This window comes from Pinus tabuliformis, chromosome 3_2 (genome assembly GCF_031772625.1).
Source record: "Pinus tabuliformis cultivar Carrire ecotype Pingquan chromosome 3_2, CPIR1, whole genome shotgun sequence".
NCBI classification, from domain to species: domain Eukaryota; kingdom Viridiplantae; phylum Streptophyta; class Pinopsida; order Pinales; family Pinaceae; genus Pinus; species Pinus tabuliformis.
Genome location: NC_142302.1, coordinates 451,624,186 through 451,912,543, shown reverse-complemented (window position 1 = coordinate 451,912,543; position 288,358 = coordinate 451,624,186). Strand labels below are relative to the sequence as shown.

The following is a 288,358-nucleotide window of genomic DNA, read 5'->3' as shown; positions in this document are numbered from 1 at the left end:
ACATGCTTATTATTGTCATATAACATAATAAATTGCACCCGGATGCGGGTGATTTAATGAGCCGTTAATGCCCATACGAGCGACGCCAGCATCGGGCATCATCGTGGAGCAAGTAGGTGATTTATGCAGCGCATTAAATCCCATTAATGAGGAATTGGATGTACAGCATGCGGAGTAAGTTCTTTAAGATGATGAGCATACGATTCATTTTAATTGCCCAGAGCTCGACATTCTCTCTGGCTCATTCTAGCAAAGACATTCCCGGTCAAATTGGTTCACAGGAGTTAGGTGCTCAACTGAGCATTTGGAAGCCATCATGGCTCCATAGAAGCCCGCATCTGGCCAGCCTCAAGCATTTAATTACGGTTCTTCTGGCTCGCATCTGGTATGGTCAATGTTTTTTCTATTGGTATATAACTGTAATAGGTAGTGTTACAGTGTCTGTCAAAGCTGCTTGGGTAGGGTGGGGGACTCATTCAGACAATTCTGGAATTTATTTAGGGGTTCTGATTTCTATCTGTGCGGTGCTTTCCCTGGGCGCTCTCTACTCTGAGTATTGTTATCCTCTGTTTATTTCAAATTGGGGTGGGTCGTTCTTCTTCTACCTGCAACCCTTTTGTTCTCTTAGTTTATCAATCATTGATGCTATGGCCCGACGTCGAGGAATTTCCCGGAGGGGCAGTAGTTCAGGCACTCGTGGGGGTGTTAGAGGAAGGGGAGGTCCTGCTCCACGACGCATTTCCCCGCTAGCTTCTGTCTTGCCGGCCTCACCATCATCCGACCACTCTGGTCCGTCCCGTTACAGTTCTTTCCACTCCTCCTGTTTCACATTTAAAAGCAAGCTAAACAAGCCTACTATCTCTGCTATTGTCACAGTCATCTTCTCAGAGGAAGAAGATGACCTCTCTGGCTCTGATGAACAATCCATGGATAGGACTCTCTCTCAGAAATCTAAGGATTCTCAAGGAAGCATGGCAGAGGAAATCCTCAATCTTCCAGAGGTGCAGCACGCCGAAGGTCATGAAGAGGACGCGCGTCTTCAGCAGACTCCTTCACACGAGGAGCTCATTCCTTGTGCACCGGCGCAGTTCTCAGGCACTTTTCTGTATCCGGTGTTGCCTCCTGGTCGCAGTATTATGGATGTCGAAGACAATGTGATGATTGAATGGGTCAGCTCTCCTAGCAAAGCCAACGATGCAGATGCAGAAGTACCACCTCAGGTTGAAACAATCAACGGCGGAGAATGATGGAGCAGATCGGACGGCGGTGGAGGATTTCGGACGGCCCCTTTTTGCTGAACTTTATGTCCCGAAAAGTCAGAAATGATGACGTATGGAGAGAGCCACGCGTCAACAGGAGATTATATCGGGCCCGTTCATACGGAAACTGCCTGCTGGTCGACGGCGGCCCGATATACTGGCGGTTTTGGCTAAGCGGTTTTGTGCTACCGTTGTTGTCCACGTCCGCTTTTTTTCTGTATAATTCTCCATCGTCTTCTAGTTTTTGGTTTTTGGCGGTGGTGTCTAGTTCTACAGAGTCTTGGGCTCTCGTTTTTATTTATGTAAACAGACAGTTAAGAGCTGATGGCAGAAGCTTTTTTTTTTTTTTGACAGAGGGCTGGCTTTAGCCCCCTCAGAGGTTCCAACCTCTTTGTAAATATTTTCCTCTTTTTTTTATACATAATAGAATAGTCTTTACTCAAAAAAAAAAAAAAAAAACATAATAAATTGCGGACATAATGACAAAACCACTTGGTAATGACAAGATTGTCAAGTTTAGAGATAAAATTGGAATTATATATGATTTGTTCTTTCAGGTAGGGTATTAGATTTCCTAATTGAGATGCATAATAATGACACCAATGAATTCGTATATCCAAGTTATTTAGGATGTAGTTCTTATTATCTATTTGAAATATTGTTCATATGGAATAGTTTATTATAAATATATGATACTTTGTTAGAGGTTTCATGTGGCTATATATTGGAGCCAATGCACTGTAATCGATGAGTCATTTGAGTGTTTCTTGTAATATCGATGCTTATGCCCTAGATGATTATATCGGTGGTCATGTCATTGCTTTTAATTAATGATCTTGATGATTATTATGTCATGGATAATCATCATGAGTTATTTCCCTTGCTGATGATTATGAGTATTCCACTGGTGAATTATGGAAGTTTGTTTCCTTGAATTATTTGCAACTTAATTACTTACATCGAGCATTAAAATATATGTGTTTACTTAATAAGTTTAATTATTATTTCTTTGATGGCCTATGATGAATAACACATTGATTATTGACTTTATGATGTGTACACTACTTCTTCTTATGATACATTATGATTTATGATGTTATGATAACCCATGTTGAATGTGTGTGTGTGTGTGTGCGTGTGTGTTGGTATTATTGGAGAAGCCTAACCTTATGCAAGTTGGGACTTAAATGAAGAGGCCAAGGAGTCACATCCAAGGAAAAAGGGCTCATGTTCAATTAGGGTAATCACCCAATCCTAGTGCCTAAGAAGCCTAGGGAAGGGGAAATGCCTTGAAAATGACATTAAATTTAACTAGGGTGAAAAGGATGAAGGGGAATTTGCTACAATTCTTTTCCCCAACTTTTAATACTTGTAAATTTAGCCCTGGCCCAAACTTCACCCAAGAATCTAGTAGGGAGTCCAAGAGGCATTCTTGGGGGGAAGTAATTACACACTTGAGAGATTAGAAAGGAGACCAGGTGTCTTGTATGAGGGGGAATACCTAACAACGGATGTGGGGGAGATTCATGCTTATGGTAACTTTTCATGCTCAAAATAAATTTGGTTATGAATTGTGACATTGGGATATAAATTTTACTTGCCTCGAGTTCTAATAGTGATGACAATTCAAGCAACAAAGACAAGGTTATCCTTAAGAAAGGTGATGAGGCATTTTTTTTATCTACCAAGGGTCTGTTGTATTACTATACCTAAAGTTTTGTTGCTTCATGTAGTTTGATCAATTTGGATATATTTTTTGATAATATACATTATTATTTCATCATAAGGAGACTAGTTTATTGTTGATATGATATGACTAGAGAGTATTGGTACATTCTACTTGCTTTCTTTGGCCACACAACCATACTAATATGAACCCCTAATGCATTTCCAATGTTCTCACTCAAATATTTTTCCCCATATGAATTTGGGGATATTATAAAGAGTGCAACCCATGCCAAAACTATTTGATCCAATCTCATGAATTTAGGCCTAGTCTCATAAAATTTCATATATCAAATATCACATAAAAAGAGTAAATAAGTATTTTTAAGTTGGGTTAATTGCTTAGCTTTTGTCAAGTTTTCAAATTGCTATTTAGTATAAAATCATGGGAAACCAAATAGTGGAAAAACCAAAGTTTCTTCAACATACAAACATTAAATCATGACAATCTAACAAAAAAAACATAGAGATTGTTTCGTAGGTCTTTACAACCTAATCTACCCTTTAACATGTAAATTAAAAACCAACAAAAGGAACTAAAGAAACGATAGGAACCATGATTGTCACTTCGACATAGATGAGTTAGGTGCTTCCACTGCGACTAGCTCCTTGCCATTGCCTAGTGAATAGCCTAAATTTAGAGGAAGCCCCAGATGGTGATTAATTTTATTTAAGAGTTTGTTTAGCTTCTTCACAAAATGCTATGACTCATCCAATATGAGGAGGATTTCCTCCTTGGACTCACTGCATTCTATTAATACACAACATAGCAGAAGCTTTTAATTCTAGTGGATATCGACAATATACATGTATTGGCTATATATTCCTCTAGTGTGCCTTGTGTTGAGAGCCCAGTATACTACTACTCCAACCACTTTAGTATTTTTCAAACATCGATACTATGTTGAAATGTCCTAATTTTTTCCTAAATATTTGGTGGAGTGTCAGTGGGATATAGATGTATTAAAGTTTTAGCTCTTTATTGGGCTTGAGAGCCTCTCTATTCTCTAAATTAGACCACTCCTCGCCAACTTTGAGCATGTTAACGAGACATTATAAGCTCAAAAAAAGTCTAACATACATGTAGACTTCCCAAAAGATGAAAATATAATTAAGAGAAGGAAGTGAAGGGCAAGGGAAGCCAAGGATGGGAGCAGCTCGGGAGACAAGGGCTTTTATCAAGGATGAATTGGTTTAGAGAATAAATCAAAGGATAAGGACTGTGACCATAAACATATATTCAAAATGGAAGGGCACCCCAACCAATCTCGACTACAATGGTCCAAGGGAGGGGCCAACAGTTGACATAACAACAAAGAAAACAGGAAACAATGGAACTAACACCTAAGGGATCCACTAGGGGAAAACACTAGAAACAAAGGAAACAACATGGAGAGAAATTTATCCACTAGACAGACTTAAAGTATTGTCCCTAGAGGAAACCTCCTACTACATTATCACAATTTAAGAATAATAACACATGAATGTTAATAATTCAACACGCTGTAAGGCCTTATACCCTGAATTAGCATATGTCTCATGAAAATTAAAACCACTGATTGGAATGAATGCTTGCACTTCCAAATGATGAGTGTTTTTTGGGGGTGTGTAGGCTAAGAATGAACTTAATGATGACTCTAAAATTCCATGCCCCTTTATCATAACTACTATTGATTTCCACTCAATGGTGAGCATTAAACCAATACTAGTTCTAGAGGAACCCAACACAAAATTAAAGTGATCTTGCACAATCTTCCATGAAAATCTATGATTGCCTATTAATGACATTAAGGAGCGTGAATGGCCACATCTTCATTTATGAGTGCTTGATGGGATGAGGTCCATGCACCCTTCGACCTTGCACATCTTTGTCACCCCATTTAAGATATTAAGGCCTTTCTTGGCTAACTCTGAGCATTCTTGTTTTAGAGCTAAGTCGGAAATTTAGTCCTAAGTAAATCTAAGCAACCTCATATTATCTTTGCATCCTTCATTAGCTAGATAATCTACTATTTTGTTCCTGTCTGATTGAATATCCAAGGTGATAATGACAGGGATTGAAGGAAGGATGTTTACAACATATTCCAAACCACTTTCCAAATGCCAACAATAGGACAATTTACCAAGTGCAACTCCATGGGGGATTTTAGTGATCATGTATATGACAATCTGTGAATCTATTTCTGTAACTAATTCAAATGAATCTTAACATTGAGCTATTTGAGGATCGCTCTCTAAATTTTTGAACTCTACTGCATTATTGCTATTGATTCCCATGGGACTAGAAAAGAGATAAAGGATCCTTCCTAGTTGATCCCAAAAACTCCATAAAAAGTTGTTTTCATTGGGTTTACCTCAGAGGTCCCATCAATGTTCAATTTGATGAAGAGCTAAAGAGAGGGCTTCCAAACTATTGTGATAGAAGAGGGACCTGGGGAGGGAAAGTTTTAAGGTTTCAAACAAATCAAAACAAAATCCTAATTTTTAAGAATACTAACTTATGAATCCTTGGCTTGCAAGTCCTATTTGAACAATGTTGAGAAGTTATTGATTCTTTGAATTGTCATTGATTTTGGTCTAAATAGATTCTTGATTGAGAGAACAATTTTGGAAGACTCTACAATTTATTTCTTTCCATATTTCCCATAGAATGAATCCAAGTATAAGCACTCAAATTCCAAAGAGAATAAGATTTAAGAAAGTAACCTTCCTCCATATATCAATGGTATTAAGAATGATGTTCATTTTGTGATCCTTTTGGTGCATTGTGGTTTCCATTGCATTCCATATTTCCTCGACAAAAGGATGCCAATTGAAAATATGCTCTAAATTTTCTAATGTAGATCTGCATAGATGTCATAAGGAGAGCCCAAGGAATCCCCTTTTGAGGAGTTTGTTCCAAGTGGGATTTCTTCCTTGTATAAGGAGCTAAAGAAAAATAAATAATTTTTTTTCCCAAAGTCCCCCCCCCCCAAAAATGTTTTTCCAAATTTCTTCTTTAGGGTGATCCTGCAACCTTACTTTTAATTGGTAAGCTTCCTTGATTGTTGGGCAGCGGATCCCCCCATAGTAGGTTTTTGGGGCTTGAAGCCCGAATTTTGGTCAAGTATAATGTAAAGACCCCGCGAAATGTGGACGCGGAGCGCAAGAGTCTAGGGTTGTCCGCCCTAAGATAATGTAATTTAATGTAAAGTGTGTCAGCCCACCCATGGTCCGCGGACCATGTGATTGTATAGATTGTATAAATAGAGTGAGGCTCTAAGTGTAAAGGAAGTCTTAGTTTTTGGGAGAAGTAACAAATAGATACAAAGGCATGGTTAGAAGTTAGAGGTAGATCAGAAGGTATTGAGTCGTAATGATAGGTAGAGGCTCTGCAGCTGAGTGCGCAGAGGCCTAGTAGAGTCCGCAGCTGAGTGCACGGCCCCCTGTAATTGAGTGCGCAGGGCGAAGTTGGGATTGTACTTGGACATAGAATTAATAAAAGATAAGTTGATTTTGAAATATTGTGTGTCTATGCTTTTGTTATATTTATGCATCTCTTTACAGTTTTATGATTGCGCGCACTTGTTATGAATATTGAATGATTAATGAGAATATTGGGCCCACACAATTAAGTTAAGATCTATAATAATAACACAGTAAGGATAAAGGATCTAGACAACACCTCTTAGCGCTCTTTACAGAGCTGCGCGGAAGCAGTTGCACAAGTTGTGAAGGACAGACGGCTGCGCGGAGCAGCGCAAGCACGCAGGTTCGGTTCGCGAACTTCCTAGATTTCATCAAGACATCCCTAGGGTGTGGAAACCTGGTTCCAGCACCCTCCCATACTACCTCGGGTGAGACCTCAGTCCGCGCACCGCGGACTGTTGTTGAAAGGGCCGGTAGTTTCGGGATTTGTTTGGCTAAATCACTTCTGAACCTGGGTCAGGCCCCAACAAGCCAACAACATATCTACCTTAAAGTATGCAAAGCTCCGCAGACTGTTGTATACCGTAGATGATAGGTGCGACTGTTTGTTGATCCCCATCCATATGCTTGCCTCCATAAGTATCCAGAAGATCTTGGTCTCATGGATCCGTGTAGCATCCCTTGTTGCCCATAGCGACACGTATTTCGCTGCCTCTGGAAAGTCCTGATCGAGAGGAGTAAACTAACTGTCCTCCGAAAATTCCCCTGCGACCAACAAGATGGATAAGAGCAACCACACGTAGTGGAAGGCCTTACCCTGCTCCTAGGCCTCCTTGCAGTTTGTCAGGAACTCCTCGCAGAGGAACTACGCCCAGTTGAACTGTACCCCCTCGGCGCATTGCTCGGCCAGCACGATGACCGTTGCTGGTACCTCGTTGCCCCGGCATTTTCTCATTACTTTTCCTGCCAACAGCTGGGTGCCTACGCACACCCCTTTATCTTGAATGCTAGTAATGACATAGCCCCTCTGCTTCTTCTCCAAATTGTCTTTCTTCTTCATGGCCTCTACAAGTGCCAAGTCACTGCTTTGGCCAGCTATTTCTGCGGGGTCCCTTCCCGTACAGGGAAGTCGAGAAATCCTATGAATAAGCTCCACCGTGATGGGAATCGACTCCTCCAGCCACAAGTACCCATCATGCACTAGGAAAAGTAGTTGCCTGATGACAAATATCGTGATTGGTGCCTGGTGAAAGTGTGGAATCCATAGTAGGTGGAGTAGCCTGGCCTCCTCCACCTCACGCAGCCATTTCTGTGGTTGTAGCACTGTAACTGACCCTTCCTTGCTCTATTTCATAAGTTGGCTAGTTTCCAAATGTGGGAACTTTTCGCTGTCCGCGAGGTCCCAATCTTCAAATTTCATCGTGGGCACCCAGCCCAGGACTGATCCCTCAAATAGAATTCCATCTGGGAGGAGTGGCGTTTCAAGTGCACTCTTAACAGCATCCACATCCTTTGGTACTTTTGCTTTCCCTCTCCGTGGGGGGGCATATTTGGGCAGTTTTTCTACAGCGCGCACTGGCTGAATGTCTTCTGCCATTTCTTCATCTGGTTCAATCTCTTCTACGATGCCCTGGAGATCCTCCTCCTCATCATCTGTCTCAAGATTAACGGTCTTGCCCTTGTCTTCCATTAACCCTTAGATTTTGCAAAGACATACAGACCATTCCTGCTGCCTATGGATCCTTTTTGGGCCTTGGTGTCCGGCAACGAAACCATTTTTTGGCTTGTTGGGCCCTGACCTAAGTTCAGAAGTGATTTAGCCAAACAAATCCTGAAACTACCGGCTCTTTCGGCAACAGTCTGTGGTGCATGGACTGAACTCTCACCCGGATAGTATGCGAGGGTGTTGGAACCAAGTTTCCGCATCCTAGGGATGTCTTGATGAAATCTAGGAAGTTCACGAACAAAAGCTACGGGCTTGCGTTGCTCCACACAGCTGTCTGTCCTTCGCAACTTGTGAAACTGCTTCCGCAAAACTCTGTAAAGAGCGCGAAGAGGCGTTGTCTAGATCCTTTATCCTTACTGTGCTATTATTATAAATCTTAACTTAATTGTGTGGGCCCAATATTCTCATTAATCATTCAACATTCATAACAAGTGCGCGCAATCATAAAACTGTAAAGAGATGCATAAATACAACAGAAGCATAGACACACAATATTTCAAAATCAAACTTATCTTTATTTATACTCAAGTTCAGTTACATACCCGACTCTGCCCTGCGCACTCAGCGACAGAGGTCTGCGCACACACCTGCGAACTCTACTAGGCCTCCGCGCACTCAACTGCAGAGCCTCTACCTATCACTACAACCCAATACCTTCAAATCCACTTCCAACTTCTAATCATGCCTTCGTATCTATTTGTTTCTTCTCAAAAATAAGACTTCCCTTACACTTAGAGACTCGCTCTATTTATACAATCCCATGGTCCACGGACCATGGGTAGGGCAACACACTTTACATTAAATTACATTATCTTAGGGCGGACAACCCTAGACTCTTGCGCTCTGTGCCCGCATTTCGTGGGGTCTTTACATTACACTTGACCAAAATTTGGGCTTCAAGCCCCAAAAACATGCTATGGGGGGATCCGCTGCCCAACAGGCCCCCAACACAATCATCGTGACTCATCCCGAGTCACTCTGCTGGTGCAGTGATCTTTGTTCAAAGTCCATCTAATTGTGCCTATGTGGCGCAAAGGTCCGCAGCGCACTGCTCTATTGTCCTTTGGATCTACTCTACTCGCTTGGCTAAATGCTCACTGTCAGGGTCAAATCCCTGTCTTAGGTCATGCATCACTTTCATGTGTGTGAGTTTTGCTTCGATGTTGACCGTGATGAGGAAGGCCTCATCGATCCAAGGTTGGATGCGTGCTTTAAGTACTACCTTTTTTTGGGGCACTGCATCCACTTGTTCCTTCAATGCCTCCGCCTGTTGTAGCCTTGTGAGCCGCTGGATTAAGACGATTGTCTATGTCGTCCCATGCACACTATCATATTGCATTTGAAGCTCTTGCGCCTCTGTTTCCAACCATTGTATGGTGGGATCCTCCTGTAAGGTTGTGAGGACCCCGAAGGATTCTTCCAACAAGGTGGTACAACTCTGCACTGCCTGTTCAATATCTCCCAACCCTTTCCAGATATCGTTGGTGCACTGTTATTGAACTTCTGGGGGCGTGGAGGGCTACGCCTTTAATCTTAGTTCAGCAATTTGCAGGTTGAGGTCCAACTGGATCCTCGTAGCTTCCTCCTTTGCCTCGCGGAATCCACTAGTAAATTTGTGGATCTGCATTCCTATTGGTAGATATATCGTAATTTCCAGTTTTGGGATGCAAAGACATGCTTCTTCTATGATCTGCTCTAATTGTTGGTTCTGCACCACCGCTTCATCGCGTTGTAGGCTAAGCCGTTCAATGTTGATTCGTTGTTCACTTAGAATTTTCACTGCGCGACCCTCCCTAGCGTGGAGTTCTGTTGTCGCTTTGTCTTGTAGCCGGTATAAAATATCCCATGGAAGGGAAGCCAAGTTTAGGCCGAGTCCCTTGATACATCCTACTGCATCTCTATCCTCCATGTTGTCCACTGCCAGTGCTCCTTCGAGCAACGCAATGATGTTAGCCATTTTGGCCCGCAGTAGCTGCTTTGTTGCCGATGTTCCCTCGACCCCGTAGGTGACTACCGTCCCCTCTTGTGGGGGGCACACCCGAAGTCCCTGAAGTTGTGCCCTGAGGGCCCCCAACACATTCTGTTGCTCTGTCATTGCTTCCTGAAGCACTTCCCTGGTGACCTCATGAACTGTGTCGTCGATATTGTATAGATCACCCTATGTCAGTGTAATAATCTCCCCATCCAGTTTGGACGCCTTGGTATTCTTTCATGGCCCTATTATTTTCGTTCTGTGTGGTCGTTTCAGTTATGTTGATGTCATGCTCGGGTTTGTGCCTTCCATCATGACGTCTGTCCCCTGTCCTATGGTCAGATCCGGTCCTCTTTCCTCTTGTGTTGTAGTTGCCCCAATTGTCGATGACGTTGCTACTTTGTCTACGGCCTTGGTATGCTCCGAAGCGGCCTTTGCTGCCTCACAAGAAGCCCTTACCCCCTTGGCAAATTGCTCGTTCCGCTTCTGTTGTGCTAGCAACTTGGTGACATCCTTCTCTCTCTATATTGTTGCCTCATCGTGCACTGCTAGATCCAAGGCGCGCCACACGGGTGGCCATGAGTCAAGCACCACGAACATGGCATCATCAATCGCAATGAAGAGGATTTTTGTCCATTTCTACTCTGGTTCCTTCCGTGCCATGATATACACATTAAGCATATCTGCCTTAAAATATGCAAACCTCCACAGACTGTTGTATACTGTAGGTGATAGGCGTGGTCGTTTGTTGATCCCCATCTGTATGCTTGCCTCCATAAGTATCCAAAAGATCTTGGTCTCACGGAACCACGTAGCGTGCCTTGTTGCCCATAGCGACGCGTATTTAGTTGCCTCTGGCAAGTCCTGATCGAGAGGAGGAAACTGGTTGTCCTCTGGAAATTCCCCTATGACCAACAAGATGGATAAGAGCAACCACGCATAGTGGAAGGCCTTACCCTGCTCTTGGGCCTCCTTTCTATTCATCAGGAACTCCTCGCAGAGGAACTGCACCCAATTGAACTATACCCCCTCGACGCATTGCTCGGCCAGCGCGATGACTGTTGTTGGTACCTCGTTGCCCCGACATTTTCTCATTACTTTTCCTACTAGCAGCTAGGTGGCTACGCACACCCCTTTGTCTTGAATGCTAGTAATGACATAGCCCCTCTGCTTCTTCTCCAAATTGTATTTCTTCTTCATGGCCTCTGCGAGCGCCAAGTCACCGCTTTGGCCAGCTATTTCTGCGAGGTCCCTCCCGTACAGGGAAGCCAAGAAATCCTATGAATAAGCTCCACCGTGATGGGAATCGGCTCCTCCAGCCACAAGTACCCATCATGCACTAGGCAAAGTCGTTGCCTGATGACAAATATCGTGATTAGTGCCCCGTGAAAGTGTGGAATCCATAATAGGTGGAGTAGCTCGGCCTCCTCCACCCCTCGCAGCCATTTCTATGGTTGTAGCACTGTAACTAACCCTTCCTTTCTTTGTTTCATAAGCTGGATAATCTCCAAATGTGGGAACTTTTCGCTGTCCGCGAGGTCCCAATCTTCAAATTTCATCGTGGGCAAGCGGCCCAGGACTGATCCCTCAAATAGAATTCCATCTAGGAGGACTGGGGTTTCAAGTGCGCTCTTAACGACATCCACATCCTTGGGTACTTTTGCTTTCCCTCTCCGTGGGGGGACATATTTGAGGAGTTTGTTCTAAGTGAGATTTCTTCCTTGGATAAGGATCTAAAGGAAAATAAATAATTTTTTGTCCCAAAGTGCCCCCCCCCCCGCCCCCAAAATGTTTTGCCAAATTTCTTCTTTGGGGTGATCCTGCAACCTTACTTTTAATTGGTAAGCTTCCTTGATGGAGAAGGAGCCACTTAATTTGTGACCCCATCAAATCTTGTCTATTTGTTTTGAAAGAGGAAAGAGTTGTAGATAAATATCTTGCTAGAAAGATTATCATTCTCCTCCCTTTGGATGTAGTTTCTAATCATCTTCTTGAAGCCATTGTCTCCATTGATTATGTGAATTTCTTTTTTTCCCAAAAATATGCTACTATATGCTTGTATCTTTCTTTCGTATATATCCTTATCCCCTCTAAATCATTCAATCCATCAAGTTTTCAAGGTTGTTTCCAAGAATATTCCCATAAGAGGGTAATGCAAACATCCTTTGTTTCCCAAAAACATTCATGTTCGATAAAATTCATGCCTTTGTAAGTTAAACTTCAGATGGAGGATACAAACTAGGTAAATTTCTTCTAAATGAGTTTATTAGCAGGGAAATTGTAGCAATATTTGTATTTCCAAATTTGTATCTCTAAGGCTTATCCCCCTTGAAGCCATATCTACCATTGTCATCGTGATTTTGCTTAGAGATTTAGGGTCATCTAATCCAAGCCACCTTTGAGTTTAGGGAGACAAAGGTTATCACAAGTCACCAATGCCCATTTCCTTTCCTTTTTAGCACCTCCATAGAGAAATGATCTTTGGATACTCTGAGTGGAATTAATAATGGAGTTGGGAGCCATCACTGCTAAAATGAGGCCAAATGGAAGACCTTGGATGACTGAGAAAGTGTGGTATTGTTATTGCTTTCACTATAATCTAATTTTTCAAGTGATATGACAATGATGATTGTTATCATACATTGAGATTAACTTTGGTTTATCAAACCTTAAGAAAAATGGTCTAGAATTACTTATTTTACTTTAAAAAAATTATTTCTATCTTCCAAAATATTAGTCTTGAATCTTCATAATTTTGATGAGTTAAGACGTTAGAAAGGTTGATAATGTTACAAATATTTTAAAGTTAAGCTATAGTATGGGAATTCATAGAATATTAAAAGGGAAATTTCTTTTCATCCTCCACATTATTAGTATCACAAATATGATAGATTGTTTCATCCAAAGTGTTTTAGGAATAGTCCAATGCCCTATTTCGTTATGGAGCTCATAAGGTTCATTGTTATTTTAGCAGTGTTGATTTTCTTCTTTAAGCTTGCCAGAGTAGGTGAGGTAACTACCAAAACCTTGAATTCATTTCCATCAACCAAGTAGTCATATATATGCAATGATGTTGTGACCTTTGGTTTCAACTTCTAAGGTGCGATGTATATTCCTACTCTAATGTTTCATGTTTTCATATTTACATATTTATAAAATATTTACAATTTCACCCAATCCCTGAAGATTAGGTGTCTAACATCCCCCTCTCGATTCAAAAGGGGTGTTATTGAGCCCAAGAATCATTCTAATTTTTTCAATTTTATCTCTTCCACATGCTTTGGTGAATATGTTTGTAATTTTCTCATTTATGGAACAATGTCTTAGATGAATAGTCTTGGCCTCTATGTTATATAAAATCAAATGATACTTTGAGTTGATGTGTCTGGTTCAATCACAAAATCTAGGATTCTTGGAAAACTTGATAGCAAAACTATTGTCAATCAAAAAGGAGTATAATTCCCTTGTTAATCCTACAAGTCTTTAAGAATTTTCCTGAGCCACACAATTCCCTTTGTTGCTTCTACAACCACCACAAGTTCTGCATGCATTGTGGACTTTACCATAATTAATTGTTTGCATGACCTCTAGGAGAAAACTCTTGGTCCAAGGCTCATAAGACAACCTAAATTAAATACTCCATTTTCTCTGTCTTCGTTAAAGTTTGAATCATAATATCCAATCAATTTTAAGTTATCCACCTGTGAGTATTTGAGTCCAAAGCGTTGAGTTTCTTTCAAGTACTTTAGAATTCTTTTTGCGGCAAACCAATTTCCTTCACATACATTTCTCATAAATCTAGAAATAATTCCAACAACGGATGAAATATCTGGTCTGGTAGTGGTGACATAGATAATTCTTCCCACAAGTTGTCTAGACTTGGTTGCATCCTCAAATTCGTTCCCTTTTTTTAATGTGAGCTTCGGATTTTATTTCATTTGAGTAGATAAAGGACTACATTCAACCATGCCACACATGTTCAACAATTTTCCAATGCTTTTGAGAAAGTAATATAAAAATTGATTTTAGGTCACTTCAATTCCCAATTAATGATGAAGGTGTCCCAAATATGTCATCTCACAGTTCTTTATGGATGAAATATAGTTTTCATTGTTCCCTGTTAGTAGATCATCTACATAAACCAAAAGACATACAACATTTTTGCCAAATTTCTTGACAAACATATTTTCACCATCAATATTGAAGCATTTGAAATTCAATTTCAAAATATGCTCATATCGCTTTTCATAATAGAATCACAGTGCTTGCTTTAGGCCATATAAGGATTTGATCAGTTTAAAAACTTTTTTTCCTTTTCCCTTTAGAAAAAACCCTTTTGGTTGAGCCATGAAGACATTTCTCTCAATTCTCCATTCAAGAAATCAATCCTCACGTCCATCTAATGAAATTTACATCCATTCTAAGTTTCCAAGGCAAAGAGAGTCTGTATCATGGCCCATTTTTCTATGGGGTCAAAAAACTTGTTGTAATCAACACCTTATTTTTGTGCAAATCATTTTTCCATGAACCTTGCTTTGTGTTTGCCAAGTGACCCATTAGATTTGTACTTGTTCTTGTAGATCCACTTGCAAATAATAGGTTTGGTTTTGAATGGAGGGTCCACTAATTTACAGGTTCCATTCTGTATGGGAGCATCATATTCCCTCTACATTTCTTCTTTTCATTCGTCATGAAAAGAAACTTCTTTAAACAAAGTTTTCTCAATGTCAATAGAGAAATTCAATTCACAAACGTATGAAACATCCATGTCATCTACATCAACTAAATCAAAATTATCTACATCACCTCCATGTTTTCAGGTATAACCTTTCGTTCCTGTCTTTCTGACTTCATCATGATGAACACTTTCAAGTGCTTTTGTTATCCATTTTGTGGGACCTTTATGAGATGGTATAGGTTGCTCCATTGATTGAGATGGGGTTGCATCATGATTCAACCTTCCAATCCTCTCAATCACATCACCCAAAGGGTCCTCCTGATCTAAAGAAGTAGCCATAACTTTATGAGGGTGAGATAGTGCTTCAAAATAAGATTCCATTGATTGATCCATGATAGGGACCCCCCCTTCAATATGTGGAATCTCATTATCAAATTCATGGTAAGTTTTTGCATAGTCAAATCGAACCAAATGATTAAGCTGTCACTGAACAATGTTGTCAGTCTTGGAAGATTCAACAAAAATCACATCTATAGATAGAACAAAATTCTTATTTACCTCATCGTAAAAATGGTATGTTTTGGTGGTATATTAATACCCCGGGAAGATACATTTCCAACTCCTTGCATCAAGGTTGTTTCTTTATTCCTTAAGAATCACGGCATAATAGGTGGAACCAAAGACTCTTAGATGCTATACCAAAGGAGTGTGGCTATACCACATTTCATAAGGAGTCTTATCTTTTAGAGCATGAGACAAACATATTTTTTCACATACATTGCACATAGAATTGCATTGGCCAAAAACATCAACTTTACATTTTTTAAAACCATCATTGAGTGAGCCATATTTAAGATAGTCTTGTTCATTCTTTTAGTTACACCATTTCGTTGAGGATTATATGGAACAATAGTTTGATGTTGAATCCCATGTTGGTGAAGATAGTTTTCAAACTCATTAGAAGTATATTGTTTTCCATTTCTAGTACAAAGGGAGCAAATATATGATTGTGAATCATTTTCAGTCTATACATGAAAATATCTAAAAGTTTTAAAAGCTTATGATTTGATTTTCAATAATTATTCCCAAAAGGAATAGACATAGGGCCACACAAATAAGAATGAACCGGTGCAAGTTTTCTATGTGATTTGGAAGTATAACCATGAAATGGTTGTTTGCTATGTTTCCTATTATACAAACATCATATTGCTTTAGTTTCCTAATAATAGCTGGTTAACCAATAACACCATTTTTTTTAAGTAAACAAATACTATCCATAATTAAGATGGCAAGGTATTTTCAATGTATTGAGAAAGGTATGTAGAGTTTTGTGCATGAGTAGACGATCCTTACAACTATGGTAGTTTTTCTTCCTCTACTCCTGTCATGACAATTGTCTTGTCAAATTCTTTCCTTATCTCTAGTTTTTCATCAAGCATATGAATAGAGTTGCCATGTTGGTGGATGTGAACAAAGTAAAACAAATTTCTTCACAACTCTGGAAGGTAGAGTACATCATGCTAAAGAAATAAGGAAGTATAGGCAGTTTAAGCCTCATGGTACCAACTGTTGAGGGCTTGAGACTTGATTTGTTTGAAAGATACACTGCTCCATCTATATTATTATTGAGGCCTTCAAAGAAGCCTTTTTGAAAGATAATATTCAGGTTGCACTTGTATCAAGCAACCATGCATCTCTCCAAGAAGCAAATGAAATGTGAAACAAATCTTTAATTATTCCATTATTACAATGGGAAACAATATAATGGTCATAAACATGTTCTTTACCTTTAAGTGGATCTAATTTTTTACCTTTGTCGTCTTTCTAGTTTCGATAGTATTTGATTCTCTCTTAGGGATTTTGCATGTTGTTTCACCATGTCCATCATTGTTGCATCAAAAGAAGTGAAGATCAAATCTTTCTCCTTGATAGTGTTCACCTCCTACCTCTAAAATTATTTCTTCCATGTGCTCTTTTGTTGCCACTTCTTTTAGGAGAATCATGTGATTGATTCTTCCCTTTCCAAGAAATTCACATTGCTTCTCCAGGGAACAAAGTTATTGCCTTCCTCTTCCCAAAATTTTTCTTTCATTCTACAAACTTTTCCACCAGGGTGTTAGAAGTAATGGATTTAAGTTACTCACTAACTTATAGGGATTCAACATAATGAGAAAATGTAGGATAGAGGGCCTTGACAAATGTTATGAGATAAATGTTCATCTTAACTCCAGTGGAATCTACATCATGCATGATGGCTATAATTTCAAAGGCTAGGGCCAAGGGGTCGTCATCTTTCAACTCAAGGTTGAAGAGTTTGACCATCAACTGAACAACCTCCAATTTTGAGTGCGAGTCATATGGATCTTTCAACTTCTTCAATGCACCATAAGAACTTGTAATTGAAACCATATCATGATTCACTTCTACACTTACAAAAGCAACAATCGGGTCATAGGCTTCGATTTCCTTGTTCTCCCAAATGGCTAGCTCCTTATCTGGTGTAGGATTGTTGGGTGCATTTTCATCCTCTCCTTCTTATATGCCTTTCCATAAACCATTAACAGTGATGATATGCCCAATCTTTCTTGACAATTCTTTGTGGTTCCCTTTTCCAATCAATGCTGCTCCAACAATGGCAATGAGAGAATGCATCTTTAACATAGCTTTAGGTTAAGGTTGAAAAATGGATAAGAAAAAACACTACAATAATAATATTTGTTTCTTAAAATGTTTACAAGGAAAGCTCTATATGGTTCATTATAGTATAAAGAACGAAATCTTAAAGCTTATGCTAAATTATCCATCTCACTTGAAAGAGAGAGAATGTTATGATCCTTGCACCTTAAAAATGATAAGAAACCACCAATTACAATCCACTTCGAGGGGAAACCTCCTTATACAATAAATACAATCAACAAGACAATATTTGATTATCCTAAGTCTAGGTCTCCTTAGTATACATATGTGAGACAAAGGATACAATTATAATAAAATGGGATCGTGAGGGGTTCTAACCTACATAACAATATAACAATAGAAATGTAATTACTAAATATCTAGGGCTTAATAAGGGGTTTTGGGGTTAACATGGGGCTTAAATAAGGCTTAACATGCCCCTCCCTTTCAAAGAAGTTTTGTCCTCAACACTTGACTATTTGTGGGTGTTTTTGCATGAAACACTCATCTTTCTGTGTCGCTTCTTCCACTATTAGGTTCTTCCAATTGTTGAGGTAATAAAGAATTGCTCGATTTCTCAACTGCTTAGTCCTTATTTATAAATTTTATTTTGGTTCTAGTATTATTTTCCCTTCTTCACTAATCTTTGGTACAAGAGTTTGGATTGGGATCTTATCATTGATGACCTTGTTTAAGAAAGAAACATGGAATATTAGATGTACATGTGAAGATGGGGGGGACTCCAATTTATAGGCCATACTTCCAAACCTCTACTACACCTTATAGGGCCTATAATGTGTTGGATCTAATTTGTTGTCTTTCTTTTGCTACTTGAGCGACATCTGTTTATATGGTTGTAGTCTCACAAATGCACAATCCCCCACCTCAAATTCCCTTTGACTGCAATGTTGATATACTTGTTGTTTCATCATATTTTGTTACATAACAAAGTTGTCCTTTAATAGCTTGAGAACCTCTTGTTGGCGTTGGATGTGGTTCTCAACTGTTTGAGCCTTTATAGTCCCTTTTGAGGATGAAGTGATGGATGGAGGATGATATCCATAAATTTCCATAAATGGTGACATTTTTGATGAAGTATGGAAGGATTTGTTGTACCACCATTATGCCAAGGGAAACCATTCGACCCATTTTGTCTGTTTTTCAGATGGAAAACAACGTAGATATCCTTCTAAACATTTATTCACAAGCTTAATTTGCCCATAAGATTGAGGATGGTAAGATAAGCTATGAGACAATTGAGTACCCAAACAAGAAAATAATTCAATCCAAAAATTTACAGTGAGAATTGGATCTCTATCACTTACAATAATCTTTGGTGTTCCATGTAGATTTTGGATTGTTTGCATGAATTCTTTTTCCATAGTACTTTCTTTAAGAGGATCAGAACATGAGAAAAAGTGGGAATACTTTGCCCTTAAATATACCACTCCCATAATAACACGCTTTCCTTCAAATTTGGGTAGAATTGAAACTTCTTCCCAATGTTGGCGTGGTATGGCTAATGGTTGAAGGAGCCCTAGGGTCTTGATAGTCCCTCCATTATTATTTTGGCACACTCCACGCTCTGCCACAAATTTTTGCACATCTTCTTTAATACCTTCCCAAAAAAATTATTTCTTGATCCTATGGTATGTCTTAAAGAACCTTGAATGTCCTCCTATAGGAGAAGTGTGTAATTCCAATAGGAACTTCTATTTGAGTTGAGAATTATTACATAAGTATAAGTGATCTTTATACCATAACAATCATTTTTCCATGTAATTTTTTCTACTACATCAAGTTCCTTTTGTAGCTATGGAATGATCTTGCATATATTCTAATATTCTTTCCATTCTATCCTTGCTTCTTCCACCTAATCAGATCGTGGAATGGAAATAGCACGTAGTAAACCATTTGTGTTCCCTCTTTCCTTGGGAGTGTATCTGCCACAAATATTTTGCTTTCCCTATTTGTAAATAATTTCAAAGTCATAACCCAACATCTTTGTGACCCATTTTAGTTGCTCTTCTGAATATAGTCTTTGCTCCAAGAAGTACTTTAGACTATCATGATTTTTTTACTTTAAAGTGTCTTTCGATTAGGTATGGATGACATTTCTTGATTCCATGTGGTATGACCACCATTTCTTTTTCAGAGATGGGTCTAAGTAATTTCTTTCCTTTAAGTTCACTACTTTCAAAGGCAAGGGGTCTTCCTTCTTGCATGAAAATTGCGCCCATGCCATGGCCTAAGGCATCACACCCTCCATAATAAATATTTTTGTGAAGTCAGACATCACCAAGAAGAGATTTGTACACATAGCCTATTTAAGTTCTTCAAACACTTTTGTTGCTTCTTTAGTATAAGAAAACACTTCATTCTTCAATAATTTTGTTAGATGTGTCGCCATTTGACCATAATTATTTACAAATTTGTGGTAATATCTTGTCAATCCTAAGAATTCTCTTAGTTTCTTCAAGGTATTTGGGATTGGTCATTCCCTCACAACTTTGATTTTGTTAGGATCCACCTTGACACCATCATGTGATACAATATGATCCAAATATTCCACTTCTTGAACCCTAAAGACACACTTGGAAGGATTTTCATATAGTTGTTGCTCTTCCAATAATGTCAATACCCTGTCAACATGTTGTACATGCTCTTCCCAAGATTTGTTATAAATTAGTATGTCATCAAAATACACTAGCAAAAAAATTCTAAGGAAGGGTTTGAAAGTAGAATTCAACAAGATTTGAAATGTTGAAGGTGCATTCATAAGTCCAAATAGCATAAAGCCTCGAGGATAGATCAATTGGTCGAGTCCTTATCGTTAAAGTACCTTTATTTTTTAGAGGTCATGGGTTCAATTCTCTCGACACCCTTGGGGTCAAGCTTCGTTGTTGAACTGACAGGAAGTGACCCATTCGGGTGGATGTGTCTGGTACAAATATTTCGTGGACATAATGATCACGGATCTCCGGGGTCTATGAACAACATAGGAAAAAAAGTCCAAATAACATAACCAAAAACTCATAATAACCTTCATGTGTTCTAAAGGTTGTGATGGGAATGTCTTCTTACTTCTTACCCATCTGATGATATCCAAAACGAAGATCCAACTTAGTAAAGAATATTGATCCACGCAATTCATCTAACAATTCATCAGTGCCAGGAATAGGAAACTTATCTTTGATTATCATTTTGTTGAGTTGTTTGTAGTTTGGACACATACACCACGAACCATTCTTTTTTTATAGCCATCAAAAAAGCAATATAGCTGGGTTGAATGATGCTCGCCTCTAACATTTCTTGATACATACACTCAATATCACTCTTTTGTGCATGCGTATATCTGTAAGATTGTACACTTCATGGTTGCAAATGAATAACATGGTCATGTTCTCCGACAAGTGGATAACACTTAGGCATTTCTCCAAATACCTTAGCATGATTGTTGATAACTTTTTGAAGATCCACTCTTGTAGAGGATAGAGATATTTGAATATCTAATGAACAAATTTGTGTAACTACAAATTGGTTTCCCTTTTTTAGAAATTTTGTCATGTTATTAGAGCTTATCACTTTACTAGGTTTCCCTTGGATACCTCTAAGCTCGATGTCCTTTCCTTCTGAGAAAAATATTATCAAAAGATCTTGGAAATTAAGGGCCATTGTTCCTCATGATTGTAACCATTGGACCCTTAATACAATATCAACCCCACCCATTTGGATTGAAATTATGGCATTGACTAATAAATACCCCCCATATCTAGCTTAATCTTGTCATACTTCCTTGAACAATTTATGATAGCTCCATCTACAATCATCACTTTCAATTATGGCGTTGGATATACAAAGCAATTAAGAAGTTTGGCCATTTTTTAATTGATGAAGTTATGGGTACTACCTAAATCAATCAATATTGTTGCCCTTTTCCTTTTGATATATCCGTATATCTTAAGGGTTTGTAGAGTACTAATGTTGGCTAATGCATGACACGAGATTATTGGAGTAGTTTCTTCTAGCTCTAGATTTTGTGAAGTTTCCACTTCTTGGTATTCTTCATCTTCACAATGTATGTGTAATGTCCCCATTTTTATTCTTCTTCAAAGTACAAGCACGGTGGATTTCCAGGGTGGGGGATGGTCAGGTCAGTGGAGCAAGTTTATTTCATTAAGGGTTCCGATGGAGTTTTGAGGAGATTTTATGGGATCTAATGGCATTCACTTGGCATAGTTCATCATTCGCACAGTTTTCCTTTTGTTCCATCGCATTCCGACAACTTTCAAAAATTAGCATTAGTATGGAGCCTAAATTAATTAATTATGCCCTAGGTGGCATTCCGGGGAGATTAATTGATGGAAAACCTCAGTGTAATAGATCGTTGGAATCAGAACGAGAAGATCTACAGGATGGGATGCTGAGAAGTGACTTCCACTGGCCAAAGAGAGTATGGTGGGCGATTTTCCATTTTTCTTAATTAAAAATGACTTTAATTAGACATTTAATTAAGGAAAAATACTTAATTAGAGGAAATGGACCAAAAGTGACTTGAGTAAAATAAAATAAAAAGGTCACTAAAGATAAATTCAATGGAGGGGCTTCTAGAATAATAATAAAATAATAAAATTATATGCTTCTAGAGGCTTGGAGATCTATCCATTAGATCTATAAAAGAGGAGGAGAAGGTCATTTGGAGACATATGGGATTTGATATTTTTTTCTGGTACGAGAGATTGAGAACTTGGTTCTCTACTCCATTGGTAGCCATAGGACATAAACCCTCCGGTGATTTAGTGAGATTGGGTGAGTACCCATCTCCCCTTGGTGAATTCATTCAGAATTCACATGAGCTCTTATTGTTTGCAATTTCATTTTTGAGAGGCCAAATCCAATGCTATAGCAAACACATTTTGAGGCCAGATCTAGTTTGTAGTAGTTGTTTGAGTTTCTTATCCATTTTCCAGCTATTTCATATTGCTATGTACTCTTATTTTTGGTTAATATAATAAGGCTGAGATTTCCTTCTGCTCATCATCGTTATTTGCATGTTCTATGTTGTTAAATTTTACATGGCAATATTTTGTTTATGAGTGGAAATTTTATGTGAAGGGTTTGTTCCAAATTTATTTCGTTTGGGACATTATAGTGGTATCAGAGCCTTTATCTTGGCTCCGCCGTAGGTTATCTTGAAAGGCTAAGTCAAGGGTTTATTTTGAATATGCCAAATTCTTTTGTTGGAGCTGAGTCGTGTTAATTGATTGCTAAAGAGGTTGTGTGATGGCATATTATTTTTAAGTCAAGGCCGCAAAAATTATTCCAAGGTGTAGTGAGCTCATTGAATTATTTCTCAAAGTTTGAGTCTATAAAGCCATTGTGTTTTGGAAGGAGCCAACTACAAATTTTCTTTTATCAAGCCACGTGTTTGGACAATCATTTCAAAATCTCTGAGCCCTGTGGCAATACTAGGCATGAAAGTTTTCACAGAGAGTGAGGAAGCGTTGTTGGAGGTTAAATTGTTCAATTCGGTGGTAACTTGCGTGCATGGACAAAATAATCAAAATAATGCATGGGCCAAGAATCCAATCGCCAAAGGGAGCACTGCGAATCTGCAATCGAGCCGTGGTCAATTTCTTATAGCCGCTAGAAGGATGATGTCATGGAAGTAGCCTGAAGTTGTCAAATGCTAAATTTTGAAGGATTGACCAATAGAACGCCTAGAGCGCTATCGAGTATGGAATATTGATCTGGCAATGAGACAATTTATTGAGGCTAAATAATTTGGAGTCCATGGCGTTGGCGGATGAATTTTATCATGCCGCAAGAAAAAATTCGAGACCACGAGCTCTCTGCCAAGAACATACATGTTGGCAGGCATGAATACAAAGGGAGATCCATCCTCGAACACAACCGTGTGTGGTTTGGAGATTTGGTCTGAAAAAGAGCCAAGTTTTTTTAAAAGAAAATACAATACATAGTATATATTATATTACTTTTTCCAACATCATATTGTTGCACAAAGCGAAATATGCAACGTATATTGTATTTATTCTTCCAGACCAAAGCTTATAGCTAATTTAGAGCTTGTTCACTCCACCTTCGGGCCGGAATTCATATTGTGAGGATTCCAATGTGTCGTCAAAGAATTTCATGGGGTGGAAATAATTTTGAAGTGTTGGTTCATGGTTTTACTAGGAGATTGAGGAGCCAAGAGTTGGAAAAGGGATGAGTTTAATCCATGATTGATGGTGGTAACTGCCAACATTTTCTTGGTGGATCATTTTAAAGTTGTTCCGAGCCACATATTGAAGATTTGGAAGTAGCCACCAAAGTTTTGGTTATGTGGCGGAGAAATGTGAGTGTAAAGGCAGGGTGTGTATGTATGCGACTTGAGGAGACATGGATCTATTTTGAGCATAATTAAATTTTGAAGGCACTCATGTGGGTGTCAACGTGTAATTGGCAATGTGTGATTGAGGTGGTATAACATGTAACCCTAAATAATCGCAGGAACCACAGTCAGTTGTAAGGTGCGCAAACAAATTTTGAGAAGGGTTGTGAGTGGACTAGAAGAAGTTGGGTGTGTTTGTGGCATTAGGTGGGAAACAAAAAAACCGGATCTTTGACAGTTTTGGGTGCTATAAAACAAGGAAGTTCCATTCAGTGGGACGAGAAAGCAGAAAAATAAACAAAGGCTTCACAGTTTTCCTTAGAGGATGTACATGTTGCTGAGTAATATCAAAGGCTGGAGTAGTGAACGAAAAGGAGGGACAGCTTGCTAATTTACACTCTAGGTGCACTTATCCCGTTATATGTTGTAGTTCTCACTTAATAAAATTGTGGTTGATTGTTAATGTATTATGATTACTTGAAGTAAATATGAGGCATTTTTGGGTCTATATTCTCCACTGTGAGTCACTGTAGTGCTGCTCATATTTCTGGGCATGGGATTTGTAATATAAAGAGTATTTGTAATGTCTACTTGATGTACACATTCAAACTACTACAACAAATCCCTCCATTCCACTAAACTCAAATTTAAAGGGTAAGTGAGGGGTTATATATTGTCGTTGTTTTCAAGACCTTAAAGGTCTGCGTCATTATAAACTGTTGAGTGCATTGTGACGCTTGCTACAAGTGGCTTGATACATTGTGTTGGTGAAGCTTTAGTTACCATTGCAAAGTGGTGTTGGTGAAGCTTTAGTAACCATTGCAAAGTGGTTACTAGTTTATACGCTGTAGAATCACAAGTGTGGTGTTATAGTTGTCATATGAGTGATGTATGAACTGTTGCCCTATGTTAATCAGAGTTGATGTGGAGAATTGTTATATTCCATAGCCTTATATATGTTGTGAAATGATGGATTTTTTGAAACAACTCATGGACCAACAAAGCAATGCCTCCATGGGTTGCAATATAGACCAAAAAACAAATCTGACTAACAGACCTTTCTCAAAAGAGATCCATGGCATTCTTACCCATGAGCAACCAAGAGATTTGCAGAAGGAGCCAGAGATTGGACACAAGATCCTTACACTTGGGACAGATTTGAACCACATGAGGGTCGCATGGAAAATTCTCTTCAAACTTGATGAAATAGATGCCCTCCTTTCCAAAGTGAGCCAGTTAGAAGGGAAGAAATTAATTTGGGCTCTAAAACCAGCGATGCTTGTTGTCATACAACACAAATTCTTAGAGGAACCTTGTGAAGGGGTTACACTTCCAATTGCATCTTGTCTCAGTAACATCATGAGACTAATCACCCCTATAGCGCCTTACACCGATGGTGTTATGAGCAGAGTTCTCATACTGATAGTAGAGACTTTCTAGGACTTGGACAACAGTGCAGGCTATACCTTTGGGAAGAAGTTGGAGATTTTAGAAGTTATGGCCATGACTAGGACTTATGAAATCATGTTTAATCTTGAGTGTGATGGTTTGATCATGCAGTTGTTCCAATGCTTTTTCAATATTAGGAAACATCATTCTGACACAATCATAGCACACATGCATTCCATCTTGTCATCATGTATGAGAGGTCGTGATGCCATTTGTCAGGAGTTGCAGTCTCGATTGTTGTTTTTTTGGAGGAGAGAGCAGTTGATCTCATTTGTTGCTTATAATCTAGCCGAAAGGTTGGTTGAGCAGAACATTGGGTTGTTCAGGAGACAGTTGACCAAGGAGGAGCTACTCAAGTTTCGTGGATCATGTAGCAAGAATGAGCTAAGGAGGAAGGGACTTTGCTTCATTTGCAAAGGAACTTGGAGATGACAGTGGTAGAGCAGGGAGATATTATTTATGTCTGCCAGGATGAGGACTCTTCGTTGGATGAGTCCATGGGTTCATAGGATGATACCTCTGAGGAGCACGAACAGTCGTGTGGAGATGATGACAGTAGCCCAGATATGCACCCATGTGTGGTAGAGGAGTATGAGGAGCAGTTGATTGTTCCCATTAGGGAAGGAGATCAGGGAGAAAATGGGCAATTGATGATTCAACATAGAGAGAAAATAGAGGAGCATGAGTCAGATGATACACACAGTGTGCAAGATGGGCCATTTTTAGAGAGTCCGCTAGTGGCCCATGTTGAGCCCATGATGGAGGATGATCAAACACCCTTGGGGCCAACCATTGATGAGGAGCAGGTAGATATACAGACAACTAGAAAGGTGGTAGTATTTGCAGACACATGTCTTCAGGAGATGCTGGAGTATGAAAGGACGGTTGTGCAGGAGATTGGTGGACTGGAGGAGCGTGGAGTTTCCTATCAGTCGAGGGAGGTGGAAATGCACCCATCATTGGGTCAACCCATTGATGAGGTGCAAACAAATGTAGTGGCAGCCAGTTGAGCTATAGTATTTTCAGGCAACAACCCTCTCTAAGAGTACATATACGGGGCTTTCAACACAGTTCGCACACCTTTTTTTCCAGTAGAGGGAGATAGGCAGGATTTCTTGGACATATTTTGATCGACTGGGTAGAGCATTAGGAGTTGAGTGTGGACTAGTATCAGCGTAACAGACGTATGCCTTGCACAGATGTCCATACATTAGATTGGCGAGCGATCATGAGTTGGTATCCTTTTAATGCAGTATCAACCTTAGTTCATGGAACAATACAATAGGTGTTGGTTTATGGGGGCTGACCAAGGGTCTGAGTTATTTATCCAAACAAATCTCTACACTACTATCCCTTTCAGCATCAGCTCACGGAGCGCGGATTGAAGTCTCACCCAAAGCGGTATGGGGGGATGCTGGAAACAAATTTTTGCACCCTTGAGATGTCTGAGATGTCGTTTTAGTCCAACTAGATCTATCTTCACGCGGGTTGTTTCGAGCACTATTCCAACCTTCAATACCTTCGCAATCTGTTATAATCATCTTTCGCGCAACCCTAACCAGGGGCTGAGATGCTTTTGCGCTGCTAGGGCAGCGAACTGCACTATTTCCCCAAACTACAATGCATATCTTACTTATCTTCTTAACAGATCTTAGTTAACTTCACGTAAACAGATATTTTATCTTGCATTCACTTAATCAATACAATTATACACATTCGCGCATCATATAAGTATTAAAAGTGAATTTCATACCCAAGATAACACGTGCATAAAACAGGAAATAAATACACATAAATGATAGGAAACTTCTCTTTATTAATACTTCCAACTATTATAGACTCGACTTGCCCTGCGCACTCAGCTGCAGGGGTCCGCGCACTCAACTTCGGACTAATAGGCCTCTGCACACTCAATTGCAGAGCCTTCTCCTACTCTACAACCCAAAACTAGACTTTGCTCCACATATCTATCTCGCATATTGTTATAGACATATTTGGGAACTACAACCCCAATCTTATATATCCATAAACCAAGGGCTTCTAAGTCCCTAAAAGTGTTGTTTCATACCCTAAGGAACAAGGTCAGCTGATTACATCATCTCCCAGAAGTTCTCCATGAAAAACTGCTCAAAACTGGACCATCTCACCTACTCCATGGTCAAAGTGCGATGCATCCCACCTAATGCACACGGGGGGTGCGATGCATACTGAAAAGCCCTTCTATCGGGTGCGATGGGCGAGAGTAGACAAATGGCAAAGACAATTTGCAAGATGGATGATCATGGAATCTTCCAGAAACTTCTACTATGACACTTGCCTCTCTGAATTTGCCCAGGGATGAGTAAGAGATCATGAAATCTCCAAGTGGAATTGAGAACTATCAGAGAAATGACACTAATAAAAAACCCATAATCTAACTCACCCACCTGTAAACATCTATATATGGATCCCTCATCCTAGAGATCCAGAGGCTGGAATTTTGCATCTTGTAAGGAAGTGTTGTTGGTTTCCTTGTGGAACATCATAGTGTTGGGTGATCTAGTTTTTAATGAGGTGAAGAAGGGCTTTCATGTTGGGAGGATGGCGATGGGTCAGATCAATGGGTTGTAATCCTCTCTTCTACTACTTCTATCAATAAATCTATTTGATTTTTCCTCCATATTCTTGTATGTTTGAGTTGATATATGCATTTGTATGGTCAATATATATATGATCCTATATTGTTTATGATTGTAGATCTCTATGCTTTGATGGTATTATGTTGCTTTGACTCTACAGGTGTTCTTTGAAGCGGGACAAGCGAGGAAGGAGCAGCAAAGATCTGTCAAAGGGGAGAGGAAACAAGCAAGGAGCCAAGCGAAAGACTGAGGTTGGTACTCTCTGCTTCTCTCTCATCTACTTCTCATAAAGGAAAATGCAAGTAACTTTAGTTTGTTTGTTTCTAAGATAGTTACTCGTCTTAGTGGGACTAGTAGCTCTGAATGGACACTAGTTTTCCTGATAACAAAATGGCGACTTCGTTGGGGAGCGAATAGCTTGTTTTCTTGTTCCTAGTTTGTTTACTTTATAAACTACAGACGAAGCCTGAAGTTATTCCAGCTAGCCTTCGAACTACTTTTGCTATGCAACTGCAAAGTAGATAAACGCTGCTTCAGTCAATCTCTGGGTTAGTTTATGAATTAAACATCTGACTTGTAAACATCCTAAGTGCCCTGGTGGTGGCTCAAGTAACCTCATTAGATCAACCCCTATGTTTTGTATTTATTGGCTATCAGGCTAAATCCCTTAACTAAGTTGCAAAATGTGACCAAAAACCAAGTTAAAGTCTCGTCCCTGGACCATCGCATTGTCTCCTTTTGACAGTCTGGATGCATCGCACCTCCCGTGTGTTGTAGGTGAGATGCATCCCTGTTTCCCTGTGTTACAGGTGCGATGATCAGATAAGATTGTTTTTGCCTCCAGATTTTGGTTTTTCTTCATTCTCTTCAGCTTTATTAAGGAGTTTTTTTGTCTGTGATCAGTATACCACTATTGAAACTCCCTTCCTTTGCATTATTCAGCCTCCATTGTACAAAGAATTGTGAATGTTTTTATGTATTTTTCACCTTTTAGAGTTCTCCTTTACAAACAGTAGCTTAATCGAACTGTCATCTTTTGATTTGAAAATGTTGCAAGTGTCGTTTTCAGTCAAAGAAAAGAATCCTCCTCTTTTTGATAGTTGATTACACTGTTACTCTTGTATTTGATTTGAATTAATAGTATTTCAAGTGTCGAAAGCAGTTTTCAATTCAAAATCGCAAAGTGTCATCCTTGTCTTCCCTTCGTCTTTTGAAAAGAAAATTTTTAGTACTGTCGCTTTGAAAGAAAAGATAGTTCAGATTTGTACTTAGCATTCTTTTTGTCATTCACACATTAAGAAAGCGGAAAACAAATACATGCATGTGCATTTGCATTTAGACTGATTGTGGAGATTAATTTAGGACAGTGCATTTTAGTGTGTGCTCTCTGCTCTATGTTGAAAGAATTTCGCTTCTCTTTCCTTAGTAGCTAGGATTTTCATTGCAAAAAGAGAAATAAACGACTGTTTATCATCTTATTTTGCATATTTAGGAGTTGTATATCTACATCACGCGGTGAACCTTAAAGGCAAACTTCTTAAGAAAGATCAACTGTAAAATAAATTTCAATGAACATAAAAACACTTTGGAACCTAATGCACAACATTTAGAAGTCTAGACTAGAGACGTATTTAGGCGTCGTAAAGCCTGGTAACTATCGCTTTCATCGTAGGCTGTGTGATTCCTCCTCTTTGAGACGACAAGTGCCAGTATGGACTTGTGCTCCCATGTACCGTCGAGTATATATTGGGAGACCACAATAGGCTATATCCTTTATCCTTAGGAAGCTGTGTCAGCCGCCCTATTGATCGCAATGCACTGAACACAGCATTCGGGAAGATTGACTGTTGTACCATAAAAAGTATTCTGCAATTTTGCGATTGGTTTGGTAATCCCTCTGTCTAGATTTCCATATTATTCACTTTCGTTCCTTTTCAAACTCCTTAAAAGAAAAGGTCCATCTGAGCACTTGTCACTTCAGGCTCATTAAAAATTGAAGGCGACTAGAGTCATCTTTAGCTTTTTCTCGACTCTTAAAAATTGAAAAAGCAAGTTGTGTCAAAGCGTCATAAAATTTATTTTAATCGGAATAAGATCACTGTTCCCTCATTGATCTTAGGTTGAGAAAATGGAGTCCACCAACCAAGGATTTCCCCTTGGGGGAAATCCTAGTCCTTTCTCCTCTTGGGGAGATGTTGGTGCACCTCATATGGCCACATTGTCCCTTCCAAGACTGACAATTGGCCTGCCAGTATGGCTCTTCTCGACCTCTGTCATTCAAAGCACCGTGATTCTTGAGCAATCAAATCAGCAACCGGATGATACTAGAGTTACCCCCTAACCTTCTACTTCGTTTGTTTCTCCCTCTCCTTCTTCCTCTTAGCTTGGTGAAGCTAAAAACCAAGTAACTGAGAAGAAGAAGAAAGGGAAGGAGAAGAAGAAGAAGAAGCCAATGACAAAAGGTGGCAACCAAGCATCATCTAGCGAAAATCCACACTGCACCGTCCAAACCTAAATCCCCACGTGTCATTTGCAAAGGGGACCACTATCATCGAGATTGTCCTTGCATCCCACGGATCTTAAGGGACTGGTCTCCTCGCTTGCACAATCTGGTGTCCTTAACCTCTAACGATCATGTCGAAAGTACACTGTCAACTAGTGAAAACGAAGTCACTGGAAAGAAAGGAAGATCTAAAATTCCTTGTAGATTGTGTGAAGGCGATCATGCCATCCACCATTGTCCCTTCCTAGACGAAGCTAAAAGAGTCTTAGATAACCATCCTGCTTCACCGCTACGGCTTCCTCCTAGATACAAGAAACTCTTGTCGAGTCCACACTAGTTGAAAATCTGACCGACACACCTTTGTGGTAAGTCGAAGCATCTATCATTGAAGATAAACCCTCTGAGTCGACACCGGACCAAAGTCAACGGGTCAAGACGGTAGTCGACCCAGTCTTGTCTTCAGAAGGTCTACCTTCAAATGATACAGTCACCAAAGAGAATGAGAACGACATCGTTCAAATTTTTTTTGTAAACATAGACTCCGATGAACATGGGGGCAATCTACCTGTTCCTTTACCGCATGAAGGAAGTTCGTCGAAGATGTATCCGGTCGTTTATTTGGTCCCACCTCCAAGCAACCTAGTCATTTCCTTTGATTGGAATCTACTAGGCAGACCCCGTCTACTATCTAATGTACCATTCTGAATCATAGTACAAGCTCACAGAATGGTCATGGTCGGTACTATCATATATGAAGGGGCTTCTATGAGTATCCTTTCCTCAACTGCTTGGAAAGTGCTTGGTTCGCCATCACTTCTGCCTGAGATGCGAAATCTGATAGGCTTCGACAAAGGAACCAGTTGACCGTTAGGGATCCTTCCAAATTTGCTTATAACTTTGAGAAGGAAAACTGTTTATCTTAACGTAATGGTAGTCCAAGGACCTTTAGATTACAATCTACTCCTTGGGCATGACTACATTTATAGCATGGGAGCTATTGTTTCCTCACTCTTTTGAGTGATGTGTTTTCTGCATGAAGGCGAAGTGGTCCAGCTCGTAGACCAGCTTTCATTCCCCGGTTCACACATAGCTAATAGTCAAGTGCCATCCCTAACTGGTCTGTTTGCACAAGAAATGTCTCATCAATCTCCAGTCCGTCCACCTAATGAGCGTGAGTGTTTCGGTGATTGTGACTAAAACCCAGGGGGCATGCACCCTGGTCTGCTTCGGCAGGAAAACTTTAGGTATAGGGTAGGTTTCTACGGAGGATATATGACTAGTCTGACACACCCATCCATTTAGGAAAATGGGATTAGACTAGAATAAGATTCCCTCATCAAGGTTAGGTGATTGGAGCTAGAATCACCTTCGTCCATTTCGATGGACAAAGCCCAGGAAGCGTTTCTACCTGCTGCGCAGGTAGAACCATCTTGTGGATGCAAGAACTTCTGTATGGTAACCTAGAAACTCTACTTCGCTATACCTGGGGGCATGCAAACCTTTTTGCATGTAAGTGAAAGTGACCATTTATTTTCTTAATTTGTAGGTTCCTAACCCTTTAAACTCGTAGGATTGGTCGTTCCTAGCTTGCATAATGAAAGGATTCGAAGCAAAGTTGTGAATGGGGTAAGCTCCTTAAAAAATGAACCTACTAATGAGACATCCTTACTATAAGACTGGCACGAGTAGTTTTACGTGAAGTTCAAGCTCGTTAAAAAATAAACCTAGCAATGAGCATATGTTCCACCAGAGTTTAAGCTCATTAAAAAATGAACCCACCTTCAGTAAATAACCATTGCGATCACATTATCATCAGCCTTTGAGCCTTGGTCGTGTTCTTACCATCACCTCCACTCTTTTTTAGCCGATCATACGCCTCCATTTGATTGTTTACCCCTTTTGAGGAACAACTGCGATGAGTGATCCTCTTAGCCACCTTCCTTACACTGCCGTGATTGAAAAGTTCCAAACCTTACCTAGAACCAGCTGTTATCCAAAATCATCACTCGTTCCTCAAAAAACGAGTCTCCTTTAGGCTCTTTTCATCTGACTCGTAAAATCTGAAAAGATTGCCAATCAATTGGCCTCTCCAGCTCGTTAAAGTGATTGGAATTGCCATCCCTCCTCTAGATTTTAATCTTTTGGACCTGAGGGATCATTGCACAAAAATAATGAGCGCTTGTCTTGTTCGGCTCGTTAAAACTATCGAAAAGTCATCCCATTCCTATAATTTTATACTTTTTCGGACTTAAGGGATTATATTACGAAAAAGGATTACTAGAGTTTCCTTTCCATCTCTTTTCAGACTCTCTAAAATTGAAAAGGACCGAGTTATCCTTGTCGTTAAACTCGTTAAAACAATAGCGACAAACTTGTCTATGTAGACAAGAGCGAGTTTCACTGTCGCTAGGCTCGTTAAAACATAGCGACCGGTTTGCTCGAAGGGAAAATTACAGAACAAGCATATGTTATCCTCCTCAAGCTTGACAAAAATAAAGAGGTACTGGTCAGCAATGACTGGGGAAAAATTGGGAAGAAAACTTGAAGATACTTTATTAGTAGCAAGTCGCTCTTGAACATGACACTTTTACTTCATCACCGTGATTGAGTCAAGTCGGGTTATTCCGTTCATCGGTCATATCACCATTGGTCCACCGTACCATCCATATTTGGGGTTAATGCTACCAATCCATTTCAGTGTTGCCGATATGTTCAAGAGAAGTCGCTTAGAGAATTCACTAGCCCAGCTTGTGTCTCATCCACTGCAATACCTTCACCCTTCATTCTTTCATGACCGCCACCCTGAACATTGTATCATCAGATCGTTTTCACCTCCACAAAATCATTTGCTCTGTTTCATGTCGTAGATGTGGGATTCATTAAGGCCCTCCTACGATGGGTTACTTCTTGTCGACATCCGCTCATTATCTAAGAAGTCGACTTAGGAACAACCCTTTCAGTACTTTGAAGCTTGCATGCCTCAATGGCAAGTTTCTCACTTCCGGTGATAGGTCTACATCAATGGCCTTTGACCGAAAGACTTTGCATGGTGTTCGATGTCAAGTCCCATTTTCACACCACGTGAATTGTACTGCAGTACCTTGAGGGTCATTATCATTATCGGTGATTCCTCTCGCGCCTGTTAAGAGCTTACATCATTGGCTAGTAATCAGGCTATGTCTTTCCATGTTTGACTTCAGAACATCTTTTCACATGGATTGACTTGTACTTCGGGTGAAGATTGAACGAGTTTGAAGACCCCGGATCTATTTTCATCCATCCGGGCTGCGATATATTCAGGAAAATAAAGACATCAAATGTACATCATAGCTGCACAGATAATCATCCAAGCCAAAGGATGATGGCTCTACTAGAATCATCAGTCTGCCATATAGACGGTTGTCTGTCCAATGTACATGAAAATGAATTTATAAAGTTGAGGACGGGAATGCCCGCCTCAACTAGATCATGAAAATACTATGAAGATAATGTATTGTATTGTATCTTATTACAGGTCACCTTCCAGTGCAAAAAACTTCGGATCCTCATGATAAAGAATTTCACCCAACATCAAAAGATTTACGACCTCATGCTTTAGGGGGCAACTGTTATAAACATATTTGGGCACTGCAACCCCAATCTTATATGTCCATAAACCAAGGGCTTCTAAGTCCCTAAAAGTGTTGTTTCATACCCTAAAGGAACAAGGTCAGCTGATTACATCATCTCCCAGAAGTTCTCCATGAAAAACTGCTCAAAACTGGTCAAAAATGGATCATCTCACCTGCTCCATGGTCAAAGTGCGATGCATCCCACCTAATGCACACGGGGGGTGCGATGCATACTGAAAAGCCCTTCTATGGGGTGCGATGGGTGAGAGTAGACAAATGGCAGAGACAGTTTGCAAGGTGGATGATCATGGAATCTTCCAGAAACTTCTCTTGTGACACTTGCCTCTCTGAATTCGCCCAGGGATGAGTAAGAGATCATGAAATCTCCAAGTGGAATTGAGAACTATCAGAGAAATGACACTAATCAAAAACCCAGAAGCTGACTCACCCACCTGCAAACATTTATATATGGATCCCTCATCCTAGAGATCCAGAGGCTGGAATTTTGCATCTTGTAAGGAAGTGTTGTTGGTTTCTTTGTGGAACATCATAGTGTTGGGTGATCTAGCTTTTCATGAGGTGAAGAAGGGCTTTCATGTTGGGAGGATGGCGTTGGGTTAGATCAATGGGTTGTAATCCTCTCTTCTACTACTTCTATCAATAAAGCTATTTGAGTTTTCCTCCATATTCTTGTATGTCTGAGTTGATATATGCATTTGTATGGTCAATATATATCTGATCCTATATTGTTTATGATTGTAGATCTCTATGCTTTGATGGTATTATGTTGCTTTGACTCTACAAGTGTTCTTTGAAGCGGGACAAGCGAGGAAGGAGCAGCAAAGATCTGTCAAAGGGGAGAGGAAACAAGCAAGGAGCCAAGCGAAAGACTGAGGTTGGTACTCTCTGCTTCTCTCTCATCTACTTCTCATAAAGGAAAATGCAAGTAACTCTAGTTTGTTTGTTTCTAAGATAGCTAACCGTCTTAGTGGGACTAACAGCTCTGAATGGACACTAGTTTTCTCGATAACACATACATCATATGTTCATCTTTTCTTATTCATTTTTTTCCTTAACTACTTAGAGCCTCGCACTATTTATACAATCCCATGGTTTGTGGACCATGGGTAGACCTGTATAGCCGACATTACAATAACAAAACTAAGAGTGGACAACCCTAGGACTCTTTTAGAAACTACGCACTCTGTGCCCACAAAATGCGGAGTCTTTACATCGGAATTACAATCTTTGATCAAAATCTAGGCTCGAAGCCCAAAACTTCCCTTGGGGGATCCCGCACCCAACAGGTTCCCAACACAAACATCATGACTCGCCCTCGAGTCACTCTGTTGGTACGAAGATCTTTGCGCAAAGACCTCCCATCTCAGACTGGATTGCTTCAAGTTCAGCAGCACACTGAGCGGCTGCTTGTTGTACTTCCTCGACGCGTTGTTCAGTGACCGTTGTGGCTGAACTCCTGCCCTTGATCCTTTCCTGCGTTGCTTGCAGCTACATGAGCTTTGCTTCAATGGAGGCTGTAATGGTGTATGCCTCATCAATCCACGACTGTAAGTGCGCCATCAAAACTGCTTCCTTATGCCGAGTAGCAACCACCTGCTCCTTAAGTGCTTTAGCCTGCTGCATCCTCACGAGCCTCTATGTAAGGGCAACCGTCTACACAGTCCCTTTTACTTCTTCGTATCTCTGTTGTAGCTCGCGCACCTCTGTCTCTAATCATTGTATGTTCAGGTCCTCCTACTGAGTGATGAGAACCTCAAACGACTGCTCGAACAACTTTTTACAGTCTGTCACTGCACTGTTAACCTCCGCTATTGCTGTTGTAATCGTGATGGCAAGTTTTTCCTTGACCTCCGGTGGAGTTGAAGGTTGCGCCTTCAATTGTAGTTATGGTATCTAAAGGTTCAACTCCAGCTAAACCATGGCCATTTCTTCCTTTGCCTCACGCACCCTTGCTGCTAATTTTCAGACACGTACCTCCACTGGTTCTTTTGCTTAGATGGCCAATTCTAGGACCATCTGGCAGACTTCCTCCACCACCTGCACCATTGTTTATTCTGCACCACTACCTCATCGCACTACAGGCTCAACTGTTTAATGTTGACGCGCTGCTCGCTCATTACCTGGAGCGGATGACCCTCCCTAGCTAGTAGTTCTGCAGTAACTCCATCCTGCAAAATATAGAGTGTCTCCTGAGAGAGCGCAGCTACATTTAATCTAATTCCCTTTAACCTGCTGACCATAGGCTTTTCGGCCTCATTTTCTGTAATGAGTGCTCCATCTAGCAGCACTATGGTGTTGGTCATCTGGGCGCGCAACATTTCTTTAGTCGCAGACGTGCCTACTGCATGGCTAGTTGACACAGTGCCAGCCTGCGGAGTGCGCACCTGCAACTCCTGTATCTATTCCCAGAGAGCCCCCAACACCATTTGGTGTTCCTCCTCGAACTGTTGGAGGCTCTCCATGGTGACATCCCTCACCGTCTTGCCAATGTCGTGTAGATCCCCCTCAGTGAGGGTGATCGGGTCGAACAAAGTCTTTGAAGCCTTCAACTTCTTTTGCGGCGCTACTTGTTCTCTTAGGCGCGGACATTTTAGCAGTGTGGACGCTGTCTATGGGTCTGCGCCACCTTGCTCTGTGTCGGTCTCCGACTTAGGCGAAGGCAACTTTTGTCCTTCGCGCTCTTCTTCTGCTACTCGTCTGCCAACTTCATAGAGTCGTGTGTCACCTAGGCCTTAGCTACTGTTGCTTCTTTTGTGTGCTTTTCTGCCAGCTACACCATCCGCAGTTTCGCCTCTTCCTTTTTCTGGTGTGCGATAGACTTCTCTGCTTCCACCGCGAAGCTGGCTCGAGCATGCCACTCCGGCAACCATGACTCAAGGACCACAAAGATGACATCGTTTGTCGCCAGATAGGGTAACTCACGCCACATCTTCATGGGGTCCTTCCGTGCCCTGATGTAGACATGGTGAAAATCTACCTTGAACGCTGCGAAGCTCTGCAGACTGTTGTAGACTGTGGGTGATAACCGCAGCTTGCGATTCATCCCCATTTTGATGTTCATCTCCATGAGCACCCAGAATATTTTACTGTCCCTTATCCTTTGTGCATCCCTGGTTGCCCATAGCGAAGCGTACTTCGTTGCCTCCGCAAGGTCCTGCGTGATCATCGGGAACTGGCTATCCTTGGGCAATTCCCATGCCACTACTACTATGGATAATAGAAACCACGCATAGTGAAAAGTTTTTCCCTACTCGTGTGCCTCGCGACAGTTCTCAAGGAACTCTCCGCATAATTAGTTTCCCAGTTGAACTGGACCCCTTCTGCGCATTGCGCTACCAGTGCAACCACCGACGTGGCTACCTCATCCGTGCGGCACTTCCACATAACCTTCCCTACCAATATATATGTCGCGAATTTAACCGAAGGGTTGTTGATGTTGGAAATGGCGTACCCTCTCTTCTTCTTCTCCAGCTTAAAATTCTTCATCATGGCCTCCGCGATGGCCAAATCATCGCTCTTTCCCTGCGAGATGTTTTTTGGGTCCTCCCCTTTGCAAGGGAGCGGGGTAATTCTGTGAATCAAATAGCTTTTGATGGGGATGGGCTCCTCCAGGTACAAGCACCCATCATGTACCAGGCAGAGCAGTTGCCTGATGACAAAAATGGTTACTGGGGCGCAATGGCAATGCGGCATCGAGAGCAAGTTTAGCAACCCCACTTTCTCAACTCCTCTCGATATGTGGCTCAAATTCTATGATTTCGACCGACGTGTCTTTCTTCTGGTGCATGATCTACGTGATCGTGAGATGCAGGAACTTCTCGTGGTTCGCGAGATCCCAATCCTCAAACTTCAGCATGGGCACTTGTCCCAAGTGCGCTCCTTAAAAAATAATGTCATCAGGGAGTAGAGGAGTCTGCAGAGAGCTCTTGCTCTCGTCTATATCTTTGGGCACCTTTGCTTTACCCTTCCGTGGAGGAACAAATGCAGGCATCCTAGTAAGAGGGTCATCACCCTGGGTTTGAACCTCCATTTCTACATCCTCCTCCTCTACCAGGATTTCTTCAAATTCTTCCTCCTCCTCTACCAGGATTTCTTCAAACTCTTCCTCCTCACCGGTCTCCAAATTGATAGCCTTCCCCTTTTCTTCCATCATAAGCTTAGTTCTTAATGGATTCCTAGGTGATACGCGCACCGGTACCATGGCCTGCTTGTCTTTCTTGGGTCTCGATGTGCCCGGCGATTTAGGGATTTCTGCGATTATCCCGGCACTTTCTGGGGCTTCCACTTCCGTAATGGCCTGCGCAACTTCCTCGGCGGTCATTACTCTGGTATCCATAGCTTCTTCAAGAGATGCCATAGTGAGATTCCACAAGTCTCGCAACATCTCGGGTAATTGCTCAAATAACAAATTCGCCTTCACAAGGTCCAACAAGTTTGGGTTCATGAATGTCTAGGAGCGCAACAACTTAGTTCTCAAATTACCAAGTGTTGTTTGTTGGACAACCCTTTGTAATGTATAGTGCCTTTTGAATTTTAATTCGATTGTTCCCCCAAAATTTGGTCCATTAATGCTCAATTGGCGGTAGATTTTCAAGAATCTAGCCCATAAAGTTTGCCTTAAATGCATGTTGCCTGCTCCATTTGGTCTCAAACCAAGCATCCCCTCGTGAATAGTGATTGTAATGGTCACTTTCCAACCGACCCGCGTGGTAGTGCAACTACCCTTGCGCTGTCGTGGACCCTGCGACACTTCGCTACTGCACGTAGTCTTGACATCGCGTAGTCCTCGGGCATAGTAGTTTATAGTCCCGCGCCTCCTTTCAGCTACCTGGAGCACTAAGACTATGCTTCTGTCAACTAGTCAGATGGTCGAGCCCATTGTGTATGTCTTCAAACGACTGCCATTGACTTTTCCTGGGAAGAGTTCTCCATTTAACTTTACCAACTACACCGTGCCACCATCTGTGATCTCCCTAATAACATACAGTCCCAGCCAATGCATTATGATCTTCCCTGGGAATTTATCGAACTTAATATCATACAACAACACCAAATCATTCACCTTGAAGGTGCACAACTTAATATGTCGATCATGCCAAGCCTTTTTGCGTTGCTTTTGGACCTGCTAGTGAAATCCAGCCAAAAATTGTTCTTCCTCGAGCTCCTCCAACTGCGTGAGCCTCTCCTCGAGGGCTCCGCGATCTGTCATACCTGTGAGCGATTTTATGCACAGACTAGGCACAATGTATTCCATAGGCATTACGACTTCCACTCCATAGACAAGCCTAAAAGTTGTCTATCCCGTTAGTTTCTTGCATGTTGTCCTATAAACCCATAATACTGCAGGTACGCACAGGACCCAATCACTTCACTGCACGTTGCATACCTCGGTGAATGCTTTTGTGCATAGAATCTTTTGCGCGATTTCTCTTCCTACATAATGTCTTCCCAACATTAAGAGCCATCTGTGAGCTACCCCCCCCACTAACACATGCTTATTGACCATGTATTTCAGCGCGAAATACATGTGCATCCATGTAGGTTGGGGCTCTTTTCCATAGGCCTGCGTCCTCCTGGCCAGATGCGCGCGCGAATCATCCCATTCTTTGTACTTGTCTGTTAGGCACACCCTAGGCTTCCCAAATCATGTGTGTGTCATTCTCCTACATTCACGCTAGTCGTCAAAGCTTCCTTTGTGCGTACACCACCATCTCGTGGGTGTAGCGCACAGTACCCAGTCCAAAGCCTGGGAGCATTGCTTTTCTAGCACCTCTATTTCAAATTTATTCAAGAAGGTATCTACCTCCCTTATACCATCATAAGTAGGAAGATCTTTTACTTTTGTCAATACGCAACGCAACGAACTTGTTATCATATTACAATTCAGCGTAGTTACTTCATGTAACCGATTTTTCCATCGCTTTATTTCCTCATTAGAATTCGAAGTACAAGAGCTCTCACACTCCCCATGAAATCCGCCCATTCCCAGTGGGATTTACCCAGTCTTGCTCTCGCGCTGTTATCTTGTAGATGCAGTCCAAATCATCATCACTTTCATAGTCGTGCACCGGCTCTGTATAATGCAATCCTTCAGCAGGGTCCAGGGGTATAATTACGCGTAGTGATTTCTTCTCAAAAATCATCTTGCACTTCTTTAGATTAATTACCCCATTCATGTCAGTGGCCCAGTCAATTCCCATGAGCGTAGGATAGGGATTGCTATCATCAACAATCTCTATTACTTCAAATTTGGCCAGCACGCTCGCTCTCTCAATATCCATAGTTATTCCTTGCAATCGCCCCATGGGTATTATTTTCCGTTGGTTCGCCATTCTTAGCTGAATTGGAGACCACTCCAGTGCAGGTCTCCCCATTCGCTCCCATGTCTATTTTGGCAGAACATTCGCATCCGATCCTAAATCTAGGATGACTTGATCCATCTCATATTCTTTGATTTGCGCAGTAAGTCTCATTTCTCTTCCCATCCTTTTTTTTTGTTTTCTGATCTTTCTGACTACGTGTAGTCCCAACACATCTGCTAATGAGTTCCTGTAATCCTTTTACATCCTTTCTGTCGCGCAATAACTTCATACATGTTTCCAGGAATGTTGTGAGCATAGATGGGTCCATCTCTGGCTCCGGTTTACCTTTGCTTCCTGAAGTGGAGGCATCAGCGAAGCTCTTCTTAGCTTCCATGAAGGTTTCTCAAGTGCACTCCATATCAAACTCCGCTTCTTTTGCTGGAGCTTTACGAACCCAAGTACTATCTTCTGGTTGTTTGCCTTTGTCATCTCCCATCACGATTCCACTTCGAAGAACAATGTTCACATTCAGATCTTCCTTGCGCGGCTCAGACCTCATCATCTACAGGTTCTGAGTCAAGGGAGGCGATAACGCTCCTTTGTCGCGTATCCTAGCTATCAGTGTAGGACAATCTTTTGTCTCATGATCAAACAAGGTGCAATACAAACACGACGGGCGCATTGGATTCATGCAATCACAGGCATAATGTACTCGCCCTCCGCATTTGTAGCATATCAACTGTCTACGACCTCTTCCAGGTCCTCCTCCGCCTCAGCCTCGTCAACGCCCTTGAAATCTTGTTCGCACTATTCCTGCAGTCTGGTCAAGGGGTCGCGTTTTGGCCTGAACTCTGTAGGTGGGAGTTCTATCCATCATTAACTCATAGATTCTACAAGTGTGCTCATGTGTCCCACTGACCTACCAAAGTTTCATAACAACTGTTGCGAATTTTGTGTATACTTCTATAACAAGTGACAATTGTCTGTGGCATGTTTTCCAGCTATTTGACAAATCGTGCACCACAAAGCAGGCACTGCACTAAGTCCTGCTTGCGCCTCCGGCCTTAGAGGCATCAATCCTCCTCCTATGAGGTAATTTGTGAAAACTGGGTAGTGGTCCTTGTCATGACCATGACCCTTGCATTTTACTCACCACACCTCTTCGCGCACTTTTGGTCGAGTTGTCCTGTCATGTTTCAGGCTTTGCATCTCAAGGCATAAATTCTTCAGTTCCGCATGGATTTTCTGAACTCCTAAGTTAGGATCCTGCATCGGGGTCTCATGTAGCCTCATAGCAATCTCTAAGGCCTCTTCCTAAGTCGTTATCTTATGCTACAATAACGCACTCCTTAAATGTGGCATTAGCAAAGCTACAAACCACTCGTGATGCTGTCCATCCATCAGATTCATATTAGCTTCGCCAATCATACATTTTAGACTTTGATCCAGCTCCTAAGGAGTCTCACCTGGTAGCATCGTGATCTCTTTGAATCCAATGATCGACTATGCTTCAGACTTCGGCCTACTAAATTCTCTATTTAGTGCTGCTTGGATATCTGTGATTCCCGCATTTGGATTATCATTGGAGTGCTTAATATACCAGGTCAACATGCGGTCCTGCAAGGCGCTAACCAGTGTCGCTTTCTTTATATTATCATCTCTAACTCCATTTGCTTCCCATACAGCCCTTACCACGAACCAGAATTGGTCTGGATCCTCATTTCCCAATTCTTTGAACATAGAAAACTTCATTGTGCTTGTCATATTTACTTGCAGTGGTGGTGAAGGTGGTACGGGTGAAGATGGAGGTGATGGTGGTGAAGCTGGTGGCGGCATGGGTGGAGGTGGTATTCTCATAATTCTTTTCCTTATCAGTTGGATCGCATTTCGCGGAGAGACCTTCGCGACCTCTTCCTCATCCCCGTGCAGAGGTGAAATCAAGGGGCTATTTTCTGGTCCCTTATTTCCTTTGTCCCTGTAAGCTTTTCCACTTTGCGTAGCCCCGAACATCAAGGTGACTGCATAACCTTCTTTTCGCACAATAACATTTTAATCCAAGTATTTAAAGACTTTATGTACTTACCTCGCAGTTCTTTGAGAGAGCGCCGCTCTGCCTCGCTATAGCTGACTGAGGTGTTGACCGCGAACTCAGTAATGAATCCTCTTATAATCCGATCGAGCCAGTGATCAACGGCGTGTGCGATCTTATCCTCCGATGCTTCTAATATTTGCACTAACTCTAGGGTCCACACAATAGGACCATCAAGTTTCCACCTTCCTTGGCTATCTGCTAGCTTCACGGTCCACTCGTATAGCTCAGTAGGGAAGGACGCAAAGAAGATTTTATGGATCTCCGTGTACATGTAGCAATTTAATCACTCTTCTTTTGACAGTTACGAGTTCCCGTTCTCCTGCGCTGCGAACTCGTGAATTCTTCTGTCCAAACAACCTTCAATTTCCTTCTTAGTTGGATTCCAATGATACGACATCAAACATCTCTATGCAGATTCTGGTCCCAGCAATGGAACCATTTGTTGGCTTATGGGGGCCTGACCAAGGTTCAGAGTTATTTAACCAAACAAATCCCTACACTACTGGTTGTTTTGGCATCAGCCCGCAGAGCGTGGACTGAAGTCTCACTCGAAGAAATATGGGGGGATGCTGGAACCAAGTTTCCACACCCTTGAGATGTCTGAGATGTCGTTTTAGTCCAACTAGATCTTTCTTCGTGCAGGTTGTTTCACGCATTGTTCCAACCTTCAATACCTTTGCGATCTATTATAATCGTCTTCTACGCAACCCTAACCAGGGGCTGAGATGCTTTTGCATTGCTAGGGTAGCGAACTGCACTCTTTCCTCAAACTAAACCGCGTATCTTACTTATCTTCTTAACATATCTTAGTTAACTTCGCGTAAACAAATATTCTATCTTGCATTCACTTAATCAATACAATTATACACATTCGCGCATCATATAAGTATTAAAAGTGAATTTCATACCCAATATAACAGATGCATAAAACATGAAATAAATACACATAAATGATAGGAAACTTCTCTTTATTAATACTTCCAACTGTTACAAACTCGACTCACCCTACGCACTCAGCTGCAGGGGTTTGTGCACTCAGCTGCGGACTACTAGGCCTCTGCGCACTTAGTTGCAGAGCCTTCTCCTACTCTACGACCCAAAACTAGACTTTACTCCATAGATCTATCTCACATACATCATATGTTCATCTTTTCTTATTCTTTCTTTTTTTTCCTTAAATACCTACAGCCTCGCTCTATTTATACAATCCCATGGTCCACAGACCATGGGTAGATCTCTACAACCAACATTACAATAACAAAACTAAGGGTGGACAACCCTATGACTCTTTTACAAACTACGCGCTCCGCGCCCACAAAATGCAGAGTCTTTACATCATAATTATAATCTTTGATCAAAATTTGGGCTCGAAGCCCTAAAACTTCCCTTAGGGGATCTCGCGCCCAATAATAGGGACACTTAGATGAGGGGGTTACTATATGTTTTAGTGAGCAATGAGATGTGGATCGACAATTCACTAGTGTTTCAGTAGCACTAGCCCAACATAAGCAGAGTGGGGATGACCTTGGCCTATGCCAGAGGTTGGATTGGAGAGAGGTAATGAGCTGGTATTCGCTTGATGGAGCAACATTCATGGTTGGAGTTATAGCACAACAAGATCCTTAGAACCTTGATACTTGTTCTTGGTGGCATTGGGATCCAAGAGGATTTTTTGATGCCACGTTTAGTTAGATATTGGTCTGGGATTCAGGCATTGAGGGGTTCATTCATGGTGGATTGGCATAGGAGTAGAGCATCACCCAATGGTTCATATGGGATCTAGGCATTGGGTCTCAGTTGCGTTGGGCCACCAGACTGGCCCACAAATTTGGATTGCTTGAGGGAAAGCAATCTTGGGGCAGGGAGACTGTAATGTCCCCATTTTTATTCTTCTTCATAGTACAACAAGGTGGATTTCTAGTGTAGGGGATGGCCAGGTCAGTGGAGCAGGTTTATGTCATCCGGGGTTTCAATGGAGTTTTGAGGAGTTTTTATGGGATCTGATGGCATTTGCTTGACATATTTCATCATTCGCACAGTTTTCCTTTCGTTCTGTCGCATTCCGACAACTTTCAAAAATTGGTATTAGTATGGGGCCTAACTTAATTAATTATGCTTGGGGTGGCATTCAAGGGAGATTAATTGATGGAACACATCAATGTAATAGCTCGTTGGAACTGGAATGAGAAGGTCTATAGGATTGGATGCTGAGAAGTGATTTCTAGTGGCCGAAGAGAGTATGGTGGGCGATTTTCCATTTTTCTTAATTAAAAAATGACTTTAATTAGTAGTTTCATTAAGGAAAATTAATTAATTAGAGGAAATGGACCAAAAGTGACTTGAGTAAAATAAAATAAAATAAAAAGGTCACTAAAGAAAATGTCAATGGAGAAGCTTCTAGAATAATAATAAAATAATAAAACAAGATGCTTCTAGAGGCTTGGAGATCTATCCATCGGATCTATAAAAGAGGAGGAGAAGGCCATTTGGAGACATATAGGATTTGATATTGTTTATGGTATCAGAGGTTGAGAACTTGGTTCTCTACTCCATTGGTAGCCCCGATATGGGAACCCTCGAGTGATTCAGTGAGACTAGGCGAGTACCCATCTCCCTTGGTGAATTCATTCATAATTCACATGAGCTCTTATTGTTTGCAATTTCATTTTTTAGAGGCCAAATCCAATGCTATATCAAGCACATTTTGAGGCCGGATCTATTTTGTAGTAGCTGTTTGAGTTTCTCATCCATTTTCCAGCTATTTCATATTGCTATGTACTCCTATTTTTGGTTAATATAATAAAGTTGAGATTTCCTTCTGCTCATCGTCGTTATTTGCATGTTCTATGTCGTTAAATTTTACATGGCAGTCTTTTGTTCATGAGTGGAAATTTTATGTGAAGGGTTTGTTCCAAATTTATTTCATTTACAGAATGTAAAATAATTTCTTCTCACTGCATTTATGCCCTTTACTATACTTGTTGTCACAATTGAAACATAGTCTCGTTGCTCTTCTTTCATCCATTTGTTGAGGATTCAACCTTGTAGGTTTAGGAAAGGGAGCATGATTTTCTCTGACCAATTTTCTTGTGGGGATATTTTTACTTTCAATATTCCTTGTGAGACTGAAATCATGTTATAGAGATTTGGGTTTGAAGAGATGTAACTCATGTTGGATGTTTTCCTTTAAAGTAGCCATAAATAGGTTTGACAAGTTATCCTTTGAAATATTGTTTACTTTTAGACTCAACTTTTAGAACAGTTAAATGTGCTCTGTAACAAGACCTTTTTGTTGAAAATTTACTAAATGACTACAAAATGTGTTGTTCTTAATCTCCCCATAATGTGTTATCAATTCCTCTGTAAAAATGGACCAAGATATCACATAATTCTCTTTTCTTTCACAAAACCATTGATACCATGCATGTTGGTCTTGTTCTAAAAACATGCATGCAATATGTACCTTTTGTATGGATGTCACTTCGTTTCATTCAAAATATTGCTCCGTCTGAAATATCCATGTTACAAGATCATTACCATCAAATTTACTCATATCAATCTTCATAATGTAGTAGTTCCTTGGTGTTGACTCAAAGCCTCGATGATGTGGGTCTTGGGTTGAAAATTCATGATTATGGTTTTGCGATCCAAAATTTGGGTTGTCCAATTGTGTTAGAATACTCCCAATATGAGGTTAATTCTCAACAACATGCTTCTCTCTATGTTCACGATTTCCTTAGAACTCCACATCCCTTTCAGGAAGCCTCTCCAAGAGAATACGTTCCATGAAAATCATAGATTTTTGTATTTCTTATTTATTTTCATTCATCTTCATTTATATACCTTTCTTATTTCCATTCATCTTCATTTATATTCCTTCTATCTTCTTTTCTATTCCTTCCTTATTTTCATTCATCTTCTTTTCTATTTCTCTTTTAAGATTTTCTTGAGAACCTCAAAAATTCACATTTCTCAAGATACTACCATCCACTTCATTTACTTTCTTGTCTAATTAAGATAACCTAAATTCTAGGTCTTCACTTTCTTCATGATTCAACGATGTGCCTTCAGTAGATTTAATTGGTGTAGTAACTTTCTTTGGAGGCATGTCAGAAAATAATAATAACCCTCATCTTTATTACAAAAAAGGGTGTCTTCTAATTAATAGTTAGGTCAATAGTAAGTTACATACCTTAATTTGGAGAATCTTAGCATGACTGAAGCTTTGTTAGTATATCCCCAAGATTTGAGGCTTCTAGATCTGAAAATTTGTTCTACAATACTCTAATAAGTAACTTTTACAATTCCAAAAGTGTGAACCGAATTTGATGTGCCAACTGGAAGTTCTAGTAACTATTGGGTAATTTAATTGTGTGTTAAATGAAGTGCGCTACACTATATGTGCTAGGAAATCAACTTTCAATTTCAATACTAAAGGAAGAATTATAGTCTATTAATAACAAGAAATAAATGATTAACCTATGCAAATAAATAAAATAAAATGCAATGTTAATCTATGAAATGACAATGGAATCTTAATCTAGAAAACAATTAAACCTTAAAGCCTATGAATGCAATAAATTTCTATCTATGAGATAAAATCTAAACAGAGCTCACATACTTAACTATGATGAAAGCAAGAAAATAACTATTATAGTGAGGCAATGAAAGTAAAGGCAGTTATTCTAAAAGCCAATTACTCTATGAAAGTAAAGACAACTATTTTAAATTCCAATCTAGTGAAAGCAAAAATAGTTTATTCTAGGAAAGCAATGAACTCTTAATCTAGTGAAAGCAAAGCAACTTATGCTAATTAAAGCAGTAAATCTAATATAATGAATTTGGGAAAAACAATCTATGCTAGTGTAGTGAACTTATTCTAAGAAAGCATTCAAGCTCTAATCTAGGAAAGGTAAAGACAATTTACACTATGAAAGCAAGAACAATTATTCTAAAAAACAAATGACACTATCTAAAGAAGAAATACAACTATCTATGAAAGCAACTTTAACTTATCTAAGAAAGCAATAAAACTATCTATGAAAGTAAGGGAAATCTATTTTATGTGACTAAAACTTATGAAGCAATCTTGAAAAGTAGCTCTAAGAAACTTGATTGAAAGACATGCGCTCAAATTTAGAGTTCATTCATGAATCGAAATTGTAATATGCCTATGGAGGCGGTGCAAGAGACTATGATATTTCTATGAATGTGAGAGTAAGAAAATGAATGTGAGAGTAAAGTGAATGACATATAAATACTTTTTGGTGTTTTATATTCAATTCAAGTGCTTGATCTATCCTGCAAAAGAAGAAATATAGTGAGCAAAAACAAAATCTAACTATGAAATAAAGCAAAGTATTAAATTATGAGAAAAAAATAGAGTAAAGAGAGAATAAAGCAAAGGGATTATACTATAGTCATGCACACTATAGGGGGCCCTCCTGCTAGTGCACAAGATGAAAGAAAACTCAAGAAACCTTAAGATCATCGATATAACATACACATTGAAATGTCATGATAACTAGGAATAATTGTGATATTTAAATTAAAAGCAGTGTGCACACAATAATACTTTTATGCATTAATATGATGATACAAGAAGGATGGTTCTCACCTCTCGACAAGTCCTATTTATAATGTCTTTTACAATAATTGAATGAGAGGGAATCATAAATCTAAATAAACAATAATGACTTAGTGTCATGTTTTCTTTTGAAAATCTAATTCTTATGATTCACTAATGAATCAACGAACCATATGAAGGTTCCTTGGACACGTTATCATTTGCTTTCCTAATATTTACCTTTGTAGATGATTATTGGTGCTCATCTGAAGTCGATTTACTGCCTAATAATAGTCTTGATCTAATCTTCCTTTGTTCCATATGCCATGTGATGGTTGACTAAGTGTTTAACCATGCTATTATGGTTAATCGATGAAATTTTCCTCGCGTCCAACAGATGGAACACCATACTGGAGCTATTTGACACCTGCCTATGTACTTGATTTGACCTATTCACTTCATAATCTATTTGAACCTTGGATGTAGCTACAAAATGTCACGAGGTCTGCAGAATATGTTAGTTTCCATAACCTTTGCAAATTAACCCAATTTTATAAAATAAAACATATATAACTAGAAAGATATTGGACTTTTACCTCTTTTTGTCTTGTGTAGCTCAGATGACTTATTATTCATGGAAATGATGCAAAAACGAGTAGGTTATGAGGGTTTCTATGAAAGATAAGCAAAAAAATAAAGTAACAAGCTGCCAAAAAAAACGTTATTTCTTCAACCCAACAGTAACTTTCCCAAAACTTGTTGATTTTTTTTTGCCTCTTCCCATTAGCAAAATTGTATAGTGTTCCATGTGTCCAATTCTTGAAATATAATTCTAGCACTTGTACTTGTGGTAATTCTATATGTCTCATGGAATTCCTGAAGGTTTCACAGTCTTAAAATTTCCACATATGAAGATATAGAAAAAATACTAAGCTGACTTGTTTAAAATTTATTTAAAGATTGTTCATAAAACCTAATTTCCATAGGACATAACTCCCAAAGTATAGCAAACCAAATTATGAAAATACAACCATATATTCCTAGAGATTTCTCCTTAATATGGTCCAAGTTTCACTTTATGAAAGCTTACACAACAAAAGTTATAGTAAACATGCTAAACTAACCTATTCAAGACTAAATTATGGGGCATACCGAAACCCTAACTTCCTTGGAGTGTATCCCTAAAAATATAGTGAACCAAGATCAGAAACTTGGATTAGATGTTCACCATGATTTCTCCTCGATATGGTTGAAGTTTCATGGTCTGAAGCTTCACATAAAAAAAATTATAGCGAAAATGATGAACTGACATGTTTGAGACATAATTTAGGAGCATTCAAAAACCCTGACTTCCTTGGACCGTATCTCCAAAAATACAACGAACCAAGATCTAAAACTTTATAGAAAAAATTCCACGATGACCTGTTTGAAGCAACAAAATCCTACGATCAAGAGCTCTAATACCAAATGCTATGATCCTTACACCTTAACAATGATAAGAAACCAATAATTACAATACACTTCAAGGGGGAAACCTCCTTATACAATAAATACAATCAATAAGACAATATTTGATGATCCTAAGACTAGGAATCCTTGGTGTATATATATATATATATATATATATGAGACAAAGGATATAATTATAATAAAATGGGACAATGAGGGGTTCTAGCCTACATAACAATATGTTGACACCTAATCATGGGGATTGAGTGAACACTTGTAAATAATGTAATTAGTAAATAATGGGAAATGAAGAGTCATAGGGAGGTGAAACCCAAGGGTCACTCCCTTGTGTATATAACAATGAAGAATCCTAATGAATAAACACAGTTGATTTGACAAGTTACCTCCTGGACTAACATGGTATCAGAGCAAGCTCCCAAATTAGTTTATGTGTTGTAACACCTGTCAGTTCTCTGCATATTATTTTCCTATATTCCCTGCCATATTTTTTGCAAGGTTTTGTTTTGAATGTTGTCATATTTGCTGACCACAATCACTAGTTTTCGGTTATTTTTTTTTTTTTTTACTATGCGCTCCCAAATCGCTGCACCATCCACTATGGTATACCCATCCATTGTTAAACGTTGTCATAATGCTTCTATCGACTCCCGTTTTTAAAATGATGCCACACCTCGACCCCATACCATACGCTCCTCATTGTTCCCAACACAATGTTCAATTTTGGCAGCGTTCACCAGGGTTCTTAGCAGAGTTTCAAGAATGCATCATCCAACGCAACCATCAAATATACTCATGATTTTGATGTAGAGAAAGCCTCATCCAAATTTACCCTCACCCATAAACCCACTCCCCCAAATAATACCTCTGTTTTAATATATCATAGTGCATTTTTTTACACATATTACCAGTAGAGGCACAATTTCTTACAGTCTATTGGCAGCAGAAGTATTTTTTTTTACAGTACACAAATTTTAAAATGCATTCATTGATATCTATTGTCGGAGTGATTCTCACCAGGAAGGAGAACTATCCTAAGTGGTCGAGGAAGATCAAACACACTCTCATTTTTAATGGGCTATGGAAAGGACTTTGTGTTGGAGAAGGAGATAATGAACTAGCAAAGCCTACCTTAGACAAGGAATTCACCATTTGGGAAAACAAGAAAAGCAAGGCCAATAACTTGATTGCAGCATCTGTAAATGAAGAGGTGAGTCGCCATATTTCACCATTTTCGAATGCTTTTGAAGCCTTACAAAAATTGAAGGAACTCTATGTCTCACACTCTGCGCTTGCAGTTGTCCAACTGATGATTAAATTATTTAACCTTGAATTACAAAATGATGACCCTCTTGCTCTTGCATCAGAAGTAAAATCTATTATGCATGATATCAAAGGCACTAATGTTGAACTAGACATTCCTCTTATAGCTTTTGTCAAGGCACTTTGTCCCACTTATTCAAATTATCTTAAGTCATTGCAAGCAAATGGAAACCTCAAAGAAATTACCTTTGACTCCCTTGTGAATAAATTTGCTGAGAGAGAGAAAGCTTTTGGGAAAAAGACAACTCCTCAGTCTTCTGAAGAAGTTGTATGTCTTGAACATAGAGAGAAGAATCATGCTCAAGATTCTTCTGAAGGAAGAGGTGGTCGAAGAGGAAAAGGAAGAAGAAATTTCAGAGGTGGGGGGGCAGACACTCTCAAGGAGAAAAGTCTGATCTTCATTGCATACGTTGCAGTAGAGATGGATCACATGATGCATCCACATGAAAGTTGCCTTGGGACAGAATTGAGCAGGAAAGAAATCAAGCCAAAGGTAAAACATATGACAAAGAGAAAGGTAAAGCACTTGAATCCACTCACTATGTTGTGGCACATTGTAATATTGGAGTAAATGAAGACTTGTTTAATGCTTCACTTGCTTCTTGGAAAAATGATTGGTTGCTTGATTCAGGAGCAAATTTCCACATGACTTTTAGAAGAGATTTTTTTGAAGAATTTACTGACAATGTTGATGGAGTAGTATACTTTGTAGACAAATCAAAACTCAAGCCATTAGGGCTTGGCACAATCAGGCTCAATTTGCCTAGTCTTCCAGACTTTCTTCTACGTGATGTTTTATATCTCCCACAACTAAGGAGAAACTTGTTGTCCTTGGTCCAATACCTATTCCTTCTTCAAATGGAAATAAATATATGATGTCATTTATTGATGACTACAACAGAATGTGTTGGGTTTATTTATTAAAGAACAATTATAATGCTTTCCAAACATTCAATAACTTTCATACATGGATTGAAAATGATGCACAATCTCATATTGGCTCTATTCGCACTGATAATGGTAAAGAAGACACTTCAAATGAATTTGAAAGCTATCTTTGCTAGCATGGGATCAAACATCAAACAAGTGTGCCTTATAATCCCCAACATAATGGAGTAGTTGAAAGAATGAATAGGACAATCTTAAATATGATACGTTCCCTGATGTTTTTCAAGAATGTAAAATTGATGTTTTGGGTTGATGCAGTTCTATGTGTTGTATATGTAAATAATAGATGTCCATCTAATGCTATTAGAAACCGACTCCTTATGAAATATGGTATGGCCACATTCCTTTAGTAAAGCATCTCAGGGTCTTTGGTTCAACCTGTTATGCCTTGATACCAAAAGTACATAGAAGTAATCATGGTGCAAGGAGTTGTAAGTGTATCTTTTTGGGGTATTCAAATACCTCCAAAGCACACCATCTCTATGATAAGTTATAAAAAGTTTGTTGTATCTGGAGATGTAATATTTCTTGAATCTTCCAAAGCTGAAAATGTTGTTGAGCGACAACTTGATCGCTTGGATAGATTCAAAAATGAAAAATCATTTCAAGAATCTGATAATCAGATTCCACATCTTGAAGGGGGGATACCTATACTGGATCAATCTATGGAATCTTCTTCTGAAGAACTCTCTCCCCCACATGAAACTCCAACCACTAATGATACTTTGAGTGATTTGATTGATAGAATTGGGAGAATCAATCTTGATTCAGTCCCAATTCAATCAACTGAGCAGCCTGGACCATCTCAGAAAGGTCCCCCAAAGTGGATGACAAAGACACTTGAAAGTGTTCATCCTGATGAGGTTAGAAAGACAGGAACAAGAAATTCAACCAAGAAAAATGGAGGTCATGTAGATGATTCTGATTCAACTGTTGATATGGATGTTACTTGTGATTATGAACTGAATTTGTCTACAAATTTTGAACCAGATTCCTTCAAAAAAGTTGTTTCTCATGATGAATGGAAAGAAGCGATGCAAAAGGAGTATGATGCCTTGATAAAGAATGGCACTTGGAAGTTGGTTGATCCTCCACTAGGAACCAAACCAATTGGCTACAAGTGGGTCGACAAGAGCAAGTATAAAGCTAATGGCTCACTTGACAAGCACAAATCCAGGCTTGTGGCAAAAGGTTTTGCATAGAAGGAAGGGGTTGATTATGAGGAGACTTTTTCCCCCACAACAAAATGGGCTACCATCCAGACACTCTTTGCCCTAGCAGCTCAAAACGGTTGGAAAGTTCATCAAATGGATGTAAAAACTGCTTTCTTGAATGGAGATTTGAAAGACAATTTTTGTATGTCCTAGCCTCAAGGATTTGCTGTGAAGGGACATGAACATAAAGTATGCAAACTTGTGAAATCCTTGTATGGCCTCAAACAAGCACTGCGAGCCTAGTATGAAAAGTTAACTGAGCATCTTATGAAACTCAACTTCAAACATTATGATCTTGATGATGCAACTTTGTTTGTTAAGAAAGTTGGCAAAACAATTGTATATCTTGTGGTATATGTAGATGATCTTTTGATGATAGGGAACAATGGGAGCTACATTGCATCCATAAAGAAGGAATTGAGGAAAGGTTTTGAAATGATTGACTTGGGCTATGTTCACTACTATCTTGGTATTGAAGTAACTCAACATTCGAAGTCTATATTCCTCTTTCAAAAAAGTACATTGGAGATTTGTTGAACAAATTTGGCATGGCTGAGTCCAATCCTCTGACTACTCCAATGGAACAAAACTTAAAGTTCACATCCATTGAAGGAAAAAGAATTTGAGGATGCAACAAAGTATAGACAACTTGTAGGAAGTCTCAACTACCTGATTACTAATAGACCAAACATTTCGTTTGTTGTTGAAATCCTCTCCAGGTTTATGCAAAAGCCTTGTGAGGGACATTGGTCTGCTGCAAAAAGAGTTCTAAAGTACTTGAAGGGAACTCAAGACTTTGGACTCAAGTATACACAGGTGGGCGACTCCAGCTTGATTGGATACTCTAATTCAGACTTCAATGGAGACAAAGAAACTGGGGTATCTACTTATGGTTATGCTATGAGTCTTGGATCAAGAGCTATCACTTGGAGATCACACAAACAATCAGTTCTAGCAGATTCCACAACAGAGGCAAAATATGTGGCAGCAGCTAAGGCAACAAAGGAAATTGTGTGGCTCAAGAAAGTTTTGGAAGATTTGTAGGTAAAACAAGTACATTCAACTCCACTCATGATTGACAACACCTTTGCAATAAAGTTCGCCAAGAACCCGAAGTTCCATGATCGAACGAAGCACATCAATACAAAATACCATTTGATCCGGCATCATGTTGAGGCCAAGACAATCCATCTATGCCATTGTTCCACTAATGAGAAAATTGTAAACATCTTTACCAAAGCGCTTGGAAGAGAAAATCTTGAAAGATTCATAATGATGCTTGGACTCACCAACATTCCTTCAGATTAAGGGGTGAAATGTTAACACCTAATCATGGGGATTGGGTGAACACTTGTAAATAATGTAAATAGTAAATAATGGAAAATGAAGATTCATCGAGAGGTGAAACCTAAGAGTCACTCCCTTGTGTATATAACAATGAATAATCTTAATGAATAAACAAAGTTGATTTGAGGAGTTGCCTCCTGGCCTGACACAATATAATAATACAAATGTAATCACTCAATATATAAGGCTTAATAAGTGGTTTTTGGGTTAAATTGAGACTTATATAGGGCTTAACATAGAACCATTTTCAAGTTATCGTTGCTAAGTACTGCGCCAGTTGGGAGGTCACGGGGTCAAATCTGCTTGACACCCTTAGGGTTAGGCCCTGCTTGTTTGGCCAGCGGGTAGATCCCTTCGGGTTGATATGCTTGGATTTTTCCCGTGGATGTAGCGGCCACCCCGTGAACCATCCTTAAAAAAAATAGAGAACCATTTTATAAAGATTAATGGACAAAAATATTTAATATAAACTATGAGCAAAGGATAACCTTTACAACCATAATGCTGTACAAGAACAAAAACATCAAGTTCTCTAACAAGAATTAGTAGATTTTATGGTTAGATGATCAATTTATCATGACAACAACACAAGACATATTTTATAGGGGTTTTGATACAAGAACTTTGAGCTCCAACAACAAGGAATGGAAACATTGTATGATCCACCAATAAAGCCTTACATAAACATACCAACCTTATTATGCCACTAGAAGGAAAAATATGAGATTGATTTCCATGCTACAGACATAAACCCTAAAGCATGAAACAAATGGAAAGACACATAACATATATATCATGGAAGTGAAAATGATAATTACATGGCCACAAAGTTCAAAGCAAGATTGGCCAACTTTTTTTAATTATGGGAAAGCATGTAAGAAATTCTCCTATTCTCCACTAAGATATCGAAAGACATTAAAGTTTTTTTTATCGAAAGTGAAAATTGGAGGAGGTACGATGTGACCTCATGCTGCATTGTGACTTCACGGGGTTGTGGTATGTTGTGACTTTATGGAGCTACAATATGTTGCAACTTCGAAGAGCTATCTCATTTGTTTTTTTAATGCATTCTCCATGTTGCTAGTTCGAACACAATCCTCATAACATCACGAACAATGAGATTGATAACAATAATAGATGGTTTAAGTAGTCGTGGAGTAGGGTGTTGAGGACTCAAGGGTTTCTTTGTGGTTACAATACCAAAAAGCACAGACAAGGAGGTGCACAACAAGGAGATTGTCAACCTTAGGACTTATTGTTGGACTATGCGCTATGCACCAAGAATAAACATATTTTTGTAGAGGGACAAGTTGTTAATAGGCATAGGAGTTACACTAAGTGGCGGAGGTGTCTAAACTTGGCTCTGATACCATGTTAGGCTAAGTGAGGTAACTCCCAAAACCTTGAATACATTTTCATTAACCAAGCACTCACATATATGCAACGATATCATGACCTTTACTTTCAACTTCCAAGGTGTGATGTCTCTTCCTATTCTAACGTTTCGTAATTTCATATTTACATATTTATAAAATATTTATAATTTTGCAAAATTCTAAAGGCTGAGGTGTCTAACAAAGTTAACTATAACAAAGAGATACTATTAAATGAGCTCTTTATAGTACTTTAATTTCCTTTTTATTCTATATTTCTGTACCACACCACAATTTCCCCTTAAATTTAGATGTTCAATCATATTTTTAATTGTATCAATATTCTACACAATAACCTCCTCCTCTATTCTCGAATGGCTTGTCCATGGCTTAGAATGTTAATGCCAATCCCTTTTAAGTTGGAGGTGACTTTGACTAGAGCTTGAATCGATCTTAGAAAGCCTCTCATATTTCATATTAGTTGTCTTGTGCTTTTACATTCGAGGGACCATTGTTCAAACAAAAGTTGTCATAGCCATTAAATTAGGTTGGAAAGTCAATCACCATAATTATGACACGATGTCCCCTCTCTCCATAGAGGGTGAATGCTCAACAATCAAAGTATTAAGAAGCATCTCAAAAGGTCTTCATACATAAAAAAAATCATTATTGAAATTGTTACAAAGTATTGAAATAGAAGCTCAAATAGTTCCAACCATTCACAACAATGTTTTTTTTTCATAGACTTAGAAAGGGATATAGGCTTGATGTCGTTTGGCAAAAAAAGTAGGTGCCTTGTTTGTATTTATAGGGATGTCCTATTTGAGGTTGGGTCATGAGTTTTTGATACGTGTTATAGGTTGTTACATATATCTCAAGGGGTATAGTGGTAACTAGTCAATTTGATCTTAGACCTAGTCCAAATCAACTCTATCTCGTGATTGATCCTCTTGGTGATATCTATATATATAATCCAATTCTAAGGTCACGACCAAGCTAGACACCAAATTGGTGTATGAGACCCTCTTATTTGTGGGACAAGGGACCCAACTCTACGCAATGATTTGACTGCTAAGTCTACAACGTCATACATACTCTACCCCCTCTGGTTTTGAACCTGTGACTTCTTAGGAGGAAACACATGCTCTTAACCATTAGGCCCATAAGATGCCAACTTTCTTATATATATCAGATGACAAATATTTTTTTTTAAAGAAAACTTTAACTAAAAATAAATATAAGACATTTTTACAAAAATAAAATAAAATATGCAAATAACAAACATTTTGCAAAAAAAAAGTTTGTAAGATAATTGTTGTAAATAATAACATATAAAACAATAAAGAAAATTACCTTTAAACAAATACATAGTAACATAACCAAATGAATATAAAAATGGAGTTGTCTTTAGTGCGACTTTTGGAAGTTTTTCCGGTGGGTTTTTCCGATATAATTTCTCTAAAATCTCGGTAGGATTTATTGAAATCACAAGTTTGATGGGTAACCCATGCACAATCTAAGTGCCCTAGAGGTTTTTGAGGGCGTTGAATTCATATATATAGTAAAAAAACCAGTTTAAATAACACAAATCAAGATTTCGCTTCAAAATTTTCCACCAGATTCTAACACTGGAAAGTCCAAAAAACCTAACTAAAAATAACTCCTATAAAAATTACTTTTAAAAAACATATACAAGTGTTCACACATCTCCATAAATTGCTTTTAAGAAACATAAGTAAGTGTTCACACATCTCATAAAAAAATGTTTAGGTTGTGATGGTTAAGTTTGCATTTAGGAGTATATTATAATAGTTTTTGAGGTGGAATTATCACATATTGACAACTTTAAAATATGAGGTTGCATGGATCAAGCTTTCATTCCTTCGACCAACGATGATTAGGTTGCTCCTCATTCTTTGAGATGATGTGAGTGAGCGAGAACATTCAAAGATTTTGGAAGATGAATATTAAATAATTGTGGTAATGTTCCCACATCTCTTAAGCAATATGATCAATATGGCGTCTTAGCCCTTCGATATCTAGAATTTATGAATTTGACCAATATAAAAAGAGTTGATAAGAGACTTCGATCTTGATATTTTAGTTCTTTCTAAGTTAAAGTTTTGGTCATGTGATTCATTTTGATTGAATTTTTTAGGATTTATTTTGAGTTTTTTTTAATAGATATTTTAAGTTAGTTAGTGTATTTTATTATCAAATAAAGATTTTTCATGATTAATATAGATGTAACATATCTTATATTTCTTTAATTTTATTATGATTTTGAAAATAATTTATTATTATTAAAATATAACCATTAATAAACAAATTTTATTTAAACAAAATCTTTAATTTTAATTAGCAAATATTTAACAATATCATTTGATAAGGATTCCCAAGTGATTGGATGATTAATTTAGCAATACCTTTGTTTAAAAGTGGAGATATTAATATCCTTCCAACTATAGAATGATTATGATAAATTCGCTGTTTGCAAAACTTTTTGACAATATGGTAGAAAATAGAATTAGCAAGTGGACAAAAGTAAAAGAAAAGAGGGCAAAGGGACAAGCGGGTTTTAGGCCAAAGCACTCTACGGTGGATCATGGTATCACACTAAGACACATTATTGAAAAGGTTTGGGGGGACAAAGGAGAAGTATTTCACTACTTTGTTGACTTCAAAAAGGCATTTGGCATAGTCCCTAGAGATAAGTTGTGGCGTAGAATGGAAGAACTTGAAATTCCTTTGCATTATAGAGCCGTTGTCCATAGTCTCTATGAAGAGGTGAAAGTCAAAATTAGAACCTCAACAGACATTTTAGAAAGCTATAGAAGTAACATTGGAGTCAAACAAGGCTACCCTTTATCCCCTAATTTTTTTTTTTGTTTATATATTGATAAAACTGGAAGAGTGGCTAAATTTGCAAGGTGGAGATGGTGTTCGGTTGGGGGAGTTTGTATAAAACTTCTTTTACATGCTGATGACCTTGTATTGATTGCTAAATTGACCCATGGATTACAGATGCACCTATATGCCTTTGAGCATTCTTGTAGAGAAGCGGGGATGCAAGTCAATACTAGCAAGACCAAAATAATGATTTTCTCTAATAAAAGGAAGCAAAGCCAACGCATGTTCTTTTTTGAAGGCAACATTCTTGAAGAAGTAAATGAGTACAAATACCTTGTAATTGATTTTAACAAGAAGCTTAATTTGGAGGACTGTAAAAAGAGAAAATTTTAGGAGGGTGGAAAGCATTATATGCTCTCCAAAACATATGTAGAGAGGCAAAGTTATGGGATTGGAAAACACTTAAAGTGCTTTTTGGACTCCTAGTTTGTCCAATGATGCTATATGGGTGTGAATTGTGGGCTAGCAACACCCCGTCTCAAAATGGAAACAAATTGAGAGAATCCAAAAACACTTGATCATGAGCAAGTTCAAAATAAAAAGTTTGGTTCCTCATGAGACACTGTTGAGTGAAACATGAGCAACTCCCATAGAAGCAATTGCTATGGTACGTCTCATAAGATATCTAAAAAGAATTGAGCAAATAACAGTAGGTAGATGGCCTAATGTTATCTTCAATGAAGGCATGAGTGAAAGAAAGAAAACATGGATGAGACAAAACTGCACGTGGATGCAAAAATGAAATATCTACCTCAATGCCTATCCCACAAAGAACAAGAGCTAAAGAAGTTTGTTATGGAGAAGTTTTGTAAATGTATATGGGAAAACGAGTTGGGTAGAAGAAGAAGTACTACGTTGAGGAATTCAACCCTATGTGTGATCTCCAACGAAAAGAGTACATTGGTGCTAGCATTCCGTGGATGACAAAGGTTCTTATTGCTCAATTAAGAACTAACTCGCATCAACTTCGGTGTGAAACAAGACGATGGAAAAGACCTACAAAAGCTTGGGAAGAACGGGTGTGTACATTTTGCATGTCTAGGGCAGTGGAATCAGGAAAACATTTTATTTTGGAATGTGATGCATTCAAAAACATCACGACAAGTTATGGGAATATGTTAGCATCGATTCCTTGACATTGTTTTTTCATTGAGAGAACTCTTAGAAAGTTGGACCAATACATCGTCAATTTGAATAAAAAATGATTGAATTGCAAAAATTGAAAAAAAAACTTATTGTTCCATAAACTATTTTTAATATGGTTAACATTAAAATATAATTTCATTTCATTTACCAAAATTTATTAACTTGAAAACTCTGGTCACCGAAAACACTACCTTATGTTAATGGGAATGGGGATGAGGACGAATCGAACTCACAATTTTGAGATTCAATTGCACATTGAATTAACATAATTAGAAAACTAAGACACATTTAAAAAAAACACAATATCCAAGGGCGAGTCCTTCGAGAATGAACAATTACGGGAAAGAAATACCATGGGCTGAACCGTAGACTTCAAGAAACATTGCAACCAAAATTTGTCGAGCGAGGGAAACCAACATAATAGATTTAAACAGAGCGAGGCAGAAGAGCGAGAAGGGACAGGAAGAGTTTTGCTTGCACGCCAGAAGGAACGCCTCAAACCGTCTTCAAATGGCTCGAAATAAGGTGAGATCCCTCTTTCTCTATCTACTGGTTCGATACTCACGGCTGGAGAAAATGATTTTGCTATCCGAATAATCCTTCGAAGGTGGTGAAGTTACTGAGGAATTTGAGGGAAAAATTGGGTATTAATTTCTGTAACTGCAATTCGACTTCACAATTCACTCCTTGACTAAACCACTTGCTCTGACCTTCACTATTCTTTAAACTTAAACTAATGATACCCGATATCTGGTTTTGATGAGACTGGCCAGCTTACAAAATACACGTGTTTGAAACACAATTCAAATGACCCACTACATGGAATTTTCATTTTATCACACCTAAGGGCAGATGGCGTTTCACAAGATCCTGTCTTTAAGCTTACCAAATATTTACTAAGAGAAATGCCCTCCAAGGATTCTGTGAAACTGACTATTCGCAAGATTACAGTTACAAAAAATGATTCTTTGAATGCTACAGTACAAGCTGATGTCGACAAGACCATACATTCAAAATTGAAACTACTCCAGTTAGAGACATCGTTATAATACCGGGAACATCACAGATGACTACAAGCAGAAACGAGGTAACGTCGAGGCGATGCCTGATTAAGGCCTATTACTATTATGCGTGGACACCATTATAAGCCACCTCGCTACCCAGATATGCGGAGATAACCTTTTTCAAATCCCCGTTTGTCTCGTTGATTGTGGAGTCCATTTCACATAATCTCGAAACTTTTTTGAATATTGCTAGGTTGGCAACCCAATTTGCGACCTAGTTTCCTGTCCTACACTCATGAATGATTTTAACTACTTCGAAGGCTTGGGCTGTTGGGCTGTGTTACTACACATTGATAATACCCTCGGTCTCCCATCAGGAGCCTATAGCTTACTAATTCAACATAGTAATCACTGGTTTGGAAATCACCCTAAAAAATAACGTGAGTGGCTTTCAATATTGAGGCTTCCGAAATCCCATTGGGTAAAGCGAAACTTTCTGCTTTGCTTTTGAACCGTGTAGGAGGAAAATGTAAAAGACATCTAATCAAGTGGCCTTCATGATTCCTGATCAGTCTTTCTGAGCCTGCTAGATTGGTGTTCCCTTTCGAGGCTGTGTTGAAATTTATCTTTATCCGTACTTCATCAGTGGGTTTTCATTTTGAAGTGCGATTGAGGTGTTGATGGCTGTTCTTTACGAGAAAGAAAATGAAGGAGACTGAACTCTTTGAGAAGATCTTATTCTATCCGGGGGAGGGGGACCAGATCTTTCATCTGCTTTCTTTACCTTGATTCTGAGATTGCTTTTTTGATGTTGGACCAAATTTGGTCAGTATGCTGGATTTGCCTTCAAAGATCCACCAGTTCCATGTTTCCCATAGGAATCAAAGGACAAGGTCCGGAGAAGAATCCCACCACATCTTTGATTTTTTTTTACATGTAGATTTTCCCCATTCAAGGAACAACTCCTTCACAGTTTATACTCCAGGACTCCTTTAAGCGCGTATAAATTCCCAACAGTCCCAGACCTGCAATGCCAGATCGCATTTTAGGAGAATGTGGAAGTTATCTTTGAAAGCCTTGCAATGTCCTGAACATCTAGGGGGGCCTACCATTCCTGTGAATCTAAGATTTTTTCTGGACAGTATCCTCCTCTTTGAAGCTAGGCATGAAAAAGCTACTACTTTCCCCTAGACCCTGGGGTACCAGAATTGAATCCAATATTTTCAAGTCTGAAGAAGCTCTACTTCCTTTAGAGCTGCAATGTACACTTCCTTTACATTGTACCTTTCCTTATCATCCTTGTTCAAACCTATAAGATCTTCCCTTGCTCTTGTCAAAATCAACCCTAACATCGGAAGCTCTCAAATCTTTGTCTTTTTACCTTCCCTCATTGAGATGGGCCGTTTGTCTGGGCCTGGCCAAACTCTAAATGGATTGGAAAACGATGCATAATCTTTTCCAAATCTGCTTTCTTTAATCCAGCTTCTCTTTCATTTTCATCATGATTTTCCCTTCATGTCGTCTGAGCTGCTTAGAGGTTCATAACCATTCCAACCTCTTGCCAGAAGAATGCGGAGTTTCCATTCCCAGGATCCCAATGGAAGTGATCCAAAATTATATATTTGCGCTCAAGGATGTTATTCCAGATGGGAGAGTCTTTTGAAAATTCTATCAGCTTGATGATATCCTCTGGATTCATATTTGGCAGGTGTTTTAATTAGAGGATTTTGGTTTCTATTCCACAAATAATTTTGTTTTTCTAACCATATCCAGGACAATTTCACTGAAAGAGCTTTGTTCATGACATCCAACATTTTTAGAGTTATTCCTCCTGTCCACTTGTGTTTACTGTTTCATGCCAAGTAAGTAGGAGCCATTTTTTCTTTCTTTTTAGATCTACACCATAGGAAATGCCTTATTAATGCTTCAATTTCTGAGATAGTTTTTGATGGAGCCATCAGGATTGAGCTCAAGAACACAGGGTTCACTGAAAGGGTAGCCTGGATGCATACCAACCTGCCAGCATGTGAAATGCTTCTATTAAACCAATGTCAAAAAGTTGTAACTTCTTCCCTGAACAAAGTTTGTGTGAAATGTTGGTTGCCTGTTAATATGACTTTTAGTTATTATGTTTTAGGACGTAGCAGATTAATAATGTCATGCTAGGACATTTAATTTAACAGTGTCTTTGCTCCCAGGTGGCCTATGTCTCTCCTAAGGAATCATGTTAACTCTGTAAACTTTTTTTGCAAGCATTTGGTCAAGGAGATGCACATTGGTGTTCAATAAAAATATATCTTCTAATATGACATGGCTTACCTTGATATGAATTGTCTTTCTGTGAATATCAGTTAAATCAAGGTTACAAAAGTAGGAGTAGGAGATTCTTTCTTACAAAAGTAGGAGTAAGAGATTCTTTTTTTGTTGCTCATTCCTCCGTCATAAGATGCTGATAATTCTAGAATTTCTTGATGGTTTTAGGAATCGCTGGTATTATTGCTTGATATCAGTCCATCAATGCACAATCACCTCCATTATGTGGAAAGAGCCATGTCAACGCTTGTACGCAGGAAGGTATGTTTTTGTTTTTGTTTCTTTTGTGTTATATACCTAACACATCCTTTTTTGTTTATGTGATAACACATCTATTTTTACGTAATGTTTACTTTCTTGGATAGTGCTGTTGAAGCATATGGAATATGGCATTCCCTTTTTCTGAATATCTTTTGATTTCATGAAAAATATTCAGTTTGATACCAATAATCACCTCCCCTCTTTTTTGAAACTTTCAATTCCTTGCTTATATTTTAAACATATGCATTGTGAGTGGAAGGGCTTTGACATTTTATGCAGATTAGAAAGTTCCATGCTGATATGCCTATGATCACTTTGGGAATGTTTAATGTGAACAGGTTTATTTTAGTAAGAGTGATGAAGTAGGGCTTGTCCTATTTGGAGCTGAAGGTATTATTCTCATCCAGATTATTGTGGTTTTTATTTACCTGTATGAAAAGGTGTCATAATAGTCAATAATGTTATTTAATTGCATGCTCTATGACAACCATTTTTTTGTGCCTTTCCCTCTGGGACGACCAAAAAATTAGGATTTGTGCTTAATACTGTTAATGTTCAAACTTATAATGAATAAATGATAACAATATAATAGTTAGTACTTTACTGTAGCACAAACAGTAAAGACAAAAACAATGTCTCTTTGACTTTGCAAAAGCATTGTTAAAATGCCTTTTTGGTTACAAATGTGATGTACTTTCCAGCGAATCAAGTGGTATGTTATCGTAATTGTTTATGTTATATTATCTGTATATTTGTATTGTTCTCATAGATATTTACTTATAGACATGACCCTTAGTTGATACCCATTCATTCATTAACAAATGTTTTTAACCCAACTATCCTTGTGTACCATATAAATTGCACGTCACTTCCTCTTCTTTCCTCACATGGTTTGTTCATGAAGCACAAATACAATTGATGGCTAAGGAATTTTGAACTAACAAGTCTTTTGGTTGTTTAGCATGTCATAGAGGTAATGTTGGTGATGGGATGCCAAATAGTGAATGCGATTTGCCAAAACCATGCATCTTTGGTTGGATGTTGTTGATATTTGTGAAGAAATCTATGATAGAATAGACACTAACAGAAGAAGATGTCAGATGTTCTAAGTGACCAAAAGGACTCCAAACACGCAATTGAGATGCCTGTTTTTAATTTTCGGACCATGGTAACCATATTTTGCACTCAGAAAATTAACCTGAACTTTGGGTAGCTAAATTCTTTTTTCAAAGGTCATGGCCAAGCCAAACACCAAATTGGTGTATGAGACCCCATTGTTTGTGGGACAAGGGACTTGCCTCCGTGCAGTGATTTGACTGCTAAAGTCTATGGAGATCTACATACTCTATTCCCCTCTGGATTTGAACGTGTGAGCTCTTACGAGGAAGCACATGTTCTTAACCATTAGGCTCACTCAAGCTGTACTAACCATTAGCCACTAAGAACATGAAAGCTTTCATCAAAACTACAACTTCTGAATATTTTAATATACATGCACATTCTACTGGAAAATATGAACAGCAAATACAGTACAGAACTTTCAATACCAGATCTATCTTCTATTTATTGAAAGAAGAAAATTACACTGCTATAGCCCAAACTTTAATTACAGTAACCTTCTCTAGTAGCTGTTCGAGATCGAGATCCAGACCCATAACCTGAAAGCCAGAAAGCCAGCCAGCTACGTAGCATAAGGGATAGGTAGCATAAGTACCAATAACATAGGCAAAGGCATCACAGCCAACAGCATAGGAAGCAAAAGGATAGACACAGGTGGGAGCAGCAGGGTCAGAGGGCAAGAGCATAGTCATAAGTAGCAAGCGTAAAGGTGGGAGAGAAAGCAGATAAATAGCCATATTATTCAGATACTTTCGTGCAAAAGCCGGAGCCCACCCCAGTTCCATTTGTTGGCCCGGAACCTTATGGAGTAGATTCAGTTCCCAACATAAGATGAAGATTCAGTTCGAGTTCGTTCTCCGGGTTTAGATGGAGACCCCGCGCCAGAACCGGCGAATGACCCTACGAAGCACCCTTAGTAGTTTTTTACCCAGGTGACCCAGCATCCTCACCACCACCATTTCGCTGAATTACGTATATAGATAAGCTCACTAAGGTTGATCCAGATCTTATAGATCGGATATATTGATTGGGAAAGAAGAGCCAGCACGATCGGTGGTAAGTAAGGGCAGGCACAATCGGTAAGTAAGGAAAGAACAATTCATCGTACTAAGTCCTTTCATAGCTAGATGAATTAGCCTGAAAGGATGAGTAATCGTACTATGAATCGTACTTCCTTTCCTTTCCTAAAGAGAGTAATTAGACTGAAATAACAATGACTCGTACTTGAAGGACTGTACATCACCATACTTCCTTTCCCACGAATCTTGTTCTCTTTCGCTCCACGCCCACCCAGATTCTATTCCAGCACTAGGCTCCTTTTGAGGCCTTCGCTCTTAACGAATAACGGAAATATATTGAACGGCTTTGCGTTCTGCTTCCTGCGGGAGTCAGTCGTCTCTACCTGAGTGTGAGGTTCCATCACTGATTACTTCTGGGTAAACCAACCGACGAATGGTAAGAGGGGGGTCACCGGTTTCGCGACTACGTCTAGCAGGTATGCACTTCGACCCCGAGCTAGGCGAGGGAGCCCTAGTGAAACGGGGAGCTTTGTACTGACTCATTTGGTGTACGGCCGGAAGATACGGGGTGCTTAAGAGTCTCGATCAAATGCTACTGAATCCACCCCTGCTACAGGAGAAACTCAATCAACTGGATCCACTCAATCTGGATTTGGACCTTAGCGATATGGTTACTCTCGCACAAACAATATATATATATATATATATATATATATATATATATATATATATATATATATATATATATATATATATATATATATATATATATATATATATATCTAAAGCATAGGGTAAGATCTTGACGCGTTAGCTATTCAATTCAATTGGTTGACCCACCAGCACCTACAAAGACCATCCTTCTACTACGTAGCGAGGTAGCTCTGGATCTGGAACTTGAATTTCGTATGATATAGGGGGGGCTGCTTATAGCTTAGATGCTGCGAGTGAGACTGAGTTTGAAACGGGCGCTTCAGCTGGATACCTTATGGTTCAACAACCTAGGCTACAAGCTTTCGAGCTGGCTTTGCTCCTGGAGGTAATGCTAGAACATCGCTTACGAATACTGGAACATAATGGGATGTCTAAACTTAGCTGCTTGGAATGCATGCAGATGCCATCATAAATTATTGTAACACCAGGGTATGTAGGAACATCACTAGTTGGATAAAGAGCTTATGTCGGAGCACTTCTAGTAACTATTGCAAATACCGAAACATAACTTATTGAATTGAAACACTAGCTAATGCACCTGACTTCTAGGAACATAATAGGATGTCGGAACATGCACTTGTGGGAACAATATTCAATGCTGGAACAACAAGGTAACAATATCTGGGAACACTAGGAAATCCCGGAACTACACTGATAGGAACTATTACGTATATGGAAACATAAGCACTTGTCGGAACATCATATCTTGTGACATAGAGAAATATTGGAACATCGCTTATAGTCGCATGTGCAGATCCGCGAACACTACTGAGAGGGCAGCCCTTTCCTGAACGGATATAAGGGAAGGAGCTGCCTTTTCCCGATTCTTCCGATCCCCCTACCCTCCCTCCGGAGCTGCATTTTATATTATATATAATAGGAAGCATTATATCTTCTTTGAGCCATTGGGGTTGTCGCCTTACGCGGGAATAAGAGAACGAGAACAATCTCTCTATCTAATAACCAACCACAAATATTCTCGATTCTAGGGAAGAGCAAAGTAACTCCTACGGAGCATGCTAGTAAACCAGTCTCTTCAAGGCATTACACGAAATCTCATCGTTCTTGGCTTGGCATGATCGAGAGGGAACGATATCGGGGCAAAGTATTGGGTCGGTGTGTTTCCCGAGGGTTACGATAGGGTTATCATCAAAAGAACGTGGTCAGTCAAAGTCATGTTATGGTAGAATGCTTCTCTTTGGTTAGCTCATCAGAGGTCAAGGGCAGGTCAAAGTCTTCGGTGTGTTTCAGGTGTGTTTCCCTCATAAGAGATAGAGGGAAGGTACTTTACATATAGACATCCAGTGATGTGCCCTAGGTGATAATGTTAAAAACCTAACCCTGATCTCCTAGATGAGAGCGCTCTGATGCATGGAAAATGCTGATAGGAATAGTGTGCCCAATTGGAGAAGACTCAGTCACAGACTCACAGGCTACAACATGCATGCACTGAGCCTCTGAACTGAAGACAAACTGATGCATGGCCTCCTTGGGATCTGTGCCCTTCCTAGAATAGATTAACCTCATCATGGAATGTGCCCTCTGCTCCTGGAGAACTGTGCCTTCTCTAAATCTAAAACAGAAATTTAACTAATGGTGGTGCATGCATGCACCCTCTATCGATCTGTCTACTTATCAACCACGCTTCTCCCAAAACAAACTAGTGCTGTGCCTTAGCTTTATCTCCCACCAATACTGTGCATATCTGGAGGTATGGACCTGCTGCGTCTAGGCATGGATCTACCAATGAAGAAAGAGAACCATATATCTACCAAACAAGGTAAAAAAGTTCTAACACCTGTTAGGGCACACAGAAATTAGAGACCTATAGTCTAGAAGCAATTGTAGAAAATCCATGAAATTCTGGTCCTAGTTCTTCCTAAAATTTAGGAGGCTAACTCCACTTGTTCTTTCAGTTCCCAAACTAACTCACACTAGAGAACAGATAACTCGGTCCTCCACAATCTCGCACTAGTCAAATTGCTTTTTGAACTCGTCCACATCACTGGAACTCGTACATGACTAAGAAGATCACAAAATTCGATTCCTTGCATTAAGGCACAAATCAAGGAATCCATTCCTTCACTACTTTCCAACACTCCCTCTTAGCGAGGAAGGGATTCTTGTGACAACCCCACCTGAAGTTCTCATGCAAATGGCATCGGAAATGCATTGTAAATATTGTACGATGAATTGAAATAGAAAATGGGGATTGAGTCAGGGGACACGAATTCTAGAGCTAGGAAGGGAGTTGTTTGTTTGGGACATCATGGTTTCTTGTGCAAGGGAGAAACCTGAAATGCAGGACAGCCATTAAGACAGGCTGGTGCAAGAATTGAAGAAAAGAGGTCTTGAGATTAAATGAGCGGAAAAAAGAGTTATGCAGGCTCATGCTGCTTGGGAAGCAATCACAAGATGTAGAAATTTTGAATAATTTAACACATATTCAATGGAGATTATCCTGATCATGTACTATTGCGGAAAACATACACAATACATAAGCTCCTCTACGTTGATCATCAATATAGCAGCATCAATAACAATAAAACATCAAGAGCATTCACACATTAACACAATATGTATCCCGGGGAAAGCATCTCGCTAAAAACCCCAAGTATCTGTATATTAATGATTGAGTCATGTAACATTACACAACATAATACTTCTCACAAGTATCTCCACCTCTGTTACACACAATACAGCTTAGATCTGATCTCCAAATCTCTTCCATTGCTTGCCTGCCTCCACTGCTCAATACCTGCTCAAGGACTGATGAGAATGGCTCACCAAACTCGTTTTTCACCTGCAAAATAGTCACTCACTCTTTGTTGGACGTGAGCACAAGCTATAATGTGGGCAAATACGTGAGCAAACTCATTGGCATACTCAATCCCTTGATTGTGCAAGATCTGGTGCACAACTATAGTCACAACTGATAGCAATCTGATTCTCTACCACCTGTCCCTGTTGAACTGAACATGCACTGACATGCAACTGAGTTAACTGATGTATTCATTAGTTGTATTATGAGTTAATAACTTGTGAATTAATTAATAACTAATTCACCCAACTCATCTCTAGGCGATTTGCCAGTTAGACTAAATACAACCAGTTTAACAAAGCTAAACTGAACACAACTCCATCAACTCCACAATCAACTCCACCAAACTCAACTGATTGAGTTCTAACTGAAGTCATGCATGCAACAACTCAACTGACTCATAAGAAAAGCGTATTTCCTTCTGACAGCTGCATGTGCCACCTCTGTAGCTCAAACTGAAGTGCTCCAAGAGAATAAGATTAAGTTTATAGTCCAAATATTATTGTGAGATAATAATATTTGACTTTTCTATTTTTGGCAGCCAGTCTAAAAATAGACTTTGATCACTCACACTGTGATCACTCACACTTTCATCAAAAATAGAAGTCCATCTATTTTTTTCCCAACTTGATCAATCATCCATAAATAGCAACCTGCAATCCATAGACATGATCCATATGTCTAAAAATAGACAGTCTAAAAATAGACTTGTGCCAAAAATAGCCTGCGGGCCCACTTAGTGAAGGCGACTCTTTTCACTAAGCTCCATCATCTTGTTGCAATCTCAACACTCCCTCTCGACAAGATATGGATTATCAGCAACCCCTATCCTGCCTCGGTGGTACTCGAATTTGCTCCTGGTGAGAGCCTTCGTCAGAATATCAGCATCCTGATCCTCCGTTGGAATGTACGAAAGTAACATGATCCTCCACTGCACACAATCTCTGATATGATGGTACCTGATGTCAATATGTTTAGATCTATCATGAAATACAGGATTAGCCGAGAGTTTAATGCAACTCTGGTTATCACAGTAAATCACAGTAGGATCCAAATGAGAACCGAACAAACCAACTAGGATCTTCCTCATCCATATAGCCTCGCATGCAGCCAAACTTGCTGCCATATACTCGGCCTCCGCTGAACTGAGTGCCACGGATCTCTGTTTCCTGCTGTACCAAGAAACTGCTGTTGATCCAATACTGAAGACCCCTCCTGATGTGCTCTTTCTGTCTGTTGGGCTCCCTGCCCAATCTGCATCCGTGAAGCCACATAGCTTCACCTCATCCTCCTGTTTGTACCACAAACCATATCCCGATGTGCCTCTCAAGTAGCGCAATACATGCTTGCCCGCCTTCCAGAAGAGCTTGGTAGGCTTAACCATATATCAGGTCGTGTATTGATCAAATACATCAGCGACCCCACCAACTGTCGATAAACAGTGGCATCCACTTCTTCTCCCGAAGTGGCATCCTCCTTCCTCCAACCTCCAGGAAGAGGGGTATCAACAGGCTTGCAGCCATGCATGTTGAACTTCTCCAGTATCTCCCAAGCATACTTGCCCTGAGAAACAAACAGTCCACCACTGCGCTGCCATATTTCCAATCCCAGGAAATAGTGAAGGAGGCCCAAATCCTTCATCTCAAACTCTGTAGCAAGATCCTTCTTGCATGACAGTATCAACAGCTCATCACCCGTTAGAATCAAATCATCAACATACAGTACAATGATAAGCAACTTACCCTCCACCACAATCTGGTATAGGTTCGAATCCGCCTCGCTCTTGGAGAATCCAAGTCCTGTGAAATAGTTGTCTATCCGTGTGTACCAAGCACGTGGTGCTTGCTTCAACCCATACAGCGCTCTCTTGAGCCTGCACACATGCGACTCGCTGCTGAAGACTTCAAAGCCTTCGGGTTGCTCAATGTACACCTCCTCCTCAATGACTCCATTGAGGAACGCAGTCTTCACATCCATCTGATGAATGTGCCATCCCATCTGCGCTGAGAGAGCAAGAATCGTCCGTATGGAAGAATACCTTGCGACAGGTGCAAAGGTCTCCTCATAATCGATCCCCTCAATCTGTGAAAAGCCTCGGGCAACAAATCTTGCCTTGTACTTCTCCACACTCTCGTCAGCTGCCTGCTTAACTTTGTAGATCCATCTCGAACCCACCACCAATTTCCCTTCCGGTCTAGGAACAATCTCCCATGCACTGTTTCTGACAATAGAATCATACTCTTCCACCATGGCGTCTACCCATGCGGGATCCTCCACAGCTTCCTCGAAAGAGGATGGCTCAGTCACAACACACTTGCTCATAAGAGCCATGTATCCAGTGTACCGATCAGGTGACTGTCTCTGCCTGCGTTGGGCTGTAGGTGATCCTACAACTTTCTCTGCATCTTGAGCCAGTCGCTCAGCTTCTGTCAAGCGCTTTCGCCCTCTGATGGTTGGCGCTACATGAGTGGTCTCTTCCACTCCATGAACCTCGTCCTGTGGCTGATCCACGTCCTGAAGCTCATCCTTAGGAACTAATAGCTCCTCATCTGCATGCAAGTGTAGCTCCCTCTCAAGCGAACACTTCATGGCTTTCTCCTCCTGAAATTTTATATCCCGTCGCACAACAGTTTTACCACTGTCTGGCAAATACACACGATAGTTGTGGGGCGTATCAGTGTACCCCACAAATATCCCAACCTCTACGGTCGGCTCCAACTTCTTCCTGACATCCTTCGTCACATGCATGTAAACGTTAGCACCAAAAATCCTCAAATGAGAAAGATCAGGCTTCTTACCAGAATAAGTCTCCTCAGGTGTACTCATGCCAAGTATCCTATGAGGACAACGGTTCCGCACATAAACTGCTGTATTGCTCGCTTCCGCCCACAAGTGAAGGGGTAGGCCCTGATCAAGCAACATTGCCCGTGCAACACCCACAATCGTTCTGTTCTTTCGCTCAGCTACCCCGTTCTGCTGTGGGTTATGGGGAGCTATGAGCTCTCTACGAGTCCCTTCTGTCTTGCAGAAATCCTTGAACTTGTCCGAGATGTATTCACCACCATTATCGCTCCTAAGAGCCTTCACCTTCTTCCCCGACTCCTTCTCGACCAGTGCTTTGAATTCACAGAACTTTGAATATGTCTCGCTCTTCTTCTGCATGAAGAAGATCCAACACTTACGAGAGAAATCATCAACAAAAATCACATAATACCTGTGTTTTGCTGTCGAAGCAACTGAGAAAGGTCCACACACGTCTGTGTGAATTCTCTCAAGGATCGTCGTGGCGCGACTATCCTTCTCGTGAAAGGTGGCTTTCACAAACTTCCCCAAAGTACACCCCTTGCACTGATCTGACTGCGCAAGTGTGCCTTTAGGAAGCCCTGTAGTGATCTGCTGCAGTATCTTCAAGGCTCCATGGTGAATGTGACCCAATTTCCTGTGCCACAACTCGCCATCATCCCGGCTCACCAATCCTTCTGCCTTGCCTGCCATTGCTGTGCATCCATCTACATGCAACTGATAAAGGTTCCTCACTCGAACCCCTATCTTCCGGGTCTCACCAGTTGTCTTGCTGCGCAGGAAAGCCTTTCCCTCACTGAAAACAACATCATACCCCTTGTCTTCTAACATCGCCACTAAGATAAGATTCTTCTTCAATCCTGGAACATGCATGACTTCCTTCAATACGAAGGGTTTACCAGACTCCCTCTCAAAGGAAATGGTATCGATACCGGTCGCACTGTATCTACCATCATCGCCCATCTCGATGTGCACTCCAAGATCTTTGTCCTCCAGATCAGAGAACAAATCTCTATCTCCCGTCATGTGAAAAGACGCACCACTGTCCAAGAACCACACTGATCCCATCACACTTGAAACCAAGCATGCGATCAATGAAAAATCAAGCTCAAACTGAGAAGCTAAGGCCTCTCCCCCTGCAGATCCAGCAGCTTGCTTGTTCTTCTTCTTCTGCGGACAATTTGTGGCATAGTGTCCGTGCTGGTGACAGTGAAAACACTTCACCTTGGACATATCCTGCTTCTTGCCTTTCGCACCAGACTGAGAAGCTTTCTTGCTCTTCCCTTTCTTTGCTTTGGCAGCCAAAGCACAATTCTCTTCATCAGCTCCCTTTGACGAAGATTCGTCCCTGGTACTCCGCCTGTCTTTCCCATCCTGGCAACTTCTCCCGACCATTGATAGAGTCCTGATAGGAATGCCAACTCTTCGGAAGACCAAGGAGAGCCAAGCTCACCAAGTCCTCATCATCGACAGTAACCCCCACACTTCCCAGCTCATCTCGACACCGAGTGAACTTCGTGAGATACTTGGGAATACTGTCACCCTTCTCGCATTTGATGTTTCTGAGTTTATCTTTGAGCGCCAACTTCCTCTGATTGCTCTTGCTTTGGTATAATTCTGTTAATGATTTCCACATCAAATATGGAGTAGCCTTTCCATGGAGGCTGGACATAATGTGATCCTTCACGCCCTCCAACAGAATCCTTCGACATTTTGCGGTCTTCTTTTGCCAAACTTCCGCCTCAGTAGCATTAGTAGGTTTTGGGATATCCGTATCTATGAACTCCTTCAGCCCGTTATCATCCAATATTGCCTCCATCCTGTCCTTCCATGCAATATAGTTTGAGCTGCCCTCAAGAGCATACTCCAATCGCAATCCGTTGAAAGACATTGCTGCGTTGTCACCAAGAAAACACTGCTGCAAATTCGAATTCCACCAGCAACCAACTCAACTGCTTCCGATCTAGAATTCGTGAGAACACAATATTTCTCGTACAGAGATTGACTGAATGGGCTTTTACCGGATATTTCACCTTCCAAAGGAAGGATGAATCTAGAGGCTACCTGGCCCGATTACAAAATCTGCCTGAAGAAATAGAATGTAAACACTTCCTGAATAGTAGATCTGATGATCAACAACTCTAATACCATGTAGAAACTTTTTCTACAATTATCTAGCTCGCTCTGATACCATGTAGAAATTTTGAATAATTTAACACATATTCAATGGAGATTATCCTGATCATGTACTATTGCGGAAAACATACACAATACATAAGCTCCTCTACGTTGATCATCAATATAGCAGCATCAATAACAATAAAACATCAAGAGCATTCACACATTAACACAGTATGTATCCCGGGGAAAGCATCTCGCTAAAAACCCCAACTATCTGTATATTAATGATTGAGTCATGTAACATTACACAGCATAATACTTGTCACAAGTATCTCCACCTCTGTTACACACAATACAGCTCAGATTTGATCTCCAAATCTCTTCCATTGCTTGCCTGCCTCCACTGCTCAATACCTGCTCAAGAACTGATGAGAATGGCTCACCAAACTCGTTTTTCACCTGCAAAATAGTCACTCACTCTTTGTTAGACGTGAGCACAAGCTATAATGTGGGCAAATACGTGAGCAAACTCATTGGCATACTCAATCCCTTGATTGTGCAAGATCTGGTGCACAACTATAGTCACAACTGATAGCAATCTGATTCTCTACCACCTGTCCCTGTTGAACTGAACATGCATTGACATGCAACTGAGTTAACTGATGTATTCATTAGTTGTATTATGAGTTAATAACTTGTGAATTAATTAATAACTAATTCACCCAACTCATCTCTAGTCTATTTGCCAGTTAGACTAAATACAACCAGTTTAACAAAGCGAAACTGAACACAACTCCATCAACTCCACAATCAACTCCACCAAACTCAACTGATTGAGTTCTAACTGAAGTCATGCATGCAACAACTCAACTGACTCATAAGAAAAGCGTATTTCCTTCTGAGCGCTGCATGTGCCACCTCTGTAGCTCAAACTGAAGTGCTCCAAGAGAATAAGATTAAGTTTATAGTCCAAATATTATTGTGAGATAATAATATTTGACTTTTCTATTTTTGGCAGCCAGTCTAAAAATAGAATTTGATCACTCACACTGTGATCACTCACACTTTCATCAAAAATAGAAGTCCATCTATTTTTTTCCCAACTTGATCAATCATCCATAAACAACAACCTGCAATCCATAGACATGATCCATGTGTCTAAAAATAGACATAGTCTAAAAATAGACTTGCGCCAAAAATAGCCTGCGGGCCCACTTAGTGAAGGCGACTCTTTTCACTAAGCTCCATCATCTTGTTGCAATCTCAACACAAGAAAGAAAGGACAAGAATTTATGAAGGGACAACGCGCTACAAGCTAGGAAGGACACAATAGTAAAGGGTTGCTGAGGAAGAAACCAAGAAAAAGGTTGAGCGCAAGAGAGAAAGAAAGGGTGTTGAAGAATGTAACTAGGTTTGGTCTTCATAATTGTATAATGAAATATATTTGTCAAAATAAATTTGATTATTAATAAAATGACTTATTAAAGTATGGGTTTCATGCTTGGGTCATCATTTTCTAGGTCAAAGCCTCCGTTGTAGGCTTCTAGGTTTTATTTTGAGTCATTGTCATTTTTATTAGACTCTTCTTGGGCTTTTGTATCATGTAAAAAGATTTATATTTGAGTCAAATAGGTCATTTGACACCTCCACACCAAGTCGGCCCTGTCCCTATAAAGTCGGCCTACATTAAGGTAATTCGACCCCTAGAAAAGGCTATATATAGAGAGGTAGTTTGATCCATTTGGCACATTCATTCAACAAGTTCGATATACAAGCAAGAGAAGTAGAAAAAGTGCGAAATAGCTAGAGAAGGATGAAGTTTGCTAGGAAGGATCTAAATCTAAGTTTTGGGCTATCTATCTCTCACACGAGCAAAGTTGCTAGGGCCGGAATTATGAAATCTACTGCAGGTCAAAGTTCTGCTGAGGGGCCGAAATTCTGTTGCTGGAAGGCTGAAGTTCTAGGTCAAAGTTGCTGCTGGGAAGTTGTCACTTGGAGAAGAAGAAAAGGTTGACTTGATGATTGGAGGAAGTCTGTGTCTAGGTGAAAAGTGTCTTGGATTGTCTCATCTTGTTCTTGAAACTACTGAAGGAAGAGTTTTCACTGGGTTTTCCCCTTATAGGGGTTTTGCCTTGGCTGTGCACCTATATCTTGTGTCTCTTGTTCTTGTGATATTCATACACATATAATTTGGTAATTGCTTGATGAAACATAATCTAATAAAGAAGTAAAACAAGCCAACATAATTCACAAGTAATTATCAAGAAGTGGAATCAAAACCCTAATTCCTACAACTATTGATTTCTCAACATGATATCAGAGCTAACGATGAAGAAGGTTGGAGATCACTTTGTTGGCCTGGAAGAAAAGGTTACTCCCTCTATGACAAGTTACTTGAAGATGGGATTCGATATCATAAGAATTGCAGGAAGCTGGATTGAAAGGATCATCTACGACTTATCTAAGAAAGTCAAAAGCGAAGGGTTCTTAGCTGCACTTACAGGTACTCTTGATGATGACAATGCATGGATCATTGATAGTGGAGCATCAAGACATATGACAGGAGAAAGTAGACAACTTCATACTCTATCAAAGGAATAGTCATCTCATGTGGTGGAGCTAGGAGACAACAATAGTTATGTAGCCAAGGGCCTTGGATTTACATCATTGACGCTGGAAAATGGAGCAAGGCTACACCTCAACAATATACTCTATGTTCCAGGTTTGAAAAAATAATTTACTTTCAATTTCTTGTTCATAAGATAAAGGAGATAGGGTTGTCTTTGTAAATGGTAAAATTTTGGTTTGGGGAAAAGATTCAAGCATTGAAAAGGCGAAGGTTATTGGAGTTCGTGAAGGAAGACTATATAACGATGCGCTCATCTCAAGATTTCCGATGGTCTTATTCTCAAGCTTTATTATAACGACGTGCTCGGACCATCCACTTTTTTGCTTTGCGGATTTTTTGGACGGTCGTTGTTGTTTTTGTTTTAAGTATTTTATATAGATCTGCGGCTTTTCGTGGTTCCGATCAACTGCGCGTGATTGAGAAGAAAATCAGGACAAGCCTGCTGGCTGTTATATGAATAGTAGATTTTGGGGCTGCTGTAGATTTGCGGTGAATAGTAGTTCTTGGGGCTGCCGTAGATCTGCGGTGATATAGATCTGTGGCTCTTCACTTCTCTTCTCATCGATTGGGCCTTAGATCTGCCACTATTCTCTTTATTGCAGTTTATAGATTTGTGGCTCTTCACTTCTCTTCGACAATCTTTTATACTCTGTAGGAGAGCATTCTTCAAATGGCTCCCAGCTTCGTGAAAATAGCTACTGGCTCAGTTTTGTCCGCCTCTGGGGGGCCAGCTCCTGCCCATATCATTAGTGAAGCCCCAACTCCCACTGTCCAGGTGGTCTAGGCCTCACTCGATGAGGCTTTGAAGTTCTTTGAAAGTGCCCTAATCTGCCGATTCAATGGTTTTTGGCCACGACTGACAACTCTCCACAGTTGGATCTCGGAGGCATGGAAGCCTCTAATTCCTGATGCAATTAATATCTACCCCTGTGCTAGGGGTTTCTTTATAATAGATTTTGAAAATCCTGAAAGCAGACAATGTATTCTAGATTCCGGCCCTTGGTTTTGGGAAAAATCAGGCCTATTCATGAGGCCATGGAACCCATCATTCAATCCCTCAACAACAGTCATAACCTCAGCACTAGTTTGGGTGAGATTGCCAAACCTACCCTTGCATCTCTGAAATTTCTCTTCGCTAAAAGCCATTGGAAATGCAATTGGGAAATTTTACTACAGGTGCCCAGAAACAGAGGAATATGCCAGAACCACCTATGCACGCATCTGTGTGGAAATGGACTTCAACGCCGGATTCCCAGCTGAAATACAACTAACCAGTAAAGACTATGTGTGGAACCAGAAACTCGATTATGAAAGTGTCCTCTTCAGATGCCGATCCTGCTTTGAGACAGGGCACCTAGCCAAAAATTGCCCAAAAGCCTCCCAGAAAAATTCTGCTAGAAAAAATCACCACAGATCTATATGGTGGGAAGGAGCACAAAAAGAACACTACACTGTCATCAAAGAAGAATACTCTCGAGAAAACTCTGAATCACAAGAAATCGGGCAAGAAATAAAAACTCTCAAGACAAGCAGGGGAAAGCCCCACCCAACAACAAAGAACTCGACAACCCCTCAAGCATCAACATTTATGAGGGCTCGAATATCGCAGAAAATAAATCTTCATTTAACAGCAAAGCAGATCTCCTAGACCAAACTTCTTCTCCGACTATCTTCAAAAGGACGAACACAATAGATCGCGAAGCTAAGACACCAATGTCCCGGGAACCAGAAGAGATGAAGGAGATGCAAGATAAAGAAAGTTAGAAGACCATAGAGAAAAAAAAGAAAGCCACAACACCAATCTCGCCAAGAAAGACGAGGAGGCAGACAATTAGAAACTAAGAAAGAAAATTATAGGTCCGATAGACCAATTTGGTCTCAATGGACGTCAACCATCATCATCATATAGAGTTATAACACCATCTCCTCAAGCCCTAGTTCACATGGAAATCAATCCTATCGAAGTATGGCATAGAAGATATGGGCATATACATTACAAGATAATTTCCTCTTTTAATCAAATGGCAAATGGCATCACTAACATCAAGGAAGACTGTGAAGGAGTATATAAGGGATGTGCTTTGGGAAAAAATATAAGGAAGCCTTTTACAAGTAGTGATACAAGGTCTAAGAAAATATTAGACCTCATTCATTCTGGTGTGTGTGGGCCTATGTCTAACAAGTCTCTTGGAGGCCATCTTTATTATGTGACCTTCATTGATGATCACTCTAGAAAGACATGGCTCTACCTTAAAGGACGAAGTATTTGAAAAGTTCAAGGAGTTTAGGTATGAAGTTGAGACCTTAACCGAAAGAAAGATAAAGACTTTAAGATCCGACAATGGTGGGGAATACACTTCAAAAGAAGTAACTGCATATTGTAAAGCAGCAGGTACTAAGAGGGAGCTCATTGTACCCTACAATCCCGAACAGAATAGAGTTGCAGAAAGGAAAAATAGGACAATTGAAGAATGTATACGAACTATGATATTTGATTAAGATCTACCAAAGTTTCTATGGGGAGAAGCAACTATGACAATAGTATATATACAAAATACAAATCCTAATAGAATCCTTGAGAATATGATACCCGAAGAAGCATTCATATGGAAGAAGCCATGTGTTGACCATCTCCGAATCTTTGGGTGTCCCGCATACATCCATGTTCCAAAGGACAAGCGAAAGAAATTACATTTTACAAGCATTATAGGGATCTTCGTTGGCTACAGTCTTTCTTCAAAAGCATATAGAATCTACATCAAAGAAGGAAGACAAATTGAAGTAAGTTGGGATGTTATATTTGGATGAGAATCATGCATACAAAAGATCTAAGGATATTCCAATTGATTCCGATGACGAAGATACACCACTATTTGAAGAAGAAGAGCATCATGATAAGACAACTGCAAACCAAGAAGAAGAAGAAGAAGGACCAAGTGAGCCGATTCAACTTGTTATCATACCCGAAACAAGGAAGAGGCCAAATTGGTTAAAAGCTACTCTTGAAGATGTCGAAGGACATGGAGCTACTAAAGGAACTTTTAGAAAAAGCAAAAGACCAAAGACATATTCAGTATGTGCAACATAATGACAAAATTGATAGAAGCTGAACTGACTACATTTGAAGAAGCTGCTCATCAAGAAGAATGGAAGAAGGCGATGCAAGAAGAAAATCAATCCATCATGAAGAATGGAGTATGGGAAACCGTTCCTAGGCCAAGTGACAAATCAAGTTTCACCTCAAAATGGATTTACAAAATCAAACATGCTGTGGATGGAAGTATAGACAAAGACAAAGCTAGATTCATTGCAAGGGGCTTCTCTCAAAAGGAAGGTATAGACTATGAAGAAACCTTTGCACCTACTGCTAGATATACTACTATAAAATCTTTGGTTTCACTAGCTACTACAATGGGATGGAATATTCATCAAATGGACCTAAAACAACATTTTTGAATGGAACCATCGATGAAGAAGTATACATTGAACAATTAGAAGGCTTTGAAATAAATAGCAAGGACACACATGTTTGCAAACTTAAGAAAGCCCTATATGGCTTGAAGCAAGCTCCTAGGGCATGGTATGCAAGGATGGATGCATATCTCTTAAGAATTGGGTTCATCAAAAGTTCTGCAGATGCAAATCTCTACATCAAGGTGGTGAACAATGAACCAGTCATTATACTACTATATGTAGATGATTCGTTTATTATAGGTGTGGAGCACATAATACAAGAATGCAAGAAGATGCTGGCAGTTGAATTCAAAATGAAAGATCTGGGACTTATGCACTATTACTTGGGTTTGGAAGTTTGGTAGAAACCTGGAGAGATATATCTGGGTCAAGGTAAATACATAATTGAGATATTGCAGAAATTTGGTATGATGGATTCCAAGCCTATGACTACTCCCATGATCACTAATCTCAAGAAGTTGAGAAGCTCTGACTCTAGTCTCGTCGATCCTACTAGCTATCGAAAGTTGGTGGGTTCTTTGATATACTTGGTAAATACAAGACTTGATATATGTTTTGCTGTAAATATTCTTAGTCAATTTCAGTTGGAGCCTCGTCATGACCATTGGATAACTGCTAAGCATATTTTGAGATATGTATGTGGCACTATACATCACTGCCTAAAGTATGATGGGAAGGAAGTCAAGTTAATAGGTTTTAAAAATTTTGATTGGGGTGGTAGTGAGATTGATGGAAGGAGCACTACTGGTGGATGTTTCAATTTGGGATCCGCAATGATTTCATGGATGAGTAGAAAACAAGATCCCGTTGTGTTAAGTAGTGTTGAAGCCGAATATGTCGCTGCATGTGAAGTAGGAAAGGAAGCTTTTTGGTTAAGAAAACTCTTGTCAAATTTGTTTGGAAAGCCTCTGGATCCTACAATAAAAAATTGTGAGAATCAAAGCAACATCAAGATGTTTGAAGACCTTGTATTCCATGCAAGGACGAAGCATATCAACAACAAGTACCACTACATTAGAAACTTGGTACAAGATGGGGTCGTAAAGCTATAGTATATTCCGATAGATGAACAGGTAGTTGATGTGCCGGCGAAGTCTCTTCCAAATAAGAAGTTTGAGTATTTTAGAAGCATGCTTGGATGGGTTGACATTACAGATTTAGTTTATAGGGAGAGATGAAGGATCTAATGGCGGATGCTTGGGAGAACATCTGGATGACCTTGATGTCTAGATCCCAAAGAGGGAGGGTGGCGTTGGTCTTGGAGCTTTGACCTTGGATACACACCTAGATCCCTAGGTTGATGGTTAGCAAGTAAGCTTGATGGTACCTAGACTGGTTGAAAGCTTGAGTCCATCTTAGTCCCACCCGGATAGATAACTCTGGTCAGGTATCTAGTCCGTAGCATTGAGTGTGCTAGAACTCTTCGTAGTTCATGTCTTTTGAGATCTTCCATGTTCTTGAATATATATGTAATTATGAATACCTCCCTAGTTAAGGGGGAGTGTGAAGAATGTAACTAGGTTCGGTCTTCATAATTGTATAATGAAATATATTTGTCAAAATAAATTTTATTATTAATAAATTACTTATTAAAGCATGGGTTTCATGGTTGGGTCATCATTTTCTAGGTCAAAGCCTCCCTTGTAGGCTTCTAGGTTTTATCTTGAGTCATTGTCATTTTTATTAGACCCTTATTGGGCTTTTGTATCATATAAAAAGATTTATTTTTGAGTCAAATAAGTCATTTGACACTGCCACACCAAGTCGGCCCTGTCCCTATGAAGTCAGCCTACATTAAGGCAATTTGACCCACAAAAAAGGCTATATATAGGGAAGCAGTTCAATCCATTTGGCACATTCATTCAACAAGTTCGATATACAAGCAAGAGAGGCAGAAAAAGTGCGAAATAGTTGGAGAAGGATGAAGTTTGTTGGGAAGGATCTAAATCTAAGTTTTGGGCTATCTATCTCTCACACATGCGAAGTTGCTGGGCATTTGTTGGGGCCGAAATTTTGAAATCTATTGCAAGTCGAAGTTTTGCTGGGGGGCCGAAATTTTGCTGCTGGAAGGTTGAAGTTGTTGCTGGGAAGTTGTCACTTGGAGAAGGAAGGGTTGACTTGGTGATTGGAGGAAGTTTGTGTCTAGGTGAAAAGTGTCTTGGATTGTCTCATCTTGTTCTTGAAACTACTGAAGGAAGAGTTTTGATTGGGTTTTCCCCTTATAGGGGTTTTTCCTTGGCTGTGCACCTACATCTTGTGTCTCTTGTTCTTGTGATCTTCATACACATAATTTTGTAATTGCTTGATGAAATATAATGTAATAAAGAAGTAAAAGAAACCAACATAATTCACAAGTAATTATAAAGAAGAGGAGCCAAAACCATAATTCCTACAAGTATTGATTTCTCAACAAAGGGGAGACAGAAAAATGAGAGATCAGGAATGAGGTGAATAGGAGGAGAAGAAGAGACAAAGCGGAGGGGAAAAAAAGAGTGAAACACGAGCTCTCTGCACGCAGAGTCGAAGAGAAGAGAAGACAAGGGGATTGGCTCTTGATCCTTGGACGTTGTGGGTTGAGCTGCTAGTATTTGGAGTCTGTAACAGCTTGGGGTCCCTAGAGGCTGTGGGTTGAGATAGAATCCCTGGAGCCCTGTAACAACTTGGGTCCCTGGAGGTTGTGGGTTGAGACAAAGGTCTTTGGAGCCCTATAACAGCTTGGGTCCCTGGAGGCTGTGGGTTGGGATAGAATCTCTGGAGCCCTGTAACAACTTGGGTCCCCTGGAGGCTGTGGGTTGAGATAACAAACTCTGGAGCCCTGTAACAACTTGGGTAGAGGCCATCCTGAAGCAGAAGCTGAGGAAGACTGGAATGAAGACCAAGGGTTAGCGCTTGGATGGCACAGTGGATTCTGGACTCCTTAGAAGGGGGTGAATCACTGTGTGAGCACCTGGGGTTGAGGTTGGGCACCTCTGGACTCCTGGTGTTGACCAAGTAAGAAGTTGCCAATTGGTGGGATCGAGGAATCAATGGCAGATTGGTGTGTTAGTCCTTGAAAGAAGCACTCCCCCTAGACTTTGAAATCTGGCTCGGGGGTGATGGTTGCAAGTAAGTGTGGCTGCAATTGTCTATAGTTGGGTGGAGAGTCCTTGTTCCAGACTCAGTTGCCCTGCATATTCCAAGATAAGTAACTGTGTATTCTATTTAATGTATGATGAATGATGTTATTGTGTTATGGATAATGGTTTGAACATAGGGACTGCAATGTGTTGATGAAACTTGCATATGTGTTACATTCCTTGTGGGATGTGTTAAGCGATTTGTATCCATGTATGTGTATGAACTGAATATACGCATGAATGTGTGAGAAAGCCGAAAGTGAAATATGTCTAACAACTGCTAACGACAGGCATGAAATATTTGGCACATAAAAACATAATAATCGCATGTTAACTAAGACTGGGTCATAACGTAGCACCGAGCCATGAAAGCTTGGATTAACGCTTGAAGAATAGGGGGTTCTGACTCTTGAGACCCTTTTATTAATATAAGATTTCATAAGAGACCTTTTGCATAGCAAGCTCTGTATTCACATGTGAGTCATCCGTGGTCACGTTACAACTTGTTGTGTTGCTTGATGAGCACAACCTTAATGTTGAAGGGGGTTTTTCCCTGGTATTAGTTGAGCCACTAGCTTTATCTAAATGTCCTTCAACCTTGCATTTTCAGCACACTGTATATTTGTTGTTGTCGTCGTAAGGCTTTGCGTATCAGCATGGAGCTGTTTGCAGGCCCGATACAAGGTCCAACATCGTCGTCGTGTGGCAGGCGAGGTTGGAACCTCCCTGGAGTCTACACCAAGTCCGTGGTAGGTAATCCACGCAGGAGCGCCTATGCCTCCCATGGTGGCATTCCCTCCCCGTGGGATGGGAAGACTCGCGAGCCAGGAACTCGTTGGAGAACCAATCACTCAAGATCGAGAGGGATAATGTCGTAAATCGTCCTAGGCAACCAAGAGTATCGTTGTGAACCCTTAAAACACATTTGGAGGTCTACCAAATTCCTAAGGAAAAGCTATAGCCAACAAGGCTAGTTCGGAGAAGTCTGAACAACGGTAGAGCTTGTAGTCGGGAGGGCTATCAAGTTCTCCATGTAAGGCATTTCTCAATGCAGAGTCAGAGGCCTTCGACTGAGTTATGGCGGGAAAGAGTAGGAAGTTTTGTTGCGGCTCAGAGGAAGGAGGCCCTGAATTTAAAGAAGAAGCGGGCTCACTGTTAGAAAATAAAAAATGCATAATTTTTTTCTTATTATTGATAATTACTTGTGATGTTCTTGATTTGTAATTACGATTCTTATATCTTCTTTCTTTTAGTTCATCAAGCAATTACCAAAACGAAAGCACATAAAACAATGGACACTAGATGTAGGCACTATTTCAGGGCAAAACCCCCTCGAGGGGAAAACCCAGTCAAGAAAATTCTTCCTTTCAATAGTATTCTTTGAGACTTTTCACCCTAGACAAAGACTAAACCTTCCCTCCACACCAAGTCGCTTCCCAGACCTTCGACCTCTTTCCAACAACTTCGACTAGGGAACAACTTCCGGTTTTAGTGAAACTTGGAAGACTTCGATCTCCCAATCTAGGGCACAAAATAGAGAGAGAGAGGCACCAAAATTTCGATTTTCTTCTTCTCCTTAGACTCCACCCAATTCGCACTTATTTTGGCTTCTCGGCTTCAGACTTTGCACTACCCAACTTCCTTATAGATATCAAACTTGTGTGAGTTGAAGTGCTCCAAATGAATTTGACTTGCTTGTATTTATAGGCTCCATGTGAGGTTGAATAAATGTACTTAGGTCGACTTGATCTTTTCTAGGACGACTTGGTGTGGAGGATACATAAATTATTCTTTGACTCAATACTTAACCTTTTTACATGATTTAAAAGCCGAAGAAGGGTCTCTTTAAAAGTACAATGACTCTATTGAATTAGAATAAATCCTAGAAGTCCTCAATGGGGACTTTTACCTAAAACATGGCTACCCAAGCATGAAACCCATGCTTTAATAAGTCACAATAAAAATAATAAAATTTCTTTTCTTTGTTCTTTTGAAAAGTACATTACAAGATGACTCAAATACATTAAATGAAGACGGAACCTAGTTACATTTTCCAACACTCCCTCTTAACTAGGGAGGTATTCATGGCATACAAATATAATGGAAGATCTCAACTATATGAACCATGAAGAACTTTAGACACCGCAATGCCATGGACTAGATTCCTGACTAGGGCAATCTATCCATTGGTCTCTCAACAATTTAGGCATTGCAATGCCATAGACTAGATTCCTGACCAGGGCAATCTATCTAAGTGGGAATAAGGTGGACTCAAGCTTTTAGCCCCTCTAGGTACCATCAAGCTTACTTGCTAACCACCAACCCAAAGATCCAGGTGTGTATCCAAAAACAGAGCTCTATAATCAACACCACCTTTCCAACTTTAGGACCTAGACATCAACACAAAGTGCTGGCCAGAAGTCCTCCCAAGCAATGCTTCATTCACAAAACCTCAACATCCCTAGATCTAGCAGATCAAGGATAACCAATCTCTCCCAATCAAACTAATTGGTAACCAACATGCTATCAAAACCTTCGAGAGATTTACCTATACAAACACAACCCCAATCAATAATATACTTTCATATGTACATAATCAAATACAAACCTCCGGGGTCTAGATGTTGCTTCTCAACTCTTCATAGTAGGATTATCAACTGAATCTCCGACAAAAGATTCCTCAATCATACACTTTCCTTTCCTACTTCTCATGCAACAACATATCCTCCGAAATTCATTCTCTAGTCAAAACCAAGCTATGCCCTCCCTCTCAACCAGGGAGCATCTCTTTATCCAGACTCCCTCTTAATCTTAGGGAGATCTCTTCTATTCAGGTTTCTTTAGGGAGATCAACTTCTTCTTTTCGTCATCGAAGAATCTTTCATGGCTTCCATCCATTTCATCAGAGTTATTATCATCCTCATCATGCTTATCACATCAACGAGCAGCTTCACCATAATGAAGATTATGTATCTGCACAACTTAGATAGGAAGTACAACCAAATCTATAGAAGCATGAAGTTAGCCATATCAGAATCGCAGAGGCATTTCAAGTTTATACATATCAGATACCCAAACTTAATTACAAACAAGAGACATATATTCTTCAACATCTTGCTAGGGACTTTGTCATAAACCCTTGACTACTTCATAACAACTTTCATTCCATCTAGGGTTTCAATGTTTCTTTCAAAGGTGTAACATACCCTACTACCACATATGGCAAACCCTAGAAACAATTCAAAATATAGATCTACAAGGCATCGAACAACTGTCAAAATTCATATGTTAGATGTTCCACTAGGGTTTCATACAAATCCTAGATTTCATACAAGAGAATCAATCAAAACGAATCACAACTTAGTCATTAACATGACTAGCTTCCACTAGGGTTAGTTGCAAACCCTAGATTTTCCCAACTAAAACTCAGATTTCAACAATCTTACACGAATCTCAAATCATCACATTGTCATCATACATCAAAGGTTCTTATTTCTACTAAGGTTTAACTCCAAAACCCTAGAATTTCATTTTCACAATCTCAACAATCATTAAATAGATCTCAGATTGTTATATCACACATACTAGAGAATTTAACTACTAGTAGGGTTTGGCTGTAAAACCCTAGATATCCAAATACCATCCTATAATCTCAGACAAGGACTTATATTAAATCCTAAGACTTATGATTATCAATAACTAGGTCAACACATGTATCTAGGACTTCATTATCATGCATAAGCATATCATAAACACCATTAATACATTAAACATATATTGACCTAGACCAAGCTAGGGTTTTGACCAAAAGGACATATTTATATATACCTAGGGTTTCATCATCATGCAAAGGTATTTCATATCATGTGATAGTCAAACCCAACTTCACAAAAAATCAATAAGAGTTAGACATACAACAAACTTGATTAGACTAGGGTTTGATCAGACAAACACACACATACCAAGGAAATCATTTCTAAGACATTATAAGGGTCTTGCTTACATATTCCACCAAACCCTAATGAGTTAGGGTTTCAATATAGGAACATAGCAAACCCAAAATTACTAATATTCCAAAGGTTCAGGATTTTAGACCTTATCATTCAACCCTAACACGTTAGGTTTCATGATCATATTGAAATATCAATCATCAACAAGAACTTCAAGCAACATTTCACCATATCCCTAAGTAGTTTAGGGTTTCAGACATTCACATTAGCAATCCCTTAAGTTAGCGTTTTCTAGAGAAGTTGTCTAGGGTTCTATAAAATTAGTTAAGAATAGGAGTGGGGTATATTTATCAAGTGATGACTCACCCAGAATAAGAATCAATATGATTCACTGTAGCTAGATACAACAATGTTAGTAATAGATTGTCAAATGAATAAGCATTTATTATAAAGAAATCAATGTTTTAAAGCATACCTTTGTTTATTGACAAACCTTATCTTGGGTGGCTTTCTTCCATACTCCTTGAGGATATAGCAGATGTCTTCCTAATCAAGACAATAGAGGGAGAATGGTGATTAGTATTAATATAATCAAAACTTAAATAAGTACATGAAACCAAAAACCGAAAAGAAATGAGAAACTTATCTTTGGTAGTTGTTCGGGGCTCCCTTCAAAGCTTGAGGGATACCTATAAACTTACAAAAGAAAATGTCTTTTCCAAAAACATGTTAAAACTTTTAAATTCTAAACATAAAAAAATATAAAATAAAACAACTAAGACTTAAAAGCAAAGGACTTAGTAGTGTAAGTCCCCTATGTCAGATTCTTCGGGTTTCACTTTCTTTGGGTCTCCTTCAACAATGTTGGCTTGATCTCTTTCTCTCTTCTTGTTTCTTGGATTGTCGGGAGAGTCACTCATATAGTGACCCTTTTTATGATATTGATAGCATTCTACCTTGGACATGTCAATTTTCTTCCTTGGTCCTTTCGATTTCTTTCCTTTATGTTGAGCAATGTAGGCATTTGATACTCCTTTAGGATTGGCAACTAGAGAGATCCTCAATTCTTCTTGACTACAGGCAGTCCATAGTTCTTCAAAAGTGGGAGCTACCTTCCAACTGTTAAGTCTTGCAATAAATGCACCCCAAGTAGGTGGCAATCCTAATAGGGCAATGATCATGAGTTCTTTGTTTGGAACAATTTCATCAATGGCCAAAAGATCATCCTTGATTCTTGCTATCTTCACAAAGAAGGAGGCCACTGTGTCTTCTTTATTCATCTTTGTGGTCCTTAGCTCATTCTTTAAACTTGCTACTTGACCAATGTTCTTAATAGTGAATAATTTTGACAAGGCTTCATACATTTCTTGAGCATGATCGATGTTGGCTATGAATGGGACAAGGTTGTCCTTTATTCCTTCTACCATTAGAGTCATGGCCACCAATTCTAGTTCCTTGAATTTTACTTTGTCAGCATCACTGGAGTCTTCTGTAGGCTTCTTTACTTTTCCTTTGACCAAGTCTAGTACCTTATTCTTTTCTAGGATGAGGTCAATCCTCTTCTTCCAGGAACTGTAGTTTGAGGCTCCTTCAAGTTTGTTCCCTCCCTTGATTGTGTTAGACATCTTCCTTGAATATAGTAGATTCCTTCCTAGAGATAATCCTTTTGAATGGTTCCTAGTTCAAGTGCTTGAGACTGCTTTTTTTTTCTTTCTTCACTAAAGCTCTGATACCATGTTAGAAAATTAGAAAGGTAGAAAGATTTTCTTATTCTTGATAATTACTTGTGATGTTCTTGAATTGTAATTACGATTATTTATATCTTCTTTCTTTTCGTTCATCAAGCAATTACCAAAATGAAAGCACATAAAACAATGGACACCAGATGTAGGCACTATAGCAGGGAAAAATCCCCTCGAGGGGAAAACCCTGTGAAGAAAATTCTTCCTTTCAATAGTATTCTTTGAGACTTTTCACCCAAGACAAAGACCAGACCTTCCCTCCACACCAAGTCAACCTCCCAGACCTTTGATCTCTTTCTAGCAACTTCGACTAGGCAGCGACTTCTGGCATCAGTGAAACTTGGAAGACTTCGATCTCCCAATCTAGGTCACAAAACAGAGAGAGAGAGAGGCACCAAAATTTCAATTTTCTTCTCCTTAGACTCCACCCAACTCGCACTTATTTTGGCTTCTCGGCTTCAGACTTCGCACTACCCAACATCCTTAGAGATATCGAACTTGTGTGAGATGAAGTGCTCCAATTCGAATTGCTTGTATTTATGGGTTCCATGTGAGGTTGAATAAGTGTCCTTAGGCCAACTTGATCTTTTCTAGGACGACTTGGTTTGAAGGATACATAAATTATATTTGACTCAATACTTAACCTTTTTACGTGATTCAAAAGCCCAAGAAGGGTCTCTTTAAAAGTACAATGACTCTATTGACTCAAAATAAATCCTAGAAGTCCTCAATGGGGACTTTGACCTAAAATATGGTGACCTAGGCATGAAACCCATGCTTTAATAAGTCACAATAATAATAAAAAAAATTCTTTTCTTTATTCTTTTGACAAGTACATTACAAGATGACTCAAAAACATGAAATGAAGACCGAACCTAGTTACATTTTCCAACACTAACCTTATCCACAGAATGGTCAAAATCCTAGTCAAAGGGGATTTCTGATTGGTGGAGCGCGATTCCCTTCACGAGATATGTTTGAACGACAAGGCAGAAGGCCGTTGAGGGGGAAGCTGGAAGGTGATTTAAATTATGAGCCCGGGACTTGGCGACAGAAGAGCGTCGGGTTTTTGTCAGGAGACGATGATGAAAGTTTTTCTATTACTAGGATTGTTAGGCGAGGGAACGCTGTCGTAAAGGGGCCACCCCGGAAGCTTAGAACCTCGAGAAGCTGTGCAAAAGACTCTTTATTGGGTTTTGGATTCGAGGGTCCGATCACTAAATGGGGATCCAATACAAATCTAGATTGCCGAAGGATTTTTTCCCTTTGCGTGGAAACAACATTGGCACGAAGTCTTGATGATACATGGCCAGCAGTTGGGCATCTCGGGTGCCTCAGGGAGCCACTTACAGACAACACGTGGAACCTTTCGAGGATGGCACGGGGCATGGTTGATGTCAGAGTGATGTCACTCGAGCAATGGTCAGACCCCAAAGGTTGGAAATCTCGTAAGGATGGAATGTCCTGGGGAAAATCCCAGACTATCAGTTGACGGAACAGGGGTTGACGGAAGCCCTCTGTTCCTAGGGCCGTTACCCAGAAGCAATCAGATGGAGGTACTGGGGCGGTGGGGCCACGAGGACCCACGGTGGATGGCATGAAGAGATGACGTGGTCGTTAGCGGGGAAGTTAGTGGACCCCGTCAGTTGATAGGTCGGTTTCGAGGGGGGGGGCTCAAATTGGAAACTTGAAGCACCATGAGGCTCTTGGAGAAGTGACACGTCAGCTAGGCAGATTGTTTCCAGGGGGAAGTCGAGCATTGGGACTTGGGGCGTCGAGGAGCCGCGCACAACCTATATATATATAGAGAGGGGGAGGGGAGGGGGAGAGGGAGAGGGGGAGGGTGAGAGGGAGAGAGAGAGAGGGAGAGAGAGAGAGAGAGGGAGAGGGGAAGGGGGAGAGAGAGAGGGAGAGAGGGGGGGAGAGAGGGAGGGAGAGGGAGAAGGAGAGGGAGGGAAGGAGAGGGAGAGGGAGGGGGAGTGGGAGGGGAGTGACACGTTAGCTGGGCAGATCGTTTCCAGGCGGAAGCCAAGCATTGAGAGTTGGGGCATCGAGAGGTCCTGGAACTGCACCCAACCTATATATATATGTATATATACAAACATTGGGAGTTGGGGCGTCGAGAGGTCCTGGAGCCGCACCCAACCTATATATATATGTGTGTGTGTGTGTGTGGAGAGAGAGAGAGAGAGAGAGAGAAAGAGAGAGAGAGAGAGAGAGAGAGAGAGAGAAAGAGAGAGAGAGAGAGAGAGAGAGAGAGAGAGAGAGGAAAAATAGTAATATATAATCAAGGGAATGGAAGTACGCATAAAAATCTTTTACCCCATTCCTCCAAGGTAAAATGAAGGGGTCGGGGATGTCACAATTCCGTACAACTCCCAACTTATCTTTGTGATGAACAAAACTGCTTCTTGCCAATGCCTTGTTCAATATGTTTGCTGTCTGTTCCCCTGTTGGAATGTATGGTAGCTTGACTATCCCCTTCTGCACGCAATCTCTAAGGTGGTGATACTAGATCTCGATATGCTTTGAGTGATCATGAAACACTGGATTCTAAGAGAGTTTAATGCAATTATGATTATCACAATGTATTGTGATAGGCTCCATCCTTTGTTTGAAATTCCCAAAAGTAACTTCCTCATCCAAATAGCCTTGCAAGCTACCTGACTAGTAGCCATGTACTCAACGTTTTCTGAACTGAGTGCAACTGATCTCTATTGTACCAAGAAACAACTGCTGACCCAATGCTGAAGATACCACCTGAAGTACTCTTCCTGTCAGTGGAGTTCCTTGCCGAATTTGCATCTGTGAAGCCCTCAAGCCTCATTCCATTAACCTGTTTGTACCACAATCCATAGTCCAATGTGGCTTTGATACCATGTAGAAAATCCCCAAAATTCTGGTCTGCTAATATGAACAATCTGAAAACAATTTTCTTTTCATATAATCACAGAATTTCTCTACTAGATGTAGCGGAATAGGAACAGAAATTAAAAGCACAAATCACACAATAGACAACACAATTTTTCTAGGGAACCCAACTGGGAAAACCCTCGCTTGATTCAAAATTTTATTGAAGAAGAATAAACTATAAATCTCTTACAACTAGCTTGTCTCAATCAGAAAATATAATATTTTGCCTGCCTTAAACTAGGCTTGAAACACCTGCTAGAATGTTGATCTGCTTCCCTTAACCAACCCACACTCAGCCTAAAATCCTTGCGCATTCCTTAGGAAATAGGCCCCTATTTCCTAGCGCATTCCCAACTCCTAAAAAATAGGAATTTCTCCTATTTTTGTGCGCACTTCCAAGGGAAATCTTCTCCAACAATTCGCACAAGAGAAAACTTCTTGGCTCGTTCCTCCACAAGCTCCACACAAGCTCACAAACTCGTGCTCAATTATGAATACAAGGTGTGCCTTCGATCTCCTTATAAGCACTTTGATTTGGCTATTGTTAGTAAGTTCTATGTTTGGGAAGTCGAACTGGTGCTTTTCTAGTCAACACAAGTTGTTAACTAGTTCCTCCTAAAATTTAGGAGGCTAACTCCACTTGTTCTTTCAGTTCCCAAACTAACTCACACTAGAGAACAGATAACTCAGTCCTCCACAATCTCGCACTAGTCAAACTGCTTCTTGAACTCGTCCACATCACTAGAACTTGTACATGACTAAGAAGATCACAAAATTTGATTCCTTGAATTAAGGCACAAATCAAGGAATCCATTCCTTCGCTACTTTTCACCAACCATTTACTTGGTTTAGTCTTGGTAAGATTTGTGCAGTTTTATTCCAAAAGAATCCAAAGACATATCGAAGTTATTTCTAGTTATAGAATTGATGCTCAGAACGTCTAGAAAATTTTGATAGAGAATATATAATAGACACATGGAATTTGATGAGAAATCTCCAATCATGTGAAAGTGTGAGACAATCGATACAGTATCTGACAATTGAGAGTCTCCAACATTTTGAGATAGCATACACATGGAGTTTGATGTGTAGTCTCCAATCATGTGAAAATGTGAGACAACTGATTCTTAGTGTTTGACAGAGAGTATAAGGTTCCATCTGATGATTTTCATCACATTGATGGAGACTTGCTGCTGGTACTCTTAGAGGATTGGACGACTTGGAGGACACATCTTCATGGACCCCCTTTCTTTTCATTGCGTTATATCATTTGATGGAGATTTTTGGTTGGGATAGTCTCACTTCTCCTTAGATGGGATGGAAACATGGTGTGATTCTAGCTCAATGATGGTATTTTAAGGGTGCAACATATTGTTCCTTTTATTTATGATTTTGACTTATGGTGGGATTTACTAGGAGTTACCACTTTTATTTTTCATGGTACAAAATCTTTATGAGGCCTTGTTACCCAATTACCTGTGGGTAAACCCCTAGGAAATTTTTGCTGCCCATTTGACATTTGATTAGTAAGCAACCCACATTGATCCATAGATGGCCACTAGCAGGTACCTCTTAGCTATTCCAATCAATGATTTCTTTCATCTAGCTAGCTCACTTAATGAAGGTGAGCCTTCAAAAGCGAGGCATGTAAACCGTTTTTGTACCAAGTGCTTTCATTTAAGAGTTTAAGGCATTTTATTGTGGGTCACGGGTCAAATTGGATGATTGACCACTTTTGATTGTATCCTTGTTCCCTTACATCACCTTGGTGGTTATCTCTTGCCCTTCGTCTAGTGTAAACCTCCTTGAGGCCTTTATTTCCATTGTCTAGAAGGGGCATGAATAGGAGGCCTTGATTGATGATGCATGTCCATACTTTATACCTTTTTCCCTTTCCCTTGACCACTTTTGATTGTATCCTCGTTCCCTTACTTCACCTTGGTGGTTATCTCTTGCCCTTAGTCTAGTGCAAACCTCCTTGAGGGATTTCTTTCCATTGTTTAGAAGGGGAATTAATAGGAGGTCTTGATTAATGATGCGTGTTCATACTTTACACTTTTCGCCTTTTCCCTTGTTCCATGTCCCTTCTTCTGTTTGATTGCTTATTGCTCATATTCCTTGGGTTTCCCCTTTGTACAATGTCTTTGAGTAAGGGCTCGAAAATTTTGCCCTAAGAAGTTGATGCAACAAAAAGAAAGATAAAAGCCTATATAACCACATTGAAAGAAAAATTAAAAAAGGAAAAATATGGCTAGGACAAAGTATAAGTGCGTGGACAAAAGGCTAACTTGAGCTTTACCTCTCATTAGCCCTCACCCAATTCTTAGGATATCATGATCTATCTAAATAAAAGGAGCTTTTGAATGTACCTGTTACCCACCAAAAAGTTGGTAATCCCATAGGAGAGAAATTTTCTCCTTCTTTGGACAACCAACCAACCAGACATCAACCCTGTTACCGCTCAAATTAGCAGGGGACCGAAAGGGGTTCCTATGAGGACAACTGCTAGGTCAAAGGCAACGATGGAGACTTAGCCCACTGTCACCACAACTAAGACTCCCTACTCTTTACGGACTTTCATTGATGGGAGGAGACCTGGTAGTCAGGAAGTCACTTATAAAGTATAGATCAATGAAGGGGTGGAGTGACCCAAATGATTCCCTTTCCAGAAGAGTTTGAAGGATAGGGCTTACTTGTTCTTTAAGTAAGGGACTTGATCTTCTAGGGAAAGGGGATGAGGATTGGAGGGTGGAGGTAGAAGTATAAGACCTATAAAAGATGTTCTCAATCCCTAAAACCCTTTTGAGAACTTGGATTCTCGAGTAGTCCTTGCTAAATAGGCTTTGGTGAAGAATGGGACAACACGAGGCCAAGTGGACCCAACCCAGGTTAGGGGATGGATTTTGGTAGCCAATGATGCTCTTAACATGGCCAAGGTGAAGGGAAAGGATCAAACATTAATTTTCTCCCAAAGATGCCAAATTGATCCTAATAGGTTCTAGCCTTGGGAACACCTAGGCAAAACTTGATCCTAGAGCTAGGGCTTGGGGTATTAGGAGATTCCACCGTCAGAATTGCTTCAAATTTGGAGGAGAGCAAGGGGACCCACTAGTGCAGTTGTATCTAGGAGATCAAAATTTTCTTGTGGCTAGTCTCTCGGGAAATTGATGCCCAAGGCGACCTAATGGGGCTAGACCTAGGAAGAAAGGGAAAAGGGTAAAAAGAGGGTTAAGATGATCACCCTTTTTGAGTGATCAGTGCCTAATTCACATGGGGATATGGAGTCAAGGATAATAGTGAAGAAGGATTTAGTTTCTTGTTCAAGGAGGATCCAAAAGTCAACTTGTCCAATGTTAGAGGAAAGAGAAGAAAAGTGACTTTCAAGCATTTATACATCATACAAATGGTGCAAACTTATCAAGATAACATGATCTCTAGGACATTTCATTCATCTAACAATGGCCCATATAAAGAATAAGCTAAATAGACACATAATTCCACATTTCGTACATGCGACAATTAGCCCTAATTATAGCAAAATTCAAATGTATGCAGCAACAAGGAAAATAACGTTAAATTTGCACTTACAATGTTAGAGAGTATATCCAACCAACATCACATTTGCAAATAGGAAGCTCCAAGATAGAAATAGCCCAAATCCATATATCAAAATTCGTCCATCATTCAAAGTAATCCTCCAAGGAAAAAGTGCGAAATTCTCTAAAGATAGAGAGATCCCAAATCAAGTGATAATACAAATGAATCCATCTATCTCCTATTTATACACTGATTAGGAGTTGGATTTAGCTAATGAGCCTACATTAGCCTCTAAAAATAAAATAATGTGCAAATGACTTAACTTTGGTGACAAGCCCACCAAACTAGCTCACAAATGAAAAGATAAGCCTCTCAAGAGGACAAATAATAATGTATGCATGTTGTACGGCCCTCTAAGAGGCCTAATGAGGTCCATGGGTGCCACAATGAAGAATAGGACCCTCAAAAGCCGTGGACAAGGGGTTGGCCCCTTGTAATAACTTGTGGTGCTCCAAATGACTGTGGGGGCACACAAGTGCCCTCATGGGTCTCTAAACAAATTGAAGATGCCTGTAGGTCGCCCTCAAGGGCCAAGATGACAATGTAGGAGATGCCACATCATCGTAGAAGATCATCTGCCAAGTATATGGTGTAGATCTGGGGCCAACTGGGCATGATGGATCAGGTGCATCCTCCTTGTCTAATGATTGAAGCATGAACAATCTCTGAATGGCTGTGGGGATCCATGAAGTGCAATCTATTGCTATGGAGGCCCTTGTCTCTCAACGCTTACCCTATATGTGCCAATGCAGTGCTCTGGAGGATTAGGACCTTGTATAGGGAGACCAAACCCCAAATGGAAACCATCTGCAATCTTGCATAAGATCCAATGCGTCTCCTAGGATTTCAATACAACAAGTCATTAGAGAAATTGAGCAAATTATATCGTGGACCATAGGGGGGAACTTCATAATGGCCTGCCCTTCCATAATGGGCTTCAGGATGTGTCAGTGTCTTCTAAACTCCTAATGGGGTTAACCAAGTACCCTATTAGGTGGTTTCTGCTTATAAAGGGGATAATATAGTCAAGGTACATTCGTCAAAAGGTGGTGGCATGTGGCAATAGGTGAATGAGGTAGGGAATGAGAGGCGGCAGCCCTGGGTCACATGTTAGGGCATAGGGGTAGCTAATAAGAGGGAAGTCCACACTTGGGTTTATAAGGTGCAGGAGGGAGCAATCGTGGTACATGAGGTGCCCTGCCTTGATTTTTCCACCCTTCCTTATATGCCTTTTTCCTTTTTATGATTTTCTCTAACTAACTGCTCGGGGCTCAAGGGGTTAGAGCATGATATATAAGATATAACAATGAATTCCCCTTTTTAAGGTAGGGCGGTTCATCGCCCTTCAGGGGTTGGGACAATCATGGGTTCCTATATGATGAGGAAGGTTCATAACACCTTTTGGAACCAGGGTGATGACCATGATGATGGGGTAGAGCTTCATGTAATGGCTTTTGACCACATGTTAAATGTTTTTGTCCTGACCATCTTTTGCATTTTGTTGTACTTTTCCCGTACGATCATGGTAGATGGGTGAGGGACCACATGGCTGGCTCAGGTGGTCGAGAAATGGCACAATTAGCTAGTTGATGGCTGCAAGGGGTTGCTGGCTGCTGGCTGAGGACCATCTTGGAGAAATTTTTTCTCCTATGGATATTAACACAAAATGGTGGGTAACATTTGGCTCCAACTGGGACATGATCTCTCGAAGAAGTGGGTGAAGCTACTCGAACGGGAGGTCATGAGAACTCCAACAATCTCTTGGTTACCGTAGACCTGTCACTTGCACATACAACGGATGGACAAAACAAGGGGCAACATGCTTTCACAACATCTCATGATCGCACATGCTAATATGTTAGGCCATAAAATTGACAAAAATATAAATATATGCAGATTTTAATCTAAGTGCAGCTAATCTACCATAAGAAATATCATATGATGTTATTTCTAATGCAAAAATCAGCATGCAATGCATCGTACTCTACTTTGCACATGATACAATGTCAAGTCTCAAGGAAGGAAGTGATACGACTTAATTTGATTGGCTCAAGCCATAGTTTGTTGTTAAGTTTAGCAATGTAGTAATAGTCATCTCTAACCTTTCCATGAATCTTGACGGGGACGAGATCCTTATCTACCAAGACTAGATCCCCAACCTTATATTTTTTCTTAGGCTTCCATTTCCTGCTTGTTTGAGAGATTGGTCGCTTGAGGATTCAGATTTCCTGGGTAGGGAGAATATGGGAAGGTCTCTCGCTTTCGCATGTCTCAAAATATGGTTCAGGCTTGATCACATCCGATGAATAAGCAGATTCCCTATAAAGGATAAAAGGGGTGCCATCGGATTGGGGAATGGTTGCGTTTGATAAATCCATTTGAACATGCCCCTCGACGGTAGCTCCCCATTTTTGAGATAACAACATCCCCCACACATCTGATATATCAATGACAATAACATCCATGAGGAGGGATATATCGGGATTCCTAGCTAAAGATACTTTAAGATCCTTTATGATGCCTTCCACTTCCACAGGTTTGGAATTAAAACCACACACCCTTTTATATGGTTGAGTGATGTTGAGACCCAATTGCTTCATTCATCAAGTTACAATCATCCTTATTAAAAGAGAAAAATCGCAGTCCTGTACAGTGGTTAAGAGCATATGTTTATTCCTAAGAGGTTACAGGGTCAAAACCAAAGGGGGTAGAGTATGTATGCCTATCCAAAAAGATCACCCATGGTAGTTTCGTCTATGATGACCGTTGTCTTGAGCAAGTTTCTTCTTATAAATATTTGGGTATTGACTTTCCTCATCAGCTCAATTGGAATCATAGCATCGAGAAAAGAATTATTGGAGGCTGGAAAGCTTATTATGAGCTTGAAAACAATTGTAATTCAGCCGATATTTACATCTGGAGTAAAAAAAGTTCCTCTTTGAGACTCTCGTCACCCCCGTTATCTTATACAGATGTGAAGTTTGGGGGTGTAGTATATCTAGGGAGTCGTGGACAAAGATTGAGATGATCCAGAAGCAATTCATAACCTATAACCTCAAGATCAAGGGAAATATTCCCTATCCTATCCTCATCGAAGCTGGTCTATCCCCCATTGAAAGTGCGATTATGTTTAGATATCTAATGTATAAGAATAAGCTTCACAATATGGAATCCAAGAGGCTCCCAAAAATTGCTTCTAACTTTAGTCAAAACCCCCACCTGTGCCTCAAGCGCGGGTGGCATCAGGGTGCTCAATCTTGGCTCAACCTTTGGGGGATTAAGGAGGAGATCATCATGGGAAGTAAGGACAGTATCAAAGATACTATTACCTCCAGTTTTAAGGAGAAGATGTGGGATGCTAAGGAGCTGGAGGGTAAAAGGAAGCTAAGGTACTATAAGGAGGTGATCAACCCCACCCTTGATAGCCAGAATTATCTCTCTATGTTGACTAGCACTAAGAAGAAAATGAACATTTCTAGGACTAGAACTAACTCTCACGAGCTTTGGAGTGAGATTGGGCGGTGGTCTACCCCTAAGACTCCTTGGGATGATAGAATTTGTCAGATTTGTGATACTAAGAAGGTGGTGCTAGTTTTTGGTAGCATCGGAAGTGCTCTAGCCTTGAAAATTGGTGGGGAGGCTAAGGCACATGAGTTCTAAAGAACCCAGAAACTGTTTGGTGAAATTCCACTCAGATTGTATTTTGTTAAAATAATTAATATTTTTAATGGGGTTCCTATGTCTAAACTTAGGGAAATTAAAATATTAATGGGTATTAATCAAAATATGGGTAAGAATGATCTAGAAGGCAGATCAAGTCAAGTTGTAATCTTAGTCGTTGATTAGAGACTTAATCTCGGCCATTGAAGTCTCAATGAGAAAAGTAGGCCATTGAAGTCTCAATGAGAAAAGTATAAAAAAAAGGCTTGGGGTTCATTTAGACACACAGAGAGATTGAGGAAATTGATTTTTTGAGGTGAGAAGTTCTTAGGAGGAAAATCGATTGGGGAGATCTTGTAGCTGAGGGGCAGAGAGAATTCGGGAGAAGGACTTTTCGGAAAATACAGAATAGAGAGGTGGAGCGCGCTTGCAGAGAGGCAGCGTAGTAGCCGGGAGTGCTGACGCAGAAAAGCTGCCTGTCACGTAGAATCCAAAATTGCCGGAACAACCGAAACTGCCGGAACTGCCGAGAGAGATGACGCAAAGGCAACACAGTAGTCGGGAGAGCTGATGCAAAAAAGCTGCCTGTCACGCAGAATCCAGAATTGCCGGAACTGCCGGAACAACCAGGAGAGTTGACGCAAAGGGAAAAGAAGGTGACGCAGGGTTGACGTAGAGCCAGGGCAGAAATAGTCGAGGTTAGCCAATATTTTGCCGGATCAGCGAGAATTCTGTAGGGTGAAGTGAGGTAAAAATCACTTAGATTTTCCGCGTGTATTTTCTCTGTAAAGGATTGCTAGATGAGCATCCTAGATTTGTATTCTGATATTTCTCCTCCATAATAATAAACCCTCAGAACTGCTGCATAGGTTTTCTCGCATTGGGTTTTTCTGGGGACTATTGTGACGAAAAATAAGTGTGTCCTATGTATCTTGTTCTTTGCTCTGTTTTCTATTTCATGAGATCAAATATTTAATTAGTGTAGGCTACAGAAGTAATTTGCTTCATTATTCAGAAGAATAACTTGGTTAATGTATATTAAAAATCAAGTAGGTGAAGTAGATTCATATTTGCTGCACTAGTGGTTCCTTCGAGTGTAGGGATTTTCACATGGTATCAGAGCAAGATTGATTTTGAAATAGGGAAGAGGAGATCCAGGGCTGAGCAGTGAGGCTGAAAGCTGCATTTGGTAGCAATTCGAATCACCTTGAAGGGATTGCGCAGTCCTTGCCGGGAAGTAGATCTGCGGAAATCTCTCTTTGAGTGAGACGAGAGAGGTACGATTTCCAGTTCGTGATTTTGCATAGGCATAGGGGGTGACATAGAACCTCAACGCAGTTTCTGCCAGGGCAGAAATTCGCTGGAAAAGAAAAAAGACACGTAGAAGGGGAATTTTCTTCTCACAGAACTTTCCGTTAGAAAGTTCGAATTTCTCACTTGCTGAGCAATGCTAAGCATTGACCAGAGGAGTTAGTTCGACAGTTGGGTGAGAAGGCATCGCATGGGCTTAGAGATTAGGACAGGTTGGAAGGTGCTTCCAACTATGTCATATGGAAGACCAAAATCTTAGCTGTTCTGGAGGAATATGATCTTAAGGCCTATGTCAAAAGTGTTGTAGCTGTTCTTGCTGACAACGATTCAAAGGAAGAAGTACAACGCCGAGCAAGGGAAGGCAAAGAGGCTCATTTTTGATGGAGTTCGAGATCATGTGGTCTCACACTTGCGGGGCAAGGATACAACCCGAGAGATGTGGGAAGCCTTGTCTTCTTTGTATGACGACTCTTCCGAATAGCGGAAGATGTGTTTGGAGCAGAAGTTGCAACAGACTTTGATGCAGAAAGGAGAAGGGGTGAAACTCTATCTTCAGCGTCTTCAGGACACTAGAGACCAGCTTGCTGCAGTGGGGTCCACTCCTTAGCCAACCGCGATGGTGAGGATAGCCCTGAATGGAGTCTCAGATGAATGGCAAGTTTTCATCCAAAGCATATTGGGCAGAGAAAAAATACCTTCATGGGAGGAGATGTGGGCGACTCTTCAACAGGAGGAGTTAAGGAGGGACCTAGTGAAGGTCAACCTCAGTGGTAGCAATGGGAGTGGCACAAAGACGAAGGAGGAAGAAAACACAACTCTAGCATCGAAGGGACAATAGAAGTTGAAGCAAAAGGACATTTCAAAGGTGAGATGTTTTAGTTGTGGCGAGATGGGCCACTATGCATCCCAATGTCTTTTGAAGAAAAAGGATAAGGATGAGAAACATGATCCTAAGGCTGCTTTAGCAAAGATTGACGAGGATGAGTTTGCCATGAGTGTCCACGCATCTCCAAGAGGGAGATGGGGCGATATTGAGCTGTAGTCGGAAGCCCTACATGTGGGCAGGATCCTTAAGGAGTCCACCTCTTGGATCAATTCCTTGCTACGGGAGCCCAAAGATTAAACAATAGCGAGATGGACTTAGTGTCATATGATGCAGTGGATTGTTTGGAGGACAGATGCAGTAGCCGAAGACTAGACTCTGATCAACACAAACCAAGGTTGGCAGCACTGTAGAAGTCAACAACAACGCAAAAGATTAAGAGGGTCAGAGACTAGAGCAATGAGATTCCAACATTCATGGTATTATACTGAAGATAGTTAAGTTTAGTAATTTTGGATGTTTTTCAGTTGCTTCTCTCAGCAATTGAGTTACAATACGAATGCAGTGTTAATGGTGGCAGTGCTAGCAGCATAGCAGATGCAACATTTGAGAGGGAGTTGTAGTTCAGATGCAACAGTGACAGTGGCAGTGTTATGGGTAGTAGTAGAGTAGCAACAACAACATAGTGTTGGTGTCAGTAATAGTGCGGAAAGGAGGTGCTTCAGAGACAGAGCAACATGTAGTTGGACATTGTTGCTAGAGAACTTTCCTCGCTAAGAGGGAGTGTTAGTTTTTGGTAGCATCAAAACTAGCCTTGAAAATTGGTGGAGAGGCTAAGGCACATGAGTTCTAAAGAACCCAGAAACCGTTTGGTGAAATTCCACCTGGATTGTATTTTATTAAAATAATTAATATTTTTAATGGGGTTCCTAAGTCTAAACTTAGGGAAATTAAAATATTAATGGGTATTAATCAAAATATGGGTAAGAATGATCTAGAAGGCAGATGAAGTCAAGTTTTAATTTAGTTGTTGATTAGAGACTGAATCTCGGTCGTTGAAGTCTCAACGAGAAAAATATAAGGAGGCTTGGGGTTCATTTAGACGCACACATAGAGATTGAGGAAATTGATTTTCTGAGGTGAGAAGTTCTCAGGAGGAAAATCGGTTGGGGAGATCTTGCAGTTGAGGGGCAAAGAGAATCCAGGAGGACTTTTTGGAAAATACAGAACAGAGAGGTAGAGAGATTTTGCAGAGAGGCAGTGCAGTAGCTGAGAGAGTTGACGCAGAAAAGCTGCTTGTCACGCAGAATCTAGAATTGCCGGAATAGCCGAAACTGTCGGAACAGCCGGGAGAGTTGACACAGAGGCAACACAATAGCCAAGAGAGCTGACGCAGAAAAGTTGCTTGTCACATAGAATCCAAAACTACCGGAATAGCCGGGAGAGCTGACGCAGAGGGCAGAGAAGGTGACGCAGGGTTGACGCAGAGCCAACGCAAAAATAGCCGGGGTTAGCCAGTCGTGTGCCAGATAGTCGGAATTCTGTCGGGTGAAGTGAGGTAAAATTCACTCAGATTTTCCGCCGGTATTTTCTTTGTAAAGGATTGCTAGATGAACATCCTAGATTTGTATTCAGATATTTCTCCTGCATAATAATAAACCCTCAGAACTGTTGCATCGATTTTCCTGCATTGGGTTTTTTCGGGGACTATTGTGTCCAAAAATAAGTGTCCTATGTATCTTGTTCTTTGCTCTGTTTTTTGTTTCATGAGATCAAATATTTAATTAGTGTAGGCTATAGAAGTAATTTGCTTCAGTATTCAAAAGAATAACTTGGTTAATGTATATTAAAAATCAAATAGGTGAAGTAGATTCAGATTTGCTGCAGTAGTGGTTCCTTCGAGTGTAGGAATTTTCACAAGTGGAAGATGAAAAACACTTCCTTTTAGACTGCTCGACTTTTGCCCACATCCGCTCTCAATTCTCTCTCATCAGTCACACCTCCAATCCTCTTGACTTATTAAGCCAACCCCCAACTATAGCGATCGTGGAACGCTTCTTTCTCTACTCTTTGATCATAAAAACAAGATTTTGAAAAATGACAATTAGACTCTCTTTTCTTGAGGTCCGATAGACCACATTGGTCTTAGTGGACGTTAATCATCATCATCATCAATATATTTACATATGTTCCTCGCTGGAATAGTCACATAAAGAAGCCAACAAGATCCCGATCGAAAAGAACATAATTCTGAGCATTCATATATTTAGTCTTCAAGATCTTGACAATGTGAAAAGAAGTCAACCCCAGTGATTGTCAAAGGGCATTCATGTGTTGAAAAATGTAACTAGGTTCGATTGTCATAATTGTATAATGTAATTTATTTGTCAAAAGAAATTTTATAATGACTTATTAAAGCATGGGTTTCATGCTTGGGTCATCATGATTATAGGTCAAAGCCTCCATTGTAGGCTTCTAGGTTTATGTTGAGTCAATAAAGTCATTGTAAATTTTATTAGACCCTTATTGGGCTTTTGTATCATGTAAAATGAATTACTTTTGAGTCAAATAGGTCATTTGACAACTCCACACCAAGTTGGCCCTATGAAAATGAAGTCAGCCTACATTAACGTAATTCGACCCCCAAAAGAGGCTATATATAGACAGGCAGTTCGATCCATTTGCTCACTCACTCAACAAGTTCGATATACAAGAAAGAGAGGTAGAAAAAGGTGCAAAATTCCAAGAGAAGGAAGAAGATTGAAGGAGAAGACAACGCTGAAGTTTTGGGCCATATTTCTCTCACATGTGCGAAGTTATTGGGCTTTTGCTGGGGAGGTCGAAATTATGCTGTTGCCAGGTTGAAGTTCTAGGTTGAAGTTGCTATTGGAGAACATCACTTGAAGAAGAAGGAAGGGTTGACTTGGTGATTGGAGGAAGTCTGTGTCTAGGTCAAAAGAGTCTTGGACTATCTCATCTTGTCTTTGAATCTACTAAAGGAAGAGTTCTCACTGGGTTTTTCCCTTGTAGGGGTTTTTCCCTGGTTGTTCGTCTACATCTTGCGTCTCTTGTTCTTGTGATCTTCATATACACATATATTGGTAATTGCTTGATGAAACATAATATAATAAAGAAGTAAAAGAAACCAACATAATTCACAAGTAATTATCAAAGAAGAGGAATCAAACCCTAATTACTACTAGCATTGATTTCTCAACATGGTATCAGAGCTAAGGTCAAAGAAGGTTGGAGATCACTTTGTTGGCTTAAAAGGAAAGGATACTCCCCTTATGGCAAGTTACTTGAAGATGGGATTCAATATCATAAGAATTGCAAGAAGTTGGATTGGAAGGATCTTCTACAACCTATCTAAGAAGGTCAAAAGCGAAGGATTCTTGGCTGCACTTACAGGTACTCTTGATGATGACAATGCATGGATCATTGATAGTGGAGCATCAAGACATATGACAGGAGAAAGCAGACAACTTCATACTCTATCAAAGGAACAATCATCTCATGCAGTGGATCTAGGAGACAATAACAGTTATGCAGTCAAGGGCCTTGGATCTACATCTTTGACGCTGGAGAATGGAGCAAAGCTACACCTCAACAATATACTCTATGTTCCAGGTTTGAAAAAGAATTTACTTTCAATTTCTTGTTTAGAAGATAAAGGAGATAGGGTTTCTTTTGTAGATGGTAAAGTCTTGGTTTGGGGAAAGGATTCAAGCATTGAAAAGGCAAAAGTTATTGGAGTTCGTGAAGGAAGACTATATAGAGTTATAACACCATCTCCTCAAGCCCTAGTTCACATGGAAATCAATCCCATTGAACTATGGCATAGAAGATATGGGCATATACACTACAAGATCATTCCCTCTCTCAATTAAATGGTAAATGGCATCCCTAACATCAAGGAAAATCGTGAAGGAGTATGTAAGGGATGTGCTTTAGGAAAGAACACAAGGATGCGTTTCACTAGCATTGATACAAGGTCTAAAGAAATATTAGACCTCATTCATTCCGATGTGTGTGGGCCTATGTCTAACAAATCACTTGGAGGCCATCTTTATTATGTGACCTTCATTGATGATCACTTTAGAAAGACATGGCTCTACCTTCTCAAGTCAAAGGATGAAGTATTTGAAAAATTCAAGGAGTTTAGATCTAAAGTGGAAACCTTAACCGAAAGAAAGATAAAAGCCTTGAGATCTGACAATGGTGGGGTATAAACTTCAAAAGAATTTGTTGCATATTGTAAAGAAGCAGGTATTAAGAGGGAGCTCATTGTTCCCTACAATCTCGAACAAAATGGATTTGCAGAAAGAAAAAATAGCACAATTGAAAAATGCATATAGACTATGATATTTGATCATGATCTTCCAAAGTTTCTATGGGGTGAAGCAACTATGACAACAATATATATACAAAATAGAAGTCCTCATAGAATTATAGAGAATATGACACTTGAAGAAGCATTCACAGGGATGAAGCCATGTGTGGACCATCTTCAAATCTTTGGGTGTCCCGCATACATCCATGTTCCAAAGGACAAGTGAAAGAAACTAGATTCTACAAGCATCAAAGGGATCTTTGTTGGTTACAGTCTTTCTTCAAAGGCATATAGAATCTACATTGAGGATGGAAGACAAATTGAAGTAAGTAGGGATGTTATATTCAATGAGAATCACGCCTTAAAGAAATCCAAGGATATTCCAATTGATTCCGATGACGAAGATACACCACTATTTGAAGAAGATAAACATCATGATGAGACAACTCCTAACCAAGAAGAAGAAGATGAAGGACCAAGTGAACTAATTCAACCTATGATCATACTCGAAACAAGGAAAAGGCCAAATTGGTTGAAAGCTATTCTTGAAGATGCCGAAGGTCATGTAGCCACTAAAGGAATTTTTAGAGAAAGCAAAATACCAAAAAGATATTTAGGATATGCAACATACATAACAAATGATAGAAGCTGAACCAACTACTTTTAAAGAAGCTGCTCATCAAGAAGAATGGAAGAAGGCAATGCGAGAAGAATACCAATCCATCATGAAGAATATGTTGAAAAGTGTAACTAGGTTCAGTCTTCATAATGACATATGTAAATGTGATTTTATGTAATTGATGTAAAAAAAATAAAATTATTTTTGTAATGCTTGTCTCATGGTTTTCACGAGCAAGGAATTTTATTTTTAGTAATGGCTCCCATTGTGAGCCTTTAGGATTGGTCATAAAGTGAAAGAGAGTCAATGTCATGTATAGACCCTTCTTGGGCATGTTGCATTTTGTATGAGTCATTAGATAAGTATATATAGCCCTCCAAGACCAAGCAAAGTCTCCTCCTACAAGTCGGCTTCAAAGGATAATAATATCTTCATAAAAGGACACGTCGGTTCACCACATGTCATGTCGGCCAATTAAGCATGGGCAACAACTATAAATAGGGCAACTTGACCCTATTTCAGAGACAAAATTTCAGAGACAATTTGGTCAAGGTTTGAAGCTAAAAGGAAGTGCGAGGTTCATTAAGAAGGCAACCTATCACCAAGTGAAGGAAGGGAGAACATAACCAAGGATATTTCTGATCTGTTTTGGGTGGATACTCTTCACACGTGCAAGGTATAGGGACTGTAGAAGAAGACGAGTTATTACAGGTCAGCCACAGAGAAAGTTAGGGTGATACTCAAGCTATATTACCATAATAGAAGCCTCCATCTAGAGCGAAGGAATTCAGAACATATAACCGAGTTAAGAGCTGAAGCTAAGTCTGAAATATTACAGGGTTGATTCAAGACGCTGATAAAGGAATCTGAGATCTGAAGGGAAGCCGAGAAAGAAGAAGAAGCAAATGGTTTGATAATTGTTGACTCAAGTAAGAAGAGGAAGTTTTGTGTCTTGGTCTTGGAGTGGCGTATAGGTCAAGGGTCTTGGTCTTTGCATTCGTCAATTGGAATCTCTATAAGAAGAAGAGTTTGTTCGGGTTCTCCTCTCAAAGAGTGAGAGGTTTTGGCCCTGGCTAATAGCGTATATTTTGTGTTTCTTGTCTCTTCATGGTTTATGCATTGGTAGTTGTTTGATGAAGAAGAACACTAATAACCTAAGTAAAAGAAGATCCTAATCTAAAGAAGTAAAAAACACTCACAAACAATTACTAATAGAAGAGAAATCACATAATTGTTATGCCCTAGATTTTTCAACATGGTATCAGAGCTAAGGTGACTAAGTCAAGGAAGGGCATCTTATCAAGGGACACTCAAGGATCAAATCTCAAGGAAGGCATCAAAGTGAAGATCATATTGAAGTCAAAGGAAGCATCATAACCCTAGATCAAAGAAGTCTACAAAGAAGTATTGGGATCATCATCAAGAGGGAGAAGGCCAAAACCCTACATCTACTCAAGTTAAAGTGTTTTGAAGACTATTCATCCAAAGGAAGCTAGATCAAAAGGCGGTGTCATCTCACTCTCTGTGGGATCAAGGATCATTCTTGAAGAAAACTACCTTCATCAAGGAGAAGTTTTCTATCCTCTATATCATCTTCAACATAAAGGAAGCAACAAGAAGAAGGAGCATCCTATGAAGTAAGTATATTTATGCCCACATCTGAATTTGTCAAAATGTCTTTTTGCAAGGAAAGCAACAAATTGGTTGGGGCTTCAAACTATCTTGCATGGAAAAACATGACAGCTCTGAATCTCATTGAAAATGAGGTTATGGAATATGTCAAAGGTTCTATCACTAAACCAAGAAAGGGAGATCCTCAAGCTCTTGCCAAGTATATGAAAGGGGAAGTTTGGGCTCAAAGGATTCCATAGAATCGATCAAGGATCCCCTCATCCCATATGTATCTAAACTCAAAACTTCAAAAGAAATCTATGACAAACTGGTAGAGTTGTATTCCGTAAGCACAACTAGAGAAGTCATCTCATCAAGGCAAGAACTCTACAAGCTGAAGATGTCTAGGGAAGATGGAATAGCCTCATACTTTATGAGGATATCTGAGATCTGAGATCAACTAAAAAATCTGGGAGAAGTCATGTTTGATAGCGAAATGACTATAGTTGTATTAAATGCACTACTGGACAAGTGGGGTAACTTTACTTCAAGTATCTATGGGGAGAAAGAAGCTACTCTATTTTAGGATGTGTTGTCACTATGCAAGATAGAAGAATCTAGACGAAAGGCCAAATCTGATGTGGGAGCAGGTGAACAAAATCAAGCTTATGCTGCAATGACAAGAAGAAAAGGACAATTTGGAAAGTTTGGTCCTCAGAAAAAGAAGAAGAATATGGGTACTATAGGAGAGATTGCCCTAAGAACAAGAAGAACCATAACAAAAGTGGAAGAGAAGAAGCTCACATCACCAAGGAAGTGGAGGAAGCTAAAAAGAAGAAATCCAAGAAGGTGGAAGTAATAGATCTCCACTATTGAGATAGTCTTCCTCACATAAGTTCTTTCCAAATTCCTAAGTCTTCTAAGATAAGGCTATCATGATTTACTAAGTGAAATAATGGGATGCATCAAGGCATCATAGAAGCATTGAAAGCAAGAGCTTGAGGCATCATCATAGAGAAGCATGAAAGAATATTAGAATCTATGGAAGTGAAGGATATATCTCTTGGGAATCTCATTGGAAACGCAAGTGGCAAGGTCATCTAGTACAAGGTTTATCATACATCTATCAAATGGAAACATCTGCTGATGGGGATACTTTAGATTCTCAAGATTCTCTGATGGAATCTTCATTGAAAGGTTCACTGATCATGAGTGGAAGCAAGTGTTTCACCAAGAATTTCAAACTTGTGGAATTCATGGGATGATGGTATGATGACATAAAAGTGAAAGGGATTGAAGCTATTCCAATCAAGGAAGCTGTCGCAGGAAGCTTGGATGGCCCAAAGGAAAATGAGGTATGTATGCTTACAGTCTATATTGAAGAGTAATGTCATATGGTTGTAGGTAACATGGACCAATGCTCTATCTTAAGAGCATGATCAAAAGAAAGGATCTCCTCCCTCAAAGGAATGCAGGAATGCATGGGTCACGCATTCACTATATGAAATCAACATAATATGTCCTTATATGAAGTATGAGGTGGTTGATCACAATTGAGGAACTTTGATTGGAAGTTCCTAGGAATGGAATGTGTGAAGAAAGGAAGAGATCATGGAATATGCAATCGTGATAAAGGAAATCAACATCCGGAAGACCAAGAAGATTTGACTAAGAAATCTCCATGAAAGATATGAAGACTTTGATAGAGTCTGAAAAAGAAAGAGACCCTTGACCATATAATGTTTGGGAGATGTGTCGATATGTATGCAAGATGCTGATGCAAACTAGATGTCATGATGAAAGACCATCACAAAGGTAATAGTGATTTTAATGTTCATTCCTTTATTTTTGAACGAATATCGGGATGGGTTTATGCAGGTTTGCCAAGGGAAGATCTATGGATGTCTTCCACCACCGATGCACATGTGGTAGGATGAAAGATACTTAAGTAAACATGGCATGAAGAAAGCAACATGACATGAAGCAAGTCTAGATATGGACTGATGGATCACTTTCCAATGATGACATGGTTGATTAATGGAAGTGATAGATGGTCGGTGCCCTATGTAGAAGTCCCAAACATAAAGACTCCTAGATAACAAAAAGAAGTTCATGACACCATGAGGAGGAGTTCTTCAAGCAACTGGTTGTCCCATCATCTCCACCTAAGTAGCTTGTGTAGGTCCCTAATTAATAGGGAGCATAGATACAAGTTTCTTACTTGGTAGAAACTTGGAAGCAAAATTCCTAAGCCAAGAGGTATCTTAGGTACATTCCTTTCGTAGGAATGAGTACATTCCTCTATTGGAATAGATATGTCCTCCCTAATTGAGAGGGAGAGATAGACACATTATTCTTGTCTTCACTTGGGAAGAGAAAATGGAGGATTGGGTAAACTTTTGGCATCCGATGCTCTATGAGAATGTATTAGGGCATCCAAGATAAGAGTAGTCGTTGAGGACCAATATTTTTTGAAGACTGGGAATCTAAGATAAGAATAATCTTGGTGGAACACACCCTGAGAACCCAGGTGGGGTATGTTCCGAGAGAGACAATGATGAGGGTGTCTATACATCATTGGTCTCACCGACATTGTGCTCAGATCTCGTGGAGAGATAGAGCTGCTAGTCAAGGCCTTTTTATGTAACAATTCTAGGTGATATGATGCTATACCTATGGGTTACCAATCCGACTCTTCTTATGAGAAATTCTTCAGATTGAGAATGACCAAGTACCATTATGAATACCTCCCTAGTTAAGAGGGAGTGTTGAAAAGTGTAACTAGGTTTGGTCTTCATAATGACATATGTAAATGTGATTTTATGTAATTGATGTAAAGAAAAATAAAATTATTTTTGTAGTGCTTGTCTCATGGTTTTCATGAGCAAGGAATTTTATTTTTAGTAATGGCTCCCATTGTGAGCCTTTATGATTGGTCATAAGGTGGAAGAGAGTCAATGTCATGTATGAAGCACCCTTCTTGGGCATGTTGCATTTTGTATGAGTTATTAGATAAGTATATATAGCCCTCCAAGAGCAAGAAAAGTCTCCTCCTACAAGTCGGCTTCGAAGGATAATAATATCTTCATAAAAGGACATGTCGGTTCACCACATGTCATGTTGGCCAATTAAGCATGGGCAACAATTATAAATAGGGCAGCTTGGCCCTATTTCAGAGACAACCCGATCAAGGTTTGATGCTAAAAGGAAGTGTGAGGTTCATCAAGAAGGCAACCTTTCACGAAGCGAAGGAAGGGAGAACATAACCAAGGTTATTTCTGATCTGTTTTGGGTGGATACTCTTCACACGTGCAAGGTATATGGATTGCAGAAGAAGACGAGTTATTATAGGTCAGCCACAGAGAAAGTTAGGGTGATACTCAAGCTGTATTACCATAATAGAAGCTTGCATCTAGAGTGAAGGAATTAAGAACATAGAATTGAGTTAAGAGTTGAAGCTAAGTCTGAAATATTACAGGCCTGATTCAAGAAGCTGAGAAAGGAATCTGAGATCTGAAGGAAGCCGAGAAAGGAATCTGAGATCTGAAGGGAAGTTGAGAAAGAGGAAGAAGCAAATAGTTTGACAATCGTTGACTCAAGTAATAAGATGAAGCTTTGTGTCTTGGTCTTGGAGTGGCGTATTGTTAAAATTGGCAACTAGGGCCAAACTCGATGTGGGTCACCTTATTTATGGCAGCTGATATTTTTCTTGGATTCCTCTCGTCGAGAGGTGTAGGATTGATCTAAAGATCATTCGATTCCGACATGTATTCATGGAGATATGAATTTATTTGTGTTATGGGACAATTTGTCAAGGTTGGTCAGCAACCAAATTGCCCCCACTTGTGCTCAACGTTATAGTATAAAAAGAGGTGGCTTGCTAGTCATTTAGTCACACACTCTTCTTGTGATCTCTTCCTCTCCACTTGTCTTTGGGTTTTGGTGGAAGGAGGAGTCACTAAGAGAATGCGCTGCCCTAAGAAGAGATGCCCTAGATCTGAATGCTTCCATGGGAAAGAAGAATCTACAGAACCCTAAAAGAAGATGACCTAGCTTCTAACGTTGCCCTAATAAACACAGTTAATGGAGGAAGTCTCAACGCTGCCTTGGAAGAGAGTTCAAGCCCTAAACGCAGTAAAAGGGAGCTTCTATACGAAGCCCAAAAAGGACCCCTATATGTAGTCCAGACAAGGAAATCTAGACGTCATCATATCCAGCCCTAGCTGCTGTCCTAAAAGGGTGATCTAAGCCGCAGAAGAAGAGGCCTTAACCAACAACATGTGAAGGCCTAAACCGTTGTTCTAAAGAGCCCTAATTGCTGATCAAAGGGTGACTATTATACACAGTCAAGAGGCTCCTATACGTTGGCAGAATTCACTATTGTTTAGGAGTAGATCTGTGAGGATCATTATGACTGTGTGGAGGTTGTCTCATATTATATGAGAGCCGAGTTAATTAAGGCAAGCACTGTGTTGGGACAGTTGGAGTGCAAGGTGATTTGCGGATTGTTGGGTAAGTATAGGAGCTGGTGTTAGCCCTATACTACCTCGTAGAGCAGCAGCTAAGAATAGGAACCTAGCCACAGTAATAGCAACTTGTTTGGGTGCTTACTTGAGGACTGGTACTGGCTATAACTTACCATGACCCATGATGGCAAGTGAAGAGTGGTCTTGTGAAAAGCAGAGCTAGTTAAGGGCAAATACGTTGCTCTGCATTACAACAAAGGGGACAACTTTCCCTTGGAGGTCAACTATATTAATAGAAGGCAACTCTGAACATAGAGAGGGCAAATTTTGGGACTGTTAGGAGTCTGCACTTTGGACCTGTTGAAGGAGTCTGCAACTATAGCCTCGCTGCCATGCTAGGCTGTAAGCCATAGCAAGCAGCTAAGGCTGGTGAGTGTAAATGGTTGCAGCATATAGGTGACAGTAAGGATGGGTGCAACATGGTGCAGTATGGTGCAACACAATGGTACAACATGGTATTGCAGCATCTTGTTGAATGGTTGCAACATATAGGTGACAGTAAGGATGGGTGCAACATGGTGCAGTATGGTGCAACACAATGGTACAACATGGTATTGTAGCATCTTGTTGATGATGGGTACAACATGATGATGAGGTACTGCTCTGTGATGAGAGCAACACAGTGATGAGAGCAACTCATTGATTGGGTGCAACACAGTGACAGGTGCAGCATGATGATGAGGTGCAACACAGTGATGGGTGCAACATGGTGATGGAGTCACCTTGCAGGATCAGTTGAAGCAGCATGTCTTCACCGAAGTTTAGATCAACTACCTCTTGTGTTATCTTCATAAAGAAGATATCTGCTCTTATTTTGATAAGTCAAAATGTTGACATCTGATGTATATGTACTATCTCTCTCTCTGCTGAACTATTGAAGAACATGAGAAGAATTGATCAAGGGTTTCCCCACATTGGGGTTTGTCCTTGGCTGGTGCCACATCTTGTGTCCTCTTGTCTTGGCTTGTTTTCTGTGATTTATATTTATGTTCTATCTGCATTTTACTATCATGCTAAATGTGATTGTCAATCTCGAATTGATATTGAGCTAATATGGAAAATTGAAATAGATTTTCCGTAAGCATAGAACATACCTAAAATTAACATAGGTCAAGGGTCTTGGTCTTGGTATTCGTCAATTGGAATCTCTATAAGAAGAAGGGTTTGTTCGTGTTTTCCTCTCAAAGAGTGAGAGGTTTTGGCCCTGGTTGATAGCCTATATTTTGTGTCTCTTGTCTCTTAATGGTTTATGCACTGGTAGTTGTTTGATGAAGAAGAACACTAATAACCTAAGTAAAAGAATATCTTAATCTAAAGAAGTAAAAAGCACTGACAAGCAGTTACTAATAGAAGAGAAATCACATAATTGCTATGCCCTAGATTTTTCAATAGAATGTAGTCTGGGAAACTGTTCCTAGACCAAAGGACAAATCAATTGTCACTTCAAAATGGATTTACAAAATCAAACATGCAATTGATGGAAGTATAGATAAATACAAAACTAGATTTTTTGCAAGGGGCTACACTCAAAAGGAAGGTATAGACTATGAAGAAAGCTTTACACCTACTACTAGGTATACTACTATAAAATATTTGGTTTCGCTCGCTGCTACATTGGGATGGAATATTCATCAAATGGACTTAAAAACAACTTTTCTGAGTGGGACCATTGATGAAAAAGTATACATTGAACAACTGGAAGGCTTTGAAATAAATAGCAAGGAGACACGTGTTTGCAGACTCAGGAAAGCCCTATACGGTCTAAAACAAGCTCCTAGGGCATGGTATGCAAGGATGGATGCATATCTCTTAAGCATTGGGTTTGTCAAAAGTTCTGCAGATCCAAATCTCTACATTAAGGTAGTAAACAATGAACTAGTAATTATACTACTTTATGTAGATGATTTGCTTATTACAAGTGTGGAGCATAGAATACAAGAATGCAAGAACATGCTGGTAGCCGAATTCAAAATAAAAGATCTGGGACGTATGCACTCTTACTTGGGTTTGGAAGTTTGGCAGAAACCTGGAGAAATATATCTGGGTCAAGGTAAATACATAATCAAGATTTTACAAAAATTTGGTACGATGGATTCCAATCCTATGACTACTCCCATGATCACTAATCTCAAGAGGTTGAGAAGCTCTAACTCTAGTCTCGTCGATCCTACTAACTATCATAAGTTGGTGGGCTCTCTAATGTATTTGGTAAATACAAGACTTGATGTATGTTTTGCTGTAAATATTCTTAGTCAATTTTAGTTAGAGCCTCGTCATGACCATTGGATAACTACTAAGCATATTCTTAGATATCTCTGTGGCACTATACATCACTCTCTAAAATATGATGGAAAGGAAGTTAAGTTGAAAAGTTTCACAGATTCAGATTGGGGTGGCTGTGAGACTGATGGCATAAGCACTATCGGTGGATGTTTTAGTTTGGGAGTTGCAATGATCTCATGGATGATGTCATGTCCCTTCCTAAATTAATTTGGAACAAGATTAATTATTGCATTTTGGGGCCAATTTTGGAGATAGTGCGGCCCACTCGATTTTATTAGGAGATTAGACTTAGGAGACGTTATTTTGTTGTGGTTAAGTTCCACGTGGGGGCCACCCACACTAGGGAAATACGCACACCCTAGTTCGAATTGTATAGAGGGGAAAAGTCGATGGTTAAGTGAGGGCTCACGATGGAGGGAAAATTGGAGGGAGAATTGCTTCACGAAATCTATATAAGGAGGGCAAATCTCCTCATTTCATCATCTTTGGCATATCGATTTCTCTTTGGTTGCTCTAGTTGCTTAGTTGAGTCACTTGCTGTTCAACACAAGTTCTTCAAGCGAAGAGCTCACCCTTTCTTCGGGGGACTTCAAGTGCCACCCTAGGAAGGTTTTTCTTCATTCTTCCGGAGGAGGATTTCGTTGTTGTTTCCACTAGTTGCATTCATCTCCAAGTGGTGCGCATCACTGGAGGACGCAGTGAAGAGGAGGCTGAGTTTGCTTGTGGTGTCTTGTAGTGGAGTTTGGTTGGGGAATTTTCTGGAGAGGAGGCATAGGAGGTTCGTTGTCATTTTGGAGAGTTTGGGAGTTGGAGGAGAGTGCTTCTTTGCAGTGTGAGGGCCAGTGCGGAGGCATCACTTGGTGCACACGTGGGAGGTAGAGTATAAGTCTTTGAGGTTGAACTTTGTCGGGGAAGTTAAGGGAAGCATTTGTGGAGGAGATTGCTTCATTTTCCGAGCTTGGAAGGAGGATTTCGCTTTCTAGAACATTCTCACCCATATTTTGATTAATACCATTAATACTTTAATTTTCCTAAGTTTAGACTTAGGAACCCCATTAAAAATATTAATTATTTTAATAAAATACAATCCAGGTGGAATTTCACCAAACGGTTTTTGGGTTCTTTAGAACTCATGTGCCTTAGCTCTCCACCAATTTTCATGGCTAGAGCACATCTGATGCTACTAAAAACTAACAGTCCCTCTTAGCAAGGAATGTGCTCTAGCAACAATGTCCAACTGCATGCTGCTATGTTTCTGAAGCATCTCTCTTCCGCACTGTTGCTGCCACCAACACTGTGCTGTTGTTGCTACTGTACTACTGCCCATGACACTGCCACTGCCACTGCTGCATCTGTACTACAACTCCCTCTGCATCTGTTGCTAACACTACAACTGTTGCATCTGCACTGCGTCATTTTCCAATTGTTGTTTCTTAGCAACGAAAAAGCATCCCAAATTTATGAACTAACTGTGTTTAGCATAATACCATGTGAATGTCGGAATCTGACTGCTACTAGTCTCTAACGCTCTGAATCTTCTGCACTGCTGCTGACTTCTGCACTGTGCCATTTGCACTGCTACCAACCTTGCTCTACGCTGATTAGTGTCTGGTCTCAGGCTACTGCATTTGTCTCACCAACTAACCCATTGCATCATCTGACACTAGTCCATCTCGCTATTGCTGAATCTCGGGCTCCCGTAGCAAGGAATTGATCCAAGAGGTGGGTTCCTCAAGGATCCTGCCCACATGTAGTCCTCTCGACTACAGTTTTATATCGCCCCATTTCCCTCCTGGAGATGCGTGGGCACTCATGGCAAACTAGTATTTGTCAATTTTTGCTGGAGTAGCCTTAGGATCATGTTTCTCATCCTTGCCCTTTTTCTTCAAAGGACACTGGGATGTAAAGTGGCCCATCTCGCCACATCTGAAACATTTCACCTTCGAAATGTCCTTCTTCCGCTTTTGCTTTTGCTGTCCCTTTGATGCTAGAACCGCATTCTCCTCCTCCTCCTCCTCCTTGGGTTTCGTGCCATTGAGGTTGACCTTCACTAGATCCCTCCTTAATTCTTCTTGTTGAAGGGCTGCCCACATCTCCTCCCATGAAGGTAGTCTTTCCCTGCCCAATATACTTTGGACGAAGACTTGTCATTCATCCAAGACTCCATTTAGGGCCGTCCTTACCATCGCGAGAGACTGAGGAGTAGACCCCACTGTAGCAAGCTGGTCTTTGGTGTCCTGAAGATGTTGAAAATAGGACTTAACCCCTTCTCCCTTCTGCATCAATGTCCGCTGCAACTTTTGTTCTAAGTACATCTTCTGTTGTTTGGAAGAACCTTCACACAGTGAAGACAAAGCTTCCCACATTTCTTGGGCTGTATCTTTGCCCTGCAAGTGTGAGACTACATGATCTCGAACTCCATAGAGTATGAACCTCTTCGCCTTTCCCTGCTTGGCCTTGTACGTCTTCTTCTTATCATTGCCCACAGGAACAACCACAACACTCTTGATGTAAGCTTCGAGACTGTACTCCTCCATAACAATTAAGATTTTGGTCTTCCATATGACATAGTTGGAAGCTCCTTCCAACTTGTCTTGATTAGAGCTCATGTGATGCCATCTCACCCAAACTGTCGAATTGACTCCTCTAGTCGCCGTGCAGTGCTAGTCTGTTGCCCGACAAGTGAAAAATTCAAACTTTTGGCAAGAAAAGTCCTCCGAGGAGAAAATTCCCCTTCAATGTGTCTTTGCTCTTTTCCGACGGATTTCTGCCCCGGCATAAACTGCGCCCTTCAAGCACTGCGCTGAGGTTCTATGTCACTCCCTCTGCCTCTACAAGCTCACGAATCGGAAATCGTACCTTTTTGGCGACTTTCTCAGAGAGATTTCCTCGGAATCTCTGCTTTCTCGGCAAGGATTGCACAATCCCTTCAAGGGGATTCAAATTGCTGCCAAATGTAGCTATTGGCCTCTCTGCTTAGTGCTGGATCTGCTCTTCCTGTTTCAAAATCAATGCCCTGATACCATGTGATAATTCCTATACTCAAGGAACCCCTACTGCAGCAAAACTAAATTTACATCTCCTACTTGATTTTAATATACATTATCAAGTTATTTTCTGAAAAATACTGAAGTAAATTACTTCTGTAGCCTACACCAATTTAATTTGATTACATGAAACAAGAAGTTGAGCAAAGAACAAGATACATAGGACATCGTTATTTTTGGACAAAATGGTCCCCAGAAGATATAAGAAGGGATCAGTGGGCATTGGGAGATATAAGAAGATATATGAAGGGATTGGTGGGCACTGGGAGAACATACACCAACAGTTCAATTTCCTTGGCGGATCGATTTTCAGAGAGCAATGGTAGTTGCCGGAGAGCCAGAGATCAAAGCAGAGACAGTGAGGGGCAGTGATAGTGAGGTTGGAGGAAGATTTCCAGATCTAGTGAGTGCATTTGTAGAGAGGCAGAAGAGCCATAGTGAGGTTGACGCAGGGACTGCGTAGTAGCCTCTAGAGGCAGTTCGATTTGCAGATTCGGGAAGTCATTTAGTATTCCGGTGGCAGAGGAATATTGCAGAGGTTGGGAGAAGCGTTTCCAGGGCCAGTGGCAAGCAAAAGAAGCAACTCAGTTTGAGATCCACGTTGTATGGATTAGACCCTGCGCAAAGCCCACGCAAAGGGTGACGCAGGGCAATTCGTGAAGGGGTTTTAAAGGCCATTCTTCAGTGCCAAATTCGCCTGTGGGTTGAGGAAAATTCCTGACTAGATTTTTTCGAGTATTTTTCTTTGTAGGATTGCCAGATTCAACATCCAGATTATTGTACTCAGATTTCACAACTGCATAATTATAAAACCCTCATTCGCTGCACTGGTTTTCCCAAGTTCGGTTTTTCCAGGGACCATTGTCCAAAAATAATGTTGTCATTTTTTATTTTGTGTGTGCTAGTATTTTCTCAGTTTCCAACGCTATTATTTTCGTAGTTTTATTCGTGAAGGTTACAATGTGATTTATTCAGTATTTGCCATAGCAAATAAATTGTTAAATTAAATTAACAATTAGAAGAATAATGTCCAGTTGTTGCAATAGGATTTCAGTGTTGGAATTTTCACACATCCAAGCTTCCTTTAGCAACTTCCCTTTCCTTGCTTGAAGATGAAAATACTTCAACTGTCATGCTGCACTTCTCTATCATTGTACCTTCATCCTTCTAAACTTTGGATCCCACACAAGGTGGAATGTAGACTATCTATGTGACACTTGCTTCTTCTAAGTAGAGGCGAACCTTTTTAACAAAGATTCAAATGGAGTATCTTGGTGATCCTCATTCTGCAAATGCTTCTTCTAATGATGATGAAGTGTGACAAACTCTTAGCTTCCTATCTTGCTAGATGTCTTGTTTTGACCATACAAACTGCTACTTCGGCTATCCTTTCATGCTTCTAATGATGATACCATCAACTACTTCCTTTCTGTCATGTACTATGCCTGCCTCAACCATATAAATATTTTACATGTTTTTAATATGTTGCCATCTTAATCACTGCTACAATGCATCTTTATCATAATTGTCATGATTGCTATCTCAATCATAATAAAGGTCTTTCACTTCCTTCTTTGTCTTCTTCTTTTCCGGTTCTTCTACTTCTTCAGTGACATGGGCTTCATGTCTTTCTTTTCTTTTCTTCTTGTCCCTTTTGAGTTTAGGATAATTCCTTTTGAAATGCCCATATTCATTACATTCATAGCATTGAATCTTAGACATGTTAATTTTCTTTTGAAATTTCTTTCTATGCTCAAACTTTCCAAACTTCTCTTTCCTCCTTGTCAACTATGAGAGTTAATATAGACTTGATTTTCATTCTAAATTTTCATCTATGGGTCATATTCCCTTTTTACTTGCAAGATAATGTGTTATTCAGTTATTTATAGTTTTTTTCATATGTAACATATATGATGTTTCAGTCGACGTTTTGGTTGACGTTTCCATTTTTGGGAGGTGATGTTTCTAAATGTATCCGTTTCAGAAACTCCGAAACGTTTCAGCATTTCGTGCAACTTAGACTTCAATTGTATAGAGTCCTTCTTTCTTTGAGTGGAGGTAGGGTCTTTGAGGTCTACTTATTTTTCCAAGAGTTTTGATGATATGATCCTTGTGATGTGATGAATAGTACTCCTTGATGTCCTTTGATTTCCTTGATGATCTTTGTATTTGGTCCTTATGTATCCTTCTTCAAGTGAGTGATCTTCAAGTGGCCTCTTCTTGTTACCTTTGCTCTGAAACCATGTTGAGAAGTCGATGGCTGCTAGATTAGGGTGATTTCTCTTTACTTTGATAATTGCTTGTGATGTTTTTCAACATAAATTTGATGTGCTTGTAATTAGCTTCTTCTTCTTTGATTATTATGTTGTTCTTATCATCAAACAACTACCAAACTATAAAGATCAATAGAACAAGAGGACACAACATATAGGCTGCAAGCCAGGGCCAAAACCTCTCCTTTGAGAGGAAAACCCACAAGAATTCTTCTTTTGTTATAGAATCTTCAAATGACGAATTCCAAGACCTAAGAGCCAAGACAAAGACCCTCCAAGACTAGGTCTACCTCTCCTTTGATGAGCTTCTCTTCCACAAAGTCAACGCAAGTCAAACTGCTTCAAAACTTTAGATTTTCGGCCTCACTACAGAATTTCAGTCACTGCTTCAGGTTTGCACTTTTTTGGCCCTCCTGCAATCTCTACAATTTTGCACGTGTGATTGATTTTAGGGCAAAATTGAGTCCTTTTCTCCTTCGTTGGGTTTGGTCTTTTCTTCTTAGGTACTCAACCTCTTAACTTGTTCTTCTAACAAATATATTTCGACTCCTTTGATGAGATCTTGACTATAATCTTTATAACTTCAGAAAACCTTAACTGCAACTCGCACATGTGAGAGGATAGACACAAATTTCAGATTTCAACTTCCTTATTTCTCCTCCTTCTTTGCTCTCCTTTCTTGTTTTCCTTCTTAAGATCGAACTTGTTGGATGGATTTTGCAAATGAGGTCGAGTGCCTCTTATATATAGGCTTCTTCAAAGCCCTAATTAGGCCGACTTCATCATTGTAGGTCAACTAGTCTTCTTGTAGGCCGACTTGGTCTTGGAGGGAGACTTTGACTCTTTTGACTCAATAAATTCCTTTGACTTGATACATGATACCCAATAGGGTCTTTTACATATGACAATGACTCTTTGACTTCTTTGACTCTATAACAAAGCCCTAAAAGCACACAATGGGTTCTTGACCTTAAACAAATTGACCTACAACATGAAACCCACTCTAAAAAAATAATAGTAATATTTTTCTTTTCCCTTTTAGATCAAATACAAAAATCAAGAGTATATAAGAAATTATGAAGACCAAGCCTAGTTACACTTTCCAACACAAGTGCATCATCATCTCGAATAATTGGAGAAACGAACAAGCAAATTATGGTGCTGACGAAGCCCATGGTGTAGCAATCAACGCTCTGCATGAATGGAGGCCCATGGCTCTCAAGGCTCACCCTACAAATGCCATCATGATCCTTTGGAGGGCTTGGATTCCATATAGGGAGGCCAAGTCCAAGACGAAACCCACCTGCAATCATGTATAAGATCCAATGCGTCTCTTCACGTTCAAATACAATAATTCGTTAGTGCAATTGAGTGAATAACCTTATTAATCAAGGGCAGAAGTGAGACTTCATAGTGGGTTTTCCTTCCAAATTTGGGCTTTGAGCATGTAATAGTGTTACCTTCCTGGGTAGGAGTGGTTAGTGAAGGACCCCATTAGGTGGTCTCAACTTCTAAGGAAATGACATGTCCAAGGTACATCCTTCAAATGGCAGGTGTCATGTGAAGTAATGATGGAACGAAATGGGGACAAAGGGAAAGCTCCAAGCCACATGCTATGCTACAAGGGTAGCTATTGTTAAAATCTGAAAGTTCTATGCAGAATTTTTAAAATTCTTTGTAGAAACTTGAAAGTTCTATACAAAAAATTGAATGTACTTTGCAGAAAACTGAATGGAACAGAATGTTATATGCTGTTACAATTACTTAGAATGCACATTTCTTCTTCAAAACTTTTCAGATCAGCGATTGTAGATAGAACATAAACTTAAGGATGATATGAAGACTGTTGAAGGAAATGTAACTAGGTTCGTTCTTCATAAATGTACTTTTGATATTCGTATTTATTCAAGAAAAGAAATATTATTTTTATAATATATGTCAATGAGTTTCTTGCTCATTGAAATAGGTCTAACACATGTTTAAGTGCTATAGGTGAGTCAAGGAGTCAAAAGAAAAGGTTGAAGACCTTAAGGGCATGTTACACCTTGTATGTTTATGTATTAGAGTCAAGAGAATACCTCCAAGCAAAGTCAACAAGTCTCCTCCATGCAACGACACCTACAAAAGAAGCAATCCGAATTATAAATGTCAAGTCGGCCTGCAGTCTTCTAGTCGGCCTAAAAGGAGGGATAGTCCTCTATATATAGAGGCTGTCCACTCCATTATAACGTCAAGAATCCATCTCTGAAATCAGCGAAGAAAAGGTGCGAGTAAAGGGTGATCAAGTGACAAGAAAGGGAGCCTCTAGTGCAGCATACAAGGAGAAGTCTAGGCCGAAGTTAAGAGGACTATTTTCTAGGGTAGAAAACAGTCACACATGCGAGAAACAGAGCCTCTTCCTGCGGTCATTACAACACTATCATCACAGTCACATAACATCGTTGGTTGGGCAATCTAAGTAGGCCTATAAGGCCCCTCACTCAAGTGTAGAAGGAGCTCTCTCAAGCGAAGAAGGAAGAGGTCAACATCACAAAGAAAACAGTCACACGTGTGAAGGTAAAGAGGCTGTCTCTGCTGTCATAACAACCCTCCCATTACAGTCATACAAGTTCGTTGATTGGTGAAGAGAAGAAAGGAATCATCATAAGAAAAGGGTCTCATCAAAGGTATCTCTTCTAGAGCAAGTGCAACAAGGTTTACCAACAAGTTGAAAGAAGAATGAAGTGCTAGAAGGAGGAGGACGAAGTGCTGGGGAACGAAGTGCCGGAAGAAGGAAGTGCCGGGGAACAAAGTGTAGAAAGGAGAAAGGACTTGACTTGTGCTTGGAGGATATTCTTGTCAGGGGTCTAGGGTTTGGCATTGATCAATAAGAAGCTTCAATAAGAGAAACTTACTAAAGGGTTTTCCTCTCAAGAGAAGAGAGGTTTTGGCCCTGACAGAGAGTCAACATATTGTGTTCTTGTTCTTATGTTTTGATAGCAGTTTGATGAAGTACACACACATGCATTAATAATAATAAGAAGAAGATTAAGCTAACAAGAAAAAGTAAAAAGACTCCACAAATTGTTATCAAGTAACGAAGAATCACACTACACTTATTTGCCCTACATTTGTCAACAAAGACAACCAAGCACAAATATGAGACACTGATATTTTGGTACAATGACCAGGGTAAAACCCATTAAGGGGGAAAATTCAAAACCCAAATGATTCTATTTCTATTAGATTTATTCAATTTTTCAGCAGCGTAGAGAGAGAGAGAGAGAGAGAGAGAGAGAGAGAGAGAGAGAATGGATAAAGTCACCAATGTCTAATCAACTTGCAGCTGAAGGGCACTTGCTTTTTGCTTGAAGATCTCCTCCTTCTCTTGATCAGATCATGTCCTTCACATTTGCTTCACTAGTCCTCACACTTCTCTTGCACACACTCAACACTTGCTCTCCCTCTTCACAATGAACATGTTACTCTTAACTCTCACTTGCTCTTGTTTAAATAGATGAGAAAGGGGAGGAGTTACTTGAGGAGAAGTGTAACTCATCCCAAGAATAGAGAGAGAGGTACACTTGTCTTGAGGAGTTACAATTCCAATTAGGGAGAGAGAGAGTTATGCTTAGACATGAGAGAATATTTGGTGAGAGTTACAAATCGAATTGAATGAGGGAGTCAGAAGTGCATTTAATGAGGAGGAGTTACACTTTTGCCATATATTGAATTAGTGAGGGAGGTTTACATTCTTTTAAGTGTGGAGTTACTATTTTATTCGAAGAGAGAGGATCGATTTTCCAAGTAAGATATTCTCAATTTAATTACTTATTCCATGAGAGAATTCGTTTTTATTGATCCATTAAAGGTGAATGACTTTAGACTATTTTATAAATATTAGTATAATAATAATAATAATACTAGTAAGGAAAATATCAATTCTTGACTTGTATAATCATGATTGATTTGATTTTAAAGTGGTTCCATACGTCGAGATCATCTTTGATTATTTAGACATGACTTTCTATAATTGGAAAGTCACTTCCAAATTGAGATGTGTTAATTTTAGATAAAAATGATATGTTCTACGCTTTAGCACAATTTTCTTCAATGTTCCTTATCAGGCCAATAACAATTTCCAATTTCCAATTTCCAGTATCAATCACATTAACTTAAATACATTGATCGTAAATGCAGATAGAACTTAAAGACATGTGCAGAAGACAAGCCAAAACAAGAGGACACAAGATTTGGCGGATGCCAGGGAAAAACCCCAATGTGGGGAAAACCCTTTGATCAAATCTTCTTATTATTCTTCAATAGTTCAGCGGAAAGAGAGAGTACATATATCAAAATCACTTGCCCAATACATAGACAAAACAACCCTGTCAAAATCAACAGTCAACATCAGTCAACTGTAGCCCTAACCAGAAAGCCAAGGTTGGTCAAAGCAACATCAAAATGTCCTCCAAGCAGCGCGATCAACAACAATCCAATTTGACCTTCTAGGAGAGTCAAAGTCAGCTCGGTCATAACTAGTCAAAGCAGAGAGGAACACTGCGGTAATTTCTGCAGTCAAATCTGAGGTCAATGCTGAAGTCAACTTGGTCAAACTATCCCAAACTCCTTGATATCTGTGCCAATAAATGCGGCCTCCAAAGATCGAAATTATGCCTTCAAAACACAGTCAAAATTTGGTCAAACTGCAAGAGTCAACGCTGCCCTGTAACCTTGACATTTTTGGCTAGTAAATGGTCCCAGAAATTCGGCCTTCTGCCACACGTGCGAAGAAGAGAGAGGTTGTCCTTAAGCTGTACGAACCAATCAAGAGAGGAGAGGGAGATGTCTGTTGAGGTGAGTGATGTCCAAATGAGGAGAGAGGTTAGTCCTATTTATACAATTCGTTGAGGGTGGGGAAACACATCAATTGGGCTTCTTGAGCCTACATTTGACTGAGGCCGACCTTGACAATTAGTGCAGGAGAGAGAATAAATTCAAAATTCCATTTCTGCTTGTCAGAATGAGATGATCTTTATATCAAAATCGGACCTCTCGAAAAGGGAATCCAATGCAATAATCATCTCCATCATATGAGCTGCCGTAAGGTGGAATTTGGACCAAGTTGCCAATTTTAACACTCCCTCTCGACTAGGCAGAATTGCACCTGCTAATCCATTTGTCATCATGCCATCTTGCCATCATGTACCATCTCTGTCATCATTGCTCCGCTGAACCATGAAGTAATAATGAAGAAGAAGTGATCGAGAGTGAGGCACAAGACTTTCCACTCTTTGCTGACAAATGTCAGTCCTTGATCCTAGATCAAGTTGTTGAACACCACACATCCTAGCCATAGGGAGTATGACAGTACACGATGTGTCCGTCGGTAGTGCTATGGTCCCTAACCATCTTTTCCCAAGTCGTTGGCCAAATGAGAGGTACTTACCATGAGTCTCAGACTCCATGGGTAGGATGTGTGTTGGGGCATCGACAGGAGAAGGTGAACCACTCATCCTGCTCATATGTCATAGGAGTAGGTGAACCACTCATCCTATGCATATGTCAATTGTAGGGGAAGGTGAACCACTCACCCGACATACATGTGTCCGCAATCGTAGGGGAAGGTGAACCACTCATCCTACACACATGTCAACCATGTCAACCATCATGGGGTATCATAGGTGAAGGTGAACCATTCACCCTGTATCTAGCGCACCACTAGGGGAAGGTGAACCACTTACCCTATGGTTGCTCATAGCTCCAAGAAGTACCCCAAGTCCCCAAGAGCTCCCAGAGCTCAGTGTCCAACTCATACAGGACCCTCATAGGAGGGTCGTTCCACGACTCCAAGTCTCCATCGGAAAGTTAAGAATTTGACCTTCCCTATAGGCTTCGTGAGAATGTCTATGAACTGCTCGTCCGTCCTAATGTGTTGGAGCCTTATTGCTCCCCATTGTATCATATCCCGGATAAAGTTGTACTTGGTATCAATGTGCTTGGAGCAGTCGTGGAACATGAGATTCTCTGAAAGGCGAATCCCACTCTGGTTGTCGCAAAAGATCACGGTGGTATCTAGCACGTGCTCAAATAGCTCACTGAAGAGCTTCCTCAACTAAACAACTTCACAATAGGTCATACTTGCAGCAATGTATTCGGCCTCGGCGATACTTAAAGCAACCGATTTCTGTTTCTTGCTCATCCAGGATATTGAAGCAGACCCCAAAGAGAAGCAACACTCAGACGTGCTCTTATGATCCACCACACTGCCAGCCCAATCAACATCCGAATATCCATGTAGCCTCAAGTTCCCGACAGTGTATCTCAGTCTATAGTGGATTGTGCCCCGGAGATATCTCAAAAGATTCTTAGCAGCAATCCAATGAATGTGATGAGGCTTGACCATAAATTGACTGAATGTGTTCACAACGAAGCATATGTCAGGATTGGAGGTTACCAAGAACATCACGACCCCCACAAGTTGATGATACTTGGAAGGGTTTGCTAATCCGGGCCCAACAACACTTCCACATAGCTTCTTAAAGTTGAGTTCCATCAGAGTAGATCCAGACTTGCAGTCCACCATCCCACATCTCTCAAGTAGCTTCACAATGTATTTTTCTTGAGAAAGGAAAATCTCACCTGGCTTTTTCTAGACCTCCAGCCCTGGGAAGTAGTGTGTCAGTCCTAAGTCCTTCATCTCGAACTTGGAAACCAACTCCCTCTTGCATTGATGAATGAGAGAGTCATCACTTGTCAAAAAGAGATCATCCACATAAAGGACTAGAATGAGAGGTCTGTCCTTTTCAACCTTGAAGTATAGGTTTGTCCTTTTCAACATCGCTCGTAGTAAATCCCAACTTCATAGGATAACTATTGATCGTCTCATAACAAGCCGTAGGGGCTTGCTTTAACCCATAGAGGGATTTCTCAACCTACACACATGTGTCTTACAATCTTGAACTTCGAACCCCTCGGGTTGTTCTACATAGACTTCCTCTTTAAGCGGGCCATGCAAGAAGGCACTTTTGACATCCATCTAGTGAAGGCTCCATCCTTGTGAGGTAGCAAGGGCTATGATCGAACAAATGGTGGTATATCGGGAAATTGGTGCAAATATCTCATCATAGTCTACTCCTTCCTTTTGAGAGAAGCCTCGAGCAATGAATCTGGCCTTGAACTTTTCAACACTCCCATCAACTCCATGTTTGATCTTGTAGTGCCATTTTGAAGTGACCACAAACTTGTCCTTCGGTCTAGGAACCACATCCCAGACATCATTCTTCATGATCGACTCATACTCCTCGTTCATTGTTGTTGAAATTTCTAAGTATTACCCTTTAGAAATTTTATCTGTATTCTCTGGTTTATTTCGCCTACTTGTTTAATTACTAACAAGTTATTTAACCATATAAACACTAAAATAAACACAATACAGTCTCAACCATCTACAGATCAACCACTGAAAGAAATAGACAAACACACAAGGGACATTGTTATTTTTGGACAATTGTCGCCAGAAAAACCCAATTTGGGAAAACCGGTGCAACAGTTTTGAGGGTTTTTATTATTAAACAACTTTTTTGAGTACACTGGGTGCCAAACTGGCTCAACCGACAGAGATAAAAAATCTGGCAGTAGTACCTCTCTTCGGAAGCAAATATTTTGAAAGTCTACCCCACAAAACCCTCTCCAGCACAATTTGAAGCATTGCGTCAGCCCTCCTGGCCTCTGCGTCAACCCTCTGAGGCTTTGCCCAACTTCTCTGGCTCTTTGCGTCACTCCTGCAGCCTTTGCATGGATAGACGGATGCCCTTTTGGCCTCTGCGTGGCTCCCTCTGGCTCTATGTCTGCCTCTTTGCCTCTGCGCTGGTCTTTCGGCACTATCTCTGCCTCATACTCACTTCCCCTTGCTGCAACTTTGATCATTGATTCGATTTCTGTTAGAAAACCCCGCTCTAGAAAATCGAATCACTGATGACTTTGGTGTATTCTCCAACTGACCCTCAAGCCTCCTCTTATACTTTTTCTGTTGAGTCTTCAACGGCCGAGATCACATCTGTAATCAACAGCTAAGATTAGATTTGGCTTGATCCATGTCCTTTAGAACCTTCTAACCCAATTTTATATTAATACCCATTAATATTTTATTTTTCCTAAGTTTAGACTTAGGAACTCCATTAAAAATATTAATTATTTTAATATCTCCTTAACCAGGTAGAATTTGCCCAAACCATTTTTGGCTCTTGGAGATCTCATGTTCTTTAGCCTCTCTACCAATTTTCATGGCCAGAGCACATTCGACGCTACCCCAAATAAACACTCCCTCTTAGTGAGGACTGTGCTCTAGTAATACTCCACCACTAAGCATCACCCTGATTATACGACACTAGTACCTGTGCTGATGGTAGGCCTCCCTGCCCAACATCCTCTGCATTGCTGCATCCTGTACTGTTGCCCATGGCTCTGCCACTGCCACAGCTACATCTGTACGACAACGTTCTTTGCTCCGTGCTGCTGCTGGTCCTTTCTCCCAACACTGCATCTGCACTGCAGTTCTCTCTCATCATGCTACATCGTGCTACTGCTACTGCTACTACACTGCAACTCAATTACTGAGAAGTAAGTAACTGATCCACCCAACTACTGACATCCTTGTCAGGCTAGAAACACTCCCGATGCTGAAGCTCTCTCTGCTGCTATCTTGTGCTTCCTCTGCTGCATCTGCGTTGCTGCAACAACTTTGTGCCTCTCGCACCACTGCAAACCTCTCTATGCCATCCTGCACTGTTGCAACCTCCTCTGTGCCTCGCACATTACTACAAGCTTCTCTGCGCTGCAAGGGACAACTGCACTTCTAGCACTCTCTGCCGCTTCATCTGCATCCGTTTCTATCGACATCCGCCATCCTGCTACTCTCACTTCGGGGCTCTCGTAGCTAGGTATGATCCAAGAGTTTGGGTACCTCAAGGATCTGCCCCTCATCGCCTGTAGTCTTCCTGACTACAGCTCGATGTCTCCCCACCTCTTCTCTAGAGGTACATGAGCACTCATGGCACACAGAACAAACAGGATCCTGGCCTACCATATGACAAAGTTGGATGCCCCGTCCAGCTTGTCCTGATCCCTCAGTCCATTCATGGCCATCTTTGCTCTTCTTTTCCACTCTGAGTCTCTACTTCCCTCCTAGAAGTTCTCTCTTCGACTACTTTTGAGTCCATACTTCCCTCCTGGAAGTTCTCTACTGGACTCCCTCTGAGTCTCGATTTCCTTCCTAGAAATCCTCCTACCAACCATCGAATCTACCTCTCCGATCTCCTATGCACCTGCAACACTGATCTGGATTTCTTGGCTAGAAATCCGCCTAGGTAGTGACTCCCTCTACCTCGGTTTTGCCCCGTTAGCTACTGTTCTGTCTCGGCAGCAACAACACCCCACCAACTTCACTCCCCGCAATCTGCCCACAACTTCCTATGCCCCAACAACTGAAGGACTGAGCCTCTAGGCTCTGCGCAATCCTAGGAAGGCTGATTTGCTCCCTTGGCCAACTGCGTCAACCCTCCTGGTCTCTGCGTGGCTTTTCGTGAGCCTCTCCTGCCTCTGCGCTAGCCTCTTTCTGGCTCGAACTGATGACGCAGTCCCTCTGCGTCAACCCTTCTTTGTTGTTTTCTGCCTAGGAACAAGTTTTGTCATTCGGGACAATTGTTTCTGCTGCAAATTCTCTGATTCAGCTGGAGCCTTCAACTCTCTTGTGATTTGCAACCCTTTGATACCATGTTGAAATTTCTAAGTATTACCCGTTAGAAATTTTATCTGTATTCTCTGGTTTATTTCGCCCACTTGTTTATTACTAACAAGTTATTTAACCATATAAACACTCTGCACAACCCTCTGAGGCTTTGCGCAGCCTCTTTGGCTCTCTGCGTCACTCTTGCAGCCTCTGCGTGGATGACACAAGCCCTTCTGGCCTCTAGTCATTGCTGGCCTCTGCGTGGCTCCTTCTGGCTCTGCGTCTGCCTTTTTGCCTTTGCTCCGGTCTTCTGAAACTATCTCTGCCTCTCTGCCTCTGCGCTGGTCTTCCGACACTATCTCTGCCTTTCTGCCTCTGTGCTGGTCTTCCGACACTATCTTTGCCTCTCTGCCTCTGCGCTGGTCTTCTGACACTATCTCTGCCTCTCTGCCTCTGTGCTGGTCTTCCAACACTATCTTTGCCTCTCTGCCTCGTACTCACTGCCCCTCATTGCAACGTTGATCACTGATTCGATTTCTCTTAGCAAACCCAACTCTAGAAAATCGAATGACTGATCACTCTGGTGTATTCTCAAACTGACCCTCAAGCCTCCTCTTATACTTTTTCCGTTGAGTTTTGAACGGCCGAGATTACATCTCTAATCAACGGCTAAGATTAGATTTGGCTTGATCCATGTCCTTTAGAACCTTCTAACCTAGTGTTATATTAATACCCATTAATATTTTATTTGTCCTAAGTTTAGACTTAGGAACTCCATTAAAAATATTAATTATTTTAATATCTCCTTAACCGGGTAGAATCTGCCGAAATCATTTCTGGGTCTTGGAGATATCATGTGCTTTAGCCTCTCCACCAATTTTCATGGCTAGAGCACATCCGATGCTTCTCCAAATCAACAATCGCATCCTTCCAAACTTGGTGTTTCACATCTTCTTCAAATGTACAAGGCTCAGATTGTACAATGGTACTCGGCTAAGTAGCCTTGGTACATGTTCGACTTCTTGCTTTCACGAAATGTCACCCTTGGTGCAATATGTTTCTCAGCATCTTCAAGAGTATCTTTGAGCCACAAAGGTCTTTTTTTTGAAGTAGTGGGCTCACTAGTAGGTGGATCAACGAGATTCGTTAGACCTTCCACATCGGGCATTGGGTCATCAGACATAGGTTCACCTTGCTTTCTGCATCATCATCATCTTTGTCCTTCCTAGGGATAGGAAGATCTTGTACTTTCCTAAGGGAAGAATCTTCATTGAAAGTGACATCATGGCTTATTTCCACTTCTCTTTGATCAGACATAGAGATTCTATATGCCTTTGAAGTTTCACTGTAGCCCACAAACATTCCTTTCTTCCCAGATGCATCTAGTTTGTTTCTTTTCTCTTTCGGCACATGAAAATATACGGGACAACCAAAAATTCTAAAATGAGAAACATCAGGTTTCTTATCGGTGAAAACTTCTTGGGGTGTCTTAAAGTCCAATGTTTGATGTGGGCATCTATTTTGAACATACACAGCAGTGTTGGCAGCTTTTCCCCATAAGAACTTCGGTAGACCTTGGTCATGAAGCATGGCACGAGTGGCTTCTATGATAGTTCGATTCTTCCTTTTCTGCAACTCCACTTTGCTTAGGAGTATATGTAGTAGTGGTCTCCCTCTTAATCCCAACTTCTCTACAATAGTCACTGAATTCATTTGACTCATATTCGGTCCCATTATCAGTCCTCAATATTTTGATCTTTTTCCCTGTTTGATTCTCGACCAAGGCTTTGAAAGAGCGGAACCATTTGAACACTTCGTCCTTCTTCTTTAAGAAATAGATCCATGTTTTGTGAGAGAAGTCATCCACAAAAATTGCATAGTACAAATATCCACCCAAAGATGTCACGGGCAACATACCTGATAGATCAGAATGGACCAATTGAAGAATATCGGTAGTTTGACTTTGACTTGAGGGGAATGGTCCCCTTGTATGTTTTCCAACTGCACAACCTTGACACACTCCTTCATGATCTAAGTTGAATTCGGGCATACCTGTGACCATCTTCCTTACATCAGGTAAGGCTTTGTAATGAAGGTGAGCAAATCTTCGGTGCCATAATTCGGATTGAAGAGAAGTATCGCAAGTCATTGCTCCCAACAGACTTCCTCCAACCTGATAGAGACCTTCAACCCTGAATCCAAGTGTGAATGCATCTCTTGGGTTCCTTTGCCAAACACAAACTTTCCCATCTATGAATGTCACCTTTAAACCTTTATCTTCCATCGTAGAAATAGAGGCCATGTTTTTTTCAGATCAGGTACATACAATACTTCTTGTAAATGAAGGGTTTGACCTTGATTTAAGTGAAGAGTAACAATCCCAATTCCTTTCACGGGATAAGTGGCATTATCCCCAAGTATAATCTCCATATTTGTCTTCTTTTCAATCAAGTTAGAGAGAGCCTCTTTGTACCCAATGAAGTGCCTTGAGGCACCACTATCAATCAACCAATGATCCAATGTATAGGAGGAGAGGCTGTGGTGAGGGAAAAAATAAGATAAAATTCTTTTTGCTTTACAACATTAACTTCTTCATGCCTAGAGTTTCTCGACTTCTTGGGAGGACGACCATTTCCATTTCAAGCAGTGGGAGCATTCCTATTTCCTTTGTTGTTGAACCCGATGTTCCATTGATTGCCATTGCCTTTGTAGTTGTTGTTATTGTTGTCATCATTTCTTGGAGTATCATCCTTGTGAGGACACTCTCTAGCAAAGTGGCCAAACCTGTTACAATTGAAGCATCTTCCTTTTCTTCCTTCTTTGAATCCTGACTTGAACCCGTGATCTTGTCTTTTAAGACCAACATTGTTCTTCCTCCTAGTATGAGTGGAGAAGGTGGTAGGATTGTTTCCATTAGAGGGCTTGTCTCTTTCCATCATCCTTATTTCTTCTTGAGTGCATCTAGTCAATAACTTATCAAATCCCGACATCTTGTCATTGTTGAGGGTGGTAGTGTTAAACACATCCCATTCTCTTGTAAAACCTCCAAGAGCAATAAGAGTGAGCTCCCTGTCACCAATGACCTCTCCAATAGTTAGGAGATCATTCTTGATTTCAGTAATCCTCATGAAGTAAGATTGAATAGATTCTCCTCTATCCATCTTGATGTCTTTCAACTTGTTCTTGAGAAAGTGAACTTGATTTGCATTATTTACTTTGAATATCCATCTTGATGTCTTTCAACCAAAGGCTTCTGAATAGAATCAACAATAATATTCTTAGCTTTAACCTCTCCTTTCTTGTACTTTGATTGTGTAGCTGCGGATGCATTTGAATGAGGCTCCACGACTCTTCCTTTCACATAGTCCATGGCATCATTTTTTTCCAATGTCAAATCTGGAAACATCTTCCATTCATGATAGTCAGATTTGTCCTTAAACTTGTCCTCAGATTTGAAGTAAGATGTAGTCGTCATTGGCACTAGTACAACAACTTCCCTTAGTGATTGCTTTTGCTCACTCTTGCTTGGGCTTTGTCTTCACCTGAGCTCTGATACCATGTTAATTTTAGATAAAAATGGTATGTCCTATGCTTTAGCACAATTTACTTCAATGTTCCTTATCAACCCAATAACCAATTCCAATTTCCAGTATCAATCACATTAATTTAAACACATTGATAGTAGATGCAGATAGAACATAAAAACATGTGCAGAAGGCAAGCCAAGACAAGAGGGCACAAGATTTGGCGGATGCCAGGGAAAAACCCTTTGATCAAATCTTCTTATTATTCTTCAATAGTTCAGCAGAGAGAGAGAGTACATAGATCAAAATCACTTGCCCAATACATAGACAAAACAACCTTGTCAAAATCAGCAGTCAACATCAGTCAACTGTAGCCCTAACCAGAGAGTCAACGCTGGTCAAAGCAGCATCAAAATGTCCTCCAAGCAGCTCAGTCAACAACAGTCCAGTTCGGCCTTCCAAGAGAGTCAAAGTCAACCCAAAACAGTTCGGTTGAACCTAGTGAAAGGAGAGAGAAACACTGCTCTAATTTCTGCGGTCAAATCTGAAGTCAACGCTGAAGTCAACCTTGGTCAAACTGTCCCAAACTCCTCAATATTTGTGCCAATAAATGCGACCTCCAAAGATCGAAATTCTGCCTTCAAAACGCAGTCAAAATTCGGTAAAAACTGCAAGAGTCAACGCTGCCCTATAACCTTGACATTTTTGGCTAGCAAACAGTGCTAGAAATTCGGCCTTTTGCCACACGTGCGAAGAAGAGAGAGGTTGTCCTTAAGCTGTACGAACCAATCAAGAGAGGAGAGAGAGATGTGTGTTGAGATGAGTGATGTGCAAATGAGGAAAGAGGTCACTCCTATTTATACAATTTGGTGAGGGCGTGGAGACACATCCATTGGGCTTCTTGAGCCTACATTTGACTGAGGCCGACCTTGACAATTTGTGCATGAGAGAGAATAAATTCAAAATTCCACTTTTGCTTTGTCAGAATGAGATGATCTTTATATCAAAATTGGACCTCTCGAAAAGAGGAATCCAATGCAATAATCATCTCCATCATATGAGCTGTCCTAAGGTGGAATTTGGCCCTAGTTGCCAATTTTAAGAAGATGTGACTTACTATTTTTGGAAAGTCATATTAGAATTGTTAGGAATGAAATTTTATTATGGGTGGTTCAAACAAAACTGAACGATAAGATTTCTTCTAGGAGAAATTCATCCCTGAGCTATGAAATTTTAATAGCTATGATAAGGGGAGCCCACACCTTGGGTATATGAATGTAAGGAGGGAGCATATGTGGATAAATGAGTTATCTCGACCTTTGTTTTTCCACCATCTTCATTTGCTTTTTGCCTTTTATTGATTTTTCTTTTGTTTTATTGCTTAGGGTTCTAGGGAATGAGAGCATGATGTAGTAGTGGTTACACCCTTAAGGTGAAGTAGTTCATTGCCCACCAGGGGTTGGGACATACATGGGTTCCTTAATGGTGCTAGGGGCACTAGGAACTAGGGTGATGGCCATAATGAGAAGGGGTAGAGCTCATGCTTAGCTTTTGCCCACATGGTAATTTATTTTGTTGACCATCTTTTGCATTTTGTGGTACTTTTCCTTTTGTATGTGCCATATTATGTTTTTACCTTTTTTTTAAAGCTGCATCAACCTCTAGGGCATCATTTCCAGGCCCGACCCAAGGAGTGGACAAGGGGAAGGGGATGCTAACACCTTGTGGATCCCAATGGACAATTTTGGACTCAGGAAAATATGAAAAGGGCTTATAATGAGTAGAGGGGAGTGAGATATGTGGTATTAGGTAGCGGGACCACGTAACTAAAATCAATGTTTCGCATTTGGTGGCCTTCCTAAAGCTAATAGCCAATAAAGGATCCTACAAGACTAGGATTTACGATTAACCCCCCAATTAAGGCAAGGGAACAAGACTATAGTCAAAGCCCTTCCTCCTTCCAAGTCACCCAGTAATCCATACGTAAGTGTGCCCAACAAAAGCAAGCATAAGTACCAAATTACATAATGAAAAATCGTACCTTCAAGATTAGATGGCCCACCTTCAAACATACGACCAAGATAGTTGAGTTAGGAGGCATGATGGCTGGCTTAGGTGGCGGTGATAAAGTGGCACATTAATGCTATCTGGTGGCTATCAGGTGTTGCTGCTGTCAATTGAAGGAAGATACATCGGAAAGGAATGCTCTCAAAAGGGGTACCTCGCCTTTTGTGGGAAACAACCCCATAGCCAAATTAAATAAGGCATTGGTCTTCCCTTACGTCCACCACCGAAAAAACAAAAAACATTTTCATTTTTGTTTTCTTTTTTCTAATCTCCTTTGCTCCCACTTTATGCTACAACATCTTGAACTTAGTTAACGATAGGGATTCCCCCCAAGTTAGAGCTCATGTGGTCTAAATAGAGAAATGCAAGGCTGCTGAGGTGATGGTGGGTGGCTTGTCTAAGTCGCACTTAGGTTCTCACAACTTGTGCTTAAGGAATTTTACACCAAGTGAGAATGTTGGAGGTAACAAGTTCATCGTTGAGTTTAAAAAATTAAAAAATACTAATTGTACATTAAATACCATAGATATAATTTTTAATTATATAACTTAAGTGAATTTAGTGTTCAACAATCTAATTCACATAGATAATAGAATTTATGTATAATAAACTTTATATTTATTTACATATAGATAAAATAATATATGAACTTATATTAATATAGATAAGTTATGCAATAAATATTATATTTATATAATATAACATATATGTAGTTAATTCTTATAGTGATTTCTATCTTAGTAAGTGAAGCTCAAACGTAATGTATTTGCAAATCACAATTTATTTAGGGTATTAGTGGAGGGAAGACTTCTTTTTTCTTTTTTGGACATCCATATAATAGATGGAGGGCACATGCATACGATAGATAGGTGGCATTCACATGATAGACAAAGGTCACATTACACAATTTCATCTATATAAGATAGAGGGCATATTTGACCACTGTCTATTAAAATGGAGAGCACATTCCACCACTACATGCACAAATGCAATAACATTATATTTAAATAGAAGGCACATTCCATGGTGTGTTTCCTTGGACATTCACTTAGAAAAAAACACTAAATATTAATTATTAAATGGTATCTAGGTTGAAAGATGAATAACTGTGAAAATTCTATCACTGCAACAATTGATTTTTACCTACTTATTTCCCGATAAGTTATTTATGAAAATCCTTCAATAAACATTAAAATAAATTTTGCTGCAGATATCACATCATAATACAGAAACAAACACATGCACAAGAATGAACACATCGACACAAATATTTTGGACAATTAGTCCCCGGAAAAACCCAATGTGGGAAAATTCGTGCAGCAAGGGAGGATTTTATTATTCAATAATTCTTCAGTACAATAGGGTGCCAAATTGGCTTACTCAACAGAGAGAAAATTCTTCAGCACTTCCCCCAGTCTCCGTGTCAGCCTGGCTGACCTTTGCGTAGCTCCCAGACCCTCTGCGTCAGCCCCTGCCTCTCCGCATCAGCGCGGGCCTCTTTGTGTTACCCATGCAGGCCCTCCAGTGACTGCGCAGTCTGTAGCCTTTGTGTTTGCCTGAGAGGCTCCGCATCTTCCTCTCCAACCTCTGCACTGTTCCCAACTCTCTGTTCCGTACATGCTGCCTCCTGCTGCTCTCTAGACCACTAGTTCGAATTTTTCATCTAAACCCGCTTCAGAAATTGAATTGACTGGTATCCCTCAATGTGTTCTCCAACTGACCTTCAAGCCTCTTCTTATACTTTTCCTGTTGGTCCTTCAACGACTGAGATTAAATCTCTAATCAACGGCTAAGATTAGATTTGGCTTGATCCATGACTTTTTGAACCTTCTAACCCAGTTTTATATTAATACCCATTAATATTTTATTTTTCCTAAGTTTAGGCTTAGGAACTCCATTAAAAATATTAATTATTTTAATATCTCCCAAACTGGTTAGAATCTACCCAAACCATTTATGGGTCTTGGAGATCACATGTGCTTTAGCCTCTCCACCAATTTTCATGGCTACAGCACATCCGATGCTACCCCAAATCAACAATAACTAGTTGAACTTTATTCAATTGATACCAATGCTTATCAAATGCACCAAATTTTGAATTATTTCATCAATGAATTCCGGGAAACACGATGACTTAGCTATCCATTCCCATTGACTAGTCTCGTGTTCATTTGTTGGACATCAATAAACTTATATTATCAAATCTTGTAAGGTTAGCCCTCGCTCTAGTATGCACAAAAATCATTCAACAAAAAGTTCAAATTATTTTGTGTTGCTTCTAAGTTCTATATGATTTCCCTCTAAAAAGATTCATTTGCTTGCAATACTTATTTAAAGGCATCTCAACTTCTTTAGACAATTAGTATATCCCAAGAACACTTTCCCTTGTTCAGATTCTTTGTTGATGTGCCACACCATCTCTTATTGACTAGATGGGTACTGAACCAGACTATTAGAGAGGATATCTACAGAATGTACATCCAGGTCACTTGGATCACACCCTCGACATGCATGGGCTTGAAGATGTCTTTCTAGCCTGAGCACTTCTTGGTGCTGCGTGATTACGTGATCATTCGCCCCCCTCATACATGCAAACATTGGATGCACTTGCTCAAGATTCCTTTGGGACAACTCTGGTTGACTCCCATTGACTCCGGTCAGAGACAGATTACTATATACCTTGTTTTGATAGGATCTGCTAGGTGCGTCACCTTCACGAGTTTGAGATGGAGATGCACATCATTTTTTGGTGTACCCTATACTATGAGATTAGAGGATGCTATCATTGCCTCTATAAGGACTTAGGAGGCTCCCTCACTACTTTGTTTTGGTACTAGGATAAGAGATGCTTAGCTCTCTTCATTATGGAGATTTTAAGCCACAAGTCTCAGCGCTTGCACGCCATGCCCTGCCCTAGGATGAATAGACCGATAACCTCATACTTCCTATTGATTTGTTAGATCTGAGCAACAAATGATAGGTAAAGTTCCATAGTGCATCAAGCAACAAGATGGTGAGACCCCGAGTTTCTCCTTAGCCTACTCCTTTGGGAGACCACTTGATACTGTTGAGATTGGTTCGGTGGTGTTGACCAATACATTCGGCCACGCGTCCTAAGAGTATTAGAGAGATAAGCTCTAGATGGATCTAGAGTGGAGCATGCCCCCTTGTTAGACTACCTCCCAAATTTAGAATAACTAGATATCCATTTAGAGTTTCCTTCTTTTGGCCTTGGGTTCTAGGAGTATCCCTCACTCATACATCCCGCCCAGATCATGCAGCTAGGCTTCTCAATGGTTCCAAAGTTCGCTCCCTTGCCCTCGACCATCAGAGTCAAGAGATGTTGACATCATCGGCCCCATCGTTCGATCTCCTTCTCTCACTCTCTATCTTGATAGGTTCTTGGGTTGGGTTGCCCACGTTTCCAGTCTTGGACAAACTCACTTAATGTTTTGTATCATCATTCCTTTGTCATCGTTTTATACATATGTTCTGATGGTACACTTACATAGGTTTTTTGTCTTCGTAGTATTTTTGGCATTTTCTAGTAGTTGCACTGGGACTCCCACATTGTATTCTTACTGGTTGTACTCTTCAGTCCCATTGACCTCCTTTTGTGGTCATTTGCTGGACATTAATAAAATTATCCTATCTTATCACAGGCGATTTAACACCTTAATGTTTTAGCTTGCTAGAAGCACCTAAAATTCAAGTATTCAAGAAAATTCAAACTTCCTCCGTGAATTCAGCAAACACAATGAAAAGTAAGAAAGTAATGATTTCCTTTTGTCCTGATGCAATGATACAACCACCTTGGGAATAGTTATAACAGGACCATAAGTTAACAATCTCTTGTGCATGTGAAATGATAAATTCCGTATTTTGGTACCTTAATGTTTTAGCTTGTTAGAAACACCTTAAAAATTCAAAGTATTTAAGAAAATTCAAGCTTCTTCCATGACAATGAAAAGTAAGAAACTGATGATTTGCTTTTGTCTTGATGCAATGATACAACGACCTTGGGAGTAGTTATAACGGGACCATAAGTTAACACTCTCCTGTGCATGTGAAATGATAAATTCTGTTGAAAACAACACATTCAATTTGTGCAATAGGTGTTGGCTGTTGAACTTGATTCCTTTGAGCCTGTTCACTGACTGTGATATGAAAACTTCCATGATTAGATATTAATGCTTTTTAAGATTTCAAAGTTCAAATTAGAATGTCAGGGTGTGTTCTTACATTATAAATTTGAAACGCCTGGGATAGTCATAATTTTTTTAAGGAAATACTATTCCAGTGTTTATGGCAGAAATGCCACAGAAATGTTTTTCAGATGTCTTGCTTGTGTTTTGAGTCCGTTTCATTACAGACAACATTTACAGGTATGTAAACTGGTGGCAGTGGGGATTCTGGTGACATGTAATCACAGGGTTGGTCAATGTTTGCCCCTGGCAGTGTCTGTTGACTGATGTTTTTCCTTATCCTTGTTTGGCGATTCATATATTGCAGGCAGTATGTTTCCTCCTTTTCCCGTGTTCCTTTAGTTGTATAGGCAGACTAAAAGAACTGAAATTGAAATTTTCAAGTATTTAGATAGGGCGCATGGGTGCATTTAAACTGTTTTCTGAAATCGATGTGAAGGTATGTGGGGGGAGGCACATCACTTATTTATATCAGATAAAATAAAAATATTTTAGCAAAATTAATATCAAATATGCAGAAAATTTCATTTTTTCTTGGGGGTGGTCCCCAGCCCCAGAACCCTGTTATGAGGCTCAACACAGCCATTAAAGAGAGCTGGTGGGTTTCCTGTAACAGGGGACACACCCAATATCCTGTTGAGGGCCAGGCTTCATTTTTGTGCATGTGGGATGGGTGTACTAGTGTCTGCAGCAGTCCAACTCGTATGAGTGTGCATACCCTAGCTACACTCTTTATCTTTAATTTTGCAAGTTCATATATTTTATAGTTTTCTTGAGTGTTATTCTTGTAAGCCTTTCTGTAGCATGGTTGACACATCAGTATGCAATATTCTTAAAATTTTTTAGTGCCATTCTTATTACGTATAGCTTGATCAGGGTTTGTGTTTGTGATGCTGGATGTGTACAATGTGTGTTTGCTGTATTCTGAAGAAGGCTAGAATGATGCCTCTCTCCGGGTAAAAATTTTGTTCTCTTTTTTGTTAGGGGAAATGGAATTCCTCCCGATTATAATATATTATTTGTTTGTTTTGGGTTGAAAGATGTTTGGTTTGAACTTTGTTCCTTCCTTTAGCAAATTCTCCTCACATTGTTCTATATTTTGTTTTTCAGAACCTGACAATGATTTGCAGAAGGAGGTTGGTGGCTATGAGAATGTGGTTGTTTTCAGACCTATCAAAGTTGTTGATGAGGACATTCTTGAAGCCTTAAGTAGGCTTCCAAGGGGAATGGCTCCAGGTGATTGTATCCTTGAATTTTCCTTGACAGATTTGCCGAATGTGCAAATTGTTTAAATGTGCCTTTGGTTTCTTCTATGGATGAGCTCTGACAAGCAGACATGCAATAAGAGAGTTCTTTTCCTTAGTATGTAGCATTCTTATTCATGCAAATGGATCCCTTCATTTCAGTTCTTGATATATATTTGAAAAAGCTGTCTATCTTAATGTAAGTTTTCAAGTGTTTTGGCAAGTGATTAAAGGAACTGGACTTTCAAAAGGAGAAATGGTGGTATAGCATTTGTAATACTATTGTGTTTGACTATAATGCATGGAGGGGTGCATCAAATGTGTTCCTTTTCTTCTTCTCTAAAGTATGCACATAAGTTTGATTCTTGTTATGTAGGTCCCATTAGTCTTTTGGGTTTAAATTGTTTGTCTTAACAACTAACTAGTTTTGGATGCTATAGTAGTTGGAATGGACTTGCTGATAAAGAAACTTGGAAAAGGGAGCAAGGGAAATAAACGCCTTTGTTTAATCACAGGTGCTCAGTCCTTCATCAAAGAACCTGATGAAGGAACAAAAGAGGATCAGGTAGACATAATTGCTAATCAGATGAAAGAGCATGGTATGAAACTTGATGTTGTGGTTTTTCGACAGAGAATGCCTGGACAAACAAAATCGGAGTTATTCAGTGAAAATCTTTCCCTTCTAAATAGATTTTCAAGGCGAACAGAAGCAGAAGTGATAGTTGTAGAAAGTCCAACTTCATTATTGGGTGCTGTGAAAGTTAGGAACATTTCTCCATTCACCATATTCAGAGGTGACCTGGAGCTGACTCCTAATATGAAAATTAAGGTGAACAGTCCTTTGTTAATGTTTGTCTGCACGGTTTAGTTGGTATCAAAGAGGCTTCATTCAGTTGCACCTTGGTTGCCCATTGACTTTGATTGCAAAATTTGTGCTTTATTTGACTCAGTAACTGTCTAATTTTGAAAGCCAATGAAAAGCACTGTCAATCATTCCTTTCAGTAACAGTTTGAGAAACAGCTAAATGAAGGAATCATGAAAGCTTTTTATTATTCTTTAGTGTACCTAACTAGTATTGTAAGGTTGACATCTTGCAACTGATCCCCTTGCGAGGAATTTTGCAGATACATATAGCAAATATTGCATCTTAGGCATCCTTTGTCGAATGAATATATAGTACATATTTTCTAGTAAGATTGCTTAAACATTTTTGATGAGTGATCCAGGTCAGCTTGTGGGTTGTTCTTTTTACAACCATGTAGCAAATATCCCTTCTTCAGAAATATTGTCAAATCAAATTTGGAATTATTTATGAATGTATATTAGTTCCAATTCTAATATCCAAATTCTCTATGCAATATTTGCTTACATGTACTGGTAGATGGTTTATTGCATTAACAACATATGATCTGAATTTTTTTTATGTACTTACCTCGGCAAACTAGCAAAGTAGAAATGCATTTGAATGAAGCTTGTAAAGAAGACTAAATGATTTGAATACCATATAGATTATTAGTTCTCTCGTTAATTGTGTCTTATGGTCGTACCCCCCACGAATATGACCAGAAGTAATGAAGAGTACAGTTCAAGACTGGCATGTGGAAATAGTTTATTGAGTTGTGCTTTGAGCACTATCAACTTAAATCTGCTGATGGTACATATAGTGCAAAATTATACAAAGACTAAAGTAAATTGGAACGGGAAGAAGGCTTTGAAATTTACAATATTGAATATACGATTAGCAGTTCTGTAGATATGCATAATATCTAAGATAGAATAGTTTCCTATAATAGTTGCAGGAAATTGTTGTGGGATAAGAAAAAAAACCAAGAGCCTTCTTCCAAAGATTAGTGTGAGGAAAGGCAAGTCAATGTGGCTGCATGCAAAGAGGAAGAAGAGTTTCATGTGTTTTGTGAGTAGCAATAAAAGTATAATTGGGAACAAAATAGATTGGCACATTGATTGAGGTGTACCACAACATTTTATTATTAAGGAAGGTTCTTGGTTCTTGGGTGGTAGAAATTCATTGCTATAGGTCATGCTCAATCTATAATGTATGATGACTCTGTCTTGAATGGATCTCTTATATTCTTAAAGATTTCTTCTTATTTTAAAGCAAAGATTGTGGCAATTCCCCTTATATTATCAGTGTACAATATAATGTGTTAACACTATGTTTGTTGAGAAAATGTGGGGGCATTATCTTTTCATGTATGAATATTCTTTTGTGGGGCAGAATGTTCTAGCACATTCTTCTCTGTCTGGTGACTTGCATTACAGGTTCAATGTATGAGAGTGCCAACTTTTTTTCTATTATGTTCAAAACTTCGTTAGTAGCAGTAACTTTTTTTTTTTTATATCTTACATAATGTAGGATGACTGCAAGCTTTTTGGGGTTACACTGGCTTTGGAAACTGTTTGATTATAAGTGACAAACCTATTTTAATTTCACTAGCTTCACTAAGCTTAAACTCGAGGTTTGCTATCACTGACTTTAATTGGCCTACCGTTTTGGCAGTGTCTAACAATCTATCAATTATGTAAATATTGTTAGTTCCCAGTCTTTAAATTCAGTACATAATTGGGGATATGTTTCTCCGCACCAAGTTATATATTTTACCTTAATGCTTATCTTGAATGTATTACTAGACATCCTCAGGGTTTTCATTGGTATTTGCAATGTGTTTGATTTAGGGCCTAGCTCCTTGGGTTCACTCTTATTTTCTTATTGTCGATTCTTTCTCTAAACTAGGTTTTAGTATTTTCTTTGTTGTTTTTGAAGGTGTTTTAGGCACTCCTTATTACTGTTCTTTGGAGTGCCACCAACCTATATTGGTCATTTGTGTACATTAATCTAATTTCATTCCATTTCATTTCTGGTGCATGTTATTGTTTCTCTTCTTACTACAAAGGATCAATACCTGCTTCTTTGTCTAGCATTTACCTCTTGGATTCTCCCATTCATACTCTTTTAATTTTATTATTACTTATTTTTTTTCTAGGAGATGCCTTTCAGGACTCCTGTATTGCCAACATGGCATGCTACACTTTCTAATTTCATTTGCTTATTTTGATCATTTGTAGACATTATTACAATTAATTCTTTGCTTCTCTTAAATGATGCAGTGAAGCTTGCTTTCTTTTATACTTCAGATATCTGTCAAATTTCAGGACAAATTTTACAGGAATAGACTGCCCTTGATGACAAAGAGTGCTCTTAAAAAGTAATGTCTTCCAGTTCATATTCAACTTAAAATTTAGATGTATGAAAATGAACCTAATATAATCTTTGATTCTAATTTTGTTGAATTGAAGTATTTGTAGAGTTTCCAAGCAATAATGTGGGTAAAGATTCTAGCTGTAATAACATAAGCGACAATTGCTTTATTAAGTGAAGACATTGACTAGAAAGTTGGTCATGGTATTTAGGCGTGCAAGTTGCAGTGGTAAGGGAGAAATGATGCTGTACAACGTGAGGACTAATGAATCAATTAAAGTCAAAAGAACATAATTCATGAACTAGTTTTGGTTCTCAAGAGGTATATTTAGTTGAATGGACAGCAAACAATACGAAGAAGATTTAGACAAAGTTGTCTCTAAATCTGTATAAAGGGTGCTATTCATTGATGTATGCTAGGAGGGGAGTAACACTGTACTTTTCTGTTATGACCAACTTTTAAGAGGATTCAATTATAGCACTGTTAGCTATCAATGGTAGTTAATGTCTCATTTTGAATGCAGGTGTGGGTTTATAAGAAGACATGTCAAGAAAGGATCCCTTCATTAAAAAAATATTCAGACAAGGCACCTCCAAATGATCCATATGCAACACGAGAAGTAAAGATGGATGTTGAGTACAAAAATAGGGAAGATCCCGACAAAACAGTTCCTCCAGAGCAAAGGATTAAGGGTTTTAAGTATGGACCACAAGTGGTTCCTATTTCCATGGTAGAAAAAGAAACACTTAAGTTCAAGCCCGAGAAGGGTGTAAAGCTTTTGGGATTTACAGATGCATCAAACGTTCCAAGGTGAGTTTTACAAAAAAATTGTATGTGTTTTTTATGAATTATAGTTTTCTTTGATATGTTTCATGGACAATTCACATGCGAATGAGGAAGCAATTCTTAGGTTACTATTTTTTTCCATTACAGTACTGCAATTTAGGATTATGCATTAGGCAAATGATCACTCTGTAGGTACTTGAATGTCATATACTGTAGCTTACTACTCTTTTTTCGAATGACATCTATATATTTTCTATGCTAGTACAAGGCAATTCATTTTTGATTCTTCTTATTAGTCCTAACTCCACATTATCCCTTTTTAGATTTTTTGTTTTTTCTTTGGAGGGCAGTAAATGAAAGTTATTATTATTATTTTTACTTGAACCTAGTGGATTCATACATGGGAATAGTTGCATGTAGTTAGCAACAAAAATGGTGATACAAGGCATACCATGTTAACCTTAACCCCTATCACAACAATTAGAGGATCTAAAAATGAGACTCGACAACAAAGTTCCTTGATTGGGTTTGTTGTTGAGGATGGTAAGTTTAATTGTCATATCTGTTAACCACCACCAGTTGGTGACCCCATAGGAGAATTTTTCTCTTAGATTTGTCTTCATCCGGCAGCCAACAACCCTAGACAACCACCAGTGTAGCCGATATTGTGCCAATTGATCTCCGCTCCCTGAGCTAGTCATATGTCCCCTTGCCCATCTATCGAGAGCGTATGTTTGCCGGTTTGCCATCCAATCCTAAAGGTATGTTTTTCATTGTGCAATCCGGTGCTTACGCTTGTTTTTCCTTGGGCACACTTGGGCATGGAGTATTGAGTGACTTGGAAGGAGGAAGGGTTTTGACTATAGTCTTCTTCCTTCACCTTAAATGGTGGTTAATCACCAACCCTAGTCCCATGGCATCTCCCGTATTGGCTTATAGTTTCAGAGTAGGCACTACTTGGGAAACCCCGATTTTGATAGTGTGGTCCCGTTTCCCTGTTTCATATTTTTCACTCCCCTCCGCACATTACATGCCCTATTTCATCATCTTCCCTCTTTGGGTCTACATGACCACTCGGTCCACAAGGCTCTTGTACTTCACCTTCCCGTTGTCCACAAGTCTGGGTTGGGCCTGGAACATTGCCTCGGAGGTTGATGCAGCTAAAAAAAGATAAAAGCATATCATGGACACATACAAAAGGAAATAATACCACAAAATGCAAATGATGGCTGAAAAAATATATTAGCGCATAGGCAAAAGCCCAACATGATCTACCCGTTATTATTATGGCCATCACCTTGGTTCCTAGGGCCCCCATGAGTGCCCCCCGCATCATTAAGGAACCCATGCATGTCCCTACCCTTGGTGGGGATGAACTGCCCCACCTTAAAGGGGTAATCACTACTTATATCATACACAAGATGCTCTCATCCCCTGTAGCCCCAAGCAGTATAATAAAAGAAAATTCAAGAAAAGAGAAAAGGCAAATGAAGAGGGGTGGAAAAACAAAATGCGGGGGTAACTCATGTGCCAGGAGTGATCCCTCCTACATCTATACACCCAAATATGTGGACATCCCTTATCATTAACACCCTTGAACCCAAGCCATTTGGCCTTGAGACCACTATGTCCCAATCTGCCTCATCATTATCCACATGGCTCGTATCACTTGATGGATGTACCTTGGACATGTCTTTCCCTTTAGGTGTTGGGAACACCTAATAGGGTTGTTTATTAGCCGCTCCTACATAGGGAGTTAACACTGTTATGTGCTTAAGCCCTAAATTTGGAAGGGAAACCCGTTATGAATTCTCATTTGTGCCCTAGATTAACAAGCTTGGTTCACTTAGATGCACTGATGAATTATTGTACCTGATGGTGAGGAGACGCATTATATCTTATGCATAATTGGCAGGTGGTTTCATCATGGACTGGACAACTTAGCTTGGGCCCAAGCCCACCAAAGGATCATATTGACACTTGTAGGGGATGCGTTGAGAGCCATGGGTTTCCATTATGTGACAAAGCATTATCTCATGCCATGGGAAGCCTCAACACCTTCAACGACTTGTTCATTGCCCCACATTATCCACAAGATGTTGTAATTGGACCAACATTGCCCCCAGCTGACTTAGTAGTGTACACATGGTTTTGCTGCTGATCCGAGGCCTTGAGGAGGTTCGTCTCATCCTTTATACATGGGAGTGCATGCACCATCTTTAGTGCCCTCTGTTGAAGAATGTAACTAGTGTTGGTCTTCATAATTGTATTTATGTAATGTATTTGTCAAAAGAAAGAAAAATAAATTTTAATTTCAAATAAAAATGACTTATTAAAGCATGGGTTTCATGCTTGGGTCAATTATTTTTAGGTCAAAGCCTCCATTGTAGGCTTCTAGGGTTTATATCAAGTATCCTTGTCCATGTCATATTGTAAAAGGCACTTCTTGGGATATATTTGTCAAGAAAGAAATTTATTTTTATGTAAAATAGGTCAATTAGGCCTCCTCCACCAAGTCGGCCTCAAATTGGACAAGTCTGCCTAACTAAGGAGAAAAAACTACTATATAAAGGCAACAACTCGACCTCATTTTGAGCACTCTCTCACCAAGTTCGATCTGCAATTGCTAGGGGTAGTAAAAAGTGTGAAATTCAAGGAAGAAGGTGAAAAGGGCTAGCAAAGGAGAAGGAAGCCTCTATCAAGCACAAGAAGTCGAAATTCTCTCTCTCTCACACATGTGAATCTGCTGATGTTGATTTGGGGTAGCATCAGATGTGCTCCAGGCCTCAAATTTTGTAGGGAGGCTTGGGCACATGCATTCCAAAGAACCCAGAAACCGTTTTGGGAGATTACACCTAGAGACAATTTTATTAAAATAATTAATATTTTAAATGGAGTTCCTAAGTCTAAACTTTAGCAAAATTAAAATATTAATGGGTATTAATCTAATTGTCGGTGTAACTTCTAGAAAAAGATGGAGATCAAGTCAAAATGATCTGAGCCTTTGATTAGGAGTTAATCTAGGCCGTTAGTTGTCCAATGGAAAGATATAAGAAGGGGCTTGAGAGTCATTTGAAAAATACACCGAGAGATCGAGAAATCGATTTTCTGAAGTAAGAAGTTCTCAGGAGAAAATTTGATTGAGGAGATTTATTGCAGTTGAGGGGCATAGATAGCATCCGGAGAGAGAGAGATTTTCTCAGTCGGAGAATCATCAACAGAGAGAGGAAAAGAGTGATCCAGTAGCCTAGACGCAGAGGCTAATGCAGGGCCACACAGAGGCAGCGTAGGGGGTGAGAGAGAGTCCGAGATTTTGGTGAGGAGATTCAGTTTCAGAAGCCGAGAGCCAGGGTGTGAGACTGGGAGGCTGAGTGCAGAGACTCTGGGCAGCAAATTGATCAACAGATTGAGTCACCCAGAGCCTAGAGAGGTTGACGCAGAGACTGCGTGAGGACTGCACAGAACAGCGTAGGGCTTGCCAGAGGCCATTCATTCAGTATCCAGATCGGTTGGGATTTTCTCAGTGATTGTGTGAGGTAATCTCACAAAATTTCTGCTAGTATTTCTCTCTTTGTAATTGAATAACCTGAGAGGTATTCAGAGATGTATTCAGAATTTGCTACTGCTTAATAATAATAAGCCCTTAGAATTGCTGCACCGGTTTTTCCGCATTGGGTTTTTCCAGGGACATTTGTCCAAAAATAACGATGTCTATTGTGTTGTATTTTCTTTCTTGCTCAATATTTTGTTTCCACTTATAATTTAATTAATTGAAGACAACAATAATATTTACTTCGATATTTACTGTAGAACACAGTAAATAACTTGTATGGATTAACAAGTAGGAGACGTAACATCAGTTTGTTGCAGTAGGGGTTCCTCTTGTGGAATTTTCACTGTTGAGCTGCTGGAAGGTTCAAAACTTTTGTTTTGTTGCTGGGCCGAAATTTTGTTGCTGGGGGTCGAAGTTCTGAAGCTGGGAAGTCGAATTTCTAGATTGTTGTTGGGTTGAAGCTGCTGGACAAGAAGAGACTATTGAAGGTTGTTGAATCATATTGGAAGGCTAACTTGGTGGAGGAGGAAGGTCTGTTTGTCTAAGGTCTTGGTCTATCTCATCTTGATTTGAATTTACTTAAGGAAGAGTTATGTCTGGGTTTCCCCTATGAAGGGGTTTCAGCCCTGGTTGAGTGCCTACATCTGGTGTCCTTGATCTTCATGTTTTACTTTGATGGTTGCTTGATGAAAAGAAGATAAAAGAAGAACATAAAGAAGTTAATAAGAACATAAGAATATCACAAGTAATTATCAATATAAGAAAATCTTTCTGCCTTTTCCGATTTTCGAACATGGTTTCAGATCTAAGGTAAAGAATGAAGAAAAACGCAGGTTGAAGATCTATTGAGGAAAAGAAGATCAAAGGAAGGTCATTAAAGAGGGTCATATAAAGAAACAAGCCTACTATCTACAAAAACTATGCCAAACTCAATGAAGGGAGAAAACAAACTAGAAGGAGCCTCCAACTACAAGGCCTGGAAAAAGAGGATAGATCTCATCCTCGAAAAGAACAAATTTTTAGATCTTGTTCAAGGAAAAATCAAGAAGCCTATAGATGAATCAAATGAAGCAGGGAAAGCAAAGTTCAGAGAAATCGAAATCTTGGTTATGAACCTAATAGTGGATGGAGTTGAGGACAACCTAATTCCATACATATCCAACATAAATTCTGCTCAAGAAATGTATGAGACTCTCCAAATTATTCACCATCAAGAACATTGGTCAAATAACAAGCCTCAAGAATGAATTAAGTACTATTAAGATGGCGAAAGACGATATTGTATCATCCTACTTTATAAGAATATCTAGAATCAAAGATGAACTCCAAGCAATAGATGAAGTTGTCCCAAAAAAGGATCTCGTAATTACTGCTCTTCTAGGACTACCAAAATCCTGGAGCGCCTTTGCATAAGGACTTTACAGTTGGAAGTATACTCCATTTGAACAAATGTGGGTGCATGCAATCAAGAAGAAGCTAGAATATCTTAGTAATTAACAAGGAGGATGAAGAAGAAAATACCTATAATGCCGATTTTGCTCATCACAAGAAGGGAACCTTCAAGAAGTTCAAAGGACCAAAGAAGAAAGTTGACTTATCCAAGATTGAATGTTACAATTGTCATAAGATGGGTCACTACAAAAGTCATTGTCCTTAATATCCAAGGAATAAGAAGAAAGAAAGAGAACATGTGAATGTTGTTGATGAAGCTCCACCTAAGAGAAACAAGACTAAAGAATCTAAAATCAAAGATCTATTTGCCAAAGACTCTTAGGGAATACTATCCCTCGCATATCCTTCTATCTTAAGTTTTGCATTATTTTCCTTTATGTTTTGATTTCTAAAGTTTGTAGGTCTAACATATCTTGTTAGAACATTTTTGAATTATTTTGATAAGTTGTAGGTATCCCTCAAGATTGGATTAAGAGGGAGCCTTCACCATTTTACCAAAAGATAAGTATCTTGTTCCTTGTCTCCTCTTTTATGTTTGGTTTCCCTCTCATATCAAGATTTGTTTGTATTATATGCTAATAACCTTTTATATTTTCCTTGGTTAGGAAAGCTTGCCGAATGCTCAAAGGTTATGGAGGGGACTTCATAGGAAAGACTTGAAGCATGGAAGAAGTTCTACTACTAAGGAAGCCCATCAAGAATTGATATCCAACAAGGTTTGCTAAAGAACAATTCAAGGTATGTATTAAACTAAAAGTTTTGTTGCAAGGTTCTCTTCATAGAAAAGGTATGTTCATTCTCTCTTGAAATTTGCTTTACATTACTGACATATTTATGTCTAGGGCTTTGAATCACAAAGATTCTTGTTAGGGGGATTAATCATTAGATTGAATCTACCCTTATGATATTATTTGATCATTCTTGTGTAACCCTAACGTTTAGGGTTCATTGTAAAACCCTAACCTCTTGTTGCTAAGGGTATGTTAATATCGATTATGAAACCCTAATCTACTTAGGGGTTGTTGATAAAGTTTAAAAATCCCATTCTTTTGATATTGTTATGATAGAAACCCTAGTCCTTTAGGGTTTTCTATTAATGTCTAAATTGAAACCCTAGATCTTTAAGGTTTGGTAAATTAGGGTTTATAAGCTAAATGCTTGTGATAGTTATAGTTATATCCTAGAAATGGAACCCTAGGTGTATATTCGTATGTTTGATCGAAACCCTAGTCTGGTTGATATTGTTATATATCTAACTTTGATGTATTGATGTTGGTGTCTTGGGTTTACCTAGTAGATATTGTTATGAATTACTAGTGCATGATTATATTATTGTGATCCTAGATTTGAATATGCAAGTATGCTAACTTAATTGTTGATACTCATGTTTATTTTGTGAAATCTAGGGTCTGTAACAAAACCCTAGTAGGAATTGATATTCTAGGACATGATGATATTGTTTTTTCTTTAATAATAAAAATCTAGGGTTTGTAACAAAACCCTCGTAGAGAATTTGTTTTCAATTGTTGATATGAATTTGATGATAAAATCTAAGGTTTGCAACAAACCCTAGTAGAGTCTGTCATACAATTCTGAAAGTAATATTAAAAGTCCTAGATGTATAGTACTGCGATTGGATTGTAATTTGATTGAATTGCTGATATCTAAGGCTTTGTGTCTCGAAGATGGAGTGTAGGGTTTATGACAAAACCCTAGCAAGAAGTTGAAGTCTAGTTTGTAAAAAGATGTGTCTCTTGCTGATTACGAGTCTAACTAGGTTTAGGTGTTTGATGTCTAAAGTCTAAATGCTTTTATTATAGTAACATGATTTTGTTAACTTTATGCTTATGTATATTTGTACTTTGCTGTACTTTAAAATTTTGTAGGTACGTAATCTTCAAGATGATGAAGATGTTCGTATGACAATAATAAGAATGATGAATGATGATGATCAAGATGACCTTGATACCATAAGAAGGAATAAAGCCGTGAAAGATTCTCCAATGTCATAGAAGAAGGAAATGGTTAATCTCCCCAAGTTGAGAGGGAGGGCATAGTAAATACCTTGAAGGAAGAAGGAAACAAAAGATTGAATGGATTTGCAAAGCACTGAGGTTGTATTTGGTGCCGCTGAAGAAATAAAAGAAGAAAAACTTCCAATAAGATGTATATGATAACTTGATGATGATATAAATGGTTTTAGGATGATTAAGGACACTAAAGGTTTGTGTTTACTTGTATATATATATTTGAAAGTTTATTACTAATTGGGGTTGTGTTTCTATAGGTAAATCTCTCCATAAGAAGGTTGAACACTTTGGAAGCATGCTTGGACAAATGGATATATCTGGTTTAGTTTATAGGGAGAGATGAAGCATCTTATGGCAAGATGCTTGGGAGGACATCTGGCCGACCTATGTGTTGATGTCTAGATCCCGAAGAGGGAGGGTGGCATTGGTCATGGAGCTCTGACCTTGGATACACACCTAGATCCCTGGGTTGGTGGTAGAGCTTAAAAGCTTGATGGTACCTAGAGTTGGCTAAAGCTTGAGTCCTCTTAGTCCCACCTGGATAGAATACCCTGGTTAGGTTTCTAGTCCGCAACACTGAGTGTGCTAAAACTCTTTGTAGTTCATTTTGAGATTTTCCATGTACCTCTATATATATGTAATTATGAATACCTCCCTAGTTAAGAGGGAGTGTTGAAGAACGTAACTAATGTCGGTGTTGATACTTGTATTTATGTAATGTATTTGTCAAAAGAAAGAAAATTAAATATTATTTTAAATAAAATTGACTTATTAAAGCATGGTTTTAATGCTTGGGTCAATTGTTTTTAGGTCAAAACCTCCATTGCAGGCTTCTAGGGTTTATGTCAAGTGTCCTTGTCCATGTCATATTTTTGTTTGTTTGTGAGCTTGGCAGGACTACATCTTCATCATGTCCAATAATTCACCTCGATTGGGGCAGGGAATTGAACTGATGACTTCACATCAACGATTACCTTAACAAAGCACAAAATCATCGTCTATCCAAGACCTCGTGGACCCTTGTCCATGTCATATTGTAAAAGTCCCTTCTGGGGGTTTATTTGTCAAGAAAAAAAAATATTTTAATGTAAAATAGGTCAATTAGGCCTCCTCCACCAGGTCGGCCTCACACTGGACAAGTCGGCCTAACTAAGGGGCAAAAAATACTATATAAAGGCAGCGACTTGACCTCATTTGGAGCACTCTCTCACCAAGTTTGATCTGCAATTGTTGGGGGCAGTAAAAAGTGTGAAATTCAAGGAAGAAGGTGAAAAGAGCTAGCAAAGGAGAAGGAAGCCTCTTCATGAACAAGAAGTCGAAATTCTCTCTCTCTCTCTCTCTCTCACGTGTGAAGTTGCTGAGCTGTAGGAAGGGTCGAAACTTTTGTTTTGTTGTTGGGTTGAAATTCTATTGCTAGGGGGTCGAAGTTCTAAAGCTGGGAAGTTGAATTTCTAGATTGTTGCTGGGTTGAAGTTGCTGGACAAGAAGAGAATATTGAAGGTTTCTAAATCATATTGGAAGGCTAACTTGGTGGAGGAGGAAGGTTTGTTGGTCTAAGGTCTTGGTCTATCTTATCTTGATTTGAATTTACTAAAGGAAGAGTTTTGACTGGGTTTACCCCTATAAAGGGGTTTTAGCCCTGGTTGAGTGCCTACATCTAGTGTCCTTGATCTTCATGTTTTACTTTGATGATTGCTTGATGAAAAGAAGATAAAAGAAGAACATAATGAAGTTAATAAGAACATAAGAATATCACAAGTAATTATCAATATAAGAAAATATTTCTGCCTTTTCCAATTTTCTAACAATTAGGAGCAGTTTACAAGCTCATCTTTCATCATGAGACCCATGAGACCAACACTTGTGCCCTAGAGCCACTTTGGAGCACCACGTGATGATTTACATAGAGATTAAGGGGCTACACCCTTGCTTATCATCCATGCAGGCCTCTCTCTCATTATGGCACCTTGAAGAGTTTATGAGGCCCTCCAACGACCCTTCTACAACACGATTTCATCGTTTCGACTCACTTATGGGTGGCTTCTTCATCACATTATTAGCTATTGTGAAAATTTGGAAGCCCAAATTTCTATTGGTGCAATTGATTATGTTTCTTCTATTTGTTAATTAATGAACAAATTATTTACTGTTTCCTACAGTAAACACCGAAACTAATACGCTGCAACCTTCATTATTTAAATAAAATGCAGAAACAAGAAACTGAACAAGAAAGAAATACACAACACATCTACATGGTTATTTTTGGACAAATGTCCCCGGAAAAACCCAATGTGGGAAAACCAGTGCAACAACTGAGGGTTTTATTATTATGTAGTAGTAATTTTTGAATACAATCTCTAGATGCCCTACTGGCTATCCAATACAGAGAATATCACTGACAGAGAGATAAGTGAGATACCTCACACTATCACAGGAGACCTTGGCTGATCTAGCCACTGGTTGCCTCTGTGTTGTCATTGCGTTAGCCCATCGTCACACTGTCTAGGGTCTGCGTCAGTCCTCCTGACTAATTGATTTGCCTCTGAGATTTTGACTTCTGCTCTCCCGGTATCACACCCAGCTTCCAGCTATTGAAATCAATCCCTCCAAAAAATTTCCGATCTCCTCAAGGCTCTGCGTGGCCCTGTGTCAACTTCTTTTGGCTATGCGGTGACTCTCCCTGATCTCCCTCTGCCTCCTCTGTTGAGTATTCTTGGATTAGGAGAAATCTCCAACCGGAACTATCATTGGCCCTCACTGTAAAAGCTCACTTCGAATTTCTCACTGGCAGTGGCTCAGCTTCAGAAATTTGATCTTTTGAACTCTATTTGATGTGTTCTCCAAGTGCCCATCGATGTCCTTGTTATAATCCTCCAATTGAGAACCAACGACCCATAATAGATTCTAATCAATGGCTCAGATCATTTGGACTCGATCTCCGTCTTCTTCTAGAAGTTTCACCCACAATTTAGATTAATACCCATTAATTATTTTAATGTCCTAAGTTTAGACTTAGGGACCCATTAAAAATAATTAATTATTTTAATAAAACTGCCTTCGGGTGGAATTTCCCAAAACGATTTCTGGGTATTGGAGAATGCATGTGTCCAAGCCTCCTTGCAAATTTTGAGGCTTAGATCACATCCAATGCTACCAGAAATCAACACTCCCTCTTAGCGAGGAATGTGCTCTAGTAATGCAACCTGTTGAAGCATCACCCTTCTCCGTAACATCTCCCTCTGCGCTGCTGATGTTTGACATTGTTGGCCACCAACTACTATGCAAATTCTGCTTCTGTAATGCTGTTGACACTGCCGCTGCCAACACTGCATTTGTACTGCAACTCCCTCTCAAATTCTGCATCTGTGCTGCTGCTGGCCTTGCCACTGCCAACACTGCATCTGCACTGCAATCTTCTCCAATTGCTGCTGCAACTGCATCAACAACGGAAAAGCATCCCAAATTATTGAAAAAGTGTTCAGTATGATGCATCTCTTTGCTGGAGTTTGACTGCTTCTAGTCCCTACGCTGACCCTCCGAAGCCTCTGCGCTGCTGCTGACCTCTGTTATGTGCGAACTGCACTGCTGCCAACTCTGCTTCGCTCTGCTCAGTCTCTGGTAGTTCTAGCCAATGCAACTATCATTCTGACACTCCTTTGCACCAACTGACACTGGTCCATCTTGCTACTTCTGATCTGGGCTCCCATAGCAAGGAATTGATCTGAGAGGTGGGCTCCTCAAGGATCCTGCCCATTTGCAGTCCTTTCGAACTACAACTCTAGATCACCCCACCTCCCTCCTGGAGATGACTGGGCTGTCATGGTGCAATCCTTCTCTATCTTCGTGGCTGCAACCTTCGAGTCATGCTTCTCATCCTTGCCCTTCTTTCTAAGAGGACACTGTGTAGCATAGTGACCGAATTCACCACACCTGAAGCATTTAATCTTCGAAACATCTTTCTTCTTCTTTCGCTGCTCCTCCTGCCCCTTGGATGCGTGGGCTGCATTCTCTTCTGCTTTGGGATTCGACCCACTGCTGCTGCTTCCTTCAAGTTTACACTTGACCAAGTATCTACTCAACTCTTCCTGCTTAAGAGCTGCCAACATTCCATCCCAGTCTGGCAAAGTTGCCCTGCCCAGGATGTTCTGGACAAAACTTGCCACTCCTCAAACACTCAATTCAGGATCAGTCTTACCATCTCGGAAGCTTGAGGTGTTGACCCCACAACTGCCAGCTCGTCTCGGGTCTCCTGAAGCTTAGTAAAGAACGGATCAATGCGTTCCCCCTTCTGCATTTGCATGGATCTCATCTTTTGCTCCAAGTACATCCTCCGCTGCTCGGAAGATCCGTGTATAGCGTCGACAAAGCATCCCATATCTCCTTAGCAGTGTCTCTACCAGCGATGTGATAGATTACATGATCCTTCACTCTGTCAAGGATCATTCTCTTGGTCTTCGCCATTTCTCCCTTGTACTTCTTGAGTGGATCTGGATTCGTGGGCTCAGCTACCACATTGTCGACATAGATGTTGAGAAAATGCTCAACCAGAAGGCACAACATCCTTGCCTTCAAGATGACGTAGTTGGATGCCCCATCCGACCTATCCCGATCTCTCAATCCACTGGTTGCCATCTCTGCCAATTGAAAAAGTCGAATGACCTCCTCTCTCCTATTACTTCCCAGCAAACGAGAATTCGAATTCCCTGGCTAGGAATTCTTTGAGGAAGAAATTCCCTCGAGTGTCTCTCCTTTCTTTTGACGTCTTTCTGCCCAGCAACTGCTTGCAGAAAACTACGTCACACCAGGAACCCCTCTTCGCTGAAGCTACTGTTGTGCTGCTCCCCCTGCCGCTGACAAATTTCGATATGGAAATCCTACCTCTTTGTCGACTTACTCAGAGAGAGATTTACCACGAAAATCTTGCCCTTGTGGCCTGAACTGCGCAATCCCTCAGGGGATTCGATTTGCTGCCTATGCAACACTTCAACTTCCCTCCTTCCTTCAGTGCTGGGCTCTTCCGACATTGTTCTCTTGTTTCACTTGGAGCTCCGATAGCATGTGAAAATTTGGAAGCCCAAATTTCTACTGCAACAACTGATTATGTTTCTTCTATTTGTTAATTACTGAACAAATTATTTACTTTTTCCTACAATAACACCGAAACTAATACACTGCAACCTTCACCATTTAAAGAAAATGTGGAAACAAGAAACTAAACAAGAAAGAAATACATAACACATCTACACAGTTATTTTTGGACAAATGTCCCCGGAAAAACCCAATGCGGGAAAACCGGTGCAACAACTAAGGGTTTTATTATTATGCAGTAGTAATTTCTGAATACAATCTCTGGATGCCCTGTTGGCTATCCAATACAGAGAATATCACTGACAAAGAGATAAGTGAGATTACCTCACACTATCACAGGAGACCCTGGCTGATCCAACCATTGAATGACTAGCCCCTAGCTGTCTCTGCGCAGTCACTGCGACATCCCAGTGTCACACTGTCTAGGGTTTGCGTCACTCCTCCTGGCTGATTGATTTGCCTCTGAGATTTTGACTTCTTCTCTCTTGGTCTCACACCCCGGCTTTCAGCTACAAAAATCGATCCCTCCAACAAATTTCGGATCTCCTCAAGGCTCTGTGCTACCTCTGCGTGGCCTTGCGTCAACTTCTTCTGGCTCCGCGGTGCCTCTCCTTGATCTCTCTCTGCCTCCTCTGCTAAGTATTCCCAGATTAGGAGAAATCTCCAACGAGAACTATCCTTGCCCCTCACTGCAAAAACTCACTTCGAATTTCTCACTGGCAGCTGCTCTGCTTCAGAAATTTGATCTTCTGAATCTATTTGATGTGTTCTCCGATTGCCCATCGATGTCCTGACTCCTTATTATAATCCTCCAGTTGAGAACCAACGACCCAAATTAGATTCTAATCTATGGCTCAGATCATTTGGACTCGATCTTTGTTTTCTTCTAGAAGTTTCACCCACATTTTAGATTAATACCCATTAATTATTATAATTTCCTAAGTTTAGACTTAGGTACCCATTAAAAATAATTAATTATTTTAATAAAACTGACTCCGAGTGGAATTTCCCAAAACGATTTCTGGGTATTGGAGAATGCATGTATCCAAGCCTCCTTGCAAATTTTGAGGCTTAGAGCACATCCGATGCTACCAGAAATCAACAACTACTTGGTGGGCTTGTTAGCAAGATTTGTTATTTGCACATTATTTTATAACTGTTGGGGCTAATTAGGCTAAATCAAATTAGGAAAGGATCATATAAATAGAAATGACTCTCATTGCGAGGGATCATCATCATTGCTTGGAATTGTCTTGTAAAAGGAATTTCACACTTCTTTTCTTGGATGAATTGGATGTTCTTTGATGTATTTTGATATCTTTTGAAGCTAATTTCAATCTCTCTTGGAGCTATTTCTTTTTATGGTTGGATATATTTCTTGTCATTTTATAAGTGCTATCTTGTTGAAATTTTTTATTGGATTAATGTCTAATGTGCAAAATCATTGCAACTAGCTAAATCTTTGTGCCCTAATTTTATTGAATATCATTGTAAAGGATTGTTTGGTTGTAAATTGCACATGTTACTCATTGAATTGTTGTAATATGTAACTAGGTTCGGTCTTCATAATGACATGATCTTTGTAAGTAATGAAACAAAAGAAATAAAATTATTTTTGTATGCCTTGCTTCATGGGTTTCATGAGCAAGAGGTTTATTTGTTAGTGGCTCCCATTGAGAGCCTTAGGATTTATTATTGAGTCAAAGAGTCAATGTCATGTATGAAGAAGCTCTTCTTGAGCATGAGTCAATGTATATAAGTCTATAAATATGTCTAGTTAGCCCTCCAACGACAAGCACTTGCCATCCTCTTCAAAGTCAGCCTCCAAATTGTGTGGAAAGCTCATGTCGGCTTACATTAATAGACACATCCATTCATACTATCATGTCAACTTAATATGTTGGACAAATTATATACCCAGCTAGGATCTTTGCATGAGTGAAGTGCAGAACTCGTATCCTTCTGAAGTTTCAGATGGCTATCACAGAAAAGGGTTTTTGATGTCATAGTGAGGTATTTTCAGAAGTCTGTCCATGGTGCAGTATGCGCATATCTCTTTGTTTTTCACATAGGTACTATAGAGATGAAGTCTCAACCTCCTCACAGTCTCGACCTACTAATACAGTGATCACAAAAGCAACCTCAGATACCACAGAAAAGGGCTCGGACCTGTCTCCTTGCAGTCTCGACATATTTGTGATGAGGAGGATCTCGGTGATCCCACAGTGACACACTCTGTCTCGACATACATTCTAGATGCAGTCATAATCTCGGCATAGATGTAATCATGGTCTCAGTATAGATACAATCATGATCTTGATGAAGACATAGTTACAAGGTCATGATCTCGGTGAATCTAGGTGCAACTCTCATATATATATATACATATATTCATATACATATCACAACATAGAGATCTCGTTGTTATGGTGAAGATCTCAGTGAAGGTGCAACAATGGTGCAGTAGTAATGATCTTAGTGGTGCAGTAGTGATGGCCTCGGTGTTGCAACAGTGATGACTTCAGTAACAATGATGATGATCTCAACAATGATGAAGAAGAGGATTGGTGTCTTGGTCTTGGAGTGGCCAAATAGGTCAAGGGTCATGGTCTTGGTATTCGTCAATTGGAATCTCTATAAGAAGAATTTGTGTGGGTTTTCCTCTCAAAGAGTGAGAGGTTTTGGCCCTGGCAGAAAGCCAACATCTTGTGTTCTTGTCTCTTTTATTTTGGTAACTATTTGATGAAGTAAGAAAACACACTCTAATAATAACAAGAGAAGATTGTGCTAATAAGAAAAGGTAAAAATTACCTCACAAATAGTTATCATTGTGAGAAGAATCTTATTAACCTAATTTCCCTAGATTCTTCAACATGAATGACAATAGATGAATGTTCCTAGTGGACAAAATTTCGTTCTTCTTCCATGACAAGGCATAGATATTGAGTAGGTAATTGTTGAAAAGTGGTTGCTAGGGCATCACATTTCAGCCTCCTTGAAGACAAATTTGGCAAATTTTGAATCATCAAATACTCCATACCCAAAGGAAGTAGGCATTGGTCCATGAACATTAGTGATAACCCTGTCATTTCTCTTTTTTTCTCTCCTCTAAATTTTCGGTCCCTTTCCTTTAGACGACTAGCTAGGGCATCCTACATTAGATGGAATTTTGAGAAACTGTTTGGAGGTCTTGTTCCTAGGCATCCCTATCCTAGTTGTAAGAATCTCAAACCCTAGGTCTTGACTTCCATCCTAGGTCTTTCTTGGAGAGATTTTATTTCATCAAGGATTAATTGAGCCTCTCCTTGAATTGGCTTAGTGGAATCACTTCACATAGATCATTGATCCTTCCTTTCTCAAGTAATTCCTATCCTATTGGGACTCCTCCCATCATTGAAAGTCCGTAAAAGAGCATGGAACATTGACTAAGGTTATAGTGGGTCTTTGTCCCATTGTTGTTACTTGGTCTAATAGTTGTCCTATAGGCCCCCCTCCTATGGCCCTGCTAGATTGTGTGGCAACAATATCCACAGATGAATTTACAACTAAATTCTACATTGTAAATTTCTATGTTTCTCACTGCACATGTATGTATGAATGCATGCATGCATGCCTGTGTAAGTGTTTATTTTTTCCATTGATGCCTATAGGACGATAATTTTATGTTGACTTTAGCATTTCTATTGATTCCAACTAAAATTTGTAAAATCAACAGGGGTCAAAGGATGTTTAGAAACCAAAAATAAATCTTAGATTAGGATAAATTTTATTATGGTCCCTAAAGAATAATGATGCAAGAAGTACTACCTTTTTTAGTATTGCAGTTTTCCTTTTCTTAGTTAATCCCATTTGTAAATGCCGACAAATGGATGCAAAAGAAAGTGAGAGAGAAACACACACCGTGAAGTTGAAAAAATATAGAAATGCTGGGCAATGTATAGTTTGAACCTTGGTCGGAGAAAATTTGTTTATTGCATGAAATGGGTTGATTAATGTTGGTATCTTTGTCTCAGAGTTACTAGAATATCAACCCAAGGTAGGCAGAATTGGCTGGTTGGTCTAGTTTTGATTGATTTTTAGGAAAAATCACTGGTTCCAACTAGAAATGGCTGGTTTTGTATAGTGTCATACAAAGGCACTCTAGGCCTATTGCCCTTTAGGCAACTTCCCTAGAGACACACCTAGTTGGGTGTGATTTGATGTTGCCTGGACTTTCTATTCTCCATTCATCAGTTGCATTCTTGTGTTTATCGGTCTCTTACATACAATGGTCTCAGTTCGAATCTTCGATCTTAGATGTGCTAGACGATATCTCTAGTACTTCAATTACTAGTTGGTATGGTTTTCCATTGTGTGACTCCATTACCTAGAGATGGTGTTAAGGATTTAACTTGTTGATTAGATGCTATCATTAGATGGATGTTTTCTTACTTTTTACCTAGTAAATATGTTACTTTGTTACTATTTCTAACCATCTTAGGATAAAATTGCCTCTGGATTAGTGTGATTTAGTCTAGACCACTTCTTAACATTTTTCATTAAAACTCTTACACTTCCATTCCATCCATAAAACAAAGATTTCCCTAACCTATGGTTAACTTACCGAAGGTCATCTAGAAAAGGGTCATAAAGAAAAATAAAGAAAAAATGCAAGCCTAAAAAAGACAAATCAATCTAAATAAAAGGCTAAAGAGGTGAAGAACAAAATAAATTGAAGAAAAAAACCTGTCTCATCACCTCGACCATCTCGCACCCCTCCCTTTGAAGTCCTAAGAGCAAAATGCTTATTTAAACAAAAAATGACTTGAAAAAATTATATCAAAGAAGAAAGAAAGAAAGGGGAAGTGTTTGTTTGCCGAAGCAGTAAAAGGCTTTCTCTTGCAAGGTGTTGCAAATGAATGAAGTCTACTGGTCATAGTTCAACTGGCTAGTTGGACTAGAATTACACCCTTAACATATATATGATTTTGGAAGTTAATTCATATGTTACTCTTACATCCTATTTCATACAAATTAACATCATCCACTATCTTAGCTTAGAAGACATGGGAAATACCATATGTTCGAGCCCAAAGATGTGTGTAACGGGGGTAAAGTTGTTTGCTTGGGTTAGTTTTAAATTAATTTGGTAACATTGGTTAAGTTGTTTGTGTTAATCTACCTTATATTTGTTAATGTTTAACCACTAGTTGATTTTGAATGTATTATTGAAGGTTTGGAACTATGCATTTCCAATCATATCAACCAACACAGATAAATACAAGGCTCTTCATCATCTCTAAATGTCTACATCAACATTATTTGAAGAATTATTTCTAAATGTACAAAGTTATGCTAGCACATACATGAGGAATGTTTCCTTTATCCGTGTTTATATTTAGGAAAAATAATGTAAAATTGAACTAGTTGGTCAAATGAACATAACTAGTTTCAATTATTAGATTTTGAGAAGTTTCGAAAATGTGCTTTGACCACTTTATTACTTTAATAGATTCGCTAGAAAATGGTAGAAATGTTTTGTTCACTTTATTTTATTTTATTTTTGACCTTATCAATGTGGAAAAAGGTTAGTTGGAAAACCACTTGTATTTTTTCCATTGCTTTCAAGAGCACATGAAACAAAGAAGAATTTATATATTTATATGTTGACCAAGTTGGTATTTTCATTAGAAAAACAAAGAAGAATTTATATATTTTTATGTTGACAAAGTCGGCCTCATTTGCACAAGTCGACCCCACCTATTGAAGGTTTTGACCATAGGGTCAAAACCCACCTCCTAGCACACAGATATATTGGACTTTGATTGATCTCATTTAGCATCATCATAAACTCATTCGTTCGATTTGAACCAAGAAGAGTAGTCCAGATGTGCAAAGGAGAAGAGGAAGATTATTTCTGCGATGACTAGCTATTTGACTTTTGTTTGACATGCGTTGACGTTGGTTCGTTTCTCTTTGTTTGACTGAGCTCTTGACTGATTTTGGAGGCCAAAAGTTTTAGTGGTTTGTTGGCTGTGGTTTAACGAAGTTCTGCTCCTATTTTGGCTCGTTGAGTGATAGTTGACTGCAGGTCAATTGTTGTACTTCGACTGAGATTTTTAGTGGATATTGTAGGCCTAATTTCGGGCCCTTTGACTACCTGCCTCAAGTCGAATCTCGGCCCCTCTGTGTCAGACTTTGTCTTGGACCATCATTGACTATTTCTCTCGCCTTTAATTGGTTTGACTTGGCGTTTATTGAGGTCAAAGATTGGTTATTTTGATTGGAATATTCTGATGTACATTTTGCTGAATTGAACTCTCTCTCATAAGGAAAGATTTCTGGGTTTTCCCCTTTGTGGCCTTTGTTGGTTTTGCCCTGGTAATTGACCAAAATTTTGGTGTCTCTTGTCTCATTGTTTACTGTGATCTCTATTGCTCTATTGGAGAAGTTAATGGTTGAGATTTTTCATGTATAACTGCTTAATGATTGAAATGCTCTAAAGAAGTCCAATTGTATCATTGGAAGTAGTTACTAGTTTGAAAAATTATACTAGTCTTGATTGCACTAGAAAATCAACAAAAGTTTTGTTACATTTTTCTTCTAGTTTGTTTACTTAGATCCATATTAGTTTAAATACTTGGGATTTTTATTTTTATTTTTTTGTAATATCAGACCTTTTATATTACTATACAAAAATTGGACATAGATAATTATCACAAGCTATTTGTCTGCCACTTGGGAAACTAGATCAATATCATAAGTTCAAAATTTTATAGTTGCATATCTCATAGACTTCTAGAGTCTCTTTTAAACTAAAAAAAAACCAGGAAATAAACTAAACTACAAGATAACAAACATGACAATGACAGTTCCGTTATAGAAACTTTGCTTGAAACATCTAGCTTGCTTGATCATTACTTAGTTGGAGAGTCCATCGGGTTTGGTGGTTTTGGCTCACTATCACTGTTCAAGGAAGAAAAGTCAAAGTTCGCCAATTTATTGGCAAGAATTGCGACTCTTTTCTTGAGCTTGTCCACTTTGTCCATTAGTTCAACCATGCAAATTATCATTTCTTGTTGAGTGTTTGCTCTATCTGTAAGCACCCTGCCCATGAGAGTTTTGATATGCCAATATAGGTTGACGGTTTCACATATAGGAGGAATAACAAGCTCTGGAAGAGTTTCCCACATTAGGTATCAAGTCCCTAATATCTCGATTGATGTGCATGTTAGGAATGAATCTTTTAGTATGTCTGACTTGGTCTTCAATATTGGAACTCACTCTTTGGACTGCTTCAAGGATGATATCTTTGTATATGGCCATTGCAGAGTGAGTCGCTGCTTGATCATGGGTCTGACTGACAGAGGGGGGAGATGTATCAGTGATTGTAGAGGGACTAGGACAACCTTTCCTTTCTCCTTGTGAGCAGAGGAGAGGAAACATCTAGGCATGTCACGAGAAGCACAAAGAGAGAGAAAACAGAGGGGGATAACATAGAGAGGGAGAGAGTATTCATAGTTAAGTAAGGGGATGAGAGAAGAGATAGGAGGGAAAAGCCAAAGGTGCACCAAGAACATAAGCGAGAGAGGTGGTAGACTGACAGAGAGAAGAGAGTCAGAGAAAACCTAGGCTTTAAAGTTTAGCAAACTAGGCAGAGAGAGATTAGTGAGGCAAAAGAAAAGAAGCTCAGGGAATGGGCTCAAACGGGGGAACCGAAAGAACAGACCACCCAAAATTAATAGCCCAAGGGAGGGGAGAAAAAATTTGAAAGCTACTATCCCAAGACCCAAGTAAAGCACTGAAAACGAGAAGTTTACTAGCAAAGCATTGTTTAGAACAAAGATAAAGATAATGTCGAACTTGAAATTCCTTAGCCAAGTCTGCAGCGAGCCAGAGGTGACTTGCCTTGTGCAGGTTAATTTCCAGCTGATGACCACAACTAAGCTTGCATTAAGCGGTAGCTCCATTACGAAATTGGCATTGGCCCACACTTCCTTTAAATCAGTGCCTTCTAGAGATGGCAACCCTAAAAAATCCATTGAGAGCCCACAAGGAGTGTTTGTCTGTGATTCTATAGGCAACACGAAGAGCGTCTATCAACTCAGCTATAAACTTCTCCCACCACCCTGTGTCATAATGCTTATTTGATCGCCCAATAGCTTCCTTGATTGTCATTGAGATGCTTCTGCAAACCAAATTCAAGATGGATTGTCCTTCCCAGGACTCTCACAAGACAAAGACAGTCACTTCGTTAGCCTCCCATAGACTAATAAGCTTCCCCATTGGGTGCGAATGTACCATGTCACACGCAAAACGCCCTTAAGAAGGTTAGATTTTGGAATCTTTCTAATATTTTCATTATTGGCTTTAAGCAAATTTGTTTTCATTAGGCATAGTTATTTTTCTTGTTACTAGATTTAATGTTTTTTCTGGAAGAAGTGCGTTTATATGTGATTTCATGATCACTACAGCCCCCTCTATCCATAAGTGGACATGGATTGCGGCATATTCATCTCAATAGATTGTATGAGGAGAAGGGGTCAATCCAACACATGATTTGTAGAAGGGTCAACTTAGTGTCTTCAATCTAGTAATCAAACCAATTTTCTCACATTTTATTTTTCACTTTAGCTTTGTTTAGAAAACAGTAACAAAAAAAATTTAGTTTCTTCAGCAATCCTTTTTTATCTCACTTAGAATTATAATTATTCTTTATTCTTAGGATCATTATTTTTGGATTAAATTAAATAGAGTTATTTTAATATTTTTTAATTGCTAGACTAAATACATTGTTTATTTTTTAGTTAATGTTATGAACATGAATGTGGAATAATATAAATAATAAATAATATAAATCAATAAATAATAATAATAATAATGAAAGGGCATATCTCAAAAGACACTACTTATAAAAGGGCAGTCCTGCATAATATTTGTACAGGGGCCATCATTGTATTCATTCACATCACTTGTACTCAAAGATTTTATATAAAATTATTATTTATCCTATGATGGATATTATCATATTTTAGATATACCAAATATAATTGTGTGATAACGAATCTTGTTTGCATAAGTTAAAATTTCTTCTTTTTTTTTTATATAGATTTAATAAATAAAATAAAAGATATATATAACAAAAATACATAATAAAACAAAAACCAAAAAAAGAGAATATAAAGCAAAACCACAAAAAAATAAAAAATAAAAAATGAAAGGGGAATTAAATTGTTTTAAAGGGAGATTAAAGTCAAAATAAGAAAAGGGGAAGTCAAAAGGGTTGTCACATTTTTTTTTCAAATGAAACATTAATCTACGCTGATCAAATCCTTGAAGATTCCACACGCAAAGCCAAGACATTTGTTTGTTTTATTTATTTCTTCCTAAGTTGAAGTGTGTTACCGATTCGATTAGTAGGGTTGCTAAGGTCTCGATAGTGTCACTGGATTGACACACACATGGCAAGGACCCATTGTCACCTCGGCCCTTGCACCCACTTTTTTTTTCCTTTTAACTATTGTGGATCGGTAACTCATTCGAGTGATCTAGGCTAGGCCCAGGATCAAGCCTTCTGGTTGCCACTATACCACGAAGAGTATATCCGATTTGTCTGTAAGATGAATATACTAGGATTATATGACTTAACAGGAATTGAGATGTCCCGTATTGACTACTAACAGAGTAACTCCCTGGGGTTTCCTATTCCTCTAGCCTCATCACAACGACTTAATATGTCATTTTGGGGAATTGAACCAAGGTGGAGGGCTAGTTAACGACCCATCTTAACCACTCGGTTTACCCTTACTTGACCCCTTGCCCCCACTTTTTAAGCCCAACACCTCGTAAACGACTAAGGGAGGTGTCCTTGAATATTCCTCACTGCTTTAGATATATGAATAGTGCCTTGATATATTAGCTGTATATTGGACTTTCTAGGAGAAAAGTCGAGGATCTCTGCGATGGCAATGGCTCTGCTTCGCCTTACCCGTGTCTGCCAAACTTCCGGTAACTCCACAAGCCAGAAGCCTGAATCCGCTCGACTAGAACTGATCATCCTTGCGCTGCCGAGAGTAAGGGTTTCTTGCTGTTTGCGGTAGTTAGGGGTTAGAAGCAGATCGGAGGTGCGAATCCAGCCAGATCTGCTGCATACGGTGGTTTCACAGGCGGCACATAAAGCTGATAAATCCCGGATCGGCTCAAACGGGTTGGATATGCTATTGAAACACCCGCGGATCGGGCACCAGACAGTATGCTCTGTGGCAGAAAATGACGAAAATGGAAACGCCGGCCTTTTGGGGTTAGAAAAGCCGATGCAGAACTTTGAAGAAAAATACCCTGTGCTGATTACGGGTTTTATTCTCTGTTTATGGGTTTCTGGAATAGAGAGGGGCGCTGCCATAGCACTACTATTGAAACGGGATGATTTAAAAGGTGCGGCACATAGATCTGATGCAAGGCCAGAACCTGGAGCTTACAAACCAGCCGAACACAAGCGCAAAGGCAAGAGATTGGCTATAGTGCTGGAAGGGGACGAGCGCGATTGGACACGGGATGAGTTGCCTGCTCACAAACAGCCTCCGTTTGACCATGGAACGCAGTATGCAACACAGATCTGGGGGCATGAAACTGCCAAAATACCCCTTTGGTCTGAGCTTCAGGTCAAATGCGCTGAAGAAGACCAGATCGGCAAACAGCATGTAAGTAAAAACCACAGATCCATCACTGATCAAATGGGTTTGTTACCTAATATACAAATCACTCTACAACAAACTCAGATCTGGATGCATGATAACAAAAAGGCTCCTCACAGATCTGGATCACAGTTTCAGATCATAGATCGGAGCAGAGAACAGAGAGATGGGATGATTACGAAGGAACAACAAAAGATCCAAACAACACCCGTTTTGGATATGCGCGAAGGAATAAAAAGTACTCTCTTTATCAGATCCATGGAAGGGAATACAATATGCATCAGGATAGGGAAATGGGAGGCGACAAAAACACTCAAATAGAGGATACAAGAAAGGACTGGAATCCCACCATGCAAACAACTCCTTCTTTACACAGGGAAAGTACTGCAGGAGGAGCGCAAGCTAATAGAATATGGTATAGGAAACGACTCAACAATCTGTCTTCAAAGATGCAGTAAAAGGGAAGATGGAACCACAAACGAAAACAGAACAGCAAGCTACAACACCAGGGGCCTACATTGTTGAGCAGACAACACATAACCTTGCATTAACAATCGCCATACCAGAGGTAAATGAAATACATGCTGATTATTTAACCAAAGCAGTGATATGCAGGTTCAATGGTTTTTGGCCCAAACCGGAAGCCCTTCGTCAATGGATTTACTCCATATGGACAGAAAACTGTGATATCCATCTCTATCCAAAGGGATTCTTTATTGTCAAATTTGACACCATAAAGGACAAGGAATTTGCATTGAATGAAGGACCATGGTTCTGGGGCAATGCAAGCCTTTTTGTGAAATCTTGGTTCCCGGATTTCGATCCAAACAGCATGGTAGTCTCCAAAATGCCAGTATGGGTAAAATTATTTAACTTACCTATACACTTTTGGCATTACAAAGTATTGGAAGAAATCGGCAATGCCTTGGGGACATTCTTAAAAGTGGACAATGAGCGCCTATCAAAGGATATCTACACTTTTGCTAGGATCTGTGTGGAGGTTGATCTCAGTCAAGGCTTACCAGATCACATCCTCTTACTCCATAATGGAAAGCAATGGGCACAGCCACTAGATTATGAAAACACTGCCTTTCGTTGCCGCATATGCCGACAAACTGGTCATCTTCAGAGTGCATGCCCACAAAATAAAAAAGATAGGAAAAGAAGACAGCCACCAAAGCCGAAAGGATGGCAGTTTACAGCCACATGGGCAGAGGATATAGAAGAGGAACAGAATGCAGAAACCACCAGTATACCTCAAGAAGCTGAAGATGGAAGAAATAACCCAGAAATCAACAAAGAAAGCAGTCCACTCCACTCACAGAATAATGAAAATCTGATTGAATATGCAACAGATCCAAATGCAAGTAACCCACAGCAGCAATATGAGAACCCAGGACAGGAAATTGGGGGCAGCAAGCGAGCATACTCTACAACAAGCTCAGATTCTGAAAAAGAAATCATGGCTGCCACAAAAGAAGTACAAATGACTATTGTAACAGCCACGCCCAACAATGAAGGTTGGCAGAAAGTGGAAAAAAAGAAAGGTAGGAAAGCATAGATAGATAGCTACATATTTTTTAGATCCTGTTCTTAGCAGAACAAGTTTTGTTACCGCATATGCTATTACAGCATCTACAACATGTAATTTTACTCAATATTGAATAAAATTACGATTTTTCCAGTGGAAAGAAATATGAATAGTGCCTTGAATGGAGACAAATGGGTAAAGGTGTTCTTTGCTTGCTTGCTGTTTCAGTTGATAAAATAGTGAAAACAGAGTGCAGATTTCTAACAGCAAATGTTAGTAGTCAAAATCTTTCAAGATATGGCTTATGACTTATGGATTTTGATCTATGGGAAAAATCCTAACCGTTTCTATGATTATTTCTTTATTTGGTTGCATAGTTGAAGATTTATGAGTGAAATTAATTTTCTGTCTTGTATGACAGACTGCTAACTCTGCGTAAAAATGCAAGGACAACAAGCTATTTTGTGTTTTGGCCCACTTATGGTGTAATTACACCTCTTGGGAATTACCCAAGAGTATAAGGGGCATGAGGGTATTTGTAGAGGTTCCGAGGAACCTCCCATCCAGCTTCTATGATTGAAAATGTAATTCCCACGTGGTCAGAAATTAATTTTCAAAATTCACGAGTTATGTAATAAACTCATAAATTCCCAGATTTAAAATTTGTCAATAGAACAGTTGGAAAATTTACTAAAGCAGCTCTAAAAATGATAATATCACAGCTAGACACTATAGAGATTTTATAACCAAATCACAACATGGATACTTACTTATAAAGGCCCACGATTTGGTTCAAAAGTTGCTGGAAATGCAGATTCAGTTGACGAAAGTGCTCCACACCTCCAAACCTGCAACCTTTGGCTAGATACAAGTGTTAAATGTGTACTACAAAATATTGTATCTAAGATTGGGTTTGTGATATGATGATTATCCCCAAAATGATTTGTGTTAAATCAACAAGCTTGACCTACTCTAAATGTAGAAATTAAAAGAGATTTTGAGATTTTTAAAGATTTTGGGTTATTGGAATAATATGTGTGCTAATGGAGACTCACCTTAGTGCTGGAGTGTGAAGCCAACACCCTTCAAGTTGCTATGCTTGGCTTATGATGTGATCGACCTTGCAAGCGTTTAAGATTTCCTTAGGGACGGTATCCTCTTGGAGTGTCTCCAACCTTTACTTTTTATGCCCGACAAATATAAAATCTGTGCAGCAACAAATTTTCCTCCTGGAATGGTTTGAGACCTTGAGATCAACTCTACCTGCAACACAATTAACAAGTGGAAATCCTAGTTATTCACCACCACGTAGCTAGATAACGCTTCAATGGTAGAGAATATTAGTTTTAGGATAATCTTTACTAATCATGTAAAACAATAAATTAATTATAATGCCAAATAACAATAACAATAACACCAATCTCTTGAACAAGAAGAACCACTTTACAATGAGAGAGAGCTAGCTAATGGCTAGTTGGACCCATTTTTTTTAATGTTAGTTTTCCATATTCTGGGACTTAGCATTTTTTAATTAATAAAAGTATTATGATAAAATTCATTTAATACCTCGTGGGGGTTGACTTAGGAAAATTTATCCAAGGAAATTAACCGATATCACTTTGAAGGTGGACCGTTGTGGTCTCCGGCCAAAATAGTAGCCTTTCATTCCAACGACTAGTTTGCAATGGCTGGTTTTTGTTGACTCTTTAACATTTCCAACAAATAGTAATGCATTTTGGCCTTGTTTTTTCTAGTCTAGGCATTGCCTCCTTTGCCCAAGAGTTCTGCACTATTTTGCTCATCATGCCATATAACATCACCTCAAAGTTTTTCCTGCTGGAAAAAGTTTAGTTTTGTGCCACATCATCCTGGTCACACCCCTAAAATATGGTCAAAATTGAGGATCTCCAAAGCCACACAAGATAATTTTTTTTGAAATGTGGGTTTTGTTCCTATCGCCAAGTAGATCACTTTGGACATGATGCATGTCCGATATAGTGGAACACCCTAAGAGATATGCCTAGAAAGCCCATACGCACACCTATTGACCAGCCCTAACTCTTCAGCTGCTGCCCTGATTTGAAAATTGACACGTGGCATGTCTTCATCTCTCTGAGCTCTTCCATCTAATACTAAGTTGACTTATTGATCACCGGGACTGTAGGAGAAAGTAACTAAGTTCGGTCTTCATAATTGTCATGTTGTATTTCATGAAAAGAAAAAAAAGAAGAAGATTAAAATTATTATTATTAGTCAAGCATGCATTACCTGCTTCTAGGGTTTTTCAAGTAAAAAGAAAAAATATTTTGAGTCAAAGTCCCATTTGGACTCTTCGAAAAGAAAAAGAAATATTTTATTATAGAAAGAGTTAATATGTGCCCACAAGTCCAGTTTGGCCCTCCAGATGATCAAGTAGGCTTTCCCAAAGGACACGACTTTTCAGACACACGAACTACTATATATTGGGCAACATGCTCCATTTTGAACAAGATTTTTTGCAGTTCTGTGTCAAGACAAGCGAGTTTACTGAGGCTAGATGCAAATTTCTCTTGTGGTATGGTGCGGACTTCTTGTGGAACGAGATACAAATTCCTATAGGGCTATTGAAGAGGAGAAGAGGTTGTATGGAGACAAGGTTTTTGAGTTTTTGAAGATTCTTTGACGAACAAAATTATGACATCTAGTGGACAGAATGGAGGGTTGACCTGGTGCTTGCGGGACATTGGTTTTTGGTCTTGGGTCTTGGATTTCTCATTTGATTTGATTCTATAAGAGAAGATTTTTATGGGTTTTCCACTTGGAGGGGTTTTTCCTTGGCTTGGAGCCTATATCTTGTGTCTATTATTTTCTGTGATCTTCATGATGTATGGTTTTGATAATTGTTTGATGAAGAAACAAAATAAACAATAATAAACTAGAGAAATATATTCACAAGCAATTATCAAGAAAAGGAGAAATCACATTAATCCTGTAGCCTCCCTATTTCTCCAACATGTTTTTAGAGCAAGGTTTGATTACAGAGGCTTGAAGATCACTCTGTTGGACGAATTCCTGTAGCTTTTGCACTAAATTTTCCTATATCTGAAGGTTGAACAAATTTTTGGACTCAACATCTCTGTGGATTCGCTTTTTAGAGACTCGCTATATTCTTGTAACATTTCTGTTGTTGGCTTACAATCTGTAGAATATAGTTATTATAGCTCACTTGCATTGCTGAAACACTGGCATCGTTAGCTCACTATGGCATTACATTATACAATACACATACATATCAAATAGTGGCTCGTTGCAATTCATATCTTTTAGTAATCTCAATTTTATCCTGATTCTCTGTGGTTATGAGGTTCTCTGTGCTCAGTGGTCTCATTCTTCATCTCTGAATAGTGAAGTGATCTTGCTATGATACAAAGTGACTGCTATATGGAAGTGGTTTACACTTATAGTTGACTGAAGCTTCGTGGGATCTCACACAAATCCCTGGAACTCTAAAACCATTTTCTTTAGTGATTCATACCTATTTTTTTCATAATTGTAATAATTCGCTAGTTTCGCTGGCACTACGCACTGTGATCCATATTGGAGGCTTACTCTTGTAATTTTTGGGAATCTAGCATATATGATGTGGTCTCTCTCACTCCGAGGGAAGTGACAACATGTAGCACAAAAGGTAATGGATTCGAAATGTGAAGAGTGAACTTGTCAATGAACAATCAATTCAGTGGATGGATACAAGTAGTATTTGGTTCTGAATTTCGCTGGGCGAGCTTGTTGACTAAGGTTTCTTGGTCATGTTTCGGATCTTGTGGAAGTCTCATTGTGAAAAATAGTGTGGTTGGCCCAATTGGCTTTGTTGTTACATGACGAGGAGCACTACCATTCGTACACGTTGTTTCTAGTTCTAAAACAATGGAGGCATCTATTTGGGTACGATAACAAAGGTCCAATAACGGAAGAAGAGTCAACTTTTGAGAAGTCTTGAGCATTGATATTGTGCATTGACACGTCAGATCGAGCTAGCTATTCATGATTCATGTTAAGATTGATACATTAGAATATATATATATATATATATATATATCTATATATATATATCTATATATATATATATATATATATATATATATCTATATATATATATATATAGATATCTATTACGCTATCAACAAAGACGTGGATTGACATTAGATCACGGGAAGATGTGGTAGAGGAATGAAAAGTATTACAAGCTTTGTACAGTAATGGCTCACATCTATTGACAGTGTGATTGTGGTTGTGAGAATTTGATGATGATGAGAAAAATACTTGACAATAATATTCATACAAGTGACAACTTTGGAAAGACGACCTATTTACAAAGATTTTCAACGCAATAAGAGCTACCTACATATTCGTGTGGATTTGTAAGACTTGTACTAGTAAGGGATGACTATATTCTGCATGAACAATAACCTTGGTATGAATGATTATTATAACCATGTCCTATGACAGTTGCATAAGTGACATGCCAGTGACCTTGGGTCATGACTGTAACCTTTATGGCAGTGACCAGATGGCCTTCATATGACTGACAGCATTGTATGGTTGACAATGATGGTTAATGGATAGTAGGTTGGACTATATCTAAGCAGTATGATGACCTGATTCAAGAAAGGGTGATATCAATGAAGCCGACTTGATACCATCTCTTTTGAAGGAAATTGTTTAAGACTAGGTCTATGCAAAAGAAGACAGGTAACGTCTAAGAGCTACGTATACTTTCTCTGGCCCATGCTTATAATGTTTTAGGTCATGATGATGATTTGAAAGGGGTATGAAAAGTAATTAGGGTTTTGCACGGGCCAGAGAAATTATACGTAGCTCTTAGACTTTATCTCTCTTCTTTTGCATAGGGTTTTGCTGTTGATCCTTTGCATGCTTTTAAAGATTTTGAGAATATAGGGTTTGTAGGACTTGCGAATCTGTGAAGTCTTAAAGACTCTTGTTTCTAAACCCCAACTTGAATGAATTAACCCTAGAAGCAAAGGATTAAGCTAGAAAATTGTAACTCTAACAAACTGTTCCCTCAATGGAATCCCTAGCTCATGGAATATGGTATCTAGGGTTTACAATACAATATGATTTACAATGATTTTGACCGAACACCCAATCACACTATGACCTGCAACCCAACCATGACATCATCCCAACAGAGACTCGTATACCTCCCAATAATGCCTTTTCGACTCTAGGCAGATTGACTCTTTTACAATAATGACTCTTCCATTGATGACACTTTTACAATGACTCTTTTACAATTTTACAATGATGACTCTTGGCCTTGACACTTCTTCACAATATACGGATGGCTGTCATGTCTTCAAAGGATGTCTCGTTGCAATGTTTCCATTGATTTGATACTTTTGCTCTTAAATTCTTACTTGAAGCTGTACTTGAATCTTCTTCTACCTGCATGCAAAATTTGCCCAGCGAAACCAATCCCAAAACAAAACAAAATACCCTTCAACTTACCTCTGCCTGCAAAACACATGTAAGTGCATAATAACGAATAAATACAAATTAAAATTACAATGAGTACCTGAAGCGTGTGTTGACTTGTTGCAGTAGTAGTCAAAGACTCCCACTCTCGATATAGGCCTGGACTCTATGCAAGACTATATCCAAAACTGACCTAAAGATATATACAATAAAAACTGATGACAGACCTTGGACTTGTGATGGACCAAGTTCTAAGTACAATAACAGAGACCATTTTATCAACTATGAGAAGACAAGTAACATGAACTTACAACATCATATAGATTTAGTAGACTTGGTGTAGCATCAAATGTGTAGTATCAAGAATAGGACATCCGAAATGTGGTATCAAAACTAACTGTGACATATAGAGACATAGAGATATAACCGAGACCCTGTATGTACTTACGTTGTCCTGCAAAAACATATGTTAGAGATGATACTCATATTTCAAATGTAAACACTAATCATACATACCTTGTTGTAGGAGACTTACCCTTGATTGTTGATGTGTGGTCCTTAGTGCAGTGATCCTTGAATGCATGCTTTTTCTTGCCTTCTAGGAGCTCGATATTGAATCTGTTGTATCTATGCAATTTCGGATCTCCAGGGTCTAAAATTTCGCCCTATGGTAGCCCTCTGAGTTCTCTTTCCAACTCCACAGGTCTGATCAAGATTGGATTCTTCAAGAAAGAGTTATGCCCAATCTCCCACGATGACTTGATTATAGACTGGTTCAGTAGAGCGAACTTGTACGAAGTGCCACGTGTCACTGTTGCGACCTTCGGCCCTGAAAACACTACTCAACAAACTATAGTCTATCCTCCTTTTGTGACTATTTACGAAATTTGAATCCAATGCTCAGAGAGAAAGTTATGACGATTTTCCCAACGTCACCTCTTTGACATGGAATTCGGGAGCCTGTAAAAACCCTAACTTCCTCAGATCATGTCTCCAAAAATATAGCGAGCCAAGATTTGAAATTCGGTCACGAGGTTCATCAAGATTTCAGCTCAAATGGGTTTTAATTTCAGCATCTGAAGCTTCGCAGAAAAAAAGTTATAGATAAAATGCCACAATGGCCTGTTTAAAGCCACAAAATCCCTACTAGAGGAGGATGTGAGGGTCATTATTTATATGAATGTCTTGAGTTGAGAGGGTCCTCAACAAGTGAACGTTGGAGGGATTTTAGGAGCAAAAAAAAAACATTATTAATTATTGACTATTCAATGACCACAAGCAATTATGAGTGCCATGCCACAACCCCATAGGGTTTTAGCCCACTAATTGGGGTTACTAACTTCAAACGCAAATAACTCTCAAACCGTGAAGAACTGGGAGGCGTACCATATATCAACGGAAACATCTTGACGAGTAGAATCCATCGAGAAGATATTTGACGCAAAATAATATGAGTTGTCAAGTCAAAATGCCCTTGCAAAATTGGGGTAGACCCTGGTACTGCTTGGGTTGAACAATCTCCCCCTTTGGCATTGATGGCAACACAAGTACTCCCCCTGTGATCATGACACCTCTTCCTACTGCCTTCTCTCCCCCTTTGTCATCAATGGCAAATGGTAACTCCCCCTGACAAACAGCCATCCTGCGGACTTGTACACACCTCCACTCCCCCTTTCTACTCGAGTAGATAAGAGAAAGAGTCTAATGAAAACTTGGGAGAATCCCAAGCTTTTGGAGAAGATACTCAAATGCTTCACGAGGTAATGGTTTGGTAAAGATGTCAACAATTTGTTCCTTTGTGCTAACATATTCAAGCTTGATATTCTTTTCGGCGACCTGCTCTCTAACAAAATGATATTTGATTGGAATGTGCTTTGTTTTGGAATGCATCACATGATTTTTGGAGACACTGATGGCACTGGTGTTATTGCAGAAGATGGGAATAGGCTCATCAAACTTAACTTGAAGATCTTGCAAGGTTTGCTTCATCCAGAGAACTTGAGTACAACAAGATCCTGCCGCGATGTATTTTGCTTCCGCTGTGGATAACGAGATTGAAGACTGCTTTTTACTTAACAATGAGACAAGGCAACCACCTAGGTAGAACGCTGCTCCACTAGTACTCTTACGATCATCAACACTTCCTGCCTAATCTGCATCTGTATAAGCTTGGATAACCAGATCATTTCCTTTGGGATACCATAGACCATATTCCGCTGTACCCTTAAGGTATTGAAGAATTCTTTTGACGTCAATAATATGAGATTCTTTTGGTGCTGCTTGGAATTGTGATACTTGTCCAACTGCCTACATCACATCTGGCAAGGAGACTGTCACATATAGGAGACTACCAATCATGGATCTATACAACCTTTGGTCCACATCCGTTGACGAATCTTCTTGTAACCTGTTACCATGGGGGTAAGGATAGGCTTGCAATCTTCCATCTTGAATTTATTGAGCATTTCCTTGATGTACTTGATTTGATATATGAATATTCCTTTATCCTATTGAGATATCTTGATAATCGTTAGATTGTCTTGATCCACTTTCACATAGAGATTGCTTGTCAGCGCTTCCTTTCTTGAATCTGTAATACTTCAACTATTCTTCTCCCCCTGAACATGTAATGAAACTGCCATCTTGTTCAAACTACCTGTCTGTCAATCGTAGACTTGTGTCATATACTGTTGCATAGACTCCTCATCTTCAAATTTCTAGGAGTCGATAAGCTGAATTGTTCAGAATAGTGTGTCATTTAACAGACCGTCTTGACTCAAGTCATTAACCAAAGCAGTTGCTGATTCCTCACAATCTGTTACGAATCGTGAAAGCATAATTGTTGGGACCTTATTGCCTTCTTGCTTTTCTTGCTCATCTTGTACTTGTTCATCCTGTACCTGTTTTCCTTTCCAAACCTTCTTATTCTCGTCATCAAGCTTTTCATTCATGGTTGATTCCATCTTGTACTTGCAGTTATGAGCTATGTGTCCATAGTTATGACATTTGTAACATTTGACGTTATTCATAGAAGATTCTGTTTGGTGTCTATCTCGTGATCTTGCAAATTTCCTTCTAGGGTTTTGCCAATAATAGTTGTACTTGTCTGGAACTTCACAATCCCTAGCCATATGTCCAAAATTGTTACATTTGTAACATTCGACATCATCTCTCAAATGATCAAATTTGTTGATATTACGCTGAGTTCTGGAATATCCATTTCTGAAGGATCTCTTGGAATTATATTCATTCCAAACATACATGCGACATTTTGCAACTCTATGTCCAAACCTTCCACATGAACAACAATGACCATAAAAGATATGTTGGTACCTGGGAGGAAATCTTCTTCGAGTAATTGTCTTCCAAGGTTCTTCTTGAGGGTTTTGATCTCTTGATTTAGCTGAGAGATCTATCTGCTTGATAGATTTTGCATATCCATCTTCTTTAATTGTCATAGAAGGACCCGATTTCTTTTCGAATTTTTCTTTGCAACCAAGACCGGTCTCGTCACTGTATGATCGTTGGTCGCTGATGAGTTCATCCAAAGTCTTTTTACTGGTGGTGTATTTTTGAAAAGTTTTTCCATTTTTTACTTCCTTTCGTAGAGCAACTATTTCAGCTTCCAATGCTTCTCTTTCCTGGTTGTTTCCCTTTAATTCTTTCTTGAGAGATTCTTCAATTCGCTTGTATTCTTCAACCTTGATTTTTGCTGAGTTCTGGAATATCCATCTCTGAAGGATCTCTTGGAATTATATTCATTCCAAACATACATGCGACATTCTGCAACTCTATGCCCAAACCTTCCACATGAACAACAATGACCATAAAAGATATGTTGGTACCTGGGAGGAAATCTTCTTCGAGTAATTGTCTTCCAAGGTTCTTCTTGAGGGTTTTGATCTCTTGATTTAGCTGAGAGATCTATCTGCTTGATAGATTTTGCATATCCATCTTCTTTAATTGTCATAGAAGGACTCGATTTCTTTTCGAATTTTTCTTTGCAACCAAGACCAGTCTCGTCACTGTATGATCGTTGGTCGCTGATGAATTCATCCAAAGTCTTTTTACTGGTGGTGTATTTTTGAAAAGTTTTTCCATTTTTTACTTCCTTTCGTAGAGCAACTATTTCAGCTTCCAATGCTTCTCTTTCCTTGTTGTTTTCCTTTAATTCTTTCTTGAGAGATTCTTCAATTCGCTTGTATTCTTCAACCTTGATTTTAAGGTTGAGGATTTGTTCTCTCTCTATCTTCAAAACGTCTTTAAGAGTGTTGACATGCTTCTTCTCGACTTTGAGTTCTTTGATAACCCTGATCACTTCGTTTTGAAATTCAACTTCAGTGATTTCTTCTTCTTCGTCAGGTGCCTCTTGCTTATTGTGCTTGGCCATAAACAATACTCTTCCGTTGAATTCTTCTTCGTTATCACTATCTTCTTTGGATGAGGAACTATCTTCTTTGGTGAAGAAACTTTTCTTAAACCATTTCTTCTTGCCTTGCTTGTTGAACTTCCTAGGACCTTTCTTTCCATTCGTAACAACCTCATTTTTGTGAGGACATTTGGCTGCAAAATGCCCAACCTCACCATAGTCAAAACATATTAATGGAAGTTTACCTTTGAATTTTCCCGTACCTGTTCTCATTTTCCGCGTGAAGTAGGCAAATTCTTTATCTGAGAGTTCTTCCTCTTCTTCCTTTTCTTCATCCTTACAACTGCAAGTTTTTGCTTTCTGAGTATGCTTGTCCTTAGCATTCTTCTTGGATGTGGACAATGCTATTTCTATGTGAGATGTGTCATTCTCTTCTTCAATCCTCATTTCATATGCCGTAAGAATTCCATGCAATTCATCTATGTTGAGATTGGTCAGATTCGATCTATCTTCCAAGACAGATACCTTAGGGTTAAATCTTGCTGGCAAGGTTCTGAGGATCTTTCACACAACAATTTTCATTTCAACAGTTTCTCCTAAGCCTTCCAATGTATTTGTTGTTTCATCAGCACGCTGAAAGTATGCAGCAATATCTTCATCTTCCCTCATTTTGAGTTGCTCAAATTTTGCCTTGAAAATTTGAAGCTTTGCTTCTTTCACCTTTGAGAAACCTGCATATATATTTTCGAGCTTGCCGCATACCTCTTTAGTAGTTTTGCAACTCAATACCTTAAGATAAACAGATTTGATAAGCCCATTGATAATAAGATCTTTAGCCTTTGCATCATATACCATATTTTTCTTACCTTGTTCATCCTGGGTCGGTGTGAAGCCTTTGTCAACAATTTCCCATACTTCGTATCCTTGTGCCAGCAAATGAACCTGCATTCTTCCACTCCAAAGTGCATAGTTATTTCCATTGAATAAAGGAACTCTATTCTTAGTATACTCCATGATCTCCTTCCAGTTGTTAGACTGCTATTGAAGGAACCAAGCTCTGATACCAATTGTTGGAAATATTGAGAGGGGGGGTGAATCAATATTCCTTAGCAATTAGCACTTTTAAATCTTTTTAGAGCATTAGTTAATCTTCAATTATTATTAATGTTTATGCAGTAATAACAATAAATAAAAGAACACAGTAGACACAAGAATTTTAGGTGGAAAACCCCCTCCGGGTCAAAAACCACCGAACGCTTTTCTAATAAATTCTTTAATCTTCAGCTCCAACTGAAATGAAAGCAACAACTTCCTAGAATTCTAGAAAATCATTCTTCTCCAGCTCCCACTGGAAGGACGCCCCAACGCCCTAGTTTCTTCAGTAGTCAACTGAATGGATGCCCCAACATCCTAGACCAACCTACCACTCTAAAGTGTTCATAGGGTCCAACCTGTAGGCAACTTCATGCACCAGCCTAACACCTCCCTGCCACCCTATAATGACTAAAATGAGACAAGAGTGTGGATTCTTGTACCAGGGACAACGATCCACGATATAATATGATTTACAATGATTTTGGTCGAACACCCAATCACACTATGACTTGCAACCCAACCATGACATCATCCCAACAGAGACTCGTATACCTCCCAATAATGCCTTTTCGACTCTAGGCAGATTGACTCTTTTACAATAATGACTCTTCCAATGATGACACTTTTACAAATGACTCTTTTACAACTTTACAATGATGACTCTTGGCCTTGACACTTCTTCACAATATATGGATGGCTATCATGTCTTCAAAGGATGTTCTGCTGCAATGCTTCCTTCGATTTGATACTTCTGCTCTTGAATTCTTGCTTGAAGTTGTACTTGAATCTTCTTCTACCTGCATGCAAAATTTGCCTGATGAAACCAATCCCAAAACACCCTTCAACTTACCTCTGCCTGCAAAACACATGTAAGTGCATAATAATGAATAAATACAAATTAAAATTACAATGTGCACTTGAAGTGTGCTTGTCACTTTTGTTGTTGACTTGTTGCAACAGTAGACAAAGACTCTCACTCTTGATATAGGCCTGGACTCTATGCAAGACTATATCCAAAACTGACCTAAAGATATATACAATAAAAACTGATGACAAACCTTAGACTTGTGATGGACCAAGTTCTAAGTACAACAACAGAGACCATTCTATCAACTATGACAATACAAGTAACATGAACTTACAACATCATATAGATTTATCAGACTTGGTGTAGCATCAAATGTGTAGTATCAAGAATAGGACATCCGAAATGTGGTATCAAAACTAACTGTGACATATAGAGACATAGAGATATAACCGAGACCTTGTATGTACTTACATTGTCCTGCAAAAACATATGTCAGAGATGATACTCATATTTCAAATGTAAACACTAATCATACATACCTTGTTGTAGGAGACTTACCCTTGACTGTTGATGTGTGGTCCTTACTGCAGTGATCCTTGAATGCATGCTTTTTCTTGCCTTCTAGGAGCTCGATATTGAATCTGTTGCATCTATGCAATTTCGAATCTCCAGGCTCTGAAATTTCATCTAGTGGTAGCCCTCTTGAGTCCTCTTTCCTACCCCACAGGTCTGATCAAGTTTGGATTCTTCAAGAGTTATGCCCAATCTCCCACGATGACTTGATTATAGACTGGTTCAATAGAGCGAACTTTTAGGAAGTGCCATGTGTCACCTTTGTGATCTTCGGCCTTGAAAACACTACTCAAAAAACTATAGTTTGTCCTTTTTTTGTGACTATTTACGAAATTTGAATCCAATGCTCAGAGAGAAAGTTATGACGATTTTCCCAACGTCACTTGTTTGACATGGAATTCGGGACACTGCAAAAACCCTAACTTCCTCAAATCATATCTCCAAAAATATAGGGAACCAAGATCTGAAATTCGATCACGAGGTTCATCAAGATTTCAGGTCAAATGGGTTTTAATTTAAACTTTTGAAGCTTCGCAGAAAAAAAGTTATTGCGAAAATGCCACGATGACCTGTTTGAAGCCACAAAATCCCTACTAGAGGAGGATATGAGGGTTAGTATTATATGAATGTTCTGAGTTGAGAGGGTCCTCAACAAGTGAACGTTGGAGGGATTTTAGGAGCAAAAAAAATTAATTAATTATTGACTATTCAATGACCACAACCAATTGAGTGCCATGCCACAACCCCATAGGGTTTTAGCCCACTAATTGGGGTTACTAACTTCAAATTCAAATAACTCTCAAATCGTGAAGAACTTGGAGGCGTACCACATATCAACAGAAACATCTCGACAAGTAGAATACATCGAAATGATATTTGATGCAAAATAATATGAGTTGTTAAGTCAAAATGCCCTTGCAAGATTGGGGTAGCCCCTGGTGCTGCTTGGGTTGGCATCAATGACAACCACTGATCAACAAGTGGTGCTTCAAGGCACTTCATCGGATATAAGGAAGCCCTCTCTAATGTGATAGAGGAGGAAACAAACTTGGAGATTATTCTTGGAGATGACTCCACCTATCTCGTAAAGGGTGTAGGGAATGTCACTCTTCAATTGAATCAGGGTAACACGATTCATTTACAAGAAGTTCTATATGTACCTGATCACAAGAAGAACTTGGTGTCCATTTCGACAATGGAAGACAAGGGTTACAAGGTGGCATTCATCGATGGAAAGGTACGTGTTTGGAAAAGGAATTTTAAAGATTCTTTTACTCTTGGGTTCAGGATTGGCACTTTGTATCAAGTTGCAGGAAGTCCATTGGAGACCATGTCTTGTAACACATCTCTACAATCTGAACTATGGCACTGGAGGTTTGCCCATCTTCATTACAAGGCCCTACCCAATATGAGTTAGATGGTGACAGGGATGCCCGAGTTTAAAGAAGACAATGAAGGTATATGTCCAGGATGTATCAAGGGAAAACTTACAAGTAAAGAAAGACCACAGATGTGGAACAACCCAATGGGTTTGAGGTTTATGACCGTGAACCTCATGTATACAGATTAAAGAAATCTCTCTATGAGTTGAAGCAAACACCCCGAGCTTAGTGTGAGAGGATTGACAACTATCTGATGAAGCTGAGATTCACTAGGAGTGAAGCCGATCCAAACCTTTACTTTAAGGTTGAAGATGATAATCCTCTCATATTGGTACTTTATGTGGACGACCTCTTTCTGACAGGTGCAGACCCTCTCATTTACAAATGTAAGAGGGAGTTGGATTCCGAATTTGGAATGGTGGATTGCAAGCCTGTGACTACCCCGATGGAGCTTAACTTTAAGAAGTTATGTGGTAGTGCTGCCGGACCCGAATTGGGAAATGCTTCTGAGTATCGTCAACTCATAGGAGCACTGATGTTCTTGGTGAACTCCCGTCCGGATATATGTTTTGCAGTTAACACGTTGAGCCAATATATGGTTGAGCCTCATCACTCACATTGGATTGGTGCCAAGAATCTTCTGAGATATCTTCAGGGCACAATCACTCATGGACTGAGATACACTGCCGGAGATGTGAGGTTGCATGGTTATTCTGATGCTGATTGGGCAGGGAGTGTGGTGGATCGCAAGAGCACTTCTGAGTGCTATTTCTCTTTGGGTTTTGCTTCGATATCTTGGATGAGTAGGAAGCAGAAGCCGATTGCTTTGAGCACTACTGAGGTTGAATACATCGCTGTGAGTATGGCCTCCTGTGAAGCTGTCTGGTTGAGAAAGCTCTTCAGTGAGCTGTTTGGACATGTGATCCTCTATGACAACCAGAATGGGATTCGATTGTCGGAGAATCCCGTATTCCATGATCGCTCCAAGCATATAGACATCAGGTACCACTTTATTCGGGATATGGTATAACGAGGAGCAATAAGGCTCCATCACATTGGGATTGATGAGTAGGTTGCCGATATTTTGACGAAGCCCCTGGGAAAGGTCAAATTATTGACTTTCCGAGAACGACTAGGAGTCGTGGAGAGACCCTCTCCTGAGGGTCTTGTATGAGATGGACTTTGAGCTCTGGGAGCTCCGAGGGGCTTGGGGTACTTCTTGGAGCGATGAGCAACCATAGGGTGAGATGTTCAACCTTCCCCTAGTGGTCTGCTATGTAGGAAGGATGAGTGGTTCATCCTTCTCCTGCTGAGACACAATCATAGGGTGAGTGGTCCAGCCTACCCCTAGTGATTTTTTGTGTATAGGGTGAGTGGTTCAGCCTTCCCATGGGATACCCCATGGCGACATGTAGGCAGGATGAGTGGTTTGTCCTTCTCTTGCTGAGACATCCCACCTATGCAGTCTGGGACTCATGGGAAGTACCTTTCATTTGGCCAATGCGTAGGGAAATGAGGATAGGGACCATAGTACTACCGATTGACGCATCATGTACTACCATACTCCCTATGCTAGGGTGATATTGATCTAGGATCAATTGGAATTGACTTCGGGTCAGTAAGAGTGGTATGAGACACTCTTTTTATTTGGAACTAATTTCGGATTAGTAAGAGTGGTATGAGACACTCTCTTTATATGGGATTGACTTCGGGTCAGTAGAGAATAGTGTGATACATTCTCGATCACTTCTTCTTCTTCATAGTACAACAGAGCAGGGCAGAGCAGTACAGGGCACTGCATGATGGCAGAGATAGTACAGACTGACAGATGGATTAGTAGATGGAGTTTTTCCTAGTTGAGAGGAAGTGTTTAAATTGGAAACTAGGGCCAAACTCCATGTGTGTCATCTTATTTATGGCAGCTGATATTTTTCTTGGATTCCTCTCTCCGAGACATGTAGGATTGATCTAAAGATCATTTGATTCTGACGTGTATTTATGGAGATATGAATTTATTTGTGTTATTGACAATTTGTCAAGGTCGGCCATCAACCAAATTACCCCCAGCTCAACCTCAACGTGGCATTATAAATAGAGGAGACCTCAAGTCAAATGAGACACACACCTCTCATGATCTCTCAACACTTGTTTGTGTTTGGTGGCAAGAGAGGTCAAGAGGGAGATCTAGTCGAAGTTCTAGTGAGAAGGGAGAAGCCCTAGCCGCAGTCATGAAGAAATCCCTAGCCGCAGTTGAAGGAGAGCCCTAGCAGTAGTTAAGGAAGAGATCTAGTCGTAGTGGAAGGGAGATCTGGCTGCAGTTAAAGGATATCTAAATCCACAACAAAGAGAGGTCTGATCCGCTGCAAAGAGGAGCTCCAATCCGCTGTCAAAAGAGAGCTCGAAAACACAGCAAAAGGATCCCTTAATTTGCAGTCAAGTGATGCCCTAATCCATAGTAAAAATGAGCCCTCATTCGCAGCTAAAGGAGACCCTAAGATGCAGTTAAAGGAGACCCTAAGCCACAACAAAAGGAACCCTAAACGCAACAAGAGAAAGAGTCTTAAGGCAAGAGAAAGGATCTTTGTTTTAGGGCTGCAAGTTAGGGCTACTTCAGCAAGGAAGAGAAGGACGTTAGGGTCATTCTCATGACTATCTTGAAGGACAAATGAACCAACATTAAGGCCGCATTAAGGAGACTACTTCTGGGTTGTTTGTAAGGGAATTTGTTGCAAGGTTCACCTCTGTCTTGGACAACAAATTGCACAAAAATGATTGCAAGGAGATAGAGCCCTAATCAGTGGGTTGTTGGGTGAGTATAGGGGCTGGTGTTAGCCCTATACTCCTGCGTAGGACAACAACAAAGAGGAGGGACCAAGCCGCAATGTTAGAAGGTTGTTTGGGTGTATGCTTTAGGGCTGGTGCAAGCTGCAGCTTACCATGATGCCCTAACCAGTGATGCAGTAAGTGAAGGATGGTCTTGTGGAAGGCAGAGCTATTGTTAAGGGCTAATAGGCTGCTCTGCATTACAGCAAAGGGGACAACTTTCCCTTGGAGGACAACCGCATCAATTGAAGGCAATCTGGGCAGATTTTGAGGGCTGATAAATATGCCCTAACCAGTATTTAGAACTGCAGTCCTTGATGTCAGAATTGCATCCTCATTGTGTCATCTTCATGGTGTAGATCTTTGATGTCAGATCTCCTATTTGGCAAGTCAATATTGACTTTAAATCTTTGTACTATCTCTATCTCTGCTGAACTATTGAAGAATATAAGAAGAATTGATCAAGGGTTTCCCCACATTGGGGTTTGTCCCTGGCTGGTGCCACATCTTGTGTCCTCTTGTCTTGGCTTGTCTTCTACTGTTTATGTTTTTGTTCTATCTGCTTTTTACTATCATGCTGATGAGAATCATGTGATCACTAATCTGGAAATTGATATTGGGCTATAAGAAAAATTGAAGTAAATTGCTCTTAAGCATAGAACATACCTAAAATTAACATAAATCCTATGTCTTTGATCCTTTTCTTCCCCCTTACTTGGTCAAGTCCATTTGTGTGAAGTTTCACCCCAAATCCTTGACCTCGTTTGGGTCCACTATGGCTTCTTTGTGGTCCCGCAACCTTGTCACTCCAATTCCATAAGGATTTCTTGGAAACCCTTTTCTTCTAGGATTATTTGGTTTAGGGAATTTCACATCAAGAAATACTCCTCAACCCTAGGTCAAAGTCTCCTTCTAGCCCTTCTTGGAGAGCCATTCATCTTGCTTCTAAAGTAAGCAATCCCCACCATTAGAGTCTCTCCTTTGAATAGGCTCTTGAAATCACTACCTACACACCATTGATATATTTTATCTAGTGGTTTCCCTAATATTGGGACTCCTCCCATTGGTGAAAGTCTGGAAGGAGCAGGGAGCTTTAGCTGAGGTGACAGTGGGGTATCGCTCCATTGTTGCCACTTGACCTAGTAGTTGCTGTATAGGAACCCCTGCTAGTTTGAGCAATAACAGGGACCACTTTGCATCGAGAACCATGAACTACGTTGGGAAACATGAACTACGTTGGGAAACATGAAAATTGTTCAAGAGATTGCTATGCTCTGAGAGTTGTACTGATGAATATTGCTATTGCATGCAGACTTGGTCTATACACCGATGATCTATACATCGATGATCATCCCTACAAAGACAAGGCTCCCATAGAACCATGAGTCCTCATGAAAAACCTCCTAAGGTCCTCTAATTTGGTTAGGGACAAGATCGCCAAGATGAAGCTCTCAAGGGATGAGGCATGGCTCGACCAATCACAATGAATACAAACTCAAAAGACAAGACACCAGGTCTGGGATGCCTAATACATGGCCTCACATGGTTTTTTACAAGGCTTTTACTTGTGACCTTGGGCTTATAATGGCGATAAATGATGTGTCTAAAAACCTTTTTATATGCCCACTAATGCAGCAGTAAAAAACGCAAACCATGACCTCTCCCCATCACTCCACAATTTTGAACCAGATTAACCTCGGATCCAGTCATAACACACCACGTAATAAATCCAAGTCTAGGCCAATCCAAATAGAGATTTCTTTAACCAAAAAAAAAAATCTAGTAATTTCCCATCAATGAATTCATCAATTAAAACTTGGTACTTGAAACTTGTAGTAGTTGATGCAAGTGTGAAACTGTGGCCTTGAGCCACAAAGAAACCCCACGTGGTATTTTCCTTCAACTGTTTCAAAAGCGGATAAAGAATCAATCATTTCAATACGTCTTGCAACTTGGGTTAACCTCCATGCTAAGGAGGTGAGGTTGAATAGAATGGAATTTAATTCGAATTTCATCTATTTCACACATAATTTAATGCCCTAGGTTAAATTTTTCTTCTGCAAATTGGTATATTTTTATGGCTCTAAATATAATAAATGCATAAAAAATTGATTGTAATGATTATGGTTTATCTCCTAGAGGTAATGTCTTTTCAATCTTTTATTTTGGGTTAAAATATGCACACTTCTCATCAGTGGTAGAATCAAATCTTCTTTATACAATTTGATCACAATTAAGTCGAGGGAGTGAAATTTATAGGTTTGATACGTTGGACTAGTGGAACTAGTGATCTAATGTGCATTAAATTAAAAATAGAATGAATCAAATTCCATCATGTGAGTCATTTGTATGGTCCTTAGGTATAAATATATTGAAAACATAGTTCTTAAGTTGCTTGGTAGATCATCAGAACAATGATCAAATTAATAACCATTGATTTGGCACAATATATCATTAAAATTTGATTTGTCATTGTTGGTAGTTTTTTTGAGTATTACATTTAGTTGTGATTTCATGGTTTAAAGGAATAAGTGTGACATGCAATGTTTTATTATTAAGTTATTTTATCGCCATCGTATTGTTGAAATAAAAAATGACATACATTTGAATGGTTTCTTAACGAATAAATCACCATTTACATTTCGAATATTGTGTTTCATGCATATCATGATGATATAACTTAGCTCATGATGCTTGTGATGGGATATGGCTTATGATTTTGGCACATTGTAAATTGGAATTGTGATGACAAGGTTTCTTATTTCTTTATAAAGTTCTATGGTACAAATGAATTATTTTTGAAGTAAACTCCAAATATATCCATGCATGGAATGATTGCATTTTGATCATATGCTTACAGAAAATTGATGTTTTATATAACTGAAAATGATGCTTCTTTCTAATTTGAGAGATTTGGATAAGTTATGCAACTTTGTGCATTTGGTCCTGTTGTCGCGCAGATTGACACGACAACGCTCAGATCGGGGACTGTCACTCTGATCCCCGATCCCTCCGTTTAAGCCTGTCTCCCACGGCTAAGGGGGGTGGACCCTATGAAATGATGAAGGCCAACTGCCAAACAGTTGGGCTGGGAGACACGATGCACTAAAATGGTTTTATTAATTTGGTGGACCAGTGCCTTAAGAGATTGTTGTTAAAACGATTACTTGTTAGATGATATAGAATATAAACCATGAACAACAATCACTTATCATCAAATAACTTGAACAGTGCTTAAATATCCAGTAAAACCACAAAGTTCCCGCAATGATCAAATCTCAATCACGATATCCAACAACTAAGAAAATACTAACGCAATTATAAATCACAAATCGTTAACCAGATACCATATTTAAGATAATCATTCATGTACAGATAAAACATTCATTCCGCATTGATAAATTTGAATCTCAGCATAATAATTTCCTGGAAATAACTGGATCTTGGCAAAAGAGAAATTTTTTTCAATTTTTTATTTATTTATTTATTATTATTATTATTATATTAAACAGAACCTAAAAAATGAAATCTAAAAATTAATCTAAAACTTAACTGTATAAAAATGAAACTAAACCCTAAATTTTTTTTATAAATAAATCTTTTTTTTTTTTTTTTATTTTTCATATTAGAAAAACCCTAAAAAAAAGAAAACGATTTATTATGAAAATTTAAATCTAAAAATTAAAATCTAACAAAACTTAAATCTAAAGACTAATTAAAATCTATTTTAAATATAAAACAGAACTATAAAAATTTTAAATCTAAACCTAACAAAACCTGAACTAAACGAAAATATTAAAAGACAACTAACACCTAATTTAAGCTTTAAATAAAAACAATTAAAAAAAATCGATTTTAAAATTTCATTAAGTTAAAACCTAAAAAAGACGTAAACTAAAATGACAACGATTAATTTAAATCTAAAAAAAACTAAGCCTAAGACTATGACGACGGTGCTATCGTTAACGTATAACCTCTGAAAAAAAAAAAAAAAAAAAAAAAACGAGCAGTCACAATTCGACGCTATACCCAAAACAGAACTCGATTTATATGCTACTGACTGCGTTAAAATGGAAATCCCGACCCCGTCAGAGAAATTGAAACGCAAAATGAAAATTCGAGAGCACAGTTAGACGGAGGAGGGCAAAAGAAAAATGAATCGGTTTTACCTGTCGGCGACCACAAAAGAATTCAAAATCGTTTTGCAGGGTTATCTCGCCTGGCTGATATCGTTTGATCACGTGGAGCTGAATGAAATGCACGCTTTTCCTTTTGATGGCGGCTCTGATAAGTTATGCAGTTCGTTTTAGACGTGCTGGCTTTTGCTTACACCACTGGTACCAATGCGCATATGCAAAACTCGTGAGACTCTGAGTGAAATGTTTGAAACGCAGCCGGAGATAGGGTCTCTCTGCGTGTTTGATGAAAACAGAGCCTCCACGCAGAACAGCCACCGCTGGTTCACTTGGGCGCAGAGACAGGTTGATGTAGCAAGTGTCCAATGTACCGATATATAAATGGATCGCCCCAAAAAAAAATTGGCCCAGAATTAATGTATGCTTTGCAGCCTCCGCAAAACCCTTGCTATCGAAAAGCTAATCTTATGCCTGCGAAAGAAAAGAAAGCTTAAAACAGTATATGCCAGAAATTAACCTAAAAACCCTAAACCCTAATGAAAAACTGGGTATAAAGTGAAATTTTGAAACCCCAGATCAGTTGAATAATATACAAATTTTGACCCCTTTTTAGCCAGATTTAACAATAATAACAGAAGTACTGTCAAAACATCAGAAAACTTCAAATTTACTGTGAACAAGCTCGAGAAAATCTCTCATGTAAACCAGAAAAACAAGTCTAAATGATTAACCCAAGGCAAAATCAGCTGGGCTCTGCAAGGAAAAGCTTGTGGGAGTCGGCTGGTTCAGCCTAGAACTTCCCCAAACGCCCACCAATATTCTTCAGTAAAGGTTTTTCTGCACAACTCAAGCAACCATCAGTAAAGAGAGCATGAATGCTGCCAGATCTCAAAAAGCAATGGAGATACCTGCCATTACTTTTGAAACCCTAACACCACTCAAACCCTAGTAAGTGAACAAGATACCTGTGCTCACAATACTCTAAAAAAAACAAGCTATTATTAATGGCTGAAAAATGAAATATGCAGAAAGTTAAACATCTCACAGCACTTCCAGAGAGTAACACCAGCAAGATTTGGACCCCAAAGTCTTCTTTTATTAACCAGAAAACAGATTACAAGAGAGCTTTTTCAGCCAAGACTCACAGATCCAATGATCTGAAATGACCCCTAGCACCCTATTTAAAGGAAATGATCCCAACGGCTAGTTCGAGTGATCCATGTCGAAATGATCTCGACCGTTGATGAGAATCAAGACATCTCTTAATCTCATCCGTCGATTTATTAAAAAATGATATTTTACATGCATTCACTCAAAATATTATTATTTTATTATTTTAGGGTTTTTGCTTTATTTTATAATTTTTTATTTTTTTATTATTTTTATTTTTATTTTATTTTGTTATTATTTTTTTATTTTTTTATCTTTCAGTTATTTATTTATTTTTTTAATTTTTAATTCATTTTCTAAATGGATCCTCGAACTTAGCCTTTGGAAAAAATTCCCTAGGACCTAGGACTTAGGACTCATGAGGGGATTTACAACATTTTCCAACCCTCAAGACACTTTACATCATGACTTTTACAATTTACATCTTAAGGGGGAAAACCCCTTTATCATAGACCCTCAATAACCACCCAGTTCTGCGACACAACTATAATCTAGCAGTTTAACACACTAGGATTCTCCTAAAATTCGAATGACAAAATCAATCCCGGCTTTGGGGTCAGGCTGAAGGAAAACTCTGCCGATCATGGATCGGTGAGACGAAAAACCTTCCGGGACGTAGATTATCATTAGAAAGTTAGGTCCACCCAGGCAATTTACATACACGACTCATATCTGCTAAGATTATTTACATTTCATATATGCAGACTGGGTTTACAACATAAATCGATCAAGCTGTTGATGACTGCGGGATGGCACGGACATGTTGATCAGGTGCTACCCCTTTCTGCCAAGAAAAGGGGGTGTACTGCATGGGTAGTTGACCAGTAGTGGTCAACAGGTCCTACATATATAGTATTTGAAATGATTGAATAATAGGTAATATGGTCATACATATTTATGGGTAAGAAATCCCCCTAAAAACTTAGGCTACAGACGTGCTCTGACATCTATAAATAACAATAGGATTTGTTGTCAGTAATTAAAACTGCGACTTAGAAATCATACACACAGGGAAACCCCGTGAGTTTAGGAGGCTACTCATTGAGCTTAAGGCTTGCATTGTTGGAGGTCCAAGTTACCCGTATTGGTACCCATTCCAGTAGTATTGCATTAGATAAGAGTGAACACAAACATTACTTCCATGTGCCTAGAGTATATTGGAAGTCCCCCTAGGTCAACCTGAAACTTCTTCTAGATTAGTATCAAACCCATCAAACCTATCATATCATCAAGTGATCAACAAACTATCTCATGGCTTCCTGTATCAATTTGCAAACTTTCTTGGCTTTATAGTATGCATACTTCTGCTATATATATTATATTCTTCCTGGAAGTCAATATGCTAATTTTAGCTATGTTCTATGCTTAGAGCAATTTATTTCAATTTTCACAGTTAGCTCAATATTTTTTCCAGATTAGCAATCACATCAACATAATAGTAAATTGCAGATAGAACATAAACATAAATTGCAGAAGACAAGCCAAGACAAGAGGACACAAGATGTGGCGCTAGCCAGAGACAAACCCCAATGTGGAGAAACCCTTGATCAATTCTTCTTATATGTTCTTCAATAGTTCAACACAGAGAGAGAGAGATAGTACATATACAACAGAAGTCAACACTTTGACTTATCTAAATAAGAGCATAGATCATCTCTAAGTAGATGATACATGAGGTCGCTGAACTTAGTTGAAGACATGCTGCTTCAACTGATTCTCCCAGGTGACTCCATCACCATGCATAGTGTTGCACCTCGTCATTGTGCTGCACTGCTGCACTCACTATGCTGGACCTCATTACCATGCTGCAGACATCATACTGCTGCACCTTATGCTGCACCTTTTGGTACTGCAACTTCTTGCTGCACATATCAGTGCTGTCTCATCCTGTACCTCACTGTGCCCATCATGCTGCATCTCATTGTAGCATTTAATATCACTGTACCGCTCTTTACAAGTGTTGCACACAACATGCTACACTTCACTTCGTTACGATGCCTATTATTATGGAGCAACATTCCACATCATGCTGTACCTTATCGCAATGCTCATTGCTACACCATGATTGCTTGTTGTCCCATGTACCATGCTCCACCGAGCACCATGTCCTTGCTGTCCCATTTACCGTGCTCCACCATGATTGCATTCGCTACTGTCCCACTGTACTGCAACAACTTGCTGTACCTTATCATCTTGCTGCACATACCAGTGCTGTCTCATCTTGTACCTCACTGTGCCCATGCTGCATCTCATTGTAGCATTTAATATCACTGTACTGCTCTTTGCAAGTGCTGCACACAACATGCTACACTTCACTTCATTACGATGCCCATTATTATGGAGCAACATTCCACATCATGCTGTACCTTATCGCAATGCTCATTGCTGCACCATGATTGCTTGCTATCCCATGTACCATGATTGCTTGCTGTCACATCGGGTAGGGCCCCATAATAAGCAAACCTCCGGTGCTATAGATGAGATGTGTCAATCGACATGGTCCCCAATGGACTTCCTGCAACTTAATACAAATTGCTAATAGTAGAGTTTAGGCTTCTGTGATCCATATCAAGTTTACAAAAGATTTTTCGGCGAAGATCACATGAGACATCATTTGTCGACGCGTTTTGAACCAACCAGTGTGGTTCATCGTCAGGACAAGTTGAAGAAACAGATCCAGCTTAGCAGGTTAAATAGACAGAGCAAAGCCTCCAACGGCTAAAAAGACTAACAGTTACTTTTGACTAGTTACCGGGGTCAAAAACCTTATTTTATAAAAATGTTACCCTAGGGGGACCAGTCCTCAGCATGATTAGTGAGCATGCAGCAGATCTTAAGCATAGGCGTACTAAGTCTTCCGCTTTAGCTGAGCACGCCGAGAAAACCAATCATCATGTTATGTTATTATTGAGGAAGCTAGTGTTATTGCTAAGGTTTCGCACTTCCATCATCGGAAATTTAGGGAGGCGCTTGAGATTGAAAAGAGGCCGAGTAATCTCAATAGAGATGATGGCTGGAAAATCAGTCCGTGTTGGGTCCCAGCACTCTCGACCTAGTCTCTTTTTTTTTTTTTTAACTTACGTATTTATTTATTTATTATTATTCTGAATTATTTTAATTATTATTATTATTTATTTATTTTTATTTTTATTTTTTTATTTTTAAAAATTTTTATTTTATTTATTTAATTATTTTATATATTATTTATTTATTTATTTTAAGGATGACTCATTTTAATTTTTCCATCTCTATCTTTTATATTCATTTATTCATATAAGAATGGTCCTGTTTTTAATTCCTTCTTGTTTTTAATTATTTATTTGTAACTAACTATTATCACGAAGTATTTTTAATTACTAATTTAACTTAAAAAATTTTAATTTTTAATTAAGTATTATCATTAAATCATTTTATTTTAAGGGGTTGTTCCCCCTAGGGTAATATAATTTTAATTATTAAAATATAATTTTAATATAATTTAATAATATAATTTAAATTTAAATATAATTTCAATTATATTTTAATTTTAATATAATTTAATTTTAAATATAATTTTAATTATATTTAATAATTAAATATTATTTTAATTATTTATGTTTAACTAACTATTATCATGTATTATTACTAACTATTATCATATAATTTTTTATTAATAATAAAGTTTTTTTTTTTTTTTTAATCACATAATTATTTTATTTATTTTATTCTAAGGGATTGGTCCCTCTATGAATTTTTTTTTTCCCTTAGATATAATTTTTTAATTATTTATCTCTAACTAACTATTTTCATGAATTATTTTTACTAATTGAACATAATTGTTTAATTATTTTTAATATTTTAAATAAAATTTTTAATTATTTATTAATATTTTTATCTAACTATTATCATAATATTATTTTTATTTAAAGGACTGGTCCCCCTCTTGGGTAATTTTTTCCCTTAGATATAATTTTTAATTATTTATCTTTAACTAACTATTATCATGAATTATTTTTAGGTACTAATTGAACATAACTGTTTAATTATTTTTTAATATTTTAATTATTTATTAATATTTTTTATCATAACATTATTTTTATTTATAGGACTGGTCCCCCTAGGGTAACATTTTTATAAAATAAGGTTTTTGACCCCGGTACCTAGTCAAAAGTAGCTGTTAGTCTTTTTAGCCGTTGGAGGCTTTGCTATGTCTATTTAACCTACTAAGCTGGATCTGTTTCTTCAACTTGTCCTGACGATGAACCACACTGGTTGGTTCGAAACGCGTCGACAAATGATGTCTCATGTGATCTTCGCCGAAAAATCTTTTGTAAACAAATTGCTAATCCTGAATAAAAGCATCTTTGAAAATTCCATTTTCAAACACGTACCTTTCCATCGATGAATGCCACCTTGAAACCTTTGACTTCCATTGTTGAAATGGACACCAGGTTCTTTTTGCGATCATGTACATAAAGAGCTTCTTTTAAATGAATCGAGTTACCCTCATTCAATTTAGGGGTAACATTCCCTACACCCTTTCCGGGATAGGTGGGATTGACTCCAAGTATAATCCCATGATTGTTTCCATCTCTACCAAATTAGAGAGAGCACCCTCCTATCTGATGAAGTGCCTTGAAGCAACACAAATAAGCCAGATTCCCAAAGAGTCTGGAGGAGAGGGCCAATATAAGATAATGCTTCTTTATCTTATGAGAAACAACATTTGATTCCTCATACCTGGGTTCCCTGCTTTCTTTGAAGAGTCTGCTATTTCCTTGATGAACTGCATTACCTGTCATTCGTTCGATCATTGCAGATGTCCCTAGAATGATTGTTATCATCATCAAGTGATGTGTCCCTACCATTCGAACACTCCTTCGCATAATGACCGAACTTATTACAAACAAGACATCTGCCTTTCCTTCCACCCTTAGATCCAGACTTCCTCTTGAAGTGATATTTAGGTAGGCCATCAGAAGCTTTTGCTGCGCCATTTTGATCATATTCTCTGCTTTGACTTCACCATTGGTGAATTTGAAGAGGGATGAGGAATCAATTGAGCCTTTTGTCCTTTCCCAACTGTCTTTGGTGATTGCTCCTTCACTCTTGCTTGGGCTTTGTCTTCACCTCAGCTCTGATACCATGTTAATTTTAGGTATGTTCTATGCTTAGAGAAATTTATTTCAATTTTCACAGTTAGCTCGATATCTTTTTCAGATTAGCAATCACGTCAACATAATAGTAAATTCCAGATAGAACATAAACATAAATCGTAGAAGACAAGCCAAGACAAGAGGACACAAGATGTGGCACTAGCCAGGGACAAACCCTAATATGGGGAAACCCTTGATCAATTCTTCTTATATGTTCTTCAATAGTTCAACAGAGAGAGAGAGAGAGATAGTACATATACAACAGAAGTCAACACTTTGACTTATCTAAATAAGAGCATAGATCATCTCTAGGTAGATGATACATAGGGTAGCTTAACTCAGTTGAAGACATGCTGCTTCAACTGATTCTCCCAGGTGACTCCATCACCATGCATAGTGTTGCACCTCCTCATCATGCTGCACCTATCATCACTATGCTGGACCTCATTACCATGCTGCACACATCATACTGCTGCACCTTCCATTACTGCAACATCTTGCTGCACATACCAGTGCTGCCTCATCCTGTACCTCACTGTGCCCATCATGCTGCATCTCATTGTAGAATTTAATATCATTGTACTGCTCTTTGCAAGTGTTGCACACAACATGCTACACTTCACTTCGTTACGATGCCCATTATTATGGAGCAGCATTCCACATCATGCTGTACCTTATCACAATGCTCATTACTGCACCATGGTTGTTTGTTGTACCATGTACCATGCTCCACCAAGCACCATGTCCTTGCTGTCCCATTTACCATGCTCCACCATGATTGCATTTGCTGCTGTCCCACTGTTAGCATTGTTGTGCATGCACTTCTGGTTAGGGCATGTGCCACTGCCCTCAACTCAACACACAACAAGACTAGCCCTCTAAATGACTGTGGCCTAGTCAAGGTAGAGTGTTGCCTCCACATGCTGCTGTTCTGGGCATATGGCAGCCTCTCAAGTCTACACACAACCCTGTTTTGGAGTGGTTAGGCCTGCGGCCTACCATAGATCTCTGCAACACCCTAACAACCCTCCAAAACAGTCAAACCTTACCTCTTGCTGCCCTCAACCAATCCACAATTCTCCTTTCCTAACTCGGCCTCCATGCAAGTGTGAACAGTCCTCAAAATACATTCACTGCACCTTCAGCGACTAGACCTCCAACCACAGGTTTCTCCCACATTGTCCATGCTGTCCCAAAATCTCCTCGGCCTCCTTAATCTAGATGTGGCTAGGCTTTAGACAACTGGGTTAGGGCAGCGTATGGGAACTTCTCAACTGCGGTGAGGGCTGTCTCAAACAACATATGGATTAGGGTTGTCTTCCTTGATAGCGTTAGGGCTTCTCAACATGATTGCGTCCTCTAGATCATGCGTAGAGTTGTCATAAGCTAGGGCTGTGCTAGGACTGCGGCTAGGGTAGATTGTTTAGCCTCCTTTCCTCCTGCGTCTAGGGCTTCATCATCTAGATTTCTTTTGCCACTGAAACCCAGAACAAGTGGAGAGAAATCAAGAGTGAAGTGTGTATGAAATGACTCTCAAGTCATCTCCTTTTATACTAAAACGTTGAGCACATGTGGGGGTAATTTGGTTGCTGGCTGACCTTGACGAATTGTCCCATAACACAAATAAATTCATATCTCCATGAATACTTATTGGAATCGGATGATCTTTAGATCAATCCTATACCTCTCGATGAGAGGGATCCAAGAAAAATATCAGCTGCCATAAATAGGATGACCCACATGGAGTTTGGCCCTAGTTGCCAATTTTAAATATCCCAAATGCGATGATGTCATTCCTCATTATCAGAGTTGCCCAAACAAGTGATGTTACTCCAAATTTCAAGCTGTAAGGTCCTTCAAGTCAATTTATAGTTTTAGCTCCCTCTGAAGTGTTAATTTTTCATCAATTTTTTTCTATGTTGCAATTATTACTTCAACAAAGTTCAATAGCATCCAATTTGACAATTTCATTTCTTCAATTATCCAATAGCAGTAGAGAAATAGTAGAGAGAACAATTAAGCAAATGCATATTAAAAGATAACCAAGAGACAAGAGGCAAAAATTTGGTCAATGACCAGGGCAAAACCCACTATGGGGAAAACCCTTGCAAATCTTCTTATTAGATTGTCTTCAAAAGTTCAACAGAGAGAGTACATCATCCATATCCAATATCCCAACAATGTAAAGTCAAATCTATGCCAAAATGATGAAGAAAAGTAAAATGTAGTTGACTGTCAAATCTAGAAAAAGTCAATAGCAGTTGACTACCCTAACCAGTCAAGTCAAGAACAGTCAAATCATGGACAAATCTGCTCTAATCTAATTTGGTCCAAGCCTAGTGAATGCGGCCTCTTTTGCTGGTCAAGGATCAGTCAAAATAGTCCCAAAAACTTTGGTCAAACCCAGTCAAAAGAGAGAGAGTTTGCTATTACAGTTTGTAATTTCTGCGGTCAAACAAGAAAGTCAACACGAGTCAAATTGCCCAAATTACGTTTGTTTTTGTGCTAGTCAACTTGGCCTCAAGAAATTGAACTTTTGTAGGTCAAAGCAGATCAAGATATGAAGTCAAACTCGTCAAACTGTCCAGCTGAAAAGTCAATGCAAAAAAGACAAAATTGCCTCCAAGATCCTCGAACTTGTGAAGAGAGAAGAGCTGCCTTTAACCTGTACAAACCAAGTAAATGAAGAGAGAAGAAGAATGTGTGTTGTGTTGATGTCCAAATGAGGCATGAGGTCTCTTGTATTTATATGAATCCATGTGGGTGAAAAGACAAGTCGTTTGGGCTTCATGAGCCTATTTGAAGTTGAAGCCGACCTTGACAATTTCATATGTGAGGGCTTTTAATTCAAAACTGCACATCTTGTTTGATTTGAGTGATCTTTAGGTCGATTTTGGTCCTCTCGGAAAGAGGAATTTAGTGCATTAATTATCTCCAAATGAGCTATCCAAAGTAGAATTTGACCCTAGTTGCATAATTTAACACTCCCTCTCAACTAGGGAGAATTCCACTTGTCAATATTTGTCCATAGAGCATCATGTCATCTTGTCATCATGTACCATCTCTACTTGTCTCACTCATCTCATGTTGAACATTCTCGAATCTAAAAAAGAAACGTTGCAGGGGAGCTCCAGCTATCACCTTGCCTCTATCACCATTGGGGAGACTTTGCTACCACCTAGAATCATCATCATCATCATCATCATCATTGGGGAGTCATAGCTACCACCCAGAACCAAAGACAATGAGCAAGAGCAACCTACCCCAAGCGTAGGGATCACACTCTATACCAATGTCCTTGACAATAGGTGAGATCAACTTACCAGAGGTAAGGATCACTCTATGCCCTATTGTCCCTGATCATCCATCTTAATCCTAAAGAGTCAGATGGTAGAACACATGCATCCACCAACTTGGGTGAGATCCACCTACTGCAAGGGGTAGGGATCACACTCTATCCCAAGTCCCTCAACCCATTGGCCAGATGAGAGAGGTTATCCCACAGAGTGGGCGGGATGCTAACTGGGTCATACTCTGACTAAGGGAGATCTTAGGTCTCAACATCCTTTCGGTAAGAGATCTTTCATCCCTAGGAGCCCTATAGCTCCATTCCACACCCTTGGAGCTCAACACTGCTCAGTGTTCTTGATTAGCCTGAACCCTTATTTGAAAGGGTCATTTGAACCGGTCCAAGCTGGTCTCTGAAGACCAAGAACTTCCCTTTTGGCAAAGGCTTGGTGAGGATGTCGGCTATCTTCTCATCTGACGAAATGTGGAGGAGTCTCATGACTCCTCTCTGCACCATGTCACGGATGTAATGATATCTGATCTCGATATGCTTGTACTTGTCGTGAAACACATGATTCTCTGACAAACGAATCCCACTCTTGTTGTTGCAATAGATGACTGTCGTGTCCAGAACTTTCTCAAATAGCTCTCCAAAGAGCTTCCTTAACCAAACTGCTTCACAACTCGCAAGGCTAGCTGCAATATACTCAACCTTAGCAGTGCTAAGGGCCACAGATTTTTGCTTCCTGCTCATCCATGATATCATGGCAGATCCCAGACTAAAACAACATCTAGAAGTACTCTTCTTGTCGACAACATTACCAGCCCAATCTGCATCTGTATATCCATGTAGTCTAATGTCTCCAACGACATATCTCAGTGCAAGGTTAATAGTCCCATGTAGATATCTCAATACATGCTTGGAAGCAACCCAATGTACATGGTGAGGCTCGGTCATAAACTGGCTCAAAGTGTTAACTGCGAAGCATATGTTAGGGCGAGTGTTCACGAGAAACATTAGAGCACCAACTAATTGTCTATACTCAAAAGGGTTTGCTAGGTCCAGTCCAACAACTTCTCCACACAACTTCTTGAAATTCATCTCCATAGGTGTAGGCAAGGACTTGCACTCAACCATGCCAAATCTCTCTAGAAGTTTCACAACATATTTTCCTTGTGAAAGGAAAATCTCACCCAACTTTTGCCATACTTCTAATCCCAGGAAATAGTGCATCAAACCAAGATCTTTCATCTCGAATTTGGAAGCCAACTTCCTCTTACATTCTAGAATGAGAGGGTCTGCACCTGTCATGAATAAGTCATCAACATATAATACCAAAATGAGAGGCATACCTTGGACTGTTTTGAAGTACAAGTTTGGATCAACATTGCTCCTTGTGAATCCCAGCTTTATCAAGTAATTGTCGATACGAGCATACCAAGCACAGGGGGCTTGCTTCAATCCATAGAGAGCTTTCTTCAATCGGTATACATGGGTCTTCCTGTCATGAACTTCAAATCCCGGAGGCTGATCAATGTACACTTCTTCTTGCAGCAAGCCATGTAAGGAAGCGGTCTTCACATCCATTTGATGGAGAGTCCATCCCTGACTTGCAGTAACGGCTACTATTGAACAAATGGTTTTATATCAGGCTACAGGAGAAAATATATCATCGTAATGTTTTCCCTCTTTTTGAGAGAATCCACGGGCTACGAACTTTGCCTTGTATTTTTCGGTGCTTCCATCAACTTCATGCTTGATCTTATATAGCCATTTAGAGGTTACCACAGATCTTCCCTTTGGTCTCGACACAATATCTCATATATCATTTTTTATAATAGACTCATATTATTCGGCCATTGCATCCTTCTAGATTTGCCTTTACCGCTTCTTCAAAGGTACTAGGTTTGGCTTGAATCATCTTGCTCATAGCTACAACATAGGCTTGGTACCTACATGGCTTCTTGCTTTCCTTGAAATTTCCATGAGCAACAACATGTTTCTCAACGTCTTGTAATGTGTCCTTGAGCCAAAGTGGTCTTTTCCTCGTAGGGGGATTGCATGGAGGATCCAAAGGGTCCATAGGTCCCATGGGATCATCAACGATGTCCTTCTTAGATTCAAGCACAAAAGGACCTTCTAGAATATCCATCTCATCACTCTTGTCTTTAGGAGGAGGAGGTGGAGGGAGGTCCCTTACTTTTCTAAGGGAAGCATCTTTATTGAATGTTACATCCCTGCTAACTTCAACTTTCCTTTGAGCAGAAATATATATTCTAAATGCTCTAGAGTCTTCACTATATCCAAAAAACATACCTTTCTTCCTGTAGCTTCTAGCTTGTTTCTTTTGTCCTTCGGCACATGGAAATACACGAGGCAACCAAAAATTCGTAGATGACCAATATCGAGTTTGACACCTGTGAATACTTCCTCGGCAGTCTTGTTGTCCAAAGCTTGATCATGCAACCTGTTTTGAACATATACCGCTGTGTTTGTTGCTTCAACCCAAAGGAACTTCGACAACTTTTGATCATGGAGCATGGCTCGGGCAGCTTCCACAATGGATTTGTTCTTTCTCTCAGCAACTCCATTTTGTTCCACCGTTGTCAGACCTGATGAACTTTATTTTCTTCCTTGTATGATTTTCCACCAAAGCGTTGAATTCCTTGAATATTTCGAATGCCTCATCCTTGTGCCTCAAATAGTAGATCCATGTCTTCCTTGAGAAATCGTCGATGAAGGTGATGTAATAAAGATGACCCCCAAGTGAATGCATGGGCATTGGACCACATATATCAGAATGAATGAGATGAAGAATTTCTTCCGTCTTGTTTTCGCTAGAGGGGAATGGTCCCCTTGTCTTCTTTCCACTTGCACACCCAGGGCATACTCCATCATGTTGAGCTTGAACATCGGGGATCCCGGAAACCAACTTCTTCAATTTTGGAAGTGCATCATAGTGGATATGGTCCAGCCTTTGGTGCCACAACTCGCTTTGAAGATTTGTATTATGGACCATAGCTAGAAGAGGTCTTCCAGTGACTTTATAGAGTCCTTCAAACCTAGTTCCCAATGTGAAGGCATTTCTCATGTAGGATTCAACAGGCCAAGTAAGTACTTTCCCTTTAATAAATGCAACCCTCATTCCTTTATCCTCCAAGGCAGATATCAAAACCAAATTCTTCTTCAATCCCGACACATATAATACATCATGAAGCAAAATAGATTCCCCAGAGTTCAAATGAAATTTGACAGAACCAAAGCCCTTTACGGGATGAGTGGTATTGTCACCAAGAATAATGTTCAAATTTGTCTCCCTCTCTACCAAATTAGAGAGAACCTCCTTATATCCAGAAAAGTGATGAGAAGCCCCACTATCAACCAACCAACTATCCCAAGAGTCTAAAGGAGATGAATATATTCAAATTGATTAGTTACATTTCCTTCATACATGGAGTTCCTTGGCCTTTTTGGAGGACGATAGCTATCATCAGGATCATTGGGGGAGTCTCTTCTTCTTTCATTCATTCTTCTATCATCTCCTTTCATATGACTTGTTGTTGTTGAAGCCACGATTGTTGTAGGACCTTAAAGAGTTTCTTCTTGGAGCACCTCTCTTTTCGGGACAATCTCGAGCATAGTGACCCTTTCGATGAAAATTCTAGCACTCAATATCTCTATCTCGCCTTCTTGATTCCTTGGAATCTCAATTGGATTTAGGAGGTTTCCTTGATTTAGATGGTTTTCCCTTTCCTTTTTTTCATTCTTCTTCTTTGCTTGAACAATATAGGCAGAAGGCTCTCCTTCATTTGATCCTTGAATTTGTCCTCTAGATATCATCCTTGATTCTTCTTGAGTGAGCTTTCCAACAAGTTCATCAAAAGACGGGAAGTTGTTGTTCTCGCTTATAGTAGTAATGAAGGTTTCCCAAAAAGGAGGGAGACCTCTAAGAGTTACAATCACCAATTCCCTGTCAGTCAGAGTTTCCCCAATTATCTGCAATTGATCTCTAAGACGAGATATCCTCATATTGTATGATTGCACAAATTCTCCTTTGTTCATCTTTGCGTCTTTGAGTTGATCTTTCAAAGAGATGATTTCATTCAAATTTTTGACTTCATACATGCCAACTATCTTATCGTACATGTCCTCTGATTTTGTCAAATTTCCAGCATACACAAGTAGATTATCTTGTAAACCATCAGTTATAATTTGCTTTGCTTCTAACTCACCTTTCTTATGCTTGTTTTTGACAGCAGCAAAATCATTTTTCAGAGGCTCCGGTAATCTTCCTTGAATGAAGTCCAAAACATCATTGTTGTCAACTATGATTCGCAACCTGACTTTCCATGCAGCAAAGTTAGATGAGTCACCAAACTTCTCATGCTCCTTGAAGGAGGAAGACATTTTTACCAAAATATTATATCCTTCCTTGATCAACTGCAAGGAAATGGATGCTCTTTCTCTATGTCTCTTGGGCTTGTCTTCACCTCACCTCTGATTCCTTGTTAATTTTTCATCAATTTTGTTCTATGCTGCAACTATTACTTCAACAAAGTCCAATAACATCCAATTTAATAATTTCACTTCTTCAATTATCCAATTGCAAGAGAGCAACAATAGATAGAACAATTAAGCAAGTGCACAATAAAAGATAGCCAAGAGACAAGAGACTCAAATTTGGTCAATGACCAGAGCAAAACCCACTATGGGGAAAACCCTTGCAAGTCTTCTTCTTATTAGATTGTCTTCAAATGTTCAACAGAGGGAGTACATCATCCATATCCAATATCCCAACAATGTAAAGTCAAATCTATTGCAAAATGATGAAGAAAAGAGAAATCTAGTTGACTGTCAAATTTGCAAAAAGTCAACAACAGTTGATTGCCCTAACCAGTGAAGTCAACAACAGTCAAATCATGGACAAATCTACTCCAATATATTTCAATCAAAGCCCAGTCAATGCGACCTCTTTTGCTAGTCAAAGATCAGTCAAAATAGTCCCAGAAACTTCAGTCAAACCCAGTCAAAAGAGAGAGAGTTTGTTGTTACAGTCTGTAATTTTCTATGGTCAAACCAAAACGTCAACACCGATGAAACTTCCTAGATTACCTCGGTCTTTGTGTGAGTCAACTCCGCCTTAAGAAGTCGAACTTTTGCAGGTCAAAGCAGATCAATATATGAAGTTAAACTTGGTCAAACTGCAGTCAAATTGTCCTGCTGAAAAGTCAACGCAGAAAAGAAAAAATTGCCTTCAAGATCCTCGCATGTGTGAAGAGAGAAGAGTTGCCTTTCACTTGTACGAACCAAGTAAATGAGGAGAGAAGAAGAATGTGTGTTGTGATGATGTCCAAATGAGGCATGAGGTCTCTTGTATTTATATAAATCCATGTTGGTGAAAAGGAATGTCGTTTGGGCTTCATGAGCCTATTTGAAGTTGAAGCCGACCTTGACAATTTCATATGTAAGGGATTTTAATTCAAAACTGCACTTGTCCTTGTCTGATTTGAGTGATCTTTAGGTCAATTCTGGTCCTCTCGGAAAGAGGAATTTAATGTAGTGATTATCTCCATCAAATGAGCTGTCCAAAGTGGAATTTGACCCTAGTTGCATAATTTAACATGAAGTCGACATAACTTCCTTTCTCGCATTCTTGAAGAAACCATATTGGATGATGATCCATATTTTGTTTTGCCAATCTGTTATGTTGCTATATATCAGACAATCATATGGAAGAGTCCTAACTTTCCTATTTGTCCAAGTCATATCATGCTTTTGTTCCCATAGATATTTCTACATCCTTCTATTCCTTCAATATTCTTTGAAAATATGAATCCAAAAAACATACTTCTTCCTTTCATATTACCATTTAGTTGACTTCTTTTGATCAAGCATACAAACAAGCAAAAGCACTTGATGGAAAAACGAATAAAGTACCTTTTGTTAACAAGTTCACCTTCCAACATGTGGTCTTGACAAATGGGCGAGGAGACATGACTGATGCAGGTGGCACCCATATGAATGGCACATCACATTAGCGACTAGGTGGCTCTTGGGTCTGTTGGCTATCGACTGGAAGAGATGAATAAGAGAAAAGTTTCTCCTAGGGTTCACCCACCTTTTGGTGGGTAAGAAGTCTATCTTTTCAATTATATGTGATTCATGAATTTCTAATTGGTTAGCACAATCAATGGTAATATAATTATTATCCACGATAGGAACAATAGAAATGACAATAATTTTTCCAGTAAGTGCCCCTTTGAGTTTAAGTAATACAAAAGCACAGTTTTTTCATGGTTTTAGGAAACCTTCTATTTTCTTCATTATGAGACTCCATTTATTTTGTCGATAATTTGTAATAAATGACACCTTGATTGTGAAGCTTATATATCCTCTCTTTTGATTCGCTTCTTTGGTAGAATAATATTTTATTATCTTTTCCTTATAATTTTTATAGTTTAATGAAAAGCAACATTACCTTCACAAATTTGCAAAAATAAAACTTTCATTAAATACCCTTTTTTTCTCGAGAATTAAATACACTGTTATTAATTCCCTTCACTTTTGATTTTAACGCTTTCCCCTTTTAAATTATAATTACTTTAATGAATTTCCACCTTATACCTTTTTATTTGTAGGATGTTATGTAAAAAATTAGTTAATTTTAGGTTTATTGTTTAATTTTAGGTTTAGTTAGACGAAAGGGCACGATCACAAGATCATGCCCTTTCCCAAAGGGTGTCCATGGCGGTATATAAGCCAGGAACCCCATTGTAATCAATCATCATCTATAATTCATCCTTTTAATAAAATATTTCTATATATATTTCTGTCTCTCCAGAAGTTTTACACGTCATCTGGTATCAGAGCACCTGGGGCCTCTGGAAAGCCTCACTACTTTTCCGCACATAGTTACTCCCACTGTGCATCCCATTGTCTCATCGCATTGTGTTTTCCACTGTGCAGTCTGCTGCATTTTCACTTGTCTGTAATCCATCGCTTTGCCGTTGTCAACACACCTCTAGGTCTCGTCCATCCCTATCCCTGCCGACATGTCTACACCCAATCCGTTGCTGCGTAATCCATTTCCATTGTAATCCATCGCTCCACCACTATCAACACACCCTGTCTCGTTCCATCCCTGTCCCGACCAACGTCTTTTGCACCCAATTGTTGTGTACCCGGACTCAGTCTGTTGTTCCCTTCCGACAATCCACACCATCGTTGTTAACACACTTCCGCACAGTGCCAATTATCTTCATCAATATCTTGCCTCGGTCAACACTGCTGCAATGTTCTTTGGCGTGGTGTATTATTCAACCGTCTGAGGGACACATCATTTAATGTCACGATTGGATTACGTTGGGTATATAACTATATAAGGTTTATAACATAAGTCAGATAGTTTTATGATATTAATCACTTTTTGATATAGCTTAATTAATTAAAAAAAAAATTAGTCAACTTAACCTGCGGTGATAAACACTGAAATTCCGGCGTTCTTTTTTCTGCGGTGACAGCACTGAGGTTCCCATTTCCTTTTCTGCGTTATTATCCTTGCCTCGACTGACCGAAACGTGACATTTTCATTTGGACGTGACTGTCCATTACGTGACTATCCATTCAATCATTAAAATAATTATAGAGTAATACATCCATATAAAACACATATATAATATATATTATATAATATATATGATATATATAAGTTATATATAATATATATTATAAATTATATAACATATAACTTTAATTTAGTTGTAAGTTTTATACATATATATATAAAAAGTTAATTTAATTAATTAAAATTATTTTAATTAATTAAAAAGTTATATATATATATATATATAATTTAATTAATTAAAAGTTATATATATAAGTTAATTTAATTAATTAAATTTATTTTTAATTAATTAAAAGTTATATGTATAAAATTTATTTTAGCTAATTTAAAAAAAAGAAGAGAGGAAAAATAATTTAGCTGGCAAATAAATATACGCCCCCGCAAACCCGCTCAATGTCGACAATGACAATGGCGGATTTCCAAAAAAAATTGTTGGATGCAGAGCATAAGATAAATAACAACCACGACGAGGTCAATAAAAGATTAAATGAATTCCAGATCAAGCTGATGAAATCAAAAATCTTCACGATACGACAAATCGAATAGAAATAAAGATGGAAAATTACAATGTCCAGACAGAAGCAGGGATCAGAGAGGTCTTAACAATGCTGAAAAGTCTGTGTAAAAGGTCGAATTGTACACCTGAACAACTACTAAAAGAAGGTGAAGAGAATCAAGAACACATCTCGTCAGATTCAACTAAGTCCACAGACTCTCATGACAAAATTGAATCCCCAAAAAAACCAGCGACACCCCACCAAGAAGCGAGTAACACAGCCTTTACAAACAAGCAACTCTGGGATAACTTTACCAATCAACACCCTTTTTTCGCTCAACCAGTAGCAACATACCAACGAAGGGCAAAGGTCGAGATGCCTAAATTCGATGGAAACGAAAAAAACAATGTTGCATGGATAAATAAAGCAGAAGAATACTTTGAGATATATGACATCAATGACGATGACGAAAAGCTCAGGGATGGATCCATGAAAATGGAAGGAGAAGCATATAACTGGTATATGTGGTGGAAAAAGACAACACACGTCATTAGCTGGAAAAAATTTAAAGATGCATTCTTCAAAAGATTCCAAGGTGTAAAGGAAGAAGAATTCTTTTCAAAACTCATCAAACTACGACAAAAAGGAAGTGTGGATGAATACACTCAAGAATGGGAGACCTTAGTAACACGAGTATCTGGGTTATCAGAATCTCGTTTAATTCAGTCATACATCTCGGGACTCAAAACCCATTTATAAGCAGAACTTGAGATGCATGACATTACATCTATAGAAGTAGCAAGACGAAAAGCAAAAACAACCGAAAGGAAATCCGAACCAATATTTTGGTCAAAAGCGGAAAAAACTTATGCAAGACGAAGGATACCCCAGTATGTGGACTCAAATAATACAAGATATGTTCCACCACATCGTTGTGAAGATGAAAAATCTAATGTGGAAATGCAAAGGATAAAAGAGGGTAAATGTAAGCGCTGTGGTGAGAAGTGGGACCCCAAACATAGATGTGCTAAAGGAAAAGAACCAAAGAACCTATATAATTGTGAAGCAACCAATGATTCAAACAGTGAAGATTATGACATAGAAGACACAGAAGACACCCCAGAATTCTCACCAGAATTAGATGACGGAAGTATTCCGCAAGTGTCATTATCAGCTATGACAGGTATATCACAACCTCAGACTTTAAAGTTAAAAGGACACATAAAGAAGTACAACGTAGTGGTTCTCATCAACTCAGGTAGCACACACAATTTTTTAGATGCAACCGTAGCAAGGAGACTCAATATTTTTTTATTTCCCTTACCAAACATGACAGTAATGGTAGCTAATGGTAAGAAGATTGAAAAGGTAGGGAAATGCCATAAGGTCAATTTGCAGATTCAAGACTTTAATCTAGAGTCTCCATTCTTCACAGTACCGTTAGGAGGAGTAGATGTAGTCTTAGGTATCCAATGGCTACGAACCTTAGGTACTTATGCCGCCAACCATCAAGTACAATTTATAAAATTCAAATGGGGAGGTCAGAAGTACAAACTACATGGATTCCAAGCACCAGAAAATCATGTTGTATCATCATCTCAGATGATGAAGCTGAGTCGAAGAAGAGCACCTGCTTATGCAATACAATGTCACCAATTAGAAATGTTATTTGCAAATATGACCAGAGAAGAGTCACCAGAGATACAAGATCTGATTCGGCAGCATGAAAAAGTATTTCAAGACCTACCTATGAAGATGCCGCCTAATAGGGAAATTGAGCATACAACAGAAGTCAAGGCAAGATCAGACCCCCGTCAACATCAAGCCATACCAATATTAACATCACCAAAAGACGAAAATTGAGAGATTAATCCAAGACCTTTTAAAGTGTGGGACCTTGATCATCTTGGAATATATAATCAAGTGGAAGGACTTACCAAAGAAGACGCTTCTTGGGAGAATGAAGCATTTTGTCAACAACATCCGTCGTTGTGTATGCTTTGAGGACAAAGCATTCTTTGGAGAGGAAGGCAATGTTATGTAAAAAATTAGTTAATTTTAGGTTTAGTTAGACGAAAGGGCACGATCATAAGATCATGCCCTTTCCCAAAGGGTGTCCACGGCAGTATATAAGCCAGGAACCCCATTGTAATCAATCATCATCTGTAATTCATCCTTTTAATAAAATATTTCTATATATATTTCTGTCTCTCCAGAAGTTTTACACGTCATAGGAAGGAAACTATTTTTGATATAATGTTCCGCTAGCCTTTTTTTAAATTTGGTTAATATATTCTTTTGTTGACATATCTTGTCTTCATATAAATTACTTTTGTGCAGGTGGTAGATAAATTAATGATATAATTAATTTTGAGAGGCTGCCTGTAAGGTTGTGATCTTTGATTGTAGTTCCTTCACATTAATATTGGCAACGACCGAAGACACGAGTTTCCAATTCTTTCAAACTAATATCGGCCTTCAACTAACGTCAACAACAATCACTCCAACAATTGCTGTGGTTAACAATTTTGGCAGTGGTTTGGTGGTCATATGTACACCTTCACAATTGGTGTCACAATTTGCCTTGATGTAGTGATTAATGTCAGCGATTACTATCACGATTTGCCTCGTTCCACAAGTATGCAGTGGTGGGTTGATTTTCAATCAGTGTCGAGGGTTATGCTATTGTTGATAATTTTGACCTGAAAGGACTGTTTTACGTTGTTATTTTATAATCTTTGTGGTTAGTAGTGGGAATTACAGTTTTTGGCATTACCCCTACGAAGTCCAATGGCAACCTATTTTTTTTTATCTATTGCTACATCGATTGACTATGATACCCACGATTTTGATTCTTTTGATGGCTTGGTTATGTTCCTCCAACTTTCTTGTAAGCAGCGGAATAGTGTTTTATTTTTCAATAGATTTTCCAAGCTTAGAGTGGCCAACAACTTGATTGTTATTGATGATCTTGAAATTGGAGAAACTCTGAGGAGAAATTTGAGAGTGTTAGGCAAGGTTTGGAAAATATGGCTAAACAGTAGTGGTGGTCATGAAATGGAGATGGAGAAACTCTAGAAGTGAATTTAAAGATATCAAAAGGGCAGTGGTGCTCAAGAACCAGAGGAAGAGAAACTCTTAAAATTTTTCAGTGCGGCTAAAAGCCTACATGGCCAATGGTCGGGATCAAACGAGAGGCTTTGATACCAAATGTGACAACCAAATATGGCTCATGAGTTAAATTTCTAAAATTGTAGGAATATAAAGAAATCCATTTAAGATAAAAATAATATCTATTGAATAAGTGTATAAGAAAATGATATGGTTTTACAAATGGGGCCTCATAGATATACCTAGGCAGGAGTGTCCTTTCATAGAGGGTCATGTCCTTTCATGAATATTAATTATTATTTAATGTATTTATATTTTTATATTAATCACAGAGGTTGGTTGGTTGCTTGGATGACACTTTTCTTTGGAGGATGAGTGTTGGGCATTCTAGAGGAGGGTGTTGTGCCCTGGATGGCATGGGCACACTTGGATTGCTTGCATAGAATGCTGTACTTAACTTATGCTAGCTTGGATTGGGGAAGTGTTCATGTAGGTGGAGTGGACCTAGAGGATCACTTGGCTTAGTAGGAATGTTGGAGCTTTGGACACATTTTATGGTGTTCATGCATTGGAGCTTTGCTTGTTGAAAGCATCACCTTGGAGCTTGACATGTGTCCTTTTGGAATGTAACACTTCGTATGTGTGGGCCTACTTGTGTATAGTAGGTTGGACTAGGCCTCTTTGACATTGTTGGCCTCCCTTAAGAGTGTGTTTATTCATTTAGTCTTCACTTAGATGTAGTAGAGATGTGAGGAGTACAATGCGCCTCTTTATCTTTTTCTTTCCCACTCTTCCGCCTTGGGCTCTTCTTTTGTATTCTTTCTTTGTTTTGTGTTGATTTTTCTACAAGAGTACAATAGAATACTATTTTCTGCTATATAATTACTACTTATTGATTTTCACACAATATTCTTATGCCACTGATATCATTGAGCAAGTACACTTCAAAAAATATCAAAAGTAAATGCAGTGGAAACAATGAAGATCATCGAAAGATAGCCATGAATGATAGAGACAATATTTTTACCTTGGGAAACCCAAACTTGGGAGAAAAACTAACATTTTTTCTTAGGAGAAATTAGTCTTCAACAAGGTTTACAAATACAATTTGTCTAGAAAATTGTGCCAATATCTAATTCAAAATACCAGTCAAACCTTGTCAAACTCTAGCAAATCTGTGCTAGTCAAACTCAGCTTAGTCAAATCAGTCAATTTTGGCCTCCTTGTAACGTGTGAGACTGCTCTAGGAGAGAAAAAATGATGATGAGAGAGAAGATGAAGTTGCACTTGTTTGATGTTGAAAATTGAAATGTCACATCATCTATATATACTTGTCGAATGGGGGTAAATTAACCCAAGGGGCACACCCTTTCATGTGGCTAGGCCGACTTGATACTCCAAAAAGAAAATTTAGTTTACATTTTTCTAAGTCGTCTTAGGCATGCAGGAATACCTCCCATTGCTACAAAAATCAACACCCTCTTAGCGAGGGAGGTATTCGCCTTGGTTGCAACAAATTTCCCCTTAGTTGAAATTTCTCCTCCATAAGAAATGTTCATGAGTTTGCTATGTTGACATAGTGTCTTCTAAGATGCACATCTATAGATCACTGCATCTTGGAGTTAGCTATGTGAATCCTTACATGCATGTATATAGATCACTCCTTCCTAGAGTTAGCAATGTGAGTATCTTGGGCCATTTACCCTTGGCCAAATTAACAAGGCCCAACCAAAGTCCTTCATGGTTTCTCAGGTAAATGCATCAATCTCCTCTGGTCAAATCAGCATGACCCAACAAAGTCCATCTGGATTCTTAAGAGAGCATTTGCCCATGGACCATTAACTTCTTGCCAAATCAGCATGGCCCAACCAAGTCCTTCTGGCTTCTTAGGTGAATTTCATCTATTTGCGTTGGTCAAATCAGCATGACCCAACCAAGTCCTTTTGGCTTCTCAGGAGAAGATATGTCCAATCTTGCAGTTTGCCTGAGAAGTTCACCACTGGTCAAATTGCCTAGTCAAGTTGTTAAAATTGGCAACTAGGGCGAAATTCCACCTTGGGACAACTCATTTGATGGAGATGATGATTGCTTTAAATTCCTTTTTTCGAGAGGACCAAAATTGATTTAAAGATCATCCAATTTGGACAAGCAGAAGTGTGCTTTTGAATTTATGCCCACACATGGGAAAATTGTTAAGGTCGGCCACATCATCATGTAGGCTCATGAAGAACAATGGACATGACTCTTCACCCTCAATGACTTGTATAAATACAAGTGACTTCTCACCTCATTTGGCATCATCATCACTCCCACATTCTTCTCTCTCCTTCTCTCATTGGTTAGAACAACTATTGGACAACTTCTCTCTCTCACACGTGGCAAGAAGGATGAGGTTTTGCACTGAATTGCAGGGCCGAAAATTTTAGGAGCAGACAAAGTTTGACCAACATTTGCCAGGGACTCTTTGACTTGTTTTGATTGTGATTTTTGGAGGGTTATTTCTGTTTCGTTAGGCTGCATTTCTAGGCATAAAAATTGAGAAGATATGGGCAGTTTGACCAATGCTAACTTCAGAGTTGACTGCAACTTTGACCACAGATTTCAGGACAAAAGTTTGACCAAGTTTAACCTGTTGACTTTGTGACTGTTTTGGGCTGATTTTGACCTCCTATTCAGGCCGAGTTTGATTGAGTTTGACCGAGCTTCAAAAGAGACATTTGTTGCTGATTTGACCACCATTAACTTTTTGGTTAGGGCTGAATTTGACTGCAGTTGGCTGTAGATTTGATAGGGCTGTTTTGACTGTGGTTTGGCAAGTCAATTTTGACTTTTTGTACTCTCTCTCTTTGCTGAACATTTGATATAATAATAAGAAGATTTGATCAAAGTGTTTTCCCCACATTGGGGTTTTTCCCTAGCATCCGCCAAATCTGGTGTCCTCTTGTCTTAGCTTGTCTTTTGCATTTTGTTTCATGTTCTATCTACTTTTACTGTCAATGTGATTGCTAGTGGAAAACTAAATTGAAATTGTCATTAGGCTACTAAAGGAACATTGAAGTAATTTAGCTAAGCATAGAACATACCATTGTTATCTAATATTTAACATGGTATCAGAGCACAGGTGAAGACAAATCCCAAGCAAGAGAGAGAAATGCAATCACTAAGAGAGATCTGTTGGACAAAACTATTGGACTAGTGGCTTCTACATCTTACTTCAAATTTGAGGATAAGCTCGAGGACAAATATGACCATCATGCATGGAAGATGAATTTGGACTCGACTTTGGAAGAGCATGATGCCATGGACTAAGTGAAGGGAAGAGTGGTGTAGCATCCTTCAAATGTGCTTGCTGCTGCAAAGGCTAAACACAAGAAAGGTGAGGTCAAAGCTAAGAAAATTATCATAGACTCCATTCAAAAGCATTTGGTTGCCTATATTTCTGATTTGGGAACATCTAAGGAGATGTATGATAAGCTGGTTTGGATGTTCAAAGTAAACAATGCAAATCAAATCCTCTTTCGCAAGAACAAGTTGAAGGACATCAAGATGGATAAAAGGGAGTCTATCCAATCCTACTTCATGAGGATCACACAAATCAAGAATGACCTTCTATTTATTGGAGAAGTTATTGCTCACAAGGAGCTCACTCTCATTGCACTTAGAGGTCTTCCAAGATCATGGGATGTGTTTAACACAACCATTCTCAACAATGACATGATTTCTAGTTTTGATGAATTATTGGCTAGATGCACTCAAGAAGAGACAAGGATGATGGAGAGAGACAAGCCCTCAAATGGAAATGAACCCACTTCCTTCTCTGCTCATGCTAAGAGGAAGAATAATGCTGGTCCAAGAAGACAAGGTCAAGGATTCAAGCAAGGATTCAAAGAAGGAAGAAATGGAAGGTGCTATAATTGCAACAGGTTTGGCCACTATGCTAGAGAGAGTCCTCACAAGAAGGATATTCCAAGGGATGATGACAACAATAACCACAACAATTTCAAAGGCAATGACAATCAAAGGAACAATAGGTCTAACAATAAAGGAAAGAGGAATGCTCTCGCTGCTCGATATGGAAATGGTCGACCTCCCAAAAGGACGAGAAATTCCTAGGTATGAAGAAAGTAATGTTGTAGAAAAACAAAAGGAATTTTATCTTATTTCCGTTCTATCTACTGCCTCTCCTCCAAATACTTTGGATCATTGGTTGATTGCTATGTTGCCAGGAAACGTGGGTTCGGGGACGGGGACGGGGACGGGGACGACATTTTTGGAAACAGGGTGCGTGGGTTCGTCGGGTAATATAATAATATTAAATTTTAATAATTAAATTTTATAAATTATAAATTTATAATTAATAATATATATGAAATTTGAATTTGTATATTTTTTCAACTTTAAACAAGAAAACTTTAATGATAATCATTTAAACATGCACATCATTGAACATTCAACATTGACATTGAAATTTCAAAATTTATCACCAAAAAACTGTTCATTGTTTACATATTAACATGAATCATGATATGGGACAGATTTTGTCACACACAGCTGACTGAGATACACTAGCCAAGTTTCCTACAAACTCAGGAGTACGCTAAAAAATCCTAAAGTATTCTGAGTTCTCAAAGACTCAACATTTTAAACTTTATTTTATTGGGCTGCCTTGTGTGTTTTGTGGGACAACAGTGAAATATATGCTGCCAGCAGCCATAATTTATACTTTAATGTAGCCACAAGCCTTAAAAAAACCACAGAATTTATATGTTAATGTAATGATTCAATTTTTCAAAAATTAAAATATATATACTATGAAATGTTTTACTTTTTCCTGAACAAATTCTGAACCATTTAATTGGATTTTGTTGATCCATGGTGAAATTACATTGCAAGGGCAAGCAACACCATTGATAGAGGGTAGATAATGCACTGGCTTGAATGTTGTGTAGATGATTGAGTTGAAATACATTCTCACTGAACGGTTTATATTGTAAAGAATAGCACAGAGCTATATTCAGTGTATGAATGCATTTATGTAATGCCATTCATTAATGCAAAAAATGATGAAGATTTTCTGTGCTTTATTAATCTAATTGCAACTATTTCAGGTTAAAAGAACTGAAACGTATACTTCTCATATTATAGTATATAGTATAAAAAATTAAAAATTTAACAAGTCTGGCCTGAGTAGAGGTAAGTTTGTGGCATTGTCATCTCTGTTTAGGGCTTCGGTTGGGTACAGGAGTCTACATAGGGAGGCCGAGGTCTGTTTCTTAGTGAACAGTGAGCTGTTTTATGTAAACAGTGGCATGAATCAAGCCCTACAGCTCAGCGTTTGACAACAAGGAGGGGGGAATATGCCGTAGCTGTAGGAGGCAAATTGAGTGTATAGAAGTGGACTGACAGTTGTGGCTCATGTTGCAGACAGTCCGAAACAGCAAGAAATTGTGACATTCATTCCGGCAAGCCTTTAAAAGAACCCAAAGAACCCAAGAATCCAAGAACCCATTAAAGGAAAAGAACCCAATTTTTTTTTTTGAAGAACCCGGTTCTTAATGGAAGAACCCGGTTCTTAATGGAAGAACCCGGTTCTTCTGGGTTCTTCTAGGAAGAACCCGTACCCGAATCCGGTACTTGGGTGCGGAAACCCGGGACGGGTTCGAGAACCCCACCCCCGGGTGCGGGAACCCGTGCAACATAGGTTGATTGATAGTGGAGCCTCAAGGCACTTCACTAGGTACAAGGAGGCCCTCTCAAATTGGTTGAAAAAAAGACTAATTTGGAGATCATACTTGGAGACAATATCACCTACCCCGTGAAAGGGATAGGTACTGTCACTCTTCACTTAAATCAAGGTCAAACCATTCATCTATAAGAAGTATTGTATGTGCCTGATTTGAAGAAGAACTTGGTGTCTATTTTTGCGATGGAAGATAAAGGCTTCAAGGTAACATTCATTGATGGAAAGGTACATATTTGGAAAAGAAACCCTAAAGATGCATTTGCATTTGGATTTAGGGTTGAAGGTCTCTATCAAGTTGGAGGAAGTCCTTTGGGAGCCTTAACTTGCGATACTTTTCTTCAATCTGAATTATGGCACCGAAGATTTGCTCACCTTCATTACAAAGCCTTACTTGGGGTAAGGAAGATGGTTACAGTTATGCCCAAGTTCCACATGAAGGAGTTTGTCAAGGTTGTGTAGTTGGGAAACTTACAAGGGGACCATTCCCTTCAAGTGAAAGCCAAACTACTGATATTCTTCAATTGGTCCATTTTGACCTATCTGGTATGTTGCCCGTAACATCATTGGGAGGATACTTATACTATGCAATTTTTGTGGATGACTTCTCTCGCAAAACATGGATCTATTTCTTGAAGAAGAAGGATGAAGTGTTCAAATGGTTCCGTTCTTTCAAAGCCTTGGTGGAAAATCAAACAAGGAAGAAGATCAAAATATCAAGGACCGACAATGTGACCAAATATGAATCAAATGAATTCAATGATTTTTGCAAAGAGGATGACATTAAGAGGGAGACGATTGTTCCATACACTCTTGAGCAAAATGGAGTTGCTGACAGAAAGTATCAAACAATCATGGAAGCCACTCGTGCCATGCTACATGATCAAGGTCTACTGAAGTTCTTATGGGGAGAAGCTGCAAACACTGCCGTGTATGTTCAAAATAGGAGCCGACATCAAGCACTGAATTTCAAGACACCTGAAGAAGTTTTCACTGGTAAGAAACTTGATGTTTCTCATTTTAGAATATTTGGCTATCTCGTGTATTTTCATGTGCCCAAAGAGAAAAGAAATAAGTTGGAAGCATTTGGAAAGAAATGTACATTTGTGGGCTATAGTGAAAATTCAAAGGCATATAAAATCTATTCACTTGGTCAAAGAGACGTGGAAATAAGCTATTATGTCACCTTCGATGAAGACACTGCCCTTGGGAAGGCCATAGATCTCCCCGTTCCATGGAAAGACAATGATGATCCTACATAAAAGCAAGATAAACCTTCAACAAATGAGCCTATGCCCGATGTTGAAGGCCCAATGGATCCTATTGATCCACCTCATAATGATCCCTCGACCTCAAGAAAAAGACCTTTATGGCTCAAAGATACTCTTTAAAATGTTGAAAGACATATTGCTCCAAGAGGGACATTTCGTGAAAGAGAGAAGCCGAACAGGTATCAAGGGAACTTAGTTGCTATGAGTACTATTGTTCAATCTAAACCATGTACGTTCGAAGAAGCTGTGAATCCCCAAGTCTGGAAGGATGCGATGAATGAGGAATATGAATCTGTCATGAAAAATGATGTCTGGGATGTGGTGTCTAGATCGAAGGACAAGTCTGTAGTCACCGCAAAATGGTTATACAAAATTAAACATGGAGCTAATGGGAGTGCTGAAAAATATAAGGCCAAGTTTGTTGCTCGGGGCTTCTCTCAAAAGGAAGGAATGGACTATGATGAGATATTTGCATCGGTTGCTTGATATACCACTATTCGATCGATTATTGCTCTCACTACCTCTCAAGGATGGAGCCTACATCAAATGGACGTTAAGACTGCTTTCTTGCATGGTTCGCTTAAGGAGGAAGTTTACTTGGAACAACCTCAGGGGTTCGAAATACAAAATCGAAGGACACACATATGGAGGTTAAATAAAACCCTTTATGGGTTGAAGCAAGCCCCTAGGGCTTGGTATGAAAGGATTGATATCTATGTTATGAAGTTGGGATTTACAAGGAACGATGTTGATCCTAACCTATACTTCAAGGTTGAAAAGGACATGCCACTTATTTTGGCCCTTTTTGTAGATGATGTCTTTCTGCCAAGTGCAGACCCTCTCATTTATCAATGCAAGAGGGAGTTGGCTTTCGAGTTCGAGATGAAGGACCTAGGTCTGATGCACTATTTCCTAGGCCTGGAGCTCTGGAAAAATCTAGGTGAGATTTTATTTTCTCAAGGAAAATACATTGTGAAGTTGCTTGAGAGATGTGGGATGGTGGATTGCAAGTTTGTGTCTACTCCGATGGAACTCAACTTCAAGAAACTATGTGAAGTGTTGCTGGGCTCGAATCGGCAAACCATTCCGTTTATCGACAACTTGTGGGGGCCCTGATGTTCTTCGTAAACTCCCGACCGGATATATGCTTCGCTGTTAATATGTTGAGTCAATTTATGGTCGAGCCTCATCACATACATTGGATTGCTGCTAAGAATCTCTTGAGATATCTCCATGGCACAATCAACTATGGACTAAGATACACTGCCGGAAATTTGAGGCTACATGGATATACTGATGTTGACTGGGTTGGCAGTGTGGTAGATCGTAAGAGCACGTCTGGACGTTGCTTCTCATTGGGGTTTGCTTCAATTTCTTGGATGAGCAGGAAGTAGGAATTGGTTGCTCTAAGCACTGTTGAGGCCAGATACGTTGCTGCTAGTATGGCTTGTTGTGAAGCTGTTTTGTTGAGGAAGCAATTTGGTGAGCTATTTGAGCATGTGCTGGATACCATCAGAATATACTACTACAACTAGGGTGATTCGCCTTTCAGAAGATCCTGTGTTCCACGACTGCTCCAAGGACATTAATATCAGGTACCACTTTATCTGGGATATGGTACAACGGGGAGCAATAAGGCTCCAGCGCATCATGACTGATTAGCAGGTCGTAGACATCCTCACAAAGCCCTTAGGGAAGGTCAAATTCTTAGCCTTCCGAGAGAGACTTGGAGTCATGGAAAGACCCTCCCATGAGGGTCCCAATTGAGTTGGAGTTTGGACATTGAGCTAGGGGAGCTCCTAAGGGCTTGGGGTACTTCTCGGATCTATGAGCGACGGGTGAGTGGTTCACCTCCCCCTATTGGCACGCTGTGTATAGGGTGAGTGGTTCACCTTCCCCTGTGATACAGGTGAGTGGTTAACCTTCCCCTGTGATACCCCATGATGACATGTGTGTAGGGTGAGTGGTTCACCTTCCATTTCGATTGATGACACGTGTGTAGGGTGAGTGGTTCACCTTCCCCTATGATTGACATATGCATAAGATGAGTGGTTCACCTTCTCCTGCTAATGCCCCAACATATATCCTACCCATGTAGTCCGAGACTCATGGGAAGTACCTCTCATCTGGCCAATGAGTTGGGAAAAGTGGATAGGGACCATAGCACTACTGATGGACGCATCGTGTACTGTCGTACTCCTTATGTCTAGGATGCAGTGTCCCACAACTACTTAACCTGGGATCAAGATTGGCTTTTGTCAGTGGAGAGTGGTAAGGTCTTGTGACTCACTCTCGATCGATTCTTCTTCATTATTCATATCAGTGTTCAACAGAGCAGAGATGAGATGAGATACAAAGATGGTTCATGACAACAGGATGGCATGATGATCGATGATGATGGATGGATTGGCAGGTGGAATTCTCCCTAGTTGAGAGGGAGTGTTAAAGTTGGCAACTAGGGTCAAATTCTACCTTGGGACAACTCATTTGATGGGGATGATGATTGTTTTAAATTCCTCTTTCGAGAGGACCAAAATTGATATAAAGATTATCCAATTTGGACAAGCAGAAGTGTGTTTTTGAATTTATGCCCACACATGGGCAAATTGTCTAGGTCGGCCATATCATCATGTAGGCTCATGAAGCCCAATGGACATGACTCTTCACCCTCATCAACTTGTATAAATAAAAGTGACTTCTCACCTCATTTGGCATCATCATCACTGACACATTCTTCTCTCTCCTTCTCTCATTGGTTCATATAGCTATTGGACAACTTCTCTCTCACACATGTGGCAAGAAGGATGAGTTTTTCACTGAATTGTAGGGCCAAAAATTTCAGGAGTAGACCACGTTTGACCAGCGTTGATAAGGGACTCTTTGACTTTTTTTGACTGCGATTTTTGGAGGGTTATTTCTGTTTCTTTAGGCCACATTTTTGGGCACAAAAATCGAGAAGATATGGGTAGTTTGACTTGTGTTGGCTTTAGGGTTGATTGCAAGTTTGACTGCAGATTTCAAGGCACATGGTTGACCAAGTTTGACCGTTGACTTTGTGACTATTTTGGGCTGATTTTGACCTCCTATTAAGGCCAAGTTTGATTGAGTTTGGCCGAGCTTCAAAGGAGACATTTCGCTTTTGATTTGAGCACCGTTGACTTTCTGGTTAGGGCTGAATTTGACTGCAGTTGGTTGTAGATTTGATAGGGCTGTTTTGACTGTGATTTAGCAAGTCAATTTGGACTTTTTGTTCTCTCTCTCTCTTTGTTGAACATTTGATATAATAATTAGAAGATTTGATCAAAGGGTTTTCCCCACATTAGGGTTTTTCCCTGGCTTGTCTTCTGCATTTTGTTTCATGTTCTATCTACTTTTACTGTCAATGTGATCACTATTGGAAAACTAAATTGAAATTGTCATTGGGCTGCTAAAGGAACATTGAAGTAATTGTGCTAAGCATAAAACATACCATTGTTATTTAAAATTTAACACAAGTTCTTCTGGCTTCTCAGGAGAATGTATCCATCTCCTATGGTCAAATCAACTTCCAACCAAGTCCTTCTGGCTTCTTAGGAGATGGTCTTCCCTATCCCGCAAAGACATCAACACTCCCTTTGAAGGAGGGAGACATTCTGCATCACACCAAGCTTGTCTCTGAACTATACAAACTTCGCTCTAGACAGAGGCTTGGTAAGAATTTCCACAATCTGCTTCTTTGTGGATATGTATTGGAGCTTCACTACTCCTTTCTGCTTCTTGTCTCAGATGAAGCGGTATTTGATCTCAATATGCTGTGACTTGCCATGAAAAACTGGATTCTCCAAAATCTTAACACAATTTTTCTTATCACAAAATATCAAGGTTGTCTCAACCTCTTGTTCAAATAGCCTTGCAAATAGCTTTGGAAGCCACACTCTTTCCTGACTTGTGCCATTGGTTGCAATATACTCTGCCTCTAGTGTACTAAGTACGCCAGAAGTCTACTTCTTGCTAAACCAGGATATCATAGCTGATCCTATGTTGAAGCAACACCTTGAGGTGCTCTTCTTGTCCTCTGCACTCTCGACACAATCTGAATTTCTATATCCCTACAACCTCACTTCACCACTTAAGACATATCTCAAATCATATCCAACTATACCACGCAGGTACGTAAACGCATGCTTTGTCGCAACCCAATGTATCTGCCTTAGCTTAACCATATATTGGCTTAGGGTGTTCATTGCAAAGAAAATATTTGGCTTGGTGTTAACCAAGTACATCAAGGATCCAATCAATTGCATGTACGTCATGCGATCCAGCAAATTTGAATCTGAAGCAGAATCACTCAGCTTCTTTAGATTGGTCACCATAAGTGTAGCCATGGACTTGCACTCCATCATACTGCATTTCTTGAAAATCTAGACAATGTACTTCCCTTGTCCAAGGAAGATCTCATCTGGTCTTTGCCACATCTCTAGTCCCGAGAAATAGTGTATCAGGCCAAGATCCCTCATCTCAAACTCTGAGGCTAACTCCCTCTTGCACCCAACAATGAGTCTCTTTGCCCCTGTGATGAACAAATCATCAACATACAGCACCAAGACCAAAGGATCACCATCAACAACCATGTTGTAAATATCCGGATCGACAACACTCTTGGTGAAGCCCAAACCCATCAAGTATCCATCAATCTTGGAATACCAAGTTGTGGGTGCTTGCTTGAGTCCGTACAAAGCCTTCTTCAGTCTGCAAATCTGGGACTCCTTCCCATGTACGTCGAAGCCATGAGGTTGCTCTATGTACGCTTCCTCCTTAATTACACCGTTGAGGAGTGCAGTCTTTACATCCATCTGATGTATCTTCCAAACCATAACCAAAGCAAGAAAAATTATAGTTCTAGTAGAATTGTACCTAGCAACTGAAGCAAACATCTCTTCATAGTCCACTCCCTCTTTTTTGGACAACCGTCTCGCCACGAACCTCGCTTTGTAATTCCCGATGCTGCCATCTGCTGCATGCTTGATCTTATAGATCCACTTGGATGTCACCACTGAATTCCCCTCTAGTCTTATAACTATCTCCCGCACATCATTCTTCATGATGGACTGATACTCGTCCATCATGGCATCCTTCCAAACTTGCTGGCCCGCTGCCTCCTGGTAACTGGAAGGCTCAAAATCAATGATGTGGCTCATCAATGCCATATAAACCGAGTACCTATGTAGTTCTCTGCTCTCCCTAAAAGTCACTGGGTCTTGAATCACATTCTATTGCGAGACGCCTCAGATTTTCTTACAGTTGGCTACTGTGGTGCCTTGTAATTACAATGTCTTTCTCATTCCATAAACCTCTAACGTGGTTCTCTAATGCAATTTAAATGAAACTCCAATCCTCTCTGCCTTTTGTGTTGTAAATTGAATCAAGCATAATCATTAACAACAACATTTAACAAATTATTCCCTACTGCTTTTTGTTTTGCAAATTGAATCAGGGCCAGAAACTTCATTGTTTGTACTTCTCATCTCACCCATGTTCGCAGTCATCACCATACATAAAGTGATACCACGGATACGTTACTTAGCTGCAGATTGATAATAGGCTACAACCACAACCCGCCCACGTTGCATAGTGTCTAGGTTCGTCTGCGCAACGAGTCAATATTGCCACTGGTCACCCACCTTATGTCCTTGAACACTAATGTGGATACCTTTGGTAACTCATGCTGACCTGAAGCCCATATGAAATCACTGCGGCCATCGACCTGTCGAACATTATAACCTTCATGCACTCATCTTTATGCAAATCACGTGGCTTTATGCTCCCGTACGATCTCGATGTTATGCAAGTTGCGTGGCCATTGGGATTGCGTCCATTCATTAATTCAAGGATCGTTTGTTCATCATGCGGTCAAGGAACAATTGTTGGATTATTCTAGATCAAATGGTTGGAACCCCCACCTCTGGTTCTGATCGCATGCTAACATTGTTTTGTGGGTCCTATCACAAAAATCCTCGGATCCATGCGTTGGAATGGTCATATTGAGGGCCGCTGCATCGCACCCATTTCTCACTCCAGTATTGACCTGTTCTGGTCTAAGGATTTTGTGACATCCAACGCTAAGTCGCTGAAGCTACAGTGGCCGCCTGTTGGACTCAGACTCTCACCACTCAAACAGGTAATTCAGCACTTTCGTATCAATTCAGTGGTCAGTATAGAAACTCATCCTTAACTCAGATTGGTTTCAGTCATTAATGTGTCTGCTACTGCGGGGAAAGCACTGTTTTGGCTAACTGTCAAACTGTTGCAAACTAGGCTTCATGTGTTTCTTGTCCTCTAGCAAGTTATGAATTCAGCCCTATAATTTTTATGGTGAAACATTTTTGTACTTCAGCCTTGCAACTTCCTGGCTTCAACTAGTTGAGCTCAGCTTTCCTGGCTTCCCATTGGCAAAATTTCTCTATTAAAACCTTCAGGCTGGCAAGAAAACCAACTCGAATATCACTATAATGTCCCAATCTAGCATTTGTAGTAATGTTCCAAATTTTTGTTGAAACTTTCAGCAAACACTTTACAAACATGATACGGCAAAATGAATTTTCTGCTAATTATCCAGGGAAGGACATTTTGTCAAACATATTGCATACAATTTAATGCGAAACCTTTATTTGACAGTAAGCACAAGAAATCTTCCGAAGTAACAACAAAACTCAGCCTTATTATATTAAATATGAATCTGGAAATACATGCCAAATGAGATTTTTAGAACCTGTTAAAGCACCAGCAGGATATATATATGGCTGATAATTGCTTCTCCAACATTATGCACATGTGAGGGATCTGATTGACCTATCCTCGTGATCTCCTTGTTATGCCCTAGTGAGTGGATCTGATTTGATCCCTCCTTTTTCGAGTGGCTAAGGTATATGGTCTCAATACCATAACCCCCCTTGATTGGATCTGCTAGGGTGGATCACTTACCACCAAAACTAACCCTCTTTCATATGGGCTCTCACCTTGACATGCTCCAATCGCTCAACTCAATAACAAAACAATAATCCAAAATGCATGCCTGAGTGAGCTCTCATCTCCTTTAATAGTCATGGACTATTGGAATACCATGAGTCATCTGAATAACATGGGTCTTTCTTCTTCTTTTATTAAAGTGAGTTATAATTAATTAATTCCTGACATTTCATCATTATTTTTTAATCTGTAGCCTATGGTAATGACTAGGCTATTGAGTTAGTCTCCGTTCCCAATGCCCGGAAAAAGGGAAATTACAACCTTCAGTTCAAACATTCTTTAGTCCTTCCCCTGAGTTCTGCCACCTATTACACCCACCAGTTCTCTTGACAGTCACTCTCCCTCCATGCAATAAACCAGCAGGTCTGCACTTCATAAAGAAAATATGGCTCAGGCCTTGCAGAATGTACCTCAACGCACAGGCAATGAATTGAGACAAGCCCCAAACTTTTATGCCAGCCGGAGTAATAACTTGGATTGTGTGGGATCAGCTCCCCTCGTCCATTCGAAGCCCCATGTTGGCCATGCAAAGCTTTGTACTTTGATTGAATTTTCTCATGGTATAGATTTGTATTGGATATTTCTGTCTCCAAAGTCTAAAGAACCTTCAGATGTGGATGCGAAGATTGGCACAAATGTCGTCCTTTTTGTTTTGTATTCTAAGTACATGGAAAAATTCTATACTCATGAAATCTGCAGTAACATGCATTGATCACTTGGTCAGTCTAGCCAACCTGATGTTCTTTGGGGCAGTCCTGGATTGAAGGGCTCTATTTATTATGGAGGAGTGTCCTCCTACCATTGCACTTGGAACATTTCTCTCTTTCACTGCGCAAAGAGCTTGATAAAATACGTTTGTCTTGACTTTTTTGTTTGTGGCGTTTCCCAGGCTCCAAGTGTACTCTGCTTCCTTTTGTCCCTGGAGATCATATATGATCCGCCTCGCTCCTGCCATCCCTCATTTTGATTGGAATTTATTAAACTGTGAGTGGTTAGATTAGGTAGTTTTGAATTAAAATATATTTACCCATTTCCCAATGCAGTTTTTCTGTTCTCTTACTATATTCATTAATATATTAATATAGTTTTCTTAGCCCAAAACTAGGCCTTATTTGTGTTGCGAAGTGTGTGTTTATATATTCAAGAATTTCTTTTCTTGGGGTTTGTTCTTAAAAGCATCATGCATTTGGAGTTGCTCGTCTATATTAGTTCAATAGCGGTAAAGACCATTAACATATTGTAGGAGTTTTTAGCAGCGAAGAACATTAATATAATATTTCTTCAGGGTACATACTGTGGCTTTCATATGTTTTATTGTTTTTTAAATCGGTTGTAATTTCTTATTGTTGCATGGGAAGTTGTTTTATGGTATTGGTTCTTGAATATTTTTTAAGCCTCATCTCATGATCTGTTTAATTATTTGGTTTGGTTCTTACAAGGCACTACTATATGAAAGATACAAATATTTTTATCGCAGAACCGGGGAATACCAAGGCTATTCTTGCAGTTTCTGCAGTGTCTAGGGCAATGGAAGAAACAAAGAAAGTTGGCATTTTGCGTTGTGTGTGGAGACAAGGACAAGCAAATGTTGTGCTTGGTGTTTTGACACCCAACATATCTGATACAAGCAATTTTGTAAGGCTCATTACCATCTTGCTGTTGCCTGCACAATAGAGGGGAAAATTTATTTTAAATGCGTTGTACATCTTGATAGAAACAACCATCCCTGCTAGTGATTCTTTGAGTAATGACTAATGGTTATTAATATGATTCTTACTACATTTTCTAGGCAGATTCATTTTATTTCAATGTAATTCCTTTTGTCGAGGACATTCGCGAATTTCCATTTGCCTCGTTCGATAGTCTTCCTGCGTCACAGCAGCCTAATATTGTTCAGCAAGAAGCAGCCGACAATTTTGTGCAGATGCTTGATTTGGCACCACCTGAACGAGAGGAGGCTCTACTACCGGAATTTACATTGAATCCTGTTTTAGAGGTGTGCATATCTAGTAAATTGTTCACTGTAATTGTCCTGCAGGTTTGCAGAAAAGCTTACAATACTGGTTTACTTTCTATGCCATTATATTTTTAATGATTCTTAAAATGTCATGTTACAATTTCTTTGATTTTTTTGGCATTATATGTTTGTAGGTGCTTGAATTTGTAGAATGGAAGGGATGTATTGTCTTGGCTCCTTCCATCATTATTGCAAAGATAGTGTAGAGCTCCTTAACTTCATTTTCTTTTCAAGTCAGGCATTGTACTATTGTTTTCTTGTATTTATCTGATAAGTCAAAGAAGTCTAAACAAAATTTTATAGTATAAAAAAGAGGTTTTATAGTGATAGAAAAAAGAACCTTCTAGAGAAAATAAGGGTTCCGTTATAGGGGATACTGAATAGAACCACTGGGATCTTGTTGAGATTACTAGACTTGAGCTTGATGGAGTTCAACATGGTTTGTTTATGAAATTCATCATATTCTATTGGATGGCTTTCGATACAGAAGAAACTTCCCAAATCAAATTACACTAAAGGGACAATAGAGATGCATGATTGTAAAGGGCTCTAACAACTAGATACTTTCCTGGTCATCTTTGTCCTCCAGCTCATTAGACTATGTTGAGCATCCCTCTTTCCAATTATTATCCATCACAGAATGATTTCCTAAATACAATATTTATTTTCCATTTCTTTAGCACCTTGAATTGGTCTCTGTTACAACAAAATCTAGCACCCCATATGATGTAAAGTCCCAAGCATCAAGGAGCTAGTCTTGTTGAAGAATCTAGGGCAATGAGATGTAGAGTGATTCTTCGGGACTAGATAACAATTTGTGAAGTCTTTTTACAATTTGTCTTTGTTAGCTTAATCTTCTTCTTCTTTTATTAATGCATGTGTGTATACTTCATCAAACTGCTATCAAAACATAAAACAAGAACACAAGATATTGGCTCTCTGCCAGGGCCAAAACCTCTCTTCTCTTGAGAGGAAAGCCCTTCGGTAAGTTTTCTCTTATTGAAGCTTCCTTATTGATCAATGCCAAACCCTAGACACTTGACTAGACGATCCTCCAAGCACAAGTCAAGTCCTTCCTTTTCTCTGCACTATGTCTCCCCGGCACTTTGTCCACCTACTTCCGGCACTTCGTTCCCCGGCACTTGGTCCTCCTTCCAGCACTTCCTTCCACTCTTAGTAGTCCTTCTAGAAGAGACACTTATCTTTTGTACTTAGTGAGATCCTTCACCTAAGGATACTCCTTCCTTCTCTTGACCAACAAAGTTCTTTCTTGATGTATAGTTGTATGACTGTATGACTGCCCTAGTTTTCTCACGTGTGGTATGTACCCTAGAGAATTACGGTCCTTTTCCTTCGCTAGAGAGATAGGCTTCTTCGCTTGACTTGGGAGGCCTTGTAGGCCTAGTTTCAAGCCCAAACAACACTAGTTCATGGACTGTTTGTCCCTGTTGTCATACCCGCAGATTTGACCTCCTTTTCTTTGCACGTGTGACTGTTTCTAGCCCTAGAAACAGTCCTCTTCCTTTTCTTTTCTTCCTCCTTACTTCGCTGCACTTTGGAGACCCTTTTAGACTTATTTCCCTTCACTTTATCTCGGCTTCTTCCTTCGCTAATTTCAGAGATGCTTGATTGACGTTGAGAGGGAATGGACAGCCTCTATATATAGAGGACTGTCCCTCTTTTAGGCTGACTTGAGGCCGACTTGACTTCCTTTTCTTCGATGGGTGCTTTTAATGGTGCCATTGCTTCTTTGATGGTATCTTTGCTAGGAGGAGACTTGACTTTGCTTGGAGGTGTCTTGTTTGACTCTTACACATAAATTTACATAATGTAATATACAAGGTCTTCAACATAATTCTTTTGACTCTTTGACTCACCTATAGAACTTTAACATGTGCTAGACCTACTTCAATGAACAAGAAACTCATTGACATATATTATAAAAATAATATTTCTTTTCTTGAATAAATACAAATATCAAAAGTACATTTATGAAGACCGAACCTAGTTACATTTCCTTCAACATTGTGCAACTCAAGAAGGCTAGCCAATGTCACTACAATAGCGCTTCCTTATACTTTTGGTTGTCTCTTCTCCAACTCAAGGGTTCCTTCCCTAGGAATAGGATTTTTAAGGCTATAGAGTGGAGGCACAAAGTGATTTGTTGAAGAGTAAGCCTAAGCAAACCAAATGGTTGTAGTATAGATGGATAAATAAATGGTGTGAGAACAAGAGTTGAAGGTGAAAACTGCCAAGACCATGTGCCTAACCAGACCTTGGGAGAAATGGATTCAAGGAAGTATGGATGATGAATGTACGAAGATGTAAGGCAACAAGAGGGTGAATGCATGAATATGTAAGGCAACAAGAGCTGCTATGCATGTCACAAATCAACCTTGTAGTAAATAAATCTTGGAAAGCTAGGGGTGCCACTGAAAAACATTGTGATGAAGGTGATGCCTTATTATTTTAGCAGCAACTAGGTTTGTTAGATGTAAGATTAACGTGACAGCAATAAACATAATTATATGCTTTCAATGCATTATAAAAATGACACGTAGTTCATTACAAGGCTTCAAAACATGCTGCAAGGGTTTCCTACAACAATGAATAACATTTGAATTAAGTGTAAACATAAAGTCTCACATACAAAAGATGCTATGATTCCAATCTTCCATTAAGGTTCAAGCATATGATGTACAAGTGTAGCCCAATGGGAGAGCTTGTAGTGTAATTAACCCCAAAAATTTAGTGTATTTGCATAAAATGTAGTGCAAAACCCAAGAATGTTGATTTGTGTTAGCATCAGATGTGCTCTAGCCATGAAAATTGGAGAGGCTAAAGCACATGAGATCTCCAAGACCCAGAAATGGTTTGGACAGATTGTACTCGGTTTGGGACATATTAAAATAATTAATATTTTTAATGGTGTTCCTAAGTCTAAACTTAGGAAAAATATAATATTAACGGGTATTAATATAAAACTGGGTTAGAAGGTTCCAAAAGTCATGGATCAAGCCAAATCTAATCTTAGCCGTTGATTAGAGATTTAATCTCGGCCGTTGAAGGACCAACGAAAAAAGTATAAGAGGAGGCTTGAGGGTCAGTTTGAGAACACACTAGAGTGATCAGTCATTCATTTTGCTAGAGCGGGGTTGTTAAGCAAAGTTGAATCAGTGATCAGCAGCGAGGGGCAGTGAGTACGAGGCAGAGACAGTATTGGGAGACCAACGCAGAAGTAGAGAGAGCGAGAGCAGCAGCCAGTCCAGGCTACGCAGAGCCCAACAGAGACAACGCAGAGGCAGAGGGACTGCGTCATCCACGAAAAGGCTGCTGGAGTGATGCAGAGGGTCCCAAAAGTTGTGCAGTGCCTCCGAGGGCTAACACAGAGGGTCTTGGGGCTGACGTAGAGGCTAGAAGTGCTAGTGCTGAGCTTCAGTTGTGTCGGAGAGGGTTTCGTGGGAACGATTTTTTGAATACTTGTTTCCGAATATAGAGGTATTACTGTCGTGTATTTTTCTTTTTCGGGTGAGCTGGTTAGGCACCCTGTTGTACTCAGATAGACTGCATAATAATATAACCCTCTGAATAGCTGCACCGGTTTTCCCACATTGGGTTTTTTTCGTGGACATTTGTCGAAAATTAACAATGTCACTTGTGTGCTTGTTTTCTTTTAGTTGATGATCTATAGATGTTGTGACCGTATTGTGTTTATTTCAGTATTTAAATGTATTAAATAACTTGTTCGAATTTAAACAAGTAGAAGAAATAAACCAACAGAATACAGATTAATTTTCTAACGGATAGACATAGAAAATTCAACATGGTATCAGAGCGTGGTTGCAGATCACAGGAAAACTGAATGCATCAGTTAAGCAGAGCATTTGCAGCAGATTCAACTGTCCTGAGTGACAGAGTTGAGCCTTGAAAAAAGAAACAGAGGAAGGAGTGACGCAGAGGGACTGCGTCATCAGTCTGGGCCAGAGAAAGGCCAACGCAGACGCTAAGGAAGGTAGAATCAGGGTCACGCAGAGCCACACAAAGGCCAGGAGGGTTGACGCAGTTGGCTAAGGGAGCTGTTTTGCCAGTGCTGGGATTGCGCAGAGCCTAGAAGCTTAGTCCTTCAGTTGCTGGGGCATAGGAGGCTGTGGGTAGTTTGCAGAGCAAAGCTGGTGGGGTACTGTGGTTAGAACAATACCTAACAGGGCAAGACCAAGGTAGAGGGAGTTGTTGCTGAGGCGGATTTCTAGCCAAGGAATCCAGATCAGTGTTGCAATTGCACAGACGATCGGAGAGGGGAAACTTGACGTTGGTAGAAGGATTTCCAAGAGGGAAATCGGGAATCAGAGGGAGTCCAGAAGAGAACTTCGAGACGAGAAGTAGAGAGACTCAGGAGGAGTCGAACCGAGAAGTTCCAGACGAGAAGTAGAGAGACTTAGCAGGAGTCGAACAGAGGACTTCCAGGAGGGAAGTAGAGAGACTCGGAGGAGTCGACAGAAGAGCAGCGAGATGGCCGTGAATGGGCTGAGAGATCAGGATATGCTGGACGGAGCGTCCAACTTTGTGGTCTAGAAGGCCAGGATCTTGTCCATTCTAGACAAAGATCGTATCAAGGGCTTCACCTTGAGAGTGATGGCTATCCCAGTTGGCCCAATAGCTAATGAAAGGTATGAGGAGGCAATGACTAAGGCAAAGTGCATCATCCTTGATGGGGTCAAGGATCATGCGGTCCAACATATTGTCGAGAAGGAAACGACAAAGGAGATGTGGGATACTTTGAAGACATTGTACCAACATACTTCCGTGCAAAGGAAAATGCTCCTGGAGAATCAACCAAGGTCATATTAGATGCAGAAGGGAGAGCAGATAGATCACTTCCTCAGCAGGTTGCAGGAGATCTGGGACCAGCTGACTTCCATAAGGGCCATGCTGGATCAGGAGTTGATGGTAAGGAACGCACTTAACGCAGTCTCCGAGGAGTGGGAGATATTTTTCCAGAGCATACTGGGCAGGGCGAGTCTTCCAGATTGGGAAGAACTGTGGGCGACTCTTCGTCAAGAGGAGATCAGACGGTTGACCAAGACAATGAGTAACAACAAAGGGGTCAGGATCAAGAAGGAGGAGGAAGAGGATGCGACTCTAACATCTGCAGGAAAGCAGGAGAAGAGGAAGAAGAAGGACCTCTCCAACGTCAAGTGCTTCCATTGTGGGGAACTGGGTCATTATGCGAACCAGTGTTCGAGGAAGAAGAGTAAGGGAGAGGCTTCTGACTCGAAGGCAGCGCCAACAAGGGCGGAGAAAGAAGTCGAGGAGGATGACGATTGTGCCACAAGTGCTTATGTGCCACTTGAGAAGAAGTAGGGAGACATCGAGCTGTAGTCAGGATGACTACAGGCGATGAGGGACAGGATCCTTGAAGTACCCAACCTCTTGGATTATACTTTGCTATGGGAGGCTTGAGGGTCAGTTGGAGAACACGCCAGAGTGATCAGTCATTCATTTTGATAGTGTGGGGTTGCTAAGCAAAGTTGAATCAATGATCAACAACAAGGGGTAGTGAGTACGTGGCAGAGGGGCAGAGACGGTACTAGGAGACCGGTGCAGAAGTAGAGAGTGAGAGCAGCAGCCAGTCCAGGTTACACAGAGCCCAATAGAGACAACACAGAGGCAAAGGGACTGCGTCATCCACACAGAGGCTGCTGGAGTGATGCAGAGGGTCCCAGAAGCTGCGTAGTGCCTCCAAGGGCTGACGCAGAGGGTCCTGGGGCTGACGTAGAGGCCAGAAGGGCCAGAGCTGAGCTTCAGTTGTGCCGGAGAGGGTTTCGTGGGACAGGTTTTTTGAATACCTATTTCCGAATATAGAGGTATTGTTGCCGTGTATTTTTCTCTGTCGGGTGAGCCAGTTAGGCACCTTGTTGTACTCAGATAGACTGCATAATAATATAACCCTCTGAATAGCTGCATCAGTTTTCCCACTTTGGGTTTTTCCGGGGATATTTGTCCAAAAAAAACGGTGTCACTTGTTTGCTTGTTTTCGTTTAGTTGATGATCTGTAGATGTTGTGACTGTATTGTGTTTATTTCAGTATTTAAATGTATTAAATAACTTTTTCTGTCAGGTCAGGCAGTAACTCCATTTGGCAGAAAAGATGATTCATTTTTCATTCAATCAGGTAGGTCTATTATATACATGAGGGAGAGACTGTTCAGTTCATCTCCCGATGACTATTCACATTTCTTATTTATTTATTTACATAAAATTCACGTAATCATGAAGATTAGGTGTCAACATTCCCCCCCTTAATCTAAAGGAATGTTGGTGAGTCCAAGCATCATTTTGAATCGTTCAAGCTTTTCCTTTCCAAGTGCTTTGGTGAAGATGTCTGCAATTTGCTCATTTGTGGAACAATGACGGAGATGAATTGTTTTGGCCTCAACATGATGTCGAATCATATGATATTTAGTATTGATGTGCTTTGTTCGATCATGGAACTTTGGGTTCTTGGCCAACTTTATTGCAGAGGTATTGTCAATCATGAGTGGGGTTGATTGTACTTGTTTTACTTGCAAATCTTCAAGAATTTTCCTGAGCCACACAATTTCTTTTGTTGCTTCAGCTGCTGCCACGTATTCTGCTTCTGTCGTGGAATCTGCTGGAATTGATTGTTTGCGTGATCTCCAGGAGACAGCTCCTGATCCAAGACTCATAGTATATCCTGAAGTAGATACCCCAGTTTCTTTGTCTCCATCGAAGTCTGAATCAGAGTATCCAATCAAGTTGAAGTCGTCCACCTGTGTATACTTGATTCCAAGGTCTTGAGTTCCCTTCAAGTACCTTAGAACTCTTTTTGCAGCAGACCAATGTCCCTCACAAGGCTTTTGCATAAACCTGGAGAGGATTCCAACAACAAATGAAATGTCTGGTCTGGTAGTAGTGAGGTAGATGAGACTTCCTACAAGCTGTCTATACTTTGTTGCATCCTCAAATTCTTTTCCTTCAATATGTGAGCTTTATGTTTTGTTCCATTGGAGTAGTGAGAGGATTGCACTCTGTCATGCCAAACCTGTTCAACAAATCTCCAATGTATTTCTTTTGAGAAAGAAATATGGACTTTGGATGTTGGGTTACTTCAATGCCAAGATAGTAATGAACATAGCCCAAATCAGTCATTTCAAAACTTTTCCCCAATTCCTTCTTTATGGATGCAATGTAGCTTTCATTGTTCCCTGTCATTAAAAGATCATCTACCTATACCACAAGATATACAACTATTTTTCCAACTTTCTTGACAAATAAAGTTGCATCATCAAGATCAAAATGATTGAAATTGAGTTTCAGAAGATGCTCAGTTAGTTCTTCATACCAGGCTTGAGGCCATACAAGGACTTCACAAGTTTGCATACTTTATGTTCATGTCCTTTCACAGCAAATCCTTCAGGCTGGGAATTAAAAACATTCTCTTTTAGATCTCCATTCAAGAAGGCAGTTTTTACATCCATTTGATAGACTTTCCAACCGTTTTGAGCTGCTAGTGCAAAGAGTGTCCGGATGGTGGTCCATTTTGCTATGGGGGAAAAAGTTTCCTCATAATCGACCCCTTCCTTCTGTGCAAAACCTTTTGCCACAAGCCTAGCTTTGTGCTTGTCAAGTGAGCCATCAGCTTTGTACTTGTTCTTGTAGACCCACTTGCAGCCAATTGGTTTGGTTCCAAATGGAGGATCAACCAGCTTCCACGTGCCGTTCTTTATGAGGGCATCATACTCCTTTTGCATCGCTTCTTTCCATTCATCATGAGAAGCAACTTCTTTAAAGGAAGTTGGTTCAAAATCTGTAGACAAGTTCAATTCACAATCATAAGAAACATCCATATCAACAAGTGAATTAGAGTCATCTACATCACCTCCATTTTGGCGGTTTGAATTTCTGGTTCCTGTTTTTCCAATTTCATCAGGATGAACACTTTCAAGTGTCTTCGTCAGCCACTTTGGGGGCCTTTCTGAGATGGTCCAGGCTGCTCTGTTGATTGAGTTGGGACTGAATCAAGATTGAGTCTCAATTCTATCAATTACATCACTTAAAGCATCATCCGTTGTTGGAGTTTCATTTGGGGGAGAGTGTTCTTCAGAAGAAGATTCCACATGTTGATCTAGAATAGGAATCCCCCCTTCAAGATGTGGAATCTGATTATCAAATTCTTGAAATGATTTTGTTTTTGCGAATCTATCCAAGTTGCCGTTCAACAACATTGTCAGATTTGGATGATTCAAGAAAAATTACATCTCTCGATACAACAAACTTTTTATTTACTTCATCATAGAGGCGGTATGCTTTGGAGGTGTTTGAATACCCCAGGAAGATACACTTACGACTTCTAGCACCAAGTTTGTTTCTATGTACCTTTGGTATCAAAGCATAACAGGTGGAACCAAAGACCCTGAGATGTTTTACCGAAGGAACATGTCCATACCACAATTCATAAGCAGTCTTGTTTCTTATAGCATTAGATGGACATCTATTCTTTATATATGCACCACATAGAACAGCATCAACCCAAAACATTATCTTTACATTTTTGAAGAAAAGCATGGATCATACCATATTCAAGATTGTTCTATTCATTCTTCAGCTACACCATTCTGTTGGGGATTATATGGCACAGTTGTTTGATGTTTGATCCCATGTTGGCGAAGATAGTTTTCAAATTCATTTGATGTATATTTTTTTCCATTATCAGTGCGAATAGACCCAATATGAGATTGTGCATCATTTTCAATCCATTTATGAAAATTTTTGAATGTTTGAAAAGCATCAGATTTGTTCTTCAATAAATAAACGCAACACATTTGGGTGTAATCATCAATAAATGTCATGATATATTTATTTTCATTTGCAGAAGGAACAGGCATTGGACCACATAAATCTGAATGAATGAGTTCAAGCTTCCTATGTGCTCTTGAATGTGAATCATGAAAAGACTGTTTGCTATGCTTTCCTAGAATGCAAGCATCACATTGCTTATGTTTCCTAGTAATTGTAGGCAAACCAGCAACACCATTTTTCTTCAATAAGCGGAGACTGTCATAGTTTAAATGTCCAAATCTAGCATGCCATAATAAACTTGATGGAAGTGTACCTTCTTCATGATGAGAAATATATGAGAAATGTTGTGCATGAGCAGAGATTCCTTGCAGTTTGAGAAGCCTTTCTTCTTTTGTTCCCCTCATGACAAGTAAGTGGTCAGATGCTTTTCTTACCTCAAGCTTGCCGTCAAACATATGAATGGAGTGACCTTGCTGGCGGATGTGGACCAAGGACAGCAAGTTTCTCTTCAGCTGTGGGAGATATAGAACATGATCCAGAAGAAAGTCTGGAAGACCAGGCAGTTTAAGCCTGATTGTGCCAAGCCCTGATGGCTTGATTTTTGACTGATCTGCAAAGTATAATGGTCCATCAACATTGTCAGTGAAATCTTCAAAAAATTATTTTCTACGAGTCATGTGATAGGTTGCTCCTGAATCAAGCAACCAATCATTTTTCGAAGAAGCAAGTGAAGCATTAAACAAATCTTCATTTACTCCAATGTTACATTGTGCCTCAACATAGTGAGCGGATTCAGGTGCTTTAACTTTGTCTGTATCATCAGTTTTACCTTTCTGTTGGTTTCTTTTCTGCTCAATTTTGTCCCATGGTAGCTTGCATGTAGAGGCATCATGTGATCCATTTCCTTTGCAGCGAATGCAGTGCGGATCTGCCTTTTCTCCTTGAAAATGTCTGCCCCCCCTGCCTCTGAAATATCTTCCTCTTCCTCTTCGTCCACCTCTTCCTCTTATAGAATCTTGAGCAGGATGCTTTTCTTTATGAGCAAGGCACACAGTCTTTTCAGAAGATTCAGGGGCTATCTTCTTTCCAAAAGCTTTCTCTCTTTCAACAAACTTTTTCACAAGAGAGTCAAAGGTTATATCTTTGAGATTTCCATTTGCTTGCAATGACTCAAGATAATTGGAGTAAGTAGGATAAAGTGCCTTGAGAAAAGCAATAAGAGGAATATCCAATTCAACCTTAGTAGATTTGATATCATGCATTATAGACTTTACTTCAGATGCAAGAGCAAGAGGATCATTATTTTGCAGTTCAAGAGTGAAGAGTTTAATCATGAGTTGAACAACTTCAAGTGCAGAATGTGAGTCATAGAGTTCTTTTAGCTTTTGTAAAGCTTCAAAGGCAGTTGAATATGACGAAATATGGCGACTCACCTCTTCATTTACAGATGTTGTGATTAATGCATAAGCTTTGTTGTTCTTGTTTTCCAAATGACGAGTTCTTTCTCTGAGGTAGGCTGTACTGGTCATTGTCTCCTTCTCCAACACACACTCCTTTCCACAACTCATTGTAGATGAGGGTGTGCTTTACCATCTGGGACCATTCAGGATAGTTCTCCTTGCCAGTGAGAACTATTCCTACCATAGATATGATTGAATGCATTGTAAAATCCAAGATCTGTAAAAATACTTTTGCTGGCAAAAATGTGCTTTTGTGGAGAAAAAAAACTTCTGCTGCTAAAAGAAAATTGATTCTGATATCAAAATTTATTCTGGCCTCAAACAATATATTAAACACAGTCAAACGCAAGAGCGTTAACTATGTTAGTCACTTTGAAAACAACTTTATGAAAACAATAATATGGTAGCCAAGCTTCAGATTCACAATAATCCTGAAAATTTTTTTGATGTGTTCTCTTCAAGGGAATCATTTTTTTTTCTCGCACAATAGCATTTGCCACCGACCGGTGCATGTAGTTGACTGAAGGAAGGTGAGGGGATAAACTACCAGCGCATTTCAGACTCGCTTTCCATCTAAAATTCAGGGGCTTCGAGGAAGAATTTGAAACAAAATAATAAAATGTAAAGAAGCGGTGATTCTGCTCGGCTCCTGGAACTCTGATTAAAAAATAAGAGATGCTCGCAGGGAACCGAAGAAGCCCTGAGAAGATCCGGCGATTAAATAATTGACAAAAAATACACACACGCACATACTGTCATAACTTAAATTTCAATACTATTCAAGAGTACTCGTCTGGGCGACGCCACCACTTAGAACGAGGTCTCGGTTCTGTGTGTGACCACCTGAATGACCTCAACGCAGTCATAAAAACACTGATAGACAATTTGATTACAGTAGAATCATCAAAATATAAATAGAGTAAGTAATCTTTATTGTCCAGTATTCCTTACGCACAGTAGCCATCGTGCCATTCGGTTGGTGAGGAAGAAGGGCCGCTACCAAATTCGCAATTAACATTGGTTAATTATCACCATTAATCTCTGTGCTGTGATAGTCCTGAGCCTCGAAACCGCTCAACAAAGAATCGATCAATGTTATGCGAAAGTGTTAAATTTCGAAGAAGAAATAAATCATGCAAACGTTTGAAGGTGGCCTGTACTGATGGATGGAAGGGTAGCAATGGTATACAACGTTTCAATGGAATGAAAAGAGTAGCATTCACGTTTGAGACAACGTTTACGTTAATGTCAAAACAACGTTCAATAATGGTGCGACTGACGGACAGGAGGGGGCAGCGCGTTATGGACAGAGCAGTGCTGGAAGGGAATATGGCAGAGGCAGCGCATTATGGACAGAGCAGAGAGCGTAGGTAACTCAGGACTGTACCGTGTCAATACAGGACAGAGGAGTTACAGGAGCATAATAGCTAAAACAAGGAGCTGGCTCTGATACCATGTCAGGCCAGGCAGTAACTCCATTTGGCAGAAAAGATGATTCATTTTTCATTGAATCAGGTAGGTCTATTATATACATGAGGGAGAGACTATTCAGTTCATCTCTCGATGACTATTCACATTTCTTATTTATTTATTTACATAAAATTCACCCAATCATGAAGATTAGGTGTCAACATGTTCGAATTTAAACAAGTAGAAGAAATAAACCAACAGAATATAGATTAATTTTCCAACGGATAGACTTAGAAAATTCAACAAATAACACAAGATAAAGAGAGATAAACCCTAAGAAATATCTCTTTGATAATAAATAAAAAATAATGAGCTATGTTCACTTTTCTCTTCAAGCGAGCAACCTCCAAGAGGAATGCTCCAAATACAACAACAATTCTTAACAAAACATTTCATAGCCTTCTACTGAATGTATATCTATCCATAAAGAATCCTAAATACCTATGGGCCCACATATAATTATAGCCTACTAATTAATTTGGGCCTTATTAACAAGGAAGACCTTTTTTAGAATGAACGAGTACCAACTAACTATTTAATGGGTCTTATTCAATGAAGGTCAACTCATATATTCATAAAGTATCTAAAGAAGGGGGATAGGTAGGACCGTAACTTGTCCTCTCCCTTCAAAAGTATCATTGTCCTCAAGGTTGAAGGTGAGGAAATTGTTGTAGAATTGTTTTTAGTTCCCATGTAGCATTTTTTGGTTGCATATTTTTCCAATTGATAAATACTTTCCGAATGGTGCATTAGTGTAATTGATGCTCTTTGCTATCCAATATTTGTTGCAATTTGGGCAACTTCAGGATGAATTTCCCCAAGAAAACTCCAGTTACCCCAAGGAGAAACCGTTTGCCCCAAATAGAATTTAAATTTGTTAAAAGGGAAATTACTACTTGTTGGCACTCTCACCATTATTTAATGTGACATAATTTAATGTTGGGAAGAAATCCTCAAGTTGGCCTATCAAAGAATTCGAGTCTAGTAATTATGTGGCAAATACTAATAATTTATTCAAATTTATTATGGCACAAGTTCAAGTCGGCCTCACTAAATAAAGGGTCACCTTGGCACAAAAGGCACCCCCTGACTCCTCCATCGATTTGTATAAATAAGAAGCCCTTGGGGTTCATTCAATGACACATCAAATTCAAGCATCTAAAACCTTGGATCTGGCCGCAGGCTTGAGAGCCCTAGCCGAAGTGGAAAGAAGATGTTTTTGGTGTCTTTTTCTTGTGTCTATCCTTGGATGAATTAGGTAGACTTCTGTCCGAGTTGGAAGGGGCAGTTTTGTGCATAATTTGGTGGTGTTTTTTTTGTTAAGGATAATACCAAATTTTTGTGCGGAGAAAGGGAGGGCCGAGACCCTTAAAAGGTGCCCTCATACCTCTGTGATAGGGCCACATATTTCTGTGTTATTTCAGGCAGGGTTGAGTCCTAATTTGGTAGCTGGATGAAGGTTATGTGATCAAGGTTTGGGCAATAAATCAAGGCCGAGTTGCTTGTAGAACAACACAGGAATAAACTGTGAAATTTTTATCTATTGCAGTGACTAAAAATTATTCTTCTAATTGAAAAATTAATTATGCAGTTTATTTGCTATGACAAACAACGAATAAAATCACAATTGCAATTTTCACCATAAAAATACTACGGAAAATAAAATACTGGAAACTGAGAAATTCTAGCACACACAAAAGAATTTTGACATAATTATTTTTGGACAATTGTCCCCGGAAAAACCAATACGGGAAAACTGGTGCAGCAGATGAGGGTTTTATTATTATTCTTCAATAGTAATTCTAAGTACAATTATTTAGATGTCCAACTGGAGATCTAATCTGGGGAAAATACTGACAAAATCTAGTGAGGAATTTTCTCTCACCCCAAAGCTATTTTCTGCCTCCAAAATTACCACCCTAGCCTCTGTGCTGAGCTTCCTGCATCACCCTCTGCGCAGAGCTTATGCTGGTCCTTGAGAATTTTGGCCTTCCGTCTTTTGCCTCTTCTGGAGACTAGAAACCTTTCTTTTGGAATACTACTGCCCTCCTCTTCCACCTGCAACTCACACTCTGGCTCTATCTTCTCTAATGAGCTACTGCTACTGAGAAAATTGAACTTCCTGGGCAACTGAGTATCTGCGCTGGTGTATTCTTAATCACCACATCGATCTCCTCTTATAATCCATTGTTGGAGCACCAATGACCAAGATTAAAACTTAATCAATGGCTAGGATCATCTCTGGATCGATTTGTGTGAGTTTTTAGATGATTCTCACCTTATCTCAATTAACACTGATTAATTAACCATATTCCATAAGTTTAGACCTAGGAAATATTTAAAAATCGGTTAATAATCTAATTGAGACACTTCTAGGCGGAATTTCCAGTAATGATTTTTGAGTTTTGGAGATCTTCATCTTATGTATTCTAGTCTCTCCACCAAATTTCGTGGCTAGAACACATCCGATGCTATAAAAAATAACACTCACTCTTAGCGAGGAACGTGTTCTAGTGCTGCACACCCTGCCACAATACTCTATCTTTGTATCAACTCCTGTCACACTACTGATGTCTGGTTGTTGCTACCCACCAACCATTGTGCAACTTTGACATACGCTGCATCTGTGCTGCTACTGACTTTGTTGTACTATTGTCAACATTGCATCTGCACTGTCACTCCCTCTCATCTGTTGCTGCTGCAATTGAGAATCATCCAAGGTAATCTGCCTATGCTACTGAAATAGGTTCTCCACCATACCCATCTGTTCTCTGAAATAGACGAACTTAGCTCTTCTTAGAGCTTTCGTGAGTATATCTGCAACCTGCACTTCTGCGGGAACATACTGTAGTTGGACTACTCCACGTTGTACACAATCTTTGATGAAATGACATCGAATATATCTGTGTTTCCACTTGTCACGAAACACTGGATTCTCAAAGAGCTTAATGCAACTCTGATTATCACAGTAGACACTAGTCGCCTCCATCTTTTGCCTGAACAAGCTCACTAGCAGCTTTCGAAGCCATATATCTTCACACATCGCTGTGCTTGCTAACATATACCCTGCTTCTGCAATGCTCAGTGCTACTGACTTCGGCTTCCTCCTACACCAAGAAACCATTCTTGATCCAACACTGAAGCAGTACCCAGAGTTACTTTTCTGGTACACTGAATTGCCTGCCCAATCTGTGTCTGTAAATCCACATAATCTGACATCATCTCCTCGTGTATATCTTAACCCATACTCAACTATGCCACGCAAATACCTCAAAATGTGCCTTGTTGCTGCCCAAAGTACCCTCTTCGGTTCTACCATTAACTAACTAAGGGTGTTGACTGCGAAGCAAATATCTGGCCTCATATTAACTAGATACATGAGAGATCCAATAAGCTGTCTATACAAGGTGGGGTCGACATCCTTGTCATCTGATGCATCTATCTTCTTCTTGTTGGTGATCATTGGTGTAGACATGGGTTTGCAATCATGCATTCTGAACCTCTTCAGAATATCTGTAGCGTATCTTCCTTGTCCAAGGAAGATCTCCCCATTCTTCTGCTATAATTCCAAACCTAGGAAATTGTGCATCAACCCCAAATCCTTCATGTCGAACTCTACTGCCAGGTTCCTCTTGCAGTCCTCTACGAGCCCTGATGATCCTGTCAAAAGGAGATCATTCACATACAAAACTAGAATGAGTGGCTCACCCTCTACCATCAAAAGATAGTAAATGTTGGGATCAGTGTCACTCTTGACGAATCCCATCTACTGCAAGTAGTTGTTAATCCTACCATACCATGCCCTGGGAGCTTGCTTGAGTCTGTATAGAGATTTCTTTAGTCTGCACACATGAGTGTGTCTCTCATGTGTCTCGAAGCCCTCTGGATATTCTATGTACACTTCTTACTCTATCATCCCATTCAAGAAGGTTGTCATGATGTCCATATGGTGAATCTACCATCCCATTTGAGATGCTAGGGATATAACTGACCAGATAGAAGTGTATTTGGAAATTGGGGCGAAGGTCTCCTCGTAATCTATCCCTTCTTTTTGTGCATACTCCTTTGCGACGAAGCTAGCCTTGTATTTCTCCACATTGCCTTCTGCAGAATATTTTATCTTGTAGATCCATCTAGGACCTACAACTGATCTGTCTTCCGGCCTTGGCACTACCTCCAAAACATCATTCGTCATGATAGAACTATATTCTTCTACCATGGCATCTACCTATATTTGATGTTGTGCGACCTCCTGAAAGCTAGAAGGTTCTGCAACCTGAGCTACCAATGCTTGGTACCTGTTAGGCTATGTGCGTTGTCTTTTATTCGTCCTAGGAGTTCCAATAAACTCCTCTGCGTCTCTCAATGTTTGACGAACCTCTTTGTTGGCTTGATCACTAGTTGTGGGAGGTTCAACCATCTCCTCCTCATCCTACCTGTGCTGCTCCATCTGTTGAGAACTCCCATGATTTCCTACACTTGAGGAAAAACTGGTACTGGTCATAGTACTCGATCCTTGTGACTGTCCTCCTACCTGTCCCATTGGCTGCCCCTGTGGTTGGACCAAAGGAGCTTCTGCTGACTGATTCTGATCACCTGCAGGCATCTCACGAGATCTCCTGAAAGCTCAATCCTCCATGAACTTCACGTCTTGCCTTACTACAATCTTCCTATTGCTAGGAGTGTAGATTCTGTATGCCTTTGAGGTTTCACTATACCCAACGAAGAACCCCTTCTCTGCAGTCTGATCTAGTTTGGTACGTTTATCATCTGGCACATGGCAATAAGCAATGTTGCCAAAAATTCTGAAGTGGCTAACTTTTGGTTTCTTCCCTGTGAAGACTCCTTTTGGCATTTTCTTCCCCAATGCTCTATGAGGAGTCTTGTTCTAGATATATACTGCTGTGTTACATGCCTCTTCCCATAGAAATCTGGGTAGATCCTAGTCATATGACATAGCCTTTGCAGCTCCAACCATGCTTCTATTTTTTTCGCTCTGCTACACCATTTTGCTGTGGATTATATGGAGCTATCCATTCTCTCTTGATGCCTTCCTTCGCACATAAATATGTGAATTCTTTATCAATATACCCTCCAACATTATCTGAGCGAAGCACCTTGATCTTCTTCCCTGTTGCATTCTCCATGAGAGCTTTAAACTCTCTGAAACGATCAAAGACCTCATCTTTGGTCTTCAAGAAGTAGATCCAGGTTTTCTTGGTATGGTCATCAATAAAGTTGACGAAATATTTGACATTGTTGAGAGCTCTAGTGGACATTGAGCCACAAATATCTGAATGTATAAGTCCTAACACGCTATCAGCTATGCTGTCACTTCTTGGAAATGCTGCCTTAGCATACTTCCCAAGTATGCATCCCTTGGAGGCATCGTCGTGTTTCGTGCTAAGTTCTGGAGCCCCTATTACTGTTTCATTGAGCATCTTGAGTGCTCCATTGTGAAGATGTCCCATTCTCCTATGCCACAATTCATTCTGCTTCTTCCCACTGCTATTGTAACTGCCTATTAGTGCCATTGGAGAATTGATCTATAACCTGTACAATTTGTTACTTCAAACTCTAATCTGTCTTACCTTTTCCAGCTTGGGTGTTTGTTGTACACTTTTTTCCCTATGAAGTGAATATCATACGCCTTATCTTGTAATTGGGATACTGAAATCAGGTTCATACCCAATCTTGGCACATGCAATGCATCTGTAGTGCCGGTGCTTGTTTCTGACTCCATTTGAAAATCTATGGTACCTCTCCCTACTGGAGTACATTTTGTTTTGTTTCCCATAGTAATCTGGAAGTCCATCTACTCCTCCTTGTAGCTAGAGAAATATTCTCTAACCCTTGTCATGTGAGTTGATGCCCCACTGTCTATATACTAGACACCTTGTGAAGTTGATCCTGATAAGCAAGCAAATTCGTCCTCCAATCTGGAAGACAAATTTGAAGTCTCTTGAATGTTACTTCTGTCCATGGCTACGCTGAAGAATTTATAGTGTGCTATTCCTCTTTTCCACCTTGACACTGGCTCTACTCTAGCGAACCGCTGCAAAAACCCTCTGCGTGCAGCTAGAGATATGCTCAACAAGAAAATCTGAGTTTCTTCCTCTACCTCTGGAATCACTTGCTTTGGAAGGATCGAATTTTTCTGCCCTTGTCAGAAAAATCGATCTTCCTCAAGCAATTCGGCCTCCTAGCAAAAACACTGTGCTGCCCCTTGAGAATTTCGGCTTGCTGCCCACATTGAGCAGCGAAATTTCTTCTTTTCACTTTTGAGCTCTCTGGCTGAGCAATTGTGCTCTGATACAATGTGAAATTTTTTTCTATTACAGCTACTGGAAATTATTCTTCTAACTGAAAATTTAATTATGCAATTTATTTGGTACGACAAACAACGAATAAAATCACAACTGCAATTTTCACCATAAAAATATTGCGGAAAATAAAATACTAGAAATTGAGAAATTCTAGCACACATACAAGAATTTTGACATAGTTATTTTTGGATAATTGTCCCTGGAAAAACCCAATGCGGGAAACCGGTGCAGTAGATGAGGGTTTTATTAGTATTCTTCAACAATATATCTGAGTACAATTATTGTGAGGCCCAAATGGCGATCTAATATGAGGAAAACACTGACAAAGTTTAGTGAGGAATTTTCTCTCACCCCACAACTATTTTCTGCCTCCGAAATTACCTCCCTAGCCTCTGCGCTGAGCTTCATGCATCACCCTCGATGCAGAGCTTACGCTGGCCCTTGAGAATTTCGGCTTTCCTTCCTTTGCCTCTTCCAGAGACTGGAAACCTTCCTCTCGAAATACTGCTACCCTCCTCTTCCACCTGCTACTCACCCTCTGGCTCTATCTTCTCTGCTGAGCTATTGCTACTGAGAAAATCGAACTGCTTGGGCAACTGAGTATTTGCAATGGTATATTCTCCATCACCACATCGATCTCCTCTTATAATCCACTGTTGGAGCACCAACGACCAAGATTAAAACTTAATCAATGGCTAGGGTCATCTCTGGATCGATCTGTGTGAGTTTCTAGATGATTCTCACCTTATCTCAATTAACACTGATTAATTAACCATATTCTGTAGACTTAGGAAATATTTAAAAATCAGTTAATAATCTAATTGAGACACTTCTAGATAGAGTTTCCAGAAACAATTTCTAGGATTTGGAGATCTCATGTATTTTATCCTTTCCACTAAATTTCGTGGCTAGAACACATCCGATGCTACAAAAACTAACATAGAGGGCTTTTTAGAGGAGGCCTAATGCAAGATTTGAAGGGTTGTTTGTACAGAAAACAAGTCGTCTTGTAGCTGCCACAAGGTGCGCTAACTAGAGCCTAAGCTTTAGAGATAAAGTGAGTACAGGGATGAGTTTTATGAATAGAAGTTGAAATCCTCAAAGTTGTGTTATTATATTCTTGAATTGATGATTTGCATGTTAGTTTAGGACCAAAATGGACAGGTCTGTAACAAGTTGTGTTTAGTGGTGTTGGGCTATTAAAGAGAGCCCTAGTTTAGCCGATAAATAGGCAAAGATGTCATTGTGTATGGGATGTCTTGTGGTTGACCTTTGAAGGAGCTAAAGGGCAGCCAAGAAGGCTAGTTTTCAAGCCCTTATTCAATGAGTTGTAGAGATTTTATCTTCAGTGATACTTGTGCTTATGACAAAGATGGATGAAAACATCCTTATGATAGAGATGTATGACAACATCCTTATGATAGAGATGTATGATAACGTCCTTATGACAATGATACATGTACTTATGATGGTGATGTGTGGCAGTGCTATTTGACGGTTATATGATACACTGACATGTGCTCCTATGGCAATAACTTGTATGATACTTGAGACAAAGATATATGGTACTTACAATGATATGGAGGCAACCCTATCAGAGTTCTTGTGATTGCCGCCTTGATAAGTCAGCTGCCATCTTATGAGGATCCTGTATGATCTAGGGATTGGCCTAACAAGCCTACTGTGTTTGATGTTGAAAGACTTTTGTCTCTTTATTATTGTACTTTGTATCTCAGTTGAACATTTGATGAATACATAAGAATAAGAATTGATTCTAGGTTTCCCCCCTTGTGGAGTTTTGCCCTGGTCTCTGGCCAAAGATCGTTGTGTCTCTATTGTGTATGCTTTTTTTCTAATGTTCCTTATTGTTCCACCACATTGTTATTGTTAATGTTCTCTCTACATAATCGCTAATGATGATATGGGGTGAATGTAATGTGAAAATTGTTGAAACAATTTAAAATTACAATTATCTACAACAAAGAACTATTTAGCCCAAAAATTAACAATATTGCTTTTGGTTGGAGCAAAATGGAACGTTCTTCATCAGGTTTTGGTAGGTTGGTCTACACTTTGCAATTTGATCCCATAACCTTCTTCAAACAAGACATGAAAAACTAGATTATAATTGGTGTGGCATGGGAGAGCTAGCTTGTGGGTGGTCTCACCAATGCATTTTGTGATTTGATAGGGACCATAGAACTTAAAAGCTAGGTTCTTGGGGACTTTATCTTTGGGTGATCTTTGTTTATAAAGTTGTAGGCAAAGAAACACTTGATCCCCTTAAGCAAAATAACATTAAGATATATGCTATTTACCTTCTTTCATTTGATTTTGTGCTAGAACGAAGTCATCCTTGAATATACGGATAATGGCTTAATTGGTGTGAAGTATTCTATCTAGTGCATGAACCTTGGATCTACCTGGTACGCAGGATGCTACTAACAAGGGTTTTTGTCCATAAATAACTTTATATGGTCTCATTTTAGTAGCTTTTGTGAAAATTCCTTGAACTGCAACTACTGGAATTTATTTTCCTAACTAATTATTAGTTTGTTAATTTTCTAATTAATACCAAAGAAATCTTACTGCAATGCTTCACAAAAAGTAAATACGCCGCAGAAAAGTTACATTGGTGCTGAGAAATTCATGCACATAATTAACACAATTATTTTGGGTTAATGTTCTCAGAAAAACCCCAAGGGTAAACCGGTGCAACAGATGAGCATTTATTTTATTATGCAACAAATTTGAGAATAACAACTTCTGGCCTCCCTAGCTCAGCTCCAAAAGGTTGCCTCAGTAGGGAAAATTATTTTTCACTCTCTCCAACTCAATCTGGCCCTCACTGAGCAACTCGCACTCCCTGGCAAATTCACTCAGCGGGTCTGGAAGTACGCATTGTTGCCTCTTGAGAAATTGATATGCCCTAAATCCCTCTCCAGATGAGTTTTCCTGCCTTTATTTGTCTCTGGAACAATTCGCTAGGTCTCCTGGTGACAAATCTGGGGTCTATCAGCTGAATCAAAACTCTTTAAGTAATTCGTTCTAGCAATTGGGCAACTCGTACTGCAGAATTTAGTCTCTCTGCCCGGAAATTCACCCTTCCTTGTTGCTGGAAACTAGAAAACCAATTGAGAATTCTTCTGGAAATTCTCTTTGCTGCTCCCTCAATCACTGATGCTCCTCCAATAGCTCAAATTCCTCCCTCACTGAATCACTGCGCATTGGGAAATTCACATTTCCTGGATAATTTCTCCCTCACTTGTGCCTCTCCTCTTCCCATCAATCTGCTCTTATAATGTCTCGTTGGAGCTTCAATGAGCATGATCCAATGTTGCACGAAGCGGGAGCGAAGCAGAAGCGTTTTTTGGAAGCGGGGACGCCGAAGCGTCATTTTCCAAAAATTTAGGAAGCGAAGCGTCCGCGGAAGCGTCTGCTATATATATATATTTTTTATATTTTTTTGCATTTATACTCAAAACAAACATCCCAAATACCAAATTAATTGTAGAAGACACGAAAACATGCATATTTTTGCATAAATCAAGATAGATATAACATCCATTGTACATTAATGATCTAGAATCTAGATTCTTCTCCTCTTGTCTAGCCTTTGCCTCTACCTCGATTGTCTAGGGATATTAGTCAACATTGCCCAATTTTGATCAAACTACCTAATTCAAGACTTAAAATATGGTAGAAAAAGCTTAACATGTTTGATCGATGATTTTGACTTGATTGAAAGGTAATTTTTTGCTAAGGGCGTGCCGCGTGACAAAGGAGTTCAACAATTAACACCACCAACACCAGGGTACATATAGGGCTTGGTGCTCTTGATTAAATGCTAATCGCATACCTTCATACTTGATATAATCTAATGAAATGCCACAATCCCATTGATCTTGAATACCTGAAAACTGTTAAGTCTGCTGAATTTTGAATAGGATATGAAATTTTATTTTCTCCATATGAAGTCCAATGAGGCTGGAACCACTCTCAAACATTCTGAGTCATTTCATGGTAATGTTAAAAATTTAAGTAAAAGGATGAAAATGAAAAATAAAGGAGAATGTCACTTTTACTTTAAGAATTTAACATTACCATGAGGGAGCATGTGCTATATTTATATTTTTTTTTGCTTTCATTTGTCACCTTAACCCAAGGTGGACCCACCCCCAACAAGCAAACTCACCTAAAATTTAAAAAAAAATTGAAAAAAAAACGATTTTCTAAATGCTTTTCCGGAAGCTTTTCTGGAAGCGTACGGAAGCGTCTGGGAAGCGCCTGGGGAGCGTCTGGGAAGCGCCGTACGAAGCGCGCTTCGGCGCTTCGGAAGCGCCAGCGCTTCCAAATTTCCAGGAAGCATCTAAAAAAGCTGGAAGTGCGCTTCCGGCCAAGCTTCCTAGGCGCTTCCGTATGGGACGCGCTTCGGGGCCTGGAACCGGGGGGGGGGGGGGGGGGGGGGGGGGCGCTTCGTGCAACACTGGCATGATCAAATCCTCATCAATGACTAAGATAATCTTAGACTTGATCCATGTGAGTCTCTAGAGAATTCTCGATCATACTCAATTAATTCCCTTTAATTAATCGATTTCCCTAAGTTAGACTTAGGCATTTATTAATTATCGATCAATTAATTTAATTGAGTGGTCTCTAGGCATTTTCTCTCGAAATCTTTTCTGGGTTTTGGATATCTCATGTTCCTTAATCTCTTAGACATAAATCGAGACTAGAACACCCGTCCGATGCTACAAAAACTAACACTCCCTCTTAGCGAGGAAGGTGTTCTCTCCTACAAGACTACTCTCCTGCACTTGGACATGTTGAAGAAAGTGTAACTAGGTCCAGTCTTCATAATAACATGATCTTTGTAAATGATGAAATAAAAGAAATGCAATTATTTTTGTATGCCTTGCTAGATGGGTTTCATGAGCAAGAGGTTTATTTGTTAGTGGCTCCAATTGAGAGCCTTGGGATTTATTAGCGAGTCGAAGAGTCAATGTCATGTATGAAGAAGCTCTTCTTGAGCCTATGTTTAAATGTATACAAGTCTATAGAAATGTCTAGAAGCCCTCCAAAGACAAGCACAATCCCTCTTGAAGAAGTCTGCCTCCAGAATAGCAGAAGAAAGTCTAGTCGGCTCACATATGGAGACACATGTTCAGTCTGACAAGTCGGATTTTTTATGATGGGAAACCACTATATATATGCAGCTAGGGTCACCACAGAAAGACAAATTTCGGACAAGCATCTCTGTGGTTTTCGGATGGGTACAGAGATGAAGTCTCGACCTCCTTGTAGTCTTGAAGATCTCTGTCTCGACATACTAAACACAGTCACAGTGTCGGTTTATGTGTGATGTGGAGGATCTAGGTGATCTCACAGTGATACCCTCTCGACATACACTCTAAACACAGTCACAGTCTTGGTATAGTTGTGATGAGGAGGATCTCGGTGTGGCATACATCCTAGACACAATCATGACCTCAGCATAGTTGTAGTCATGATCTTGATGAAGACGTAAATTACAAGGTCAAGATCATGATGAAGACCTCGGTACAACTCTCATATATATATATAGATATATCTCTGTATGGAGATCTCATTGTTGTGATGAAGATCTCGATGAAGGTGCGGCAATGGTGAGGCAATGATGAAGATCTCTGTGAAGGTGCAACAATAATAAATATCTCGGTGGTGTAGTAGTGAAGGCCTCAGTGATACAACAATGATGACTTCAGTAGTAGTGATGATGATCTCAACAATGATGAAGAAGAGGATTGGTGTCTTGGTCTTGGAGTGGCTAAATAGGTCAAGGGTCATGGTCTTGGTATTCGTCAATTGGAATCTCTATAAGAAGAATTTGTGCGGGTTTTCCTCTCAAAGAGTGAGAGGTTTTAGCCTTGGCAGAGAGCCAACATCTTATGTTCTTGTCTCTTTTGTTTTGATTACTATTTGATGAAGTAACTAAACACACTCTAATAATAACAAAAGAAGATTGTGCTAATAAGAAAAAGTAAACAGTACCGCACAAGTAGTTATCATCTTGAGAAGAATCTTATTAACATAATTGCCCTAGATTCTTCAATAGGATAGTCTTGTGCTGTTGATGTCTGACCTTCTTCACTTCTCCAAGCTGACCACTCTCCTTGTCACTTGAAATCACTGTAAAGATAATACTATCCATCATGCTACTGCGCAAACTCTGATCTACTCATACTGCTGTTGGTACTGCTCTGCTGCTATAACTACTGAAATAATGAGTTTGATGTCCCTAGATCCTAAAGTACTACTTTCCATAGGGTTGCTCTCTCTGAAGCTAGACTCCCTTTGAGTCTTGATCTCCCCACGGGAAATATATTTGCTCCCTCCTGGCAACTCGCATTGTCCTCTTGCACTGGAAATAGGATTGCGTAGCTCTGTGCTGCGAATCTTCGGGTTGGAGCTGCACCTGCATACCGCAACTAGGCAATTCGCACTGCCTGTGTAACTGCAACTAGTTTTGGAACTATCACTCGATCATCTGACTGAAATGAGCTCTGATACTATTTATCTGACTTCTATCTACTGACACTGTGTTGATGCAACTAGCGCTGCACCTGTCCATTGAGCATCTGACTGCAACTAGTTCTACTAACATTGAATCCTGCTACTGCGAAACTGTGGGCCCCTGTAGCAAAGGTGAAGGTCCTGCTGCAACAACTGGAACTGATCTCATTGATCTCCTTGTTGCACCTGCACTAGACCCTACCCATTTTGATATGCATAGGTATCAAGCTTCTCCTCCTCTTGGAGGTACTGTTGCTATGAACGCAAAGGAGGAGGAGGAGGAGGAGGAGGAGGAGGAGGAGACACCACCTACCATGGTCACCAGTAGAGGACGTGGTCTACCTCCTATGGCTCCTAGATCTTCAGCTTCTAGAGGACATCAAATTCCAATGCCAACCTCAAGGCCTTCTTCATCTAGAGGGAAAGATGTTACATTTTCTCGCAAGAGGGGCAGAGGAAATCATAAGTTAGTTGGTTCATTTCATTGTATATGACAGTTGACTCATGATATGAGATACATTATTATATTTTTTGTTGATTTTTGAGGCTGAGTCAGGACTCAGGATTCAAGACACGATTCACTGTAATGTGTGATGTAGCACTAGACATATTATGATATTACACATCTTATATACAAGTTATCTTTTCATATTTATGTGTCAATGCTTTTATTTTATATTGAGGATGCTTTAGATACTAAACAAATTGAAAAATAATGTTTATTTTTGTATTTTTTTTAATTTTGCTGTTTGTTTGCTGATTTTGACCGATTTATCCTGTGATTTATTAGATTTTTTTTCTGATTTCGGAGCCTCACCGATTTAATCCTGATTTCGATTATTGCAACATTGTTGTAAAGACCGGATTTGCTACCTGTTACCTCACTTTTTGTCACCTTTTGAAGGTCAAGGAGTCATTGGCTAATATGGTCTAAAGTGATCCACGGGAAGGCTTAAAATACATGGTTGCATCTGCATTTGATAGACATGAATTTTAGGAGATGGAAGACATAGTGCTTTATGGTGAATTCTGGCAATTGGTTAGTTATTTTTAGCAGTTCATCGAGCCCATTTGTAGTATGATTTGGTTTGCATGTACATGTTAATCTGTGACTTGGGAGGTGACACCATGCTAGGTGAAATCATAGACATTCTTGACGCAAGAGATGTGATCTTGTATGATCGTATCCATAAACATGTGATCAAAAGGTGGGATAATCTAAACGTTCCACCGCATTCCCTAACATATGTTCTTACACCCAAATGTTATTCTCCATCTTGGTTGGCCCAATTAGCACCTAGGAGTGGGGTAAGGATAAAACATCATAGAGATCTAGAAGTACAAAATGGGTGTATACTTACATTAGACAAATTGATCCTTGATGCAAAGGAGTGTGCTCGAGTATGAAGCCTATCGAGCAAGTACATCAATGAACATAGAGTCGCTGCTAACCTGCATGTAACTAAAGGTCGAGAATGATAATAATATTTGGCTATTCTACCACATCTACATAAATTGGCGGTGAAAGAAGTTGTTGACACTTATTTTGTAGAAAGATTGTGGAGCACCTACAACTTCCTCCAAAACATGAGGAAAAGCAATCTAAATGTAGATTGGTCATAAAGCTTGGCTTATATGCATTCCAAACTAAGGTTGCTGTTTCATTATTGTGAAGTAACGAAGAATGATGGAACATATGTGACTTGGGACAAAAAAGAAGAGGAGTCTAATTTGGAGGATGGATTCGTAGTCTTAGAGCACTTGGAAGCTGAATTCTGGGGTAATTACGATGGTGATCATATTTATGGAGCAAACATGCCATCCCTCTCCACTAGGAGGTTTCTAGATACAGGAGCTTTGCCTTTAGCTTTACAATGTTTAATGTTGTGTGGGGCCCATGTATCTGCTTGTTGTTTTCCAGGAACAGTTCCATCTACTCTTGCTCCTCTTCTTCATAGATCACAGGAAAATAAACTATAGGTTTCTTATGGCAAGAGGAAATCTTAGTAGATACTATATCTCTTTTTCTTTTTCCTGTTTAGTAGTATATATAACTTACTACTTTGTCTTTATTATGGCCTATTTTATAAACATTATATGACAGTTTAAGTTTGAATTTTGAACTTCAAACCTACCTTTGAACTGTTGAGTGCATCCCACAACTCTTTGGTAATGAATATGATGCTTTGTTTCATTTTGTGGTTGCTGTTGTGTGTTACAATTTGTCGAGGACAAATTTTATGTGTTGAAACTTGAAGGTTGATGGTTGATCATTTGATGACAATGTTGTAAGTTAGAATTACTAGATGATTGACATTATATGTGTCCTAAATTGTTGGAACTTTAATGATAAGCATCAACCCAACAGTTAAAATCTATGTTTTATGTTTTCTGCAGCTGATTCAGCATTCTTCATGTTTTTTTCAATATATATGCGTCAAAGTATATTAAAATACGTATTGTATAAAAACTCTACTAAATGTTTCACTCCTAGAAGCTTTTTGAAAATTGTGCTTCCCACTACCTGCTCCCAACACCCTTCCATGCTCATTCTCAAAGTGGGTTCAAACTATCAATAGATAGTCAAATCAGTATGAACATGTGTGCACCAAGGGTAGTGCTCCTCCTTGAGTACGGTATAGATGGGTCTAATGGTTGATAATATGTGTTTCATCCTAAGAGGTCACAGGTTCAAATACAAGAGGGATAGGGTATGTACACCTCCATAATCTTTAATAGTCAAATAGCTGCACAGGGGAGTCCCTTGTCCCACAGACAAGGAGGTCTCATACACCAATTTGGTGTCTGGCTCAACTATGACCTTAAAATTAGATGATTGTGATTATTATTATTATTATTATGACATGCAATAATCCATCAACACGCTACCATGAGCTAGGGCACTTCCAATATAAGGGAGCAACGATACAAACTTCTATCAAATACATGCATAGCCACTAGTAGAACAACATAAGGAGTGTCAATATACACTATTATCAACGATACGAGGTGTGATCTGCATGAAGAATAATCATGAAGTCCTATAGAGGTCTAATCACTTGGGTAAAATGTACCACCAACCATATCTAATGATATGCAATCAAAGAAATAATTATGCGAAGTGCGCTTTAACCATAGCCATGCTGGATATCAAATATGTCATCATATCACTGAAACACGTGAAAGTACTACTGGTGCTCCGTAATTACTGCATCACTACTCAATCTTGACGCTTCTGCCAGGTTCTGGGTCAGATACAAATAACTCTGGATAGTCTTCTCTAGACATCACACACGTAACCATTGAGGCAGTCAGTCCGAACATGTTAATGCTAAGGAAAGTATATGCATCCATTAAATAGCCCCTGTATCTGTACAATGATCAACCAGTACTGTAAAAAAGTGTCTGTCCTGTACAACTGGATCGTGATGAAAATCACAGTGTGACCTCATGCAATATAAATTGGTGGATTGCTATCGGCTTCATCTGTGTTGGCTTTTGATATATCTTTTATCTCATTTGCATTGTTTCTAGTGCTTTTGCTTGTAACTTCTTTTCTTTTGATATATTCTTTCCCCTTAATTCAGGTATGGCTATCTTTGTAGTAAACTGGGTTGGGTAATTAATATTTAGAAGATAAATCTGTTATGTCAATTTAAAATTTTTGCAATTCACTCACATCTACTAATGAAGAATACAAATTTTTCCCTTGGCTTATTTATTTTTCTATATTTTGCTTCCTGTTTAAGCTTGCTTCGAAATATATCTTATATCCGAGTGTGAGATCTTTTTGAGGGTTTATAATGGGATATTTAAAATTTTTGATCTGATCATTATAATCGTAATCTGCATTTTATCTTGTGATTACTGTGAATGACGAGTGTTAAACGGAGAACTACAAAAAGGAAGCACTTGTGTTTGTATTCTTGCATCTGCATATGTATTCATACTTAAGCTATAATCTCACATCCAATAGTCATATTCTGTGGTCACTTGTTTCTTAATTTTGCAGCGGTTCTACAGTTTTCTTGATACAAAATCAAGAAGATCTGATGCTGATGTGCCTCCGGTTGATGATGCTGTCAAGAGCATAATTGAGCCTGACCCACAGCTGATTGTTGAAAATGAACTTGATAGGTTTTGTAGCCAGTTCCAACTGAAAATAAATCCAAAGGTAAAGTTTGTTTTATCCCAGTTTGCAGTCATTCACTTGGTTGGAAGAAACACAATGCAAGTAACTTTTTGGTTTTCTCTCCAACAGAAAGATAAGGCTTCCAAGAAATTTTGGAGGGACAAACCATCATTGTCTCAAGAAGCAGCCGGGAATGAAGCAGGAGATGATGTGAAGAATGGTATCTCCTTTGACAGTCTTGTAGCCAGGAAAACAGAACAAATTGGAAGCTTGACACCAGTTCAAGATTTTGAAGCTATGCTGGCTCGCCGGGATACTGATGAATGGGTTCCTAAGGCTATTAGAGAAATGAAAAAGCTTATCACTGATTTATTGGATTCCGCTTACAAAGGAAACACGTACCATAAAGCAATGGATTGTTTAGTTGCACTGCGAAATGGCTGTGTACAACAAGAGGTGGGTGTGTTAGTAATGTCTGTCCTGTCCTGCTGTTTTTCCACGCACTTGATTGTTCTATAAAGATAGGGAGGTATGCATTTTCAACTTCTGATGATTCGCTCATTACAAGTGGTTAGTAACTTGTCTCCACCTTCCATGAATTATAATCTTGGGAAACTGCATATGTTTTGTGCATTTATGATACAAATGATTTGTCTTTGTGCATACCACATGTTTTCCAAAAAATTTTTGCATTTCAGGGCAGTCTGACCTAAGAATAAGAAATTACTGAGTAAAGAACGAAGAGAAGCTGTATCTAAATTGTGTCTTCATAGTGATGGGCTTTTTTGTATGCACTCAAAGAGCTTCCTGCAATTTTTTATAGTCTTGTATATCGCTGTAAAACACCCTGATACATTTGTGGATTTTAGCTATGGACTACATATGTTCTTGTCACTGGAGTGAGGGATGCACAGATGTGTGTAATGGTTGAAGTTATTTTTTCCTAACTTGATTTTTGTCCAGGAGCCAATGGAATTCAACAATTTCATGCGTGAGTTAAGAAGTAACTGCCAAGGTAAAAGACTGAACGATTTTTGGGAGTTAATTGTCTCGAAGAATGTCGGTTTGATAAACAAGAATGAAACTGCTGACAGGTATGCGAAAGTGTGATTTATTATCTAGTGTAATAAAATATATATACATGCTCTAATTGATTGTGTAATCAAAGAGGTATCCATGTTTTCGTTTTTAAACTGAGGAATATCCCTTAAGAACGTTTTACCTTGTTTAAATGTACAGTGATGTGACTGAAGAAGAAGCAAAAGGATTTCTAGCCAAAGCCGATGGTGGCAGAAACGAAGCAAGTGAGAAACCACCGGAAGTGGATGTAGATGAGATGGAACAACTTCTTGGAGAAGTCATGTGAGCAGATCAGAGGACGACTACTGTGAATATCAATGTTGTATGTTGTGAAAATGTTAGGTAGGAAATTGAATTCTAACACATCATTCACGTGTTATTCACAACTTTACTCTTTGCAACAATTTCTGTAACTTCATATTTTTCCGTCCTTATACAAGGGATTCATTATATGTCACTCTTTTCTCCATGTGACTTGAATCTAGAGAAGTCCAAGATAAGTTATCTAGATTAAATCATGAAGTAACTTTTGCTAGAGATAAAATGTGAGGTTCATTTGTAGCTAACTGGTCATTTGGGAGCCTGCCATAAATATTATTCGTTTATGATATCCGTTTATATATGCATCACATCTTGTTACGAACATTAATGCTGATCCTCAGGAGTTTGAATGTTTAATGGACAGTAAACTGTAAATGGGTTTAAATGCATTTATGAAGATAAATGATGTCTGCATAGTGCACAAAGTTCAAACATGTCTATTAGAAAGTTTCCGTGCAAGTCCTTCGGTCAAGCATGCTATAATAATGGCTTGAATCTTATGATTTTGATGTCAACTTATTGCAAATAAACAAACAGGAATCTAGCAAGGCAAAATGGCAGATAAAATGTTATAAATATGTTGCCACCTTGTCACCCACCTTACCATCCACCTTACCACCAAGACGTTATTTCCCTCTCACTACTAAGGATGGATTACCATAAGTTATTGTCATCTTACCACCAAGAATGGATTACTACCATGTAGAATGTGCATCATAATTTAGAAATGATGAGTAGATGCTAATGGACAAATCACAGTTTATTACAATTGATAGGGAGTTCCAGAGGTATGGTTCTTTTACTGTGGTGAATCGGTAACTCGTTGGAGTAATATGGATGAGGCCTAAGATCAAACCTAGCGGTTGCCGCTATAACAGCAGGAGTATATGCAGTAGCCCGTAAGTCAGATATTCCAGGAATTTATGACTTAGCAAGAGCTGACACTCCACGAGAGTAGGAATCCTACTCCTTGAGCCTTATCACAACGGGTCAAAGATGTCCCCCTGTGCGATTTGAAACCGAGGGGAGGGGATGTTATTGCATTGTGCCAACTACTCGGTCATCCCACGAGGACACTCCAGTAGTATGCTTTTTTAGCATGAGATATGTAAAGAAGATAGTTCTCGAGGGCAAGGGGTGACATAGTGCTATATATTTTAGAGCCCCAAATGTCGAAGCGACAAAGAAGTTAATTGATGTAAAGTATATAAGATTGCTTTTACAATAATCAAATGAATACTTTGATGAAAATGAAGGAAGTTTAATCAAGCTAAAGGCATGGCAGTCAACTAGATATCATTTACAAGGTTAATGATTCATTTAAGGCGTTAAAGAGTAGAGTAACGCAACTCCATGTTAGATGGGTCCTAATAGATGGTTGTTTCAAATATATGTCTTCAAACAATTGAATTTGATCGATGCTTGAGAATTCATAGTCACAATCTGCTATGAGAATACAACAGCAATGCAGAAACTCACGTACAAGATTAGAAAATCCAAGAGATTCAACCATGCAAGTAGAGAGGAGATTGTTACAATAAATAAATATTGTACATTATTCATTGTATTATTTATTTATAAAGCTGCAAGAAATTGTTGAAGCTTAACCATGTTTTTATTGGAATGATAAAGAGGTTGTGGATCTATGGTGATAAACTTTGAACACGCGTATCACATTAAGAGAAGTTGTGCCCTTAGGCAAAATAATCAATCACAATTGAATCTGAGACAATGATTACAAAATATTCATAAGATGTGTGTTTTTACGTAACTTTGTGAGCAGCGATGCCTTCTCCATAAGGGGGTTATGTGCGCACTTAAATGCTTAGGTTGGCCTTTGCCATTTAGAATAATATATTATAATGTTGACTCGGTTCGGTATGAAACCATAACCTAGTGATACTATAATGATGGTGCTTGGCCATATTGTAAAGTAACTACAGTGAACAATACCATCACTTCAACATTGCACCTTAATATGAGTATGAGATAATGGATAAAGTTGACAAATTACAAAAGGAGTGGGCATACACACTCAATGGAGAGGCAGTTTTAGATGTAATAAGATAGGGTGAGGTTTTGATGACCCAACACAATACAAATGTGGAAGGGTTTACGAATACTCAACCATCATTGACATAGACAACTAAATTCGTATTTAAATGCTACAATTATATTGCTCATTATTAGGCGGAATATGATTTGTGTATTTGATGAAGTATTGTAAAGATGCATATAAGAGAGAGGGTGTGAATGTGAGTGGGCTTACCCAACTCAATGAAGAGTTAAACCATTGCTAGAAGAAGAGTGGGTTTGTGATGACCAAACTCATTACAAATGTGTGCCCAATAATGTAGTAGAAGAATGATGCCCAAATTGCTCATCATTTGGAAGATTATGATACTACGATACCCATTTGAAAAAGAAGTGCCAAAAGAAGCATGTTGTGTAGGAATCAACTTTGAGATGCTCATCTATTGAAGGAAAGTGATCACTAAATTACTAGTCTATATAAAGAATGCTACCACCAAACTAGTCTTTTGTTGGAATATATTGGCATTGACTTGTTCATCCAATGGAGTGTGGGAAGAATTCTTGTTATTAGTGTCAAAGGGAACACTTACTCAAGAAGTCAATCACATAAGAGTGTAGAGGATTTCAAGCCATTTCTAATGAGTGTTTTCTCGCCTTTGAATTTACAAGTTGCAAACCCATATTTTGTCAAGCCTACATGAGTCGGCCTGCATGAGTACAAGTCAGCCTTCCCAAGGGATGTGTCTATTCAAAACATGGTCGAACAAGTACAAATAAGAAGCTAGACTCCTCCATTCATCTATCCAACATGGCCAACGCAAGGAAGACATGAATAAGTTCAATTTGAGGTGAAGAAAACAAGTTCATAGCTCATGAACTTGGTGGCTAGCAAAATTTTAGTTTATTTTTGGATCTAGTTTTTTGAATTCTTTTTGATGAATCTCTGTTTGGGTTTTGGAAACTCTTGTGTTGGATTCGTTGCCTCTTTTTGAAGAAGGTTCGACCTTTTTGAGCAGACATTTAGGAGCAGATCTTTCAACCTTACTTGACGACAGACCTTGGCCCTCCTTGGAAGTATAACTCGACCCTTTTTGGATCAGATTTACAACCGTGTTACCTACCACCAGTGGGTGACCCCTATAGAAGAAATTTTCTCCTAGATTTGTCTTCAGTCAACAACCAACAACCCCTTGCAATCACCTGACAACTTGAGACAACTCAATGTGCTACTATTCTCCGCCACCTAAGCCAACCATTGTGTGCCCTCACTCATCTGTTATGATAATATGTTTGAAGGTGGGTCATCCAATCTCGAAGGTATGATTTTTCATTATGTAATGAGGTGTTTATGCTTGCTTTTCTTTGGCACATTTGGGCATGGATTAGTGGGGGGATTTAACGAAAAGAAAGGGCTTTGACTGTACTCTTGTTCCCCTACCTGAACTTGGGGGTTAATCTTGTGTCTTAGTCTTGTAGGATCTCCTCTATTGGCTACTAGCTTTAGGAGTGGCACTACATGGGAAACCTTGATTTTGGTCGCATGGTCCAGCTTCTTGATACCATATATCTTACTCCCCTCCACTCACTATAAGCCCTTTCACATTTTCCCCATATGGGTCCACATTTGTCCATTGGGTCCTTAAGGTGTTAGCCTCCCCCTCCCCTTATCCACACCTTGGGTTAGGTCTGGAATGATGCCCTAGAGGTTGGTGCAGCGAAACAGAAACATAAAAGCATAATAAGGCCACAAAATGCAAAGCTTTACCCATTTTCATTATGGCTAGTACCTTGGTTCCTAGGGCCCCTATGAGTGCCCCTTGCATCATTAAGGAACCCATGATTGTCCCCACCCATGCTGGGTGATGAATTGCCCTACCGTAAGGGGGTATTCATTGCTACATCTTACACATCATGTTCTCATCCCCTTGAGCCTCGAGTAGTAAAATGAAGAAAAATCAATAAAAGGAAAAAGACATATGAAGCAGGGTGGAAAAACAAAGGTTGGGGTAACTCATGTACCATAATTTCTACCTCCTACATTTATACACCCAATGTGTGGGACTCCTTCATCATAGCTACCCTTCTACCATGGCATGTGGCTTGGAGCTTACCCTCTTTCCCCCACTCCATCCCATAACTATTACACGACACCTGCCATTTGATGGATATACCATGGACCTGTCACTCCCTTAGAGGTTGAAACCACCTAATAGGGTCCTTCATTAACCTCTCTCGTCAAGGAAGGTAACATTAGTACATGTCCAAAGCCCATTTGGAAGGGCATGCCACTATGAAGTGTCCAATTCTGCCTTTGATTAAGCAAGCTTATTTACTTGATTGCATTGATGAATTATTGTGCTGGAAGGTCAGGGGACTCATTGGATCTTATACAAGATTACAGGTGGGTCTTCATCTTGGACTTGGTCTCCCTATACAGGATCCAAGCTCTCCAAAGGGTGATAATGGCATTTGTATTGTGTGTTGAGAGTTGCGGCCTTCCAATGATGTAGAGCATTGATTGCCACATCACGCGTTTCTTCAACACCACCACATTGGATGTTCATGCCCTAGTTATACAGATTTATTGATGCACTTGGACCATGTTGCCCAACCGTCTACACATTGCACTCGATACTTAGTTGCTGATCTAAGGCTCATAGGAGGTTTTGTCTATTCTGAGGAGACATGGGAGGGTATGTGTCATCTTCTTGCCCTCATTGATGGAGCATCAACATGATCTTGAGTCATTGGGAGACTCATGAGATCCATTTGGAGCCCACAGAGCCCAAATTGGGGTTTGGAGATGTTTTGTAGCATTTGGAGGGCATGCCCCTCTTATCCATTATTTTTGAGGCCCTCACCCTCATTCTTAGCACATGAGGCCTCAATGCTAGCAATAAAAGAATATCGAATAAATTAATTAGAAATGAGCAAACAGCTCAATGATAATACAAAGATATTTACAATAATAGAAACATCAGGTTTCTATGTAGAATATGGAAACAAACAGTTTCATCTAAGAAACTGCTAAAAGAATAAAAATAGCAACAGCTAAAAGACAGAGCATTAAATACTAAATATGAATATTCTAATACCCTCCCTTAATGCTCAATCTATTTACAACACCAATAGACCCTCGAAATTTTACAAATTTATCAGGACCAAGAGGCTTGGTGAAAATGTCGGCAGGCTGCTCTGTTGTGGGAACATATTGCAACTGAACTGAGCCATCTTCAACCAGCTGGCGAATGTAGTGGCAATGAGTTTCCACATGCTTTGTTCGTTCATGAAAGACTGGATTCTTGGCAAGTTTGAGCACTCCTTGATTATCACAAAACAAAGAAGTAGGCCCTGTCTGGAAAACATGCATATCTGCAAGCATACGACGAAGCCAAATTGCCTCACAGGATGCCTTAACTGCTCCCCGATACTCTGCTTCTGTTGAGGAGAGAGCCACTGCCTGTTGCTTCTTACTAGTCCAAGTAACAGCACCAGATCCTAGACTAAATACATACCCAGCTGTAGATTTACGGTCATCAACCGAACCGGCCCAGTCAGAGTCAGTGTAGCCACTGAGAATAGGATTGGAGCTGCGAGTATATAAGAGGCCATAATCAGAAGTACCACGCACATATCGTAGCACCCGCTTTGCTGCTATCCAATGATCAGCTTTAGGAGCTGACATAAAGCGAGAAATGTAGCTTACTGCAAAACTGATGTCAGGCCTGGTAGCAGTAAGATAGATGAGACTGCCCACTAATTGCCTGAATAAAGTTTCATCCACAAGGGGAGCGGATGACTGTGCTGAAAGTTTGAGCCCTGGTTCCATAGGAGTCGTGGCCGGTTTGCAATCCTGCATTCTGAACCGTTCCACAAGATTTTTGGCATACTTGGACTGAGAGAGAAAGATCTGATTTTCAGTCTGCCAAACTTCAACCCCCAGACAGTAATGAAGAAGTCCCAAGTCTGTCATCTCAAAAGTTATGCATAGATCTTGTTTGATCCCATGGATCAAATGTGCAGAGCTGCCAGTAATGATAAGGTCATCCACATAGACAACCACAAACAAGATATCATCACCAGTATACTTGATATACAGGTTTGCATCAGATGGACTCCGCTGAAAACCTTGATCTGTCAGGTACTGATCAATTTTCATGTACCAAGCCCGAGGAGCTTGTTTCAATCCATAGATTGCTTTAGCTAACCGACACACTTTCTGTTCTTGACCAAGAACCTTAAATCCTGGGGGCTGCTTCATGTAGACTTCTTCTTGAAGATCACCATTTAGGAAAGCACTCTTTACATCCATCTGATGGACTTTCCAATTGAACTGAGCTGCTAGGGCAAGGACAAGCCTTATGGTACTCATCTTGGCTGTAGGAGCAAAAGTCTCCTCATAATCGATGCCTTCCTTCTGTGAGAACCCTCGAGCCACAAGACGAGCTTTATACTTGTCTATGGTTCCATCAGCTTTGTATTTCACTTTATACACCCATTTGCAGCCTATGGGCTTTTTTTCGGCAGGAAGATCAGAAAGTGTCCAGGTGTGATTCTTCTGAAGACTCTGGAATTCGGCTTCCATAGCCTGCTCCCACTCAGATGTACCCTTAGCCTCTGAATAGGTTTGAGGCTCAAAAATACTGTGGAGGTTAGCCATAAGAGCAAAATTGACTGTAGACTGTTGTTTGTTCTTATGTCTAGAAGTTCTACCTTCAAGGAGCTCATCATCCCGGAGATCACCAATGGTTTTAGCCCACCATTTAGGCCGAAGAGAAGAAGAACCAATATCAGGAGTAGAGGAACCAATATCAGGAGGAGATGGAGAAGACTCAAGAGCAATAGGGACAGCAAGGGGAGGGTTAGCTTCTGGAGAAAGCTCAGATAGAGTATTATCAAATACTGATGCTACATCATCCCTCCCATCAAGTGGACCGACCGGAAGAAGAACACTGTGAGACTGATCCTCAGAACGCTGCTCAGAAGACGAAGACTGAAAGAATCCTCTGTCTTCATCAAATACTACATCTCGACTGAAGCTAAGACGACCAGTGGCTATATCTATCAGCCTATAGGCCTTGTGATGATCACTGTAACCTGTCATCATGAGTTTCTGGCTTTTGGAATCCAACTTAGAGCGCTTAGCAGATGGAATCCAAACATATGCAACTGAGCCAAATACTTTGAGGTGACTGATCTTAGGCTTACGACCAGACCAAACTTCTTCAGGAGTCTTCCCTTTAACAGCCTGAGTAGGTGATCGGTTAAGAAGGTAAACAACAGTAAATACTGCTTCAGCCCAGAATTTGTTTGGAACACTCCTGTGTTGTAACATGGAACGAGCCATTTCAACAACCATGCGGTTGCGACGCTCGACAACACTGTTCTGCTGGGGAGTGTAAGGGGTGGTTAATTGACGTTTGATGCCATGAATATCACAAAAGTTGGCAAAAGCTGAGGAACAAAATTCGCCACCATTGTCGGTCCTAAGGGTCATGATATTACAACCAGATTCTTTTTCAACTAAGGTTTTAAACTTCTGAAAGGTACTAAGAGCATCAGATTTATTTTTTAAAAAATACACCCACATCTTTCTACTGAAGTCATCTACAATAAGTAAAAAATATTTGCAAGCAGTGATAGAAGCTGTATTCATAGGACCACAAATATCAGCATGAAGTAACTGAAGTACCTTAGATGCTCGCCAAGATTCTCCATTTGTGAATGAAGACCGATGTTGCTTTCCTGCTTGACAGGCGCTGCATACCCCCAACTGCTGAGTCTGAATATCAGGTAATCCTGACACAAGTCCTTCCCGAGAGAGCTGAGAGAGATACTGCATATTTAGATGCCCATATCGCTGATGCCATAGAGTGCTGATGGGAGAGACACGTGCTGCTAGAGCCACTTCTGGAGAGTCACCGGTGTCAAGTAGCCTGTATAGACCATGGTCCTCTATCCCAACAACAACTGTTAGACTGGTCTCCCTGTCAATGATGGAGCACTTGTGTGCACTGAACACAACATCAAGCTGAGGAGAATTCCTCATAATCTGGCTAACAAATAGCAGATTAATCTCCATACCAGGAACATAGTATACATTCAGAAATATGAGTGTGCGTCCACCAGACTGAATTTGAACTGTACCCCTGCCAGCTACAGTATACTTTTCACCTCCACCAAATACCACGGAATCACTGAACGGTGAGAAGTCAATAAACCAGTCACGCCTGTGAGAGAAGTGGCGTGATGCACCAGAATCAATGTACCATGTAGAGGAAGGAACATGTTCTGAAGACCTTTTAGCCATAAAGGCGTAAAAGGCAGAATCTGTCTGCTCGGAATGTTCTGCAACATTGGTTGTCTGATGTGGCCCTCCCTGTTTCTTCTGTTCAGAAGCAATCCTCTGTCGGCAATCTTTCTTCATGTGACCGAACCTGTGACAGTAATTACACTGCACACTTTTCTTCCTAGCAGGATCCAAAGACTGAGAAGAGCCTTTCTGCTGAAAGGACTGAGAGGACTGGTATTTTGCAGTAAATGCATTTTCTGAGGACACTGATGAAGCACCACTACCAAACTGCTGTTTCCACCGATCCCGCTGCAGAAGTTTGGTACATAAATCTGGAAACTTCAGATCAACATTTGTGGTCGTAATGTTGAGAGTTTCTATGAAGTGTTCATAAGATTTTGGTAGACTTTTCAGAGTAATGACTACCATATCTTCTTCCTCCATGGTCCGACCAATGGCTTCGAGTTGATCTCGAATGTCTTTAATTTTGTTGAGATGTTCCTGTAAAGACATATGTTCATCCATCATGATGGAGAACAACTGATTTTTGAGAAAAAATGCTCTGCTTTTGTCAGATGTCTCGTGCAGTTCTTTCAATTGTTGCCAGATTTCGGCAGCGGTCTTGCCAGAAGGAATCTGAGGTAACTGATCATCAACGACAGAGAGCTTGAGAAGCATAACAGCTTCTCGATTTCGATCATCAAATTTATCTTGATCGGTACCAGCTGTACCGGGACGAGACTCTTTGCCCAAAATGAGCTGATCAAGACGCCTGTATTCAAAAATGGTCAGCATTCTTTGTTTCCAAATGTTATAGTTGCTGCCATTAAAGCGTTGATTTCCTTCTAACATCAGATTGGTGAGCGTGGCCATTTTCCCAAAGACAATACAGAAGACTAAAAAAAAAATAATATCGCTGTCTGCTTAAAATCCCTCTTTCAGAATGACTGTACCAAACCTTAACAAATTCTGATTTGAAAGAAAATAGGCTTTCACAATGACTCAGATTTGTACCAGATCAACACACCAGACCAAGAGGTCACATGTATCGATATACACGCTGATGATATATACGCTGTTCTGTTCAGATTATATATATATGCGTAGACTGAATGCGTGATATATATATGAGGTTATATATGCGTGATATATATACGCTGAACTGGAGAAAGCCGTCACTATAATCTGGAGCCGTGATATATATATGCTGTTATATATGCGTGATATATATACGTTGAACTGGAGAAAGCCGTCACTATAATCTGAACTGATATATATGCGTGATAGCCGTCACTGGAACTGAAGAAAGCCGTCACGTGATATATATGCGTGATAGAATCTGAACTTGAACTGGAAAAAAATGCCGTCACTGTAATGCCGTGTAGTTGGTTATCACGTTAGTCTCACACACTGAAGATCCACAGTTCGAGTCTGGGCTTAGTTACTGTTTCCGTCGATGCCAAACTGTAATCTGAGAAATGCGTGATACCTTTTGAAACAAAAATGCCGTCACTGAAAAAACGCTTTACGTGGTGAAAACGACACTGTAATCTCGATCTGTTGAATGAGCCAAAAATTCGTGAGCAAAAGGAAAACGATTTTCCGCTTCTCGATCTGGTTCCGCTTCCGGTTCTGATACACAGGCTCTCGATACTCGAACGCGATTTCCACTGACGCTTTTTCTTTTCACATATATAGTGACCTCGAGCCTTTTGTGTGAGATTCGAGTCACGATAGTGGCATCAATGGCCCCGAGAGCAGAGAAGAGACCCGCGGTTGGAAAAAAACGGTGATGGGGAATTTGTTTTCAACAGAAGAGAAGCCTTTGAAGCCGGAGTATAAGCTATTAAGGGAAGGCGACAGAAAACACAGAGGCTGGTTATTACAGCGAGGGTAAAAAACTGAATACGTGTTTTACACTGTTCCTTTCAAAGCAATTTTACGATTCCGAGCACTGCTACAAAATTCCTCATAAAGTGATAATGCAGGAGAAGAATCCCTTTCTGTATCGAGATTGACGACTGTAAGCTTTTATCACAGTGAGCAAAGCCGAGGCTAAGACTCAGTGAAGGCTACCTGGCTTACAGAGGGCTCGACCTTAGAAAGGAATGAAGGAACTCAAAAGGTTAGGATACGAAGAGGATAGCTAATCAAGAAATCTACAGATCCTGAGAGCAGTTTCGAAATGAACTACTGAATTTTTCAAACTATGAAAAATTATTTCGAAAAAAAATCCCTGTGCTCTGATACCATAAAAGAATATCGAATAAATTAATTAGAAATGAGCAAACAGCTCAATGATAATACAAAGATATTTACAATAATAGAAACATCAGGTTTCTATGTAGAATATGGAAACAAACAGTTTCATCTAAGAAACTGCTAAAAGAATAAAAATAGCAACAGCTAAAAGATTGAGCATTAAATACTAAATATGAATATTCTAATAAGCAATGGAGAGCATTTCACATTAATTACATGGGCTAAAAGGCAAATTAAATAATAATTAATGTTAAAGCGATTTTGGTTGGCTTGTGTTGACGCTGCGATCAACACCCTCCAAAATTTTGCCTACACTTGAATTTTGGAGCCTACTCAAGATCTTACGATTTGTCATTCCATGGTAACGTCATGGTTGGTTGATCTTTTGCTAAGCGATCGAGTCTTCTTCTCAAATTTGAAGTGTCAAAGTCACTTGCTCACACATGCCCAGTCCTTGATGAATTCACAAGCGCATCTTTCTTCTGCAGACCTAGACAGGCATTGCACAATTCTTGAGAGTAAGGTTTGCGCAACCTCTTGGAATAAAGCTCGTGCAATGTTCTGTTATAGTGCTTGCACAATCACTGTTGACAGTGACTGCACAGTCCATAAGGACAATGCATTGCGCAACCTATGGTGACCACTTACAATCATTGCACACTCTTCATTGACAATCTCCCTTTCACTTTGGTTGCAATTGTACTTCTATTGCAGTGGGTTTTCTCAACTATTGCTTTTACACACCTTTGATTTCAGAAGTGTTGCTTTCACTTTCGTGACTGTCGATTTTGCTTGCTTTCACTTTAACAAGTGTCGTTTTCATGTTATCTTCGCTCTGGGATGTGTCACTTTCACTTTCTTTAGCTTTTGCAAGTGTCGTTTTCACTTTTTCTTATTGTAGTAAGTGTCCCTTCTAACTATTTTCACTCTTGTATGCGTTACACTTTTGCACATCACTAGAGGCAACTCTAACACACTCTTCTGCATTAGATGGTACTATATATCATAGGAATATGCGTTGGACACATTCCTACAACTTAGCGCACTTTTTGGTTGTAGTTGACACTTGTGTTCTAAGTGTCGCAATGCTATGTTTCAACTGTCACACTTAGAAATAAGCGTTGCTTTGCTATCTTTTCAAGGTGTGATTGTTGATCATGAGTCCTGTGCATTCCTCTGGCTTGTATTGATGGCATTCATGTGTGTGATATGTGTTTGAGTCTCGTTTGGATGCTTTTCCCTCTCTTACCCGATTGGCCCCACGCTTAGCCATTTTGGAGCTCTTCTTGGTCCTCTTGCTAGGTGCAAGTTATGAAAGCATTGATCTTGTCACTAGGTGATGAGCATTGCCTATCCATGTGCCTTATTGATGAAACCCTGCCTTCTAGACTTTTGCACTGAGTCCTTCTCAAGGTCAAATCTTATGATTGCACATTGAGAATCTTCAAAGCTTAGTCACCTAACCCTCATTGCTTGTATTGACTCACTGCATTGAAATTTGATCAGTTTTGCGTTGTATAACGCATGGAGCACTTCTAGTTGATAATAAGAACCTTCTTGACCGCCTTGCAAAAACAAACTGCGCAATGCAAAGGGCCTCCTTCTTTCACAGTGCAGTGAGAACCCTCCTCGCAAAGTGACTTAACCTTTTGCTGCTTGCCTTAGCCAACTGCGCAATCTTACCTTCCAATGAGCCTCCCTATGCACTTGGTGCAGTTCTAGTGGACAATTTGTCCATGTCTGAGCCACTACAACCCTCAATTGCACAAGCATAAGAGTATGCCCCTCAAGCATTGCTCCTTGTGCAGTTCCAGTGTCTAGTCTGCCTCCTATGTTGACTATAATCCCTCACTGTGCCATGGCTTGCTCTGCTTGGCCTCCTCTGCTCATTGCGCAGTTCTAGCCCATAATGAGACCTTCCCTCTATTGAAAAATGTAACTAGTTTCGATCTTCATAATGACATGTAATCATTATTTTATGTAATTGATGTAAAGAAGAAAAATAAAATTATTTTGTAATGCTTGAGTCATGGGTTTCATGCTCAAGGAATTTTATTTTTAGTTGAAGTTCCCATTGTGAACTATTAGGTTTAGTCATCAATTCATAAAAGTCCAGTGAGTCAATGTCAAGGATTGAAGACCCATTTGGGCATATTATACATTGTAAGAAGTGAAGTTAATCATGTCACTAATCCTCCAAGACCTTGTCACAAGATATACCTCATGTTGGCCTTCTAAAGAGATGAAGCTGTTTCTAGACAAGCATGTTGGCCTAAGTACAAGGTGAAGTCGGCTTGTTTTGAGAGACAATCCACTATATATAGAGAGGACTTGACCTTCATTTGTACACTCTCGATCAAGCATCAAAGGAGAGAAAGAGAAGTGCGAAGATAACAAGAAAGGAAGCTAATCAGCAAGCGAAAGGAGGAGAATCATATTAGAGTTATGATGATATGTATGGGGCTAATATACCTCACATGTGCGAAGGAAATTGGTGTCATGTGTTGCAGAAAAGGGCCGAGGCTAGCGAAGTTATCCTAGAAGCCGAATCAAGGGAGAAAACATGGTATTCATCAAGCCGAATTACAGAAGGAAGTCTTCCCATCCAAGTGAAGGGAAATCAAGGTGCAAAAATTGGTCAACATCCATCACACATGCTGCAACTAGGGTTTTTGAAGAGACCGAGGGTTGCAGGTTTGATCCAAGAAGCCGAAATCTGAAGGGTAGCCGAGAAGGAGGGAGAAGTAAGCAGTTTGACCATCGTTGACTCAAGAAAGAAGAAGTTAAACATGGAAGCCTTCTTGTGACTTGGTCTTGGAGAGGTTGATAGGTCAAGGGTCTTGGTCTTGGAATTCGTCACTGGAAGATTCTATAAGAAGAAGAATTTGTTTGGGTTTTCCTCTCAAGCTTGGAGAGGTTTTGGCTGTGGCTGATTGCCTATATCCTATGTCTCTTTCTCATTATTTTTTATGGTTTGATAGCTGTTTGATGAAGAAGAACACTATAATTATTTAAGTCAAATAAGAACCTAAAAGTAAAAAGTATTCACAAGAAGTTATCATTAAAAGAGAAATCACCTAATCCCAATGCCCTAGATTTCTCAACACCCTCTATGAAGCCAAATTGTGCAGTAATTGTCCTCCTCTCCCTTCAACCTTATGCACTGCGTAGTTTCTGTTAACAAAGTCATCAACACTGCCTCTTGCACTTGCCCACTGCGTTGGACCTTGAAGAGCCCCTCCTTATAGCGCATTGCGCAACTCTAGTGAACAATGGTGCATTCCTCAATCATTGTTGAGCTAAACATCGCAATACCCAACAAGCCCTTCCTTCTCAGTGCTTTCATAGGCCCATCACAAGCAGCTTCTCCCATGGACAAAGTAGGGATAAAACAAGTGATTTTTGAACTAATCTTGCCTTTTCATGAGTGAATTTCATTGGTAGGTGGACCTCCTCAACAGGGCAAGGTGATGTTCAAGGAAGATGTTAAGAAGAGGAAGCAAATAAGCACTCGCAAAGAAGAAGCACAAAGAATAACCATCATGAATAACTGAAGAAACCTTGGACCATGAAAAAATGATGACATTTCATGATGACTCAGAAGGTTCCAACATTGATCCAAGACCCTTTGGAGGGTGGAGATGAAGTACTGATAAGATCTATCATCAAGAGTGTAAGACATAACAACAAGGAGAGAAGCTTGGCATTGCCACATCATCATGAAGTTCCATATCATCATTGCCAAGTCATGGCTTGTACAAGTGTCATCAAAATGTTATATGTGTCAATGTGCCTTGCCACATGATGTGGGATGTAATTATGTATTATCAAAAGGAAAATGACAAAATGTGAAGGTCTGGAAGTCCAAGAGTCACACGTGGAATATGAAAAGTCACATGTGGACCAAAGAGTCAATAGAAGTTCCAAGGTCACTTAGGAGTCCATGAGTCATGAGGGTAACTCAAGAGTCTTTAGGGATATGAAAGGTCATTCCTCTTATTAGAAAATAAACCTCATAACTCAAGCAAAAGAATTTTGGAGGCTTAGACTTTGGAAAGCTAGCTTTCGCTTCTCTGGCTTGGCATAAGAGAGAAGATCATTCCTTGGAGAAGCAAGAAGTCAATTAATGTTCCACTAATGGAGCTAGTGTCTCACCATTGTAACTGTGTACTCAGATCTTTCACTTAATAATTAGAAGCTTACTGAGCCCACACATTTTCATGCATGTATCGTGAATATTGTAAGACTATTCTTTCGATGTTTGCGATATATGTTGTATTCATATGTATTGAAGAAATTGGACTACTTCATTGGCTTTGGTGCTTATCTTGTTGAATTTGTGTTGTATTTGCTTTAATGTTTGTTGTGTCTACATGAACTATTTCAATAGATAATTAACAAATCTTTCCTTGCTCTCCTGTGGCAAAAGTTGAGATAATTGGGCACATGACAAAGTTTTGGTACAATGGACTTCATAGATTTCATGCTACTAATGCTTGGATCTTTTGAACAGAAAGTAATGCAAAGATGATTGTGTTCTCTCATGGAGAAAGATTTTGCGATGCATTTATTGTTGAGTTAGGGTTTTTCACTATTACATGATTAGATATGATGACATGATGCAATATTGATATTGAATAGAAGTGGGTGTGATTGAAGCTAACATTTGATGTACAATTTGAGCATAAGTAGTTTGAATTGCGCTGAGATTGTATTACGGTTATTTTTTATTGCTATTAAGCACAGGGAGATCCAGTTTGAAAATTGTGTAATGTGATCTACCGATTGATCAAGGTGGCAGGGTAGGTTGGATCTTGCATAGGGCATTGGAGTGCCCATTGGTTGTAGTTGGTAAATAGGGTGTTGGAGCATCCTTTAGGTTAGAGTCTGTTAAAATTGGCAACTAGGGCCAAACTCCATGTGGGTCATCTTATTTATGGCAGCTGATATTTTTCTTGGATCCCTCTCATCGAGAGGTGTAGGATTGATCTAAAGATCATCCGGTTCCGATTAGTATTCATGAAAATATGAATTTATTTGTGTTATGGGACAATTCGTCAAGGTCAGCTAGCGACCAAATAACCCCCACGTGTGCTCAATGTTTTAGTATAAAAGGAGGTGACTTGATAGTCATTAGAACACACTTCACTCTTGATTTCTCTCCACTTGTTTTGGGTTTTAGTGGAAGAGAAGTCTAACAGGAGGAAGCCCTAGACGCAGTAGGGAAGGAGCCTAAGCTTGAAGTCTAAACACATTCCTAGATGATGCCTTAACAAGCAACACACAAGAAGAAAAGGAACTCGTTAGAGGCAAGGGAAGCTTTGTCTTAGACGCAACAAAGGAGAATTGAACAACATGGTAATAGAGGTTTGTTTCATGGGTCTTTTGGAGGGCCGAGTTTGCTGTAAGGGAGGCCGAGGTAGCTCCCTAAAGGGCTGAGACAAGGTAAGGTTGTTTCAGCCTGCGTGGAGGTGTTCTTAGGTGCTAAACTCTTGGTGAAGGACAATGTAGGTTGATGTGGGTAGGCCGCAAGCCCTACGAGATGTTTGGAGGGCAACATAGGGTGTATTGAGGGCTGTCTATGCCCAGAACAGTAGTGAAGGGAGCCACCACTTCTCCTTGGGTAGGCCGCAGGCCTTAGCACCAAATCAGGGCATTCGTAGGACTGTCCAAGGGTATTAAGGTGCTTAGATCAACAATATGGAGGCAGAGGATACTTGAGGAAGCCGCAACTGTTTAAGGGATTGTGTGGGTATGTTTTAGTGCTGACTTGGGCCACAATGCTGCCCTAACCAGAACAAAGTCATAACAGTAATGGTACTTGGTGCAGCAGTGGTACATTGGTGCAACAATGGTACATATGAGCAACAATGGAACTTGGTGTAGCAATGGTAGATGGTGCAACATTGGTACATCAATGGAAGCAACAATGAGTACATGTTGTACACTGCAACATAGTGCACATAGGAGCAACAATACATAGCATGATGTACAATGCAACATACTGCACATAAGAGCAACAATACATAGCATGATGTACAGTGCAACATAGTGCACACAATAGTAGTGATAGTGCAACATGGTGTAGATCAGTAGTGTTGGACATTGGTGCAACGATGGGACAACATGGTAATGATGGAAATATAACAACAATAAGAATGGATTGTAGCACCTGGATGATGAGGCATCGCAGCAGCAAGATGATGAGGTATTGCAACATGCATTGGGGTGCAACATAGTGCAACAAAGAGCCCAACATAGTGCAAAAAAGAGCTCAACCTAGTGCAACAATACAATGATGGGTAATGTCATGATTAATGAAGCATGATGAGATCCAGCATAGTGATGATGGGTGCAACATGATGATAAGGTGCAACACAATGATAGGTGATGGAGTCACCTTGGAGAATTAGTTGAAGCAGCATGTCTCAACTGAGTTCAGCTACCTCATGTATCATCTTCTTAGAGATGATCTATGATCTTATTTAGATAAGTCAAAATAAGAAGAATTGATCGAGGGTTTCCCCACATTGGGGTTTTTCCCTGGCTAGTGCCACATCTTGTGTCCTCTTGTCTTGGCTTGTCTTCTGCGATTTATGTTTATGTTCTATCTGCAATTTACTATTATGCTGATGTGATTGCTAATCTGGAAAATATATTGAGGTAACTGTGAAAATTGAAATAAATTGCTCTCAACATAGAACATACCTTAGATTAACATGTTATCAGAGCTGAGGTGAAGACAAAGCCCAAGGAAGAGTGAAAGAGCAATCATCGAAGACAATTGGGAAAGGACAAAAGGCTCAATGGATTCCTCATCCCTCTTCAAATTCACCAAGGGTGAAGTCGAAGCAGAGAATATTATCATAATGGCGCAGTGGAAGCTTCTGATGGCCTACCTAAAGATCACTTCAATGGGAAGTTCAGATCTAAGGGTGGAAGGAAAGGCAGATGCCTTGTTCGTAATAAGTTCGACCATTATGCGAAGGAGTGTCCGAATGGTAAGGACACATCACTTGATGATGATAACAATCATTCCAGGGACATCTTCATTGATTGGAGGAACGACAGGTAATGCAGGTCATCAAGGCAATAACCGACTCTTCAAAGAAAGCAAGGAACCCCAAGTATGAAGAATCAAATGTTGTTTATGATAAGATAAAGAAGCATTATCTTATATTGGTCCTCTCCTCCAAACTCTTTGGGAATCTGGCTTATTGATTGTAGTGCTTCAAGGCACTTCATCGGATAGAAGGGTCCTCTCTCTAATTTGGTAGAGATGGAAACAATTATGGGATTATACTTGGAGTCAATGCCACCTATCCCAGAAACGGTGTAGGGAATGTTACCCCTCAATTGAATGAGGGTAACTCGATTCATTTGCAAGAATCTCTTTTATCTACTTGATCGCAAGAAGAACCTGGTGTCCATTTCGACAATGGAAATCGAAGGTTTCAGGGTGGCATTCATCAATGGAAAGGTACGTGTTTGAAAATAGAATTTTCAAAGATGCTTTCATTATTGAGTTCAGGATTGGCAATATGTATCAAGTTGCAGGAAGTCCATTGGAGACCATGTTAGTTGACACATCTCATCAATAACATCGGAGGTCTACTTATTATGGGGCTCTACTCGATGTGAGTCAGATGGTGATTGGAATGCCTAAATTCAAGAAGAGCATGAAGGTACATGTCCGAGATGTACCGAAGGAAAATCTTACAAGGGAACCATTCCCCTCATGTAGTAGGTCCACAGGTTTGGAACAACCCGAGGGGTTTGAGATTCATGATCGGGAATCTCATGTATGCATATGGAAGAAAGCTCTCTAAGGCTTGAAGCACAACACCCCAAGGCTTAATATGGGAGGATTGATAGCTATCTGATGAAGTTGAGATTCACTAGGAGTGAAGCCGATCCAAACCATTTCTTGAAGGTTGTGGATGATAAACATGTCATACTGACACCTTCTAAGGACGACCTCTTTTTGACAGGTGCAAACCCTCCCATTTGCAAAAGTAAGAGGGAGTTGGATTCCGGAGTTGGAATGGTGAACTGCAAGCCCGTGGCTACCTCGATGGATCTTAACTTTCAGAAGTTATGTGGTAGGGATACCAGACCTGATTTGGGAAATGCCTCTGAGTTTCACAAACTCATACTAGCATTGATGTTCTTGGTGAACTCTCGTCCGGATATATGTTGTGCGGTTAGCATGTTGAGCTCATATATGGTTGAGCCTCACTGGATTGGTGCCAAGAATCTTCTGAGATATCTTAAGGGCACAATCTCTCATGGATTGAGATACACTACCGGAAATGTGAAGCTGCATGATTATTCGAACGCTGACTGGGCATGCAAGAGCACTTTTGAGTGTTGGTTCTCTTTGGGTTCTGCTTCGATATCCTGGATGAGCAGGAAGCAGAAGTCGGTTGCTATAAGCATCGCTGAGACCTAATACATAGCTACGAGTATGACCTCGTATGAAGCTGCCTGGTTGTGGAAGCTCCTCAGTGAGTTGTTTGACACATGATGGATACCATCGTGATCTTCTGTGACAACCAGAGGGGGATTCGATTGTTGAGGAATCCCATGTGTTATGATCACTCCAAGCATATAGACATCAGGTACCACTCTATCTGGGATATGGTACATCGATGAGCAAGAAGGCTCCATCACATTGGGACTGATGTGCAGGTCGCAAACATTCTGTCGAAGCCTCGGGGAAAGGTCTAATTTGTGATTTTCCAGAATGACTTGGAGTTGTTGAGAGACCCTCTTATGAGGGTCCTGTATGATGCATGCGTTGAGCTCTAGGAGCTCTGGGGGGCTTGGGGTACTTCTTGGAGCAACAAGCGACCATAGGGTGACTCACCCTCCCCTAATGGTGCGTTGTGTACAGGGTGATGGTTCAACCTTCCCCTGTGATACCCCGTGGCGACTTATGATAGGATGAGTGGTTTTCCTATCGCGACATCCTACCCATGCACTCTGGGACTCATGGGAAGTACCTCTCATTTGGCCAATGAGTAGGGAAATGGGGTTAGGGACCATAGTAGTATCGATGGACGCATCGTGTATCTACCGTACTCCCTATGCTAAGATGACCGACATTGATCTGGGATCAGTTGGAACTGACTTCGGGTTAGTAAGAGTGATATAACTCCATCTCTCTTGGTGCTGATCTGGGATCAGTAAGAGTGGTATGACACACTCTCTTCATATGGGTCTGACTCTGGGTCAATAGAGAATGGTATGAGACATTCTCGATCAATTCTTCTTCTTCATGGTCAACAGAGTAGAGCAGAGTAGTGCAGGGCATTGATGTCATAGATAGTACAGTCTGACAGATGGATCAACGGATGGAGTTCTCCCTAGTTGAGAGGGAGTATTAAAATTGGAAACTAGGGCCAAACTCCATGCGGGTCATCTTATGTATGGCAGTTGATATTTTTTTGGATCCCTCTCATCGAGAGGTGTAGGATTGATCTAAAGATCATCCGATTCCGATAAGTATTCATGAAGATATGATTTTTTTTTTGTGTTATGGGACAATTCGTCAAGGTCAACCAGTGACCAAATAACCCCCACGTGTGCTCAACAGTTTAGTATAAAAGGAGTTGACTTGATAGTCATTAGAACATACTTCACTCTTGATTTCTCTCCACTTTTTTTGGGTTTTAGTGGAAGAGAAGTCTAAGAGGAGGAAGCCCTAGACGCAATAGGGAAGGAGCCTAAGCTTGAAGTCTAAACGCAATCCTAGATGATGCCCTAGCAGGCAACACACAAGAAGAAAAGGAACTCGTTGGAGGCAAGGGAAGCTCTGTCTTAGCCGCAACAAAGGAGAACTGAACAACGTGGTAATAGAGGTCTGTTTCATGGGTCTTTTGGAGGGCCGAGTTTGCTGTAAGGGAGGCTGAGCTCCCTAAAGGGATGAGACAAGGGAAGGTTGTTTCAGCCTGCGTGGAGGTGTTCTTGGGTGCTAAACTCTTGGTGAAGGGCAGTGTAGGCTGCTGTGGGTAGGCCGCAAGCCCTACGAGTTGTTTGGAGGGCAACGTAGGGTGTATTGAGGGCTGTCTATGCCCAGAACAATAGTGAAGGGAGCCACCACTTCTCCTTCGGTAGGCTGCAGTCCTTAACACCAAATCAGGGCATGCATAGGACTGTCCAAGGGTATTAAAATGCTAAGATCAACAATGTGGAGGCAGAGGATACTTGTGGAGGAAGCCGTAGCGGTTTAAGGGACTGTGTGGGTATGTTTTAGGGCTGACTTGGGCCACAATGCTGCCCTAACCAGAACACAGTGATAACAGTAGTGGTACTTGGTGCAACAGTGGTACATTGGTGCAACAATGGTACATAGGAGCAACAATGGTAATTGGTGCAGCAATGGTACATGGTGCAACATTTGTACAGCAATGGAAGCATCAATGAGTACATGTTGTACAGTGCAACATAGTGCACATAGGAGCAACAATACATAGCATGATGTACAATGCAACATAATGAACATAGGAGCAGCAATACATAGCATGATGTACAGTGCAACGTAGTGCACACAATAGTAGTGATAGTGCAACATGGTGTAGATCAGTATCGCTGGACATTGGTGCAACAATGGGACAACATGGTAATGATGGACATATAGCAACAACAAGAATGGATTGTAGCACCTAGATGATGAGGTATTGCAGTAGCAGGATGATGAGGTATTGCAACATGCATTTGGGGTGCAACGTAGTGCAACAAAGAGCTCAACATAGTGCAACAATACAGTGACTGGCACAATCATGATTAATGAAGCATGATGAGATGCAACATAGTGATGATGGGTGCATCATGGTGCAACACCGTGAGGTGCAGCATGGTGATGGGGTGCAACACAATGATATGTGATGGAGTCACCTTGGAGAATCAGTTGAAGCAACATGTCTTTAACTGAGTTAAACTACTTCATGTATCATCTTCTTAGAGATGATCTATGCTCTTATTTAGATAAGTCAAAATGTTGACTTCTGTTGTATATGTATTATCTCTCTCTCCCTCTCTCTACTGAACTATTGAAGAACATATAAGAAGAATTGATCAAGGGTTTCCCCACATTGGGGTTTGTCCTTTGCTAGCGCCACATCTTGTGTCCTCTTGTCTTGGCTTGTCTTCTGCGATTTATGTTTATGTTCTATCTGCAATTTACTATTATGTTGATGTGATTGCTAATCTGGAAAAGATATTGAACTAACTATGAAAATTGAAATAAATTGCTCTCAGCGTAGAACATACCTAAAATTAACAGAGCCTGTAAACCAAGGCGTTGGAGCGTCCACTCAATTGTAGTTAGTGAAAAGGGCATTGGAGCATCCTACAGGTTGGAGCCTGTAAATTAGGGAGATGGAGCCTCCCTCAGTTGGAGCTGAAAATATTAATGAACATTTTATTGAAAGACAAATATTAAGAAGCATTCGATAGTTTTTGTCCCGGAGAGGTTTGCACCTAAAAAAATGTTTCTAATGTCTTTATTATTGTGCATTGTTGAATAGTGTTGATGAATGTTTATATTTATCTGATGCTAATAACAATTAATGCTTTGTGAAGTTAAAAATATACTAACTGATAAGAAATATTGATTCACTCCCCTCTTAGTACTTTCGACATGTATTTGTACCTATGTGGCTTACAACTCGTCTCTGTGGCTCACATGTGATCTCTGTTAATTGTCTTGGCTGAATTTTTCTTTGCTTTGATGATTGCTTTTATACACTTTTCATTGCTTACATATTCATTCACCGCATAACTTCATTTGTAACATATGTAATTATGTAAAGAGAACAATCATCATCAACAATGCAGTCGAAATAAAAGGAACATCAGAAGAAAACATACACACATAGAGACACCAAGATTGGTCAGAGACCAGGGCAAAACCCCACAAGAGGGAAAACTTGTAATTCTTCTTCTTATTCTATTAGATATCATTGAAAGTTCAATAGAGATGTACAATGTACAAATATCATGATCATCGGGCTGCCCAGGGCATATACATGACTTGTTCACAACTACCTTTGTGAACAAGTCTTATCGAGAATACTGCTATACTACATTGCCATGTTGATATGAGGGCTACAACATTTAAACACTATCATTGATTTTGGACTGAACGATATCATACATATAATTGAATTGTGATGCCAATAAAGCCATATATATACCATAATTGTGATGTCAATGAATGCAATGTCAATGCTGCTATCCATACAATTGAACTGAGATAACATATATGCCTGATATTTTGATGCCAACCATAGAGAAACCATACAAACTTGTACACATGAAACCTTCAGAAGCCATACATAAATATCTTGCAGAGATAGCTGCTTGTGCCAAAAATAAATACCATAAATAATGACTGTGAGTTAAATATCTATGCAGAGAATCAATCATGCTATGAAGATGCATATAGAGAATGCCATATAGACTATTGTGTGAAATACCCATACGAACAGAAATGCGATATCATGTCCAATTCCATACAACGGAAGTGTGAGGTGATATCATGTCAACTGCCATGCAATGGAACTGTGAAACGATCTCATGTCAAATGCCATACAATAGAACATTTCGAGATCCATCCTAAGTATGGAAGATTACGCCATACCTCTGAACCATAGAATGTGAAAATTATTGTTTTCGATATATATATATATATATATATATATATATATATATATATATATATATATATATATATATATATATTTGTCAGAGGGTCATATTATGCAAACCCTAGATATGTATGCAGAACATGTCGAGTTTGGCGATTTACTTATGACACCATTACAGAGATGCAACTTACGTATGTGGAATCATATCAAAGGTCACACAAATCGAACTGCGTAGAATTGCGATGCAAGCCATGTTGAATTGTGATGAATGTAACCCATGTTGGGTTTGCAATAGAATTGATTTGCGATACCTTTGAAATATGCGCATAACATAGAGAAATTGAGCCTTGTCCATACGAAGTTGTCACAATAACACACCACATGGTTATGCATACCAAACCACAGAGGCATACGAACCAAACCGTAGACATTCAAACTACAAAGGCGAGAATATAGATCTGAAACCAAAGGAATAGTGTGAAGCCCTGTCTTGTAACCATTCAACGTGCCAGACAGTTTTAACATCCGAATTAGCCATAAGGTAACCGAACTGCGACAAAGAATTAGAGTCATCCAAAACTTTAGAGCTTTCGATTACCATGCGAATGTCTCAGAGAAAATACCCAAGCGAAAATTGCCTCTTGTGGATCACCCCAATGGGGTATATATAGTAATTTGCCTTAGATATGAAAATCCCCTGATCTGATTTTGCAATGTTTTAATGTATTTTAAAAATACAAAGGGTAGATCAGGTGGTATCATACCCTGTAAAAATCCGCCCAAACGCGTCTATCGGACTTCAAAAACTATGAACTCCGCCTTATATTCCATCAGGTCCACCTTTTAAATCGCTGTTGTATGTCGCAAATGCCCGTTCCATGGTTCCCCTTTGTATTTTTAAAATACATTAAAACATTGCAAAATCCCACAAAATGGTCCATATTAGAAACAATATATATTTTCATTCACAAACCCTTTCGGGTCTAGTTTTCATCGTATTGACGCTTCCCTTCGTGTTTCGTTTAATAAATGAAATACGCGAAAATACATAGAAAATTGCCGTTGACGGAACTCAAAATATTTTAAATCTGGTTCATATTGCCGTTGGGTCCGGCCATCGCCGATACCGATTCGCCAATCCGATCATCGGCGATCAGCATATCGCATATCGCATGAGCCCCGGGGTCTGTCCATATGGCATGGCCTATGCCGATGTGATCTGCCGACGCTGATATTGGCGATCGCGATATCGCTCAGCCTGGGGTCCTGCCTTTGCCTCGTGGTATCGTCGATTGCGATCCGTCGATATTGGTAATCGCAATATTGACGGCCCGGTCTTGCTTTTATGTTATGTGTGCATGTGCCTTCCTCCGACCCGATTTGTTGGGGATCGGCAATCGAGGGTGCTTCCCCTTTTCACTTAAATCTGCCTTTGACCTCCTCCAATGCGATTTTCCTCATAAAGCCTTTTAGGCCATTTTTAAAAGGATTTTGCCTCTTTTTCTAAGGAACAAAGGCATCTTCTTTCTGCAATAACTTTTGCATCCTAAGTCCATTTTTGTCCATTCGAGTTGCAGTAGATTCAGAACGAGACGATCTCTGCAACGGGGCTAGTTCCAGGAACTTCCTTGGACTTTTATTTTCCTCAGTGAGGAACACTTAGACTTAGGAGTATCCAAAATACGTTTTGGATCAATGCCCTTTGATCATCAGTTGAACAATCTCAATCTAAAGAAGAAGAAGAAGAATCATCATAGTCATCAATTCAAACCTCATCTCGAATCTAAATAAGAATGATATGATATCATAGGGGAGCCCAACTCAACCCACAACAACATTAGAGAGCTTATCTCAATTTAAAACAACATCAAGGAGCTCTCTCAACTTGGAATCAAATTGGGGAGCCTAGCTCAACCCACAATATCTGCCAGTGGGGAGCCAATGCTTCAACTCGGAATCCAAAGACAACAGGAGGGATGCCACTTACCTTATGAGGTAAGGATCACGCCTATCCTTTTATTTGGTCTTCCTATCTCAAATGTCTCGTTGTCATCTCTTGCTCATCTAGTGTTAAACACTTTTGAGTTCAAATAAGAAGAAACACCACAGGGGAGCCCTCTGCTTCCACCCTGTATCAAAGACAATGGGAGGGATCAAGTCTACCCCAATTTCTAGGGATCACATTCTATCCCAATGCCCCTGACAATAGGTGAGATCAACTTACCAGAGGTAAGGATCCCACTCTAGCCTAGTGTCGCTGATCTTCCCATCTTAACCCTTGAGAGTCAGATGGTAGAGCACCTCCATCCACTAACTTGGGCGCGATATGTTGAAAAGTGTAACTAGGTTCGGTCTTCATAATGACATGTAATTATGATTTTATGTAGTGATATGTAAAGAAGAAAAATAAAATTATTGTATTACTTGCTTCATGGGTTTCATGAGCAAGAGATTTTTTTTTTGAGTCAAGACTTCCATTGAGAGTCTTTAGGAATTAGTTGTCATCTAGTCATAAAATGATAGAGTCATTGTCATGTAATGAAGTCATGTTACACTTTGTAAAAGGTCAATTTTGTCTATGTAAAGTATCCTCCAAGACCTTGTCACTTATCCTCTTCAAGTTGACCTACAACAATGGAAGAACTTGCTAGAAGAAGTCGGCCTAACTACTTGTGATCATGTCGGCCTAAAGGACATGTAATGAAGTGTATAAATAGCCACACTCGACCTCACTTAGAGGCAAGCAACTAGACAAGCAATCTAGTGAAGAGAAGTGCGAAGAAGAGGCTACAAAGAGAAGTGCAAAGGAGGGTTTTCTTCTAGGCATAGGGAAGGAGAGTTTCTTCTGGGCATAGCGAAGGAGATTTTCTTCTAGGCATAGCGAAGGAAAGCTTCTTCTGGAGATAGCAAAGGAAGGATTCTTCTGGGGTACTTGTTCTGGGTGACCAAGATAAAGATCAAATCATAGAGATCGAGATTCTCTAGAAGCAGCCAGTGTGAAGTCTAGAGATCGAGATTCTCTAAAGGAATCCGAGAAGAAGCAATGCGATGGTTAGAGACCGAGTTTCTCTAGAGGAAGCCGAGGAGAGCAGTTCCATATCAAGAAGAAAGTCGAGAAAGGGAAGAGGAAAAACATCAAGGTTAGTGACAAGGTTCTTGGGTGGATACTAGAGCCAAGGGTCTTTTTCATGGTCTTGGTAGTCGTCAATTGAAGATCTATAAGAAGAATTTTGATTGGGTTTTCCTCTCAAGAGGCGAGAGGTTTTGGCGCTAGATGACAAGCCTACATACTGTGTCACTTGTCGTCTATTGTGCATATTGGTAATTATCTTGATGAAAATAACATAATAATAATATAATGAAGAGAAGACTATAAGCTAAGAAGTAAAAATATATCACAAGCAATTATCAAGCAGAGAAATCTTTTAACTCCTTATGCCCTAGATTTCTCAACATGGTTTCAGAGCTTAGGTGTTGAAGTCAAGAAGGGGCATTCAATTAAGAAGAAAACAAGCCTCGAAGAAGGATCGTTGTACGTTCAAGGGCTACCAAGGTCAAGATCTTCAAAACCCTAGATCGAAGAAATCTACACCAGCAAGAGTCTTGAAACCATCTTCAAGAAAGAAGGAAGACTAAAACATTCAAGAAGGATCGTGAATCAAGCTCTCTCTCATCAATCTATCAAGAAGCAAATCCTCTACCAACATCAAGATTAAGGAGGAAGCAAGCATCGATTTCTCAAGTAAGTCTATGACTATATCTGATAATATCAAAATGTCTTTTTGCAAGGAAAGTAATAAATTGGTTGGGGCTGCAAATTACCTTGCATGGAAGAAAAGGCCAGACCTAAGTCTTATTAAGAATGAGGTCATGGATCACATCAATGGGTCGATAACCCAACCTCCAAAGGAAGATACTCAAGCGCATGCTAGATTCATGAAGGGAGGAGCGAGAGCCCAAAGGATTATTATAGAATATATAAAAGACTCTCTAATTTCATATGTATCAAAGTTGGAGATTGCAAAAGCTATATATGACAAATTGGTAGCGCTGTTTTTTGTAAGTACAACGAGAGAAGTAATCTCATTAAGGAAATAACTCTACAAACTAAAGATGTCCAAGGAAGATGGAATAGCCTCATACTTCATGAGGATATCATAAATTCGAGATCAATAACAAGAGCTAGGAGAAGTCATGTATGATAGAGAGATGACCATAGTGGTACTAAATGCACTACTGGAAGAATGGGGTAACTTCACTTCAAGTTTATATGGGAAGAAAAAGAATACTCCATTTCAAGATCTATGGTCATTTTGTAAGATCGAAGAAACCACACTGAAGGCAAAGGTTGATGTAGGACCAAATGAGCAAAATGAAGCATACGCTGCTATAAAAAGAAGAAAAGGGAAATTTGGAAAGTTTGGTCCTCAAAAGAAAAGGAAGAACATGGCTAAGGTAAGATGCTATGGACATTAGGAACTTGGGCACTATAGAAGAGATTGTCCTAAATATAATAAGGACAAGAGGGATAGGGAAGAAGCCTTACTGATGAAGTGAAAGAACCCGAGACAAAGAAGCTTAAGAAGGAAGAAGTAAAGGATCTCTACTATGACTGAGATGAGCTTCTTCACTAGAAGGTACTTTTCACTTGTAATTTATAGATAGGAAGCAATGTAAATAAGATAGGATGCATCTGACTAGAAGATAACGTCATGATATAAGCATTAGAAGTAAGAGCTCTTGATATGGGAAGCAGAAATAATGTCTGGAATAAATTCTATTGATCACAAAGAATAAGAGCCTTTGGAAACCTCATTGAAATCTCAAGTGACACTTATAGAAATAAGTAGAGGTCATTATCGACTGGGATCATCATACAATAGTGCATAAGGAAACATCTGTTGGGTGAGGATATGAAATATCCTCAAGTTTCTCTGATGGAATCCTTATCAGAGGATTCATCGATCTAGAAAGGAAGCAAATGTTTCATCAAGAATTCCAACTCGTAGGGATTCAAGGGATGATGGTATGATGACATAACAATGAAGCAGGTATAAAAGATAAAGCTCTTTTGTTCAAATGGAGTTGGTACAGGAAGTCTGGATGACCCAAAAGAAAGAGGAGTATGTATGCTTACATAGGTTATAATGAAAGGCATGTCATATGGTTGTAGATTATATGGATCACTAGTTCCATCTTGAGAACCATCATAAAAGAAAATAAGGATCTTCTCCTCTGAAAGTTGCAGAAAGGCATAGGTCACACTAAGATGAAATCAACATAATATGTTCTCATATAAAGCATAAGGGAACTGACTACATTTAAGGAACTTTGATTGGAAGCTCTTGGGAATGAAGAGTGTGAGGAAAAAGGGGGAAGAGATCATGAGATATGCAACAATAATAGAAGACATTCAACATTCAGAGTCCAAGAAGATTTGACTAGAATATCTCTCGGAAAGATATAAAGACTCTGTGGAAGTCAGAAAAAGATAGAGACCTTGAAAATCGATATTTGTGGGAGATGTGTCAACATGTATGCAAGATGTTGATACCTATAGGAAGATGTCATGTTGAGAGACCACCACAAAGGTAATGCTTGATTTAAGTGTTCATTTATTATTTTTGAACTGATATCTGGATGGGTTTATGTAGGACTGCCAAAGGGAAGATCTGTGGATGACTTCCAAGAATACCATATAGAAGGATGTAAGATCCTTCCGGAAAATATGGCATGAAGAAAACAACATGACATAAAGCAAACTCAAATGGAAACTTGATGAATCACTTTCTGATAAAAGGAATAAGGACATGATTGACTCATGAATGAAACTGATGGATGGTCTGTGCCCTTAACCAAAGCGAAATGCATGTTACTTGGTTGATCATAAAGAAACCTTGCTTTGTATATATATATATATATATATATATATATATATATATGGTCTAATAAATTCATTTTCATCTTGACCTAAATTGTTTTTAATTAAAAATAATTTGCTTGTAGCATGCTTTAGGGGTTTTTGCCCAAGAATGCTTCTCCAGAATCCTAAGAGGCATATCTATCAAACCTTGAGGGCCCTCATGATGTGCCACATATCGTCAGAATCAACTTGACGAGGAGAATCCAATGACGAGGATCTCCAAGGAAAATTTAGTGATATGCTTCTTCAAAAAACTCCAACAAGTGCGGGATATGTCCATTGTCTAGGATATCTAAACCCTAAGGCTAGGGTTTCCAACCATCCTTCCATTGGAGCTTCCAACTAATGTAATATAGACAAATATTAAGAGTGTTCATTGGAAAATTTAGGTATCAATGAAAACTATTCAACGGTCTCCCCCTTTGGCATTGATGGCAACACATGTACTCCCCCTGCGATCATTACTTCCTTTGACTTCATGCCTTGATCTCCTTCTCCCGATTTCTCTCCCCCTTCGACATCAATGGAAAAAGGTGACTCCCTTGACAAAATTCCTTCTTTTGTGGATTTGTAACCTGCCTGTGCTTCCATTGACGAGAAGCCTTCTTCTGTCTTCCTTCAAGATACCTTATCTGCTTCGAAATGCCTTGATTAATTCTTGTTAAATATTCATATTTTTCTATGTTGTATCAATTACTTTAGCCCAATTCAATAACAATTGTTCTTTCCATTCATCAACAGTAATTGAAGATATAACAATAAATGTAATGACAAAGGAGATAATCATCACATCGACAAGAGACACCAAGTTTGGTTAAAGACTAGGGAAAAACCCCAGAAGGGGGAAAACCCTTTGATATTCTTCTTCTGTTAGTTTGTCATAAAATGTTCAACAAAGAGTACAATGCGCCCAATACAATGTCTTTCAACAAAACAACCCAACAACATTCAGAAATATGTTTCTAGCATCAAAATACATTAGAAACATTTTTTTCTTGTCTGCGGTCAACTGTGGTCAACTTCAGTCCTCAGTCAAATTTGAGTCAAACTTCTCGGTTGCATGCAGGAGGAGTGGTATGAGGGAATGAAGGATTATAGTCACTCCCTTGTGTTGAAGACTTTAACTAGGTTCAATCTTCGTAAATGTATTTAAGTCACAATATAATTTATTTGTCAAAATAAAGAAAATATAATTTTATTATTATTAAATTTGACTTATTAAAGCATGGGTTTCATGCGTGGGTCAATTATTTTTAGGTCAAAGCCTCCATTGTAGTCTTTTAGGGTTTGTGTCAAGTGTCCTTGTCCATGTCATAATGTAAAGAACCCTTATTGTGAATTATTTGTCAAGAAATAAATTTTTTTATATTAAAATAAGTCTTCTAGGCCTTCTCCACCAAGTCGGCCTCAAAACTGGACAAGTCCGCCTAAAACTGGGCAGTAAGATCACTATATAAAGGCAACAACTTGATGTCATTTGTCACTTAGTCACAACAAGTTCGATATGCGGTTACTGAGCCAAGAAAAGGTGTGAAATTCAAGGCAGAAGGTAAAGGAGGATAACAAAGAATAAGGAGGACTCTTTCAAGCATAAAAGTCGAAATTTTCTGTCTCTTTCCCACACGTGTGAAGCTTCTGGAATGGGGCCAAAATTCTGTAGTAACTAGGAGGCCGAATTTCTGTTGCAGGGGGTTGAAATTCTACAATTGGGAAGTCAAATTGCTGGATTTTGGTTGGGCTGAAGTTGTTGGAGAAGAAGAGACTACTACATCATATTTTAAGGATGACTTGGTGGAAAGGGAGGGTCTATTGGTCTAGGGTCTTGGTCCTCAATTTGAAATATTGAAGGAAGAGTTCTTCACTAGGTTTTTCCCTATATTAGGGTTTTAGCTCTGGCTGTCTGCCTACATCTGGTGTCCCTGATCTTCATATTTTGTTTTGATAATTTCTTGATGAACTAAGATAAAATAAGAACATAGGAAAGATATAAAGAATTCAAATAAATTTCAAGTAATTATCAACGAAAGAAAATCTTTCTGCCTTTCTTATTTTCTAAATGGTATCTGAGGTAAGATTAAGAAGAAGGAAAAAGGTAAGTTAAAGGATGTCAAGAAGAAGGTCATTAAAAAGGGATCACATAAGAAGGAAATCCTACTATTTACAGGAATTATGAAAAACTCAATGAAGGGAGAAAAAAAATCAGAAGGGGCCTCCAACTACAGGGCATGGAAAAAGAGAATATACCTCATTCTCGAAAAGAACAAAATTTTAAATTTTGTTCAAGAAAAAGTCAAGAAGCTTACTGATGAATCAAGTGATGTAGAGAAAGCAAAGTTTAGAGAAATTGAAATCGTGGCTATGAATCTAATAGTGGATGGAGTTATGGATAACCTAATTCCATCCATATCCAACATAAATTCTACTCAAGAAATTTATGAGGCTCTCTCCAAGTTATTCACATTCAAGAACATTTGTCAAATAACAAGACTCAAGAATGAACTAAGAACTATTGAGATGACATATTATGATACTGTTTCATCATACTTTATAAGGATATCTAGAGTCATAGATGAACTCCAAGCAATAGATGAAGTTGTCCCAAAAAAAAGCTCGAAATTATTGC

The 288,358-nt window shown here is 39.5% G+C and overlaps 1 protein-coding gene across 2 annotated transcripts; it reads left to right on the top strand.

Moving 5' to 3' along the window:
• Positions 1 to 60,027: 60,027 nt before the first annotated feature.
• On the top strand, positions 60,028 to 256,707 carry KU80 (Ku80 family protein). Of its 2 annotated transcripts, XM_089416525.1 has the most exons (12): positions 60,028 to 60,253; positions 63,214 to 63,306; positions 63,645 to 63,696; positions 140,425 to 140,556; positions 140,984 to 141,387; positions 144,301 to 144,587; positions 225,833 to 226,028; positions 226,183 to 226,389; positions 255,051 to 255,212; positions 255,300 to 255,626; positions 256,134 to 256,264; positions 256,410 to 256,707. In XM_089416525.1, the coding sequence occupies exons 1-12, from the start codon at positions 60,239 to 60,241 to the stop codon at positions 256,534 to 256,536; spliced, it is 2,133 nt and encodes a 710-aa protein (XP_089272651.1). In that variant the 5' UTR covers positions 60,028 to 60,238; the 3' UTR covers positions 256,537 to 256,707. The 2 variants fall into 2 exon arrangements, with proteins under 2 accessions (XP_089272651.1, XP_089272652.1); XM_089416526.1 differs by lacking the exon at positions 226,183 to 226,389.
• The last annotated feature ends 31,651 nt before the right edge of the window (positions 256,708 to 288,358 follow it).

Bases quoted from the DNA above. Each gene is read 5' to 3' on its own strand.
- KU80 (XM_089416525.1), top strand. The intron at 63,307-63,644 runs GTATGTTTTTGT...TAATGTGAACAG, and splicing joins CAACGCTTGTACGCAGGAAG to GTTTATTTTAGTAAGAGTGA. The intron at 255,213-255,299 runs GTAAAGTTTGTT...TCTCTCCAACAG, and splicing joins AACTGAAAATAAATCCAAAG to AAAGATAAGGCTTCCAAGAA.